General features: G+C 39.4%; 1 protein-coding gene across 1 annotated transcript; it reads right to left on the bottom strand.

Moving 5' to 3' along the window:
* Nucleotides 1-8224: 8224 nt before the first annotated feature.
* VWA8 (von Willebrand factor A domain containing 8) lies at nucleotides 8225-191016 on the bottom strand. The gene is made up of 45 exons (XM_048932672.1): nucleotides 190719-191016; nucleotides 180159-180236; nucleotides 170015-170145; nucleotides 167755-167865; nucleotides 155472-155639; nucleotides 153386-153550; nucleotides 152937-152986; nucleotides 152492-152600; nucleotides 149141-149245; nucleotides 144256-144387; nucleotides 142243-142377; nucleotides 142085-142162; nucleotides 132990-133150; nucleotides 132267-132380; nucleotides 123678-123846; nucleotides 123262-123339; nucleotides 119714-119829; nucleotides 118881-118987; nucleotides 117435-117541; nucleotides 114413-114484; nucleotides 104157-104233; nucleotides 89899-89974; nucleotides 89097-89232; nucleotides 87885-88004; nucleotides 85809-86014; nucleotides 75845-75996; nucleotides 71497-71605; nucleotides 70452-70590; nucleotides 68741-68943; nucleotides 61505-61621; nucleotides 60783-60847; nucleotides 60557-60682; nucleotides 60109-60218; nucleotides 57964-58118; nucleotides 56326-56527; nucleotides 50519-50600; nucleotides 49422-49626; nucleotides 36121-36229; nucleotides 35176-35332; nucleotides 32402-32510; nucleotides 26637-26762; nucleotides 25062-25220; nucleotides 16646-16744; nucleotides 15330-15568; nucleotides 8225-13395 (listed from the first exon to the last, which is right to left on the bottom strand). Exons 1-45 carry the CDS (start codon nucleotides 190999-191001, stop codon nucleotides 13287-13289), a joined length of 5856 nt encoding a protein of 1951 aa, XP_048788629.1. The 5' UTR covers nucleotides 191002-191016; the 3' UTR covers nucleotides 8225-13286.
* Nucleotides 191017-228957: the final 37941 nt, after the last annotated feature.

A 228957-nucleotide genomic window follows, 5' to 3' on the forward strand; every position in this document is an offset into this window, starting at 1 on the left:
ACAGATACAAGCCAGTGAGTGCAATGAAAGGCAAGATTTACTTTAGTGGTGGACTGCATGTAATCCACAGCTCTCCAAAGCTTGGATTCAGACCATTTTTCTCCTTTAGCTCACTGCTTGCTTTAACCAGCACTGAGAAAGCTGCTGACTGTGCTGGAAAACATCATCCACCCGGTGCAGACCTGCAGCTATGCAGACAGAGAGCAGAGAGTCTGCTCTCAGGCCAATGCTGCACCAATCTGTTGTGTAGTGAAGTTCAAAGGACCCCGAGCTCCTATGCATGACCCCATATCTCTTCTAGCCACCCCAGTTTGCAAGCCAAATCAACCAGACTCTAGCAATTCTGCTGAAGTGGGGCAAGTATGAAATAATAATCTTCAAACTGGTAACTTTCCTGTGAAAGTGAGCTGGAGTGGATGGTTTCTCCTCCCATGCGAAGAGGAATCTCAATATATATGAGGGGAGGAGTTCTGCCCTTTCCCTGCTGATGCTAAGGTTGCCCAATATCTGAGGTTTTCAGCTGTTGGGCAGGAAGATTTGGTTCTGCACTGGGCAGGAGAAGGGAGCCATGGGTGGATGTGGCCACTGCAGGTCTCCCAGACTTTGTCCTGGCACAGAGGATGCCTCTAGTGAGCATTTGCTGCTCTGGATCCCTTACAGGCACTGAGAACCCCCTGGGTCCATCAGCCAGGCACAGCAAAAGGCTCTTATTTTCACATAGCAAGCCACTAGGGATAGAAAACTAGTATTTATTTATGTAGCACACAGAGGTACTTCTTTTGGCTTTCTCAGGAGACAACCTTTTTCTGTTCTTTCTCTCTCCACCCTCATCCATCTTCTCCCTTTCTCCCCGTCCTCCGCCCTCCAACAGATGACAGCATTTGCCACCCGCCCTGCTTGGGAATGGCTGCATGAACATTTTTTTCCACCCCTCTGGTGTTGCTTCTGTGTGACTCAGGAGTGACTGACCCTGCTGGAAACACAGACGCCTTTTACAGCAAGCTTTCCCTTTCTAGAAGATGTGAATCACCAGCCAGCTCCTTGAGATGTGCTGCCTCACTGTGGGGCAGCCCCCTGTCCTCTCCTCTGGAGCCCAACCCCAGCAGCTGGTTGGTTATAGCAGAGCACTGGGCAGCAGGAAGAGGTTTTGGGAAGCACCCAGGGTTGCTTTAATCCCTTCACCCCAAAATACTCCTTTTAAACACCTTATTTAAGACACCTTAGACCAGATGCTGTCATTGTAGGTTATATGTGGGTCAAATCTTTTTCCTTGGTCCCCTGTAGGGCACAGCCAAATTCTTCATTTCAGATCGAGTCTACATGGCAGGCAAAGATTAAAGGCACTGCCATGGGGTCTTAACTCTGATTTTCTGCACATAATGAACACCCTAGGATCTCCTCCAGAATTTCTGCTCAAAGCCCTTGCTGGAGGTCATCATCCAAACCCAGCTCTGTTTCCCAATACACCCCTTCTCCCCTTAAAAGCTCCTTTCTCTGCACTGTCCTCTGAGGCTCCCTTCTCAGGATCCTGCTATTGCACACAGGCCCTCCTTGACACTGAAAGATGCCCAGAGCCCCAGAGCATTTCGAAGCTAAGCACTGCAGTGCAGAAGTGTATATGAATAAATGGAAACTGGTGCTTAAAATGTTGATTTAATACCATAAAGGCAATTGTTGATTTAATACCATTGAGGGCAACAAAGCTGGTGAGGGGTCTGGAACACAGGCCATATGGGGAGAGGCTGAAGGAGCTGGGAATGTTCAGCCTGGAGAAGAGGAGGCTCAGGGGAGACCTCATTGCTCTCTATAACTTCCTGAAGGGAGGTTGTGGTGAGCTGGGGGGCCTCTTCTCTCGTGTCATTAGTGATAGGACCAGGGGGAATGGCTTCAAGCTACGCCAGGGGAGATTCAGGCTGGACATGAGGAAGTATTGCTTTTCAGAAAGGGTGGTCAGGCACTGGAATGGACTGCCCAGGGAGGTGGTGGAGTCACCGAGCCTGGGGGTGTTTAAGGAAAGGCTGGATGTTGTGTTGAGGGACATGGTTTAGTAGGAGCTATTGGGAATAGGTGAACGGTTGGACTGGGTGATCTTTTAGATCTTTTCCAACCTTGGTGATTCTATGATTCTATGATTCTATAAAATGATGCTTAATAACGGCAGAAAGGTCATTACTCCTAGTTATTTCATTTCCTTGCAGGAATGGAGACTTCTTTAAGAACAGGCTGCCCAGAGAAGTTGTGGATGCCCCATCCTTGGACGTGCTCAAGGCCAGGTTGGATGGGGATCTGGGCAGTCTGGTCTAGTATTAGATATGGCCCTGTATGTGGCAGGGGGGTTGGAACTTGATGATCCTTGAGGTCTCTTCCAACCCAAGGCACTCTATGATTCTATGATTCTATGATTCTATGACTCTATGACTTAGCAGTAAACTGCAGCCAGAGAGAAATCTCATCCTGACACATACACAGTGGTTTGTCTGGGTGTCTTTCCAGTCCAATTTTACCACTGTTAATGGTATCCATGAGCTAATCCTCTGCATGCTGAAATAGGAACAGAAGGTTTAGCTTTAGATTGCCCTCAGATGGAAAAAGTAGCTGTTGAATAACAATATTTTATCTTAGAGATTCACAAGCACAATCCTGTTGGATTCTAATAGGCCAGTTGGATCCTCAAAGATGTGATGGAAGGAAGGAATGATTCCACATCCCTCTGGAATCCGGTGTAGCTGTGCAAAAGGTGGCTGCTCTCTCTCCATCCTTCACTCCCCTCCAGGCCTTGGGTCAGCATCACTGACTGTAGGAGCTTTGTTCATGGCTGCATTTCTGCTGGGTTAGCTCAGTTCTGCAGCAGTGACTGCTGGCAGCCCTGGGCAAACCCTGTGCTGATTTCAGAAGGGACACAGCAGGTAAATGGGGCTGCAAGGAGGGCTGCTCACCCTCCTTGCTTGGTACACATCAGAAAAAAGTAGGACCATTTTAGGGGCCATTTTACTCTCTCTTACTTACATTTTACATAGCCCCATCTGAATCAAAGGTGAGGTGAGAGCTAACCACACTGTGAATTGTTTAAATCACATTTAAACATTTGAAGCTGTTTTCAAATGAAGTGCAACCACAGAAGCAGCAGAAGCCACGGGCTGTGACTTTATAACCTGAAATAGCTCTGGCAGGAAGGATAAACTGTCTCCTTTTCTTCAGCCAGCACCACTAGCTCATGTGGGACTTTGTCCTTGACTAGGAAAAAATGAAAGGTGTTGAAGAGGGTGAAGAGCTTTTTCTTCTTCTTCAGGCTGTGGAAAGAGAAGAGAGATGAAGCTGAGCTTTGACACTGAGTCCCAAAGGAGTCTGTGAGTGGTACTGGGCCGACTCAGCTCATTGCTCCCTCATTCACATTCGCGGCTTAGGTTTAACTGCACAAAAATTGCAGTAGCATCAGTCAGGTGTAAAAATGAACCTAGCATAGCTCAATACTAAATTAGATATCCTGCTCTGAGAGGGTTTTTGGCAGCGTAGAGAGAACACAGGAAGGGGACTCCATCTAATGGATGAACTTGTTCCGCATGGAGAAGAGAAAGCTCTGGGGAGACCTCATTGCAGCCTTACAGCACTTGACAGCAGCTTATAAGCAGGAGGGGGACCGACTTTTTATACAGTTTGATAGTAATAGGACAAGGAGGGATGGTTTTCACTAAAAGGGGGAAATTTAAGTTAAATATTGGGGAGAAATTCTTTGCTCAGAGGTGTGGTGAGACACTGGCACAGCTGCCCAGAGAAAATGTGGATCCCCCATCTGTGGAGGCGTTCAAGGCCAGGTTGGACGGGACCCTGGGCAACATGAGCTGCTGGGTGGCACTGCCCATGGCAGGGGGTTGGAACTGGATGGTCTTTAAGGTCCTCTCCAACTTTAGCCATTCTATGATTCTAATGGAGAGCCTGATCATCCCCATTTCACCGTATACAGATGAGTTGCACCAGTATTTTGCTATCCCATTTCCTGTATGCTTGTGTGACTTTAAGTAATTACGCCTCTTACTGGATAAGTAATCTGGTATGTTAATTTATGGCATATCTTGCTGCCTTTGATGAGCTTTTCGTGCTGAGTTTGTCCCCTTGTTTTTTATCTTCTGACATGCAAGTCCCTGCCTGATAAACTGACCTGACAACTAGATGCTTGTTCTTTTACACCAGAATCCCAAATTATCTCTTGCGAAAGCTGATACTGTCTTACATCTCCTGAATCCAATATAAATGATGTTCTGTCCTTGGAAACAAAGCCGTGGCATATTTGGCCTCCTCTTCCCCTTCTGTGCACAGAAATCCTCCAGCACCTTCTCCAGTCAGCCTAATGGCTGCTTGGAACTTCAAAGCAAAATGGAGAAAAAGCTTTCCAGACCTTCCCAGCAACCCAACTGTTAAATTCCCCATCTGGAACCAGTTTCTACTGGTTTTACAAGGCTTGGAAACACTTAGAAACAGGCGGTCCAACACTTGTCTCTCAATTGTAGTGACATTCATGCAAATAGCATCCTCAAGGTCTTCGAGGTCTTTGAGGGCATGCCTGACTGAGCAAAAGCAAGCAGTCGTGGTGGATAATATGAAATCTGGATAGAAAATCAAAGGAGAGCTATCCAAATATTTGATCATGAGGAAGTTGCCCTAAAAGTGCCTGGGAAATACCTCTGATTTCTACCAAAGAAGTACTGTTGGGTGAGAAAGGTTGAATGGCAAAGCACCAGGAACGCACATACTTAAACCAAAAATCAGGCTAACTTTAAGAACAGTGACTCTGATTCACCTGATTCATTCAGGTCAAATTGTCATCTGTGTTTTTGTCTGCCTTCCCTAGACATGAAGTTTTTAAGATACTTAAAGCCATGACGAGTATTTAAAATACATCAATGAGATGCCAAACTGCCTTGAAACTGATTTCAGAGATCAGATGTCTACTTTGCCTAATAATACTTCAGTAGCATTTTGACCATTTATTAGCATTTCCTTTTAAGTGAACTTCCATTAGTCCTGCCCCACACTTTGCGTCCTGATACGCCCATGACATAATCCATCACTGGAGTGGAGGAGTGGAGGTGCTTGTCCACCTGCAAGGATAGAGCCTCAAAAATCTCCTTGATGGGAAAGATCTGTGCTAAGGAATGGAGAGCACAACACAAACGGAAGACTCAGTGGTAAAATTATTGCTTTTTCCTGCTTTTTACAGGCTGTCCAACAGAGCAGCTGTCAAATCTGTTCCGTCTGTGCTTTTTGTGTGGCGTTACAAAATTAGAAAGTTGTTCTCCAATGAACATTACATTACTGAAGAATAGAAATTAAAGTGCCTTAAATAGCACTGTGCTTTCTAACCCCACAAAGAGCAGGCTGAACTGCTGGAGATGCCAGCCCAGAAAACACGGCATTTCTTTGTTCACATCTGATTATCCCACAGCTGGTGGACTAGGAGCACAACTCCCAGCTTTGCTTGTGCTGCTAATTTGGGATGAAATGGAAACAGTGATGGGCTGCGAGCGGGTGCCAAGGAAGATCTGAGTCCTTTGACCTGCTGGGCTCAATGGGGCAATGATTTTCTGAGGAGAGGTATGGAGAAGACCAGGTCTGCAAATAAAATTCAGAAGGGAAAAATTATCTGAGCCCCACGAAGGGTACATTGCTGTGTCATCTCAGGAGGGGTAAAGAAATCCCAGTTCTTTCTCTTGAAGTATGACTTGGTCTCCCAGTGCTGTTGCCACCTATGCCACCACAGTGGGACAGTGGCAGCTGAGGTCTTCAGGCAGCCACCTCTGCATTGTCTACCAATCCTGAAAACAGCATTTTGGTGCCTGCTTTGGGCCATTCAGCTACAAGTGCAGCCAAAGAAGCTGATGGAGATGATAGTGCAGATCCTTGTGCCACCCAACGTCAGGAAGGGCAAATCACAAACAAGGTGTAACTTCCCAAAGGTATCAGCTAGGAAATGATGGCCGAACTGATCCCAAACTCTCAGAAGACATTGTTAGAAGCCCCTTACATTTAACCTGGTGCACCATATCCTACCTCCCTGTCTGCTGTCTGGATGGCTGATGTCTCTTGAAGCTCAGAGCTGCACAGCTCAGACCGTCCACTTAATGCAAGGTGGCTGAGGGCCATGCTGCCTTTACTGATCATCAAGTGAGTTCTAAATTAATGACTATTAGAACCACAAGTGGTTCACTGCAGTGGTTGGTGGAACGCCAGCAGCATCAAGGGAAGTGGAGACCCAGCACATGGCAATCAGCCCCTTCCCACGTGGTCCAGGTCCATCCCAATTGCCAGATATGAAGAGGAATAGATGGACCAAGTGAATGACACGCATCTGGTTTCCGATGGAAACTTGGTATTTCAAAAGGGGTTGACTTTTTTTTTAAGCCATCAGATCATTGATTCCAGTTTTGAGAAAAAAAAAAAGACTAAACTTTGACATTCACTACTTAGCCAGAGTGAATTTCTCACATTCACACACATGCTTTTGCTAGAAGAAAATTGTCCAGAGAAACAATGTGCCCTTTGTTCAGGGCAGCCGGTTAAGCTAGTTAATGCTGCTTTCAGCCTCCTCCATGGGAACGGAAAAAGCTTGGTGACCTTTAGTTGTGCTGCCTGCCATCTAGCTCCATCTCATTCTGGATTGGGGTGGTGGACGGGATGCCTGTCAGTGCTCTGCAGAGGTGCATTTGGTTCCTGGAGCATATGCTGAGCAGGATGAGGCCAGAGCCAGAGCTGGAAGGGATCTTTTAGGATGTCTTTCAACCTGCATGCTTGGAAACAGGCATTCTTGGCTATTTGCTTTTGTCTTTGTCTTTCCATCAACCCCCATTTCTTTTCTTCCAACCTTCTTCCATTTATGTTGTCTCTCACTTATCAAACTGAATTTTCTTCTATTGCTTTCCCTCTTTCTTGTGCATTTTTTTTTTCCAGAGAACCCCAGAATCACATGAGCAGGGTTGCCACCCACCGGCTCAGGATGCCCAGGGCCCCATCCAACCTGGCCTTGAATACCTCCAGGGATGGAGCACCACAACCTCTCTGAACAGCAATGCCAGTGCCTCACCACCCTTATGGTGAAGAATTTCCTTCTCGTACCTCATTTAAATCTCCACTCTTTTATTTTAAAGTCATTCCCCCTTGTCCTATCACAACAGGCCCTGGTAAGAAGTCTTTATCTATCTTTCTTGCAAACCCTCTTTAAGTATTGAAAAGCCACAACAAGGTCTTACATAAAGCTATAGGAATCGCTGCTTCCTTTTTATATTTCAGCTAGGAAACCCCACTCCCAAGGCTCACTTTACATGAGCACAACTGCTGCCACAGACAAAGGATGCTTCTAAATACCACATGCCACTGACAGTTTGTTAACAGGTTTAACCACAGGTGAGTTGTGCATCTGGATGATCCTGAGGAAGGAGCAAGGGTATCATTTAGAATAGAACTATGGAATCATAGAATCGTTTGAGTTGGAAGGGACCTTTAAAAGTCATCTAGTCCAATTCCCCTGCAATGAACAGGGGCATTTAGGGGACTTGTATGCACTGATGATGGGGATTTAAGCTCTGCACGAAGCAACAACCCATTTGCCCAGGACTGCTGGAAGCATGGGACACTGAGGGGAGAGGATGATTACAGAGCTAAAGGCTGACAGGCTCCCAGCTGCTGTCACTAAGTTACAGCGCCAGAGCCTTCCAACTTGATTCATGCAGACATTTTGTTTCTATTATTTTGTCATCCCAAGTACTGGATTAACTGCATGAAGTATCATTTAAAATGCTATCTTGCCCATTGGCAATATTCTTCTCCTGCTGAGTTGTTTTGCCTACTCATTAGCACATGGATGAAAATTCACAGCTGATCTCATAATTAAAACAGAGGAGTAAAGACTGCTGTTTATGTTTTCTTGGCATCATAAAACTTACTAACTTCTTAGGAGCTATAATATCACATATTAAAATCCTAGTTAAAGGCATGCTTGATTCCCAGCTTCCAAAGCTCACACGTGGGTATGCCAGCTTCAGCTCATGGCTTGAGGAAGGACACAGTGAGGCTGTGAGCCCCATCTCCTCCCATGACACTGGGGTTCAGCCTTCCCTGTTCCTCTCCCTGTTCCTCTGCTGGGAGGAATGGGGCTGTGGGCAGAGGGAGGGATGCGTAGAGACATTTCAGCTCTTCCAGACACTGACCACTGCTGGAGCAGGACAGCATCACACACACAAGGAAAGGCAAGATTCTCGCTGTGCAGCTCATGCAAAAACCAACAGGAGCATCCCTACATCCCTATCCTCAATTGCGTGTCTCCAAAACCAAAACCTTATTCCATAACCCTCAGCTGTGAAAATCTAGTAGGTGATCCTAAGGATATAAAACCAACCCAAGCTGAAATGCAGATGTTGGTATGGTGCACACAGCATGATTTAGTTTAGATAAAAGAAAAAAGATCCTCAAGGCCATCCCTCGCATCGCTCTCCCTATAACATTTTCCTAACCAAATAATGATGGTTTTGGATCTTTCCCAAACCTTTTGCTTATAACACTGTCATCTTAGCCAGACAGACAATTCAGAGAAGTTGCCATAAAATACTCATTGAATTATTTTGAAAAGTCCATTGCCAAGAATGGGTTTTGTATCAAGTCCTGGTATAAAATGTTTTTTATTATTATTATTATTATTATTATTTTTGTATTTGTGAGCTGCATTACATTTTAGGTTCCTTGTGAATGTTTCATTAAGGGGTTCCAGGCACATTAAAATTTTGGCCTGCACCAAAAGGCAATAACTAACTCGTATGCATTTGAAAAATACACAACAAATGTGGTATTCAGGGGGCAGCCTTCTTTCAGTCCAGTTCCCTCCATCACTTATTGATGTGAACAAACCTCAATTCATCCTGAGCACGTGCCTGGGGTAGAGAAGAAGTTTATTCACTCTCCACTGCTGATGGGGATGCTTCAGCCTTGCACTGCTCAGCTCGTCCTCATGTGTCCATAGGGGCACCTGGCATCATAATCCTCACCTTCAAGAGGAACACCAACCCACCATCCTCATCCTGAAGAACACTGAATTTTCAGATCTTCCAACATGCACTTATTTTCCAGAAAATTCAGCTGACTTTAAGACATTTTACTCAGCGCTGATATTGCTCATGTTGTCACAACAACCTCAGAAGCAAAAGCACTTTTTCTGGCTAAGGGAATTTGTTATTTGTTTATTTTGATGACACTGTATCTGCTTCTGAATTGGTGCATGAATGGTGAAAAAGGGAGATCTTTTCTGCTTTCAAAGGTTAAAATGCTTGCTGCAAAGCCCAGCCCCTAGAAGATGAAATCCATGCTAGAGTACCTCTCCTATGAAGAAAGGCAGAGGGAGTTGGGCTTGTTTAGCTTGGAGAAGAGAAGGCTCTGGAGAGACCTCACTGCAGCCTTCCAGTATTTGAAGGGAGTTTACAAGCAGGAAGGGAAATAACAGGACAAGGGGGAATGGCTTAGAATGGAGATGAATTCTTTGCTGTGAGGATGGTGAGCACTGACACAGGCATTTAAGGCCAGGCTGGATGGGGCCCTGAGCAGCATGAGCTGGTAGGTGGACTGCCTGTATGATACTGGGGTTTTCTGGGGAAAAACAAAACCAAAACCAAAACAACAACAACAACAAAAAAGGGAAATTGGGAAGGGAAGAGAACAGAACTCATTTTGATAAAATAAATGAGAGACAACATAGATGAGAGAAGGTTGGAAGAAAAGAAATGGGGATTTACACAGAGACCAAGACAAGACCACCAAAAGCAAATGGCCGAGAATATGTGTGCCCAAGCATGCAGGTTGAAAGAAATCCTAGAAGAGCTCCCTTCCAGCTCTCTTCGGTCCCCTTGAGTGCCATGAGCTCCCTTCAAGTTCTGTTTGCTCTCCTTGGTGCTGACAGAAAGAACAGTAAGTGATAAAATGCAAAAAAAGAGGTCAACATTCCAATTACAGAAGCAGAAGTAGTTAGGAGCTAAACAAGAACTTCCTTCCCACCTACAGCAGACAGACCTATTCACACTCAAACGGTTTTGAATGCACTTTCAGCCTTTTCTAATATAGAGCTTCTGTACAACAATCACATTTTCAAGCCAGCATTCTGGGTTCAGTCCACAGCTAGAAATTTTATATTTATTTTTCAGCCAATAGCTTGAACATGCTCACTTCTATAAGCACGTTATTTATTAATCAACATGATAATGTGCAATAGTCCAGCACAACTGCAAGGCTTTTTTCCTGTTATCTGAACCATTTTCATTAATTGTTTTATAATCACTAATAAAAATGAGGGTTTTTTGTAGAAGAAGAGCTCTGCCTTTTTTGTGTCTCCCACCTGTACTCCCAGCTGGGCATCAGGTTGGTTTTAATTTTTAAATACAGTATCTAAATCTCCTGTTGTACGCCTGTTTGTGTGAATAATACATCAGTGTATTTGATCAGCAATTATGACCTCTGCTCTTAATTTTATCATGACAGCTACAACCATGCTTAACACTTGATGTCTGCAAAAAGATCGAAAGGGGAAAAGCAACTGCTGGAGCCCAGGCTTCCATCCTTCCTACATCTCTGCTCACAGCCTGTGTCCACACAGGGGCACCTCGGGCTGCTCACCTTCTTACATGGAGGATGTGCCTGGCTCTGACTGGAAGCACATATGCCTGGGCTGTATCTATATATATAGATATATGTATATATGTGTAATGTATGTATATATCATAGAATCATAGAATCATGGAATTACAGAATGGCCTGGGTTGAAAAGGACCACAATGATCTTCTAGTTTCAACCCCCTGCTATGTGCAGGGTCGCCAACCACCAGACCAGGCTGCCCAGAGCCACATCCAGCCTGGCCTTGAATGCCTCCAGGGATGGGGCATCCACAGCCTCCTTGGGCAACCTGTTCCAGTGCCTCACCACCCTCTGTGTGAAAAATATATGTTGATGGAAAAAACATCTCCATGTACCTGCAAAGGAAAAGGCACTGGTGCCTGCGCTGCAATGAGAATTCACAGTCACCGCATTACTCCTAAGTATGTTACTAATGAACAAATAAATGCATATTAAAAACCACTGGTCTCAGGGCCATGAAAGGACAGTGTTGGCTGGATGTTCCTGTAAGCTGAACAGTGAGTCACACTGCCAGTCAAAGAGGCCACCCTGCTGCTGTGTGAATCATAGAATCATCATTACAATTGGAAAAGACCATTAAGATCAGCTAGTCCAACCATCAGTCCATGACCATCATGCCCACTAACCACATCCCTCAGTGCCACGTCTACACATTTCTTAAACACTTCAAAACCTCACCAGAGCAGGTAAGAGTTGCTTACCCCAGCGAAATCTCTCACTGCACTTGAACAACTCAGAAAGCTGCTCTCAGGTCAAACACGGCCTGCAATAAGCGTTAAGTGTTCATTCATCCCTTCTCCCCTCAGAAAGCACCAAGAGCAGCTTCCCCACTGCCCCCAGCTCTCTACAGAGCCTGCCTATGGCCATATCCTGTGAAATGTGAACCGAAACATAACAGAATGTCCTGACAAAGAATAAAGCTTTGAAAGATGGCCTACATACTGTGACACTAAAAGTGATTTATGGGGTTACCCAAACGAATGGAATTTATTGTAGAGCCTCTCTGAAACAACATTAATTTTTATGATAATGCTAACAGTAACCTAGGAGGTGCCTAGGAGCCCTTACTGTCCAGCAATGCTTCCTGCCTGAAGGCACTAAAGGAATTTCCACTGTAAACATGTTTACTAACAGGATTCCTAATATGCCAGCTCTTTACTGCATGTAGTATCTCAAGCCATGTTTACGGGACCAGGATATTTATGTTTTGATGTGTGCTTCCCTTAAGCAGCCTGTGTGTACGTGAGCATGTCTATGTGTGTGCGTTTGCCCCAGCCAGGATCAACCCAGCACTCCCCTCCTAACTCCCTGCAAACAGGAATTACGTCTTTAACCTCTTTGTTCTTGTGTACATGCTTACCATAACAATCCCAGAAACCTCTGAAAAAGGCCTTCTATCATCCTCACACATCCTCCTTTCAGGACATTTTGGGGCACACAGGGTAAAGCTGCCCAGAAAAGCTGTGGGTGCGGTGGAACCCCAGCTGAGTTAAATGATAAATTGAATTCTTCAGGTACTCCTGTGTTATCGATGCACTGCAAGATCTCTGTTCTTTAGTATACGGAGATTATCACCTCATAGGACAAGCCAAACACCAGCCAACCGAATTATAAAGTATCTTTACAAATATCCTGGATATTCAAGAACTGCATGCCAACACAGACATCTTGCTAAAGTGAAAAGAGCTTTTTTTTTCCTTTATAAAAAAATAACTTATTTTCTCATGCCTAGATCTGTCCTTCACTTTCATCTCCAAAGGATCCAAGCAATGCAGATCACGAAGGAGCTCTAGCAAAGTGCTAACAATTTTTTGTCTCCCAGTCACAAGGTACTGAGGCCATCTCAAGGACTCTGGGCAAAAGAACAGGATTTCATCATCCATCATGCAAAGGAGATGCTGTAGTCGCCCCCTCCTTGGACATGCTGGCAGGTGGGCTCTCAAGACCGTTTAGAGCCCTTCCCCTTTCTTTTCACAGGCAGAACTGAAAGAGGCATTTATTTCCCTCCTCAGCAGCCACTTTCTCTAGATCTGACATCTCTGAGCACCGTGCCTGATCAGATAATGAATGTTTACATGTGACAGTCAGTGTTTGCAAACTGCCCCATTGTTCCCAGCCTCCAGTGGTGAAGCCCCAGTGCCCATCAGGACAAGAGAGCAACAGTAGAGGAAGGAAGGGTTTCCTTCCTGATGAGAACAGCCCTGATTAAATTGGAGATGGGGTTAACTACCCATTCAAACATATACACACAAAACACTGAAACAGATTGTCTGGCTCTGCATTGTATAATATTATCTAATCCCAAAGAACCATGTTAGTCAAACTGTGCCAGATGATGCTGCAGTGCTGGCAACCCATCAGCCAGAGTAATGATCACAAACTGTACTTTATCTCTTGTCCCTCTGGAAGAACATCCACTCTGTTGCCAGCCTGAGGTTTACCTCAGCCTCACTGCAGTTCCTTGAACACACAAAGTTGGTGGAGCTCTAATGAAGATTGGGGCTGGTTTGCTGATCACAGAACAGGATGTATTTTATTAACAGCTGATCGTCCTTAGCTGTAGAGTTTGTATCTTCAGCAGGAGTGGATTCTTTGAATTCCTGTGCCATGGCACTGGCACTGGTTAGGCACTTGACAGCATGGTTGATGTGAAGATCTGCTGTAAAATCTGAGGGATGTCTTTGGTATCCATGGCAATAAAGGAGCGTCCTGCTGGCAGAGTCCTCTGCAGCCTGCAATGCAGAAGGAGGGACAAGGCAGAATTACCATTTCCAATTACATCCCCTACTACAAGCAGGAGCTCCTTCAGAAGGAACGTTTTCCTCCTGAATACCTCGCCAGCACATGTCATTTGTGCTGCTGTCACTGTGCAATTAAAGGCTTGGGAAAGCAGCAGTGGGAGGAAGGACTGAATGCAGTTGGGTCACAGGTCCTTCCAGCAAGACAAGGCTATTTCTAGTTTTTATTCACATCCCCTTTCTGACATGCATAACATTCATTTTGATTAAGGTACCAAGTGTCTCGACAAGGTATTAACCCATCTGGTGTTCTGATGGCATCAAGACACATTCTCCAGAAAGGCAGATATTTACTTACTCTAAATACCCTGGTTTGATTGAACTCACAGCTCTTTCAATTCAACACATCGAGTGATTCTAAATGCGCTCTTTGTATTTCCTCTTCTAGACCACAGCAGATTAGATGGACAGATATTTCTCTGCAAATATTAGCCTGACACATTCTTATTCACAGCTTAACCTCCCTTAACAAAAAAACTAAACAAGACGTACTTCGCTAAATCCATCTCCCTCATGTCCAGCCAGCAGGCTTGGAAGTGATTTTCTCACTGCTTTTTAAACAGGTTTTAGTTTATGCTCTGCACCATTACTCCAATGATAAGTCAAGCCAAACTTTTAAAGTGAGTTTTTAAAAAGCTGCTACAAAGAATTTGCTTGTCCTTCCCCCACAGCAGTTACAGGAAGGCTTTGTCTAATGCTGCCCTTACACATACACAGATGCATCTTAGTGACAGCATTGTGTGCATTTTCCATTCCCAGTGAACTCGGCAATTACAAGATCTCTCCTTACACAGCAGGATATGGTCAATGCTTTTTTTTTCATTTATTACTAGCAGATGTATAAGGGCATTCTGTAACTGTAATCTGCCAGAATGGTGGTATTTTACAGTGCACAATGCAGCTCTGATGCACAGACCTGCAGACTGGGTTAGTGCTGGCAGTGCAGCTGTAGCTTTCAAACTCCTTCAAACCTTTGCTGATTGAAACTACATACTGAGGGCCAGTTCCCTCTGGGGCATGCCTCACTCTCCCCCTGTCAAAAACATGATCAGAAGCAGAAAGAGCAGTGTTATTCTTTGTGGCTGCAGCTTCCTGTTGTGTGTACCGCTCCTCAGTGGACGTGGAACATCAGCTTGGGCAGAATTTCCTTATTTTCCCTGTACCCTGAGAGTTTCAAGTAGAATTATGTAATAGCACTAAGTGCAAGCGTATTGGCTCAGACCCTCCAAAGAATTTAGGTCTCTAACACAAGGGGAATATCTGTGTCAAATTTTTGGAAGCTTTAAAGACCTCTGAACTCCAGCTTTTCTTGCTTGCATGACTCCTGCTAGGCCAATATCCATTCACATCTTACACCAGTCACTTACAAAGGAATGATGTCTCTGCCAAATCCTCCAGGAGGAAAGACTCAGGTGTCCCTTCAGATGCTCAGAATGCTCTGGACCAGCAGGCCACAAAGGAGGGTTGCAAGGACCCACGAACCAATCTCCTCCTTGACACAAGATTTGCTTCTTTCTAATACATCAAAAACTACAGTGGAGAGCACCAGCACGGACAACTATAACTACCTTCACTGTATTAAAAGCATCTCAGCACAGCTGAAGCTGGCAGAGGGACCCTCTGGGTCCCTCTGCTCCATCCGCTGCCCCAGCAGGGACACCCAGAGCAGGGTGCCAAGGGCCACATCCAGGTGGCTCTGGGAGGTCCCCAAGGAGGAGATGCCATACTTCTGGGCGGCCTGTGCCAGTGCTCCATGACCCGTCCAGCACAGAAGTGCTTCCCACATGCTGTTTTCTTCTAGCACAGTTTAGCTTTATGATGAATGGAAACAGTTATATTAGGAATATAGTAAAAAAAAACAACCTTACCTATCTGCCTGGTCTCCTAAAGACCCTATAAATATGGCAAAAGCATTGACTTGTGTGTTGGTGGTCAAGACCTGGGCAAATTTTGATGGTTCAATGCCGTATCGCTCCAGATTTGCATCACTCAAGACGATAACAAAATACTCATCAGCATCCTCCTTGGCAATTTCCCGAATGGCGTGCTCAGTGCCTTCCAAGGTGTGATCTCCACTCATGCAGAACTGAGCATGAGCATGCATGACCTGTGTGCACAGCATAGCCAAATGCAAATATGTAAGAGGACTTCATGAATAAACATTTATTTTGGCATGGAAGGAAGCAAATATTCGTTTATGATGTATTAAGGGATGCACGTTCAGAATTATGGCACTGCATCAGATACCACAGAAGATGCAGCTTTTTATATGTAACATGCTGCATTACATGGTGAATCACACACAGACAGAATTAGCACTCAAAGGAGTGCAAAATACTTTGATAAGCTGCAGTCTGAGTGCTTTTATTGCTATATATTTCAGAAAGAAAAGAGGGCTTAGTTTCTTAATTCTGCTCCCACCTGTTTATAATTTGCACTGGACTTTCAAGTTCTAACAGTGTCACGGTTAGTATCAAATATCTGACTCCTGACAGTGGCAGCAAGTTTCACAAATGCTGAAACACTTTGTTTGAGGTTTTATGACATAAATACACTGCATTGATGAAGCTGCTACCTATGCAGAGAGCAAGGAATTTTAGGTGCTAGAAAATCCAGCCCTTCTAACCCAAATATTTTACAAATATTTTTTGAAGGAAGCTCACAGTTAAACTGTATCAAGCTGCCAAAATAGCTAAATCCTGCAATACACTTGATTATTATTATTATTTTTTTTGCATACTATTGCAGTAAAATGTTGATAAATACCCTCATTTTGCAATTGTGATTTACCATGTTTTCAGTCTACCATGTACCACAGTAGCAGCAGGATACGCTTTCCCACTGCTACTGTGACATGTTAATTCCTGAAGGTACAAGGCTAAACTAATGACCTGGCATCCCCTTATGGTTCAAATTATCCATGCTAGTAGCATCCCCCCATATTCTTTAGGTAGGACTATGTATATCACTGTATAATGTTTGGAACTTCCTATACCCCTTGATAAGCAGTCAAAATGATACATTTATGACATAGCAGATGAGAATAAGGCAAATCTAAGCTCCATTATTTTGGCACAATCTCTGACAGGCTCTGCTTCAGCTTGCTGCCTTCTTATCTGTCTTTTATCTCACTCTAATGCTTTGTAGTCATAAAATCCCAACATAGGTTGTTAGTAGGATTTACCTTAAGAATCTCTAATCTTTGCTTATTGTTCTTTGGAATTTTCCCACTCTCAACCAAGGTGATGTTGTAGTCATCTCCTGAATGTCCAACAATATCATACTGCAAGAAAGAAGATTTCATCAGTTATCTGTTAGTCACACGTGGTCTGTGGGTCACAATGATACAAGATAGATCAGAGGTGATTTCCTTTCAACAAGAAAACCTGAATGCTCTATACTGCTCACGTTTATGAGCTGCTGAAGGGAACTACTTGCAGCTTCTCACTGACATGAAAACATGGGAGAGAATCACAAAATAATGGAACAGCTACTTATTTCTATGGCCCGTTCTTTTACCTCACTCCACCAACTGCAGAGCGGTGATGCACAAGATCAAGACCTTGCCCTCTCACACTGTCCACTCTTCTCTTTTTAAGCAGCCGTTTTCTTTCTCTTGGGCCCAACAAACAGTGCATTGTTTGAGAGCAGCTCAAATGTCAGATTAATTGTTTTCGTGACCTCATTCTGCTCTGAAAAAAAAAAAAAGCACTGCCAGCCTTCTTTTTTTGTAAATCAGCATTCCCTATGGTTGTGTGTTACTGACCAGAACCATTGCTAAATGTATGTAGAGCAGTGAATTCTAAGAGGCTCTGCTGTGTGTACAGCATTCCCTCCAGAAAGAGGCTGCATGTAGAGCTGTGCTAATTCAAATATCTCACTGAACAAACAATGTTATAGTTGGAAGGCTTTTGCTTTATGTGAGAGTTACATGAAAACCAAGACAAGCTGAGTTATGGCAAGGTCCTGCCCTACCCTTTGTGTTGTGAATGTGGCAATCACCCCAAGGGAGAATTCAGCTGCAGGACAAAAGTGGATTTAAGAGCTGTCTGCACCAAGTGATGGAGCACAGTGCATGGATCCTGAGCCTGGAGAAACCCTCAGTGTCCCACAGCTAGTGTGACCTGCCCCTGGAGCATGGACATGCCTTTTCTCCCCCCTGATCAGCGGGTGCTGAACTGTCTCTCAAGGAGCTCTTATGCAATATTTTGCCTTTTTGTTACCTTCTATTCATGCAGTGCTTGGAGGTCCCTGGCAGGTTCACTATCCCTAATTTCTACATAATCATGTGGTGAAAGGTCTTGTCCTTAAAGTCATTCTGTCTTTTCTTTCCCATTGAAGATAATTTTATTTGGTGCAAGTTTGTGGAGATTAGAGAAACAGCATTCAAAAGCTCTTTCAATTTGTTTCCATTTAGTGAATTTACTTGAAAATATATAAAGATTAAAAGAAAGCTATAGCAGATGTAATATTTCTAAACATGACACCTCCCTCTGCAAAGCAACACACGTGCCACACACTATAGGTGTGCTACACCCAGGGTCAAACTGTTTCAGTACAGCCTCACACAACCCAGACTTTCTTCCTCTGAAAATCACCGAATCACAGAATGGCCTGGGTTGAAAAGGACCACAATGATCATCTGGTTTGAACCCCGTGCTATGTGCAGGGTCACCAACCACCAGACCAGGCTGCCCAGAGCCACATCCAGCCTGGCCTTGGGCTCCAGGGATGGGGCATCCACAGCCTCCTTGGGCAACCTGTTCCAGTGTGTCACCACAAAAACCTTTATACAATCTTGTTTCCAGGTGTTCCCACATCATTCTGTTCCATTGGCTCCAGCTCCTGTTCTCAGCTTGTCCATGTCTCGTATTTGCCACCCAGCCTCATGTAAACCTTCCTGTCTGCCACACACTTTCTCTTCAAAATGTCCATTTGCTTGTACACCCTTTCCTCACCATTAACTCTTCAGACTCTCTTTCCTGATGAATATTTACACGGTGTTTCTGTTGTCCCCAAATTGGGGTCCTTCCAGAGAAAAGATAATAGTAAATGAAAAGACACCAATTTTGAGAAGATTGTTAGGATTACATTCAGCACTCTTTGTAAAGAATACGAGACTAAACCAAGAACTTAAAGAGCACACGGAGCATGCACGTGTATTGTTTTACAACAGTATTGAAATCAGAGGAACTAAATAAAGCACTGGCTCAATGGAGCAGAAAATATACAGCACTAATGTGGTTCTTATGTAACGTCCACAGATCTTCAGGGTAGGCTCTTAAATTATGAAACCCCGCACATCCTGTGCTGAACAGTTCTTATTACCCTTAAAATCAACAATGTGATTATGGAAATCCATGTGCTGTCTTTCTCCCTTGCAAAAAAGAAGTTTGACTGCTTTATAGTGGGATCCTGCCCAGCATTTCATGGGCTTCATCTCCAAGGTCTTTGTAGTCAGGCAGAGCTCATGGGAGCAGGCAGTGCTTTGCTACTTGGGAACAGCATTTTGGTTGTTGGCACACCGTGATGGGTGGATTTCATCTTGAGAAGGTTGGGTTTGAACTTGGTCTGACAGCCTGTGCGAAAGGGACGGCTCTAAGTCTGGATGTGGCTCTGGGCAGCCTGGTTTAGTGGTTGGCGACCCTGCATATAGCAGGGGGGTTGAAACCAGATGATCTTTGAGGTCCTTCTCAACCTTCTATGATTCTAGGATTCCAACTCCTGGTTCAAATCCCATGGATTTACCCCCTCTGCATTTCTGCACAAGGAGGGAATGCAGAGGCTGGATACTATAATGCAAACTATTTCAGGTGTGCACAGCTGTTCACCCGGGAACATCAGGTCCTGTCTGCTCTGACCTTGGCCACCCATTCATTGTTTTCTGCGTGTGCCCATGCATGCATGTGAGTACATATATTTAACAGATGTTATCTGTTTTCTTGTTTCCTTGCCAACAGTTCACCAAGCTGTTTATGATTTGTTACAGAAGTGCAGTCAGGCAGCAGGAAAGAAGTACTTTCTCACTTCCTCCTGGCTGCTGCAGGCTGGGTCAAGCGGAGCCTCCCCAAAAGCAGAGTCAAACCCTACCTTGCCTATGCTGTGCTGCAGTCATCAGCCCTACCTCGTGCTGCCCTTCGCACCCCTCTCATCTCCCTGAAAGTCAACTCAGGGACCAGAAGTGGCCAAAAGCTCAATAAGAGCTCTGGGGAGCTGTGAAGCCTGATGAGTATTCATCCAGGCTTTCTTTCTCCTTCTAACTTGTGTTCTAATAAAACAAACCCTTAGTGTTCAGTGCTCTCCTGCTGTGAAAGGACAGCTACAGAGCCCTGGCCAGCTGGGAACCTCAACTACTAAGGGCACGTGCATGCTTTCTTAAAACCAGAGGCACTTTTCCTTGCACTTGCAGTGGGGCCAGAACACAGCTAAAGAGAAGCACAGAGAAAGAACCTCTGAGAAGCAAAGATCCACTGCAGTTTTCTCATAAATCCCCTTGGAGAATTTACAAGGATAAATTTAAAAGTGAGTGATGAGCTGTGATATGAGCTTAATGGAACAGAATTTTGTTTTGTTTTGTTTTGTTTGTTTTTCACAAAACAGTGCAAGTACAGGCTCTCAGGACAAATCTAGCAGCAAAATATTTGTTTGCTACAGGGCAGGCTTAATTGAATTAATATATTGTTGTGTACACTGGCTTGTTTTCTGATAGCCTCAGGTACACTGAGCCAAGAACTGCTCCGTTCAGCTCTGGGTACCCAACATGTAAACACAGTTTCTGCAAGTACCTTAATTTGACCATTCTTTCTCACTGGTTAAAACCACCCCTGCTCCGTGGCTACATTTGGCTCTGAATGGATGGCTGCTGCTGGATAACATGTAAGACTACGTCTTCTGCAGCTGCCGTACTGAAAGCTGAACGAAGATGCATGCTGGATGTAAAAGGCAGTGGGAATTAGACAGGCCTCTCCTGGAAGGCCACATCTTTACAAACTGATCTCTTCTTTGGACAACATTGAACATTTTTAAAATTTTATTTCAAGTCCTCTGTTCGTTATTTAAAGGAAACTACTCTGCCAAGCATGTGAAACATTTTTTCTTTTCCTGAATTAAGAGTAATGAGGTAATTAGGAGTAATAAGATATGAGGTAATAACAGTAACAAGAAATTATAGGTAAATTCTCCAAATGGAGAATGCTGAACTTGGCTTACAAAATCTGCATTTTTTCCTTTCATACCGCTACAAATACGATTTCAAGCTTTCCCTCCCAGTTATGTAACATGCCATTCATTGAACCACTTACCATTTTGTAAAGGCTTCATAAAATTGCCACTGTGCAATTTACTGGACATGCCTCCTAAATCTGCTGTCGTGCGCGTAAATGACAGTAATTAGGGATGATATAGAACCAGATGGTTTACATGACAGACATTACACTCTCCCTGCTATAACAAAGAATGAGCTGCCCCTCTGTGCATTTTCAAATAGCTGACATGTACAATGAGGCATACAAAAGACGTCAGAACTTCAGTCCTGCAAAGCAACTTGCTTATTATAACTTACAGACAAGTAGGATATGTACCCACACATCTGACTGGGTCAGGTGAATTTGTAGCAGCATATTTAACCTCCACCACTAGCATGAGATTGGGAACATGGCTTCTCTTACCTCAATCACTCCCACTCTTTTCTTTATTAAAGTAGTTCAGGGGAAGCGTGGATGAGATGACAACGAAGGAGGGCTTTGAAACATGGCTCTTAATTTAAATGGATTTCCTGACTGTAGGATGAGCCTCCCATTTCCCCCTTGACAAGGAATGATTCACTGCCTGCACTTATGGGAAATGGAAAGAGGCAGTTTGTTCTGCACAAGCATATAAAGCTGACAAGTACCTGCTGGCACTCTTCTGGCTTTAGCTGTAGATGTCCCTGTTCATTTCAGGGGAGTTGGACATAGCTAACCTGTGAGTGTTCCTTCCAACTTAAACAACTCTATGATTCTATCACATCATCACCTGCTTGGTACAGTCAGATACCCAATATTTAGCTTCTCTAGAAAGGATGAGGTTTTCTCTCTCTACCTTCTTCTCTACCAATCAGACAATCATCATCAGTGTTACCAAGGGATATTATGCATGGGCAAAGCTCAGCTGGCAGGACAAATCAACCCACCTCATACATTCACGACTTTATTTAGTGGAGAACAAACCAGGTACCAGTAGAAAAGTGATCTTGAACAAGGGCAAAGAATTGGTTTCAAGAGTTTGCACTGTGCTTAGATAATTGGAGTAGGGAATATTACTGTGAAAATCTCCTTTGAATGTTCCACTTAACAAACCTGATGGTTCCCCAGATTCAACACTTGTTATGCAAGAAATCCCTCAAACTCCTTGTTGGTGACAGTGGGATTGAATGCACCCTCAGCAGGTTTTTGCATGGCACCAAGTTGAGTGGTGTGGTTGACATGCTAGAGGGAAGCGATGTCATCCAAAGGGATCTTAAATGGCTTAAAGAGGTGGGCCCACATGAAGTGCAAGGTGCTGCATCTGGGTTGAAGCAATGCAATGAATAATCACAGGCTGAGCCTGTAGTAGATTTAGATTAGATTTTATGAATAAATTTTTCGTTATGAGAGTGGGAGGCACTGGAATAGGTTGTCCAGAGAAGTTGTTAAAGACTGGAGTTACTAGTATTTAAAAAAGATCACTGCACCTTACTCTCTGAAGACCTAATTACATTCATTAGAAACAGAGGAACTGGCATTCTGGTGTTCTGGTTATTCTGGTGTGTATTCTGGTTATCCCAGGTGTAGTAACTGCCATAGCAGACTAGACATGAGAAAAGCTATATTTTAGAGCTGGAGAGTTTAGAAATGCTATTTATTTTCATCAAAGAAATAACACAAGAAGTCCATCAGCACATGCCTGGGAGATTTCCGATACAAGTGAATCATGCAATTTTGGTTAAAATCTGCCTAATCACTGGATCACGTAAAGATAAATCTGACAACTTAATAAACAGCTTGATTTGTACTCATTTTTAGGGGTGATTTCAACAGCCAGTGAAGTTTAAGGCCACATCCTCTTTAGTATTCTCATCATCTTCAGGGAGCCTTGCAATATTTGTGTAGATATGCTCTGAGTGAATGAAATCCCAATGGGACAGCAAAGAGAGATACGGAGGAAGAAAAATACTTTTCTTCCCTTGAGCAAAAGCAGCTCTGAGGTTGACAGAGCTCATAGTAAACCTGGTCAGCCCCAAATCAAGCTGCTGTTACTGGCCCACCAAAGTCTTCTCTCTAGCGTGAAGAGCGTTTAAATGAAAGAGAGGTTGCTTAGAGCTGACTGAAGTTGAACAGATGTTGAAGCTGCAAACAACTTTTTCACCTTGCTATAACACTCCGTGCTCAGTTTTAAGTAACAAATTAGCCTTACAGCTCTCTTGACTCATAGATTGTGTGGATAACATTGTTCTGGTTTTCTTTTTTAATTCTGAAGTGGATGCTCTATGGACGTTTACAGTGGCATTCTGATGATTTCTGTGTTGTTCTCTGCTCTTTTGCTAATTATTTTTAGCATACAATTAACTTTTTGATGGCTGGTGGTCTCTGCGTTCAAAAAACCATGCAACATATTTACAAAGGTTCTTTTCAGAGCCCTAATAAATCACTCAGAGTGAGCATCAGTGGACAGCTTAGAGTTCCTCACTCTGCATTTAAAATCAGGATTGTCTTTTTCTATTTACAGTACTTTACATTTGATAGCCCAAACATCATCTGCCATTTTATTTCCCAGTCACTACTTACTGCCAGGTCTTTTTCTCCCACTTTTTGCCCTTTTTTTCCCAAATAATTTCATACAAATAGTAACTTCTGTCACTTGACTATCCATCCTCTTTTCCAAATCACTTACAAACATACAGAACATCACTGGGAGTGGCACAAATTCTAATGCAGTTTCACCAGTGACCTTCCTTTACTTCCATACTCTGAAAAACGGCCACTTACAGTTGTCTGTTTTCATTAGTTTAAGCTGTGTTCATTTCTCTAAGAGCTTTCCCTTTTACTTCTAAAGCAGTTCTATTTCTGTATGAACCGATGGTGAGGGACCTTTTGACAAATGCTTTTGGCCAAGGAGACAGTCAACAAACCTTGCCTGTCACATACATATAGATGCTTCAGATGCTTCACTTTCCTTTTAAAAGCCATGTTGACTCTGCTCCAAAATATTATATTTATCCATGCATCCACTGCTTTCGTGGATGATCCTGCATTTAATAATACTAATATGCATATCGTTCAGATACTCCTGATTTACCAAATACAATCACTTTGTATAATTGCACTTCCCCCATTAGCATTTGTTATTAACATTGCTGTTATCAGCAAGCAGGACCTATATGAGCAGCTGACTCCTTTCCCATTTCCTTCTTAATTACAGTTGAGTTCCCACATAACCTCTCTAGGCTACTGTACAAACTCAATGTTACAGCATTTTTTCTCCAATAGGAATGCAGACAGAAGCTCACTCTCTCCCCTGCCCATTTTCATGACATTGGCAGGAATTGAATATTTTTGGGAACTCAACCACTGATTCAGATTTGTTAGAAGTTGGACAATGCGTTCTGAAGTTGAAGGGCAAAAAAGCATGACTGACATAGTACGACAGCACGAGCTTTTACTTAGGAAAGTGGGCTAAAGACATACTGCTTGTCTCATCTTACAGCCTCTTCTCTTACAATTGCAAGACTGAATGATCATTTTTAGAAGATATTCTAGGAGGATAACTATATGTTGTGTTCTTCAGAGGAGATTCTACGGAAGAACAGTAAGATTATGCTATCAGAGGAACAAGACAAACCTGACTGAACTGAATTTGGACTAAGCATTACACTAATCTTTACTTAGAAGATTTTACATTTTGTTCTGATGCATTTTATGTCTCATGATTTAGATACTCTTCAGTAAAGACATCTGTATTTTTCCATGAAACACTGAGTTTGTTGAGAATAAATTCGATTGTCCATTTCTGCCATTTTTAAAGATAAAGAAAAATGCCTGAGGCATTGTTTAGGTTGACACAGACAAAAAAGAGCACAAAATTTACTGACATTTCCTTTGCAGGCTGCCGTTAAATAACATTCTGGACCCAGTGTCTTTCAGCACAGTAAATGGTTTTCTTGCTTTCACAACTGATGGACAAATAAGTTTGGTCCTTCTCCATCACCAAGCACTACTGTCCGTACTCTGGGATGAGATGGAAAGGCTGGTCATTTCTGCATGTCCCTAAGCTTATATTTACCTCTGTTCTACAGTCTTAAGTATTTCCGTTCCAAGAAACAAATTAATCGATAAATGCAGAAGAAGGCAGCATATTTCAGCAAAAATTGGAGTCTTAAATTGAATTCTCCCCTGCTGAAGCATGTAATGTTTCTCATCCATTCACTAGTATTGTTTTTCAGTTTGCCAGAAACAGATCAGTGCCTTTATTTCCTTGCGAGAATGAATAATGTCCTTTGGCTAGACTGACCGCTGAAACACTTTTTCCGCTGTTCCATATAGTCTGTGCAATAACCACAGACCTCCTAGCAAAGCTGTAATTACCTTGAATTTGTGCTCATAATTCTCAAAAGCTTCCAAGACCATGCAGACAGCCTCCATGGAGCGCTCCAGCCGTCTGTCGACCCCGTTGAAGCGGTACATGCTTCCAGAAACATCCACCACTAAGCGCAAGCGTTTAGGCTTCTGCTGGGGGCTCCCAGGCTGGCAAGCAAACACAGTAGAAAAGAAAATTACACACTACAAGTGGGAAACCTAAACATCACTATGGATAACACGCTTTGGAAAAAGAACCCTCCAGACTGAGCAAAGCACAAAACCTTTCTCTAGCAAGAACTGATTATTTTTCTTAAAAAAAGAACAAAAATATGTTAACTTTTTTCCTTTTTTTCCTGTGTTTCAAAGCAGTTGCCGACAGATACCTCAATTCATTCTTTCACTTCACCTTCAATGACTGGAAACAACATAGCTTTAAAAATTCCACACATGCTTGTCAGGAAAATACTTTTTCTGGTCTCATTTGTTATTTTTCTCATCTCAGAAAGAATATTCTCAACTTTTCTCAGTCTGCCAAAGCTCATAATGGAAATGTTCTTCCTTGGCTTACAATACTAACAGAGACCCCTAGAAGAAAATCTAATCTGCTGAGGTTTATAATATTTTAAGAATGTTTGAAATCTTGCTCTGTTTAACTACTAGACTTCTCTTCATTCTCATTCCCAAACCATTATTTTTTCCTGAAAACAACCTCCGTCTGTTTTAACAATTACTGGCACAGTACATTCCAAGGAGAGACTTTATACAGTGTGCACTGACATCAGTCTGGATACAAGTTAATGGCTATTAAATACGATTTGTCTAAAAACAGCCACGTTAAAAAACAGACACTTAAAACACTTCTATGAAGTCGAAAGAGCTGCCAGCATTTGGGTGCTTTACTCTTTCATTATTTTCTCAATGGACTGCTGTACCCTCACAGAACAGGGGGGCTGAGAGGATCCGTTAAATCCTACTCTTTTTTTTAAAGCAAAATTTAAATATATATATATATATTTACTGTTATGACTAACTATACATTATAACTGAACTGTCTACACTGAGAAAATGCACTTTGAGAAAAGATCAGAAATGAGAATCTAATCACTTCTCCTGCACTGGGAGACAGAATACCTTGCATATCATGGAAAAATAATAGATTCATACAATGCTTGTTTTTATAAAATTTTCAATGATGTTGTGGTCTACAATAGCAAAAAAAAAAAAAAGTTACATTAGTGAGAAAATCTTTTCCTTCTATTTTTAAGACGAACAAGCAGTTTTCTGATAATCAACTTCAGCACATATATATAAAATATAAAACAAGAGCACTAAACCTGTTGCACTGGATCAAAGCAAAGGACTGCTTAGATCAGCACCTCTCTGAGGGTGGCCAACAGCAAATGCATGGAAGATCATAGGAAGAGGTGAAGCAAATCTTCCATTTTGAGGCTGTCTCAGCAAAATCCTGATCCAGAGATAGTTCTTCTGAGTTTCTCATGTCTATACCAGTACAGCCACTAAGAAATTATCAATTCTTTTAGGCCCTCCCCTACTTTTCCCTACTACCTGTTGGATACTTACTTGCGGCTCAAGCTCTCCCCGCCGTTTATAAATGGCTTTCTCTCCTGTCAGCCCATCAATGATTTTGGTATCATCTAGTTCTCCAACAGCTTGGTGTCTCATCCATTGTCTTTCCTTACCCTTGGCCTACAACAGAAAAAAAACCCAAACCTTAATTCACTCAGTGATTTGAAGGTATTTCAAGCAATTTAAGACCTACTGTACGTGACAGGCATATGAACTTTCTTTGTTGTTACATGACATTTTTGGCAAAAGCCAATGAAACCTGAACACATTTTCATAGCTCCTTTCCTCTCTTTCATTGAAAGAAAAGTCAATACTGACAAAGAATACATTCCTCTGTAATTTTGTCCTCCTTAACATCTGATATGTGGGAGTTTACCTGTAGACTGTGGAAATATTAACCTTTTTTCTTGCAAATGTGCTGGAAATTTGAGTAACAAATCTGTGCAAAACTGTATGCAACCAGAGGGATATGCATAACTGGCAAATTTATTTCACACTCTCCATTCAAGTAACACAAGAAAAAAAAAAAAGGTGGCAGACTTCAAGGTAAAAATAAACTGCATTAAGCTTATGTAATAGTAAGTGGCTTCTTTTAAACCAACATTTGTAATACATTATTTTTCTATTTTAGAATAAAAATCTTGAAAATTGTGATACTCAAGAGATATTTCAATTAATTTTTTTTTTTTTCAGTTTATTTGAAAGAACATCACTTACTTACAACCTGCTTGTTGGAAATGCCTTACAGTCCAGTAACTCGAGTGTTCATGGAACTTCAGTACGTATAAACAAGCACAGAAGATTAGAGATTCAAATCTTTCAGATTAAAAAAAAATCTATTAAGAATACTTTAAATGGATAGCTTCATCATAGTCCTCATGTCACAAGGTCATCTAAAGATGGCAAAGAGTACATACATGTGCTCTAAGCCTTATTTCATTTCTGCTCAAATGTTCAGTTTGAAGTTGTTTATCCCTGTAGTAAGGCCAGCCTGGAAATACGATTTTAAATTTATATATGTATAATGCATTTGCATGCTCAGCAAAATTGCTGGTTAGCAGCTGGAGGTAAATCAAATATCCAGCAGGACACAAACTGCCTGAGACATTGGATCTCAGGAATGAAAATCAGTTGCTCTTTGAGAAGCAGGAAGTGTTACATTACAAATCCCCAGCAAACGGCAGGCCTGGGATTTGAGAGGACAAATCATTGCAATTTTGTACAGTCTGAGCAGTAAGATGATGGTTTCCTAAGGCTAAGAGAATCTTTGAAATTGCTTTGGTCAAAATTTATGAGGTTTTTCTTTTTAGCGCACATGGAAAAAGGCGTTTTGGATTACTGCCTATTGCCAATAGCTATTCAAAAGTAATGGACTAGTTATCTATGAAAATAAGTGTGCAGAAAGAACACAAAGCCACAGGGAAAACGTTTTGATTAATTCATTTTACAGTATCGAGTTAACGTAGCTGTGACAAGCACAGGTCTTTTTAATTACGTTATGTCAAAAGCTTTACAGATTCTTGCAGTACATGGAAGCCTCAGCCTCTTAGTGAATCACATGAGGCTAAAGGGTAAAAGATTTCTTAAGTTATGAATTCAATCACTTGTTCTCTCTGATAGATTTCAGTGGTGCTATGGCTAGCCCAGGTCTAACCACGTTTTGCAGTTGGGCATCCAGGAATTTGCTTCTACCCTAGCTTAGTAGTCTCCACTATCATTAACTACCCTTGGGATAGAGTTTGAAATCCCCTCTTCCATAGGCTTATTGATTCCCTTGTTGTCCTGGGAATTGTGTAACACTGCAAGAAGAGACCTGTAAATTCATAGAATCATGTCACAAAATCATAGAATGGCTCGGGTTGGAAGTGAACTTAAGAATCATCAAGCTCCAACCTCCCTGCCACAGGCAGGGCTGGCAACCTTCATATCTAATACTAGATCAGGCTGCCCTGATTCTAGATGACCCTTCCATGCTCCACTGAATTGCCACACCATAGGTGTTTTCTTGCTGTGAAAATCACAGTAGGATAACACATGGCAAATTTCAACATCCCAACTAATGATTTCTTTAATGTGCTCCTACAGACAATGTGTTCCGTGAGCAGAGCCTGTCTAAAGTGAATCATGACACTTCCAGGATGATGTGGATGAGAAGATTTTGTTCCTAATAATCTTAGTCACCACCATACTGGGACACAGATACAGTCTTAAGACTTCCTGAGGTCTTTAGCTTTGTCAAATGGTTTTTATTTGCTTCCTTTCAGTAGATAGGAGTGAGAAGCAACAGAAGACTATAAAGGTTCACGTAGATGAGGAAATTCTTAACTAGTCTCACTACAGTTTTCACTGAAAAAGATTTAGCTTTGGGGCTATTTGGTGTTCAAGGAACAGAGTGAGAAGAATATACTTTTTAATGATGACCATAATTAAAAATCCATGACTGTTTACCACATTATAAAGCTTATGCAATGTTCAGCTGATGAGAAAAAATAATAAAAAAAAAGAAAACAAAACTGAAATGTTATTAGAGAAAAACAGAGTTTACATTCTTCTCCTAATACAGGAAAGGACGCTGACAAAATCCGACTTAAAATCTTACCCAAATAATACTAAAATTATTTAGACTACTTAGCATCAGCCTATTCAGTGCAGAATTTAGAGAAAGGCCACTAAGATGATCAGAGGGCTGGAGCACCTCTTCTATGAAGACAGGCTGATGGAACTTTGTTTATTTAGCTTGGAGAAGAGAAGGCCCCGGGGAGACCTCATTGTGGCCTCCCAGTACTTGAAGGGAGCGTATGAACAGGAGGGGGAATGGCTGTTTATGAGGATGGATAATGATAGGACAAGGGGGAATGGTTTTAAACTGAGACAGGAGAGATTTAGGTTAGATATTAGGAGGAAGGTTTTCACACAGAGGGTGGTGACACACTGGAACAGGTTGCCCAAGGAGGCTGTGGATGCCCCATCCCTGGAGGCATTGAAGGCCAGGCTGGATGTGGCTCTGGGCAGCCTGGTCTGGTGGTTGGCGACCCTGCACATATCAGGGGGTTGGAATTAGATGATCATTGTGGTCCTTTTAAACCCAGGCCATTCTATGTTTCTATGATTCTATGAATTTCTAGGCATTTCTTTACAGAAAAAAAAAAAAACCCTTCTTCTTAAGTATTTGTGTTATAAAATGCACACACATGTTGCTGGTAAGTTTCAAAGTAATTTCAATATGTAATTTTCATAAACTTAAACAAATGACATGAACGCTTGAAGGATAAAAACAGACTCCTTTTCTAGAAAGGGCAAACAGTCCATTACATCTGCAACACTGTCACCAGTGCAATAATTCTTCTCACTGAAAGATATCAAAGGCATATTTTGAAGAAATTTTAGAAAATATAACCACGTTATATGTCTGTAATTAACACAGAAAAAGCTGCACATATGAAATGCTTGCATTTAAATATGTAATGCTATAGGGTTGTATGAAATACTTCCAGTTGTGGTCTCCATTTGTTTCTGGGAAAACTTTGTGTGCGTGTTCCCAGAAAAAACATAGTTGTTGAAAGCAGAAAACTACTACTGACAAGGCATGGGGTTTTTACCACTGTCAGCCCTCCCAACTGTCTTTATCACCCTACTGTCACTGCTTTTGCTGCTCTGACCTGACAATTCCCACACAGTCCAAACCAGTCAACCCCATTAGGCTCTGTGACTCAGGCCCAGGTTTGCCCAGTTCAAGTGTAAGTGCATAAAGGATGCTCAGAAGCTACAGGGTCAGTTGCTCCAGACTCCCCCTATAATTAATAAAAAGAGAAGTACTTCCAGAGGGCAAGTAATCTAAAATCTCAGGTCTTCCTGAGTCGCTGATTAATCATAAGTTATTAAATTTGGACTTCAGATGTGTAAGCCTTATACAGAGATTGGTCAGCACTAGGAGAGAGAAGAAAGCTCGTCATTGACTGGAAAGCTCGTCATGGACTGGAGTTCAGGCCTTGCTACTTCTAGAGAAGATCAAGAACAACTTGCAATGCCTCACCAGTTTTGTTCAAATCATTGACAAAGATTAGTGAGTTACATAAAGTAAAATGAGTGATAAAATTACATTCTCAGACAATATTTATGCGTTACTTCCAACTTGCTGCTGCTGCTACTGATTTTTGAGGTGTCAACAACTGGACCAGAATTCCAGGCTTCACATCCTTGGGGTGTAAAATTTAATCGAAGGAACACATTTTTAAAAACAAACCCACAAAACCCAGTGATTAAAAGGCATATGTTGAAAAGGAAATCCTGGTGAAAGGAGTGTGGACAATATATTTTCATTACAAGAACATAGAAAGTTCAAAACAAAGCAAACTCAAGCATTTTTAAAAAGCTAAAAGAGTTCTCTAATGAAAAAATGAAATATTCTTGGATTCTAAGTAACCCTTGTTATCATTTGCCTTCATTTTCCTAGTGGATCTTCTAATAAAATATCTACCACAATGTGTATAGAGTTCAAAATTTGCTTTCAATATTGCTTTTATTCTAAGAGCTAGCTTTTCTGAACACAGCATGGCTTTTTTTTTCATCATATGGTAAGTTTATCATCTCTGTGGTTAGCTGTTATGAATTTGCCCAGGATGTTGGCAGTCTCATAAAATACCAAGGCTTATAAGTGTTTGCCTTGATATTAAAATGACCTTTTTAACAAAGTCACAGGATATGTCTCCTTTTATTAAAATACATTCTATTTTGACTATGGTTAATGTGACCTCTGAACATAACAATTCTGGCCCCAAGGAATAGATAGGGGAGATTTTAAAAAGACTTTAAACTGAAGATTCTTTTATTCACTTCTTGTCATAAACCATGCTTCAAAATGCATATCTGACACAAACACAGTAAAAACAAGCACTTGGATAAAAACAATGCAGGATAAACTGAGATTTATACCTACAGCTTTTCAACAGAATCCTCTCTTTATGAACCAAAAGCCTAAGTTCCTGAGCTGGAATACATACTGGGTGCCTGTATGAATCAAAGTATATTACTACAAGACCATTCCAAATGACCACTATATGAGGAGGCATCTGAGCCTTCAACAGAAATGCTTTTAATCAGAGAGATGTCTTATAAGGAATACATTTATTTTTCTTTCATTTTCAATAACTATCAGGTTCTTCCTTGAAACAGTGCACTTTTTATTTTAATTACACTGTAGGTGAACACTAGCATTAATAAAACCTCAAGCAACCATGGAACTAATTAACAGAAGAAAAGTAAAGAGGTATATTTGGTTAGCTTCCACTTAGTGACTTGAGCCACGCCTATTTTAATTAGTTAGACTTAAAATAAATCCTGAGGAAGAATTGTTTTCAAGTGCACAGGCAGCAAAACTATGAAAGTCTTTTAACACACATAGTATTTCCATGTTTAAAAGTCTTTTGGACGGAGGGCAAAGAGAAAGACTGTGATCTACACACCATCACATACTCTTTTAATAATATACAGTATTTTCTTTCTCAAAACTGTGCTCCTGAATAAGTAATCTCTGCAAGCTGTGTGATGGGAGTAATGTAGCTTGTAAAGATGAGCACTGAGATCCACTTAAAAGCTGACTTTGAAATAGTAATACGAGACTGTTTTTCCTAAACACGATTATAACCTGAATCTGCTTTTAACTCTCAAATATATCAGATGGCAACAATATAAGCAGGACAGTGTTTTAAGGAAAATGTAATGAGCTCACCATGTTGCTTTATCAGCCAATCTAAGATTACCTGCAGATTGTCTAAGATGATGCGGAGCGACTGAACCTGACGTCGTACTGCTCCAGAGAATCTTTCATAAGTAGATGCGTCGTACTCACTCATCTGAATCTCTTTCAATCTAGAGCAAAGAACAGGCAGCTCAGAACAGCTTCAGAAACAATCACATCATCCTTTAGCATATATAAATTAGAAACATGCTTACTTGGTAACATGTAAATTGAGACCACAGTGATCACAAACAAGAGGCAAATCAAAGAATTGGCAGCCGCTTTTGCGAATTGTTCAAAAGATCACCAGTGCCTACAAGGATTGCCTCACATCAGAACCTACTAAAATTACTCATCCCTTGGCTCTCTCCTAATCTGCTTTAAAGTTTGGGAAGTGAATCAGATGTTCTGTAAAACGTGATTGAATTTTATTGGCTTAGGTGTTGCTATATGTACACACACGAGTGCCTATCCATTACTTCACTGTCGGAGTATTTTAAGCGTATCGCGATCCACGCTCTAACGCAAAGGTTAAGTACAGACATACTCTCAAATCTGTTGTTGAAGATTTACAGCCAGTCACTGTGTCTCCAGTACCTATCTTGGTGCTTCATAAAATGAGGAAATCTTGAAACAAAGGAGCTTTAGATGAATGTCAGTAAAAATGTGCTCCCCTACAAAAAATGAGCCACGTCACTGAACTCTCTTCTGTCCAGACACACAACAAAGATCAACATCTGCACTATAAAAACTAATACAAGCACCTTCCATAACTTGTGTCTCCACTTAAAAGTTCTTTACTCTTCTCAACATCATATCTGAGCAGATAGTCTTAAGATGGTGAAACTCACAACTAGAACATAATTACAGGGGTCTAACAGTGAAGTATGAGCTGAGGGACAGATGAATATGCTGCATTTATGCACTGCTCAATATCTTCAGTAACTCAAATTCATGCAGTGAGGCTGCAATCTTATATCTGCCCATCCAACCATCCTGACTGGATTCAGCTAAAATATACGACCTACCCGGTATGGGTTGACAGTCAGACTAGATGATCTTAGTGACCTATTCCAACCCTTATTATTCTATGACTCCATGATTCTATCCACGAGCAGCTTATTTCAAACACAAGCACTTTATAACAGCATAATCTCACTCAGACTGAAAATAAGGATTTTAAAATGAATTATAAATTATTAGCAAAGTACATATAGGCTAGCAATACACTGCATCTATCCAAGAGTAGTTGCTAACTCCATTCTACTGAAATGGGGTAATTCAAAATGCTTTCCACTAGCAGTATCATCTAGTTGGGAAAGCAATCAATAGCATTCGGATTAAAATTCTTCCTTCCAGACAATAACATATAAACAAAACAGTAAAATTTGCAGATCCCTTCATTTTTTTCTTTACTCTAAGGACTCCAACCTTCCTATTCCTAACTTTTATCTCTTAGTTCCCACAGCTACCCAAGTGGTACAGAATAATAGTCCGTGTCAAATGTCGTTTCAGAACAGACTACATCTATTGCTGGTACATGGTAGTTTACTGGTTTTAGCAGGATATGAATTGTTATCTCATGTGCAGACACTCAGATTATACAGGACTCAGCTGCACTGCTCCCACAACATGCAGCACTATCTAGGAATTTCCCCCCATCATGAACTTTGTAGAGCATCACAGAGCATCAAAGCATGCCATGTTTGCTTACACATAAATAGACGTACACTATCTAAGAGCTATTTGTATTATGGAAAAACTGTCAGGGAATTTTGCAGAATGGAGACATAGAAAGACAGTTAAAAGTAGTCTTCCTTTGCACACCCCACAAAACACCAGTAAAGAAATACAGGCAAAACAAGCCATGTCTTCCCCCTGAGAGCAAACCCTGAACTGATTATTTTTAATTTAAATATCTGGATGTTGCTTGTGTAAATTAAGTAGCTATTGAAAAGTATTTTTCTTTTCTGAACCTTTTCCTGTGAAGTTCTGATATAATCAGTACACTTTCCTTGTCTTTATTAATCACGAATGCTCTAATGAATACATTAAATGCCTGAGGAAATCTAGTAATAAAAAAAAGATTAAAACAGAAACTTGATCTGAATGCAGTAGATAAATTTAAATACAGTGGTTCCCATACAGAGTGTGCTTTGTGCTAAACCATCTATATTTACACAGCAGTTGAAGCAAATGGCAGTCTCCTTTCCTGTTACTTTTAGCACCCAGATATGCCCCCTTGATTAGGAGTCACTGTTAACAGTGGCAAAATGTGAAGTGACAAAGCTGCTTCTAAATTTATTCGCTTCAATGTTTTAATCTCCCCAGTACTCTTCTTTCAGGCAGGCATTCACACTGCAGTATGGCTTGGGTTGAAACATAAAGCTCACTTGGTATGACTGTCAGTGCACTTAGCTATTTTTATGATGGGTGCTCCAGACCCCTCACCAGCTTTGCTGCCCTTCTTTGAACCCGCTCCAGGGCCTCAATGACTTTCTTGCAGTGAGGGGCCCAAAATTGGACGCAGTACTTGAGGTGTGGCCTTACCAGAGCTGAGTACAGGGCTGAACACAATCACTTCCCTGTTCCTGCTGGCAACAGCAGTTCCTGTTGCAAGTCAGGATGCCATTGGCCTTCTTGGCCACCTGGGCACACTGCTGGCTCATGTTCAGCCCATCATCAATCAACACCCCCAGGTCCATTTCCTCAACTTCCTCCTAAAATCTAACCTACTCACTTAGTAAGTGAAGTTAGTAAAGATAATTGTTGTTTTTTGTTTTTCCTTAACATTACCTCTGTTTAAAGGCTTTTTCACCCATCTCTCGAGCAGCTCTCTTAACTTCCTCAGGAACAGCATCCTTTTCAGCTTGAGATATTTGATAAACCTTATGGCCAGCATCCAGACGATATGGCCCACCCTTGCCACCTAGCCCAGCAGTGTCTCTCCCACCTAGAATGGTTGAAAAAGAAAAACGAATTATAGAATATGCATTCAGTAATAAATAAGAAAACATTTTCCTTATTGCTTCCATTTCCATATCTATAGATGATATTCAGAAAAATTTCCCAATTCTGAAAATAAATATTTATTGCTAACAACATTCAATAGCAAATAGTTATCATGGAACAGGAGAACCCCGATGGAATACTTGTGTCTATAGTACTCTGAGAACAGATTAGTAACAGTGACCACCATGTATAAAGGGGACTGTAAATTAAGTATAGAACATATACTCAAAGCTCTCAGTCCTTGAATAAAACTGAAATTGAATAAAACAATTTATTCAGACTTTGTCTTTTCCCAAGACTGCTGTTTTACATTGCTTCCAAACCACTTTATCAAGTGATCACTGTTGTGTACTTTAGAATTAGAAGACACTTTTGCCTATTGTATATGTCTACTATCTACGTCACCTAAAATTCTGCTGCTACAAAAGTCTAAGAGAATGGCAAGTGACTCAGGCCTAGCTTCTGTGGCTGCAAGGTGCTGGTTCCCTATGTGGGCAATGAAGAGTAAAAACTACAAAATGTCATTTAAGTGAAGATCTGCTATACAGAGTTTAAGGCAGGCACTAGGCACTGTATCTACATCTCATAGACAATAAAGGCACTGAGTAAAATAGCACTAGACAGAAAGAGTGGGTTTGTATATGTCTACTTTCATCTGGTACAGCATCTGGTACAGCAGTTTTTGCAAACATCCTTCCAAGATGCGTAAAAAAAGTAATGAATGAAAACCTGTTCCACCAGCCCAAGTATTTCCACCAACATGAGGCATGTTGTCTGGATCCACTTTCCCATGTTTGGGGGAACTGACGTCCAAACCACTGTCCCTCTGAATGGTTATCTGTAAAATAAAAATAGAGCTGAAAATCTTTCTTATACCAAGTAAAATCACTCTTACAACCCAATAACAATCTAGTAGATCTTACACTCTGCTGCTGAGCGGCACATTACACCCACATCAGATCTAAGAGTGCCATCATATTTAAACCGTGCAGCACGTTCAGATGTTAATCATGCTACAAAAATAAGCATTTATTGATGATAGCCAATAGAATTTAAAATTCCACTGTAGACAGGGCCATCCACAGTTTGAATGCCTCTTGTGGTACTGATATCTGGCTGTATATTCCCTTTACAAACTGCATGAACGCCCAACTACAGCTTCACATGCTCTACTGATGGGCAGACTGATTTTCTTTTCATGAGCAGTGACTAAATAAATAGCATGTTCCTCTCACATTGTACTCATGTAATCCTTGACTTCCAGTCTTGACGACAAAAGTCTATAGCGGTGAGTTTTCTACTGCAAATGCCCATCTAGTGACTGCATGTTCCCCACTGACTTACTGTAGAGCTGAAGACCCAACAGCTGTCAGATGTTTGGGACTGAATCACTTTAGGCTGAGGTTGGATTTAAATGGGTGAGTGAAGGTAAAAATGCTTCTCCCTGTTATGAACTCGCAGTCACGCAGTGAGTCAATGATTCATGTGTAAAATGCCCTTCAATTACTAATCTTCCACAACTTAATATCAATTTACTATTATATGAAACGCAATGATATATAAAAACAATGTCTTTAAATCTATACCCTATAAACTAGTCTTTTTTTCGTGAACCATGATACATTCATCTCTCTGATGAATTCCTCTGTCCCATTAATGACAATTTATTGACTTCTCAGAAGTTCACTGGCACTACAAAGATTTTCCCCAAAACTGTATAGTATTTAATGCTTGAACTCACTGTCTTGCAGACTTAACTTAGTACTGACATGAATTCCATACATGTTTTTGAACTGAAAACATGTGCTCTAACAACAGTGTCTTGGCAACTGTTCAAAATAGTATTTACTTCCTCTTTATGGTATTGATATTAATTCAAAGAGGTACAATACATCCTCTGTGAACCATGTCATTAGTGTAAAATCAAGATCTAATCTGTTAAATTGCATTAATTTAACATTTGTAAAGGAAGAAAGACACTTAACCACAACAATATGTTGCCCCTGGGGGCTTCTACTTTTTTGGTTTAAGAAATTTCTTTGGAAATTAACAGCTCTTTTTCCCATACAACAGGCAGATTTCAGAACTATCAGAAACACCAAGGAAAACAAAAGCCACTGAACGTAGTTTATACTAAAATCTGAAACCAAAACGATACTGTCAGCATCATGAATTAAAACAGAATATTCTGTAAAAAGAAAAAACAGGAGGACATTTTCATTCTTCTGGATTCTTTATATAAAAAGCGCACAAAGTTCAGCAAAAGGAAGCTCCAAACACAACGGGTGACCTAGATATAATATTATGTTTTTGTCAAGTTTTTCTACTGAAAAAAAAAATACTACTTTTGAAATACAACTATCATTTAAATTTTAGCAGTGAAAAGTTCTCTATACAGAAATGCTTTGCTGCTCACATAAATTTCTCACTTTCAAATTCATAGAATCATAGAATGGCCTGGATTGAAAAGGACCACAATGATCATCTGGTTTCAACCCCCTGCTATGTGAAGGGTCACCAACCACCAGACCAGGCTGCCCAGAGCCACATCCAGCCTGGCCTTCAATGCCTCCAGGGATGGGGCATCCACAGCCTCCTTGGGCAACCTGTTCCAGTGCTTCACCACCCTCTGTGTGAAAAACTTCCTCCTAACATCTAACCTAAATCTCTCCTGTCTCAGTTTAAAACCATTCCCCCTTGTCCTATCTCTATCCATCCTTGTAAATAGCCATTCCCCTCCTGTTCATACACTCCCTTCAAGTACTGGGAGGCCACAATGAGGTCTCCCTGGAGCCTTCTCTTCTCCAAACTAAACAAGTCCAGTTATCTCAATCTTTCTACATAGGAGAGGTGCTCCAGCCCTCTGGATTTGATGACCACTGGAGGTCCCTTCCAGCCCTTACAATTCTGTGATTCTGTGAAGTAGTAGTGCTATTGTGCTCTTCGTTGTAGTTTCCATGAAAATAAAAAGGAGACACTACTTTCAAAGTCACCCATGTAAAATATTCCACTTTTACATCAACTCTAACATATACACTGCTTTCACAATTACAGTATTTTCATTGTGAGCTCACAATTCATTTTCTTTTGACAGCTTACAAATAAACCCACCAGGTGATATGAGTAAAACGGATCAAACTACCACATTTAGCTTGAGCTGTTTTTGTATGAGTGAACTTAGCATTTTAGCACCTACTGAACTGAAATGAAAATGGAAAAAAAAGTCTTTAAATAGAAGCTTAACACCTCAAAGACAGTTTCAAGTAGCCCAACTGTGCATTTCTGTATCTCAGCAAGTGTTGGCTACCCTCCACTTGCTTGTGTCAAGAAAATAAACATAATACAAGAGGTAACAGCCAGCCTTCAGCAAGTCACATTTATGTTTCTGATGGAAATAAAATAATTCTACTGTCTGACTTCTTATGAGATATTTTCAGTGAACTATTCAGTACATTGAGACTGAATATGTCTTAATGTTCTAATTTCTCTATTATAAACATGCTTATAATAGCATTTGTCCAATGTGGTCAGTAAAATATATTTAGCAAAGTCAACTGAGAGGAGCATTTTAGTATGCCTATTTTTCAGTCATTCAAGTTGCAGAGTATTCATAACTTTGAAGACTGCCATCTTTTCACTCCTGCTTTTTAAATCCATACATCAGCTCATTATTGTTCAAGTCTGTTAAAACAAAACTGAAGTTTTAACTACCAGAAGTTATCTTTATTGAAGAGACAGGGAAACAGGGAATCTCACCTCCTCTTTTCACACTTGAAATCCTCTCTGAGAGTTTCATGCAGGAGATAGATAGAATTAAGAATTCTTGCTATCTTTGATGCCCATAGTTCCATTATAGAGCTGTACGTAGCATACTCCCTAAGAGGGAGGGGTAGACCATGTACTTAAACTTAATGACTAATGGGAATTAAAAAACTTAATAAACTAAGACTTAATAAACTGAACTTAATAACTAATGGGAATGGTTTCAAGCTACGGCAGGGGAGATTTAGGCTGGACATGAGGAAGTATTACTTTTCAGAAAGGGTGGTCAGGCACTGGAATGGACTGCCCAGGGAGGTGGTGGAATCACCGACCCTGGGGGTGTTCAAGGAAAGGCTGGATGTTGTGTTGAGGGACATGGTTTAGTGGGAGCTATTGGGAATAGGTGAACGGTTGGACTGGATCTTTTTTTTTTAGGTCTTTTCCAACCTTGGTGATTTTATGATTCTATGATTCTATGATTCTATGATTCTATGATTAAGAGAAAGGCAGAAAAAGAAATCATGGCTACCAGTAAGGAAATTTCATTTAGAGTTTGCAAGCAGAGGTCAAAGAAGGTTGAAAATCTTTCTAACTTTGAATAGAAAAATGATATATGAGGGGCAGCTTTCAGTTTTTCCCCTGATGCATCTGAGATGCGTCTCTGATGTGGATCTTTTTTGGCTGGAACCATTCCTGTCACTTTACCCTGCATACGACACGCTTCCGTTCAACACAGTAAGTTGGCTACAGAGTAAATGGTCTTTTAATACATCAGCTTACTTCAGCATTCTGATCTGGCTAACTTCATTAAAATTCCTGAAAGGCACAAGATGTGCCAGTGCTTCCCATTCTGGAGTGCCTGCCAGAAAAGCTCCTTTGCAGTGCTCTCAGCAACAAAAGCTTGTTTCAGCTTGAGGACTGGTGAAAAAACTCAGGCTTCTAATGGAGGAGGTCTGCCCCATGCTCAGGGAAACTGAACTTTCCCCTCTTAGTTTTAATGCAGCTGGTCCTGCCAGTAGTAACTTGTATCTAGTATTCTTATGCTTATATTACACAGTGCTTATTTTAGTAGTTTGATACATCTTAAAAGAAGTAGAAAACCAGGAAAAATACTCTAATTTCAGGCTAACATCCCACAGGTATAAAGGGATGTAATTTGTACTTAAGAATATAGACTACAGTTGCATCTTCAAACATTCTCAAATTAAGTTTTTCTTATCCCATTTTAAAACAGACCTGGCCATTCTATAGAATAACAGAGATAGATGGACTGATGATTTAATATACTTGCCCTAATGGACAAAACATTGTTACATCAAAAAGAAAATAGGGTTATAGCTGCAGTATTTACAGCTACAGATAAATTTACATGGGAAGATTTTTAAATAGAACAAGCTAGAGGATCCAAAGACTTGTTTTCACAAGCATTTAGGAGTAGTAATAATACTGCATTATTGGATGTCTCTTACTTTTTGGGGAAAAAAAAAAGTAGGAAAAAGAACATGCGCACTGAGGTGGAATACAATTCACATGATAGAGGTGGTTAGTTTAATGCAAGCTAAATTAGTATACAACAGATTATTATTTATATGATTAAACCAGGAAAGCAGACAGAGGCAGGCAGGATCTAGGCTGCCTAGATCTCATTATTTACTCTTTTCATAATGAAGGGAAGAACTCTGCTAAGATACAAACTAGATGATACCACTCCTCTCCTAATATACCTGGGACATAGAAGGAAAGAACTAATTTGTTATTTTGCCTTTCTTAACATACAGTGTTATTAAACAGGGCACGTATAGTCAATAAGGAATGTATGCCACTTTCCACAGAATGTTCTAAGTAAATGTTGAACAAAATACACTCCAGATCCTTACATGAACATAAATACACTACAAATACTATAAAGCAATTAAATCGTTAACGTTTTCTTAAATAGCTTTCTTCCTTCATTAGTACATTGGGCAAAGATGTCAGGAGGAAATGTCATGCAGGGGAAAAATCTGAACAAATCTTAAACTTTGGCCCTACATGTGATTTAAGAGACATTAACTTGCTCATCAAAATCTGGAAAGTTCTTCATCACAACCGCATACTATTATGAAAGTAGACTGACTTTGGCTGTAATGGAACACGACTAGTCTCTAGGTGAAAAAGGCACTAAATAATCCACCCCACAGCAGCACAAAGCATTAGAAAATATTTCCCACAGCATGCAGAATGTAATTTAGCAGATGCACAAAAGATTGGTTTTCCCTGAAATGAAACCATTGATTCATTTCAGCTCCCTTCCCAAGCCCCATCAGCCACCCTAAAACCTCAATGTTACCCTAGATTGCATTTAACAAGGCAAAAAACATAATAACATCCTTTCCCCAGTACCATATTTTATCTGTAGCACGAGTGTATGTATTGTTTTCTCAAAGAGTATACGAAAGCTTCAAATTGAAGACAAGAAGTCTTTTTTTCCACACAAAGGAATATTCAGTATTAGGTAAAAATATAATCATAGGATCATAGAATGGCCTGGGCTGAAAAGGATCTCAAAGATCATTTAGTTTCACCCCCCCTGCAGATAATATTGCATAATCATGTATGCAATACTCTGTCTTCAGCTTTGTCCTGAAGTGAAAAAAAAAACCAAACATTAATGACACTGCAGTATAAAATAATTTTATAGGTTTGTGTCGTTCATTCTGATTCATTCTGCTTTTCTGTCTTGTCTGCAGAACTTTTCAAGAATTCACAATGAACTAACGAGGCTTCACACTTGATCTGACGCCCATGAACACCACTATTTGAACTCAAATGGCAAAACCATTTAAAGCATCATAGCTTTAAAGCAATTTTAGATATGTAAAATAAAAGTGAAATCACAGATAGGTTAATTCATGTGGGGAAAGAAGAAGAGATTTGGACTGAAACACGCAAAAGAGCGAATTTAGCTTGCAATGAAAAGGAGTCTTTATACACCAACTCCAAAAATCCCACTGTACAAAATGTAGCCATTGCTGGTGTAGATCTTCATTTGAACTAACTGCTGTCACTCTAACAATCAGCCCAGAAGTTTTGCAGCAGTAAATGCATTAGAACCTATTGTCCATAACTACAGATTCTGTGGCTTAAAAGCTGGATAAACGAAATGGAGCAATGACAGAATGTCATATATTGTCTTCCATCTAGCAGATCCTCCACTATGTTAAAACCCTACGGAAATTCCATTGTTATTTTGTGTTAATGAAAATTTCCATGTCAATTATTTTCAGCTAGGAGATGTCAGGTCACCCCCTACCACATGTGATCAGAGCAGATACTGTCTGGCTTGGTTATTTATTGTTACTATTCCATACCTCCTAACATCAATAAACTGAATTGAGTATCTTCTGGAGTACCCCAGCCAATCCACAGATTGAAAGAAAGAAGAGGTATGTGGACATACTATGACAATAAGAAGTATTTTGGACAGAAAACTGCAGGACATCGCACAGTTAAAACCAAGTTGAAAAAAAAACAAAACACCTACAAATGAAAGCAGAAAAGCTGTATTTTCTACACATCTAGGACCTTGTCAAATCTGTTCTTATGAATCACAGATGAAAGTTATTACAGATCAACTATGCTTTGGGTTCTATAGGAAAACCCCCTACGTTCCGCATTACCATAACAGATCACATGATCATAGGATCATAAAATGGCCTGGGTTGGAAAGGACCACAATGATCATGTAGTTTCAACCCCCTGCTGTGTGCAGGGTCACCAACCAGCAGACCAGGCTGCCCAGAACCACATCCAGCCTGGCCTTCAATGCCTCCAGGGATGGGGCATCCACAACCTCCTTGGGCAACCTGTTCCAGTGCATCACCACCCTCTGTGTGAAAAGCTTCCTCCTAATATCTAACCTAAACCTCCTCTGTCTCAGTTTAAAACCATTCCCCCTTGTCCTATCTCTATCAACCTATGTAAACAGTCGTTCCCCCTCCTGTTTATACGCTTTCTTCAGATGACTTACATTATTTCTGCATTTGTTCTTTCATTAATTAGAGAACAAGTTTCATAGGAGCAGAACCACCAGTGCACATTCCCTTGTTCAGCTGGCAGCATTTCACTTGTGTTAGCAGTTCTAGCATGTAAGTCAGCAACGTGCACTGCTGCAGAGTCTGAGGTTTGAAGGCTGCCGTGCCGAGGTATTCCATTTTCTCCCATGAGGACTGTGGTCTTTCAGAGGAGGTTCAGGGGAAGAAAGAAGAACTTTATGCTGGGTCGACCTTCTCTAACAGAAAGTTAAGGTTATTTCCACTCCCACTCTTTGTCTGTTCACTCTAATTAGGCTGGAAGAGCTGTAGGAAATGGAACGTATTTTGAAAGTGTTTGCATAGTGCTTCTGACAAGCGCCGCATTTCAGCTGATGACATTTATATGAGAAAAAGTAGCTGACAGAGAACTGATGATCTTTATCCGAGTTGCTTTACCCAGCAGAAAATTTTGGTAATGTGAACTTCTCAAGCTCTACAGGTTCCTGACTGTCTAGTCTTGTGTTACCCCACGCTCAGAGCCTTGTTCCCACTTTGCTAGAATGAATCACGCTATCCAGGAATGTCACAGAACTAAACCCACACTGTGCCCCACGCTTGGCAGAGAAGCCCAAAACACCATCCCACTGAGAGCTGATAGAGAGCAATGAACAATTGGGGTCAGAGTGTGTGGGGCTTACGGATCTCAGCACTGGAAGTGCTACCAAACCTTGCAATCCAGACACTGACGAGGCAACACTGTTCCCTGCAATATTTCAAGTTTCCCAAGGTCTTGTATAGGATTGCAGAATGCTCTCATATGGTTATTCCAAACTTATGAAATCATGCCACTGCAAACGATTTTCATAATTCATGGCTTTTGTACCAAAAGGCCGTAAGAGATGACCAAAATCACTGTTATTAGCTCATTGAGGCCCTCATGTGGTCAGAACAGTCACCTGGTCCGCAGTGGGAAAATAAGAACTGCAGGTGTGGTGGAGGGAAAGGACGAGCCATGCTTGCTGAAGGTCATGCTCTAATTACAGATCAGGAACTGCAGCTTTGCCCATTTTACTTGCCCACTTTGCAGTTGGACTTGATGATCTTTAAGGTCTTTTCCAACCTGATCAATTCTATGCTTCGATGATTCAGTCTTAACATCAGGAAAAAGCTGGATTTTTGTTAAAACATTCTGAAGTACGATGGAAAAGAGATAGAAACACTTCAAAAAATGCCAGTATAAATCAAAGTCGATCCTGAGCAGTAAATACAAACAAGTTTGTAACACTGAAATGCCAGAATCAATTATACTTAAGAGAAATACTGAACCTCAAAAATAAGTATCCTAAACTTTCCTGTACAAACTGAAGCCTCAGAAAACCAAAAGGAAAAAAAAAAGAAATGATTTGGATAACAGCAAAAATATTAACTTGTTAGAAGGTGAATAACACATCACACAGTTGCACAAATAGTTGAGTGGAGTACAAATAAAATAATGAGGCTGTTTGAGAAAGCCATGAGGATATTCACTGCCCAAACATGGCAGAGAATCAAACTACTACAGATCTTCTGGGATCAGCTCAAAGCAGAGAAATAGGCATAAAGGAAATCTCCTCCCATTTCTAAGTATCTATTTCCTTGAGTCGTTAAGTGATAGTTTGCATAATGAGGATGGGATTTGGATCCAGACTGCAGACAGCTCAAGGCAGGGATGTCCCAGGTAAGCCAGGTGTCTGCATTTAGCATTACAGTTGGTTGTGTATGAATATCCATACAGCTAGACATGTGTAGGTGCCTCCTTCAGGGTGAGCTCTTCGGGCTCTCTTGGTTATAATGAGAGCTCCTGTGCTTAGCTCATAAACAGACACCGAAATGCCTGCAGGTCTGAAACTGGATCCTGTTTCATCTCCTTTCTGTTACTTCTCAGTATTCCCAAGCACACCCAGAACAAATCCACTTGAGCTGTTTGTGTATAAATAAGTACATGCAAACGCTGTTTAAAGCAATGAATTGGAACTGCTTTCACCAGTAAAAAGTATATTTGGTGCTTCTTTCCATCTAATGAAGCACATTATGAATGAAACACATTCAAGAAACACAGCAGGGTAAAGGGCATAGTGGACCACATGCATCCTTCTCTGGAACACTTCCTTCTCTGGAATTCTTTATCTGCTGATATATCACTAAGGCTTGCAGAAGGCTGCATTACATTTAGGCATCGTGAACATACATTCAGGTGAAAAATCATGAGAAAGAAAAACAGATGATTTGTAAATCTAAGATCTGAGATTTTAAGGAGAAAGCCCTACAATTTAGTGGAACTTGAATCAACCTTGGCAAGACACTTGGGATCATTTTGTTATTCATTTCCACAACAGTATGAGTGATTTCCAAAAAAATCTATGGAAGGCACCTCTATCATTTATGAAAACTCAAAACCAATTATGCAACCTTTCTTTTGTTCTGTAGTATCACTATGAAGGAATGAAAGAATCAAATCTACCAGTCCTTCAAAAAATGATGTGATGCTAACTCAGGACAACAAGCACCATTACACTTCATCCATTTCCCCTGGCCCTTGCTCTGACCATGCAAGGGAGAAGTCAAACTGCAAGGAATGTTAATAAGCACTATGTGAGCTGTCTTCAGTGACACAGGCTGTCTAGAAGTTTTGAGCTGCCTTGCTCAAAACAGCCTTGCTGTTTTTCTTATGTTATTCCTTTGGACTGACCCACCTACAAAGTGGTACATGATTTTTCAAACTAAGCGATGCACATCAGGCTTGAATGTAAAGCAGAAGAAACTTCTGGTAGCTATCAATGCCAAGAACTTGATTTTTAAACCACTGATACTAACATGTTTGGTGGCCATTATTCACTTTTGTCATTAGGTTCTCTCTTCAGTCCTACAGTATGTGATCTTGATTCACATTTGATAGCCAATGAAGCTGTGATTGTGCTTCGAGGTTGTATATTGTATATTGTAATGCATATTGTATCATGCATTACAAACTAACTTTTCTATATTTTTTGAACATTTTTATGCACTCAAATGGTTTGGGTTTGTCCTGAGACTTTTGAAAATAATGACATTCTTAGTACTTACACAGCACAAAACATTCTGGGCAACAATTTACAGTGAAAGAGAATTAAGTGGAATGAATACAGAAAGAAATGGTCTTGCTAGTAGTCACATATAAGTGAATAAAGATTTAGTTGTAGAGATTTCAGGTCCCTAAGGAGCACAGTGCTTTTCAATATCTCAAAATGATGCATTCTTCAATTACCTTTATGTAAGCACTGTACTCTACCTAGAGAAACACAACAGTAAACCAAGCTTACTAAAAAAACACAAACAAGGTATATCAGGACTTCGTCAACGTTTTCCGTATTTAAAAAAAGTGAAAAAGCTCAACAATTAATGGATTTCAAGTTGAGTTTGTAACTTCAGAGAACCCAGTTTTATTTAGAATTCTATGCTAGGCACTCCAATTTAATCATTTCTGAATACTGCACTCGTGTTCTTAGTTTAAAACTTCAAAAAATGAAGACAATTTCTGGCCTGACCATACAAGTGAAAATTAATATACACATAAGCCCTGTTTTCAGAAACTATTTTTGTTGCCTCAAGACTTCAGCAGCTTGAACTCTGCTGAGAGTATCAACAATACAAAACAAATGTTGATTGCCATGACATTAAATCATAGGAGTCTAATTACTGAATATCCCTGGAACAGTTGTTTGTTTTCCTCTGTTTTCATTGCTTATGTACATACAGACTGTTTCTGAGATCTAATGCGTTTCTGAAAGCCAAAAAGCAACCCTAGAAGATGGACAGTATCAACAGTTCAAACTGAAATCTGATTGAGGATTTCTTTCCATTCCTTTGAATCTCTACCTATATTGAAAGTACCGTAATTCCTTCTTTTTTTTCAAAGGCTGGGAAAGCTTTGCAGATGTTCTGAGTGATTCTCCAGAACCGTGGCTCCCAATCGTCAAGATAGAGAACATGAGTTGGTGAAGGGACAGCATTGTGAAGGTGTGGACGTTGGGCTATTAAGCTTTGCAAAGCCTGTACTAGCTTTGTGGGATGCATCAATAACAGGGAATAGTAAATTGGCAGGGGGGATGAATTCTAGCAATAAGTGGAACACTGACAATTTTCTTAAGCGAGCTTCTGCTACAAGATCGGGAATGATGGATTTTGTTAAGGAACTGAAGATGCCTCTTTAGACTTAGAGATACTTAATATGTATCTGAGCATGAAACGTTATACAGGAGAATGTGACTGATAAATAAGCAGATCAACATGTGGCTGAAAGATAATTTTGTAAACATGAGCATGGGGTAACATTAAGTTGCAGTCTTCTTAGCAAAGCAGTTATCTCTTGAACCGGAAACATTTGAGTTCTTGCTAAGCTCATCTGATGGAAGGAATCTACATGAGTGTATTTTCAAGCTAATAGCATCCATTCATTTCCAGAAATGAAAGCTTTAATGAAGTACTGTATTTATGTCTATATCCATTGAAAAAATGGAGTTAAGTGGGAAAGGGGAAGGCCTTCATCCCAAATAACAGAGTATAGAGTTCTCACAACATCTTTGTATGTACTATCTTACCTGAGATGTACATAAAATATTTCTCTTGATTATTACTCTGTAATGTCTTGGTAAAGAAAGCTCCTTAGGTCTCATGATCTTTCCACTCAAAGCAAACCATGTGCAGCTGAGAAACAGAAGTTAGTGATAAACATGCTGGTTCAAAGAGCAGATGAGGCTTTGTTTCAGCCCTCAAATCCAAATCAAACAGCATGCCATTTTGAATTCTGACAAACCACCAGCTTGAGCTGAATATTCTGTGTTGACAGAGGAAGGAAAACAGGTATGCTAAGAAGAGCTATCCCTGTAGTGTGCCTACAATATAGATACGTAGATTGTCAGGAGAGAGGAATTCTGGTACAGATCTGGAAAACTGCTTTATGACTGCAGGAAAACCTCTGAACCTTTTTGTAAAGTGGCTAGTTGACATCACTAGTTAATGACTCAAAATTCTCTGATGATGCTTAACTTTCCAAGACAGTATTCTCTAATATTCAGTCGACTACGATGGACACTACAATAATGCTGTTAAATAAGATTACAACAGTTACTAAAATAGATTTTAAAAAAGAAGGAAAAAAAAAACTTTAAAGCAATTAAAATAACTGCTCCTGCTGGCTCCTTCCATTCCCTCCAGACAACTTTATCAGTAGGTTAAATAAGGCTGATGTCAGTTGATGATATCTGACCATAAGATGGCGATAGTGCTACTACATAGGCAACAAAAACAGCACTGGTACAGCAACATGAAACCACACAAATGTGCTACTGGGTAACAGTTTTCCTCTCTCATGACTTCTACAAAAGGCATTTTCTACAATCCAATGACAAGAAAATGTCAGTTCTTGCATGAGTTTATAGAATTGTCCTGTGGAAAGGGAACTTGGATGGGAAAGGAAAGAATAGGAGAGCTGCTTTCTGCCTAATCAATCTCATTCACGCTTGGAATATCTGGGCTCTTTGTAAACAATAATATAGAGAGATCTAATTTGGAGGTGATTCATTCTGTTTTCCCATTTTAACATACTGTGAAAGTGATTACAGAAACTCACAAAGAAGAAATAGTTGCAGCTGTAGGATCTCCCTAGTCAAAAGTCCTTCCTAAAGCACACTTTAGCTCCCAAAGTAAGAATGATACTAACAAAAATTAAAGATGCAACTGAAAAGTTCTAAATTTTCCATTTGTGTTGCCCTGCTGTCCCTACAAACTATTCAATACATTAAGGGGGGTTGGAGCTTGATGATCCTTGAGATCCACACCAAGCCATTCTATGATTCTATGATTCCATATGCTTCCCTTAAACACTGATTTCACTATTTCACATTTTGAAAGCTGCAGTTAAAAATCAGCATGAGATACAGAATTAATTTACATGCTAATGTACTGAAATTTGGCAACAACCATAACCCTAACACTGAAAGACAAAGGGAAATGTCAGTAACCATAATAATTACAGGAGTCACAAATCAGCTTGGTAATTAAGCTATTGTGTGTGATTATTTTTCAGGTAAGACATCTACTCAATTTTTCCTGCAGGCATATTTCCACTTCTTAACGTTTTTCAATACATCTCTTCCCTGACCCTTCTCCCACCTGAAAAAAAAAAGTCATTTCCATCAGTTTACTAAATGTTTTTCACTTCAGATTGGGAATTCCTACCTGCACGGGCCGACCATCCTCCTGTCCAATCATGTTCCTCCATTCCTGCAGAGAACGCTGCAGGCTTTCCAGCCCAGTCTCCCAGAGCCTCACACCACCTCCCATGTCCACACTAACCAAGCCTACTTTGCCCAGTGGTGCCAAGATGGCATCAGCATCTGAGATCATGGAGAGCCAAGATGTATACGGAGAGAGAGAACGTGGCCTGAAAAACAAGAGTGGGTGGGATTGATCTCAAAGTTGCAATCAAAAAGAAGACGAATAATTCTGTAGCTAAGGTGGCAATTAAATGAAATCACACTCTCATTCCATGAGAGACCATAATTAAGCCCCCCAGATTTACTATTTTATCTGGAAGATTTCAGCTACTGAAACTTGCTATGACCAAACATCTATTCATGACAGCCCAGTCCACTGCTTTATCCTAATTACCTGAAGATCAGTCTTTACAAAAAATACCATAAAGAATATGAAAAAATTAAAAATGTGCTGTCAAAAAACACAAAACTATGAAAGGAATATGAGAAAACATAATCTGAGCACTGAGGAAAGTTCCTCCAATCAACTTTAAATAAGATCCCCAGTATATGAGCAGGAGGTGACTCATTTAAACACTCATTTAAAGATGGCACAGCTTTACGTGTACAGAATCTCAGTACTGTTATAAACAAGCACTCAATTTGCAGATGAAAATTTACTGCTGAAATGGGGATCTAACAACTGTGTAATACAAAGGAAAATTTAGTTAAAATAGGAAAGACTCTTTGCACTTTCTTAGTGCTATTAATAACTTGTACAATGATTTGCAACTTACATTAACTAATACTACAGTTTATAATTTAGAAGAGCAAAGAAGCTGTGACACGTATACCTCTAAGACTGAAATTGGCATGTACTAATTCAACTGAAGAAGATTTGTGTTAGCATTTGACCAAGCTAACTATGCCAGAAGGAGGAAAAGTGTCATACAGAGTATCATTTACTTTCACTTTCCACACCAAAAGAAATATTTGCTTGTCTGGAACTAATAACACACATTAAATTCTGTTTGCTCTTCCTGTGAGGCAGAGGCTGCTCTAATCAATAAAACAACTTACCTAGGAATAGCAATGTATTTGATTTTCTTCGAGTTCAGATCTGTTACTTCCAAATACCCAGCAGCTTGTGGAGGAGCAACATCTGGAAACAAACAAATTTTATTTTCCTGCTGCATGATTAACTGGTTATTGCATTTGCATTTAGGAGATTAAATTGAAACATTTCGTCATACAATACTTGTCATAAAATGATGAACCTTTACATTCAACTCAGGACTATAACTTGCAAACACTGACATGTTTTACTACTATGATTGTGAGCAAATAGATAGGCACAATTATACAAGAACAATGTGCTTTCACAGTAAATGTCAAAATTACACATAAATATAGCTTTACTCACAAAAGCAGTGATCAGGCATTACTGCAATCCCTAACTTACTGTATTTATCTGTTACTGAAGACAGCATCAATTGTGCAACTGATTCAAAAAGCATACTGAAGAATGTTTCAAAATACTCTACTTCCAGTTCTCACTGGAAAATTTTCCAGTTACATCAAAGTAAATGTTGTTGCTTTTTAATTGCCAATTTAATTGAACAACATTTCTTGAAAGTCTCCTTGAAATGGAGAGACTGACATTACTTGCAGAAGTGTTGGTGCATGCATACAGCACAAAGAAAGACCAGCAGGACTAGTAATATAAGGGGACTCAACATTCAAGTAAGTAGAGAATAACCCACAGGTGCACAAAGTGCATACCCATAGCACAAGAACAGGACAAGGGGGAATGGTTTTAAACTGAGACAGGGGAGGTTTAGGTTAGATATTAGAAGGAAGTTTTTCACACAGAGGGTGGTGACACACTGGAACAGGTTGCCCAAGGAGGCTGTGGATGCCCCATCCCTGCAGGCATTGAAGGCCAGGCTGGATGTGGCTCTGGGCAGCCTGGTCTGGTGGCTGGTGACCCTGCACATAGCAGGGGGTTGAAACTAGATGAGCATTGTGGTCCTTTTCAACCCATGATTCTCTCCCCTCATCCCAAACGTCAGTATCTACATATCTACAGGATGCACATTTACAGTATATTATTGGCTGTATTTGTTGTCATTCTTTAAGAATGTAAATATAAAACAACTAGAAGTGACAAAAAAATCTGGTAAAATACACGTTTGTAGGCCACAGAGCATTTTCTGTTCTGCCTAGATCGTGCTAATGCTTAAAAATGTGCTCTCTCTTTGGATACTAATGGAGAGTAAGACACCCTTGAAAAATTCCAGTAGAAGATCTGAAACATGTAGACAGATGTAGAAGTACTGAATTGAAAGAGGTAGAATTGTAATTAAAGAGTGGTTGATATATTTGAAAGAAAAATCAATCAGATTAAATTACAAAAAGAAAAGGGACTGCAAAATAGGAGGCTGAAGAAAAGGCAACCAAATGTTTAAGTGTAATACAGAAATGACTGTCTGGGCCTTAGAACTGCAGTCAACGATCTTGCAATGAACATACAAAGCCAATAGATGCTATGCTGCTGTCAGAGCAGGAAAAGAAAACGCAGGTTTTATATTAATATGAACATCAGATCTAAAATATATAGTTTGTCCTTCTTCAGTTGAAGTCTGAGGGGAAAAATAGTCATGCCCAGCTCAAGACAGTGAACAGAAGAAGATGTAGACACACAAGTCCTGGGTAAGAGGACCTGGCAAAGAGGTTAGAACAGGTGGGTGAGAAGGACAAATTTAAGGAATCAATTTGATTTTATTTTTCTTCTTTTTTTTCTTTTTTTTTTTCTTTTGTCCAAGAAGAGAAGGCCACAGGAAATAAAACACATTTACCATAATATCTTAAAAATTCTTATCAAGAGGGAAGCATAATTCTGATCGAGTGGAGGCAACACAATGTTTTTATGTTAATTTACAACAAAACAGGATGGATACTAGGAAAACCTTTTATTGTACAAGGAAAGTGAAGCATTGCAACAGACTAGCCAGGAAAGCCTTAGAATCACTTCAAGTTTCTTAAGATGAATGTTTGAAAAACAACAGTCAAGAAGAGTCTAAACATGTGACATCCTGTCCCTACACAAACAGGTGGGCCAGATGACGTGTTGGGGTTATTCCTGTAACCGTGTGTTGCGTTGCATGTCATTCCAGTCACACTGATAGAGATATGCACTTAGAAACAGATTGTTATTTTATATTCATATATGGAAAGTGCCGAGAATCCAAGTAAATATTTACCCTCAAGCAGCCCTCATTTCTATAGCCTTGTTTTCAGAATAAACATTAATTCTTATTTGTGGGTTTCTGCCATGAACTCTTGTCTGAGTTTACATTTTGTGGCCATACATCTATCTGGCAGTCTTTGAGGAAATTAATTCTTGTTATAGTTACTTTTCAAACATAACTATTACTCTAGTTTACTGTTTTGATAAAACAAAGGAAATGATTTCTTTCCTTGTTGTTCCTAGAAGAGTTTTGGTAATACATATTGGAGCACACCAGACTTTGGCTGAGTACTTTGAATTATTAATAGAAATGGAAAGCTGTGTGCCAGAACTGACTGGTTGTCCAAGAAGATGAGAAAGAAAGCTTGATAGATAAGCAAACAGAAGCAAGAATACAAAGCAAGCCATTAGAGGAAACAGTGCAAAAACTTCAAGGGAGTGTCATGCCACTCAATTCTGTGTGATAGGATTCCTTTGTTTCACTATATAGTCATCCATGACAGGAGAATCACCAAATGCCCAAAGGCTGTCCATAAATTGTGCAGAACAGCCAAGAATAAGCAACATGGAATACCCAGAGGTCCCAAACTCTATATTAGCAACTATTGGCAGCCATTAAGTTTACACTCAATTAAATATTATATCAGTCAGTGAGAGCCAAACTCCAGAAGAGAAGTGTAGCCCAACAGAGGGTTCTGCAAATGCTGGACAACAAATTTGCACACTAAGGAGTCAGACCTAACAATCTCAACTGCCAAATGAGTACATGTATGTGTGTCTCTTTTCTCTGTAACCCGTTTTTCAGTGGACAGATTTTGGATACATGCCTTAACAGTGACAGTACTAGGTCTTTCAATTAGAGTCCTGACTCTAAGTTAGATAATTGAAAAGTCTAACAAGTAGTGGCAAGAGTACACAGCATTTTCTTCAAGATTCAAACAAGTTCCAATCCAGAGGCTTCTTGAGCTGGATGTGGTGCCTTTGGATGGTGTTTTTATGTCTACGTATTTACTAACATCCCATGAGTTTATTCGCTTTTCCCTTGGATCCACGTTTCACCATTTACAGCATCCTTTGGCAAATAGTTTTACAGGTTGTTTCTCCGCTCTGGGAAGAACCACCTCTTCTGGTTTGCCTTGATGAAGTTCCTATTACCATTGCTGGCTGCCCCTAACTCTGGTACCAGGCATAAAATCACTGCATTTTCCACATCTCCATGCCATCATGCCATTCACACTCTTTAGATCTCCACCAAATTTCCCTTTATTGCTCTTGTCTCCCGGTTTAGCAGATCTGGCTGAAGCAATATTGCTCATTTTTGTTGGCCTCTTCTGCACTTTCTTTAGGATGTATAGATTTACACAACAGCACAAAGATTCATTTTCCCTTTGGTAATTCTATTTTTCCCCTGGTAATTCTTAGAATTCGATGTGCTTGCTGAGATTTGAACTATTTTAATGAGACCATGTCTCGTAATTCCAAAATCATGCTCTTGAGATGCAACGATCAGCTCATCACCACTTCAGATGTAACGATTAGCCCATCATTTTAGATATAGAATTTAGACTTCTCTTCCTCATCCATGTACATCATATTAAAACTAGATGTCATCTGCCATTTTTACAACATTGTCAGTATTGTACTAGTACAGGTCTTTGAAGGACTCCACTCATAGCTCCCTTTCCACTGGAAAAACAGTCCATTAACTCTTAAATAGAAAATGTCTAAAGCCCTGAAAAATGTTAATGGAATAGAAAACAGAGTCTAGTTTAATCATACCAGTAAGGTCATATTAAATATGATTCACTTACGATCAGTCTGGCTATTACATAAATTCAAACATGACTTAGAAAAGAAAAATCAATGGTAACAATCTTCAAGAAGGCCTTGAATTTTGAACTTAAATGGCCAAACAGTACTTTACAAAATATACCTCATAACGTTTCAATACATTTAAAACTGTCACTATTCATGAGCACTAAAGTTGAGGGATAAAAAGTTAACATCCTGTTCAGCTAGTATAAATGAAATTGCTCAGTCACAGAAAAGCCAATTCTCAGACAGAGAATTTGCTCAGGTCCTTTGTACCCAGTCTTCATGAAGTAAGGTGGTGTGGCAGTAGGAGCTGAACCTTCACATCAACATATTCCATTACATTTTGTTGCTGTGCAACAGATGGCAGCAGAGGGGCAGTTTGACAGAAAAGCATCCAACATGGAACTGTGTATGAAGCAAAGTTTCTGTAGTATGTTAGCACTGCTTAACATTAGTTTAATATACATAGGTTATTCTGAAAGTAATGTGCCTCCTATTTATTTCATGCAAACTACAACAGGTACAATGACCACAGTTTGATAGAGTAAATTCTCAGCTACAAAACATTATTTTTCAACACAGTCACTGCCATTAGCTGTGCACTTCTACCAGTGATAAACAAGAGCATGCATGCTGTGCTCAGAAAAATCAGCACCAGCAGAGGTGACCCACTTTCACTGTTGACACCGCTGAAACACGCCGCCCACTGCTTCACTGTGCTTCACCTGCCCTTCTATCACATACAAGACTTTTGGGCTCTCTTTAGAGAGTCCTTTTTCCTTGGAGAGGTGGAAAACTCACAAATTCTGCTTATCACTAAGTGGCACGTTTTCAGTTATTGGCTGAAGAAGCTAAAGATACAAGAACAGAGAACATGGCATGATAGTACAGAAAAGTCTGAACGTCTGAAAGTTGCCTATGCCTGTTTTATTAGCATGCAAGAGGAGGATGGTTTTGCTATATGGTAAATGTTGCCCACCATCTTGGAAAAGAGAAGTAAGAAGCCTGGGTCTCTTCAGTCTGGAGAGAAGGCAGATGTGATTGTGGTTTACCAAGCCATGTGGGTGCTGGTCAAGATGAATGAAGAACTGTTATTCACCCAACCCTCAATGCTTGAACAAGAGGCATTTGATAAACATTGTAAGAGATTGGTTCATGAAAGAGAGTAGTGAACTTGTGAACTTTCTGTAGAGACACAAGTACAAAAAGGGACCAGACAAATTTGAGCACAACAGGTCCATAAACATAGATTTAAAATGTGAAGCCGAAATGTACCCTGCAGTATCCTTGAGAAAACAGTGACAAATGTCGAGATCTCAAGTATGAAAGCAAAGACACAGAAGTGCTAGAGCTACATGCATTCTCTAAACAACTCATCTGCTGTTCCTGCTGGAAACAGAGCCATGGTTTGTTTTCAAACTGAGATGCATGGACAACTGGTTTGGCAAATAAGGCATGCCTTATAATGGTGCATCTGTTGGGTACATCTGAGCAGAGGCTGGAAATACTGGTGAAGACTGACTGCTAAACTGGAACAATCACACTCTTCTAGCTGGTCCCCAATGCAGGCAAAGTGAGATGCTATCTACTGGAATATTCATGTAGGCAGCGTGTTTAATTTCTCTGAAGTACACTTAAGCATGTTACTAAGATCCAAATTGATTTTAAAACTGGCAAAATGAGTGTAACTACTCTCATTTCTCCTCAAATGCTTGCTTTGCAATTCTTTAAAAACATTTTGTAAAAATTCACAAGCTATGCAGTTCACAAAACAAAGCCAAGCACATACAGTTGTTGCAGTACAAGTATATGAACCTCTTACCTTTTGGGTAAATGTCTTTCAAAGGCACATCTCCAGGTGCTAAAATTCTGGCTATTTGATTAGAAGCCACTAAAGTTACACAATTGGTTTGTTTTGCAGCTCCTCTTTTCCTTTGGGCTCCATAATAAAATGATTCAGAAGGGGAAGCGTGTTTGCGACTCAGAGAAGAGTTTCTTTTCCAACTGTACACTTCACTGGGAGACTGCAAGAGAGAAGATTGTAATGAAAAACAGAGGTACTACTACTGAGCCTAGAGAGAAAACCATCCCATCTTGAAGGTCTCTACACTTGCCAGTTATATAACATTACTGTTATAAACAAGGGCTTAGATACCTTACTCATATATAAACACCAACACCATTAACACCTGAAGCTATAGATCTGATTGTGAAGTGTTTCACCATCCTCACGTTCACATTCACATGGGCATGTACAATGAAATACAGGGCTCCAGTCTGTGTCAAGGAGAACAAAGTGTTTCATCACCAGCGTTAGTGCAACAGTGTGTAGCATCTTGGGCACTTCCCCTTCAATGCTATTTCACGTGTTCCATAGTTAAGTCATATCTACTTAAAATGACTACAGGAATATATTTATAATGAATATACTATACATAATGCTTACACTTCTCATATTATGAAAAGCTAGTGCAGTGGCAATAGCATAAATCCAAATCAGGTAAAATTCAGAAGCAAACTGCAAAGACATAGGGAATATTTTACTGACAAAGACACATTTTCGAATCATATTGGTTTTCAAAGTATTTTCTTCCATCATTTGTCTTTTCACAACATTCATGCATGATTACGGCTCAATTTTCTTTTTTGCCCCAATTTATTAAGCAAATATCACAAAGGATTGATTACACAAACAGTATCTCCTTTGTGCATCAACGGGCAGCAAATACAAGTAAAGAATTAAGCGTACCACTTTTATATTTCCCATGTTTGCCTCCAGTCTTTGCAGCAGCATTAGTCATTACACTGCTAAGTTTCACTTTCTTTACTAGTCCTTTTCTGTTTGTGTCACAGGATTTTTGGATACAGAGTGGACAGAATTGCATACATGATTTATACTTGATCACATCATTAAGTAGTGAAGGGGAGCATAATTTAGTTATTGTTTTCTTCATTTTCTTCATAAATGTAGAGGTTTGTTAGCTGCTGCACACGGAGCAAAAAGCTCACAGTTCAAAATGGTACTGATATACTTTTTTTCCAGTCATATTTAATTAAAAAACACAAGATAGGTAAAATACATGTGGCTCTGGGCAGCCTGATCTAGTGATTGGTGGCCCTCCCCATGGCTGGGGGTTGAAACTAGATGATTATTGTGGTCCTTTACAACCCAGGCCATTCTATGGTTCTATGATTCCACAGTCTCCAGCCAGCACTATCCAGAACTCATCTTCAGTGAAGTTTGGCTGTGTGACACATTATCTTGCCCAGTTGGTTATTATTTCAAATGCCACTGGAAACCTTTTAGATTAGGCTGTCATAGAGAAAGATGCACTCTACACGAATGCACCATTTACTGTCCTTCCTTCTTTTTCCATATCATTTGGTAAACAGGTACTTAATTGGTCAGAGAACAAATGAGATCATACTACTTCACAGTATAATAATGCCGGGTATTTACCATGAGGTCTGGGAAGCCAATAACAACAGTAGCATAGTTATGTTGATCTGAGAAAATCCTGTTGGGGGAGCTGATCTTTAGTCCCACAGCTGCACTGAGGCTTTCTGACGATAGCTGGGCGCTTGCAACTGCATGCGGTACACACAGTTCTGATGCTAAACAGGGAAATCAAACAAAATGAACGCCGTTTAATCCAGATGTGTAATAGGAAACACCATTAACCGTCTGAGTGCTGAGCACCAATCACTGCCATGACTTCGTGCAGAAACTTGCAAACAAAGATTTGATTACGCTATGCTATAAAGCAGATAAAAAAGAAAGCAGGAAATAATAGTAGTTTTGTAGAGTAGGGCACTTAAAATCAGGAAATACCAGCTAGGAAATATTTGCTTATACTACTGAATTTTGCCCTCTGCTGTGCAAACGAGGCGGGAAGCCTACAGAATGTAGCAGCATGTGATCTCATTAAAGATTTGTTTAATGCACACACACAAAAAGGCAAAATGTAGGTTTGTACAGGTGTCAGTGTGAAACTGCTCGGTGGCTGTCTTTCTGTCTTTGTAAATTAAGCACTGCTATTTGCAACACACTTCTGGTACATAATGGTCTAGTTTTCTTTAACTTAAGGAAAACTAAGTTTTATTCTGTGTAACTGTATCTGTACTTTACCTTCCCTCAAAATACCAACACAGTCAGAACCCCCTACCTTCAGTTCAGCAGTCTACTCTGTTTCCACTTCAACTGACAGACTATCTAGTTCACCTGTCAGCAGGAGGAAATCTTTCCTCCCTCAGAGGATGAATGGACTACAAGCTTGAGTCAGTGGAAAACCCCCACTGGTGTACCTTTTCTTAGCTTTCCTGGCACAGGTTCTGCCTCAAAGAATGACAGCAGGCTGAAGATGCTATATTCTGGGTTTGCTGAATACTTAGGAAAAAAAAAAGAGGAAAGGGGATGTAATAACCTCTGATATTGGGGCAAATAAAAAAATAAAAGATAACAAAGGATAAATACAGCAGAAAAAGCATGCAGGAGATCACTGTCCACAAATACTTTGAGACTGGAAATTTTAATAGGGTTTATACCCATCTAAGGAATGATACTTTATAATCGTTTCTAAATATGGTAGTAAGGGAAGGAAACTGTGCTCTGATGGAGCTTGATAACTTGAAAAACTGCCCAAAAGATAAAAAGGATCCCAGATATTTCAGCTACGGAAAGAGTACTTAGTATCAAATTTGTTGCTGTTCGTGTAAAATAAGCCTTATTTGTTGTTTGTCAGCAATGCTTGCCTCTATGAATCTATGATGTTTACACTGTGTTTATCTCATTCTTCATACTTAGGCTAGCCACAAGGACCAGGTAGACTTTTTCTTTAATGAATATAAATATAGTGCTTTCTTTTTCCCTTTGTCTCTCTTGGACACTGGAGAGAGGTCAAAACCCATTAACTGTTAGGTGGGATAAACATAGACTTCTAGCGTTACTAAACCTGATCAAACGCTCAGGGTTGACCATGTCATCAGATCTGAAGACAAGCAGACCTTCCCAAGCAGAACGATGGCCACTGGAGATTTCTGCCTTCTTCTGTAGCAGAAGACATGCTTCACTTCCCAGCACCATCTGGGACTTTTAAAGCACAAATTTTCCCTAGCTCCTAACGCAGGTATGATGGCCCCAGTGCCCTCCTGCGCACTTTCTGCAGATCTTTATGAATACTGACTTCCTTTCAGACCTTTTTATTTTTAAAAGCATTAGGGAATGTATTCTAGCTCAACTGAGTGTGTATAATAGATTTGCAAGAGTGTACAGACTGCATTCACCAATTGATGTGATTCCTTCTATGTGCTACTGACTGCCCAGTAATCTTTTTTCCTTTTCCTTTCTGTATGCTTCCACGTTTCCTGAAAGTCCATGACTGAAGGCCTTAAATGCTTTATGTAAACAACCTGAAGTTTGAGCATGGAATTTGCCATGCTTTGTGAAAAGTTGTTACCCACACGTGACCAGGGGAGGACAAAAAGAGAATCAGAGGGAAGGTTATCCGGACCTTTAAAGCAAAAGAGCCTTGTTTGTGCAGCTGCAAACACAGAAATGATTAAAAAAAAGAAAAAAAGAAGAACAAGCCAAGCTTGCATTCAATACCCGTTGTTAAGCCAAATCCCATGTCAGCTGGCTCTTCATTCAATGCATACAGCTGGCAAGCCTCACTGTCTTCAGCCTCCATATGGACACGCTTCGTTAAAAGAAATTTCCTGTAAAGGACGCATATTTATAATAATTCCGGATTAAGCTCGTAACTCTAAACAAGGACTTCAATTTTCTGAAAACTTTCTACATTTATATAAACAAGGCTATCAACACCTTGTTGTAAACCTAGGTGATTTATCAAACATCTGTGAGATAGGAAAGGGTAAGGCAGCCAGAGGCACATTTGTCTGCTGATGACTATTTACCCACTTCTACCCGCTGCACGTTCATATATTTTTATGTGGCATCCTACAGGGTTAAAAAACAGCTCCGAGACCAAGAGTGAACATCAACCAGGGACAAACGAGAAATAATGCCATTAAGAAAATTAGTTTTAACTGACTGATTTGTTTCACTTTCCACCAAGAGCCACCGGTCCTCAGCCACCAGGAAGACAGATTCCAGATTGATTGGCAGTGAGATGGTGTGAGTTTGGCCCTCTAATGCATCGAGTACAATAAGACGGTTTCTGTCAAATCAGAAGCCACAAGAAGAATAATTAAACAGGCATGTATGTGAGGTGAATCATTATAGGTCAATAAAATACAAGCATATGATTTAAATCTCACCCTTTTTCCTTGTAGAACACCAGCCAGTTTTTGTGTGAAAACTCTCGGCACATTTTGTAGCTGCTCTGTACAGAAATATGTTGTACAGCAATTAGGGTTTGTTAGGTTATTTCCAGTGAGTTTCCCTGACCCCCCTCAAAGTGTACAACACTTTTTTTTCCCCTGCATTGAGACTAACTCACTGCATTAATTACTTCCCAAAATACTATCTAGACTGTCTTGTCCTAAATCATATAACTGCATCATAATTTAGTTCATTACTTGGACATAATCTCTTGTAACAAAACGTTCTGTTATTCCCAGCTCTAGCTCCAAGGAGGAAGATATTAAATACACACATCCTCTGACAATATGACATTTATATCTTTGCTGCAAGAGTAAATAATTCAGTGCTTGGGTCCCCCAAACAGTAAGAGAGACAATCCTGGGGCTGTTTTTGCAATATTAAGCTATGATTTCCAACAGAGAGAGTATATTATGTTTTTTACTATAAGACTGGTGAGGTGCTGGCACAGGCTGCCCAGAGAGGTGTGGATGCCCCATCCCTGGAGGTGTTCAAGGCCAGGTTGGATGGGGCTCTGGGCAGCCTTGTGTAGTATTGAATGTGGAGGTTGGTGGCCCTACCTGTGGCAGGGGGGTTGGAGATTCGTGATCCTTGAGGTCCCTTCCAACCCAAGCCATTCTATGATTCTATGATAATAGAGGCAAGTGCTATTTCTCACCGTCTCTTCCTTGCTGCTCCACCAGCGTGTTCTCCGGGGAGAATCTTGAGCATCTGGCAAGAGCAAAAGCCGACGAATGGCACCATTGTTTGTATCCAACAACAACACAACATTGCTCTGTAAAAGAAAAGCAGATCTGCGTACATCTCAAACCCATTTAAGAATCTACAATAAATCTGTTTGAAGCACTCTTGAAACTCAAGCAGCTTTTTGAAAAGATTATCTAGGCTTCATTGGATACAGGCTGAGTATTCTTGGTCCATTTCAGTGCCCAAGGAGAAATGTAACCTGTGCAAGCTAAGTAACTGTAAAAGGGCTTGAGTATTTCAGCTTTTCCATGGTGTTTTTCTTATACAGCTCACCTCCATTCCTGCATAAGCTCCAGAAACTAGACTAGCATGTCTAAGCTGCAGCCAGCTACATGTGCAAGACATACCAGTTTTGCTCTGTCAAACCACTAAAATATTTGCTTTCAGTTTTTTTGTTTCCTTAGCATTACTCTGAAGTACCGACTGCCTAACTTACAACTTACAAATGGCTTAGTATTTTCTGTCAGTGTCACACTTCAAGCTTCTGATTCCTTGAAGCCTATTAAAAACCCCAGTGTGTGAAAATCCTGTGACTTGGGTGCTCAGTGAGCTTAGTGTCAGGGGGAGGATGCTGCCAGAGGACAGCAGGATGGCTCCAGAGGATTAAAACTAAGACAGGATTCTGAACAGTACTGCAAGCATCCTCCACATAAAACATGCAAAGATACGGTATGCTAACTTTTGAACAACTTCAGATTTCTCAGACTGTTACTCAATGCCTCATCGATGTCAAATGATGGGGAGGGGGACCAACATTTCCCTTTGCCACCTCCAGGTCACACATGGGGCAGGGAGTGCAGTACGGATGAAGCTTTTTCCCTGCCTGCTGCACAGTGCCACAGCTGTCCCCACTGCTGTGATCCACGTGCCACATGGACCTAACGTGTCTCAGGTGCTGCAGCCAAGTCAGGAGTGCATGATACGGATGAATGCACCTGACACAGAAAAGACACACCTTGAAGGATTAGCTTTTTTGCAGGGTCATTTTAAACATGCCTTTTTACAAAGTATTGTAGCTGCTCCTAACTTATTTAACTAACGGTTCAAGGGAACAATCATTCAGAGGCAGCCTTACCTGCAGCAAATGAAATTGAAAAGGTACAAAAGAACACGTTAATGAAGCCTTGGCTTTAATTTTTTGTTTGCCATTTAAGGAAGCATTAAGGACATGAGGTTCTGCAAGGGCTTACTAAAAGTAAACTGTCCACGTACAACATCTGCAATAACGCACGACAGACGTTAAGGGAGTAAAACATAAATTCCCACAAAATTGTCCTAAATAAAACAAGTACAAACAATCTGAGTCACAGTGTTTCTGTTCCGTTTGGGTATGCTTCATACTTTCACTAGGATTATTTGGGAGAATTAACTTCATTCAGTGATGACAGTCATTCGAAGCTAAATATGGTAAAGCACGTAAAATATTACCATGTTATTTGGAGCATTTGGGAATTTCAGCTGGAGTTGAATACGTCTGAAAAAAGAAGTTTGCTTATGTATTACAAACCAAAATTACAGAAACATGGTTCAGGAAACAAATAGGGCATTTGCTTTGGATTTTGGTTTTCTGCCATGTTTTATTTATATGGTTCAGCAGCACGCTGAACGCATTCGCCTTCCACATAAGATAAAGAGCACATACGAATCAATTACATTCTTCCACTTAGCGTTAAATTTATGAGAGCAGTTGGTAATATAAAAAACCTTTCTACTCCACCCCTTTTGATGTTAATGGTTTCCTTCTGTGCTAAGTGACTGATGTATATTCTGTCTGTGTTTAAGAATAGATTTTTGCGTCACTGCAAACACGTCCAAAAGCAGCTTTGGCAACTCCTCAAGTGGGCTGGGAAAAGAGGCTGGTGTGCAATTCCGCTATGTTTGTTCTTGACTGGGAGAAAAGTAACCTTTGGGCGACCTCACGACCCCAGTGTCTGGAATTCCAAACTTTGGACAGATGAAACAACCAATCCCATGAAGTGCCGGGCCTTTATTTTTAGTTACTGCAAAGTTTCCCTTTCCTTACTGCTGTTTTTATTTTAGCAAGCATTTTCCTCTTAAAAGTCCTGAAACCAAGCAGGGCTGTGATTTCACTTTGCTGGTATGGGAAGCTGTTTCTTATGGTCTTGCAGACAGAGCAGAGCTACGGGAAGGAATAAATTTCAAATTCAGAGTAAGACAGTATAAACAATTCAGCTTAACCCTCTTGTATTCTTCTCCCCATGCTTACTTTTGCTGGCTCATTCTTTTCTGCCCTCAGTGCTCACACAAGCCTGCAAACACTCTCCTTTGCTGTGAGCTTCAGATGAGTGATTCACAGCTCTGGACAGTGCACACTCACCTTGTCTCATGTCCACAAGCATCTTTTCTATTAGTGCCGCTCCACAACCTCTGGAGTGATGCACAAGTGGCAATACTGCTGGTGTAGATCTTTCTTCTGAGTGCATACATCAGAATGTTACACAGAGGTTTCAGATGCTAGTGCTGGGAGGCTGCAAGTCATTCCTTCACACAGAGGGTGGTGATGCACTGGAACAGGTTGCCCAAGGAGGCTGTGGATGCCCCATCCCTGCAGGCATTCAAGGCCAGGCTGGATGTGGCTCTGGGCGGCCTGGTCTGGTGGTTGGTGACCCTGCACATAGCAGGGGGTTGAAACTAGATGATCATTGTGGTCCTTTTCAACCCAGGCCATTCTGTATTTTCATGATTCTATGTTTCTATGCTTCCATTCCCAGATCCCCACGTGTCTGTCTAGATCACAACATGTTAAAAACTATCTTCTTTTAAAGGATGTTTCCACGTAGTGAGCAAGGTGGATCCCCACGTCAACTCCTATGTCACATACTTCCTCTCACTACATGCTATCTGGGAGCTCTGACAAAGCCCCAGCAGCACGTGGGACAAGGAAAAGCACTTCCTTCCCTTCCTATCCCAGTTCCTGACAGAGAAAGATAAAAGCAGAGTTAAAGGAAGCTGGCTGACACTGCCTGGACAAAGTTCATTGTGCTCACTGAGGCAGGCTGTAGGTTACTCTGTTTGGTTGCAGCCTTTCAGCTTGCAAGAAAATAATGAAGTACGCAGTTAATTTATATGTGAATCAATGCTCAATGTGTATTTTCTTCCTATATAATTCCAATATAAAATCATAACAGAGCTTTTCAAAATTCTTTTCACTTGCTATTCTTCCAACTGCTAAATATATTAGAAATGCATTAAGAAAAAGTTATAGGAGGTAGGCACGCTTGTGGCTTTAGGAAATAGGGGTACGCCCTTAATACTTGTGGGGAGGATGGGGCAGAGGCTTTAAAAAGATGCATGTTTCCCCTCTACGTTGCAATTTCCACTTTGCAAGTAAATGATCTGAGCTTTCAGAAGACTGTCAGCTCAGATTAAACAAAGAGTCAAATGGGCTCATTGAGCCCATTGGCTGCTTCATAGAATACAATAATCTACCCTTTCTTCCAAGAAGATGTAGAGATGCCTTAAAACCAGATAAATGTCTGATTTATACAATAAAACTAAATCCTGAAGAAGTTCAGCTCTAGTAAAATTTTATTCAAAGGGACAAGGAGGAATGGTGATTTTTCATTTTATTTCACTGGAGGGCTCTACTGAATCCAGATGGATGTTATCTGAGAAATAAATTACAAGCTTATTCTAAGAGCTACAATATCATCACCTCATCCTTTCCAGCAGTTATCAACCATTTAAATGGTTCTTTTAAAAACTTAGTTATAAACATTCATTTTCAAAGACCTTGATTAAACAAGAAACTTGGAAAAATTTTATAGCTTTTGATATTTCATAAAACCACTAATTAGGCAATACCAGCTGTCAAGTGATTTTTTATTTTTATTTTTGTAAGTATAGCTTCTGATTTCTACAAATACTGCTCATATTTCTGTCTTTCTGTAAGTGTACATAGACCAATCTCTAAAGCATCACACATATAATTTACGTTATTTGTCTTTTTAGCAGATCTGTTTGATGTATCCTTAGCACATGTAGGTGATCCTTGGAGCCGTGCCCCAAATACAAACGTGCCACTGATCCACTTGTATGTGAATGCTGCAAATTTTGAGATTAAGGCTGCCAGAGACCTGAGTACACCCAAAGGAAGACTCTACTCTTCAAGTAGACAGGCACTTCCGGAGGGCAATTATCTGTGCTCTAGCTTAGCCAGGACGAATCTTCTTTCAGATCACCTTTGCCCACTCAACAGATACATATGGCACTCAGATAATTAGCACAGACTATACACTTCCTTGCTAATATCATAAATAGTATCTTACTTAATTTCATGTACGGTACTGTCCACCTCATTTCATAGGTGTACTGTGAAGGCACATGACTTTTCCGTGGCTCCACCTCAGGAAGAGTTAGGAACCAAAGCTCTCAGGGGAAAAATTAAACTATTTGAGAATAGATCTTTTGATTAAGGGGGAACTACAAATCCAGAGATCTCATCACAAGCCCTAATATAAGGAAGGATGGCAGTGGCTGTGAAGACTACAACAGCTGCGTATGGTTGTGTTTTGGTACCTCGCTTGAAAAGCAATCCTAAATAAATTATTCATGTAGTCCATGGATACAAACATGCTATACACAAAAGAAGCATTTTTCATCTTTCTTTTTTTCTTTTTTTTTCCTGTGTAAGATGGTTACTTAAGTTACCCAGGGAGTCTAAAATAACTTTTGAATGGTGTCCTAAGTACACAATGACTGTTTGCAAGCAAATGTGTAGTTTATTGGAACACACATTCACACTCAGTAAGGTCTACCTTAATATTAACTCAGTGTAGCAAGTCCTAAATTAATGCAAAGCATTCAGTACATTGTAATTCAGTATTACTTTCCGGCAGTATAAGTGGGTTTATTTTCAGACAGGATTTGTTCAATTTAGCACTTGCTAAGAAAGGCAAGACTGGAAACTGGCAATATTTAAGCATTGTCAGGGAAAAAAACCAAGAGGTTACAGCTTAGTGGAAGTCAGCTGGAAAGGGACAATGAGCTACTACAGAGCAACCTTTATTTCAGAGCTCAGTCACACTGCTGTTGAAAAATACATGCCATAAAGATAGGCAAAGCCAGTCACAGACTTAATTAACAATCCAAAGCTTTATGGACAGATCTCTGATTAAAACCTTGCTGCTGAAAGAGAATCCTCCTGTCATTTGGTTAAAAACCAATATAGCCTGGCAATTTTTTTCATGGTGGGAATCTCAGACACTCAGAAAGCAAAGAATATTGCTGGGTTTTATATTAAAAAGTGTGAGACATTCTAAACATTCTTAGACACAAGATAGACTGCCATCTGTTTTACTGTTTCCTGCATTGACTTTGCCAAAAAAGAAAGGCCAAGTATTGTTTAGAATCGTACAAATTTGTTATGTCCATCCCGAAATAACCCAAATCATACAGCTATAACTGTTCAAGACAACTGTACAAGCAATCTCAATAACAGGTATCTTCAGAATTGCATCTTTACTGTTGGCGTTCAGAAGTGTCCAAGGCAAATCTAAAGAAGGCATATGCAGCTCTACCAAAGGCAGAATTATGTTTCTTGTAAGGTATTAAATTTGATTGCTGTGTTTGAGACCACAAAAAGGAATCAACACTTGAAAAATTTTTCTGGAACAACGCTATCACAGAGCTACTAAAATCACAGAATGGTTTGGGTTGGAAGGGGCCTTTAAGGCCATCTAGTTCCAACTCCCTGCTGTAGGCAGGGACACCTCCCTCTACACCAGGTTGCTCAAAGCTCCATCCAGCCTGGCCTTGAATGCTTCCAGGGAGGGGGCATCCACAGCCTTTCTGGGCAACCTGTTCCAGTGCCTCGCCACTCTCACAGTGAAGAATTTCTTCCTAATATCAGGTCTACATCTTCCACTCTAAAACCATTTTCCCTCATCCTGTTGCTGTGTGCCCATACAAAAAGTCCCTCCCCAGCTTTCCTGTAGGCCCCCTTCAGGTACTGGAGGGCTGCTATAAGATCTCCTTGCAGCCTTCTCTTCTCCAGGCTGAACATCCCCAGCTCTGTCAGCCTGTCCTCATAGTGGAGGTGCTCCAGCCCTCTGATCATTTCTGTGGCCCTCTTCTGGACCTGCTCCAACAACTCCACGTCCTTCTTGTCATTCTAATACTAGTTATGGAATGACTGAAAACTACTTAAACCCCAATTCAGTGTACAAAAAGCTCTGCTAAATGGGTATCTCTCCCCTATTGAAAAATGGGAAGACGAAATTCGAAACAAAAGGAAAAGGAAAAATTAATCAATGATAACGACTAGATTAAACACAAAATCACTGTGACTGGTAGGTCACATTACATGAGTAATGATTAGTAACAATAAAATACAAATACTAATCAGCCACATTTTGTCAACTCTTGTCTCTTCTTACTCTTGGGCAAAAAGGTTTTCAATTGGAATTGTTCAACTCAACAACTGACAGTACTAGAAAGTCAAAAATCTGTGGAAAGTACGCATTAACTGGCTCTGAAAAAAAGAATTTAAGTCAAACCAACCCTGAATTCTTCAGTGGTTCTAAATTTTCATTGCAGATACACTAAATTTTCAAGTATCTGTATTTTAGATGTTACGGAACGCAACAGGATTCACAAAACAAAGCAAAAACAGTGGCATGAAGCACACATAAGCAGCAATTCACTTTGTGACTCAGGAAATGTCTCCTTCATACACTGCACAAAAAATTAAAAAGAGAGCAAGAACTTAAATTCAACAGACACAGCAAAAAACAGCTTAGTCTATACTTTTCAAATACATGCTGCTTGACTGACACTCCTGAACTCAATTCAGCTTCCCTTCCTTCATAAAGGCCAACCTTCCTCTATCAGTGAGAGAAAGAAGTAAGTAGAGCTCAGTTTCAATAATGCAAAAGGACATAAAAGGTTCTAGTAAATCATCTACAAAGTGCAAGAGAAAAATCTCCACATAAAAACTAAAGCTGAGGCAAGTCTCAGGCTGCAAGTATAATGAGAAATAGAGCACTCAGAAGCAGCTAGACTTATCCAGCCTATTTCTGTCTGTAGAGGAGACACCTTAGTGATTCTGCCTTCTGTTCACAACTAAACATTTAGCTGCAGCGTTATGGTTGCGTGTTGGTCTTTGTTGCTTATTCATTTTTCTTACCTCCTCTTCATGCAGAATCACTTGACCTTTGAGTGGATTTCCCAGTGGTGCCACAGTCACAAAAGGCTGCCAGACATGTCCAACTGTTCTTGGGAAGATGTCATACAAATCCACAAAGTATCCATTCTTACTAGAGACATTCATGAAGTACAAGGAAACAGGATTGCAGGTAGTAACATAAAGCACATTGTCAGTTTCCTCTTCTGAAATAAGAAAGTAACGATAAGAGAAGGCAACAGACATTGCAAATCCCTCTTAAGGAGGCTCTTGCCACAACACTATGAACTCTTTAAACAAGTAGTCCAAGACACGTTCGCCTAGATAAGGCCTGCCAGCATACGCAAAATGTGCCAGGATCTTCTTCTTTGTTTCTAATTTTGTTTCTCCCTCCTTCTTTAGCTCATTCTTTCTTTCAATTAATACAATTAATATACACAAGGGATGAAAGCAGACTTCACAAAGAGCACTTCATGCTGGCTTTCAGACAAAGCTCAAAACCAAACCAAAGTTACATGGTTTCTCTTTAACAGTCATGAAAGCTTGAGAATGTATTTGGAACTCAGGCTACAAGCAGGACAAGCAGCACTCCATTACTGATCACCAGCAATCTGTTTATAATACATTACGAAGTTTAGACACTGAAGGATAAACTCTAAAGAAGTTTATGAATATTGCCAATGATGCAACTCACTATGGTACATTAATATAGATAACTAAAGCAGGCTTGATTCAGAGGGAAAGAATTAAAATCGTTTTAAGCACAGCACTCTGCAAGTTGTAAGATTTGCTTTAAAACTGCACTGACCCAGAGAAAAAGCCAAAGCATCATTTTCTGAAGCATTACAGTGTTGAACATAAAAACTAGACAGACTTGCAATTTTGTGGCTGTGCTCTACTTTAAATATCCTTCTCCTGGTTTGAGAAGCATGCATATCCTTACAAAGACCACAGTGTATCACTGAAATTATGCTCGCTTTCCAATGACTGATTATTTTTTTATTTCAACTACTGCTAAAAAAAAAAAAGGAAAAAAAAAAAGGAAAAAAAAAAAAGTGGAAAAAGATAGATTATTTTTCACAGAATCACAGAATCATAAAGGTTGGAAGGGATTTCTGGAGATCACCTAGTCCAACCCCACTGCTAAAGCAGTTCCATTTAGCAGGTTGCACAGGTAGGCATCCAGACTGGTTTTGAGTATCTCAGAGGGACTCCATGACCCCTCTGGGCAGCTTGTCCCAGTGCTCTGTTACCCTCAAAGTAAAGGAATTCTTCCACACGTTTTTATGGCACTTTCTGTGTTTCTTATCCACTTATCCACTGTGTTTCTTATGCCACTTATCCAGTTACTGCACATCACTGAGAAGAGCTTGGCCCTATCCACTTGACTCCCACCATTTAGATATTTATAAGCATTGGTAAGATCCCCTCTCAGTCTTCTCCAGGCTGAATTGTCCCAGGTCTTTTCTATACTCCAAGTCCTAGTACTATTCCTGTAGTCATTTGCAAACAAACCCATAAATATTAACTACTGAACATACACTGAAGTGTTGTTTTTACCCTTAGAATCACATTTTAATGTTCTTTATTCTGTCACTGGCCATCAGCAGGCATTTATGATGTCAACAGCCCAACTCTTCTTCATCTCCAGGATATTTCCTGTATCTGTGACACTGGGGACCATTACAATAGTTAATTGTATTTCTTACTTCACCTTTTGTGACAGTGACATCGCAAACAAGGTTAGTTTCATCCAAAGGCAGTGTCCAATAAGCAAGTTCTTCTGTGAAGTTGAGGGACCGGGCTTCATGTCGTTCCAGTGGAAATCCTTGAATATTTAAGTACACAGGGCCCTGAAACAAACAGTAATGAGGGCTTGCTAAAATAATTTGCTTGCTATTCGGTATTCAAATCTAGAAGCTTTCTTCAAAACCATTCATACAAATAACATCAGAAACAGATTAATGGCAGGGAAGGAGAAATGCTTTTCTGCAAGCTTTCTGAATGTTCATGCTGTCATTTTCTTTGCAGTATAGCAACCATCACGCCTCCCTTTTTAGTGGGTTGGTTTGCAACCATTACTGCTCAACGGTCTGAGTATCACGTTCTGATAAAATTCAATCCATACAAGGGAAAAAGACATCAGAATATATTTTTTGTCCCAAAGAAGTTCAATGGCAACTTCTTGTTTTATAAATCCCACATCAAATTAGTAGTTTGGGGTTTTTCCTTACTGTTGCAATAATTACTGAAGTTATGCCAAGTGCTCAAAGCTGAAAAGGACTTTAAAGCTTCGGCTGCAGGCCAAATTGTACCAAAGTTTCAGATTCAATCCTGGCAATGCCAAAGACCCCTAAGAATTCAGCTGTGTGTAAAATAAATGCAGAAAGAAGCTTTCTTTTCAGTCTCTGATCTTATCCAAAAACTGAGGTCTGGGGGCTGAAGCCAACCACCTCCAAGCATCCAAACCAACTGCAGAGTTCTTTCAAATATGATATTTTCAGTGTCCTTATAAATAGCTCTTTTCAAGAACTTCTGAGCAAACGTAGTGATTTTTAAAGGGCAGCCTACACTCTGAGGGTGAGGTACACATAACAGTTCATTTTTCAAGTCAGCATTAAAAAGCATCAGCAGGTAACAAGGATCAAACTTTGCATATGCTCTTTTTCCTAAAGAAACTACACTTGAGATTCTTCACATCCCAACACATAAAAAGAGTGCTGTATAAAAAAATAAAAAGAAAGAAGAAAGAGACAAACCTTTACATCTATTTTTTGAGTTTCTGTGGGACACAGCAGTTTCTGTTGTGCATTCCCCGGCTGATCAATTTTCCAGTAGCCCATAAATTTATGATCTGGTAATGGCAATCTGTCAAACAATGTAGGAACAAACGTATTTTTATATTCATTAACCAGCAACTGATATGGAATAAATCATTTAAATAACAGCATTCTTCCAACTTGTCATATTTGAAGGTTTTCCTGCACAAAATGCTTCCTCATTTCTTTCATGTTTTAAATCACAAAAATCATAGAATCATAGAATGGCCTGGGTTGAAAAGGACTGTAATGATCCTCCAATTTCAACCCCCCTGCTATGTGCAGGGTCACCAACCACCAGACCAGGCTGCTTAGAGAATTTAGCCTTCTGGAATACTAATAACGTCACAACCTGAACAGCATGATAAAAGAAGGAATCTTTCACATAATATGGTCTCAGATGAAACACTCTTCCATTCTGAATTATCTAGGACATGTAGCAAAATACATCCAAGCCATCTCTTGCTTTGCTGTACTCGAGTCAGGCAGGATGTGATAGTACTGCTTCAAGGGACTATTGCAAGCAACACGCCCCTCTAAAAACAGTAAACTAAGCAGAGTAAACACTGTGAAAAGTTAACTATGCAATAAATGCATATTAAATGCAATAAATGCAGTTTTGCCACTGCTCCCATGGACATAGGCAATGTAATACAAACGTGAGAGCATGCCACTGCCTTCAGCAGCCTACAGGATTGGCATACCCTTCTTTCAGAGCCTCTGTTGGTTTTGCTGGCCTAAGTTCTTAATTTCTCTGCATTTTACTTAGGGAAGAAACACACAGGCTACAGCAAAATCATTTATAAAGGAAAAGAAAATGCTGGCATATGACAAAGTAGCTTGACAGCAGAACAGGGACATTTTCTCTAGTGATTTGCAGCCACTAAAAGCAGTTTGACTTTGTCGATAGGCATGAATGCATTCAAGCTAGTGAACTTATCGCTTTTGGTTTCTTTTATTTAGGATCTGTTGCTCCTAAAGAGACCTATCAAAACTGCATTCTGTATTACAAGCACTCGCACATTATTGTACAGCTACATAACTTGGCAAGAGAACAGAAGACATTCCCTCTCCCTTGCTATAAATATCCTTGAAGTCTATTTTAAGGAAGTTCACTTAGACTGTTAAAAGCCTGTGCTTGGTCTCCTATGCCCCATTTGATGATGCTTGTTCCTACTGTTAAAATTATTTCCCCTCTCCCCTCCAACCTGGCCACTCTAAACATAAGTCATTAGTTTTTCTTCCCCTTGATACTCTTTCCAGAACAAGGAGAAATCTCAAAAAAATTCTTTGGGATGACAGATGAATCCTGGCCAATTTTGGTACTATTTTTTTCACTGAGAACGTAAGGAAAAAGTGAAGGAATGAACATTAATATCCTCTATTCATTCCAACTCACGCAGGAAAGACACATCAACATTTCTGACTGGCATACAGCAAACCTCAAGCAACCTGGATAAGGCAGCACCCACAGGGAGGCAGTCACTCCATCTCCATCCCCATTCTGAGCATGGACAATGTGCCAAGGCAGTTAGATAGCCAAAGACACGGCATTATTTGGAAACAGAAAATGGTTTGGATGCTACAGATCATAGAAACACTCAGCTGCCAGCAACATACCACTGGGGCACGTAATGAGGAAAGGGTATTTAATTATTTCCCTCATTCAGTCAAAGACCCAGCAGAATATTCACTGCCTGTTTGTGGCCTATTTATAGGATCATAGGATTTATGAATATTAATGGATAGCAATGTTTAAACATTGATTTTATTTGTGTTGCAATCAGCAATAGCTCCTTCCTGTTATCTCAATGGAATATCAGCTTCCGCAAGAATATGGATTCAGTTTTTAATCCCTTATGCATTACTCTCATGTGCAACATCCTAGAAATCAACAGGTTCACTAATAATTGTGAGCACTTATTACATTTTAAAACAAAACAGATGTTAATAACCAGCTCTAACTGAATACTCTGTTTTATACAGCAACAGAATTACAGATTGCATTCTCAAAGAAATAAAACATTTCCATTCTGTTTCAGCTTCCTGGAGATTTGCTTTGCTAATGGTTTTCTTCCCTGAGGAAAATTTATTTCTCCTTTCTCCCAGATTTTTGAGGTTTTGCTCTCTTCCCTGCTCCTGAATGATTTAGCTTCTCTGGAGAGCAGCCCAAGCCATCATGAACAGCAAAGAGAAGGGAGAGGTAGATCAGAATTTAGGAATAAAACATAGAACAGAACTCATAACACAAAGTTCCTCTGTCAAGAAAAATAGGGCCTGACAACGCTACTTCATTCCATCTCACTGCACAGAAAACTGGTCTAAGAAAATCTAGAAGAAGCTGGTGGCACAAAAGGTCTTAGAGCCTGTCTGCTTTCTGATGGTTTTCAGAAGGGAGGGTACAGAAGGGCTGGGGCAACACAACCACACTAGAGATGTGGGCACATCTGAACAGTTATCCTCTACTGAACATACATGATATGTTGTTGTGATGTTCAAGGCCAGGTTGGATGGGGCCCTGGGCAGCCTGGTCTAGTATTAAATGGAAAGGTTGGTGGCCCTGCCTGCAGCAGGGGGGTTGGAACTTCATGATCCTTGAGCTCCCTTCCAACCCAGGCCATTCTGTGATTCTGTGATATGCGTTGAAGTAGGGAGACTATTTTCTTTTCCCAGGACTTGCAGGTAATGACTAAGTTTTGAAAATAACTTGAAGTGACAGTGCTAATAAAAAGATTCATAAGGCACTTCTGCCCCTCTGCAGTTTTTCAAATGAATTAAATGAACCAAATGTTTCTTATATAAAGGGTGGACAGAAAACTATGGAAACGGCACCAGTGGCAAAAAGCAGAGAAACAGAGATCTGATGGGTGTAGAAAAATGCAGTGGATCGTTAAGAACTGCACTGAAACACCACTGCTATTTCCAGTAATGTACAGAACAACCCTCAATTTATGCTTTCCACAAAAGCTGGAAAGTTTATAGAGCAGAAAAAACACACGACAGGCTGCAGTAATGTTGTTAGGAAGCCAAGGCATAAAAGCAAGTTCTAATGAATTATTCCTAGACACTTCTTTCATTATGGTTCTGGTCGATGCTTGTAGGTTAAGGAAAAGCTAGAAATATTTTGATGTTTATTTGCTCCTGGTTTTACATCCTGGTTTTCTTTAAGATTGCTGCTGTCCATGAAATGGTTACATACGAAGACAGTTTAGAAAGGGTGAGGGGCACAGGACTTACGGTTGATGTGACAATTCTACATAAAACTATTATTTAACTTGATTTTGTTCATACACAGCAGTCTGAGGGGAGACAAACTGTCAAAAGATTATTCTTGGGCAACCTCTGATGCAGGAAAACTTCTCAAAGTACCAATATAATTAAAGTGATAGCGACATACACACGTATAGAATGATTCATAGAGCTTGGGCATTTGATTGCACACACTACATATGTATTTTTGTAGATCCTTTTATGAGTATCAAAAACAAAATCCCAACAACACTGAAGACAACCTATTATTTTTTATACTGATTTAGGGGATAAATAACAGGACAAAAGTTTATTAGAATCATAGAATGGCCTGGGTTGAAAAGGGCCACAGTGATCATCTGGTTTCAACTCCCTGCTATGTGCAGGGTCACCAACTACCAGACCAGGCTGCCCAGAGCCACATCCAGCCTGGCCTTGAATGCCTCCAGGGATGGGGCATCCACAGCCTCCTTGGGCAACCTGTTCCAGTGCGTCACCACCCTCTGAGTGAAAAACTTCCTTCTAATATCCAACCTAAACCTCCCCTGTCTCAGTTTAAAACCATTCCCCCTTGTCCTATCACTGTCCACCCTTGTAAACAGTCAGTTCCTGCTCCTGTTTATACACTCCCTTCAAGTACTGGAAGGTCTCCCAGGAGCCTTCTCTTCTCCAAGCTAAACAAGCCCAGATTCCTCATGCTTTTATTCATAGGAGAGGTGCTCCATCCCTCTGAAGCTTGTTGCCATTCAATTAAAAACACAGGAGAAGAAACAAATATTTCCCTTTATTAATATATGTCTGTTTGCCATACAAACTATGAATACGTACATGGACATTAAGTAAAGACTAAATATTAGTAGAAAGCAAATAGTCTATCATAAAGAAATTTCAATTATTGTAGACATAGAAACTTAAAGCAGAGGAGTACTTCAAGTATTTCAGGTTGGTTTAAAATCAGTTAGCAGCAGCAAGTTAACACGACAGAACAAGTGACCACGAGAGACATGTCTTCTTAAAATGTATCTTATGTTACTCTTACTCCTTGGCCAGCTGTACATTGGTTGGTTTTGCTCCAATAGGTATCCCATATTTGTGCAAAGTGTTGATTAAAATTTCACGCATTTCGTTGTTGTAGGAGTCGAAGTCAAACACATTTCGAACAACGTTTGCCAGTCCTTCAGTTGGGAATTTCTGTAAAGGAACAAAGTCCCAGATTTATTTTATTGAATACTTCTGTTAATAGTTCTAACAGAAACTCTGCTCAACTTATACCAATGATCAAGAAATATTTTTAATAAATTTCTGGAATAAAAGAAGGTACGTTGCTTCAAGTCAGAGTGAAGTTCATGATACTAAACCTGAATTAAACAAAGAGATAGGAGACAGATAATCATTTGCACTCATGTTTTGAAGAATCATTTTTGTTACACATCACAAGGTGGCCTAATCGTTCAAATACATAATTAAACATAGCATGTATTTTTAAATTTGGAACTGCTAACTGGAAAGTTCTGACACAAATACATATATTCATGCACTCAACTGTATAATTTATTTAAGAATTCTGATTCTCAGTGTTGAATATGGAAAAGCAGAAGATGCATTGCTTGCTTACTAAAGATAACTTTAGGTTGTGATGGATGTCAGTGGAAATAGACACTGAAGATGGACAAGCTTTTATTTAATTATGAAAAATCCTACCTGAAATGTATACAGAAAGAAAACAGTTCTATCAAATTTTATTTAGGATTTCCAACAGATAAAGTGCTAACTATTGCTATTGAACTGCACTTTTGATTTAAGGACAATGTTCTCTTCCAGGTTTAAGAACTGCCCTCACACCTTTTAATTATTGCGGTTCTGCCAGAAGAAAACACATTTTTCTGCTCCCATTTCCCACCAAGACCTAAAATCCAGTAAGACTTCTTCACTGATTGAACTCATGTAGCAGGAACAAACTGAAAAGCAGAAAGATTTTTCAGGGCCTTCAGAAGGCCCTATAGGCAGCTTAGCACTTCTGAAAATTGTTACCAAGTGCTTCATTGGTTTCTGAAACTCCTATAGCACACATGTACCTGTTTGCCAATAAATTCAGGCAGTTTGAAGTAAACATATATTTTTATGCATGCTGCCATAATTTCAAGCTTAAATAACCTTATTTTTAAAGGCACATGAAGGTATTTTAAACAGAATACAAATTATCCAAAATTTAGACTTCATTTATCACTGACAAAAACAGCTGCTGTTTAAGTTGTACACATTAACACATCTAAATCACTGAGCCTTTTCACACACATTCTTATTCATGTAGGATGTAAATGGAACAAATCAATTTAAAAGAATTTAAAAAAACACCTGAACTACTATATCTCCTAGAGCTTTACCTCCTAACTGCTTTATTTCTAGGTATACGGAGCTGAAATCTTGATTGTTTTTTTCCCATCGGCAAGCAATGGCTGCTACAAAAGCAACTTGAACAAAAATGTTATAACACACATCACTGAAATGTATAACAGCATTTTAATAAAAGCTGCTGAGTCCTAAAAGAAGTAAAAACTAAAACAGAAGAACAGATTTTTTTTCATGAACTCTTAATCATACATCATCATTACTGGGGATTTTAATATTTTCCCAAATGAAGAAATACATGACTTCTTAAATATCAGAGTCAAGCAACACTAAATTTAGCTAGCTATTGTGGTACAACTGAATACCACTGCTAGAAGTAAGTTTGCACAAAACCTGTTTTTTAATCTATGGTATACATGCCACAGAATATTTCAGTTACTAGCACTGGTATAAAAGTATATTGAACTATATACTGCTTTTTAATCCTATCCATGAGGAAGCTATTAGAAGTTCTGTATTATCATGGCTTGGCAAAATACAGTTGGTGTATGATAATGTTTAAAATGTTCATTCCTTACCAAACAAGACAGATTCTCGGATTATGACCAATGCTGTGGTTTCTTTGTTATTCCCTTCTCATTGCAGAGCAGAACCAACAACCTCACACCAAGATACCTTGTTTACTCACCACCCACCCTTTCACCTGCCCTGCACAAGATGCTGAAGAAGCCCAGGTGACATGGCTCAAATAGCAGCCTCCAAGTGTTTCTGTGTTTCTCTGAATCACTGTGTAAAATTCTGACATCAGTATCATAGAACCATAGAAAAGGACCACAATGATCATGTAGTTTCAACTCCCTGCTATGTGCAGGGTCGCCAACCATCAGACCAGGCTGCCCAGAGCCACATCCAGCCTGGCCCTGAATGCCTCCAGGGATGGGGCATCTTATGGAGCAGATTGTCTTGAGGGAGATCATGCGGCATGTGCAGGACAACCAGGGGATTCAGGCCTAACCAGCATGGGTTCACAAAGGGCAGGTCCTGTGTGTCCAACCTGATCTTCTATGATCTAGTGACCCACCTGGTAGACAAGGGAAAGGCTGCTTGATGTAGTCTACTTAGACTTCAGCAAAGTCTTTGACACTGTCACCCACAGCATTCTCCTATAGAATCTGACAGCCCGTGGCTTGGACAGATGCACTCTTGGCTGGGTAAGGAACTGGCTGGAAGGCCGGGCCCAGAGAGTGGTGGTGAATGGAGTTAAATCCAGCCGGTGACTGGTCACAAGTTGTGCTCCCCAGGGGTCGGTGCTGGGGCCTGTCCTCTTCAATATCTTTATTGATGACCTGGATGAGGGCATTGAGTGCACCCTCAGTAAATTCGCAGATGACACCAAGTTGGCTGGAAGTGTCAATCTGCCTGGGGGTAGTGAGGCCATACAGAGGGATCTGGACAGGCTGGAGAGCTGGGCTGAAGCCAATGGGATGAGGTTCAACAAGACCAAATGCCGGGTCCTGCACTTCGGCCACAACAACCCCAGGCAGTGCTACAGGCTTGGGGCAGAGTGGCTTGGAAGACTGTGTAGAGGAAATCGACCTGAGGATATTGATTGATGCTCGGCTGAACATGAGCCCCAGCAGTGTGCCCAGGTGGCCAAGAAGGCCAGTGGCATCCTGGCTTGCATCAGAAACTGCTGTTGCCAGCAGGAGCAGGGCAGTGATTGTCCCCCTGTACTCAGCTCTGGTGAGGCCTCACCTCGAGTACTGTGTCCAGTTTTGGGCCCCTCACTGCAAGAAAGATATTGAGGCCCTGGAGTGGGTTCAAAGAAGGGCAGCAAAGCTGGTGAGGGGTCTGGAACACAGGGCATATGAGGAGTGGCTGAAGGAGCTGGGAATGTTCAGTCTGGAGAAGAGGAGGCTCAGGGGAGACCTCACTGCTCTCTATAACTGCCTGAAGGGAGGTTGTAGTGAGCTGGGGGTCGGCCTCTTCTCTTGTGTCATTAGTGATAGGACCAGAGGGAATAGTTTCAAGCTACGGCAGGGGAGATTTAGGCTGGATGTTAGGAAATACTACTTCTCTGGAAGAGTGGCCAGGCACTGGAATGGGCTGCCCAGGGAGGTGGTGGAGTCACCGACCTTGGAGGCTTTCAAGGAATGTTTGGATTTTGTGTTGAGGGACGTGGTTTAGTGAGAACTGTTGGTAATGGGTAGATGGTTGGACTGGATGATTTTGTAGGTCTTTTCCAACCTTCATGCTTCTGTGATTTCTGTGATCCACAACCTCCTTGGGCAACCTGCTCCAGTGCATCACCACCCTCTGTGATGAACACTTCCTCTTAATATCTAACCTAAACCTCTCCTGCCTCAGTTTAAAACCATTCCCTCTTGTCCTATCACTATCCACCCTTGTATCATCATCAATACCAATATCAGTGAATTAAACCAACAGTCCTGTGTTTTCCAGTGGGACATCAAATGCAATTTATTTCATCAGTACAGCTGATTGCTGCTGCCAAAAAACCCGTTCTGAACACAAGCACTTGTAAAAAGGCCCTCCACTTCAGTTATTAAAAAATTGTAACTCTCTTGTTCCAATCAGATCAAATTCAACCCCTTTTTAATAACTGCCTGGATAACTGATTACTGAAGAAAGGCAATGACAGCTCACTTGAAGAAACTGAATTCTGAACATTTGGGTTTAACATTTAAAAAAAAAAAATCATTTGGTTTCTATTGATTTTTAAAACAAGATTACTGGAGAAAATATTGATCTCTCATCAGTCTGTCTGGTTCTTGTTCATTGGTTCCTTCCCTTCGACTAACACTTCTGAGCGTTCCTTTGAGTATTTTTACGGTTTGGATTCTTTTCTATTTTTAAAAATATTAAGTGAAATAATTCTTAACATTTTTTCATTTCATTTATATACATAATGCTTTATTTCATACAAAGCTGTGACAGAATTTGGGTGAAAGATAATTTTTTTATGGATCCAACCTTTTTCAACCACATATATTGCTATTGTTGACTCACAAGCGTCAATAAAAAAGTAGTTTACTGGTACAAGCAGGTAATCGCCTGCATTAGAAATAGTGTGGCCAGCAGGAGCAGGGAGGTGATCATCCCCCTGTACTCAGCACTGGTGAGGCCGCACCTCGAGTACTGTGTTCAGTTTTGGGCCCCTCACTACAAGAAAGACATTGAGGCCCTGGAGCGTGTCCAGAGAAGGGCAACGAAACTGGTGAGGGGTCTGGAGCACAAGTCTTATGAGGAGAGGCTGAAGGAGCTGGGATTGTTCAGTCTGGAGAAGAGGAGGCTCAGGGGAGACCTCACTGCTCTCTATAACTGCCTGAAGGGAGGTTGTGGTGCAAAAGGGTCTGGCCTCTTCTCCCAGGCAAATAGTAGGACCCGAGGAAATGACAAGAAGTTATACCAGAGGAGGTTTAGGTTGGATATTAGGAGAAACTTTTTCTCTCAGAGAGTGGTCAGGCACTGGAATGGCTGCCCAGGGAGGTGGTGGAGTCGCCATCCCTGGCGGTGTTCAAGAGGCGCCTGGATGAGGAGCTACGAGAGATGGTTTAGTAGCTTGTGGCACTGATAGGAATGGGAGGGTGGTTGGACTAGATGATCTTGCAGGTTGTTTCCAACCTTGTGATTCTGTTATTCTGTGATTCTGTGATCTTATTCTACAGCACTTCTACCACTACTCTGAAAATAAAGCAACAAGTGTCTGGTATGCAGACTGTAACAAATCCAGATTATTTTTTTCAGATGTCTACTTCGTGTGACTACTACTTGCCTCTGTATGCGTTGCAAAAGGCTTCAGATGGCTGTGCGTGTCCTGTACTGACAGCACCATGACACAGGCCTCACAGAAGCACAGAATTGTAGGGGTTGGAAGGGACCTCCAGAGATCATTGAGTCCAACCCCCCTGCCAAAGCAGGTTCCCTACAGCAGGTCGCACAGGTAGGCATCCAGGCAGGTCTTGAACATCTCCAGAGAAGGAGACTCCACCACCTCCCTGGGCAGCCTGTTCCAGTGCTCCGTCACCTCACTGTAAAGAAGTTCTGTGCACATTTGTGTGGAACTTCCTGTGCTCCAGTTTCTGTCCGTTTCCCCTTGTCCTGTCTCCACACATTGCTGAAAACAGTCTGGCCTCGCCATTCAGCCCCCCACACCTTAGATATTTACAGACCTGGATCAGGTCCCCTCTCAGTCTTCTTTTCTCAAGGCTGAACAGACCCAGTTCACACAGCCTTTCCTCATAGGAGAGATGCTCCAGGCCCTTCACCATCTTTGTGACCCTCCACTGGACTCTTTCCAAGAGATCCCTGTCTTTTTTGTACTGGGGAGCCCAGAACTGGACGCAGTACTCCAGATGAAGCCTCACCAGGGCAGAGTAGAGGGGGAGGATCACCTCCTTTGACCTGCTGGCCACGCTCTTTTTAATGCACCCCAGGATGCCATTGGCCCTCTTGGCCACAAGGGCACACTGCTGGCTCATGGCCAACCTGTCGTCCACCAGGACACCCAGGTCCCTTTCCGCAGAGCTCCCCTCCAGCAGCTCATCCCCCAACCTGTACTGGTGCATGCAATTATTCCTCCCCAGATGCAAGACTCTACACTTGCTTTTGTTAAACCTCATCCGGTTTTTTTCTGCCCAGCTCTCCAGCCTGTCCAGGTCTCACTGAATGGCAGCACAGCCTTCAGGCATGTCAGCCAATCCTCCCAACTTCGTATCATCAGCAAACTTGCTGAGGGTGGCCATTATCCCCTCATCAAGGTCAGTGACGAAGATGTTGAACAAGACCGGACCCAGCACCGCCCCCTGAGGAACACCGCTGGTTACAGGTCTCCAACCAGACTCTGCACCACCAACAACGACCCTCTGTGCTCTGCCAGTCAGCCAGTTCTCAACCCACCTCACTGTCCACTCATCTGTCCCACACTTCCTCGGCTTTGTTATAAGGATGTCGTGGGGGACAGTATCAAAAGCCTTGCTGAAATCAAGGTAGACTACATCCACTGCTCTCCCTTTTACAGTGGGCATCATCTACTGCCAGGAAAAGCAGCTTGCCTTTTCATTCACAGAGACATAAATTTCAGTCTGTTTCTCTCTGCCACATAGGTACTGATTCTGATTAAGCCAGCGGAAACCTCATTATCTTTGGTAACTGGTAACTAAGATTCAATGTGGTTGGCCAAAAGGATAAAAAGCATGTGTTGTGTGTAGAGCTGCACAGACAGAAAAGGATGTAAGTGGATGTGATAAACCTAGCTTCCATTTGAGATCAGATGAACAGAAAAAAATGTATTAAGCACCTGCTATCTTAGCACAAGAGCTTACTGGAGAGGCTTAAAAGACTAATGTAGGCTTCAGGGTCAGAAGGCACCTTACACATTTACTACTCAAAAACTGTTACTCTACTGTCTGCAAACAGAAATCAATCTCAGATACAAACAAGAAAGAAGGCAAAGTAAGAAAAACTAACTAACTAAATATCTCAAATTGAGAAAAATCTCAATAGACTTGGTAGAAAAGCTATTTCTACTTTACTATTTACTATTTGGACAAATATGAGTTGCTTGATTAACATCTACCAGAGACACTGGGTGACTGGACTCTACATAAGAACATACAAAAGATCTAGTGAAAGCCTGTAGATCAGTTGGTGCAGAAGCAGTCATAGTATACAACACTAGCAGTTAAGGGCAGCATATGGAGCTTCTGGGTTTGCCCATAAGCCACTATTAGCATCAACAATTCTGACATTTGACACGTGCTGACAGTTGCAGGTGAGTGAGACAAAAAAGGTATCTTCAGGCTACCTGCCATCTAGAGCTACAAGACTCAAATTCTCTATACAATTAGCAGGAAGAAATAGGTGCAATAACCAAGACAGGCAGTTGGAGTAGACAGTCTGCAGATACAAGTTTTCAGATAGCTTGATATCTCAATCTTCACAAAAAAACTCCACAAAAACAAATAAAAAAAAAATCAAGCCATTTCTTAAGAAAAAAATTAGCACAGAAACAATGCATATGAATGCAATCTAAGCTACAACTAAATTACTATGGGTTACCTATTTGCATAATATTTATAGGAAAATGCCCTTCTAAACTACACTGTAGACACAATCCTGTATGTTGAAGGCCCATCAGATTAGCCTAATGTTTACATATTGATGTCACAGCAATCAGAATGTTCTCTTAATTGACAAGTTCTGATGCTATGATGCCCACTCAAATAACAGTAATCAACCATCATTTTTTTCTCTGAAATATCCAATTCTTTTTTACAAGATGAAAAAAAAAATACCACCCTAAAATTATGTGAAAGAAACCAACACAATAGTACAATAAAATTGTGACTGTGGAACTGTTGTAACAACATGACTAACTTCCCTCCTTCCTTCCTTCGGACCAGCAATTTCATTGACTCATTTCCCTCCTTCCTCTTTCTTCTCTACCTGAAGACCTAAAAGCTTTTTACTTGGAATAAACAGTATGTTTATATTCACTGCTTACATTTGGCTAGCCCCAACCTTTTTGTTATGCAGACTGAAAAACAAGTTACAGTAAACAGAATTTTGCAACCTTTCAAAGAGACCAGGATCTTGAAAACTAATGCCATAGAAAAAAATCAAAGCTGCAAGATGAAGATTTATTTGGACATCTACACTTGACTTCGAGTGAAGTGAAAACCAGCAAACAGGGATCTTCCTCACTGATCTGTGCCCAATGCCCAATTTGATATGTCCACATTTATCTACTTAGGTGAAGGTGACAGAAGCAGAGAATAATTGTCCTTAAGACAATCAGCAGTGCAGCTCTTCCATTCTTCAACAGTACGAGAAAGAAAAAATAATTAAGCCCATATGTTTCAGCGTCAGTTGGCGACTATAGATTATTTGAAGATAGAAGATGGATGGATGGAATGCTGGAAAGTACAACAAAGAGTTCATTTAACATAAGCTTTTCAGCAGCCCTCTTACTCTTCCTCATGACTGTAGTTTTTCCATTCTCACTTCCGTTCTTATTTCAGATGTAAGTGTGTAATGGACATCAGTAATACTACCAACAGGGCACGCACTCCTATCAGTTTGGAAAGAAAATACCTATCAATTTGTTATTAGAGCCTCATAAAGCATTTTGCTTACATATTTATTTGGATGGACTACTCGCTTTTAGTGTAAAAAGCTGGTCTCCCTCCTGTTTATAAGTTCCCTTTAAGTACTGAAAGGACACAATGAGTTCTCCCTGGAGCCTTCTCTTCCTAGGATGAACAAGCCCAGCTGCCTCAGCCTTTTTTCATAGGAGAGGTGCTCCAGACCTGTGATCATCTTCATGGCCTGAAGCCATGGACTTCACTCCAACAACTCCACATCCTTCTTGTGCTGGGGGTTCCAGGTCCAAACGCAGTGCTGCAAATGGGACCTCATAAAGGCAGAGCAGAGGAGAACAATCACTCCTTTGCCTTGCTGGCCACCCCTCTTTCGATGCAGCCCAGGATCATGTTGGTTGCAAGCATACATTTCTTGCTCATATCCAGTTTCCTCACCCTGCTGACTATCTCTCTTTTCATGTAGCCCAGGATACAATTGGCTTTCTGAGATGTAAGCCCGTCAGATCCCATGGACTTATGCAACCTGAGTTTCCTTAGATGGTCTTGAACTTGATGTACCTCTACAGTGGGCTGTTCTTCTCCCAGTCCCTGCCTTTGGATGCTGTGAGTTGGATGTTATGGCTAAAGCATTTGCCAATAAAGGCAAAAAAGCTGCTGAGTATCTCAGTATTCTTTGTAAGTTCTTAACAAACACAAAAGCAGAATTCAACCATACTACACCAGTGTTAAACAAAGGAACAGTTGGTCAAAGAATGCATGATATATTTTCTATTTGCACTAAATCCATTAACATTTCCACTATGCTTTTTAAATCTAGGATTCAGCAATTCAGGAAATACTCTGTAAATCACCAAGTTATCTACTTTTTGATTATAAACAGAAAATAACAGCACTACCACTTAAGAGGTCATTGAGATATTTTATAGTTCAAATACAGTCAAAATCTACCCTTCAATTCATGAAGATACAAGTCAGAATCTACCATAAACTTAAAAATAATAAAATAATAATAATTACATTAGAATTTAAGATTTTGCATTTAAAATGCATGCAGGAAGCTATCACAGTTCCTAAGTATCTGTCAGCAAAGTCATTATTCATGTAATGTCTTCCTTAGACAAATTCCATCTGTCGCATATTACTGTTGTGCAACAGAGTCTTGTTTCCAACTTGGGAAATGAATAAAAACAAAAATCCCATATAGCATAAAGTGCACAGCTACATTCTTTTTCAAGTATTCTATGCTAAGCTGGCAATTTCATAATACAGGCTAGTATGAAGCTGTGTACTATATTCACTTAACATTTTCTTACATCAAACATAACAAAAACAGAATCACAGGTATTTTGTACGTCTATATGTGCTTAGTACATTTATGATCCTTATCTTGAACATCCTAGCATTATTATGCTTTCAAAATGCAAGCCTTCTCTTAAAAGAATTATAAATCCATGAACAATACTGGTATCTTTTTCTACAAGTATTAGAAATTTAATAGTGATAATGTCAACAAGTTCTGATGTACTGTACCTGCAAATGCTTCACAATATTCACAACTTCTCTAGTTGAATAGGGATAGTTAATAATTCCTTGGTCAGCTAAACTCCTCAGCTCTCCAAAAGCAGCCACTAATTTCTGAAGAATGGGCTCTGGAACATCAGGACCATACTGTCGAAGCATAGCCAGCTCAGACTGCGGCTTAGGATTATCAACAGCATGGCAACTAAAGATGTCCCCTAATAGAAAAAAAAACAACACACATTTATGGTGTTCTTACAAAGAGATGAGATGCAGCAGCTCCACTGCATTTCTTACAGGAGCTTAAATGGGAAAGCAACATATCGAGAGGAGACACTTTGAAAGAAGTGAAGGATCAACTTGCTGTAAAGAACATTGAGGTTTCAGGAACATGGAGATTTCTCCTGCTATTATAATATATGTGATAACAAGGGAGAAATTCACTTCAAGATGAAATGCAAATCAAATGCAAAAGAAAAGAAAAAAAAAGCCTGAAGAAATTTGTGAGCACCTTCAAAATACCACAGAAGGCAGAGAATTCTTGATATCCAGGGATACATAGCACAACATAAACCCAAACGGGAGGTTTAGATGAAGTACTGGATTTATCTTTTCCCTCTGCCTACCTTGAAGTACGATAAGAAATACAGCAAGCTGTCCTCCACACGTGTTTGCATTATGTTGGCCCCAGCCACCTAATCTACAGAACTGAATTTATTTGTAAAAAAACTCAGCAGAAGCTTGATCAGATTCTGCAGAAAAAGAACTTGAGTTAAAAGCAGAAGGGTCCCTATGTTTGAAAAGCGAAATCCATCCTAAAATCTTCATTAAGCCTCTACCACGTAGGGCAAATACAATACTAGGATAATTGGTTTTGTTTAAAGGGTCAATACAGGGAGAGAGATTAGGTCATAGAAAATAAATAGGCTATAGTAAGAACATCTTGGGGCAGTGTAGCTTGGTGAAAATCAGAGCCAGTGGGTCTCTGCCATGGAATGCCCACTCACACGGAACTGCATCTGAAAAACAAAAAGCTATCATACAGAACAAGACTGGGCTTCCTCCTGCTTTTTATGATTGTATCATTATTTCTTACTGAACAAGCATTACAGCCAGAGTTAACAGATAAAAACACATAAATTAAGGTCCCTGCCTAGAATTTAGGCTACATTGGTAGTGTGGTCTGGAAGGCAATTTAACTGATAATCTAGTTGGCAACACCACCAAAGCACTGCAGAGGCCCACTTAGACTAACATTGGACTATACTTTAGACAATAAATTCTTCACTGTTCACCTTTAGGTGACATGAACGCTTAAATTCCTGCATTTACTGTCAGATGAAGCTGTGATGAATCTCACAAATCTTATGTATCACATGATGACACAAAAGGTTTTTAGGAACTACCAGGAGGTTTTATTTTTTTTTAAATGAGCATGCTTTTAGAACGAAAACTTGGATGTGAAATTTGGAGAGGGTTACCTAAAACTGTGATAATTCTAGTATTTTATCAAATGTTCTGACTATAAAACCATACACATGGAGAAGCTAATGAGGATTAAGAAGTAGATACCAATAGTATTAACACTATAAAGTTAATTGCTCCCATCTTTAGAGAGAGAAAAAAACAACATCCATCAGGCTCCTAATACTTGTATGAAACCAGACAACATCTGGCCAGTGGCTTGCAGTAAAGGAAAGAAAACACTGAACTTTTGTGTTAACCATTGATGTCAGCTATCAACAGCTTACAGCTCATATTATTGCTACATTTACAGATATGTTCATTAACAAAAATTTCTACTGCCTTTGTCCGTATTTTATGTTAGTCCTGATCCAATAAAACAATTCTAGTTGTACAAAGATGACTATGTATAGTTGTTAACCTCAGGGCAAGTTTCAGCACTTTTATTAATAGATCCAAATTTACATTTTTGTCTTCAAGCTGAATATAACCCCAAGCATCATAAGTAAAACAGAGTATTAATATGCATAGGGAATCCCTGCTCCAATGAAATCAAATAAAATAAAGATAGTAATTGTATTAATGAGTTCTATTGCACTTCAGCATTTAATGTGAATCACTTACCTAATGTGCCAAAAAAGTCATTACCCAAGAAAGGAAATCCAGGTCTATTTGCTAGAACTATCATTCTAAAATCAGGATGAATTGCTATGACATTTTCTCTCCCCTCTACACGAGCAGGATCTAGAAAAGAAATATAATTTCTTAATTGCATATTTAAGCTTTGCAATTATTATTGAATTAGAAAAAAAATGATTAGAAGATTTTATGTTTAACTTTACCAAAATGCTGATGTAAAGGGTGAAAAAAAAAAAAAGTACTTTTTCTATGTTTATAACATCTGAACATAGGACTCAAAGTCCCCCTGGCTATTACAAAAATCTGTGCAAAGTCAGAATCACATAATGTCACCCATGTGAAGGCTCAGTCCTCACCAAAATGAGTCAGATTGCCCTTGCCTGTTCCCAGCAAATATTTCTCCATTGGCACATGGACTTTGGGAATCCTTTTCCCTCCTCTAAAGTACTACAGTAAAAACTGAAACGAACTAGCAAGTTATTTAAAAAAAATGCACATCTGTAATTCATAATCACAAGCAAAACCTGTGTTATACCACGTGAGTGCTGAACAGATTGCTCCACTCACATTTCTTTATTACCAAACTACAGTGTCTACTAAGTTCAAGAGGGTATTTTAAAGAGGACTTTAAAAAAAATAATAATAAAATTAGTTCTTGCAATTCTTGTGAATTAGCTCCAGCTAATTACAAAGTATCCATCTTGCAGCATATCTTTAAGTAATAATAGCACACCGCTATTTTAGATGAAGACTTTAACAATTCAACCTTAGCTATACTCTTATTTTTACTACTGGATATGATCGAGTTTTATGCCAACTATCCAGATGGGTAAAGCCAAGTTCATAATTTGGTCAAATAGATCCTTACTTCTCATTGTGAAGAGGAAATAAAGAGGTCAGGTTACTGTTTTGTTTTTAATTCCTGAGAATTCGATTCACAAGAATGCTAATTTAAGAAAGCCTGTGTGGTTATGGCAAAAGTAGCTCTAGTTTTTAAAAACAGAAATTGACGTGGCATATTTTAGATTGTTCTCTACTGAAAAAAAAGACACTGTAATTTCTTTAACTACTAAGCTTTTAGCATCAAGTGCTTTTTACGTTTGGACTCTTAGGGCTGCACTTAGTAATGTAAATGATGAAAAACAGGAACATGATAAAGTTTAATATAAGTTATTAAAATGTTTTGTACCCACTTACTGGCAACAATTCGCCTTCCATCTGACAAAACCATCTCTCCACTTTCTACTAAGGTTTTTAAGATACAGGTAACATTTGTTGGTGCTTTGTCTGCTTCATCAACGACCAAAATATGTCCAAACCTCACTGCCTTTACCTGGAAGAGAAAAGAATCCAACCATCACAACTCTCCAAAAATAACTGTGAGAAACTGATTCGTTGTGTGCCAGTCAGTAGTAGGAACATTCCAGTGCAAGTGATATAAGAAAGGGCATCAGAACAGGGATAATATATGACCAAACTGTAGCTGAGAGAGAAGGGAAAGAAGCTGAGACAAGAAAGGAAGGTGCTTCTGTTAACTCAGGATATGAATGGGAGTTGCCTTAGGGAGGCAACTGAGGAGCCTGACTTAGACCAGGAATGCTGACAGTAAAGTAAGCAATAGCTCACATCTAAACAGTCAGCATGAAGCTGAAAGAACTGAAGAATAACTGAAAGAGCAGTTTGGAGTAATATTTTGCAGGTAGGTGTGAGGCATTTTAGATACTGCAAAAGAGAAGCAGCAAAATACCACTGCATCAGTTAGAATGTGTCAGGTTTACTATTTACTTTCCATGCTCATTTTGGCTGTGTGCAGACTCGCTGTATTTGGCATAGAAAACACAGCAAGTGGAACCAAGGTAAAAGTTGATGAATTGTTACCACATTCACTGACTATCCTATACAAATGATTAAATCATAAGGGATTTTGTCTGAAAAGCCATCATGCTTAACTACTTGGATTAAACATTTCCAAATATACAATTCAAACGTTGCTACTGACCAGCGGTGAATCTTCATATGTAATAAGACCATCTTTAACAGAAGGCTGTAGGGTGAGGCTTTGTACAGTGGTGTCCCTGAAATGTGGAAAAACAGGCAACATTAACTGAAACACAGAGGAAATTAAGTTATGATAAAGTGCAAAACAACTGAATGAGAACATAAAAGATCTCTAAGAGGAACAAACATCTCTGCTTTTCAGAATTCTTCAGCTCGATCTGAGAATGCTGTAGTAGCTCAGTGCTAGAAGATGAGTCTCCTAATCTCTGCTACAGATTATTCAGATAGAACTCATTCGCTATCAACATGGGATGATAGTGACTGGACAAAGGGGAATGGTTTTAAACTGAGACAGGGGAGGTTTAGGTTAGATATTAGGAGGAAGCTTTTCACACAGAGGGTGGTGATGCACTGGAACAGGTTGCCCAAGGAGGCTGTGGATGCCCCATCCCTGGAGGCATTCAAGGCCAGGCTGGATGTGGCTCTGGGCAGCCTGGTCTGGCGGTTGGCGACCCTGCACATAGCAGGGGGTTGAAACTAGATGAGCATTGTGGTCCTTTTCAACCCAGGCCATTCTGTGATTCTATGAACAATTTTCAATAGCAACTGCTACATTTTACATCACAAACAGTGTGAGCTCTTAGATGGGACAGAGGCTATGATAGCAAAATATTTTCCTTTTGGGATTCTATTTTCCTTTGAGTCACTCAATCAATTTTTACAGTTTCACAATTCTTACACAGTTAATATAAATCTGCGATGATAATATTCCTTAGTTTTCATTGTAATTATCAATTTCAATCTCTACTGAATGTACAGATAGAAGAACTGTTGCAGTTCAGAATTGTCCAGCAACATGTACCACCACACTGGATTTATCCATACACCTTATGTCATAGGTGTGAGATTTGATGCAACAAAAATCTCTTACCTTTCACAACCACGCAATACAGCAAGTGTTTGCTTAAGCTAGGCTGACTCACTGTTCCAAATATCCACCTTAGTTCAATCTTTAATTTTCTAACACCTTGCAAAAAACCCAACAATATACTGATAAGCTCCATGGGTACAGGATATCAAACACAGCACTGTTTGCAGTAAAATATTAAATGGCCAGCTTCCAGTTACAACTTAGAGCTGACAGCATAACACGCAAATTTCCTTTATTTGAAACTGCTGCCAGCAGGCTTTCTGTCCCTAACAACTGATACTTTCTTGTTTGGCTTTACTCATGACTGATTTATCCCAATGCCTCCTACACACTGCAATAAGGAACAGGGAAGAAGCAGAGCTTTCTTATTATTTGCCTGCTCATCTGAACTTTAATCCAGGAGAGGAAATGTGTAAGACTTGATGCTACCTCTATTTTGTTCAAATCCATCAACTTACAAACTGTAAAACTCCACCAAAACACAGTTATATTCATATTGTGTAATATGAAACAAATCCAACTCTACATGCATTTTTAAAATCACTGAAATAAGCTGTAGAACTAAACCTTTTTCTCAGAAATCCTGTCATGGAAATAAAAGCAAAGCTTCTATCAATTATCCTTCCTCTTTGCCCATTTCTACACAGGGCAAAAAAATAATAGATCATACAAAAAGAGCAACAAACCAATGTTTCTTGAACACATTACTTAGGGACTAAGTTCTCAGAATGCACATATCAGACTACCTCCAGCAACAGTTAACATTTCTCGTTCAAGCTTAAATAGCTGCAGATGTTATCACATATAAACCAAACCCCCCAGCCCATGAAGGCACAGTCACAGATTGCTTATTAGATAGAAATAATTCACTGAACAACACGGTATTAAATTTAGGAGAATAAAAGATGATTTCCCAGGGTGTTACGGATGGGGACTGATGCCATGAGAAGGAAAGACACAAATGTAAAATCGTGGGGTTTTTTTTGCATCACAAAACATCATGTATTTTGTTTTTGCAGAGCTTGTGAATGCTTTGGCTCTGCACAGGTAACTCACAGCTCCCAGATACAGAACACTAACTTGTGATTACTACCAGACTGCATATTCATTTGGACGATCTCAGTCTTTAGAGAAGACAAAATAATGATAACTCTGGTGGGAATGCTAAAAGAGTTTACGTGTTTACTTAAGGGCTGGTATGAAAGCTGCATCGATCAATAAAAACTGTAGAAGGAATCAAGATCAAGGAACAATTGACATCTCAACATCCTAAATCCAATTTCCAACTATTTTTTTTCTGTGGTTATTTATCTATTTATTTATCTTATCACTTTTCTTCTGCTTTCTTGTTATTCAGGCCTAATTCTTTAAGGAAATATTCCAGGAGGTTTTCAGTGTATTCTATAAGCTAAGTATACAGTCAAACATTAATTCTGTTGGTTTGCTGATGTAAGTGAGCACAATTCAAGAATGTGCTTTGGATGTTACATTCAGTACATAAGAATGATGTTGTTATGGGTACCACAGATAAGTACTCCTTTCAGAATTGCAAGCTATGCAATTAGATGACATTATTTTCTGTTTTCCAGAAACTAACTAAACAGAGTAAAAAACAACTACAAATAATTTTTTGTCCTAGGCTTTTTTTCTTGAATTTCTGCTTTGTAGTGACCTTTATAAATGTAAAGACACTGGAAGACAATAATAAATATATGTTACATCTGAAATATTTCTGAACAACATGGCATGCAGATTTTCTGAAGTGTAAATTATGTCTGGCACTCAAGACATTTGAGCACAGAATTTCATTCCCACAGCAGAGATCTAAAAACTATTTCATGTTTACCTATTAATATTAGCATCTAAGTATTAACTAGGCTCTAACAAAGACAAGAATACAAAACCCTCATAATTTCATCACACCTGGCACCCAAGATGAAAATAGTTCTGACACACAGAGGCAAAACTGTGGGAATACACAAGTGGATGAGAAAAGCTGTCTGACATACTGTCAATCCTGTTCAAATGAATTAATTTAGTTTCCCCTGAATGTTAAAGAAAAAAGACGCAAAGCTCACAAATGTCTTTCATAAGAACATGTTATTATCATGGAAACTCTTCTCAGAAACTCTACACTGAAAAAATAAAAAGTAAAAAAACCCGGTACCTAAACTCAGCAACTCTTCTGACAGTACCAATCCACTCATAGCAGCACTTTTGGGACTTCTTTTGATGTTTATTTTTTTGTTGTTGTTGGCTCACATCTCTGTCTCTTATCTACTCTTTGTTACTGGTGCATTCTATAGCCCAAAGGCAGCTTTTTCTGAGATCTATAAATTTACTCAATACATACCAGTCTTTGACAGCTACTATTCCTTTGACAGCAATACCTTCTCTCCAGGGGAGAGCTACGAAATGCGTCAGGAGAAATTTCTATTGACCACAGAAAACAAGGGCGCAGCAGATGTGAGGTAAGTGACAATCCTGCTGGACCTTGACCCATCCTCACAAAGCAATGCAAGCTACAGAGGGATGCTCTTCCTGCAATATACTTGTGTTTGCTATTGTGGTGCTCATGCCTGAAGGAAAAGCAAACTCCTGATTTGAACAGAGGCCAGCCAGATGGCAGTGACTATGGATGACAGCATACTTTAAAAATGATTTTCATTTAAATTAATAACATATATATGTTATTACATATATCTACAAGTCTTCACTACAAAAGTGAATCAAAACTACCATCCACCCAGGTTATACACAATCTCTTACTGCTAACAAGGCTTATAATTCAAATACCTCAATCAGAGTAGAAAAGACTCCATTCTGTCCCTGTCAAGTCACAATATTTATCCAAATCTTCTTAAACAACAGTTGAAAAATAACTCCAAAGAGAGGAGAGGAACTGCAAACCATACCTACTTTGCCATTTAAAATAAAATTCTCCTCTACACAAATTCAATGAGTTCTGCATTTCTTTTGCATAAACAGTTCTATCAGTAGACCTTGACATAGGGCAGGATGGGAGAGGAGGAAAGGTGGAAAGCAATTAAATGTCCAGACATTTTGAATATCCACTGGTGAGAAAGAGGAGTTGAAACTAGACAAAAGAAAAAGTTAGGCAGCAATGAGAATGATGTTTTTCTATTTAAAATTCATGTTAGTTTATCTTAAGGAATAGATGGCTGAAATATGTTTCTTTAGAAAAATTACGTCAACGCATGGAATTCTTCATTAAAAATGTTAATGCTGTCCATACAACAAATCTGCAAAAGTTCACTGCATGTGCTGACATTTGTCCTTCCCAAAACATCAAGGTGTGAATGCCAAAACAGGGTTTGATCCACTCTATAACCAACATGTTGTCATCTAACTTAAGAAAAGCCAAATGCACTGTGCTGCTTTACTGTACTACATGAGTCCCCAGGGAGGCTTCTGCTCAAATACAGGACTCAGCATTACAAACCTCAGCTTTCACTGTAATTACTACATTGTGGCAAGCCTGAAAAAAGCTGCCCTGGCTTTTTGTGTGTTTACCGAGGCTGACAGAGTAAGAGAATATCTTATAAGTAACCTTGCATTTTTAGGGTTCATAGTAACAAACATTGATAAACCAGATTGGCCTTTGTCTTATTCCCCAAGTTAAACTTCACAGTGGTTGAAAGGAAAAATCAAACACCCAGAACATACGCTATAATAATTGTTCTTCACATCTGGGAGCTGTATGCATCTATCTAATTATCTACATAAACAGATGTACATGTAACTTCTTGATTACATTCCAATCAGAATATATCCAGCTGGTGTGACCTAATTTCAAGAGTATTTGAAAAATAATTAAGCCAAGAGCCATGTGAAGTTGTTAATTGCTAAGTTAATCCACTCATGGACTATCCTGATGAAAAGCAGGCAATCTGTGCGACTCTGACATTTACAAATAAACTTCTCTAGCCAACCTATTATACACGGTATCATTGCATGACACAACCACTATGCTCAGGAAATTCTGAAATGCCTAAAAAGTCAAACAGCTTTCTTATTTCTCTCTTAAAATGACAGTGTAAAGCCTTTTTTACTTTCCCTACGTGTATGGATAATTACATCTCTACATTTCTTCTGCTAAGACCATTGTAACTACTCAGCAAGACAGATGCTTGTTTAAAATCCAAATAATTATTTGGAATATAAAGGTGCTTATTACTCAGTATAACTGTGGGTGGCAGAACAAAGGCCAAAGGCAATTACATGCTTGATCCAGGTTATATGCTTAAATCAAGTTACAAAATCCATCTTTTAAAACAAGATGCAACACTTGCACATAATGTGTTCTAACGTGAGAAATTCGCTCAAATTGCAAAATCCACAAATGAAGAAATACAACATCCTACAGCTCCCCTGATTGCATATAAGAATACATTTCACTGAGTAAACAGCTAGAAACTGCTACTTTAGCTTTAGATGAAAATGAAACAACTTGGTTTTCTAACCTAAGTTATTTCTCTACAGCAGCCACCCAGCAGGATATTGAAGCTGAATTGAATTCCTACAAAAAGATAAATGAAGTAGCTCTCTAATACCTGAAATGTGACAATAGCAGAGCTGGTCAGGCAGTTTATAAAAAGCTAACACTGGAAAGAAGAGACCACTAGCTTATGTGAACTTCTGCAAGCTTTCATTACAATGTACTGGATACTAGCTAGCACACTGAATGCCTCACAGCATAAACTTCCTCAACAGCAATATGCCCTTATTACTTATTTTCAAACTAAGGCTGTATGAAAAATAAAGGATGCACTGTAAGTTTACTTTGTTAAAATGAGAAGAAAATATTCTAGACATACACATTGTAAAAATTCAGGACTTGAAGTCAAGCAGAGCAAATTAGCCAGCCTTTTTGTGTGCATATAAGACACACACACACACACACGCATTTTCACTGAGCTCAATGGATTCCTCTAACAAACCACTGAAGCTTAAGAGCAATTTGTCTACAGACATAACTTCTCTGTGGTTATTCACTTTGAAAAACAGACCTGCAGAGCTACACCGTCATTTAAATCGTCTTACACAGTCCTATCTTCTTTCAAAGGTAATTCTGGGATCAAGTGTGCTATAGCTCTACAGTATTAGGTATCTATAGCTTGAGTAGCAACATCTCGAGTGAAATAAGTAATTCCTTCTTGCAACAACTTTTTCTAATTACAATTTAAAAATCCGAAGTCAATAAAGCTCAAAGGGTAGATTTAAATGATCTCAGAAGGGGAAACAGGTAATTAGATTTTATACTGATTACGTGTGCTGGAAAAGAGAGAAAGAAAATTAACATCAAAAGATTAATGCACAGTTTGTAGTAAGTATTGCTTGTAGGGACGCTATACGCTCATTTTCCTATCCCAAACCTCTGAATTAATTTGATTGTTAAAGATCACAGCAAAATTACCTTTATTTTGAAAAGGATAACGTATGTAAACTCAGGTAATTTTTGGAAGAAAAGATTACTGTAATTTATTACGGAATTAGAAAAAGCCAGGATGTAGCAGATACTTAAAATGAACCTTGTACCACACTTTCAAATCATCAGTCACATGAACAAACACAGTGACTTTGACAGGAAGATGCAACATCATATGGAAATTCTTTGAAATAAAATGTAACATGGAGATAACCAGAACAAGGTAGTGCATGATCATCTAAAATAGCAGCAAGATTATCAGGTAACAAATAGAATTCTTATAGGAATTAGTATTCTAAGACAACAGTCGCAAAGAAAGTCAAAATGCTTTAGACGAGGCCTATGTTAATGATAAGAAAGGAGACAAAAAAGCTTTCTGAACACAGAGAACTATGCATAGTATGGCTAACTTAAGGGCATGAACTGCAAAGCAAGCACTACGTTTTATAAAAGCTATTTTCTTTTTTATCAAAGCTGAAGAAGGGAACGTCATAAATTCTCTTGTATCACAAAAAGGCATCAAATCATATCAAGCAGCTTCAACTTTTCAGACATTACAAGAACAACTCTTCTGCACCAAAAAACTCTCCTCCTTTTTGTTACGTGACATTATAAAGATTTCTATTCTCTTTTTGGACAAAAAAATGGTTTAAGATGAATGTTTTCTTGATGCACAGAAAGAGAATGCTTGAACTACTTGGTTCACATCTCCTGTAGACTCACTGAAGCACCGAGAAGCAGAAAAACCATCATAATCCATCAATAAATTATTGATGTAGACTGCACTGCAGGATGCTCATCAAAAGCTTCTGTTTTTGTAAATGACCACAACATTCTTACCCAATTAAATGACTGCAATTCTACAAACACAAGATGTCAGAGTAGAGGTTGACAAGTTTTACTTACTATGACATCAGCTGCCACCCGTGTGTAGTAGCTCAGAGGGAATCTAGCTCTCCCACTAGCTGAGAGCAACCAATTTCCCATAGCAATGGAAAGGACTGATAGTTTTCAATTCTGAAAGCTTTTAATTGAGTAAAGGACTGCCTGTGGCACACACTGCAGAGATGGAGATGGTGAGCTGCAATTGTTGTGTTTCCCATGGCTGATCAATGTGGAAGCAGCATGAAGCCAAGAAACATCTCATAGAAATTTCTGCTTGTTATTTACACTCATATCATAACAATAAACAAATGTTCTACAAGTTATCAAACTTAATGACATTACAAAAAATATTCCTATTTTTCTTGTTCCAAAAACGATTAGAAATTGCTTCTTAATTTCCTCAGCTTTTAACAGTTCTTTCGCACAGGCATATTTGCACAAAAGCCAAGGACTTTCTTAATGGACTCCCTGCATGGAACATCACTGCTGGATCATCCAATTTTATGAAGATAAATTAATTTTTTACTTTAATTTTTTTCCTACTGAACAATTTTGATTTAACTGAAAATAAGAACTTACTGGTGTCCTCTATCTTCTGGCTTGCAAAAGTTGTTGGTACATAACAGAATCAGAGTGTTTGAAGTTGGAAGGGGCCTCTGAAGGTCAGCTAAACCAACACATGTAGCTCAAGCAGAGTCATCTAGAGCAGTTTGCCAAGGACTATGTGCCCAAGGCTTTTGAGAATCTCAGAACATCAACAAATGCAATGCATACCAAACTTTACAAAGAAGTACTGACACATAATAATGTCAATTATGCTGTCCTGAGCCAAATCCACTGTGCTGCTTGGAACACAGGCCTTCTTTCCACATTTAAATTTTCTTCAAGGTACTACGCAGAGAAATAGGCTTTTGTTTGTTTGCTAGTAGAGCAGTTTGAAGCACAACACAAGATGTCAGATAATTTCGTAAGGCTCCTACTGCCAGCTGCTCCTTTTGGCTACATAATATAAAACCAATCCAACACCAACAGAACAGAGATGGCAGCTTTCAGAAGTTGTACAGCATCAAATCTTAGAGTTGACACCACATAATCTCCACAGAATTTCTCCAGTTCTATTTAGCTGTCTAAAATGAAATTTCAGGTGCAATAAACCTAGAGAATGATTTATTTGCCAATATTTTCCCTTTTTAAAATCATTATGTTTAAGACTAGGAGATTACTTAATGAATACTAAGAACAGATAAAATTATATGACTCCAGAAAATTGATGTATTCAAATGTCTTCAGCATGTAAAACTAATCCATTATTTATTCTAAAAGAAACCAATATGAACTGTAGGTCACTGAATTTTTTCCCTCCCTAGGCAGAACCTCACCTTTTGAAACCTTTTTTTTTATTTTTGCAGTCTCTTCACAATCCAAATACAATCAAACAAAAAACTCTGAGCCATAAATCAAGTCTGCGTTGGAAACAAAAGGGAAAATATTGTGTTTATATAATACCAGTGCACACAAAAATAGGAACTCCAAGAAGAAATCATTGTCATTTTAACTTAAAAAAACAGCCTGATGGTAAGACTGAATTCCAAACAGATGCATAATTGTTTAAATGGCAGATAAAGGATATCGTCAATCTGGCAAAACCATTCTTTACATGCAATTAGTTACTAATTTGATGCTGAGAGGGGTAAAATTAATTTTTTTTCTTCATCAAAGGAGCCAACAGTTTTAAGTCTACAGCACTTTTGTTCTGAGGCTTTTACATAGGAGAGGTGTGAGTTTATATTTTATGTACTACTCTCTCATTAGTGATAAAAAAGATTTTATAACCTGAATAGGGCACATATTCTTGCCTAAGTCTTTTCTAAGGCTTTACTGTTGTTTTTGTTGTTGTTTTTTTTTTCATTTGCTTTGTATTTTCCTTCTGTGGAATCTTCTTTCAAGAGACTTTAAAAGAAGATGTTATCAGTTCTAATGAAAAGCTTTTTTCCTGATCCAGTGAAACCTGTTTTACAGATCCACAATTTGTACAAAGCTTGGTTTCACATTCTTCTGAAGAACCACAGGTGATTCCTTTCCATGGGACTCACACAAGAGACTACAAAAGTAGTAAAGGCCATAAAATTATGAGCTTTTCCAGGTTTCACACATTTAGGAATAAAGCAAGTATTCAATGCTCTGTTACATTTATTTGGAGGACATAAAAGTTTGTAATAAAGTCATCCAATATTGCATCTAATTTCTAAACAGATCTCTGCTCGGCCTGCAGCTGCCTCAGATTTTCACCTTGCCAGCAGCATCATGAAGGCAAAAGCAGAAAGATCTTAAAGATCAACATTAGGCAAGATAATGCTGTTGTATGTTTCATAATGTGTAGCCAGTATCGTGTCCGCAGTCATCCCTCACAAATAAACAAAATTTGAGGGTTTATCTCCCAGAAGTTATTCTTAAAAGAAAGGGATCAATCGGGAAATCTCAGTAGGTGAAACTTCTGATTCAGCATGGAAAAGAAGCAAGATGCTTTGTAAGTGCAACCCCAGACAGAGCTATGCAGACCCTAACCCAAACTGTCAGTTTCAGATGGAGTCCTATAACCCCAGTCATATATGATAAAAGAGATCTGCCTTTTTGCAGTTATTCTTTTTTGTGTCCTGATCAACTTCTTATATGAGGAAGTATGTAAGCAAGGGCAGTCAACTTTCTGAATAATTTATAAGCAAACATTTTTTTTAATTTCTTTCCTTATTAAATTTTAATCACAGCTTTATTTCAGTTATTTTATGTTTAGTTTCTTGGTCCCAAAATGATTTATAAAACTTAAAGTTAAGTCTAGTGTGTTGGTTTTCAGGTTGGCTTTTTTTTTCCAAAAATTGCTTGGAAACAGAAGTGCTCAGTTACTAACAGGCCAACCTGCTATCAGGGTGGTTCCAAAGAATGTTTATCAACAGGGTGGTGTACTTATATATATATATATATATATATATATATATATATATATACACACATATGTATGTGTGACTGAATATATATGTATATATATTACTCTCTAAACATGTGTGTATATATATACACACACATAGATGTATATAAATATATGTAAATTATACTCAAGAAAAGAAAATCTCTCAATGAGGTAAGCAAACCTAAGAGAAAGATTTATAATCTCCATAAACAATCTAATTCTTAAGGTCAGACTGACCCTTACATATCAATCAGTGGTAAAGCAAGTAAATACAGATGTTAGAAAAGATGTTTGAGGAAAAACACTCTCTTTTCTGTCTACTATCTCCTCTCACCATCTTCCAGTACAAGACACTAATTTTGAGGTTTTAAAATTACCCCTTCTATCAGCTCATTGCCCAAAAGAAGCACACTTCCCAAGTGAATCTTTTGGAATATGTGAAGTTTTAGATCAGAACTTATATAGAATTGATTGGGTTGGAATGGACCTTTAAGACCATCCAGTTGCAACCCTCTGCTGGGGGCAGGGCTGCCACCCACCAGCTCAGGCTGCTCAGGGTCCCATCCAACCCGGTCTTGAATGCCAGCAGGGATGCTGCCCCCACGGCTTCTTTTGGCAACCTGTTCCCATGCCTCCCCATCCTTTAGGTAAAGAATTTCTTCCTAACATCTAACCTCATTTCCCCCCCTTTAAATTATACAGCCATTCCTTCTTGTCCCATGACTGTCTGCCCATGCAGAAAATTGGTCTCCCTCCTGTTTGTAAGCTTCCTTTAAGTACTGGAACATCACAACGAGGTCTCCCTAAAGCCTTCTCTTCTCCAGGCTGAACAAGCCCAGCTCTCTCTTCACAGGAGAGGTGCTCCAGCCCTTTCATCATCTTTGTGGATCTCCTCTGGACTCACTCCACTATCTCTACATCCTTTCTGTACTGCGGGTCCCAGGCCTGGACACAGCAACCCAGAAGGAGCCTCACAAGGTCTGAGTAGAGGGGGACAATCCCCTCCCTTTTTCTGCTGGCCACTCCTGTGTTGACGTAGCTCAGGATAAAGTTGGTTTTCCAGGCTGCAAGTGCACACTGCTGGCTCATGTCAAACTTTTTGTCCACCAAGGCCCCCAAGTCCTTCTCTGCTCTCAAGGAGTTCCTTTCTCAGTTTGTACTCACACCTGGGATTACCCTGACACAAGTGCAACAGCGTGTATTTGGATGCTGCACTATACTATCTAGAAACTTAAAATAAAAAAAGAGAAAAAAAAAGAAAATACAAACTAAATGAAAGCAAAAAACACCCCTTCCCAAAACAATCAAAATCAAAACATATTTGAATAGCATATCTAGTTATTTTATTTCTACTGGCAAAAGGTGCAAGGGGTGAGATCTTTTATAAATGACATCTACAGTGATTATACTGCATAACAGTGTGTTACGTTACATGACTGTATGTTTACCCCTTATTTACATCACAAGCCATTGAATGTAAACATTTCTGGAATGTCTTCATGAGTTTGATACTTAAACCTAATTAAAATTCTGCTTTGAAAAATGGCAACAACGTTAACCAATTGCTTAGATATCAGGAAATTTCATCCAGGATCACCTTCACTTACTTTTGCCTGTTATTTATTTGCTTCTTTATTTACTACGTAATGATACATGTTATTAAAGACCCTCATTACATTAATTTTAAAGCTCTTATAGTTTTCTCCACTCCGACAATTTCTCCTCCAGCGACATCTTTGTTAGAGTCATCAGCAAGGCCACTTCTTACCTAAGGATTTATATCTACCTACTCCAGAACATAACAGATGCTATTCAATTGCAAGGCATACTGTTCAGCTGAGACAGCAATTCCATTTTAGAATTATTGCAAGTATGTGTTTTATAGCTAATTATAGAAAGTGACACTTGACATGGGCATGTTTGAGAACTGGTGATGTCATCAGCCATCTTCCTACAGATTTGATACCTCACTGGAAACTCAGAGCCTCAGGATATGCAGCTGACAGCTGCATGCTCATTTCTAGAAGGAGTTGTTACAGCAATCTAAAGAGAGTCTTCAACCTAAATTCCAAGAACTAATGATGAGCAATGTCAGATACATTTCTGAAAGGGTCAAGAATTCCCATTTTCACCAGGTACTGAATTCCCTTCAATTTTTATTTAATGTATTGCATTTTTTCCTTGAAAAGAAAAACAATAATATTCTTCTTTCCCTTGAAATGTTGTCAACTAAAATGCATGCTTACAACATTCAATTGCTCTAGAGTTATAATTCAGGTATATGAGCACCATTTAAAGTATTAAATTTAGAAATAATTTCCTGCTAGCACAGTTAATGGTACTGATGCCAGCTACCTACAAAATCTACAGAAACATCCAGATGAAGTGTACAATCTAGCATATTTCCTATAAAGCATTTATATGCAGTAAGTAAGCTACTAACTGTATTTCCCCTACAAAATGTCTAAAACTGTAATAGTAAAATGTTTTGAGGGCAAACTTTTTCCTATTTTGTTTTGTAATCCAAAAGTGTGCGCTAACAATATCATAATCCTTTTTTAAAGGTTTTATGAAGTTTACCAAGGCATTACATAGACTAAGATCCTCACAAGGTATCAGAATGCCACCCAGGAAGTAGAGATTTCTGGTTTCTCTATACTCTGGAATTGTTCTTCTAGAACTGCTCAGGTTCATCATTTGTTATTTCTATCTATCTCTTAAACACTGTAAAACAATAAGCAACCTTAGAAGAGTCTATAGCAAAGGCACCTTATTTATCTGGAGATATATAATCTAGAATGTTGTACCTGATACATTCTATGGGTCCATCGTTATCCCAAACATCTTTTTTTATACAGCACTCCCCTGAGTTATCTCAATATTAATTTATGCTGTTCTTCTTGACCACACCTCACTACACATTTTCAAAGGTCACATACATGGAGTGATAGGAATACTGTAGTACTTTGTTAATCCAAATGAGATGTGCAAAAAGTGATTATGTGTGAAAAGGAGGAGGTGTCTATTTCAGGCAGAGATGATGACATGAAAGTTAATGCAAAGCTCAGAGTAGCAGGTCACAAAAGTAGTATTTAGAAAAGTAGTGATGGGACTTTAGGAGAAAATGTAAGCAAACAGCAATAGAAAAGTGATGAGGTAGAGTTATCCTAGCATCAGGAACACAAGGATAAGATATTTGAAGACAAAAAGCTAGAGGAGAAGAGAGAGAAAATGCTAAAGAGACCATGCTGTTAAAGGGCTAACTACCAAAGACGATCATTTTTATTAGCATTATTTAAAGAACACTGGTTATAGAAAGAGTACTAAAGCTAGGAAGTTCAAGAGAGAAAGGTAAAGAGTAGGAATGAAGCAGAAATACAATGCAATTCAACTGAAAATAATTCTTCCGTACCTATTCAGTCTTTGTTTCAATTTACTGATCCACATGCCATAAAGAGCAGGCAGATAAATTGGTATTAAATCAGTACACAATCATAATCTGTTGCTTATTTCAGCTTTTGAATTGTTCTCAACTGGTTTGTTGTACTGAAAATCTTTTCTTAGCTTGCAGAAAAAAATATCATTTCCTAATCCAAACATGCTTATAGATGACAAATACATGTGCTTAGTAGGAATGACAAAGAAAAAAACAAATACTTAAGAGTATTTCTTATCTTATGAATGATATATTGCAGTAAGAGCCTTTGAAATTCTTCCCTCACACAGTACCTCATGCTTAAGGAAATCTCTCCAGAAATGATAATATAGTAGGACTTTCTTAGTTTGACATCAGTAGACTCCAAGCTTTACTTCCTGCTATGCTAAGCAAAGCGATTCCACTAGATTCCTGGACCCTCTCATCAGCCTTACTGCTTATGCCTACAAAAGGGATACATTTCTGTGGTCTGTGTGGCACCCAAAATAATGGAGTATTTATTCAAACAATAAGAGCAAATTAAACTTCAGAAATGCGAGTTTTAAAACGTGTGAAATCAGATTGCAAAGTATGAAAATGTAACAAGTTCTTACCTGTGCAGCTGTAAGTACTCTCTGGGCCTGTTTAAAAGGTGAAGGAATCTGTCAACAATCTTGTTCTTCCCAACACCCTGCAGCAAATAAATGTAACACAAAGACTTTATTATAACATGAAGACACAACTAAGAGTGATAAAATTTCATTTAAGAGTTTTTATGACACATTTAAAAGTTTAAAAAAAAAAAAAAGTAACGTTCTAAAACTGTTCAGATACTCTCCAAATTTCTTTATAAGCAAATACAATTTCAATTCACATAGAAGAGCTCTGACTGCAATTCAATATTATTTTACATATGTATGTATTTGCAAAACCATTATCTGTTTTACTGGAGTAATCAGAAAAAGGATTGATTCCGTAGAATTATATCACCATTATATCAAGTGTGAATCACTTTAACTATCTCCATTTGTTTATAAGCCCCACGTTTCACAAAGGTATTGCAAACCTCTGAATACCACGAAGTTAGCTTGCACTAAGGATGAAAAGGTAATTTTTGTTGGCCATAGGAAACACACTGCATTTATCTCTTAGACGTCACCTTTGTTAATATTTGCTAATCACCTTCCACTGGGCATTAGAAAAAAGGCCCAGAGAATCAGAATTGGGTTGGAAATTAATTGATCTACAACACTGCTATATTACAGAAGCTCTACATTAGCAAGGTGTGTAGAACAGTGACAGTGAGCTTATGGAATGAATGAGATGTAGCTAACACCACTTCATCCTCTGTACAAGTGTTTCAGGAGCTGGCACTTCACCCCAGGCCTGGCTTGTTTGCATGGAAGGAAGTATGCTGAAGGTATAAGGTGTGCTGCTGGAACACATTCCAAGTCAGTCTCATCCTAAGGGAATCCAGGTCATATGTTCCTTGACATGTACCAAACTGCACTAATGAGCTTCAGTTAAAAAAATCTGATTCCTCCTGTAAGAAAGTGGAAAGGGAAATCCCTGCCAAGGGAAAAAAAGGAACAAGACGGATGAGCAGAAAGAAAAGTTCAGTTGTAAACCTGCCAAGAACAGTTTGAGAAGATTCCGTCCCTTTACCGAGATTCACACTGACTTCGTGAATGCATCATTAGTCCATGCCACTGTAAACTAAAGCAGATAAATATAACCCACAGACAGATTAAAGAGATTAGATTAAACCAACTTGAGACCAGCTAATCTGTTTCACTTGGCACTGAAACAGAATAGGAGCATTCATAACTGTGAGTTATGACATTTACGACTAAATTCTATCTCAAAGATGGCAACTGACAGTTGCAGAATTGCAACACTGAAGCTTCTCAAAAAGCAACCACAGGCTCATATGGCTGCATTTATGAGAATAGAGAATCACACACACATATGTGTAGAAGTTGAAACCACGAAAGGAAAGTTCTCAGCACAAGAGCAGAGGAAAAAAAATACAGCAGAATTGACAGAAATAGAACTACCCTACTGTAGACTCAACTGGAACATAGGAAAGCTAAGTCAAATCAGTGATCTGCTCACGCCTTCTCATGAATCTTCCTCCATCTGGTCCTTCAGAAGAATCTACAGCTTCATGCATAGCTGTAATAAGAAACTACAACACAATACTTGTCACTAGATATTGCTGAAAATTGTCACCTGAAATACAGTTCTCCACCACTTTGAAAAACGGGATGAAACCGTGATGTCAGTTCTTCTAGAAACTCAGAGATGTGGAAACACACAACTTTAGGAACTACATCAGAAGCATCAAAAGTAACCAGAAACAGGCTAAGAATCCTCTAGTAGTGCACATGGACAGTTTTATTCTCCTATTCTTGCAGTCAGATAGTTAAAGTCATAAATAGGTGAGTAAGTGGGTATTCCTCTAATGTCAAGATCACATACCCATACTGAAAGCAGCTGCTCTTTCTTTTATGAAGAGAGCTAAAGAAAACTGGGCAGACGCCTGCATAGTTTTCTGTACCTACTCCTAGTGGTTTGCACATCTTTATCTCTGCAGATGGAGACTATAGACAGCTACTGCAAGTACAAAGATGAAGAAACAGATCAATATATCGAATCAATGTAAGGCATACTCACAACGAAACAAAATGGTTACCATAATTTAAAAAAAAAAAGAACTTCCATGCACGTTAATGTATGGTCTGTGGATTCTTCAAATCATACTTGAAAATAATATTTTCACACCTACAAAATGACAGCTAACTTCCCTCCCTTTCCCACAGGAAGAGAACACGCATAGCTGGTTTTGCATAGTTCTATTCATGCTGTTGTCACCAAGGTTATTAACAGGAATGCAGCTCACTTCTGAATGGATGTTCAGAAGACACAAGCCTGGTGGGGACCACCATGGAGGAAGGCAGAGAGCTAAGAGCTGCCTGCTCTTAGCCAGGCAGCACAGTGAAGTCAGTGGGAGTTGTGCCATCACCACACCGCACCCTTTCCTTGTTTGCGTTTGGGCCTCTCACCAGATTCCATACATACCTGCTTTCATTTCATTTTAAGGACACCTTGATTCTAGAACATAATACATTTTTAAAAGGTGCATGCATTATTCAAAAGGCATTCCCACCACATTTTAGCTATTATAAACACATCAACATTGCCCGATTTCTAGACTGAACTTCTTCAGAGAGTACATGATGTGCCTTCTTAGAGGTTGTGGTGTACCACAGAAAATCCTTGGTTGGCAACAGCAGCTAGAGCAAAGTTCAAGTGAAAGCTCCTCGATTCTCTTCCTCCACATTCTTACTTCATGACATGTTGCCACTTCTCTTTGTCTCCTTTACCCCATGACATGTTAGAGAGTAAGGAAGAGACCGAAGATATTTAGAGGGCTGTTTTACACCATTAAAAACTGCAGAAAAGAAGAGCTTGGGTGAGTTCTTTCCTTAAATACTACTCGTTAGCACAAGGCCAAGGAAACCAGGTTTATTTCAAACTCATTGGAACCTCATGGGAAAAATACATCTGGTGGTCTTTCTCCTTCAGGTAAATATGAAGAGTGGAAAAGGCTAACTCATTTTAGGAAAAAACTTCTGAAATCAGTTACTGGCATGATTGTAATGGCAACAAAATTACCCTCCTTTCTTTTCAAACGATATGCAGTGCCAAGGAGCAAGCTGTATCAGCCACCCACACCGCGTGCAGTCAACTATGAAGGAATCAGAACTACACGTGTCGCAGGAACACAGTAAAATGCTGGTGATCTCGGGTCAAATTCAGAATGCAATCTCACATAATTTGCAATTACTGCAGCCTAATGTAACATTCCAACACTTTATAACACTTTCTGTGTGTTATATATAGACATACTATTGCAGTTACTTAATGTATCAGGAATATGAAAATATGCTAACCAGAGGAAAAAAAGCATCTTTGTTGGTGTTTCAGCTAAACTGAATAAAAGCATTTCAGAAAGCAAGTTACAGGCAATTTTTCCTCTGTCAGACATATGGGACAAGTGAAATAGGAAAATGGTAGGTAAGTATCTATGCTAATGAATAACAAAAAGGAGATTATGCAATTAGAAGGCAAAACAAACCCTTAGTTAAAAATTCTCCTGACACTGTAAACACTTGTTGCCAAGGATAAAATGACTTAATCTTCAAGCAGTAACTGTAGTTTCAAATATAAACAAGGTTTTTACAGGTCCCAGAGGTGTTTTGCAATTCAGGATGCAGCTATTACAGTAGTGGGACAAAATTCTCCCCTGCATAGTCCAACTTATGTCAATAAAATTAGAGTCCAAGAGAATTGTGCCCATGTTTTTTAAATTAACAGTTTGCCTCTTAGGAAAAATAAATCTAAAAATGCTGCCTCATTTTCATTTCCTTTTCAATAATTTGCTGGTCATAACCAAAGCAGTTAAAGACCAGTGATGTCCATCAGCAGAAGCAATGCAATCACAGCTTTTGCATTTCAGCACGCAACCATCCTGCACAGCTTCAATCACCTTCAGCAGAGCACCTGTCTCATTGCTGAAGGACAAAACAATTTTTTAAAACTAGGGAGAAAAACAGTTTGCTACTTGATCATTTTGGCCCACAACAAAATTTCGTAATTTTAAAGTCGCATTATTAGGGGAAAAAAAAGGACAAAACCTTTTTATTAAATTTTGACACGGAATATAAAGAATCCTCATGTAAAAGTCCTCAGTTACTAGATATACAATAATCATATTGATAGCATCATTGTCATAGAAGCTTATGGTTTTTCACTTTCCCAAATGAAGAAAATGAGGACACTTTTGCTAATGAATGGTTTCTAACACTGGACTTGGCACTGAACCATCTTCCATGTCTGTAACTTGCCTGCATCTGCCAACAAAAACATTTGCAAGAGTGCAAGCATTTTGATTGAGGCTGCTATTTTTACACCAGAGGACATAAAACCAGAACCATAGTTCTGATTTAAATTATAAAAAAAAAAAGAGAGAGAAAAAGTTCTATCACCAGAGCAACAAGCAGCACCTACACAGCTCTCTCAAATACCCCTGGTGTTATAAGCTTCACTTGGAATAAATGTGAATAAACCAGCAGTGATTACGTCTTGCCCCAAGTGTGATCTATATATTGGTCACAGCGGAGCATTGCACGTGAGCACCTTCTGGTTTATGAGCTCATTATTTTATTACAAATTCAGAAGCTGGGACAAACAACAACAACAACAGAAGATTAACAAATTAGAATTTCACCATTATCAAAAGTCATGAATTGAACGTTTTGGATACATTCCCAACTACAAATGTGGACAAGCTTGCAGGTATCTTACTTTTTTTTCCTGGATTTTAGTACAAAAATCCACCCAGCGCCCTACTGGGGCACCGTTGTACTTGTATTTTCAGTGATGTGAGATAACATAAGTTCTGCAGAGGGGAAGATATGAAAAAATCAAAATAAAAAGAACTGTGGTAGATAAATCCCGAAGAAAATCAATTAGCTGATTCTTTTTCTATTCTGATCCTTCACAACATAACTTGCAAAGGCAGAAAGTGATAATTTAAGCAGACAGACATTTAAAGAGAATGCATGTTCACATATGTGTGTGACTGTAGAAGTAAAAGACAAATATTTTCTGAGTTTTCCGGAACTGTCACAAAAAATTCCTTAGGCAAAAATTACCACAACAGTTTGCCCAATTTAGCTCATTTAGAGCTCTGCTTCTTCGTGTTCAAAGGACAGGAATAAAGTTGCTTTAGGATAGCACGTTTTTGCCTTGCAGAGGAAGTTGTCCATCTTTACAAGTCGAAGCAAGTAAAAATTTCTTCTAGAGGAGTTAAGATGCTAAGCATTCGGTATTTTAAGTTTTGTTGGTGACTGATAATGTTATATGCTCTCAGTATCTATTTAATCCAATTTCACAAAGAATAATATTACCCTAGATGGAACGATCTATTAAAGCACATTCTTTTAAGCACCTTTAAGAAAGCCTCAATCATTTGTCTCACTAAATTCTTCAAGGTAATGAGAGTCCATTTACATTCATGTCTGACTTGAAGAAAAGCAGAAAACAAGATCTAATCATGTTAATTTATTTCCTTGACTTGCAAAGTTTTCTCTCCTCATACAAGGGAGAATTAGTGGGGAGCCACTTTGAACAAGTACAAAGGCAAAGTCAAAATCCAAATTTCCACACCATCAATGAAAAAGCACAAAATGTAACTGCTCCTAGTATTCAACAGTAATTGAAACAGTAACTTATGGCATTTCTTATTATTCTTATTATCAACTTGGTGGTTTCTTTTTATACTGGTAACAGATATTTCAAGAAGAGTCTGGCAAATACCAAATCCATGAAAATGATAAACATTGGCAATGAAGAGAACTACAAGACAAAAGAACAGCTGGGAGTTCTGGAAAGAAGAAAGCAATAAGAAGATGACTAATAGGGAATGGTCCGGATGAACACTGAGGCTGTACCGATGTACACCATATTTTCCTCTGTCCACTCTTAAGGAAGACTGACAGAGGATATTCCTCAGCTTTGGTAATGTCCATACAATAGTGACAGTAATGTTTTCTCAGATACTTCATTCCTATGACCTATCCTTGGTACAAGAATGGTACAAGGCCTACAGCAGTTGATCTAATTGCACAAGGCAAAGCACTGTGCCAAAGCTGGTAGGGTGCAATCAAACAGAAGGGCAGGTGCCTCAGATGTACATACAAATATTATCTGTATCTACTGAGATGAATTTTTAAAAGTGTCTATTATTTAACAGACACATTATGGAATGGATAAGGGTTAACGAGGCATTAACCTCAGGGATTATGTGTAGTTCTCAAGGCATGGCAGAACTCCAGGGCCTGATACAAGCTGCATCTGTCATGCTACACAGAATTGCAATTGGGTTGTTTTAGGTTAACTCACCATAGATCATACTAAAAGTGCATTGTATAGATATTTATATAATACATTCACATCTATAACATTTACACTTTATGTATACAGTTAATAAAACAGAGTAACTATAAGGGCCAAAATGAACACAATTTGTTATGAAATACCTTTAGCATGAAAACTGTGCCCTGAAAGCAGAAATATTCAGGACTCACTGCTATGACAGAACCTCTTCAATTTATGAGATCAGTTATCTGAACAGCTCGTACTACAAATTACAGCAAAAGACTAAGGTCAAATAAAATCCTTCTATTTTGTTTAACATAAGGTTAAGTGTTTTAGTACTTCAGGGTTATAAAATACTTCAGAAGTGAGAAGGCTGCGAGCCTTCTCTCCGCAGAAAGTCAGAAACTCTTTAAAATGATGAATATTTCATTTGGTCTCTTCAAGACAGCCGATGTTTTACTTCGCTTAGGACCAATAAAGGTGAAGCATCCAACATCTCTCTTGACACAACCTCTAGATGCGAGATTTTTGAAATACATCTCTGGCAAATGTTACATGTAAAACTTCAAAAATATATTTCACCACTGTTACTTAACAATTTTTTTCCACATGACCAATTATGCAGGAGTATAATTTATCTCCTCATGGCCAAAAAACAGAAATTCAAGATATCAAGTAAAGACCTGCCGTAGACCAAACTGTATGATGTCCATTAGAAAAAAAAATTCACAACAAAACAGCCTGAAAGATCTTCTTGATAATAAGAATAAGTAGTTCACTCTGCCCCACGAAGCCCAGAGAATGGCTGCAACGTAACAGCTATATGGTAACAGCCACGTAAACAGTCACTGCAAAGAATAAGTAACCTTTACTAAACAGGATTCTTGTGGTTGCCTACTTGTTGCTTTGAGAGCAATAAATAGCTGCTTACTCTCAGCCAAGGAAGAAACTGCTTCATACTTGCTTTGAGAAACTATGGATGGTCTCATTCACACTCAGACTTCAGAGTCTCTCAGGAAGCAATATCAGAAGCTATATTTAAAGCATTGGCATTTCCTTTTATCAGAAACTATTCCACAGCTGAAAATTCTTATCTATTCACTGTGTTTCTCAAGGACCCAAAGAAACCTGTTTGCTTGTACATTAAATTGAAGCACGTTCCAGGCAGTATCCAAAATAACCAGTGTAAACATTTAGTAAAACCCTTATTTTTCATAATGTATTAAAGATACAAAACCCTGGGCCATACACTCTTCAAGGACTACATGTGAATAAAGTAGTTTGCTTGTGAAGTTGAACTACTAAAGATTTGCTAATGCCCAAAAATTGTCTTCAATTTCTCCTTGGTTTCATTAAAGAAAGGTAATCCTTAATATACATCTGTATGGCAACTGTTGAGTCACGGCCTGAACCACTGATTGAGGCAATGACTGAGTCAGCCCTGGAAGCACAGGTGAAAACAAGACTCCATTTAAGGGCTGACCGCCCCTGAGGAAGGATCCCTTTCTGGACATCCCTCCTTTTTGTAGTTTTTCACCTTGAGCCTAGATCCTTGGATACAGGTGAGCATTTCTTCCTTGATTGTTCCTTTTCCACCATGATAATCTTTCCAGCTACAACACCTGTAAAAAAACATCTTAACCACGCTATTCTTCCAATGGTACACCATCAAAATCACTTAATTCTGATCTATGGAATTTCAAGTATTTCTCTTCCAAGTTCAAACCCTGGAAAAAAACCCAACTCTTTAAAAGGACTCTCATTGGTCAGCTCACAAATAAAAATTAATAATAGTATACAGAAGAGACTTCAGTTACAACTGTGAAATAAAGGAAACAGATTTAAACTAACAGAAATTCTATGTGTACACATGTAAGGAAAATCGAAGAGGTAAAACAGGAAAATGAAATCCAGCCAACTTAGGGAAACCAAATCTCTATGAGAGAGACTACGCGTTAATCCTTGCACACTCATTTCATTCACAAAACATCTGTGCACTCAGCATGAAAACACGGTTGCTTCTAAAGTACTTGAACAGGATTCAACACATGCTACAGTAATTTTCAGTAATACACGTACAGAATTACCCGAGCAATTTCTAAATGGTTAGTGATCATCTCTGTGAAATCAAGGATGGTTGTTGTAGATGGCGGGACTGAAACAATGGCAGAATGGCAAATAAAGTGCTCATAATTAAGGACATTACTTAATAAATCAGTAAATTAAAATTAAAGGCCACCTGGCCTAACTTAGTCCCACACAGAAACAGTGGAACAAGTCAGGAAATATCAAACCTGGATGTACTCAGAACACACGTTTGTGATTAAAAAACAAAACTCCTAAGTATTACTGATTTGCCAAGGACAGAACAATTTTAATGGCAGAGCTGAGCTGACGTCTAAAATCAAAGCAGTACATTCCAATACTGGTCTAATCCTTTATCACTGTCTCCAGCCAAAGTTTCATAAGCTTTAAGAAAATTTTGTACAGATTAAATTATTAAAATTATTAAAGATGAGGATACTGATGTTGGAAAAATATTTTATAACCCAGAAGTCATTCTCAAGTGTCTTACTGTCAAACTGGTTCAAAATACAAAGCACATGTTGGGTACCTGAGTGTACCACCAAGCTCTGCATGCTTGTCTACCCAGTACTTAGGGTTTTAGCTGCCTGCACTGAACGCCTGAAGGTCAGCTCTCGTGGTACAGCAGCAGAGCAAACCACAAATAGCCTCAATGGGATTCCCTTTCTCCCTGTCATTTCACAGAATCACAGAATTGTAGGGGTTGGAAGGGACCTCTAGAGATCATTGAGGGAACACTCAGGCTCTTTCTTCAGACCCTTCCTGAATTAGACTTCAGGTGATGCTGTGCAGGGCCCTTTAGTGGCTGCTCACTTGATTTCAGACCTTCCTTGGTCTACAGACTTACCTGGCAGCCACTGGCACCTGGCTGATCCAAGCTGTTGTTCGCAGACCTGCTCTTCTTGCATGACCATGGTTGGATTGTGGACCTTGTCAGTGAGGACACTGTCCCTACCTTCACCTGACAGTAAATCCTGGAGGCAATCTTAATGTGCAACATCATCAGTAACAACTCTGCAGATGGCACAGAGAGCATTATTTATGGAATAGGGAAAATTGATCATGTCTTGCTAAGGAAATAGTGTTTTTTTAAATTAGTGAACTAGATATTTAATTTAGAAATATATGACACCTCTTGGAAGAATTCCACAGAGATTTAAAGTAAGAAATCTTAAATAAAAGCACTTGAGAAGGACTCTAAATAGATGAGACTGAATATACACATACACTATAGTTCCAACAGAGGTACTTCAACAACAAATAGTATTTTACATTTCTTTCCATATAGATTAGACCATTCGTGTTCTGGGTTAGACTTTTTCCAAAGGCAAAACATAAAGGTGTTATGAAATACCAGCCAACTAAAAGAACATGACAGCCCCCATGATCTCACCAGTAAAGTCTTCATCAACAAAAACATGCAAAATAAAGTGGATCTGTACCTCTTTCAAGGAGACTAATATTTTGAAATCAATAAGTAAAATTTTAATACAACTTATTTGTTCATCTCTTGTCCTCTACTTGAACATCTTAAAACAGAAGTATGATGCATGAGCATCAAGGGTAGAGAATGCAGTTAATTGAAGATTTCAGTGGTATTGATGTTATGTGTAACTACTAAGATTTTATCTTTCCACTGCAATAACAATGTATAAAAATATCCCCAATGTTAGAAGTCTTTACTCCACCAATACGTGCACATCAGTAGATGAAGAACCAAAACTGGGTAAATTACCTTAGCAGTACCAATAGGTGCAATTTCAACAAAGCAAAATAAAGATTTGATTTCATTATTAAATAACAAGTCTGTCCTATGCATTAAAAGAAACATTTAACTCACCTGATTGCCAACTAAAAGAAGATGTTCTCCCAACAGAAAGTCTTTTAGCATATCTTCCATTACCATCATATGCTAGAGAAAGAAAAACATGATTTTCACTCCCATTTTTACACTATCTAGTTTATGTATTCACTAATAACACAAGTACACAGAACTACCAGCATCTAGGCCATGTTTTATTGAACACTGTACTTAGAGCTACTCACTTTATAGCAAGAGTCTCTCAATCAATAATAGCAGAGGCAATTTAGCTGACTAAAACAATGAAACACAATCACTAACTTCACTTATGTATTTCCTTTGCTCCAATTGATTCTGGGTGTTTGATTTCCCTAAATTTACATTACTCTCAGTATTCATTCCTAATGCATTTCCTTCTTAGCCTAGATGAATGTTTGTCATGCAGTGCATAAGAACTTCTGTTTACACAGATAGGACAACTTTCCAGCAACACTACTAGGAGGAAGTAAAATGTATCCTGGTAGAACAGTATAGAAACAAAACACAGGGAGAATGTGTTCACTATAAACATGGCTGGTTTTTCATTTGTTTTTTACATTAAACACCAGGTCTAAATTAGTAACAAATACACTTTCATACTGTAATTAAGCTTTAGTTTCAAAAAAAATAATAATAGGATAATATGAAAACACAAGCTCAAGTTTATGTTTCTAATAACATCTAAAGTAGATTGCCTAGATGAAGAAAAAGTATATGATGTGTATTTTACACACACGTCCAGTATTGCAAAAGGTAACACAAACAATACAAAATTCAACCACAACATGCTCCTCACAAATAATTTGTTTAAAAGGATCCAAAGGATTTATGGATTATGTGGCAATGTTGACTACTTTACTCTAGCAATAGTCTTGTATATTTCTCCACTGTACCTAGTGAAAATAGGTCATCTGAAAGTAGGTCAGACAAGCTACTTAGAGGAATGAATGTTTGTCTTTAGATTAAACATATATAGAATCAAAGTTTTTCACAATATCGTTCTATCTCTAGTACTTAATTTTGGGAGAAAAAACAAAAACAAAAAAGAAACAAACCACAGTACCCCACAGGTAATTTCTGACTATATAGAAATATACCATTTATAACTGTGTGAAAGATATTTTAAATGTCCAAATCTCTCCAGACGGAGGCTGGGGGCAGGGGGAAGAAATTCATGTAAACAGCTTAATACAACAAAATCCTAACCAGGCATGTCAAAGGACTAATGAATACCCCATGCATAATTCAAGGGAAGACCTGAAGGCAAATCATTTACTGGTTACATTTTTTTATTATTATTATTTGGCTGCTAAAGCTGAGTACTTCCTTCTGATGTATTCTATTTTCATCCCAAATTGGACAAATATGCACACATTCTAGTTTCCCTGCAGAACTGCTTTTCTGCAAGAGATGCTACATATTGATTTTTTTCTTTATGAGGACCAAAATTTACATTGTATTAGAATGCATGCATACGTTTCAGATACAATATTTACATGAAGAAGTAGACACAACAATATTGTAGGAACTTAATCCAAGCTCCACAGAGCCTGGAGACTCAAATCTATCATATCACCTAAAATCATTAACATGATGGTGCCACTTGTGGACAGAGAGCAATGTGCTGTGGTAATGTTGAAGTCCACTGGGACACTTACAAGTATCTAAAGGGCAGGTGTTGAGAGAATTGGGCCAAGCTCCTTTTAATGGTGCTCAGTCACAGCACAGGAGGCAACTGACACAAACTGGAACCCAGGAAGCTCCATCTGAACATGAGAAACACTTTCCTTACTTTGAAGGTGACAGAGCACCTGGAACAGGCTTCCCAGGGAATTGTGGTGTCTCCTTCTCTGGAGATATTCAAAACCCACCTGGATTCTTTCCTGTGGAACCTGCTTAAGCAGGAGGCTGGTCTCAATGACTTCCAGACTTCCCCCCAATCCCCACAATTCTGTGATAATATCTGCTCACAGTTGTGCACATTTTTATGCAGTGTGTTCAACTGTAACTACTGAAACTACACGCAAGAAGATGGAAAAAGCAATGCAGGTATGAGTTCTAGAAATGGCAACACAGAACCAGTTCTCACATGAAATGTTACTGGGGAAGATGAAGATGACTGTGATCTGTCCTCCCTGCATGGTCTGTCATCACCTTCAGTAGGTGACAATCATGTAGTAGAAAGGATAGCCTTTCTGGAAAGAAATTCCAACCAGAAAAAGATGAAAAAAATAGAACAAGAGAAGAGAGAAAAATAAATTCACGAAGGCAGGAGGCCCACACCAAGATCCTGAAAGAAAAACATTTCACAAGCTCAGTGAAATATTACATTATCTCACACCAGCTATCAGGGTTCCAACAGTCACCCAGGGGGTAATTCTCTGGTTAAAGATACACTTGTCTGAGAATTTTGAGGTCTCTGTGCTAGATAGCAAAAACAGCTGCAGTACACCTACCCCTGTAAAAGGAAGGTGGGAGGGGTGGAAAAACAAACAAACAAAAACAAGTCACCAAGCCCTTTCCTGTAATTGTCCACACTAATTCCTCTTACTCTTTGCTACCATGAACTAATTACTGCCAATAACAGTAACAACTTACTAAATAGCTAATTAATAACTCAAGTTCTATAAAATAAATATTTTTTATCTATATATTATTCTGTAAAATAAAAATAATGATCAACTAATGGCCGATTAATAATATTAATTACTCATCATCTAGCTTCTCAAACTTAACAGTGTTAAGGCTGTCAACCTGCAAAGCTTCCCCAGGAAAAAATTCTCTGTAAAACCCTCTTTCAAGATGAATAATCAAGCCACTGGATTTCTTTAGGAGGAGGAGGTGGTGGACCAGGTTGCCCAGAGAAGCATCAAATCACTACAGAAAAATTTTTAGCCTAAAGAAACTATTTCAAAACTAGAACCTTAAAACTGAGTTAACATTTTATTTCATATTTGAGAACATGTGCATTAAGAAACATGTAACAAACTTTGTGCAAGAGAAGCCAGAGAATTCTACTTACTTGAGCATTTTCATAGAACAAAACATCAGGCACTTTCATTTTCTCACTTGGGTTATAAATTGGCATAGTCACAGATCCTATTTTCAGAATCCCATTGTTTATTTCACCTGGACATTTTTCAGGAAACAAAGAAGCACATGCATTACTTAGAGCATCCTCTAAGCGATCAATTCCCAATGCTTACAAGTGAAGATGTGCAAATTTTAAAAGGCTGTGGGTTGCTCTATATAATTTCTAACTCAACAAAGTGAATACTTGAAAGAGTGTTTTTTAACATGTGATTGTTCTATATTGACTTTGACTTCTTACAATAAAATTTCAAAGACATCTACTACAATAAATGACAAATAATTGATCTTATGTAAAAATATCATACAGAACATTAGGACCAGTGACATTTGCCTTGTTCTGTTGTTGGAATATCATTAACACTATCAGACCACATTTCCTCTTCCCACAAGGTTTCTCATTCTCTTCTATCCCTGCCCCACTGGGGCTATGGTGTGGACAGGAGTGAGAGCTGAAGCTGAGAGTCACTGCTGACTTTTCTCTTGAGTTACTTCTTCTGATAAAATTTGTGAATGTCAAAAACATTAGTGAAAACTTGCTGAATTTATACTTGGAGGTATAACTTTCAACTACAGCTTGAAAAAGAAAAAAGTAAGAATTTCCTACATTAAAAGAACCATATATTCCTTCTCAGGAAAATAACAGCTAAGTGTAAATAATAAAATGATATGAATCTCTCTTTTCTGCCTTCTTCAAAATTATTTGTCCCTAATTTCTTAATCTGGCTGGATTGGAACGTGAACATAGCACATTTTCTGGGCAGATACTTTTATTTGTTCTCCTATTATCATATATGGTTCTACCTTTATTTTTTCCTGCATGTTTCACAAAGGGGAACAGTGAAACACAATGCATCAGGATGAAAAAAAAAGAGGTAAGCAGGTAGCATCATGCAAGTGGTAATAATTCTAGTTTATTTTATAAATAAGTTTTTACATATATAAAAATACATGCAATGCAAATACAAATAAAATAATGCTTGCATGATTTATATTATAATGTAATACTATGTATTCAACCATACATGTGTGTATACATATGTAGGTGTTCATGCACTATTTACATGTATTCTCCACATAGTATTATTTATATTTCAGCAGTCATACATACCCAAACATATACAAATCTGTACACCTATGCAGTCACTGCAGTCATTCAGGCATTGGAAACCCTCAAACAAAATTCCATGAGCAGGGAATGCAGCAGACAGTACAAAATTACCAACACACTAAGAGCATCATTACATCCTGACAGAACAAAGCCAAAGGGATGTAACTGAAGCAAACTACGTTTAGTTGTGAAGTCATTCAGTTCAGCCTTAAATGCAGAACCATCTAAGTAACATGAATAAAAGGACAAAAGATGACACAAACTTACAACTGTAATCCTTCTCCTCTAGTTTCTTCATGTTATCCAGATTTGCTTCAATCCCAGAATCCTGTAGATTTTTATGTAAAGCCAATCTGGCAAGGTTTGGTAAAAATCTAAATAAAGAAATAAATAGGCAGGTCATTTCTTTAGGAAGTTTTCTTTAACATCTTCTGTATTTTCACAACATAAAATCAGTATGAAGCTTTACTTGTATCTCCAAACATTGAACGTCTACGGCCTTAATGCTCAATCTTCAGCATTCCACCTGAAGGAGAGAAGTTCAACTTCTCCCATAGGTAACTAACTACACTAATAGTTGCACACTGCTTATGAAAGGGTTCAGTGTTACAGAATATTGCAACAAAGATGCAAAGTGGCGTGAAGTAGAGCTGGAAGTCTGTAATCTTTTTCCACTGCCATTAACAGATGCAATATAGAAACAATGTTTAGTAGCAAGAACTTCTCTTGATGCTGTTCTCTTAGAGCTTTGGTCCTCAAGTGAAAGAAAAAAAAAACAACAAAACCATACCATTTTTAGAACTGAAATCAAAGTTTTGATTTGAACAAACAAGACATTAATAGAATTCTGTTTTGAGTGTTTTGAGACAGCGAAGTTATGTTGATAATGGTGACAAAATTTATACGGTGTCATTAAACACCATCATAAAGATAAGAAAACACTACAAAGCCATTTCTACTCACCTCCTATATTTAAAAATAACAGAGAAACTATTCTGAAGAAATTAATTGCACTAGTTACTGAAATGCACTAACAGGTATCTTGCATGCTAGCAATAGACCGATAAACTCTTGAACTTCTACCAAACCAGCACTTCTACCTGGAAAGGCAGGCTTTATTAACAGCATAGTAAAGGCTTTCATCTGGATGTTGTGACAGTCGACGACAAATTCGCAATAGCTGTCGAGTAGATAAAGATGAAGCCAGGGACTGTGCCTGTCAAAAAATACAAGGTAGCTTAATTACTTGATCTCTGAGACTTCAACTGCACAAGTCAGAAAAAAAGCGTAATCCAAAAGCAATTATTTCAACTTTTCTCCTAATTCACAAGTGCTTTCTGCCTCCTGTAATGGCTGGTGCTATTGCATCTGCAATTTTTTAATTCTTTATTCGTTGCAGTACTTCACTGTCACGAAAATTATGTCATCTAAAGATGTGCTTTATGATTTCACTTGATAAGCAACGGAAAGAAAAAATGTGCTGATGACTTAATTTTCTGTGCTACATGAAACCAAATACTACAGAGTACTAATAACAAGCAGGTTAGCCATTGTAAAAGCATTGATGTTGTAAAATCTAGTCTTCTTTTCACAAACTGAATATGAGCTCCACATGTAATGCTTTGGCAAAAGAGACTGGCAGGATTCACAGATGTACAAAAAAAAAACAGTGGGCAGAAGTAAGAAGACGGTATCACCTCTGCGCATGCATTTGGGCAGGCTATTACTGGAACACTGTGTCCCTTTCTGCTGTCCACTTGTTAAAGTAAATGCTAAAAACTGCACATAATTGAGTAAAGAGTTACAGAAGTGATTCAAAGCTTGTGAAGACCAACCTAGAACAAATACAGCATCACTGAAAAATAAACAAACAGAGCCCCCCAAATAAGTGGCTATGTATTTAGATAGAGATATAAATATCAAGCAAGAAATCATTCCATAATTACCATCTACCAGATGAAGGCATCTAATACAAACAGGTTCCCTGTTTTATCAGGAAGCACACAACAATGAGTGTGATCTGATAAGTTGCATCATACTTTGCCTGTGTTAAATGAAATGTTGTAATAAGGTAATTTCAAAACATTTTAGTTTGGGTCATATAAATGATTTCTAACTACAATATAATCCTTCAACTGGTAAAAAAATTCTGAAGTTTGCCAACGAGGAAAAAGTAGAAAAAAAAAACCAGCATGTTAGGAATTGCAGAATCTTTTTTCTCTCCTAATAACTTTCAAGCATGAGAAATGTCAAATCATCAACTCTTTCCTCTGGAAAACTAATTTCAACAAACAGACATTATTTTGGGGGGGAAGGAAAAAAGAACAGTTCTATGAGATTGTATGTACTCCTCTCAAATGCTGAGAAGGCAAAGGGTAGTATCTTTTAGCTTAGCAATGAGCAAAAATGGTTTGGATTGGGCTAAATGCTAATACTGCTACACCTGATCCTCCTGTTTTCATTGATGGAAGACTGTGAAGCATCTTCTGAATCATCACGGTATACCACTCAGCATTACAAAGATGGTGTCATACATGATGGCTTTTCTATTGCTATCTCAAGATCTACTCATCAGTGAGAGGAGTGAGCGCTGTACCTGCTATTTCAGCTCACTAGCCATAACTCTTACAGCCTCTGGATATCATATTCCATCTGGTAAAGTACTCTAAAACAGCTGAAATGTTCTCAACCAAAGTAATTTTCTTAAGGAAAGCAATCCTCATGCCTCACAACCAAAAGGACTGCATTGATACATACTGGCAACAGAGAATACTAACGCAGTACTTTATCCATTGCACTAGGTGGGAAGAAGGAGGCAACTCTTGCCTCTTATTTCACACCTAGACAAGTCCAATCTCCAAGGGCACAGGCAGTTTAAAGTCAAAATGATATAACAGACAAAACAGCATATCGGTCCATAGAGGAGAAACTGTGTTGTATCCTCTGTATATTTGCAACTGGGAACTTAAGATCTTGACTAAAATCTCCTCTTTCCTTCTTACCTGGGACAGCTGTAAACTCAGAAGTAGGCTACTGTCTTTGTAATATATATCTATGAGGCATCTAATTCAACAGGATCTAGACTGTGGTCTCTAGGTTCTATTGTAAATCAAACAAACAATTGCAATGATGCAGAACACAACCACAAGCTGAATATTCTACAGGTATTCTATTGTTCACAAAAATCACTTTAAACAATGGTTAATATGCCAAGATAATCTCTGGCTGAGGATTACTTATTCAGGCAACTCTATAAATAGCCTGACATACCTTAGGCAAACATTTCTGCTCTGCACACAGGCATGCTATTCCTGACATGTCGAATGTCACTGCTCATCTACAAGAAACTTCCCTCAGTCTGCACTATGACTCACATCTTATCCAACATCATATATCTCATTTAGATATTTCACAATGCTATAGATATCCACTCGTTTGAAAACGACTATTATAATGTTCTATTCAAGCATGGTATGTCTCCAAATATGTTACAAATGATGTATTTATCAGTCTGCAATTGTCAAAGATTAGTTGTAGGGAGCTAAATACATATTAGCAACAACACTGTTCCAACACTGTATATAGAATTCAGCCTTTTTACTCCTTTTTTTCTTGTTTTTAATCTCAGAACAGCACAAAGGCCTTTCAACAACCCTCAACTTCCTATACAGAAATGCTGTGAAACTATTGCCTATGTCAAAATGATGAAAGTTAAGAGCAGATTACATTTGCATACCAGTTGAACTAGGGATTCCACCAAAATGTTTTACATTATTTACATTAAAAACATCTAGAGTGTTAGTTGCCATAGCAATGATTCCTTCTACTTTTCACCAACATTTGACTGTCTTTTTAAAAGAATTTTGTGCTTACTATGTCTGCAGAACTTATTTTTCTTGATAAGACTACTTCAACAGAAGAGCCTGTAGCAGTAACACAGCTAAAAATTCTGTAGCTTTCCCTTTCACATTCCTAATCTTTGCTGTTGCCCGCTAGCATTTTATAATGTCTGGAGAAGGCTGCAGGGTGACCTCACTGCAGCCTTTCAGCACCTAAAGGGAGCCTATAAACAGGAGGGGAGTCAACTCTTTACAAGGGTAGATAATGGCAGGACAAGGGGAAATGATTTTAAGTTGAAGATTTAGGTTAGATATCAGGGGGAATTTCTTTACTATGAGAGTGGTGAGGTGCTGGAACAGGCTGCCCAGAGAGGTTGTGGATGCCCCATCCCTGGAGGTGTTCAAGGCCAGGTTGGATGGGGCCCTGAGCAGCCTGGTCTAGTATTAGATATGGAGGTTGGTGGCCTTGCATGCAGCAAGGGGGTTGGAACTTCATGATGCTTGAGGTCCCTTTCAATCCAGGCCATTATATGGCTTGGTAGTTTTCACTGCCCCTGAGATTTGGCCAATTCCCTGAAAGCTTTACTTAGTCAGATTTTAACAACGTGCAACAAAAATCGAAGAAACTACAGTATATGGTGCAGTAATTACCAGTAATCACTTCCTGGGATTAGTTTTTCAATCAGGCAGCCTCTAAAATCACACCATTGCTTGCTTAGTATGCCTTAGCCAGCCTCTCTGAAAACAAAGTGTCGTAGTAGAAAGCAGATTTGAAACAAACAAAAAACAAACCAAGAAAACTGACTCACTGTAGTGTCATTTGTCTCCCGAAGCTTATGTGTTAATGACAGCAACTGCTCCACAGCAATACTGGGTACATTTGGAATCTGCTTGAAACAAAAACAGTATTAATCTGAATGCAAGATAGATTGAAGTTCCATATACAGCTACACACGGGTACAATGAGTATATGGTTGCTTAGAAATACTAGAAATAGAAAAACTAGAAATGCAGTTTTGACATTTTTTTTTATTTATTACGTCATCATTTAATATCATGATAAGAATGCAAATTTATTCTAATACCATTAAGAGATAAACAGGTTTTGAAAATGAAGTTTCATTTGTGCTACATTCAAACATCATCGGGAATAGCAAAATATTTTCATATAGTTAAGAACAAAAAAAATCAATAAACAATTATCAGCCTAAAATATTGAACATACCGTTTCTTTAATAACTTGAATTTCTTCATTCTTGCTTAAAGATCGAACATGATGAAAAAGAAACAGTGTCAGAAACTCTGGACCAAGCCACTGTTGGGTACTACTTCCAATGACAGGAGGTTCTGCTAGGACAACTATTCTGAATGAGGGGTGGATAGGAAAGATAGACCTGCCAAAAAAGGTTTCAAAAATGCATTATCTGCAGTGAATATCACATTCATTTTTTTATACTAGATGAAAAAACATATATATATTATTGTATCATATCACAATACCTACTCAGATATTTGCAATGCAACTTTACCAAAAAAGACAAGAACTGCATAATATGACTTGCACTTACATAAATTGCTCCTCATTTTTCACACTGAGAATGGCATCCACTTCTCATCTGCAATATGACCTACATGCCTCAAGATGAGCAAACACAAGCAGCTAAGCTATTGTTTACTGGTTTGTATGTTTTGAAAGGACACATCTCACCAATTAGATTTTTAGAAGTGCTTTACCTAAAGCAGTATGTCTAACAGGCAAATCAAGGAGGGAGTAGGATCTACTGGTCCTGCAGTTCCTCTATTAGATTGACAGAAAGGATGACACTGTGGAGATTGGCCTAGATAATGCCAAGAGCTGGATTTAGCAACACTGATGTTCTCTGCAGCCTCTGGAAAATCACCTAGTCTCTAGGGATTGGATTAATGCACCTAACTTCATAATACCCCTGAAAGTTAGTTATACTTCATATCTCGACTCATTTTCAAGTCACCATGGGGGAAAACAGGTCCCTTTAATGGCTGCTTAAGACTTAGAAGAGTTTAATAAACACCCCACTGAGTCTTTCAAACCATGCACCCAGCTAGAAGTTCCTTCTCTGATAGTGGCAGCTGCAGATGCTTCCTGGGGAAGGTACATAAGCCCTTCTGAAGTCTTATGTGAGAGATTGCTATCATCAGCCTATTTCCCTCACCTTCTCCCATTCCCATTCAAGGAATGCAAGGGCTTATCCTTATTGGCTTTGATGTCTCTTTATCCAAAACTTTGTCTAATCTCTTTCTGAACTACATCATCCTATCTGCCTCTGCAACTTCATGTAGCAAGACATCCACTATTCACTGTATAAAGTTCATATTGCAGGATTTGGTGAAAAAGTCTTAAATGCCTTTGTATTTCACTCCACTGCAGATAACAGAAGCTTACTGTGACCAATACAAGCTTAAATACAGAACTTCTAGATGCATGTGTTACAACAGTAGAAGGGCATTGCCTCTGTCTTGGGTGGTTTTGCCTTCTTCACATCTTTTGTCTATCTTACCTATATAACATCATCACATCTCTGGATTTGGAATGCACTGGTACTCATTGAACAGCACAACTACACAATTTCTAGAGGTTACAGACAGAAGAGTTGGATAAAAAGCTAGTCAAATTACTCAAGAATTGTTCTCAACAACTTTTCAGTACATTTATTAAAACAGCAGATGTTAATTTGGAAAAAGAAGTGAAATTGAAATAGCTTATACTGTTAGATATGCCTGTTATCATGTGTGATTTTTCACTTAAGTCAGAAAATCTGAAATCAGAACATTTGGAGATCAGTGGGAAAATGACAGCATAAGTAAGAAAATCTGAAGACAGAATATGACCATTAAACACAAATTATCAAAACTAACTGTGTGGTTGGCACAGTAAAACTGTGACACACCACAGTGATTGTAGCAAACAGACTCTTGATCAAAGGTAAACACAGGGGGTGGGCATGAGTTATTCTTAGCTGAAAGCCATAAGCCTAGGAGCTACTCCCTGACTGATAAAAATAGAAATAGATGTCTGAAAACATCATATGAAAGAGGAACCAATGGTAATGTCACTGTCACTAAGCATAAACGAAGATCAGGGAACATTAGCAAACATTATCATAAAAGAAAATGTTTCCTTTACTCCCATTACTAAGGAGAAAAACAACCGCCCTTCCATAATCACCTAAATTCCAAGGACTAATTCCGGTGCTTCTGTAACACAAGAGAAGCTGGAGATGGATAACTGGGGCAAGTTAACATCAGTATGCCAGCTAGAAATTACTGATGTATCTTCTAGACTTCTCGATCCTCTAGACAACCTCCTTTAAAGGTTGTGAATGCTCTCTTCCTGGAAGCACTCAAAGCCAGGCTGGATGGGGCTTTGAGCAACCTGGTCTAGAAGGAGGTGTCCCTGCGTATAGCAGGGGGTTGGAACCAGATGATCTTAAAAGTCCCTTTCAACCCAAATCATTCTATAATTCTGTGACTTGGACAGATTACAACATCTCTGCTGCAGTTTTCCAGTTCCTAAACATGAATAAAACTATATGGCTACTTCAGAAGCCCATCGTTTGGAATGATGTTTGAAATATTAAAAAATGTCAAGCTAAGTGTATTATTAAAACAAATGCCACACATGACATGAACCTGCAATGCTGACAAAGTTCCCAGTTTCCATGTTAGCAACTGATGAGCTTCTATGTTATTCTGAGGTATTACAGAGCAGGTGTCTAAAGGAATACAATACAGAGATACTACAAGGAGTTACACTTTATAAAACAGAGATCTTTGACACCTTGTATTCTTTGCAGACAAATGCTAAATAAATGCATTTTGCTAAAAACATGACACTTTTTAAATCGCTGAAACTCAAACACAGTGGGAAGATTTGGTGCTGTCGGATTAGTGGAGAGAATCCCCATTCCTTTCTCTTTCTATTAAATGTTCACTGACAACAGAGCCAGAGAGCACTCTCTTGTACTAATGTCTACATCCTTTTGACATCAGTGCTTAATTCCAACCAAGGATTACCAGCACCGTCTTTGTCAAGAGGATCAGAATGCAGTCTGCTCAGGGTGATTTTAGGGAAAGATTTTCCTTTTATCAACACATGGTTCAAAGCAACTGAAGTTTAATAAACAAACAAACAAATAAATAAATAAAATGCAGAATTGCATTCCTAATGCTACTCTGCAAAACCAAACTGGGCTTGGTTCTCTTTCCCTGTAGCATGGCTTCATAAATCCCACTTTCCATCAAAATTTTATGAGTTGGGAATTATTATAATATTAGGACCACAAATGACCTATTTTTTCTTTCCTAGCTGTTTTTACTGAATTTCACGATATTCTCAATTTAGCAAATTACTGTATCTATAAATCCACCAAGCTGAAAAAAGAAAACAGCAAATAGAAAAATTTTCACTGTTGCAAAATTCATTTTCTGCCACACTTTATATTTCTCTCATCTATCTGCTGCCTTTCAACCTAATCATGTGGAAAATCCACAGTCTGCAAGGCATTAAACCTGTGCATGCATGAGTAACTTCTAGCTTCTGAACAATCCTACTACATACATCCTTCTAGATTATCTTCTAATAGAAACTTTTCTGCTCACCATACCCAATACTTATCATGTATGTGTGAACACTGCGGAGTATATCCACTCCAACAGGTTAGAAGAATGCCTTAAAAAAAATGCCCTAAAATAAACCAGCACTTCACTGCTTGTAAAAGCCATATGCTACCCTTACAACAACCACCTCAGTGCACTAATGGGTGACTGCATAAGAAATCCTATGCAAAATTCTTGGTAGTTGAAGACACTCTTTCTTATCTCTGAACCTGTTTGGGAAAATGAATCTTCCAGTCACCATCAGTTATTATTTCCCTCTGTGTAAAAGAACTTCAAGGACCATTAGTCGCTTCCTCAGCGTTTTTCACTCTTCTCCCCAAGTCATAACAAAAACACCTTGTTTCCCCAAGTGGCCAAATATCACCTCACTGGGACTGTTGGCTCTCTTCACTGCACAGCAACGCTGGCACAAGAAAAGACTACAGGAAAAAGTACTCCTCGCCCACTGCTAGTTATCCAATAGGCCAAGGAGCATCCCACAGCCTAATGAGGACAAGTGTGTTGCTTGCACTTTTCAGTGCTATTAGAGCTATTACACTTATCAGTCCACAGCCTTTCTTGGGAAAATGCTAGCGGACATCACAGATACAGCAATGTAATGAAATAAACATATAACTCATTGTCAGTAATTTACATAGTTTAGAACAACAATATATTTTATTAGCTCTTATGACAGTAGTCAATCTTTAAAGCAAAATTGAAAAAAAAAAGAAAAAAAAAAAAGAAAGTAACTTATGAAAAATAGCATTCAAACCAGCAAAACTTCAAAATAATACAAGCACCAAAAAATATTTTCCCCTTAGACATTACTAATAACTCTGCCATGGTTAAAGCATTTTCACATTCTTTAGTATAATACTGTTCTCTTTCCATATACAGAGGCAAGTAATTTCCTTAGGCCATAATGTGATGTGAAAAACTATCCTTCACGATTTAACTTTAAGCATTAGATTGTACAGCATTCTCCCTTCTATTTTTGCTTTCTATTTTATTATTCATATGAATTACACAAGTTTTATAACTGTTGAAACATTAAAAATGAAAGGCACCAAAACCGTAGAAAATGACTGTATTATTTTTACTATCAAACATTTTCATATAGAAATACGAAAAGCATCTTGCTGTGTTTACAAGAAATTCTCCCTTAATAGTTCAAATTTTTCCCAGAATCTTCAGGTGTTTCAAATCCTCTTACAGACTAAAGAAAGAATACAGAATTATCAGCTCATTGGTTAAGAGCAGGACTCCTTTTATCTATCGTGAAATAGTATTTTGTAAATGGAATTTGTAAACAGAATTTAGATGAAAATCTGAATTCTAGTCATCTACAGAAAAGCATGATCACTTGCCCTTTTAGATTACAAAAGATATGCTCCATCTGGAGATCTACACCCAAGTCTAGGGCACCCAGATCAAGAAAGCTGTGGAGCTGGGGTCCAGAGGAGGCCATGAAGATTATCAGAGGACTGGAACAACATTACTTTGAAGATAGGCTGAAGAAACAGCTTGTTCTGTCTGGAGTAGAGAAGGCTGCAGAGACCCTCACTGCAGCCTTCTAATGCTTAAATGGAGCTTATGAACAGAAGGGAAATCAACTTTCTAATGGGTAGACTGTGATAGGACAAGGGGAAATGGTTTTAAATTAAAAGAGGAAAGATTTACATTGTCAGGGGGAAATTTTTCACTGAGAGCATGCTGAGACACTGACATAAACTGCCCAGAGAGGTTGTGGGTGCTCCATCCCTGGAGCTGTTCAAGATCAGGTTGGATGAGGCTCTGGGTATCATCACCTAGTGCCTGGTTTAGTGGTTGGCAATTCTGCCTGCAGCAGGGATGTGGGAACTGGATGATCTTTAAGGTTCCTTTCAACCCAAGCCATTCTACAATTCCATAATATGATTATATATATATTTTATATGTATCTTACAACAGCACCTGTCCACCTCATTAGTGAGTTTTAAATGAAGGCAATACAGAGCAACAGTTAGGGTTGTTTTTTTTTTTTTATTATTTCATGAATGACTAGAAGCACTGCAGAAGAAACTTCAAGCCACATTTTGAATAGTCACTACAATCAAGAACACTCATGAACAAAAGCTGACCATGACTTAAAAAAAAAAAAGAAAGAAAGAAAAAGAGAGAATATCTACCTCATCTACTTGGTTTTTCCTGAAGACAGGAGTAAGCTATCAGTTCTTCTTCATCACAGCCGCCTTCTAGTCTCCATCTCATGTTCTTATTCACATTCTGAAGACAGTCCTGCCCTCTCCCAGTCTAATAATTTCCTAATGAAGCATTTGTTTCTTCCCTTCAAATTCTGGTCCTTCAGAAATATTCCTTTTTATCTTGTTCTTTCATCTCCCTTCAGATACTTCATTCAGGCCCCATTTGACTGCTTAGAGATTTAAAACTGTCATGTGCTTCCCACTGCATCACTGATATGCCTCTCAATATGTGCTTTCCTCTTCTACCATTTCCCATAAGAACTACATTAATATGTGAGATTGGGTAGATAATTAAAAGGCTAAGAACAAAGCAAAAATTTAATTTCACTAATTGTATAATATGAATCTTAGGTTCCAATTTAATGTATATTGATTTCCAATATACAAATGAAAACTGAAGCCTCGGAATTAGTGAGATTTAGGAGAAAAAAAAAAGATAAAAAGAAAATAAAATAATCCTGTTTTAAATAAAACTTGAACCTGATTTCTATAGGGAACTTTCATTTTGGAAGACTAACAGTAGCCTTCACATGTCACTCAGCAAATACCAGATTAAGTTCCTGCAGAAATAACAATGCGTATTCTGCAGGCCTTTCAAAGAGCAACTACACTGAAATTACTTTAGTTAAACTCAGAAAATCAGAATAAATGAAGCTCAATGCCTGCCTTTATTTAGACATGATTTAGAAGCAAGAGTTGTCCTAGATGATCTGTTAAAATAAAACTCAAGGTACAGTGTACTGTGTGCTCCCTTCACAAAACAGTCTATGCAGGTGAATGATGGACGGCTCGCACCTACACTGTGATTAAATCAGCTGTCAGTAGTGAGATAACATTGGATGAGAAGCTGTCTGGGAAGAACACCTAGTTCTGCATAGCCATTCTGCAACACTGTAAGGTACTGGAGATTACAGTGACAGGTCACTGCTGTTGAAAAGGAAGAACTGTGAGGAAAGCAGTACTGGAATCAAAGAACAACTAGTGACATAATAGCTGGGAGACAGTGAAAGGTAAACCAAAAAGTTCAAGATGAGGACCTGGAACATCTCCAGCTTCTCAAGGGCTGACCAAAACTGCACCCTATGAACAGATGAGTGGCCCACTGACACTGAAGAAGACCATATCAAAACCAAAGAAGCTGGCAGATTTTTATACTAATTTACCTTAACTTCCTCTGACTGAGCCAATACAGCAAAAAGTTGAAACAGGGCTAGATTGAACATTTCACCCAGAAGGTGGATGTCTCAGCCCTTCCTCACAAAGTAGCAAGGATTTTCAGCTGTAACCAAGGTGGTGCTAAAAGCTCACAATGAGCTTCCAGATATGAGAGAACCCATGTAGTGGGATGGGATTTTTTTGTTTACTTTTTATAAGATCAAACACTGGTCAGGATTGTTGTAAGAGACACCCTTCATTTAGGGTAAAAGCCATTGTCAATCAAGTAGAACATTCAGTGCTTAAAATTCCCAATAAGCTCTCTATTGCAAAATATTAAAGTGCCTAGATGAAAGCCATGCATTGTGATCTGAAGGCAAAAGGGACCCTCTTCTGAGGAAAACCAAAAAAGACTTTTGGTGCTTCCAAAGCAGTCAAAAGCAGGGCAACATAATTAACTAGATTTTATACTGAAGTACAAAATTGAATGTGAAGTCAGAATACAATCTAAGATAGATCCTTGGAGCTTCTTCGCCTCTCTTCTCAAATTCTGGGCTTAAAATACTTACAAAATCCTTACAAGCATTTCTTTGTTCTTTACTCAGACAATATAAATGCAGGAAATGCCCATCTAGCTGGCTGTATTGACTCAACAGCCAATTAGCAACAAGCACTCTTAGACTACACCTTATTTTCAAATAAGTAAATGCTATAAAAGGCTTAAAATTAAGTCTTTTTAACAACAAAAAATGGTGGTGTAGTATTTTAGATAAAAAGCAGACTAGAAAAAAAAACAACAAAGAAGAAAACCAGATGAACAACTTTCTGAAAGTATAAACTATGAAGGAGGTTAAAGGAAAAACAAAAAGAACAAACAAAAACCATATTTAGCAAGACCATTGAGAGAAAGGGGAGTGGTACATGTGAAGAGGTGGCACATTGCGAGTGCATCCATACCAGAACTGAGGTCTCTTTCAAAGTTTAGAAACACACACATCCTGCAGTGTAAGTCTCAGCATAAACATGAGACTTTTGACATCTAAGTTCAAATGTCTTCAGAGAGATTAGATCTATTTGAGATAAACAGCTTGTTTAGTTCTTTATACATGGCTTATTTAATATATACCTGCATATTAAATTGTGTTTGTCTTGGAGCACACTCAACAATACATCTTCTGCTAATTACAATTTATCAGCAGTGTTTGACCACGCATCATGTACAGTCAGCAGTGAATGAGAAAAATGCTACGAGCTGCAGAATGTTTCTAACAGACAAGTGGAAGTGAATAAACAAAAAGAATTAGCAAAATGGATCCCAACCTATCCTTCCGATTTCCTGCTCCATATCAGTTGGAAATTAAAAAAACAGCTTTCTAGATAGTGAAGAAAAAGAAAGTAGCAAGTCATATTAAATTTCAATATGGCTTTATTTTTATTTAAGATGGTCTTAATAAATTCTTCCAAAATTAAGTATGACTCACTTACATATCTGTGCCTTTATGCATGCACCATTTATCTTCAATTTCTAACTCCTTCGTGTTAAAGTTATTTAATGATTTTCTTTTAGCTTAAGCATTCTGAACAGGATATAATTTTCTCATTCAATAAAAAGAAGAAAAACCATGAGGAAATTGATGATTAAAATACATTCTCCTGATGATTAAAAGGTTTAAGAGGGAAGCACTTTTGCATGATATCTTCACAATAAAATAAAGGAGATTAGGTGCTTTACAGGATGAAATAGTGTTTGCATTCTGAAGTCATAATGGACACTTTACCTTTCCTGTAGTTTCTCATCAGGGATCTTCAATTCTTCTTTTAAGTTCTGATACCTATCCTCCCTTAATAATCTGGTGCCATCATAGAGGGTCAATTCTCTGTCATGTATCAGCCTGTTTGAAAATAAAAATAAGCAAACTTTATGTAGCCTTTGATTTCTTTTCGCAGTACTTATTTCAACTAACACTTTCCTTTTAAAAAGCCATCTCAGTCAACACAGTTCATTGGAAAAAGTTACAGCACTCTAAGACGCATCCAGGTGTGAAGGTTATGCAATTTGCCCAAGTAAATAGTTTCAGCATAAAGACACTTAGCCAAGCTACTTACTTTTAATAGAAAATAATGAGAATTATTTAAACTATTTTCTGGCATTTTCTATTTTCAGATCATTGTTCAAATATTACTAATGTATTATTAGTATGTAAATTATTATGTAAATTTACAGTAAAATCTAGTTCATTCTTTAGGCTTACACACTGTCTTTACAAAGAACTGAAATTTCCTGTTCTAGACTTCTAAGGAATTTGAAAGAATTGCTTCTGCTTTCAAGTGTGTAAAGACAGAACGATACATGTTCCACAGAGCTTCAACATTCAGCTTGATCTTTACAGCACTGTCGAAGTTACAAAGTCATATTCACCTGAAAAACCTTAATTTATCAGTACATATGTGCCCAGCAAACAGATCACATGCACACTACCCAGCTGTGCTCATAAGCTGACCTTTGCAATACAGCTAGAGTGCCAGGGTTAATTCGATGAATGCCATCAAGAATAACAAGTTTTCCTTCCAGGGCCGCAGTAACAAGAGGTGATGGTCTCCATGCAGTGTCCCCATTAGGAAGAGTATACCTCTGCTGCAGCAGGTCTCTAGCTGTCATGTCCTGTAAGTGCCAATTCATCAGAATTGAGTTATGCTGCATTTTATTCATCTACAAGTATCTGCTTTCTCCTTAGAAAACTCCATTCTGTTTTTCCTGGGGCTAAACCCAAAGAGGATTAGCAGCAATTTTTCAATTACTTTTTGAAAGAGGGCTGCTCTGAAAGTAATGCCTCCTATTTTATGTTGCCCCATGACACCAGAGGCGGATGCTGGTGGTACAGCAGTAGAGATTAAAACTTCTCACCCAAATTCTGTCAGTTGTTGCTGTGTGACAGATAGCAGCTGTGAGATGGTCTGACAAAGTGGCGTCTGACATGGAAGTACACATGAAGCAAAGGTGTATCACTGAATCCCTTCATGTGGAAAAAATGGCACCCACTGACATTCACTGATGCTTGTTGAACATTTATAGAGACCAAACAGTAGATGTCAGCACAGTGAGGCATTGGGTGGTGCATTTCTGCTAACAGTGGGGACTATTTAGAAAAACAGTTTTGTAGTTGAGAGTTTGCTCTATCAAATAGTATTGTATTCTTTGCATCTATTGTAGTTTCCATGAAAATAGATAGGAGGCATCGCTCTTGGAGCAACCTTTAAATAACACCCACATGGACAGGCACTGTGTCATACAGCCTGTGTAAGTACCAGACTTGCCAGTATAACCTTTCTGAAGCTAAACCAGAAGTTTGGTTGTTGGTGGTTATATCAAAAGTATATAGAGTATCACAAAATACTACATAGGGAATAAAACACAGATAAAGGCAAAATCTAGTCAACAGTGTCCAGTATACATATTTTGTTACTTTCCAACAGATGCACACTGGGGCAACAAAGACATAATGGCATTTTGTGACTTGAAAGATGAAATTCCTTCTTTAGGCTACGCTGTGAACAGAATTTAACCTAAAATCAGATGAGAAAAATATTTTCTATTGTAGCTGCAGCTTTTGCAAATGTCCTCTTCACAACTACAAGCCTTTTGAACTTTCAAGAATAAAAATAGAACACATTACATCATATGGCCTGAATCATTTCCTCTTTCTAAATTTCCTTAAAAGCCTTAAAATAACAGGACAAAGTCCGGTTCATTCAGTGCTTCCCCATTTTATAACCCAAAACCTCACATTCAGATGTACCAAAACAGCCATTATTTTTATTGCCCTCCTTCTGCGTTTTAATGCAGTTTGCTCATTGCTAGTATTCTATTAAAGAATTAGCCTAAAACAATTTTTAAGCAAGGTCATAAAAAAAAGTGCAAGTATTTTCAGGATTTGCATCATAAGGGTGCACTGTGTAGTTAGCAAATGCATGCATTCAACTAACACGCTTTCTGACACTTCACACCTAAAGGAGGGAAACAATATAGAACAGGAATTAATCAGGAGCTCAGTATGCTATATATACTGTTACACAGCTGTAATTCCAGCAACTTGAGAAATACGCTTTTGTTTTCACGAGAAGAAAAAGAACAACCATCAGAGGTGTATTTTCTTGAAAAATATTTTCTGAAATGAACTTCATATCATAATTTAAATGACTGAATTGTATTAATTAAGTGACGCATTCAAATGAAGCATCATTCATTAACATCTACCCAAAGGCAGTAAGAGGTTTGCTGGGCCCTGGGCAGCCTGGTCTAGTATGAAATATGGAGGTTGGTGGCCCTGCATGTGGCAGGAGGGTTGGAGATTCATGATCCTTAAGTTCCCTTCCAACCCTGGCCATTCTGTGATTCTGTGATTTGTTATGGCAAAGTCCCTGCTTAGTGATTTATTGCTTCTATTTCTTTACACTAAATCAATTTCTAATACATAAAATTATGTTATGAACTGCATGATCACAGAATCACAGAATTGTAGGAGTTGGAAGAGACCTCCAGAGATCATCAAGGCCAACCCCCTGCAAAGCAGGCCTCCTACAGCAGGCTGCACAGGTAGGCATCCAGCTGGCTCTTGAATATCTCCAGAGAAGGAGAATCCACACCCCCTGGGCAGCCTGTTCCATGATGATAACACCCTGTCACTAAAAATTCCTCCTTTTGGAGGGGGGACAACAGAAAGGTCCTAATTAATCCCTCTCCCCACACACACTACTTTGGGCAAAGCAATTGCCTTCTGAAACATTTTGATTTGTATTGGTCACAGTCATTGTAACTTAGAAAATAAACAATGCAATACAAGCTAAAGTATCTTGTAAGTTAGGAAAAAAAATAATGAAGTTGAGCAGAGAAAATACTTGTTTCCTTTCCTCCCCTTTGCAGCCACCGCAATACAAATCTCCAATTCAGCCATTTTTACGGTTCTCCGCATGAATTGTGTTCTTGGCAATTACAAGGTGAAAAAAAATCTATGCTTCCTGCATTCATGCCAATTTGGACTTGCATTTTGTTAATAATTCTCAAAGAACTGGAAGGAGTTTAGAAGGAAAACTATGAGGTCATGCAAAAAAAAAAAAAAGAAGAAATCCTAGAAACAAAAACATCACAGTACACAAACAGTAGGGATGTGCTTAAAAGATTGTTTTTGCTGTGCAAGAGAAGGAGGAACAAGTTGCAGGAAATTTGTTGTAGCGTCACTTTGAATATTGTTGTTTTTTTTTTTTTTTCACCTGAAAATTTACAGGGAAAGATAAAAATAGAAGTGAAATGTTTTATTTTGAACAATCACAACCAAAAGTTCCCTAGCTACAGTACACAAAAACCAGCTGGCTGCTGCTTCTTGCAGAAGAGAAGACCGAGAGTGGATCTTATCAACACTTGTAAATATCTAAAGGGTGGGTGTCAACTATATGGGGCCAGGCTTTTTCAGTTAGATTTACCATGCCTAATGGTTACATCTTTTTATTTTATTGCTAAAGCTGAGTACTTCCTTCTGATGCATTCTATTCTTTATCCTAAGTTGGACAAATATGTGCACATTCTATTTTCCTTGCAAGAACAGCTTTCCCACAAGAGATGCTACGTATTGATTATTTTTTTCCCTACCAGGACCAAAATAAACATTGCATTAGAATGCACGCAGACATTTCAGATACAATATGTACACGAAGAAGTAGACGCAACAATATTGTATGAACTTAATCCATGCTCCACAGAGCATGGAAAGAAATTCACATTTATTGTATCACCTAAAATGATTTAAATCATGCTGCCACTTACTGTGGACATAGCAATGTAGTGTAGCCAAATTCCACAGGAACTCTTAGAAATATCTGAAGGATGGGTGTCAAGAGGATGGAGTCAGGCTCCTTTTGGTGGCACCCCGCCACAGGACAAGAGGCAATGGGCACAAACTGGAACCCAGGAAGTTCTCTCTGAACATGAGAAAGAACACCTCTACTTTGAGATGACAGCACTGGAACAGGCTGCCCAGAGAAATGGTGGTGTCTCCTTTTCTGGAGATACTGAAAACACACCTGGACCTACTCCAGGGAATCTGCTTTAAATATGGGGCTGGACTAGATGATCTCCAGAGGTTCTTTCCCATTCCTAGGATGCAGTGATTCTCATTTGCTGCTTTTTAAACACACACAAAAAAAAACCCTGAAAAACAAATCCTTCCTAATCAGGATCTAAGTTTCCTCTGTCAAGAATCTGCCTACTTAGAACTGAATATAGTCAGAAATGTGTACAATGTCAGAGACCATAAATTAGACAGTAATTGTTCTGTGAGACAAGTGTTACCGTAAGAAATTATCCATATGCTTAAAAGGTTTGGGATATGTTGATTGATATGTTTGGATATGTTTGATTCTCAACTCACAACATAAAAGCTTGTAGAGTTTATTTCTGTGAAAACAATATAGGCAGCTAAGGACTTCACACTATTCAAGTCCTTATATCAACTTCAGATGGAAAGAAGGATGAAGCAAATATTTAAAATAAAAGTAAACATCATATACAAACATCCAAGAACACAATTCTTCACAGAGCCTGAATGAAAATACTGCTGTTTGTTCAGACCAAAGAGAAGAGCTTCATCTAATTTCTTAGTGCCTGTAGAAATGATTGGAAAAATAACATGAACTACAGCACAGATATGAACCTCTTTCATTTTAGAAATGATTTAGGACAATATAATCTCTCTCCCAGAAAACCAAAAAGATACTTTTTGAAGAAAAATACAGAAACCTATTAAGTATGCTTTATCAAACTTTTCAGAGCCTTCATTGCCCAATTACTGCATGAATTAATATTTAACATTTTTCCAGTCATTAAACTATGTTATTACTTTGCTGTGCAAAGCTACTGATGTGTAAAAAAACAAATGCATTCTTAAAATATATCAAAAGATGCATAGCTCAGCAGCATTCAGTCATTTTTTATGTCTTGCTTCCTGTAAAGGTTTTTAAGATTTTCTGAGATATTTTACACATGAAATATAGAATCAGAGAACCCTTAGAGTTGGAAAGGACCTTTAAAGGTCATCTACTCCAACTCCTTAGCAATAAACAGGGACATGCACAACCTGTGCCAGTGTCACACCACCCTCACTGTAAAGTTCTTTTCCCTATATATATAACCTAAATCTACCCTCTTTAAGCTTGAAACCATTTCTATCACCATGGATTCTACTAAAGATTCTGTCCCCTTCTTTCCTGTAGCTCCCTCTTTGGATATTGAAAGGCTGCTATCAGATTATCTTGCAGCCTTCTCCATTCTCCCAGCTCTCTCAGCTTGTCTTCAGGAGAGATGTTCCATTCCTTGAATCATTTTTATGGTCCTCTTCTGGACGTGCTCCAACAGCTCCATGTCTCCTCTGTACTAAGAACTCCACATCTGGACGCAGTACTCTAGGTGAGGCCTCACCAGTGCAGAGCAGAGGGGTAGGATCACTTCCCTGCTGGCCACATTGCCTTTGATGCAGCCTAGGATACAGTTGGCTTTCTATGCTGCAAGGGCACATTGCTGGCTCATGTCCAGTTTCTGATCCACTAGTATAATCTGGTCTTTTTTAGGAGGGCTGTGCTCAATCCTGTCATCCCCCAGCTTGTATTTGGTAGTGGATGCTGCCTCAACCCAGGTGCAAGACCTTGCACTTGGATTTGTTGAATCCTGTAAGGTACACCTGGGCCCGCTACTCAAGCCTGTCCAGGTCCCTCTGGATGGCATCCCATACCTCTAGTGTACTGAGTACACCACACAGCTTGGTGTCATCAGCAAACTTGCTGAGGATGTACTCAACCTCACTGTCAACGTAATTGATGAAGATACTAAAGAGCATCAGTCCCAGCACCAACTCCTGTGAGATACCCCTCATCACTGATCTCCTTCCAGGCACTGAGCCACTGACCACCACTCTCTCGACTCAATTCTGCAGCCAGTTTGTCCACTGAACAGTCCACCCATCAAATCATATCTTTACAGTTTGGAGTGAAGGATGTTGTGGGGCGCCATGTCCTTACTGAAGTCCAGATAGATGATGTCAGTGACTCTTCCCTTGTCCATTGATGCACTGACACCATCGTAAAAGGCCATTAGGTTCAAAAAGGATTTACCCTTGGTGGAGCCATGCTGGTTTTCCCCTATCACCTCCCTGTCTTCCTTAGTATAATTTCCATGAGGATGTATTCCATGATCTTTCCCAGCAGTCACTGCCTTATCATCACAGGATTTTGTACATGCTGCAATGTTGCCAGCATCTCTCAAGGAAGTCAGTCTTTCAAGGCCCCTGTCCTAATACAGCTATGCCATCCCACACCTTATCACAGGAAGGCTCACTGTCACCCCCATCCCTGTTCAGACCTAGTTTAAAGCCCTCCCAATGACTTCTACTAGCTTTTCCCAAAGGACCCTTCTCCCCTCTAGAGAAAGCCAAATCCCATCCGACAAACTCAGTGTCATGCAAACCATTTAGTTCTCAAAAAAGTTCTGGCAACAGCACCACATATATATACATACATATATACCTGGATGTTAGGTAGACATGTTCACGAGTGAATTTATTCTGAACAATGAGCTCACAGTTGTTTTTTTTTTGCTTTAACAACATTCCCTATTACCATAAATGCCGCTCTACAAAAACCCTGTGCCCTTTTAACTTGATCAAATCCTGGTGAAACCAAAGGAACGGTTCGCTCTAATGTGAAATAATTCAAATTCTTAGCCTAGATTTTATTTCAGCAGTAATCACAGGTCCTTCTGAAAGAACAATGTCCAGCAAGTAACTGATTTCTTCATCAGCTCCTCCATTCATGCATCTCCAAAAAGGAAGTTGTCTGCTCCTATTCAGTGAAGCCATACTAATTAAAGTTAGGCTATTGAAAAACAGTGGTTATGTTTTTAAGCTTGCCGAATTAAATAATTCCCTGATTTTGCTGGTGAGTAAAAGTCATAGGCTATCCTGAGTTGGAAGAGATCCACAAGGATCAGTCATCACAAGGATCACTGTACCTCATACAACAAAAGTGTGAGTGAGTCTGTCTTTATGTTCATTTGTCAAGGCAGTAAAAGTAATTTTCTTGGGATGATTTAAAAATATATTTATACGGACAAGTGCAGAGAGAAGTATGACATAATTCTAGCCCAGAATCTATGCACTTATCTTACTATATGACCGTATACAGGATAACAGATACTTCTGGAAAAGCCAGGTATATCACTAGGAACATCATATTGCATTGATAGGGCTGTGAAACTTTGAAAACCAAACCTGATCACAACTGGACAGGTTAAAACATGGGAAAAGAGCTCTTATCTGACGCAATTTATGCAGATAAACTTTTAGAGTCTGCACCTCCATTAGCTAAAGGCATACTGGGGGAAGGAAGAGCAGAACAGTGGGATCGTGTTTGAAGAAGCTCGTGTCAATGCAGAAAAACATAAAATGGACTTTCTCTTTCATAATCATAATTTTTTTTCCTTTTTTTCTTTCTTTTGTCTGTTTCAACCCTTCAATGACACCACCCATTTTTGTCTGCATCTCTTCACTCCCCACATGCATCCAAACCAGCTGCCACTGTCTTTTTCTTCCTTTTAAGGTTTCCATGCTGTCTGGGAAAGATTTAAATAAGCAAAGGAAGGGGAAGATTATATCATGTTAAAGAATATACTGTGTTAAGAATATACTGTGTTAAATCTGATGCTAATCTTCCCCTACAATATTGCCAATTATCACTTATGACCACAAAATTTGTGATATTTGGTATGCTTTGGCTTACAAGGTCATGGAACAGCCTTAGCTTCATATTTCATTTGAGAGTGTTTTCATTCCTAAAGGTTATGGAGAAAACCTTACATGTAATAAGCAAATTCAGTCACTCTATTTTTAACCTCAATATTTTTCAGACTATGGCATGAGGTCATAGTTGATCAAGATCTAAGACTGACAATATTCTCCAAACAAGTACCAAGTGAACACTGCCTACAGGAGATCACTGTTAAGCAGGACAGACCTCAGGGTTTAAAAAACAATCTATAGTGCTGTGAGACAGTCTGCTGCACTGTCAGGATGAAATCAACAGAAAAAAACCTAGACGGATAGCAGGGCCACTGCTTCACATTTATCATACTCTGAGACAACTGACATCTCCTTAATTTGATTTTTCTGTACATCTAACCTGTCTGCAACCATTGCTACATTAAACTATGGTAGATTTTTTCCTCCAGCTCACTAGAAACACAGCCTTGATGATACCTACAGCTCCTCGACACCACCTGCAAAACACATTGAAGCCCTTATGACTTCTCTAGTTCTTCCTTTCACTTTATCCCTAAGTGTCATTCTAAGACAGTTAAGTCAGCTACCTATAAGCCTCATAAAAAACACACAGGTCTCCCCAAATTTATTTTTAAAGCCACATCTCTATTAAGATCCCAGACAAATTTGAAATAAATTAGCAACAGTTCGGCTAAGAGTGATAGCACCTAAAAAAAAATGAGCAGCATTAATATCAATTGAATGTAATATGCATTTATCCCATATAAATACCAATCCTCATTCTTTATTTCTAGGATCCAACATTTTTGAATATAGAACTTCTCCTTTTTTTTATCTCTACTGCAATGCAGTCCCACCACCACTGTAACCATCAGACTGAAAAGAAATGTAAAAATAAATAAATAAATAAATAAACAAGAGGAAAAAGTAAATCAAGAGAATCAATAGCATTATTTAAAATCCCATGAGACAGGCATCAGAAAAAAATAAGCTGTAAGAGGACACGGAAAGATCTTGGCAGAAGTAAAAAAAAATGAAACTGTAAGCCTATAGAAAGTAAAAAATAACTTGAGAACATCCTCAATAAGCTTTAATAACATTATCTATTCTCAGTATACTTAAGAAACCTCTTCCATACCAGTGAAAAATAACATTAAAACTGCTGATTGATTATAAAATGAAACAGCATACGGACAAACAAAAAAAAGGAAAGAGAAAAGGTCTTCAATATGCATGAATTACAAGAAGTCACCATTCTGACCAAAAGGAAACATACTTCAAAAGTAGAGAGAAAATCTGGAAAGATATGGAAGACATCATTTTCTTTATGATGCTCAGTTACGTCAAATCACAAAACAAACTGTCAATTCTCTGTTGCTAACAGAAAGATGCAGTGAATGCTTATGTTTTGCTTATTTAAGTTATCTATCTCTCACGTTCCCAATGAAGGCAGTAAAATGAAAGTAAAGCCCTATCAGGGCTAACTTACAAGTAATAACATTGAACTATCTTTATTGCTGTATTCTACCCCCTTTGTTCAGGTCTGCAGTGAGACAAGATTTTAGATGAGTATTCCATAACAGAAAGTAAAAAAACACTCCATAATTACCATAAAGCTATTTTTAGTATCCTTTATTTTAAAACATACACTGGTGACTATTATTACTGATTATAGAAGCTGCTGCTGTACATAAAGGCTGCCTTACATGGAGAACCTGCCTGCGTGTTGTATTTTGGATCATATTTAAAGCATGATCATCAGCAGATCGTTTACTTACCTGATATAGCATGATAGGTTCTATGCTGTATCCTAGCATATCAGCAAACTCCTTAGCAATAACTGTTTTTCCACAGCCCTAAAAAGTTAGAAAATAATAACTAAATTACATTGTAAGGAACATGGGGAAAGAGGGAAACGAGAAATTAAAATTCTTACTTTTCCTCCAATCAAACACATATCTTTAACCATATGAGATTGCATCATTTCTGCCAACAGCTGATCATGACTGGAAGTTCTTATGAATTTATCTGATTGAGAATGCTGTTTTAATAGCCCAGTCCCAGCTGGAACCTAAAAGGAAACAAGGCAAAAGAAAACAAAACAAAACACTTAATAAGACATATTGTGATAGCTCTAAACTTTGTATGGGCTTGGTTACACTTCTCCAAATAATACTGTAATGTTTTGTGGATGTAATTATGAAACCCAAATCTTACACTGAATAAAATTAACACTGTATAATTTGTCCCTGGAGAATTCAAGACCAAGTTGGATGGGGCCCTGGTCAACCTGGTCTAGTATCAGATCTAGAGGTTGGCAGCTTTGCCTATGGCAAATGGTGGCTGGAACTTCATGACCCTTAGGGACCTTTCCAATCCAAGACATTCTATGATTCTGATTTTTTTATAGACAACTTCCTCCACACTTTCTTCTCCCATTCTTAATGGGAAAAAAAAATAATTAAGAAATGTAAACCAATTCAATTAGTGCTGGTGCAGGGTCTGGAGCACAGGCCTTATGAGGAGCGGCTGAGGGAACTGGGATTGTTCAGCCTGGAGAAGAGGAGGCTCAGGGCAGACCTCATTGCTCTCTGTAACTGCCTGAAGGGAGGCTGTATTGAGGTCTTCTCTCGTGTAACTGGTGATAGAACTTGAGGGAATGGCTTCAAGCTGTGCCAGGGGAGATTTAGGCTGGACATTAGGAAATACTACTTCTCTGGAAGAGTGGCCAGGCACTGGAATGGGCTGCCCAGGGAGGTGGTGGAGTCACCGACCTTGGAGGCTTTCAAGGAATGTTTGGATTTTGTGTTGAGGGACGTGGTTTAGTGAGAACTGTTGGTGATGGTTGGACTGGATGATCTTGCAGGTCTTTTCCAACTTTGGTGTTTCTACGATTTCTGTGAATTATGGCATTGGGGTACAAAAAGAACTTGAGACTGGTCATGCAGAAATCAAAATATGAAAAGTGTTTATTACTTAGAGAAAAACAAACAAACAAACAAAGAATGTGTCTTGCAAAAATCTGCAGGGGACACTTTGATCAGAACTTTGGAGACTAAAAATATTCAGTCATCCTCCACATTAGGATGCTTGCACTATTTCCATTTTCTGTTCTAGTCTGGAACTGTTTCATCAGCAAACTTCTCATGTCCTCTTTCCTTGAAAAAAATGCATCCTGCAGGCATATTTTGAGCAGGTATCATCTACCTACACGGTCAAATGAATGCAAAAATCCACCTCCTCAGAAAAAAAGTCCTATCAAGTCCTTATAGATTTACCTTTGTCTGACAAATTCCTGTTTGCTGCTGTTCCCGTTTTTGCACTGTCACAGTGCAGAGTCTCTGAGGATAATCTTCATCTGTATTAAAACTGTCTCTGACTCCCACTAACTCTCCATCTTTAGAGACTATCTAACGTCCAAACTCAAAATTAACTTCAAATCCTCACATCACCGCCTCTTCCCTGAACATGATCTTCTTTCACCACATAGCAGGTCACAAACTTTTCAGACCAATCACATTTAATGCAATTATTTTTGTTCCATTTTCCCAACACCCCGTGTCAGAACACTACCAAACACTCATCAGATTTTATTTGAAGTGCAGATACACACAGACCATTATTTTATTCTAAGAAAAAGGGAAAGTAGCATCAAGAACATCACAAGCATTTTTATTCAAAATTTCTGGATGTTTTACTGCATTATAGATTTTCCTTTCATATATTTTTCAGCACTTGATATACCTGTAGTTTCCTATATACAATTAATTTATCTAAAATATTGCTTATCCATAATCCAATAATCCTGTATCTACGTGCTTTTGAAAAAATAACAAAAAGCAAACACTCAACACAAATGTGTTTCAGGATCAAAGATAAGAGTCAAATTCTTGATTACATGAAAGTAACTTAACAATAAGTACGTATAGTTCTAGGAATATGTAATTACCTGGAATGTCACTTCACTTTCACCAATCTGTACAGTTACATCAGCCTTGAAGGGTTTGTTTCCTGGTACACTTTCAACTTTTGTAATCCGTCTTGGACGCAATTGTTTGTTTGAGTCTTGGAGCTCAAAACGCTGCAGAATTAGAGGGTTGGGGGAATCATTTATTAAATACAGATTTCTTTTTTAGAGTTGTTTGTTCTGATAACAGGGCCAGAAGCATATCCAAGATTAATTACTTGTGAAGTCTTAAACTCATTTCATTTATTTAAACTTTATTTCACTTTACACAACTGTGTTTACAGTCCTGATGGCCTATATATTTCATATACTCTTTTAAACCAAACCAAAAAGACCTACTTATCTATTTGTTCCAAATAAAGACAAATGCAATTTAATTGTCATATTGTTACTTTGCATATACTTACTTGGACAGACTGAAATAATACAATAAATGGACGATAGCCTTTAGCAGTTCAGTAATAGACCACCCATCTTTGCAGGCAATTATAAAAACCCACAGATTTAAATATCTATCAGTAAAAATGACCATCAAACGTTATGTTTATGTAGCTCCACAGACTTATCACACAATGAAAACTGAGGAAGACCTCTACCTATCAAGCCTTCAGCACATTCTGGATATATCAAAAAGTAATGGGCTTCTGTATTTCCAATCCACTTTTGAGCATTATATTCTAATTTATGCTTTATACAGACATCATGAAAATGATTGCTTTGTCGTACAAAGAGAAGTCGTTATCAAAGGGCTTAAGTATAAGAAAAGCCACAGTAATATTTTCAAAGTTGAAAGCTGAGTAATCAAGAGAAAAAAAGAGGGAAAGGTTGAGGGAACTGGGCTTGTTTAGATTGGAGAAAAGAAGGCTCTGGGGAGACCTCACTGTGGCCTTCCAGTATTTGAAGGGAGCGTATGATCAGAAGGGGAACAACTGTTTATGAGAGTGGATTGTGACAGGACAAGGAGGAATGGCTTTAAACTGAGACAGGGGAGGTTTAGGTTAAATGTTAGGAGGAAGTTTTTCACACAGAGGGCAGTGAGGCACTGGGATAGACTGCCCAAGGAGGTTGTGGATGCCCCATCCCTGGAGGCATTCAAGGCCAGGCTGGATGTGGCTCTGGGCAGCCTGGTCTGCTGGTTGGTGACCCTGCACATAGCAGGGGGTTGAAACTAGATGATCATTGTGGTCCTTTTCAACCCAGGCCATTCCATGATTCTATGATTCTCTGATTCTCTGCACAGGAGGGAAAGATAATTGTACAAGGAATAAGAGGATTAAAATTTTACAAGAAGCAAAATAAGAACTGCAAATTGGCATTAATGCAAAAAACACAAAGTTTATAAATGACTTTGTGGGAAGGGATGAAAGAGAAGCAAATTCTGCCTTAGACTACAGTTTGCAATAGAAAGATCTCAGAAGTAACCAGAATAATAGAATTGTCTAAACAAGAGAGATGAATCCAATTTTCTGTAATATTAGCCCACTCTGTAAGAGAGTGCTTCTGTGGTTCAAAGAGGCTTCCTACTGAGAAGCAGCAAAATAGAGGAGGAGGTCAGAGGAGGAGGTCAGGCAACATTAAAGAGGATGAACAAATAATGCAAAAAAAAAGTAAACAACAAACAAAAACAAAACAGCGGATGTTTCCAATACCATAAAAAAAATCAAGCATGCAAATGGCACGTAAGAATTCAAAAGGCAAAGCCCAAATCTGTGATGAATCTGAAACAACTGAAAGCTTATGGAACAATGAAGGAATTAGCTGCAATCTCTTGTGAGCCACAAACATAACTGAATATCAATGGCCAGTTTTATAAATGCCTATCAATAGTACATAGGAAAGAAAACTTCATTACTGTGGAAGACATCATACATATTTAAGCTAATCGTTCGGAAATGTTTCACTGGAGACTGTTTTGGTTGAAAGCAGTCATTTGTCTACATCTAAACTGTATAAAGGAAATGCTCAAGTTAAATAACTTTTTACAAGCATATTTCAAATATTCATCTGCCATTCAAAAATAATTTCTCATGCAAATACTTAATCCAAGTACAAAGGCCAGAATTCAAGCCAAGCCATACCTTGCTTTGCAAGATCTCTTACATTTAAAATCTTTAAGATTCAAAACAGAAAATGACAGTTTCTCAAATGAAGCAACTTCAAATATAGGTACACAAAGATAGATCATTCTCAAGTTTTCATTGGTACTTCTGTCTGTCGCAAGCTAATGATGTAATGAACTAAGGAATACTGGAAACTGCATTCTTTGTACCAGTGCCCTGTATGATAACCAGCTCTCTAATAAAGCATCAACAGTGATTTGGTGTGCAATCAAGGAAGATTCCACTCAGTGTTGGCTAGGCTGACACAAGGAGCCACATTTTATACCCTACAAAACAGTTCTCAGACAGATAGAGATAAAACTAAGACAGGTTAGATTTAATAGGTTCACTCAACGTGAGATCTGCATTTCAAAGCATCTTTACATATCTAAGACTAACACAGTAACTAATTTCATTTGCAGGGAAGATGTAAGTCAGTAGCTCATCTCATTGATTATCAAGAGCAAGAATTAAGAGGAATACCTAAGACACAGTGGAGTCCTATTGAGAAAAAAGGCACATTTGGAAAAGATACACCCAAGCTGAGGATTACGGTTGGGAAGACAGTATCCAGGGAATGTGATGGCCTCTAGAAATATGCACAGGTTCTAACAGCTGCCAAAACCAGCTGTTGAGCCAGCTATCTACCTCATTTCTCACCTCTAACAGCTGACTGAAACAGCTCATGAAAGTAAGATACATTAAAAGCTAGAGCACTACTTGCCCATATCTGTCTCCTACTCTGATCATTAAACTTTACATTTATGACAAGGAATTTGTTTCTGTTTTCTTTAAACATTAGCTGATGTTAAAAGGTGATTCAATCCTCACAAATTAATTAATCAACTCCAAATATATGTCAGGTATACTTCTTTCAACTCAATCTTTCCTTGCTGAAATTAATATTCCTTAACTGTATCCTGTTACATAGTTTTCAGTAGCAAACATAGCTAGACATACTCTTAATGTCTGGAGAAGGGCAGAATAATAAAGCACATTGCTTTGCAAGACTCCTCTCCTTCACAATTCTTGTGGGATGGCAAAAATAATTTTGTATTCAGTTCTTGCAATGCTACTACTAAAGTACAATTATAAACAGGAGTTCCTCAGTACAACCAGTTGTTTAATATATTTTATAAGATTGTCTGCTTTATTGCATGCAAACAGAATAAAATTCCTAATAGGATTATACATATCTGCTAACCTAGAGAGACAAGCTTATGAAAGTCATGCTGACAAAGAATATCAAAATAAGAAAAACTAGCACAGAAAAGTTTAAATGATAAAGATTTAAAAGTAGACAGTCACTAAGAAAGAAAGTCAACCCTCTTATATAAGAAGAAAAAGCATACATAGCAGAAAGCTTATTAAAAGAAATAGCAAATGAAGAAAGCTAATAGTACAGAATGTAAAGATTCCTACTATGCATAACTGATAGCAAAAAAAAAAGGACAAGATAGCAATAAAAGCACATTAAGAACAGAAGTGACTGCCTCTGCTCTGTTAACAGAGTTAACAGAAATTTCTATTTCCATCTAGATCCTGGTTCTTACTGGCAATTTCAATCATGCTGATGTGTGCTAGAAGGGAAACACAGCATGACACAATCAATCTACCTTTTTTTGGAAGGTTGTCTGGAATAAATTCTTACCACAGGTGCTGTGCTGGAGTGATGTACAGTGGCTCTGCTGTTCACAAACAAGGAACAGTAGGAAGGGGGTGCAGCAACAGACAGCAGCCTTGGTTGCAGCAACCATGAAATAATGGAGGTCCTCTTCTGAGGAGAAGCAATGAAGCCAAGTAACAGAGTACAGATCTCGCATTTCATGGGACCAGAGTGGCTCATTCCGAGAAGTAACAGACAGGATCCCAGAGCAGGAAGTTCTGAAGGCCTGTGAACACTAGCAGGACCTCCTTCAAAAGCAAAAACTCATGAAAACAAGCTGATAGCCTAGCTAAACTAGGGAGTTCAGGACTAAGCTCCTGTGCAGATTTGGGAAGTGGCAGCAAGGACAGATAATAGTCATTCCCTGACACATAGACATGGTTCAGGACCATTCCCTAACCACTACATTGAGTATTCCTAAATAGGCAGGTACAAATGACTTTCATTTTTCAGGACTGAAAGAGCTGGGTGAGATGGTTTAGGCTGCAAATGTTTATTTGCAATATCTCCTACACATTCGAAGAAGAAAGAAAGCTAATACTGTGCTAAAGTTTTAAAAGGATGAATAGAATAACCCAGTACAATTACAAGCTTGATAAGCTGTTATTAAACACAATCATAACAACAGAACAGATCTGGTCAAAAACAAACAAGAAAAGGCTAATACAGACTAAAGCCAGAAAACTAATACATTCTTTAAGTATACTTTATCAAATGCATCTTGTGCCATGTGATCTGTTTTTATTTCAATATCTCCTCTAAAAGGTCAGGTGCCAAAGGTATTTTTAAGCATTTAACTACTTTAGCCACAGAATAAACTACTCTCAAACAAACATTTCTATAGTAACGAGTTTTGTGCAGTCTTGAACTCAGGTCTAAGAATTCTATAGAAAACAAGTTTCGCTTTTCACTCTAATGGAATCTATGAGCACTCTAAGGGAATCCATGAACATCTAAGTGCTTTTGAAAGACTGTATTCATACCAGCAATAATGTAACCACCTCACTCATTTAAGATTTTTTATTCTTTTTAAAAACTGAAATAATGATGTAGCATTAGTCAACATCCATTGCTCCCTTGAATTACAACATGCAATACTTACTTTTAGTGCATCTTTGACAGCAGTTTTGCCTTCCTTTCCAAGGAAAACATTATAGGGATAAAGCCGGTCAATAACATGCTGGACTGACATCATAGGAAATGAATCCTAATTCAAATTAAAAACACAGATGAAATAAAATGATTGGTTCATCATTCATCAGGTGTTAAATCCAAAATAGTGCTAAACTTGAAATAAAAAATTTAATGGCAATAAACAAATGACCAACTCATCCAGCAGTTGGTCAGATGTCAAAACAGGCATTTTGAATGTGCAATTCATTAATTCAAATTCAAATTAATTCAAATTCATTACAGTGAAAATATCTCAAGCAAGTTAGATAAATTATGCCAAAACAAGCACTTCTTCTCCCGTGCATAAATGGAAGCCACAGGGACTGTCTCAGAATCTTAACATCACTTGAGGTTAGATGAGACAAATTCCACCAGTGGAAACCGTGTTTCACACTATGACAAGAATCTGTACAATAACAGCCTACTATTTCATAGCAATTTCTAATATTTACTTCTAATTCTATTATATTGTACAGGTTTTACTTAACTAATTTCTAGAAAGTTTGGAACAGCTGAACAAAATTTGTTTTGCTTTGAAATGCGTTACCAAGGATGTTTGCACTTCCCAAACAAAACTGTAAACAATGTTTTACACTTCCTTGCTAATTATAAGTAATAATTATTCTGTCAGCTGTTATCTGAACTAGCAATTGTTCCAGTCATTTTGCCACAGCAATAGAGAAAGAAATAGAAGTACTTTTGAGAATAGTTAAAAGACACGCACACAACTTTCTCCATGGTAGAAAAAGTGTTTCAGAAAATCCTAAAATAATGTTCAGTTGCTTCACAAAAGACATGCATGTTATTAAGGATTGATCCTGAGTAACTGTTGTTATTAACAATTAGTGGACTGCTACTACTTTTTTTACATGCTCTAATTTAATTTAAATAAAATGGATCAGTTCTCAGTTACAGACTTGGATTACGCAGAGATCCAACTAAAGAGAAGAGTTGCTCAGAAATGAAATCAGGAGATGCATATTTTATGAAAGGCATAATTCAATTCATACTTATAATCAGTAGTACTATTTATAATGTTCCATATTAAAAAAACATCAGTAAAAATAAACAACTTAAGAGCATTGTAGTAAATATGCTGCCTGAAGGATCACAAAGCCCATTACTGCATTTTAAAAGCCCTCTATAAATAAAGATGTAACATATAATTTGCACACATTATCTCAAATTAATAATAATTACAGTGTCATATCCAAAATTAGCCTCTTCAGAACAGCATACTACAAAAAAATTTGGAGAAATGAGTTTTCAAACTAAGAAACACATTTTTGAAACTACATTAATCTATGCAGAAGACAGGGAGACACTCTTTATGATATATACATTCTACACTGCTATATTGTTCGGGTGTACTGGTGAATGGGAAGCTGGACAGGAGCCTTGCAGGCCAGAAAGCCAACCATATCTCAGGCTGCACCAAAACAAGCATGGCCAGCAGAGTAAGGGAGGTGATCCTGCTCTCCTGCTCCGTGCTGGTAAGACCTCACCTGGAGTACTGCATCCAGATGTGGAGTCCTCAGTACAGGAGAAACATGGAGCAGTTGGAACATGTCCAGAGGAGGGCCACAGAAATTATCCAAGGGATGGAGCACCTTTCCTGCAAGGACAGGCTGAGAGAGCTGGGGCTCTTCAGTCTGGAAAGCGCTGCAAGGTGACCTGATAGCAGCCTTTCAATATCTAAAGGGGAGCTCCAGAAAAGAAGGGGACAGACTCTCTAGAAGGGTCTGTGGTGACAGAACAAGGGGAGGTGGCTTCAAGCTCAAAGAAGGTAGATCTAGGTTGGATATAAAAAAACAAAAACAAACCTTCTACATTGAGGGTGGTGAGGCACAGGAAGAGATTGCCCAGAGATGGGCCTGATGCTCTGTTCCTGGAGACTTTCATGGCAAGGCTGGATCAGGCCCTGGGCAACCTGATCTAGCTGTAGGTGTCCCTGTTCATTGCAGGCGAGTTGGACTAGATGACCTTTAAAGGTCCCTTTTAACCCTAAGGATTCTATGATTCTACAATTGTAAATCAATCCAAAACCAAAAAAATGGTTAAATCAAAGTAGAGGATGATGACCCAGTGTGTGAAGGAGAAATGCTCCAGCTAGAATCAGTGAGAACAGTTGGCTTAGAAAACTGAGTGATTAAAACTAATTCTAAAAGAAACAGTTCTGGCCTATCCAAAAAAGACGCTGTCATACAATGGTAACATTTTCACATTCTCTAATGTAAAATAAAACGCTTCCTTCATTCCACGGTTTAGATAATGGCTTACATCTCATTTTCTTTCCATCTCTCTGAAAGCTATCTGGCAGTCATTTAAAAATAATTCTTCATACAGGGCTTAAAGAATAAGAAGTTGTAATTTATTTTAAAACCCATCATGTATTTCTTTCCAAAGCCCTTTATGTGCTCTTCCAGTTCTCTAAACCTGAATCTTAATCACTTCATACTATCTGATGTAATACCACTAATTCAGACCCAAAATTCCATCTCTAAATATCAGGCACAATGACTTTCTATTCTGACACAAATAACTGACACCTTTTAATATGTACAATCCAATAAAACTTATTGTAACTGAGCAATACCACTGGAGAGATGATTGCATGGAAGATACAATGGAGAATTATTCTAGTAGACTTCTCCACTATGGATTGTAGCTGTCAGGAGAACTACTGTACCCTCAAATATGCTCAGCCTGCATCTCCCCTAAGTTTATTGTAAATTCACCAGCCATTCCAAAGATCCCAAAGATCTAATATGGGATTCATCTCATACCACTTAACAGTCTCTGACATTGCATTTAAGCATATTATTATTTATTGCATTAACAGTCTCTGCACCTGCATTTGAACTTTTTGTTGTTAAAGGAGAGTAGAAAGTGTCTTTGAAATGCAGCATTAAAATAGAAAAATCACAACCTAGAAAAATGCTTATTTCTCTACACTGATAAATACAAAGAGATCCACGACAACCTCACTGTCATCACATACGCTGTATCTGAAGTCACAGAAGTTGATCAAGCAGAGTAGGAACATTATTTTGAAAACACACAGATACGTTCAACTACTTTAAAAATACTGCATTGTGCCTTTCCTTGCCCTTCCATATTATGCTTGGTTGAAGTACTGTTATTCAAACCATCTTCAGATTTTTAAGTTATTTCTCCAAAATGTTCTTGTTCATCTTCTTCCAGACACATGAAAAATACAGATCTAATTCTAAGAAATTTTAAGCTTGTACAGTTTCACAGCATATGTGTATACACTTACCAAAATCTGAACTGCAGCAGATAAGCTGTCTAAAGGAAAATCTGGAAGTCCCAGTGTAGAGGATTCTTGAGAGCAGAGAGTTGTAGCAAAAGACAGGATCTGAGAAATTCTGCATAGAAAAAAATAAGTACAGAGTTTTACATATGCCATCTATACTTAAAATACTAAAGCCTAAATAGTTAATTACAGTTTAAGATCAGTATAAGATGCTGAAACTCTATCTGAGCAGAAAAAAAATAATGTGTGATTGAAGTTCTAAAGCATTAAGGATTCACTATGAAGGCTGCATATAGAAAGCTGTTTGAGCATACACCCACACATATTAAAAGCTTCTTCAGTTCTGGTCTCCATGTAGAGACACAAGTTATAAAAATAGCAAGGAAACCTGAAATGACACCACATTTCTTCATTAATTTTGATTTTTCTTTTAATTATGAAAAATTACCTCTCTGCAGAAATGTTTGATCCAATTGAATATAATAGCTGAAGATGGTCCTGAAAATAGAACATGAAATCATAAAGTAAATTCATTTTTGGGTCATACTGTAGGTCACAGCACATGATGGAGAGACACTTTCTATTTTTTCTGCTAATTTAGACATGAAGAGTCTACTCACTCCTGAACACAGACTTAATTTTATGAACGGAAGGAAATATTATCAAATCTTTCTTCCAGGGCTATACTGTCTAATGGAAATTATTTTTCTGCTGCCACATTCCTTGACAACTCTAAGCCTGCCTTTCAGGAACTTATTAGAGAGCAGTATGAAAAAATGCCATTTAAGATAAATGTATTGTTCAGGTATTGATTCCAGAGGTGAGCTAAGTAAAACAATGTCAAAATAATAGCTCTACTCAGTACAGATAGTCCAACTCTTCTGTTAAAGTGCTTACCTTAAAAGGCAGATGATAAATATCTCTAGCTTGAAATCTAGAGCGAAGGGGAGGATCCAAAGGGTTACCAGAATATTTAGGTACTGGCAAACCCAACGCTATTACACGAAAATCTTCACTAACCCGAACAATCCTCCATGCATCCAACTCTGATTTCGTATGATCCTAAATTAACCAACATAAAGCAGGAAAAAAAAAGTTACATCACTAAATACTCCTCCAGACTAAGCTGCAGACAGACTAACGACCCTTGTTTGTCTAGCTATAAATATGGTATTGTTCCCATCTTTCATTCAGAAATGCTAAGAAGCATTGATCTATTCTAATTTACTGATCATAAAAGCAAGGTTTTCCAAAACGAAAGGAGATAGAACATTTGATTATGTACAGCTGTCAGGCAATTTGATTAGAGGCCCCACAGACAGTCATGGTTCAGAACTACATGTTCAGAACCTTGCTTTCAAAAAGAACAGAAAATAAACAGATGACAAAATTCATTTTAACCTGAAGCACTAGAAGTGTGGTACTGTGAGTACTTTTTTTTTTCTTCTTTTCCCTTCTTCTTGTAAATGTAAAGGAGACCATTATTGCTTGAACATTTTCATTTACAAAATATGCTTTATTACAAGCAATACCAAAACAGAGCTACCACTGGACTCCTTCACAAGAACATCTATGTTGTGTATTACAGTTGCTGTCCTGTAAAAGATTCAATGCACACAAAGCAATATACACTGTTAAATCTTCACACATCACAGTTTTGTCTTCCTTGACCTAGTTATACAGTATATGATTATTCACACTGAAGAAGAGAAAATGAACATTAGCTTATATAATGTAATATCTGCCAAACAACAATATTAGATTTAGTATTATAGCAGGAGATTTATTTAATTCATCAACTATTAACAGTGCACCCGAGGCACTCATTCTGAAGTGTTTTATCATTAGAATACTCTTAAAAAAGGAAAAAAGAAAAGAGAAGATGCTTTACTTTGCAACCAAATCTTGTCCGAGTCTGAATTCTCACTTTCAGTTTTTAAATACAATCACAAATTTAAAAGCTTACTTTTCAAATTTGGTAATAATTCTCCCAACAATTGTATCTTCTGATTAAATACCATAAAAAGATTTTTGGAAAAGGCACAAATCAGAAGATTTCAAACCAGAGATAAGAAACTGAAGAAATATCAATATATTTTCAGAAATTTGCTATGGTACTAACAACATAGGAGGCAAGCTCATTTAATTGGGATCAACTAGAAGGCTTACTGCACATTTCCTTTTTTCATATAGGTCCAAGTCATATACTTATCAACAGGCACAATAGACAGAAACATGAGTGAGATCAGACAAGAGACCAACAGGAATGTGAGTGGACACTACAGCACACGAAAGTATGAAACAGAGTACTGGTGGAAACTGAGATTAAATTTACTAAGGTCAACAAAAGGCCCAAGAGTACCCAACTCAAATGTAAGCAATGGGACTCAAACCTTGAAGAAAATGAAAATGGCTGAAGTAATAACAGTAGCAGATATGATCCCATTGCCTACCAAAAGTAAACTCACTATCCATTTCTTATCATTTGGATTGGCTCCTCACACATATTGTACTAAATTAAAGGTGAGACAGTACTGAGAAATACTGAGTCACCAATCTTGACCTCTTTGTTTGGCATCCTATTTTAAAAGCCTATCAACAGGACTACTACAATGCTGAAGCACTATCTGAACTTCACGGGGACACTTTCAACTGTAATCTCTTCTCACAAATACATTTTGTTTAACCTCAACAGCTTCCACATTTTACATACAATCAGCATATAAAGCTGGCATGAGCAACTGTCTTTTTTTTTTTAATGGGGGCAGAGGGATATAGGTTAAAACAGTGTTTTAATTGAAGTGGAATGTTATGCATCTCAGCTAACTTCCACCCTAAAATTTCAACCTGTATAACATCTCACGTACACACTGTGTTCAAATCCAAGCATTTGGCTTCTAACTACTATCCTCTTCATAATAGTATTCAAGCACTACCAAGAACAGGAAAAAAAGAATGGAAAATCCAAATGGTATTTCCCTACCTGCAGAAGTTTGTCATAACGTTCTGCGGACATGAGAAAACGTCCATCTTCAAGTTGCATTTCCCTGTTCTCCAGCAAATTGTTTAACACAGGTAAGACATTGCGCTCAGCCTTCTCCAAACCTTCCAACACAAGGATTCGTCCTTCTGTAGCTGCACGAACTGCACACTTTTCAAAAGTAACAAGCAATATTGGGAGAGAAATAAACATCAAATATCTCATAAAATCCCACTGAAAAAGAATCCACAGATGATTTCCAAAACAGCATTTATTTCAATAATAGTCAGTATGATTGGAACGGGTTGGCCAAGGAGGTTGTGGATGCCCAATCCCTGGAGGCATTCAAGGCCAGGCTGGATGTGGCTCTGGGCAGCCTGGTCTACTGGTTGGCAACCCAACCACACAGCAGGGGGTTGGAACTAGGTGATCATTGTGGTCCTTTTCAACCCAGGCCACTCTACGATATCATTCTACAAAGAGTGACAACTGATTGTATTAACATGTTCGTAAGTTGGACTTTTATAACTGTTACAGGGACTGAAAAAGAGATAGTAATATAAATAATAACAAAAGGTACTGAAAAAGAAATATCAATATCAATAATAACAAAAGGTATTCTAGTCTCTTGTATCAACAGAATAAAGTGTAAAATCTTGTTAACATTTCAGTGTATACCCAGTACATGATAATAATCAGCATGTTTTCTTTTTGATGTTGCATAACACTTTTCAGGTATGACAATTATGGCATCGCTATTTATACAGAATACACAGTTTAGAAGTGGTTGTACATGTTTACAACCATATTAAAATATTTAGAAACCAAAGGTCAGATATTGCTTGGGATCGTTCTGGTTATGCACCAGTGTAATTCCATTACCAGTACAGTGTTTTAGTCCGACCTGAAGAGAACAACAATCTGGTAAAACCAGGTGTGGGAGATAAAAACAAAACAATGCTATCAATAATCAGATTTTATCTATGTGATAAAATTAGAAATGTTTGTAATTATATTCCCAGACTGAACACCGTCTTCTATAAAAACAGAATAAAAGCACAGACTTTCACTTGTGAACACTTTGGAGCATTTGGGGTGGGACTTTATTTCTTTTCTATATTTCTCCTCGTTACTTATTTGTGAATTCTTACTGTTTATATGAGCCTAATGTCTATCCAAAACATAAAACTAAGCTCTGCGTTGGTAATTTTGTGCAGCTTCTTCTCAGTCAATGCTGTGGGCTCAGGGAAATTAGCTAAATTCACTTCATAACTATTATTCACAATTACTGCCCAATGAAAGACAAACTGAAATTTAATGCTTTCTTGTCTATTTCCAGATTGAAAAAGCTTAACCAGATAGTAACAGGGAATGTGTAGATGTACCCAATATCAAGAAGCACCAAAGAGTTTTGCTTTCCATTCCGATTGCATTTTAACAATTTTAGACACAAGCACAGTGGCAAAGGGAGTATGATTGAAATCTATTCCCAGCATGTCTCCTATGAACTCCTACAGACAAACATTTCATATGACACTAGATGGAAATCTCTGATGAATACAACAGATGTCAAAGACTGAGACAAAGAGAAAGAAGGAGGAAATGAGAAGGAATAATGAAAAAATATGAAGATAGAAAAGAATAAAATAAGAATTTCACATGGAAAAAAATATTCAAAAAAGAAAAAAAAGGTATGAAGGACAGCTGGATAAATCTAAGCTAGAGACAAAGAACAGTTCAGTGCAACCAAACTGATGCATGGTACAAAGCATACGACAGAATCAGAGATCCATCTGATAACACTAAAGATAACACTAAATGGCACCCTAACTAATTTAGCTGCTTCTTATGCACACCATAGAAGTATACTTCTATACTGCTATCCTATAGTGAAGTAGAAGCATAAACAACAACTATGGGAAAATAAGCCATGATGTAAGATTTTAACATCTTTATTAAAATAGCAATAACTACTTTACCTAAGCTCACAAATCTCAGTACACATCCGTGTATTAATTTCCCTTCCCTGACATTTTTAGGATCTAATCTCAAGATCAATATCTGAGGAACCCATAATAATCCCATTAACCAAGTCCTAAGACTATTTCCCTTGCACTGAATCACTAATTCCTTCCAAAAGCAATCAGCAAGTGAATTATAGGCTAATTCAAAATATTATGCTTTAACAAGCAATAAAAAATTTCACTCTCTCCATTCCAGAAAATCTGTAAGAAAGGCAAATTTTGTACTAACATTGTTCTCTAGGAAGGTCACTGGTCAAATAAAAAATCTGCTTCAACCTGTTTAAATAGAAAATCTGAGTCTCCAGCAACCAGTCCAATACCTGGCATGAACAAAATGCTATATTCTCCAAATGCACTTTGGAGATACAGCCAGAATACATTTCAACAAACATTTTATTTGCCAGGTTAGTTGGATTCTGCATATTATATGTCTATGAAGACTTTATAACCATATTTTACTAGCCAGAGGAAAATACACATCTTGTTCATATGTCAAAATATTGTCAGTATCCATAGAATCTTGTTGACTCATGTTGAGACATGCACACTATGAATGAAGGCTTGCTGAATTAACAGTCTTCCAGTATTACAAATATCACAACGTAACTGAGGCTGGCAGGGCGCTCTGGGTCCCTCTGCTCCAGCCCCTGCCTCAGCAGAGACACCCAGAGCAGGGTGCCCATGGCCACGTCCCAGGGCAGCTCTGGGAGATCCCCAAGGAGGAGATGCCACAGTTCTGGGCAGGCTGTGTCAGTGCTCCGCCACTGCACGGCACAGAAGGGCTCCTGGTGTTCAGAGGGAACCTCCTGTGCTCCAGTTTGTGCCTGTAGCTTCTGACCTGGCACTGGTACCAATAAGCCTCTCTTCTGGACTTGCACAATCTGGTATAGGTTTAGGCTATCCAGAAGTATACTGTGAACTTCAAAAAGATGTTCTCTACTGGCAGTACAATCTTGAGAAGTGCCTATTAAAGCACGCAGATCAATTCAGAAGATCACAATTTAAAAAGAAAGCAATTTTTCTGAGCTAGAAAACTGTTCAAAATTTTTATCCCAGGTTGTGTTGCTCAGTACAATATATCAAAATGGATGCTACATATTATAAGAAGTATGTATAGGTAGCCAAAGATGATCAGCTTCAGGAATGTCTGAGTGCTCAACTATGTTTTTTTCAGTTCTTAAGCAAAGAATCCCCATAACAACAATAATAACATCATCATCTGGGTTCTAATTTACTCTGATTGGCTTGGTTTTTTTTTTTCTTTAAACAAACTGTGTTCCTTGGATATTTTTAAAGCATTTACAATAATACAGTAAACTATTCTCCAAAATACAATGAAATATACATACAATTCACCTCACTCTAAGGCTTGCGAGTAGTACTAACATCAGACAGCATAATGTCTGCTCTTAAACAGCTGTGTATCCCTGGCTGAACTGTGATATTTATGCAACCTGTTTGGTAACGAGTAATAAATTTCTGCAATAAGCTTTGCACACTGCGAGGTATCTTCTGAATCATTATTTCAGTCATATCTGTGACGGGTTGTTTTGGAAACTAAAATGCGTAACAAATAAGAGAAAGGCAAGCAAGTTTGCAATCTGTCACTGAAAATCGTTTTTTAAAAGATGTTTCCAAGAAACTCATCTTCATAATTCTATAATGAAAACCCCAAAATAGCTGTGCTGTCTCACTCTCTCACCAGCCTCGTTTGTTTAAAGTGTTTAATATAAAATATAATTTGACAGAGGGTGTTATATTATGCAACCTTGATGGTAAACCTGAGATTAAAGGTATTAATTCTTGTTAAAAGGCAGAGAGGGATTTGTTAAATGTTTATCTTCAGGTTTACTTTAACTGTAGCTAGGGACTATTTTGCTCATCAAATGCAGAACCAAGCTCATTGCCTCCCACCTGTGCCCCCACAGATCTGAAAGAATGGTTACCTGGATACCTGCTCCAGGGAATACACAAACTTAAAACAGGCTGAGTTTCTTCCCCAAGAGCAGAAACCCTTAACACAGTATTACTCCCACTGCAATAGACTTAGGCAACAAATATGTAGTGTGGATTGCTTACTCTGCTTTCATAATTCACCTACAAAAATATATTTCTTTCTTCAAAGGCATAAACACCTTATTAAGTACACAACACTTAAAAGGTATTCACAGTCTTTTGCACAACAGGGCCCCTGCACTTGAGCAGAGCAAAGCACAACAACTGCAGGAACAATAAAACCCCACTCATGAAAAAAGTCACATAAATAAACTTACACAGCAACAGAAAGAGGGGACAGAAAATAGCTTGACATAATGCACATGCCTAAGTGCAAACACCAGAGGAAGGACATTTTTATAAAGCTAAGCAAAGTAGTTTGCAAGAGCATGAGAATTTGAACAGTATTGTCTGAAACGCCACCACTGGAATCTAATTTGGTTTTCTCAGCAGAATGAATAAAATAAAACCAAAACATTCTGATCACTCTGAAATTTTGCGATTTTGAGCTACATTACAAACCATAAATAGCCTTATTTTTTTCAACTTGTGCATCACTGTGAATATCATGTACAGGCTATGTTTCCAAACAGTAAAAAATGCTCAAAAAAATTGCTGAACATTAATTATTAATTAAACTGTCTCTTTTTCAGGAGATACCTGGAGACTTTTTTTCTGTTTGCGTGCATTTGTCATGAAGATGAGCACCCTTCACCCTTGCTCTGAGAACTGGATTCCATTCATGACATCTCAAAGACAGCAACAAAAATTACAACATGAAAAAAATAATAGAGCAAGCAGCACAGTGAAGAAGAAAACTAATGAAGTCAGGCTTCCCTGCATCTGCAAACTACATTTCAGATGTCTCTTCCAGAGTAGTAACTTCTTCCCTCCACCCGCTCAATATCCCACACAAACTCATGCACCAGAGTCTTTCCTGCATCTCAAAAACTTTCCAGCAATGACATGTGCAGGCATCTCTTATGCTAAAAAGATCTTCAGAAATCATCTGGTAAAGATAAAACAAAACTTTGGCTGTTTTTGAGTTACCACAATTGTGTGTGCCTGCAAGAGGACAACAGAACTTAAAAACATAAACTCATGCTGCAGCGACTGGGGGGGGGGGGGGACACATTGTCTGGTAGCCCAACCAGACATCAAATGTCACAAAGCTCAGATGAAATTGCTAATTTCTGTATGACTTTCCATGGGTCAAGTAGAATCAATTTTTCCAAATGTAAATCATTTAAACTAACCAGCAGGTAATGGAAGAGGATTGGTCAGCAGGTCAAGGGAGGTGACTGTCCCCCTCTACTCTGCTCTTGTGAGGACCCATCTGGAGTACTGCATTCAGGACTGGAGCTCCCAGCACAAGAAAGACATGGAGCTCTTGGGAGCAGGTCCAGAGGAGGGCTAAGAGGATGATCAGAGGGCTGGAGCACCTTTCCTATGAAGACAGGCTAAGGGGTTTGGCTTGTTCAGCTTGGAGCAGAGAAGGCTCATCATGGCCTTCCAGTATTTAAAGGAGATTATAAACAGGAGGGAAAGCAGCTTTTTACACAGGTAGACAGTGATGGGACACGGGGAAAATGTTCTAAAATAAAAGGGAAATTCAGATTAGATGTCAGGGGAAAGTTATTCACTCAGAGGGGGGTGAGGTGTTGGCACACCTGCTCAGAGGAGCTGTGGGTGCTCCATCCCTGGCAGCAACGAAGGCCAGGTTGGATGGGGCCCTGGGCAGCCTGAGCTGCTAGGTGGCAGTCCTGCAGGGGGCTGGAACTTGGTGGGCTTTAAGGTCTCTTCCAACCCAAATCATTCTATGATTCTGTAATCACGTAAAAATAAAGGGCAGAGATGCAGAATGGAGTATGCAGTGAGGTTTTCCTCCTCACTTTACTAGGGAAGAAGGAGGATATTGACCAAAACTTGCAATTTTCTCAGGTTATACTTTTAAGAAGATGTAACTCAAATAATCAGACCATCACATTTTCTGTAATACTTGTATGGAAATAGAAAGAAATTACCTAAAAATTTAGAGGGAGTCTAAAGATAGATGTACAGACACACTGAGATCAATGAAGCACATAAGGCTGTCACCAACTGGGATAATCTACTTTACTAGAATTTAAAAATATCTGCCAGTCAGGCAGCATGTCTGAATAGCTACCAAACAATAACATTTAATATATTTGTTCAATTTTTACAATGCTCAAGTCCTTTCCTATTGATTTCCCTTGAGAGATCAGCAGAGGAAAGCAGCTGTGGAATACTGGAGTGAATGATTAGTTAATGAATCAAAGTGATACCATATTACCTCTCAAATAAAAATAGTCAAATATTTTGTAGTAATTTGAAGGGCTAATAAAAATAATGTTCAAACAATTTCAAAGCAGCAATGCCAAACTTATTAAAAAACTTAGTATTATCTTTCAGTATTTGTAAGATGTTGCTCATTCTTTTCAGGAACATTCAATGAAAAATAAATGCTTTCAAATGCACAATGCCATTTAAAGATGAGGTTTAAAACTACTATTCATCAGTTAAATACTACTATTCATTTGAGAGTGTCTATTCTATTTTTTTATAACTATTTTTGTAGATAAACTATATTTTTGAACTTTACAAGTTAGGCCACAACAAAATAAGTTACATCACTTTCAAGCTTTATGTCAGGTTTTATTAAAAGCAATAAATTAGTAATTATTTTGGTTAATTAATTTTTTTTAAAGCATGAGAGAAAGCAAATGTTTAAACCCTTTTATTCCTCTGTAATGGAGGGGAGTATACCTTCATACTTCAGCCCACCTCCCTTGCTGAGACAATCACGTTTTCTGGATGGGTTTCATAGCTAATTTTCTCCATCAATGCTAGAAAATTAAACGGCAGATTGCATTTGTTTTGGGTAATACTGTAAGCAAAAGGAGACACAATTCACAGTATATGATGGCACTGTCAGATGGGATATTCAGTAACCAAAAAGACTTCAGATGTCTGAAACAGTGTTCATAGAACGCCTTTGGTTGGGAGGGAACTTAAGGATCATCTAGTTGCAATCCCCCTGCCACGGGCAGGGTTGCCACCCACTGGATCAGGTGAAATCAGTTTAATTTTAATCTATAAGGAATTGTAAATTTGCAGTTGTAGTACTCCTCTCATTACATCACAGCCACTCATTTCATATGTCTTCTACGTCAAACCAGGATACCAGACTCTTAACAAGCTCAGTTAAACAATGACAACTTTAGGAACATAAAGCAGTGTTGCAAAGGATTAAAATACAAAGAGTTAAGAGAGATTATACAGAGGTCTTTATCATGCTTTTTTTTTTTTTTCTTAATAGACAAGAAATACTGTGTTGATGTCAGTGAAGATTAACTTCAACCAAATACTACTGCTTTCTACCTATTTCCACATAGCATTCTTCTTTCTGTGCAATGTTAGGCAGAACCAGAAAATTAATAGTTCACTTTTGTACTTCTGGACTGCATACCTCTGCTTTCTACAGACTTTCTTATCTAGCTGCCTATACCAAATAGACAGATACTGCAGTGTGGAACAGTCATTAGAATACATCACACTGTTTTGATGATGCCTTTATTGTGGCTAACTTACTAGTTCATCAAAAACTCACTGTGACCCCCAACATAGTAATAATAAATCACAGAACTACACAGTTTGCATTCACTGTATACTTTTTTTAACAGCTGAATTATTCTTGCTCACCTATTTGCTAGTTTATAACAAGTTTTTGTGGTATATATGTACTTATTTATATATGTATACACATACACAGGCTTAAATATGAGCATTTTATTCAATTAATCTCACATCTTCACTTTAAAAAAAAAACAACTTCCTAATCTCTTTTGAATAAAAGAAAATAAATGTAATTCTATGTAGTGCTATGCTGCTCGGGGGTTTTGTGTCACATCTGTTTTACAGACAGGACAGTTTAAGCTGTCATTTCATCACTCTTCAAGTTCAACTGGTTACTACACGAAGTCATTCAAACCAGAGCAGGTCATTTTTTTTGTTACCTTGACAAACAATTTGAAATTTTATCACTGCATAATCTGTATATTCTTAACTGCATCATCAAAGATATTCTGTTAAAACAAGCATGCTCACATGGAGCATTGAAACTGTTGGAGAGTGGCCGGAGGAGGGCCACAAAGATGATTAGAGGGATGGAGTACCTCCCCTGAGAAGACAAGCTGAGAGAGCTGGGCTTGTTCAGGTTGGAGAAAAGATCTCATTGCAGCCTTCCAGTACCTAAGGGGAGCCTATAAACAGGAGAGGAGCCAACTCTTTACAAGGGTAGATAACAGCAGGACAAGGGGAAATGGTTTTAAGTTGAAGGAGGGAGGTTACAGGCTGGATATCAGGGGGAAGTTCTTTACTGATTATTTATGATTGGTGAGGTGCTGGAACGGGCTGCCCAGAGAGGTTGCGAATGCCCCATTTCTAGATGGGGCCCTGGGCAGCCTGGCCTAGTATTAAATGTGGGGGTTGGCAGCCCTGCCTGTGGCGGGGGGGTTGAAACTTGATGATCTTCGAGGTCCCTTCCAACCCAAGCCATTCTATGTTTCTATGATTCACACAATTCAAAGATACACTTTTTGCATACACAGCAATAGCTATGATTTACATACTCATCCACCCACAGCTTAATTAGCAAACGTTCAAAAGTTATCTTATATTTGTAGTTTCTCAGCATACACCCATATAATATTGTTCTATTTATTCCATCTTCAGTTTGATTATGCTTAAGGGGAAAGATTGCTCGCATAATCAGGAGTTCAGTGTTTGGGAAGAGTGTTTCAATTTAATACTAAACCTGGAAGATGCAGTGGTAACAAAACCAGGTGCTCTAGGCAATGTAGGAGTGATACACTTCTTAAGCAGAAATTAGCTTAGCTGTTCTCCCAGTTGCACACACTACAAAATTTTAATGTAGGATTTCCTTAGATGTAACAATTAAAAAGCATAGGAGGCTGTAGAAATAAAAATTTAGATCAGAGGCATGCACATGATTTAAAGAAAAATTGCATCAGAAATGGCAAAAAGGGTCAAAAATATTACATCTAACTACATAATTTTTGAAAACAGGATTTTGAAAACATTTTGAAACTGAAATAAGAATGTCAATTTTGGTTCAATTAAGTGGCTCAGGTACAAAGATTTAAAGAAACAGAAAGATGCTGCAAGATTGGCTCTTCAATCAATAACAGCTGAATTTTCCATTTAAATATCTATGTAATAAGAAGTAAATCTAACTAGCCACTTGATGCATAACTTAATTAATCCATGCAATAAGTTACAGAACAAGATCCAAGAGGTTACTTAATTGTTTCAGTAATTTCAGTGATGACACTTCTGAAACTTCTGTCAATTAACAGCTGAAAACCTAAGTTAATTGCTCAAGGTAAAGTCAAGAAGACAAGTTCCTGCTGCCAGTACTTGAATGAAAACAAATAATTCACCATAGTGCCTTTGTTTTACACAATTGTAACTGGGAATTTATTTGATAATTCAAGGTTTGCCTTCATATTAATGGTTCCTAGTCATTCATTTTGTTTTCCCCATTCCTGATTTTAAAATGTTTCAATTTTTTTCCTCATCAGATCTCTCTTCTTACTTTATAACTCTACGTCTTCTTCCATGTGATTCACTCTAGCATTAAGAAATGAGAATTGGTTAAGACACATGCTGACCTTTCAATGACATGACAACGCAGAACTTCACTCAGTGCCTACCAGTTACTTTTTCCCGGGTCTATATAAAATAACTATCTGCCATCATACTCAGCAACTTCTTGTTAAAATAAATCAGATGCTTTGAAGTATCTGAGATATTGAGATATCCACTTACAGTATTTATTTTGTCATTATTAAATGTAGAGCTATAAGCAGCTATAATACATTAACAATCACTCAGAGACAATTTTGCAAACCTGACAACAGATTACGTGAAATTTATTTCTGCCATCAAGATGCCAGTTGCCATCACAGTATACTATCATTCAAGGTGTTAGATAACTACATTATTATACTGTGACTTGCAAAGAGCCTCCTAGACAACTGACAGGTAAGTTTTATTTGACCCACAGAATTCACCCATTGGATGTTCTGGAAAAGAAGACTTCTGAGCTTTGCTGTCTTCTATATAGTGTCATGAACAGCAAGCATAAGGTTCCACAGAAAAGGAAATAGTGTATAAATCCGAAAAGTATAGCTTATATCTTCAGTTTCTCATATAAGTTCATCTTTTCCTTAGCTCACCTATGGCAATGGAAGCCATGGTGTCAAGCTCTACCAGAAATATTTTCTTACGGCTACCTACTGTTGCCTTCTCTGTCTTGAAACAGTTCATAGACTGAGGTTTAAAGAAGACTAGAATCTAGCTTTTGCAATGTTTTGCACTGAAAACATTAGAATTATTGAGCAACCTAATTGAAACTTCTGCGTAACCTGTATAACTTCATTCTTTCTATTACCAAATATAACCAGATCTCAGATGGTTCTAAATGTAGCTATCTATCATCCTTTAAGTGTCTATAATTAAAATACAGGGCAAGAAAACTTTGGGTAGAACATCACTATCTAACAGGTTCATCTTTCATGTTTTCAGTACACATCTAAATAGCAGTTATTTGTTTTATCATCTTTCCCACAAAACTTAAGCATATGTAGTCAACTTGAGTACGATTCACTTGAATATCTTGCTAAAGGAAAACCCGGGTCTGAAATACTGCTATGTTGGACTCTGGTTAAAGCCTTTCAACTGAAAATTTCCAACAGATGGAAGAAGATAGGTAATCTTAGACCTTTACTTTAGAAAGGTAATCTTCACAGAATACTCTTACTGAAGCAAGATCACTCAAAATAGCTTGTGCAAAGTGAAACAAGCTGCTTCGTATTTATACTGGGATCACAGTCTTCACACAATTACAATTAACAGATTATTCTCACATCTTGCTGAGATTCATACAGCCCCTAATACTTGGGTTTTATAAATGTTAATTAACTAATGCTTCTACACTGAGAGAATTTCTCTTTACTCTGCAGTAAGCGCAAGGATAAGACTGTCTATAACAACAGTTAGCAATGGAGCTCACGAGTTAATAAGTGAGCTCTATAGTCTGCACAAATGCTTCCATCCCCTGGCAAGCAAGAAGTCATTTACAGCCCTAATCCACATAGGATTTATCCTTTAAATTATCTCATCTTGTACAACTCTCATATTTATGGATAACCAGTAAATAATTTCAAATCTGAGAATCTATCACCATTATTTACCATGATTTCAAGAAAATTTATTTTGAAGGTTGGTAGTGCTGAAAAAGAGATTAATTGTACATTTTCTTTTCTTTTTTTAAAAATAGTAAATTATTTCTTTAATGTAGAGAATAAAACATTTAGGCTTTCTTTCCTCTCCTGTTCCCTTTCTACTTTCCACCCACAAATTACTCATAGGATGGTGCTATCATTAACCTCTATCATACTAACAACTGAAAACTGCTTTAGATAAAACATTTAAATTCATACTACATCAGAGAAACTGACCCACTCTATTTATTTAGGCATCTAACTTGTATATAAATCAAAACAGACATTCTAAACAAAGTGTATATTTTACCTGTAGACATGTCCTTGATATCTTGCAAATAAATTTTTCCTAATCTAAGTCACTCTACAGTTTTACTTAATGTGTTGGGAAATACTGATGACAGGAGTGTTTAGATCATTATTTTAATTCTGATCAGAAGTGATCTTCTGAACCAAATCTCCCAGTTGTCTCCATTTACTGTGCTTGGGTTTAAATACACAGAGCAGTACTAACATAAATGAACTCGACTCTTTTTCAGTGACATTAGATCAAAGGACTCATTTCGAAAATACATCTAACGTGCTACAGTGCTTAGGCAAGAGCAATATCTAGAGAAGTGCTTGTGAAACTACAGTCTACCTGCACTGAATGAATTTCACTTCTCATCATTATACTAAACATAATAAATTGTCTCCCTAATAGAGTCCAAATAAAAGGGTAAAACCCTATGGTACTTGTAATAGAGGGAGCAATCTTGGATTTGGGAAAAGACAACATTTTCAGTAATAACAAAATCAGGAGTGTTTTACGAAATCTTCTAACCATCAGAAACATACCAGTCACTCTGTATGCCACATACTGAGTTTTCATCATTTAAACCATGATTGTCTTCAAAGCAGCTGTAAACAGGAATGAGGTGGTGTGTGACTGTAACTTGCCTGATCAAGATAAAAAGCACTGCCATCTCGGATCTCTCGTCGCTGTTTGAGGTCTGTCTCAGTGGTGTCCCTTGATAGAGCAATATATTCAACCTCTCTCTTTGTCAGTTCCTGTGGACAACAAACTGAGGTTATTACAAAAATAAAACCACAACTCCAGTAAGTGAACTTTTAACAATAAGTCCAATGGTATAATTGTACAAAAGAGCTCCAGACAAAGCACAGTGATCTGAAATAACTTTCAGATCTAATATATCTTATTTTTAAAACGTTTACAGTGTGTTCTGCCTCAAACAAAATGGTTTGAATTTCTGCTCAATAAAGCATAAATCAATAAATAAAAAAAAATAAAAATCCCCGAATCTATTCTAAAAACATAATAACCAGCAATATAGATGTTCAACTCAGTATCCATAAAGTCTTCTTTATGGCTAATTTTCTGGTTTTGGACACCAAGAAACAATCAACATCCACAAATCATGGATAGAAATCCAACTTTTCCATAAATTATTTGAAAGCTTCAATTCTGTCACTGCTCAGTAACACAGTGTGACACAGCTGTGATTATTACCTGCACATACTTTGCGAATATACTGATGAACTATATTTTTCTCACCACCTCTGCCCTTAATAACACAAGTTGCAGTTTACTTCTGTAAAATTATATACTACTTCAAAAAGAAAAATCTTTAGGTATGTTTTTTTTTAATTAAAAAAAAAAAAAATCAGGAGTTCTACTTAGAAATTTCCATCTTAAAGCAAAAAAAGAAAACCAAAACAAAAAATAAATGTACTTATACCTGATGCTACTTCTTTATCTGAGATATTACGCATTCTGCTAGGAAGCAGATTGATGCTGACCTACCCCTAGCCCTTATCACTCATGGAAAGTTATGAGATCTCTCTTCAGAGACATGAGATGTTTGGCAAAATAAAAAATTAATAAATGAAACAAAGTTATTTAAAAAAAACAACAACAACAACATAACATGAGATGTACTTCCTCTACATCTTTTCTGTATCTAGCTAGCTTAAAAAGCCACTTGTTTCTCTATGATGCATGTAGGTATAATCTTGTTTTAGTATGACTAATAGGAAAAAGAACAAAAGGAAGAATACAGGAGAGTTTTCTTTAATAATTAGCCTTGTGTAGTAGTAACAGCAGACAGAAGTTCTCCAGGCGACACTGTTTCAATAAAGGGACCCCAGCAGGTAGCACCACACATGCAAAGATCAATCCTCACACAATTGTTCTATACAGCATTGAAACAATAAGCAGCAATCTTTCTAATAACGCTCAGGTGTATACACACTGTGGTGTAAACAAGGATACAGCCTATGTCCCATGCCTTGCTATCAGGTGTCTCCTCTTTTTAGGTTATACCAAACTCTCCTCATCTCTTCTAAGGAATGCACTGAGCTATCAAGTAGCATATCTGGTCTATTAGAGCATGAAATCTTTTTTCTCCTTTCCAAAATTCAAAATCATATAGCTTTCCTCTGAGAGCTTTACCTCTGAGAGCCAGTCTTTGAATTCCCTTCTTTTGATTTGAAAAGAAATGGCTGATCTTCATGACAATTGTTATACACCTCCATTCGCGATCCTTCTGCACAACCAGATCTTGGGTAGAATTCATGGCAGACAAAACCCTACGCACATTTTCTTTTGGAGCAGCCACCCATCCCCCATCCTGATCATTTAAAAACACAAATGCCTTTAATGTAAAATCTTGCACACAGTGCTGCCACGGTTCATGCAGATGGATGTAGGCAAGTTCTTCCCACATTCTAAGTGTGGATCACACGCACATCTCCACTTTCTGATCACTCATGATAACTGTTCCCAAACGTTATTTAGAACACTTCTTTCCCAAATCCTTTACTTCATATCTTTTTCTATAAAAAGAAGCAAAAACGATTTGTTGTCTGTAACAGTAGGCAGATATCTTAATCTTCCAACATACATAATGCCTAGAACAAACTGTTTCTCCATTTGTGATAGCATATGGTAACGCAGTCTTCCAACTTTCTTTTTCCCTGGAGTTTAGGCAGAAGAACGTATTAAAATGCCTGCACTCTTTATTCATCTAAAACAAACTGAAGTCTGGAAAGAACCTTTATGGAAAAACTTATTTACCTCCTCAAGTTGCTTGCTGTGAAATTTCACAGTAATACTTTCCTCAGTTTGGCTAGTAGAGGAATATCTAACTGATGGCTAACTAATGTCTCTTTCTCCAAGAACTTAAATCAACATACATACCAGATACTGCATGGCAATAGACCGTCGCAAGGGCCCAGGAGGTCCAATAAGAAAGACATCCTGGCCGAGAAGGTCCTTCTGCATTATCCATCTTAAATGCTGTACTACAGACTGGGCCAAAGAATCTGTCACTTTGAAAGAAAAATAAAGACAAGAACACAATAAGTCTGAAAAGTGTTAGAGATAGCTGGTCATCCATGCATTTTTTTGTTCTTTTCTCAAAAACTAAAACAAAGACATAAAGATGTGTTATCCTAAAGCCAGATAACAGAATTCTCTGCATTCTACACAATTTCTCTTAGGCTACTTACTTTATACAGTAGTTTATATCTTACCCACTGCCTTTCCCTCTTTGAAAATTGCTCTTTTAAAACAAGTAAAACAAAATAAAAACAGAAAAAAAGTTGATAATCTTAATTTCACACTGAGCTCATTAATGAAAAGACTTCTCAGCATCAGTTTGATATGGGAAAGAGAAGTTAATTATCATTTGTAAAAGACTCATCCAGTCTACATCCCAATTCTTCTGTAAATCATGAACTTTAAATAAATAAACACTCTGCTTGTATCGCCATAAGTAGATTCATTTTCAGAATATATCTTATTTGGTACTTTCTTAAAAGCCAACTACAGTCCTGCTTATGTTTTCATACAGTAGCACACACCAACTATCACAGAAAAGCAAGACTCATAGTAACACTACATGACTTATCAATACCATGTAGCTTCCAAAATCATAATGAAAACCAAATCAAAGCAGATCCACATATCCCTGTAAAGAATGCCATTGATTGTATTTAATATTTACCACATTCATTCAACTGCTGGCAGTACTGGAGAGCATCGTGTGCTCTGAGAGGGGGGCACCGTTCCTGCTGCCATACGTCACCCACACCCCATACCTTCATGTAGCCCTCAGCACAGCACAGCCCTTCCTCAGAAATGGGCAAAAAGCATTAAATAGCACATGAGGAGAGCAAGAGCACAAGCAAGTCAGGAGGGAGGTTTATTTATGCATGTGTGTATATGGTTCCTTTCAGAATAATGTGACAAGACCAATGAGAGGGTTTGAAGCAAGGGCCTCGAGGGAGGTGCCTGCAATGCTGGAGATGCATCCAAAGTGTAGTAAGAAAGGAGTGTAAAAAGACAAAATCCTCACATTATTAGTTGTTTATTTACCTTTATTTTTTTTAGCATGTTTACTGGACTCAATTAGAAACCAAAATTTTAAGAAACAAGTTCTGTTTCTACTTTAGCTTTCCTGAGGCTGAAATAAGGAGAGTTCACGGAAAGCAAGCAGTAATATCCCTCAATTCTCAGGGCTTCCAATTTGCCTTTGCATCTTTGTGTGTCAGAAAGACAATTCCTTTTTGTAAAACAATAGAAACAGCAGAAAATGATCCTGCGAGATTCTAGTAAGATGGTATAAGGGTGACTAAGGAAAACTTAATTACAATTTTAAGTGAAGACTTAGATCTATCACTAAAGAAAACAATCAGAAATCTCCCATTTCCAGTGAAATCTGCTATAACCTCACCACCAATATGAGCAAGAGTAACATGCACACATAAATAATCATAGAATGGCCTGGGTTGAAAACTCCCCAGGGTTCGACCCCCCAGGCTGCCCACAGCCACATCCAGCCTGGCCTTGAATGCCTCCAGGGATGGGGCATCCACAACCTCCTCAGGCAGCCTGTTCCGGTGTTTCACCACCCTGCTTGTGAAAAGCTTCCTCCTAAAGCAAGCAGCCTGCAGCACCCAGTATTCCCAGGAGGTCTCTCATCCAAGTATCCATGTACTAACCAGGCCCAACCCTGCTTAGTTACTGAGATCAGATGAGCTTGGGCATTCCCAGAGTGGTGTGGTCGTGAATTAAACAAGTAACCTTTGTGTTAGGATCATCAGATTAACTGTAAACAAACATCTCAGGGTTTGGTTCTGTTTTTAAACAGCTGTCATTAATGTTCCTGGGATTACTGCATATACTGCTCTCTCAAGTGTTGGTGTGGTAAGATTATATGAATGAAGGCATACATTCCTCTTTACTGCAATACTGTTTTTATTCAAAAGCAATGCACATCACACATACCACACACCACAGGCAAATGCAAATTGGTCCTTCACAGAGAACGTATTCATTTCTATGAGACTTTCAAGAGAAAACAAAATTCACATTAGATATAATTCTCATGAAATAAGGGCTAATGAAGCAACACCAGACCCTAGCTGTCCAAATTCTGCTGCTTTAAAAGTATGCTAATTTGAAAAGCATCACACAGTGTTTTATGAAAGGTACCACTAAAATTCCAAGATACAGACAAAGATACAGACACATTCATTATAACTTCCACTTGTTGTATGAATGCACTGCGTGCATCATTAGTGCATTTCTTTAGCAACTGCTACCAAAAAAAAAAATAATAATAAAATAAAATAAAATAAAGGAAAAAAGGTACATTCCCTAAATTGGAGAAATAACCTTGCAAATCTTGCTGGAACACTGAATTCTTTTCACATCAAAAGTCACACATTTGAAGCATCGACACAGCATGACTGCAGGCGCCTCTGGTGTATTTCACTTAACATGTGTAGCTATCTTTTTTATTTTTAGGATGGCCTCAAGAAAAAAAAAACGAAACCTCAGGTCAGACTTAAAAGCAGCACCATAAATAGAAACAGGATTTTAGAATGTTCAGCAGCATCTGTAAGACAAACTGTCATTTAAATGGGAACATGAGCATTTGAAATCTAACAGTCTTTGGAACATGACCACCTCCCCCTCCCATGCAAACCTTAAGGCATTTCAGGATGCTTATGTTCCTCTAATTTCCTAACTTTGCTTTTGGAGAAAGGGTCACAAAAAAGACACTGCTTCATACTGATTTAAAGTTACTAGAAAGTGGTTTCATTGCTTCATCATTCAAATAACTCTTCCCACATACGGGTTACAGCTGGAGCAATTATAATGCATTTTTAAGTCACAGTCACCACACTGACCATCTGCAAACTCACTCAAAGGAAGCCCGTTATAAATAATGCTGAGAATTCAAAGAAAGAGTTCCCTTAGGTGAACTGTCATGACAACAGCTTCCACTTTTCAGTTCCTTCTATTTTAACGTGTAATACTTGTACATCTCTCCATATAGTAACCCTACTTCAGTTTCCTTCTAAAAATCAGAAAAATATGAAATTTTCTATGCATATGAAGTCTACATTGAACAAACTGCTCCCACAGCACATTATACTTTTCAAAAGAAACTTCAGATGCAGTATATTATATTGTATATTATTTCTATATATTAAGACTACTTTTACTGTGGTATCTGCGCAGCAAACTTCTTGTGTCTACCAAAACTTGAAAAAAAAATTCTCACTATTCAAGTATTATATATTGACTTGACTCCAAGAGGCACATAATCATTTTCTGTGACATTTAGAAGACAAGGCAAATTAGCTGCAAAAGCATCAGCACGTATAATGCAGCAGTTTTTATTAATTATCCCATGAGTCAGATAACACCTAATGCAAACTGGGTTTACACAAGCTGTTCAGTGGCACTCTGCTGATTTGCCCTAGTTGAGTAGCTGGCCCAATATTCTTAATCTGCAGGGTGGTGCATTGGAAGCCTCCGCCGTGTATTCTCAAAGACACCATCTGGCACATGTAGAAGAGTAGCCAGTGCTACAGTTTGCTGTTCCTGTTTATTGATGACAGCCAGAGAAAGAAATTGCCTTAGACCTCTTTTGAATATGTTGCAAGTGGGAAAACACCTAGCAGAATCTTTGCAAACGTTTTGTAAAGTGAGCAATTAAAGCAGAATGGAGAAATCCTCCAAAGAAGAAAACATTGTAGACCGATTCTGAAGCAAATGCAGCAGCCACTGCTGTTTGATCCACAAATCAGCTTTTGATAAAACCAAGATGGAAATGGATATGTTAGCCTCTGAAATTTTCCAGTTCACTCATACTTGAATTCGTGGCATATGCTACACTCATGAAGAAGTAACATTCAGTGGATAGCAGACTTGCTGTTGGCAAGTTGTAGCCCATCTACAGAAGAAATCCCATAAATGACAGATGCCTCTTCCCACTGTTCAGATGCAAACAGACAAATAAACCAATTCCCAAGAATATCTAATCCAGATGTGGTATAAAATATATCACAGTCTCTGTATAATTCTGGTTTGGTCAATCAAACAAAAACCAGCAGGCACTTAAAATCATAGAGTTAGGTTGCAAAGACCTCTAAGGTCATCTAGTCCAACTGCCAACCCACCACTTCCATGCCCACTACACCACTTACCACTTAGAGGATACCACTGTGTGTCATTCAAACAAAATGAAAAAGACTACTGCATACTCACACCTTTGTTACAGCACTTGTTTAGAGTTTGAAAACGACTCCTTTTTTTCCAGGTGAGGCAAAAATCTGTGAGGGAAAAATGATCTCCCTTTTTTATAGTTACCAAGGGCTCCTTCAGCTTTACATACAATTTGCTGCACAGCCAGTGTAGGGGTGGCAACTCTATAACAGGAAGGAGGGCACAAAGAGAGAGGCCTCTGTCTATAGACACAAACATATCTTTAAAAAATGTTCAAAACAACTGAGCTCACCAGGACACATTTCACAGCTTTTGTGTGTTAGGGGGAAGGCAGGGCATCTGAACTGAAGAGGAAGGCCCTTACATGCAGCCTGCTTTCAGCTGCTTTCATTTAGCATTTTACAAGGAAAAAACTGTTGCTCTTCCAATTTTACACTGATGCACAGAACCCAAAGAGTTTTCAAAGACTCACAATGTGGTTGCATCACAGTCAGTTTTCATTGGAACACTATTTTTCCTCATAAACTTTTCATGGAAACAGCCTTCATTCCAACAATTTTTGTTCTTGCAGTGGTAGGGCAACAATTAGTGAATCTTTGCAGGGGCTTAAAAAGGGGGAAGTTACCTCCTTGGATTAGACTGTAAATCTATTTATCATTAATTCCTCCAAGCCAACTGCTTCACAGGAAGGGATAAGATGTACACAGATAGATCACTGACTCCATTTGAATATAAATGAGAACATAAAGGAATCAGGTCAAATCAAACAGCTTTTTGGAAGGAACACTGAATGGGACTCAAGAGACTAAGATTCTCTTGTTAACCTACAAATATGGAGTAAATGAAACTGTTATTAGCTGGATGTGTAACTCATAAGAAAATATATAGCCAGAGCAGTCAGATCAGCGTCCGACTGGTGGGCCACATTGTTCCTGCTTTTGAGCACAAGAGCTCCATCCAGTACAAACACATTCATGAGATTCAAGAAATGACCAAGAAGAATGATCAAAAATCTAGAAGACATGGAAAAAGATACTGGAATTCGGACTAGAGAAAAAACGAATTACAGAATCATAAAATCACAGAATCACCAAGGTTGGAAAAGACCTTTAAGATCATCCAGTCCAACCATCCACCTACCACCAATATTTCCTACTAAAACATGTCCCTCAGTACAACATCTAAACATTTCTTGAACACCTCCAGAGGCAGTGACTCCACCACCACCCTGGCCAGTTTGCTCCAGCACCTGACCAGTCTCTCAGAGGAAAAGTATTTCCTAACATCCAACCACCATTTCCCAACACCCAACCATCCAAATGCATTTGCACCTTCACACAGCAGCACCTACATGGTATGACCACTGAACATCACATTTCCTGCCTTAATGAGGATTCTCTGTCATTATACAAAGCCTACATCAGGAAATTTTTGGTCAAGATTAATAAACACGAAGTAACACAAAAAGCCACACAAAGTTTCTCCAAAGAATAATTACAGATAAGATCACACTTTTCAGGCATGGTGGGATTTTAAAAATGTAGGTTTTGTTTTTGCTGATAAAAGAAGAAGCAGTGCAAAACTAAGTGCCTGCCTTCTAGAACGTGTCAGACAGAAACCCCATTAACAAAATTCCCTTGCGTATGACTCATTTTTACTTGTCACTTAGAAAAATTTAAAACTATTCAGATTTTATGTACCTTTAATTATCATCTTCCAAGAAGATTTGCCAACAACAGCAAAACAGTATTTTATATTAGCACACAAAATGGAGTGCTACATAGCGAGGTTGCAACGTACCTAGCAAAAAGCCAAAAAGCCAAACATCAAGTCAGAAGGTAAGCAGCAGCACATATCCTGTGTGTTTCAGCAAAATGTAATGACATTCAAAGAAAGACTTAAAATTTGATCAGTTTAATGTAGTAATAGAAAGAATGAAGTTACCTGGTATTAATTAAAGATAAAATGACAAAGCCAAGATTTTGTAGGTACTTAATACGCTTACATTCTTTATTGCATCACAATTTTTCCTCAAGGTTCCTAAGGCTATTTTTAAGCCTAGAATAATAATGTAGAGTTTAGAATAAGTTGTAACTTCCTTAAAACTTTCTGTACATTACAGATATGCACTTCCAACGTTACTGCATTTTACCATGGTTATTATCTGGCAGAATAACAAGAGCATTCTATCCTACACAGATGGTAAGCTAGAAAACTGCATTATTTGCAGTGCTAGTAAATGAACTGTCACTGCTTTAATTCCCTCCTCTTAGCTCTTACTCCACTGCAAACATCACGATGGCGAAGTGACTCCAGACCTTTTCAAAACCCAGTGAACTGGGTGATCAAACTATTTCTAGTCTTAGCTTAAAGGAAATGTGGTGAGAAACTCGAACAATTCAAATGCAGTATCAGTCCCTATAGCAAAATTTTGAAAGATACGACATCTAAGCTTACAGATCAGTGTAAGCATGCAACTACATTCATATATTTTACACCAAACATCTACAGCACAGTCTTTCATACCGCAAAACAAAAACTCTCTTAGGGACAAATACACTCAGTAAGTGATGCCCGTACTCTACAAATGCCTCACAACAAAGATATAATTGATGTGGAGCCAATATAATCAACTTAATTTCAATAAGGGAATATAACCTTGTTCTCCGTGGTGATATAACCACAGAACTTAAAAACCATGGCATAAAAATTTCCTACATTAGGACTATATGAAAAAATATGTATTCAAGTATTAGAGAGAGATTTCCTGCTATAAGCACATGAATATTCTACCTTATTTAATTGTAATTAATTTACTATTTAGATTCACAAGCAAAATCATGTACCTTAAATAACCCGTCTGTTCAATAAATGAATACTAATGAACAGCAGTATCTCAAGCATGCCAGTTATGATCATTCAAAAAGAGAAGCAACTAATAAGATATAATAATATGTAATTATTAGCAATGTCATAATTGCTAGTAAATTTTACTTTCGGTTGTAGAATCAGATTCTAGCTAAGATCCCACAGCTCTGTACAGTTCCACTGTACTACCTGCTTTCACTAGTTTTCAGCTTCTTCTTCCTTTAAAATCATTAACTAAAACAACATTCTTCTTTGATTTTATCAAGCATTTTCATACTCTCTCACCTCTCATCAGTCCAAAGACCTGAAAGACATTCTGTTGTTGCAACAGAGTTAACATAAATGTTGCTGAAAAGTGCTTATGTACCAAAACTTGTAATAATGTCTGCCACAGTTAGGAGAAGTGGAAGGTATGGAGGCATTGTTAAAATTAATGCTTTTGGTACAGCACAGAAAACAAGAAAATAAATCCATCTACAAGAAACTTCAATAAGTGAAACTGATCGCATTAGTCATGGATACAGATAACTAATGCATCTCATGATCAAATGAGAAAGCATAGGAAAAAGTGAAACACAAAAATCCATCCTCTAAGAAGCTACGTAAAGAAATAACACAGAGCAGCATTTCTCAACTGCCTGGCCGCGTTCCCAGAGAGCTCACAAGGTGTGGGAAGCGCTGTTACACTCAGAAACGGGAATCCTTTCTCAACGGGCAACCCCATAACAGCAAGGATTGGCACGTGGTATAGGATAGCTTTGGTAACTTCCATCACCTTGAAGAAAGGTGTCACAGTGTCACGCTTAATGGGGCACAGGAACCAAGCAGTCCATAATCCAGCTGCCGAGCATCAGCCTGGCATACCAACCTGCTGGCAGACCTCAAAACTAATCACTGGCCGAAAGCAGATAAAATCTCCCTTTCTCTGTTCCTGCTACATTTCTTGAAGGACAAGCAGATCAATACATGTTAATTTTTTATGCATCTGACGTTTATATTAAATGCAAAGGAGTTGCAGAAATGTTTTATATCACAGAAGAAAGGTTGCATTTCAAAAAAGAGGAGGGTTAGGAAACTTAGCTAAATATGGCAACTGTAACAGAGGTCTACTATCCCACAGTTACTAAAAATAAGGAAGGCCTGACAAACCCAAATACTATTACCTAAGAATGCTACAATATAAACCTTCACACAGCAGTTTCTGCCTTTTCCAATACTGTATGCCTGTAACACACTTAGTGAGCATCTCTCACAGCAGTTATCTGCCATTCTGCCAGCTATACAGTGGCAAGTCTACTCTTGGTATTATCGACACCACCTCTGTAAACTAAAAAGAACCACAGAAACGTAGAAAGATGAAGGTTGGAAAAGAACTCCAAGATCACCTAGTCCAACCATCGGATTGTGACCACCATTCCCACTAAACCATGTCCCTCAGTGCTGTATCTACATGCTTCTTGAAAACTTCCAGGGATGGTGACTTCATCACCTTCCTGAGCAGCCAATCTTCAGCACTCTCTGGGCCTGGGCCTCCAGACAGTTTTCTACCCAGGTAAGAGTACAGTTGTCCAAGCCATGAGCTGCCAGCTTCTCCAGGGGAATAGTATGGGAGACAGAGTCAAAGGCTTTACTGAAGTCTATGTAGACAATCATAGAAGATCAGGTTGGCTAAGCAGGATCTGCCTTTCATGAACTCATGCTGGCTGGGCCTCATTTCCTGGCTGCACATGCCATGTGATTGCACTCAAGACGATCTGCTCCATGACTGTCCCCAATACCGAGATCGGGGTGACAGGTCTGTAGTTCCTCCAATTCTCTTTCTGATCCCTCCAGTCTCAAAATAACCTCTCATCCCACCCAAATAAATCTGCAGTTTTCTTGGTGTCTTCTTCAAAAATGTCATGGAAAGCAAATTCACTGGAAGTGAATGGCTACACTCATATTCCAGCTGTAGGACCTTGCAAGTCTAGGGAGGACAGTGACTGGGAGTTCTCAATGCATGGCCATGTCTAAGCATAGCCTAAGGACTACATACCCTTTTAGAACAGCATGTGTGTTTGGTTTTAATCTGAAATTTTGTCTGTGTGGAAAAATCAGGTGGTTTTTGTTGTTGTTTTCTTTGTTTGTTTGTTTGTTTTTAAGTTTTGGATATCCAGTAGCCTTTAAGGCTATGTGGAAGCACTGAACAAGTAGCAAGTGACCATTCTAGATCCACAGGAAAGAACTGGCCTGAACTGCCCTAGGAAATGCCACAACAAAACTGTGATTTCCTTGCTGATCCAAAAGGAAAAGTTGGGAAGCACGTAGCCTCAATAAAAAGGAGGAAATGCAGGAAATATGGGTGGCTACAAATGTGTGGCATTTTTAATAAGGTACCAAAACGTAATGTGAACTAATTGCATATATACATATGCACACTGTTAATCTGCAGAGTTGCCAGTGACTTTGCTAAGTATTTGATAGTACTTTTAATCATTGTGCAATTGATTTCTCATTAACTTGATGAATTTTGAAAGTCTGCTTACAACAATAATATGATGACCTAGAAAATAGTAAATAGCACGGTAGAAAAACCTCACACATTCGCCATATAGTAGAAAACTTCTAGGACATACTGCAACTGAATGATAAACAGGTACAGCTCTATGGTCAAACAATTTGAGCTTCATGAAAAGTAATTAATGAAGCAGTCAAAATATGTAAACATACATGAATCCCTGTACCTTCCCATATATTATAGGGACAAGATACAGTCAAAGTTAGGACATTCCAGTATAATCTGCTGAACCTGAGGTATCTTAAAGAACTCAGTAAAGAGAGCCTTCCCCAGCGTACATTATTTTTCAAACCACATTTCTTAAATAATTTCAGTAAAATCAGTAGAGCGACTAGAGGAAGTAAAGTTTTTAGAACAAAACCTCAATGTCAATTCACAAGGAAAGCAGATTCTTACTGTAGTTCTGTGGAACAAGTTCTGGGTTCTTCGGTGTTTTGAGTTTAAAAGACACATCTCCAATAGTGACAGTATCACCTGAAAAAAAGAGAAAAGAGTCTTTTAGTTCCTGCATACTTTTGCTGTGTAGAATATGTTCATATTAAGTTTACACCACAGGCCTGCAGTGGTAATTGAGAGCTATTAGTTTACCAGCCAGGCTCTGATGCTTTTCAATAGGTGAGGTATCAGCTAAATTTATATCCAATAAATATTCCTCATCTTCTTCCTTCCACAGCTAACTTTGTTGGGAGCTATGGAAGTCAAGCTCACTATAGAACCCTGTTCCAGATACATTGCTTGTTTCTTCAAATGAAATCCTTAGCTTGTTTGTCTGCAGAAACAGCAGTAAGAAATACTTGTAGGAAGACCATGGCAGGAAGGGCCACATCACTCCCATTTATAGGGATACTGACTTCCTCATTTTCAGGTAGCCTGAAATGGAGTCTCTTGGAGGTACAAAACTTTATACTCATGCCAATGCTCTCTACCTGCACTCCCCAGCTTGCAGCTGAAGAATTTGCTACCTTTTCAAGGTTAGAGAAGTCTTGCACATTTCTTGCTCTGGATTTCAGTAAAACTAAAGCACCTGCCATGTAATTTACTAGTTAATTCCTAGGACTTGTCTTGTCTGTCCTTCTGCACTGGCAGGCTTGAGTTAAATTGCAGGGCATGCCCTGTGTACTTTCTCACTGAAATCAGAACTGAAATCTAGCTTGAGCCAGGAAATGGGTAAGCCAAAACCTGTGAGGCCAAGAGAACAAGCTGCAGACTGCTAACAAACTCAAAGGGGAATTTTTCCTGTGACCATGCTAACAGAAATTCAGAAGTATAAAGACCACAAAGCTAAGTAAAATGTTGTTTTTGCCATTATAGTTGCTGAAGATCACTAACGGTGTGTAGATGGAGAGGATTGCAATGACTGCCCCATGGTGCAGCACTCTGATTACACCACCTTTCCATGAACTGGGGCCAACCATTTTAGAACCATTTATGCTTGTGTTTGTTTGAGAAATGAGACACAGAAAAGACGCAGCTCATGAACGAGATCTAACTCCAAAAACTGTTTTATTGGTTTGCCCGACAGCAACCAGGGGGATGCGTAAGGAATAAATGAGTTCAGAAGGTTGATGTTGGAATTGGAAAGGGGAATGCTGAAGAGGAAGTTTGTCCAAACTGACAAAGGCAATCACACAGAATCACAGAATCACCCGGGTTGGAAGGGACCTCAAGGATCATGTAGTTCCAACCCCCCTGCCTAGCAGGGCCACCAAACATACACATTCAGATCAGGTTGCCCAGGACCCCGTCCAACCTGGCCTTGAACACGTCCAAGGACGGGGCATCCACAACCTCCCTGGGCAGCCCGTTCCAGGGCCTAACCACTCTCCTTGTAAAGAACTTCCCCCTAACATCCAACCTAAATCTTCCCTCCTTCAACTTAAAACCATTTCCCCTAGTCCTGCTGTTGTCAGCCCTTTTGAAGAGTTTACTCCCCTCCTGGGTGTAGGTTCCCTTCAGGTATTGATAGGCTGCAATGAGGTCACCCCGCAGCCTTCTGTTCTCCAGGCTGAACAAGCCCAACTCCCTCAGCCTATCCTCATAGGGGAGGTGCTCCAGCCCCCTGATCATCTACAGCAGCTCTCCTTTTGTATTTTGCACTCCAACGTGGCCCATTACCGGCACACCCAGATGTAACTGCAGATCTCACAGCACTGAGAATTCACAAATTCTGATGTTATTCAAATGAACCATAGGAAATGCTGCACATTTAGAACTGGATTCACAGCAGCCAGTGAGGAATCACCTACAGCAACAACCAGGAGGCAATGATGAAAGGATTACAGATCATTTCCTTTCAAATTGAAATGCTTACCAATGCCCTGAGCCTGGGATTCCCAACCTCACATATATGCCCACTCTTGGGCCTTCATGTTGCTTCTGAAGCACAAATAATCACCCTAAAACGTTTTTCCTTAAAATATCAGCAGATGACATATGATGATGGTTGCTCTTACATTTTATGCAACAATACAGCACTTAAATGGCTTTCCAGAAAGTGGGAGACAACAGCAATACTGCTATTTAGAAGGTGGCCAAGGGTTCATTCCTGGTCCCGAGGCCAAGTGTCACCAAGCCGCTCCCACTCTCCCTGCCTAGAGCTGAGCACCCTTCTCTTCCAGACTCATGCAGGAACCAGGAAGCGCAATGGTCCAAAACACCAGGGGCTAAGCTAACTATTAAGCAGCAGTCCAAGGCTTCAGAACATTTCCTGGCTCTCCTTGAACTGCAGGACTGGTATTTGCACTCTGCAAATCAGAGTACTATGCCCTCTTCAGCGTGACGTGTTCAGTCACTCCAAAAGTCCAGTAACAGGTCAGGGGTATTGTGCCTGTTGTGAGAACTGTTACGTATTTTTAAAGAGCTGACAAATGAAAAACAACCACTTACAGAAGTAAGACACTGCAGGCTTTGAAGCTCCCAGGATTTTTCTGTCTTCTCTAAGATTAAAACTAGAAAAACTGTTTTACTGCACAGCCGTTGTCTCCTGTTCCCCTTCCTCTGCAGTAGCTCCAACCACTCCTTCTCACTGGGAAACAGCTAAAGGGTTTACCAAAATGCCTCCAAGTTTACGAAAACATCCTGCAGGCCCACTGCTTCCTGCAAAAATTGACACCTCTCTCATTAGCTCAGCTAGGAAGAATTTGATCATTCTAAAAAGAGCAGGTTGCCTGATATATCCTTAGGAAACCACTGCCAGGGCTTTTTTCTTCTTCTCACAGTTCATCAGCCAACATGCAAAGAGACAGGAGTACATGACTAATGAGCTTCTAGCTGAAATCACCTCAGCTCAAGTTGTAAATACTCTTCCATACATATACAGTCTTCCAAAACATAGTAGGGACAAGATGCCAGATGCTGAGACAACAAAGTGTCAGACTTCTTTAGCACGTTGGAATGATGATATCCATCTACATAAGAATGCTTTAATTACCTGTTTTATTGGCACTGAAAACCTCAGTTGATTTTCCAGAATCTAAAATTAAGAATAAATAAATAAATAGATAAAAACAGAGAATGCATCTCTTCTGGCAGAATTTACTTCAGACCCTAAGATGCTAACACCTGATCTTACCATTTCCAAAAATTCAACAAGTATTCCAGCCATAAATGGACCCTGCAAAGTAAGGTAGGAGGGAACTATATGAAAGCAGTGGAGAGAGCTAAGCATACCAAGTCCCTAACGCAAGCTAAATACATTTGTCTTTTAGGTTTTGTCGCTGCCTGGAGACAAACACTGCCTCAAACTCCCATCTGTCCACAAAGCAAAAATATTAGCCATGTTTAATAGAAGTACAAGCAATATCAAACCAAAACAGCACTGTCTGTTTTCCTAGCTAAATGAGCACAAGAGGGATTAGTACGTTAATCTTATCACACACTTCCACCTGGGCTATATTTTCTTGTCTAATTCGTTTCTCCTACATTCATTTAAAATCTCATGTTTGGTTATGCCATTTCCACTGCATTTCCAAACTCTCTGAGCAGAGTTGTCAGCCCAGATAGGCTCTCTCCAACATTACACCAGCTGGCAAGGAACTGACAACAGCCTGCCTGGTAGAAATGTGGTGTTAAATCAGCTGGGCTTGTCATTTGAGAACATGAATCCCAAACGATTTTTCTCCATTGCAAATTATAGAATACTCTATAAATACTTCAGTTCACAAGCTACTGCTGTACTACCATGCACAAAAGCTACAGAGGTGAAGAGGTGGAGATGTGCCTTGGTTTCTTATCTCTCACATAGAAAACAGCAATCTTAGCTATCATGGTCTTCAGGGAAAACAGTAGGATACAGTCAGTGCCTGATGTACAAAGAGCTTTGCCATAAAGCAGTTGCCAAACAAGCCAGAATCTAAAGGTAAGTGGGACATCCCATTCAAGGACTGGTCAGTATACAGTGGCAGCAGGCAGAGCCCCATGCGATACGGGTCAAAAATTCAGGGCACATAAATACAGTGACCCAATAATAGGAACTGCAAGAGACTCTCTGAAAAAGAGTTATGAAAACAGCCTCAATACATGCAGTGAACTCTTCCTAGAACATACTGCTTGGACAGATCTGACTTGCTGTGAGACAGGAGTTAACATGCATATCCAGCTAGCCAGTAACCACAATGCACTGATTATAATGTATCTTTTCTCCAGAGCCACACTGTAGATAATAATATATACATCTGCTTTTTCCCATAAAAAAAAGACAAGAGCTCTTCAGGTGAGCAGGCCTATGCCTTCCACAGTCTACTGAGGGCTTCTGAAGGGAAGGGTAGCAGCTCTTGCTCCAAGCCCTGCCATGCAGCTGGAGGCTGGCCAAGCACTTTGGTAGAGCACCACTGATGAATGCCCTGTGCTTTTTATCCTCCCTGGCTCCTCCTATTGACTGCAGCCAGGCACAGAAAAGCAGAATCACAAAATCGTTGAACACCCCATATTGGAAAGGATCCAAAAAGATCACTGAGTCCAACTCTTGGCTTCACCCAAAATTCTTTATCTGAGAGCACTGCCCAGATGCTACTTGAACGCCAGCAGCTCGGGGCCATGCCCACTGCTCTGGGCAGGCTGTTCCATGCCCACCACCCTCTAGTAAAGAACCTTTCCTTAAAGCCCAACCTGACCCTCCCCTGACACAGCTCCATGCTGTTCCCTCAGGCTCTGCTGCTGTCACAGAGAGCAGAGCTCAGTGTTGCTCCTCTGCCCCCTATGAGGAGCTGCAGCCGCCATCAGGCCTCCCATCAGCCTCCTCCACACTGAACAAACCAAGAACATCCACATCTCCTCATATGTCCTACGCTGTAGACCCTTCACTATACTTGTTGCCCTCCTTCGGACACTAACAGTTTTATGTGCTTCTTATGGCACCCAGATGCACCCGGTGCTGCAGGTGATGATGCACAGCACAGAGCAGAACAGACAATCTCTCCCCTCAACCTATGGCAATGCTGGACCTGCTGCACCTCAGGGCACGGTTGGCCCTTTTGGCTTCCAAGGCCAAAGTTCTGGCCAAAAAACGCTTAAATGGTAACACTAGCTTCAACTAGTATCAACTGTCCTTCTTCTCCTCTTCTCCTCCCAAGACAAGGAACATTCTCTACTCGTACTGTCTTTTTCTATGTGGTGAGAAGAAAAAGATATTGTTGTTTAATTGAAATTATTTACAGCGACACTGGCCATATTTGAAGAGAGACTGATTACAACTCAATTACTATTTAATAATAGGAAAGAAAATAATAAATAGCCCTTTCAAATCACAGAATCACAGAAGCAACAAGGTTGGAAAAGACCTACAAGATCATCCAGTCCAACCATCCACCCATCACCAACAGTTCTCACTAAGCCATGTCCCTCAACACAACATCCAAATGTTCCTTGAACACCTCCAGGGTTGGTGACTCCACCACCTCCCTGGGCAGCCCATTCCAGTGCCTGACCACTCTTTCAGAGAAGTAGTATTTCCTAATGCCCAGCCTAAATCTCCCCTGGCACAGCTTGAAGTCATTCCCTCTGGTCCTATCACCAGTTACACAAGAGAAGAAGCCAACCCCCAGCTCACTGCAACCTCCTTTCAGGCAGTTACAGAGAGCAATGAGGTCTCCCCTGAGCCTCCTCTTCTCCAGACTGAACATTCCCAGCTCCTTCAGCCTCTCCTCATATGGCCTGTGTTCCAGACCCCTCACCAGCTTTGCTGCCCTTCTTTGAACCCGCTCCAGGGCCTCAATGTCTTTCTTGCAGTGAGGGACCAAAACTGGACGCAGTACTTGAGGTGCGGCCTCACCAGAGCTGAGTACAGGGGAAATATATTAATGTATTAAATAAAGAAACTCACAGCAAATGAGAACACCCTACATAGTTGTATACATGTATTTAGACTTTGGATAAGAATTCTGCACAAAACAGTTCCAACCTCTTGGGAAAACCTTTCTGTAATCAAGGTTTTTACAAGATGCTACAATAAAGCTTGAGGAATGCTGAGCTTTTAGACAGCTAAGACGATTGCCATTTGGCCTCTTTAGTCCTGAACATATGTGAGATTACCACAGTCCAACAGCAGTCTTAACGTATTACACATTCACTTGTATGCAGACCATCCATCTGGACTCAAAAGCCAAAAACAGCAAAAGCACATTAAAACCGTGAAGGTGCTAAGCTCCACTAACATTAATTTTTGTGGGATTAGATCACATCTGTTAGAATGAAACAGTTTGATTTCTAAATTATATTCAACTGCGTATTTCCAGGTTTTAATTTCAATACATTATGAAGGAAAAAAAAAGAAAAAAAAAGAAAAGAAAAAGGCTTTCAACTGACATTTATCCAGCACCTGAGCACACGGGTGGCCCATCCTCGAAGTGCCAACTTTTTTCTTTATGAAACAGAAATTAAGCTTTCAAATCCTTTTTCCTCAACTTCCGTGAATACATTATTCAGTTTTTAAAACGCCTAATGCCACGATGCTCTCACATACCTGAAATACAAATTTCAGAACATATCTTAGTAACTTGCTTACTGTATCAGGAAAATGCTAACCTAAATGCTAAAATCAATTACCAAACAATCTTTGAAATACTGGCTGGAAGGCACTCCGAATATAATCTTCTCCAGCTTCCTGTTCAACTTCAGCTTATAACCAAGGCTAGATCACATTATCCAAGGCCCTGTCTTGGTCTCAGAAACCTTCAAGGATGGAGATTCCACACTCTCTCCACTTAGCCTCTTGCCCTGCTGCACTACTCTGCTAGCAAAAAGGTTTGTTCTGCTGTTCAGCTTGAACCTTATAAGCCTCAATTTGTAAGCACTGCCTCTTGCTATATTATTTGCCACTATTAGGTAGTTATACTTCATCTTTGTAACCCTAACTGCAAGTTGCAAGCAGACTTCTCCTCTTTTCCTCTCCCTTCCTTGCAAGACTATCAAACCTAGCTCTCTCAACTTCTACTCACCATCTGGTGCTCTAGGTCCCTAATAGTTTTGATAGCCCTGAAGCAGACTTCAGTTTCTCAGTATTGCCCTAGAAAGGGAACTCACAACTGGACACAGCATTCCAGGTGGAACCTCTGTAGAGCATTCTAGAGATGAGCCCACCCTTGCTCCTCCTGATCTAGCCAAGCCTGTCGTTTGCTTTATGCTATGAGGGTAATGTTGGCTCACATTCAACCGCACATCCACCACAACCCTTCAATCTTTTCAGCAAAGCTGCTCCTCAGCCAAACCCTTCCCAGCCTGTAGTGCAATAACACAGTAAAACTGAAGTAGAACTGGCAGAACTTCACACTACTCCTTGAACTTTTGGAGGTTTCTCTGGACCCAAACCTCAAGTTTAAGGCCTTTCCGGACTTAAGACCTGCAGTTTACAGAGCACAGTGATTTCATCCCTACATAGCACATGGTACTTCCTACAGTCCTTTTCTGTTGCCTGTCCTTATTTCATTTCTGAACGCTCCTTTTTCGTGTTTTAGCTCATTGTGAGGTTTTCCGCTTGACCAAACAGGCTTCTTTCTGAAACACCAAATAAGTGTTTCCTATTTGGGATACATCCTACACCACGGGATTATTTGTTTGTGAGCTGCCTATAAGTTTTCTTTAAAAATGGTCCCCCTCTCCTTGGCATTTGGCTGTTATCAAAGGATTTTACCTGCAGGTCTCCTGAAAAAGCAGAAGTCTGTGCTCTCCAAGCCTAGAATCTGAATTCTGCTGCTCACCTTCCCCAGACTTGCTCCAGCTTCTGAGCTCAGTCATTTTATAGCCCCAGAGATACAGGCTACCATCTATAACCAAATCAGTCAGTTCTCCTCTACTTGTGAGCAGCAGACAAAATGTTACCCTTGGCTAGGCTCTCTGGCATATATACTGCAAAACTGTTACCAGCACTGTCTAGAAATTACTAAAAACTCATGCAAATACCAGACTGCCCTCCCAGCAGATGTCTGGATGGTTGAAATCCCCCACTAGTGTGAGGGCCCAGGAATGGGAAGCTTCTGCTAGCTCTCTGAACACCAGCTCACGACATTTTAAAACCGTACGAAGATTCTTAAAGTACAATTTGCTCAGTTCAGAAAAGCCAGGCTATCAAACTAAACATCTATCTAAGCTCTATCTAAACAGAGCACAGATATCAAGTAAAATGTCAATAATGTGTTTCAATTAAAAAGAAACTATGACTTAAAATAAATAGTGAGTTGTTTTGAAAAGTTCTTAGATACTGAGAAGATAATAACGCAGATGAAACAGCCTTCAAAATTCACTGTGGCATTTCCTGTGCAACCATCCTGAGTTTGTTAAGCAGGTTTGACTTCGGCCTCATCCATTACAATGGGCATCAACAGGTGCCTTGACTGTAACAGTTGCTAAACAGGAAAGCTTAAATTTTGAACGCCTGCCAAACAGAAAAACTTGGAAGCTATTTACTGACATTTACTCATGGGAGCAACTGCGAAACCCTACTGAAGACCACAAATACTCAGAAACTTATCTGCCTGGCAGCTCATCCCCTTCTTCCAGCCTTATCTGTGAGTCTAATAAAAGACATCAGGTTTTTTGCCACCTTCCTTTCTTAAATGTTAGAATAATTTTACATAACTCGGGCATAACTCCATACACTTCTAGGGACAGTTGGCTTTAAAAGTTCCCATCTACTTTTTCTGCCTTCTCAGCTGCACTGATGCAACAAGCATAAGGCCTTGCAGTAAATTAGATCACTGGAGTAATTGCAGCCATCACAAAGTCCATAAATACAATTAAGGATGCAACCAACAACAGCATGAACATTGTCTTTCAGATTTCCCTCAAACTTTACCGCTGAATAGCTCTAGCAGTTCTTCTGTGGCCTTCTGTGCACCAGCAAGACAAATCTGCTTTATAAAGGCAGAGTTAAAATTGCTGAGCATGACTCTTTCACATAAAACAGGACAAAACAGACAACAGTTCCTCCCTTACGCTTAAAAACTACCATCACAGAGTAAATCAGATCTGGCAGGGATGTCAGATCCAAATTACTGCACACTCTACAATTTGCTCTTTGCCTGACTGTTAACAGCTTCCAGCCCTTACAGAAATAGTTTCCTTTTCAGTAGCAAAGAGACATGCAACATCAAGTCTTGCTATTAGTGCAGCCCCACAGAAATATCAGAAATCCATACTGCATACATAAGTTCAGATCAGCTCTTCAGATCTCAGTAACCCAAGAGGAGCAGCAGGGCCTGTAAGACGACAGGCAAGCATATTTAAAATAAGATTTAAAAAATAAAAATTAAGAAAAAAAAAACCCAGAAAATTAAGAATAAATAGGATCAGCACCTGAGAGAGCAAATAATCTTGATATCATCCATCTTCCTGTCTCTAACAGCTATGAGATTGCCTGGAGTTTCGAAGCAAGAGATTTAAATCTTCCTACCAAAACTACTACCACTATTAAATGTAACGGGGAATATTTTCATTATTCATACAGCATGCTCACATCCAGTTATATCCCATAACACTGAATTTTAGGAAGTGCTTTCAGTAATTCTGCTATTGACGCACTTCCATTTCACTGAACTTCTTGCTCACCAAGTCAGTCACCACAACTGACATCAGGCACTTGTTTCACAAACTGTTACTTTGTTCCTTTGCATTTCTGTTTTTAAAAATAAATAACCCCAGCTTTCTTCCTGTATTTTTTAAAATTTAAATACTTTCTATTCAAGAATTCTTTCAAGAACTTCACAGTTACCTATTCTTCAAAGGCTCCTCGTGAAGGAAGCAAATACATATACCAGACACGAACAAAGTCAAACAACAGAAATGGAGGTAAATGGCACTGAAGGGGCCTTCAGAAAGCACCCCTCACCACAACCCCTTGGCAGCATTCTGTTTCCTTAATTCACAGCTGCTCATTGTAGACTCTATATTTAGCAGTTTGATGCTTCTGGCTGTCGTCCCGAGAAGTGCCAGCTACCATGGGCATATGTCACCACTTTTGAGCAGCAGTTCTGCTCTGCTCAGGCCCTAAGGGCATCAGAGGACACTCTGGGGCAGCCCGGGTCATCTTCCCAGCACACACACTGCTCAAGGTCAGCTCCACGCTCACTGCCACCGCTGATGGGAATCCCTTTTTGAACCACCTGCCTCGGCAGCCCTGACACCAGCCACAAAGCACAGAAACGGCGGCTCTGCAAGAACTAACTTGACTGAGGAGAGCGATGCTCACAAGCAGGGGCTGAATCTCTGCGGGTGAGACGTTTTGGAAGAAAACACCGAGCCAAGACACTGCACCCAGTAACGTAAGGGCAAGCAGGGCCCATACCGCAGCCGGGACAGCCGCGGGCCCAAAGGGCCACCGGCAGCCTCCGTGGCTCCCCGCTGCTCGGGGCTGAGCACCGCAGCGCCGCTCCCTGAGCGCACGCACGGAGGAACCCCGCGGCACCGCGCCCGGCACGGGGGAGAAGGCCGAGGGGAGCCGGGGACGGGTGTCGGCGGGGTGGTTACCTGAGCCGTGCAGCGCCCGCACCTCCAGGCGGCCGGGCCGAGCCGCGGCCGCCCCGCCGGCCAGCACCTGCCGCAGGAGCAGGCGGACCCTGCGCGCAGCAGGAGCCCCGGCCCCACCGCCCAGGCACAGAACCTGCGACTGCATGGCCGCGGGCAGCGCAGGGCCGAGGCGGGGAAGGGAAGCGCCGCCGTACAAAGTCCCACCGGAAACTGCAGCCGGGCCGAGCGGCGGCCGGGGCGGGCAGAGCCTGCGGGGAACTGAGCGGCTGGGGGGCTGCGCCATCACCGTCCTTCCACTCCTCGCAGCGCGGCTGAAGCTGGCAGGACCTCTGCGTCCCTCTGCTCCAGCCCCTGCCCCAGCAGGGACACCCAGAGCAGGGTGCCCAGGGCCATGTCCAGGTGGCTCTGGGAGATCCCCAGGGAGGAGACCCCACAGCCTCTGTGCAGCCTGTGCCAGTGCTCTGCCAATGCACACACAGAAGGGCTCCTGGTGTTCAGAGGGAACCTCCTGTGCTCCAGTTTGTGCTCATGGCCTCTGGTCCCGGCACCGGGCATCACTGACAGAGTCTGGCTGTAGCCTCTGGCACCGTCCCTCAGGCGTTTATGGGCATTGATGAGACCCCCCCCCCCCCCGAGCCTCCTCTACTGCAGCCGAGCAGCCCAGTGTCACTCAGCCTCTCCTCATATTTGAGGTGTATTCACTTCTCTGTGTCCCATTGGAAAGGAACTTCTTTTAAGAGGCCTTCCTGTGTGTAAAAACTCAGAACACAGAACTACAGTCCATAAAACACTGGACGAGGCTAGTCTTAGGACATAACCTATGTTTTTGCTTCTAAGCAGCTGACCATATTTTACCATTTCATAGAGGAACAGTTTAAAGTTTGAAGCTTTTAAGCAGGGAAAGTGAGAATTTATGTAATAAAAGGGGTAAAAAAAAAAACAAACACCAAACTTATTGCCATATCAGCTGGCAGGTTTAAGTTCAGTAAGGATGGTTGGAATGCTATCTGTAAGAAAGACACAATTTTTATATGAAAGTGACTGAACCCCGTAACTGGAGAAGCTTAAAATACCCCAGAAAACAAAGTATGGGCAGCAGCTGCTGAAATAAATTTACATGTAATAGATATTTTCTGATTTTAATTTATTAAATTCTGTCACAACATGCTGTATTAATATGCCCTGTTGTCCCAGGACCACATATTTGATATATTAGTAAAAAAAAAATCGTATTGTTTTTAATTTTATCATTTAAGACAAATTCCTAGAAAGTGATATTTTACACACAGTTTAGGTTTGAGATTTTCATAACGTGGTATGAAAATGTAGATCAAATTATTCTTATTTTAACTGAAGTTACAAATTAATATATTTAAAAGATTGAGAGTAAAATAGAATAATTCATTACAGCCTGAAACTTTCATTAGGCTCCAGTGTCAACAAAAAATACTAATTTCAAGGGAAATCCACTTGCGTCTTGGATCTTGGCACTAATAAAAAAGAAGATAGATAGTGAGGGAGCCCAACCAAAGGTTGAAATGAAGTTTCAAAGGAGTCAAATCACCAGCTTTTTTATCTGTATCTCAGTTTTTCGATATCTCGGATTTATTTCTCCAATAAATTTCCCATTTCTTGCCTGTTTTAAGCACTGAACAGTTATCCCAAAGGACAACTGCTGAAGAATAACTTGATAATCTGTTTAAACATAGACAAGTTAGACTTCTAAGCCCTGAAAAATGATGATTTGAGTTACCAGTATTTAGTCCTATACACATTTCTGCAGCTCAACATTATGCTCTAAACACTTCAGAATGATGAGATGAGGTGAGATGGGAAACATGAGTGTTTCCCATTGGCTAGCATGTTGTCTGTGTATAAATTCTTTTCTTAGTACCTAATGTAGGTTTTTGAACCTCCTTTCTGGGTCTAAGACATGTTAAACTAAATTGAAACATCCTTTTATAGACATTGCCCTAATTTCTTGTAAACTGAAATCTTGAATGCTGAAGGCCAGAGATAGCATGTGAGCTACTGTGTTCAGTTCCAGGCCCCCCAGGACAGGAGAGATGATGAGCAGATATGGGAAGGAGTCTAATAGAGGGCCACCAAGATGATGAAGGGCCTGGAGCACCTCTTCTGAGGGGAGAGGATGGTAGAGCCTGGCCTGCTCAGCTGGAGGAGTCTCAGGGGGATCTCATCAATGCCCTTTCTTTTGTGTTTTGTTTTGTTTTGTTTTTGTTTACACTGAGAATGATGAGACACTGGCCCAGGTTGCCCAGAGAGGTGGTGGATACCCCAGCCCTGGAGACAATCAAGGCCAGGCCGGACAGGGCTCTGAGCAACCTAACTGGGCTGTAGGTGTCTCTGTTCATTGCAGGAGAGTTCAACTAGGTGACCCTTAAGGGTCCTTTCCAACTCGATTCTATGAAACAATAAGATTTCTCCACATTTTATACAGGTACTTTCAGCCTTTTTTAAAATCCTCACTGTATTTGTACATATATACACCTGTCAAGCTAAATGCTTTAAATTTCAGCTCTTTCTGAGTCACGTATCTGTGAAATGTTTTGCCTTTTAAAACATTATCTTAAGATTCTAAATTAGTCAGCTTTTCCAAAACTTTAAATTCAGCTTTAAGTACAGCCTCGAATTTCCATTTTAGCATAAGAAAACTATTTTTACCGATTGTCAAGCTATTGCTGAAAAAGTTATAAGGGGAACATTGCCATCTCTCTGCATAATTATGAGCAGATATTTTATTGAATATATGTGTGTATGTGTGTGTATATATATATATATACATACACACGCAAGCAATCAGATGTGTAACTTGAATGTTGCATTGTTTTTATGCCATATTGTCAGTTATTGACCACTAAAAAATCAGTACAAATTAATAAAATGAGAGTATAGAAGCTGCCTTTTCTTTTATATATATGTATACATCCACGTGTGAAATTTTATCCAGCTCCACAATGTTACATTATTGCTTGAACATAGCATCTGCTTCACTTGCAAACCATAACTGAAAGTTCTGTGCAAATGTATATGCTTTACATACATGGTACTTGCTCCCTCCTTTTTCCTGAAAGCATGATTCCATAAGTAGTTCAGTCCTGTCATGAAGTGGAAGGATTTAGCAGTCTGCATCTGGTGTGCTGGCAAGGCTTTCCCAGATGATTTACAACACTGGTAACAAACAGCTATTTCATATTTTCATTCCCTGGCTTAACAGCATTCTTATTTGGAACGTGAAGTTTCTGAACAAAAATAATTTTCCTTTGATTAAGCAGAAAAGAACTTATTCCAAGGAGCAAGAGCTCAGAAAGCATCTCTATGAGTTGACAGCTTCCAGACTCTTCTCTGTAGTAGCTGTCATCTACTTTGGTGCAGATCTGTAGCTGCAAGACAAAATTAGACACAGGTGCAGGCTGTAAAGAACAATGCATCATCTTTTCCTACTTATAGTCACTTCTCCTACACAACCAGATAGAATGCAAGAGAGATGAAACCATGGCTTTCTCTGAAGTTTGTAGGAAATCTTTTGAAGGTAGTGAGGCCTGATTTTTACCTAAGTGACATGGATGAACTGAAAGAATGTGATTAAGTCAACCAGTTTTCATTTATTGTTATCTCTTTGTCTAGAATATAGGTCTGTCGTTAAACTCCTTGAAAACTATGGCCAGAAAGAGGCAAAGAAAGAAGTCTATTAGAGTCCACACCATTCTCCAGTGCTTTGTTTCCATCTGGTAATGTTAAGAGAGAGAGGCAAACCATAGAGACGGGCCTCACCCACCAAAAGTTTTCATTCCCTAGCTCAAGAGGTAACCTTGTATCTCTTTTTAGTCAGGCAGAATTCATTTCCTTAGTTTAAAACCTGTAGTTGTTTTCCCGAGCTGTGTTCAATCATTGCTGGCTTGTGTTAGATAACAGAGAGAGAGAGGCTGGCTTGTTTTCTTTTGGCTTATATCAGTTTTGAACAAATTTAAGTACCGATTTCCATGGAACCACTTTGATTTACAATAGTGAGAGTATTTCTAACACCAGAAGGTGCTTCTCTTGTATGGAATCAACTTGGAACAATATAAATCGAATAAAAGTTGTCGTGCACAGCTGTTCCTGTGTTGACTTGAACCCTAAATTTGTCCTCTGTTTTAATCTAAGTTGGTTTTAAGAATGAATCAACATTGCGATACTAAGACTATTGTAAACTCTCTTCTTATCTCCTGATTCTTGCTAAACTGGCTTTCACTGGCAATTTCTTTCTGTGCATCTCTTGATTATGAGCACATTAACCTTTATCTTCTGCACTATTATAAAGTAGGCATGTGTGAAAGCTAGGTTATGTACCACAAATAGTGTTTATCACAGATTTTCCACCAATGAAGAATGCATAATTACCACCTCTTCGGTGGTAATATACATATATATAGAAGTGGTGGTAATATACATATACATATACATATACATATACATATACATATACATATACATATACATATACATATACATATATATATACCATATACCACAGATATATATCCATATATATGTATTGTACAAATGCTCAGAGAATGAAGGCCATAAGTGAAGGCATCTGTAATTTCTTATGCCAAACTCATCTGTTTTCAGTAGTTTGTAACTCCACCATTCTTTAATAATTTGCACAGAAATTTCTCATGCTGAATTTCTGCCTCAGGCTGAAGGCTTTTTTTGAAAATTTGAACAAAAATAGCTTAGCCACTTTTCAGGAAAGAAAAAAAAAAAACATTTTTCTCAATAGCAGCTGTAACCCCTATATTACTGGGAAGGCTATACAAATCAGCAGCCCCATCACTTGAGGGAAATGCATACAACCTTTCTGATCCTATTAAAGGGCAAGGAAGAGACTGGAAAGAATGAAATTTCCATCCTAGTTGATAAATCTGCATCTGGTTTTACCTATGTGAAAATAGCTCTTATACTAAAAGCTTCACTATTTCTGTGCTTTAGAACAGAGATTAGAGTTTTGCTAACAGAGCCATTCTGGTTTCAGAAAGCTGATTTTGATGACCCCAGTTTTTGCTGAATCGTGAGCTTCTGAAAATCAGAGAAACACACTTCATTACAGTTCAGCAATTAACTTGTCTTATTCTGATTGAAAGAAGTCAGATGTAGGGTTTGACTGCATGGGCTGAGCCAGACTTACCCCTCTTACTTCTCCTTCAAAGCCAGAGAGCACTGCAGGCAAAGAGATTCATGTGCTTTCAGTGGTCTTCCTCCTTCTCTCCCTAGGTTGGGGAAGCAGAGGGATGAGGAGCCAGGCCTGAAGGGACTGTTAAAGAGTGGTGAGTTGAGCACAGGGAGCTCTAAAGGGAAAGAGAGCATGTGAAAGCACTAGAAAATGTTATGTACTAGGTAGGATGAGAGCAAAAAGGGACATGAACTAAAGTTATGAAGGATGAGGTTAAAACAGGCTGAAAGCACTGTGGCCATCACAGTCTGCAGGTACTGGAACCTTCAGTGTTCTGCTGCTGATAGATACAGCACACGCTCCTCAGTATTTATCTGTTATTTAAAGCTTTCTCTTTGTTGGCAGTTGCAGATAGGTGCAGATCTTTTGCTGACACATAGTATTGAAGTATATTACTGGTTATTGAAATTAAGCTACTTTTGATATGAAAGCTTTTGTACAAAATCAGTGAGATGATCAGAAATCTTGATTTCATTGTCTTCACAGATATATGTACCCTGGGAAAGTCTAGCAAGCATTACTTATGTGCGTGTGTGAGAGCTGATGGACCGACTATGTAGCACAGGGCTAACATGGGAAAAGGTAATGACCACTTCAGAAAGAGAGAGCTGGAAGAACCACTCGTCAAGATCCTGTCTCTCCTGTTGAAGAGCAACCTAAGCACTGACAACTACACCTCAGGGAACTCACTGATGTGTGTGCTAATTACCAACATAGGGTATAAGATCATTTGTGGCTTAATCTGTTTAGCTGCACTTGCATCGAACATATGCTTGTTGGCAAACATTTCCAATGTCCTTCCTCATGTCCTTCATGTTGCCTTCTTACCATAAGCCAACTTTTGTGACAGCTGGCTTCAAACACTGATACAAAATATCAGCTAAATAAACTCCACTGGTTTGTCCTTAGTATTTCATTTTGTCCTTAGGAGAAGCTCCAACTGTACACAAAGTGGGTTAGTCTGGTGGATGGGGAGTAGCTTGGTAAAATTCAGTAGTTCCCCCAGAGTGCCATCTATCCATATCCTAAAAAAATTCCTAAGTCCACGGCTCAAGAGTAGACCCAAATTTCTGGCAATTACCTTAAGAGTTAAGCAAAATATTTGATCTCAGATTACCTGAAGTAAATCTTGATCCATTTTCATATTGAAATGATGCCTTTTTTTCTTAAGTTATGAACACCTTGTTTTTTTCCAAATATTTATGTCTTGATAAATTGCATTTTGCTATCTATGAGATATTGCACAGAATAATCTGGGAAGGGTCACAGGCAGCATGAGCTGCTGAGATAACATCATCATAAATGCCAAAGTTCCTGATGGCAGGATTAATCTTATCCCCTATAATTCAGCATTGTCCTTGTCAGGCTAATTCTGTGCATCACAAAGGTCATTTAAATTAACCAGAATTGTGAGGCAATCTCACAGGCTCACGTTTGCCCTTAAAGAACAAAAATCAGCTTTACTCTGGCTGTGGAACTTGCAACGTGACTTCAGAAGGAACCGAAGCCACTTGTGGGGGTTACACGTTCCCAAAAGATGTAAATACTTGCTGCCTTATTCCCAAACCTTTGAACTCTCTGCAGGCATTATTTTCACAAAATAAGTCATCAACCTGCCTGGCTTGGTCACAGAGTAGAGCTGTGGGTGACACACAATGACAGATTTAGCCCTGAGCAAAGGCTGAGGTGAGCACCCAACTATTCCATTTCCACACAAATATCCTAAATCTTTGCTGGAAGGAGCTGCCAGCAAATACTCTGCTGGTATACGTTCTGGGCCCAACCAACAGGAGAGTTTATAATCAGCTGCCTGACCTCTTGACCTCGTGAAAGTGAAAAAGATGCACAAAATTATGCCTGCTGTGTTGTCATCTGGGAAAAGCCTGCACATCACCATTGCATTAACACTGCATAAATACTGAATGAAAATCTTCAGACTCTGCATGCACAGAAGTACAGATTTAAAATGGCTCTGTGACCTGGTCTGAGATTTGAAATGCTGCCCAGAGCTGCATTGATATAATCTCCTGTTTGAATATTAATCTCTTGTTTTTAATATAAATTAAGGTGAATAAGATGATCATTTTTTTTCCAGGAATTTTAAACAGAACATTGATTAAATCTGTATTTAAAGAATCAACTTTAAGAAAACAAACAAACGAATACAAAACCAGCTGTCATGAGGCTGTGATGTGGTTTTCTTTCTAAAAGAAAAGGTCATAAACAAGCTTGATTCATCTCTCATAAAGAATCATAAAATCATAGAATGGCTTGCCTTGGAAGGGAACTCAAGGATCACCAAGATCCAACCCCCCTTCTGCAAGCAAGGCCACCAGCCTTCATATGTTATACTAATAAAGTACATATCTGAAGAGAAGTCCAACCTTTACTTTCTCTAGACAAGACTATTTAACACAGATCCTCCAGGGAAACTCCGAGTTGATAGGAATTCTCTTCGTGCTTGCAGAAAAGCGGGAATACCACTTACAAACTAGACAAACCTTACAGAAACTGATTGTTTCACCTATTTGTGGTGCCTCTCAGTACAAATGCAACCTTTTAAATTAAAAACTAGAAATGTTAACCACACTAACTGTGGTTACCTTTACATTGTTCAGAAGAACAAGTGAAAGCTGAGATGAGCTGGTTTACTCCTGGGTGATGGAGCACTGGAACAGGCTGACCAGAGAGGTGGTGAAGTCTCCTTCTCTGGGGATACTCCAGACCTGTCTGGACACCTACCTGTGTGACCTATTGTAGGGTATCTGCTTTAGCAGGGGCTTGGACTCAATGATCTCTTGAGGTCTCTTCTAACCTTCCACAGTTCTGTGATTCTGTGAAGTGAGGAGAGCTTTCAAAAGAAAATGCATGAAGTACAAAGATCTCTTTCTTTTTAGGTCAACCAGAGTTACACTCAGTGAATATGCAACTTGCTTTCAGCTGCTGTTTTTTGATCTACTGTAGCTAACTACGTAACTTTATCAGTCTGGAAAGATTCAATTTTATGAAAAGTGAAAGAAATGTGAAGATGGTAATTATGAGGAGATTAAAGTAACGCAGTACAAATTCAGCTCGTATGGAGCTGGATTTTTTCTTTCTTTTCTAAGTGACTGTAGGATTATTTTCTTTTTAAAGCAAACACCTTTAAAGTCCCTGATGGAGCCTCCTAAATAATAGAAGATCTCAAATATCTGTAAATAAGTCTTCAAAATTGAAATAAAGCATCTCTCTGTTTTGGAAGGAGTAACCCAGCCCATCTCAGCTTTCACTTGCTCTTCTGAACAATGGTGTTTTGCTGTGTTAATATCTTAAATGGCTTAATGTTCTAAGGGTGCTTAAATGGGATTGTGGAGCTTTCATTCACACTGGGGACACTATTCTTCAGTCACCATTCCTTTCTCAGTGTTCAGCATTAGTTTTGCCCAAAGGTCAACGTAAGGACTTCTCTAACCTTACCTTCATTTATTTTCTCACTTCACAGTACATCAAAGTAGTCTGAGAGCACTGGAAAGCATGTCAAATGCAGTTATGCCTTCAGAAACTCAGAATTCAAGAGTTTAACCCAGTTTGCATACAATTAGTCAGTCAAACTTTGATTTCAAAGAATAAATACAATTACTCATGTGAGTAGGTGTTAGCAGAACTGGTCCGTGCAGCACAATAAATCATCTGATGGGAAGAAGGATTTGTTTTGTAAGAACTGAGAGTGGTTGGCCTTGATACATATTGTGTAAGGTTGTTTGACAGCCTAGCCAGTTAATTTGTGTTGTATGGGAGAAGATGGTATGGTAGGTAGTGATAGTGCCATTCCTCACAGTAAATCAGCATCTGAAATCCCTTCCTATGTCAACACAGGTGAGCTCCTCTGTTTGTTCTGAATTGGGATATGAAGCAAATATGAAGCAGCTTACTGCCTTGGAAAACAAAATGCCCAAGTAAAAGGACTTTGGCTCAGTCACTCAGCATGCAGGAACTCAACAGTGAGTTTTAGTTGTTACTCTTAATTATTATTCCCATTTGTAGTAGAGGGCACTTGAAGAAGAGAAGGTGGGGTCCTAGCGAACAGTAAACGAGCGACCTGAGTGTCACTTCAATAGCAGTTATTGAGTGCAGCTCACAGCATTTATCTAACTTGAAGACTTAACTGTGCAGCTAATTGCTTAATTATAACAGAATTTATTTAATGTCCCACTTCAACAGAACAAAAGAAAGGAAAATCAACAGTACAGTTCGCACATATTCTAAGGAAAAAAATTGTGCCATGGAAGTGCCAAAGCACCACTTCAGTGATAGGCTTTTCCTCCTTCAGATCTTCATCTGAGAACCTGAAAAATTTCCCTCGCCTATAAAACGCAGTCAGAAATATGTTTGGCATTAATACTAATAATATTCAGCGGCCACTGTCAGTACCATCAGGTCCAGGAGAGATTCCATTATTATAATTCAATATGTATTTATTTTTACCTAAATTACAGAGGAATCATTTTAAAAAATGGAGTAGGCCATGTTATCTTTTGTCCATCAACCGCTAGAATATATCTATGCCACTAAAAGATTATAATCACTCAGAAAAGGTGTTCCAAATTTGTGACATGATTTTACTGTCCCTGACTTTAAGTCTACTCAGTCTAATTTTTTCAACCAGATCCCAAATCAGAACACCGAAAAATCTGCTGTACACAGACCCCATGCTAAGCCCCAATTTGATCTTATCTGGGAGACAGAAGAATCAATGAAAAACAATATGGTATAATGATATTTTTTTCAAGTGAGGAGGTCTGAGAACACTACATGACCTACAGCCCAGACAACTGATACACAGGGGAACAGGAACAAACACAGGCTTGAATAGTGAAGTAATTAGGGCTGGAATAGGGGTGTTACTATATATGGATTATTGAATTATAATGATAACAATGTAGCACCATGATTAAAATGAGGAAGAAAAAGAAAGAATCAAGATTAAAGGCTCTGTTGGCACACAGAAAATGTAATCCACCAGAGGGAGACAAACTGAAGAAACCGTTGCACTGAAGTCACATTAATCAATGAAGTGGAAGAAAGAAGAATTGTGCAAAATTAAACACAACAATTTATATATTTTTATCATTAATTTACTCAGCTTTCTTACTTATCTTTCTTTCTTGCCAGTGTCAGGAAATCCAAATATCTCTTTTAATTTTTAGATTTCCTGCTAATTATGTTGGTTAAGAAAAGTGATTCTACTGAAAGTGTGACATCTGTAATTCATGAAGCCTATTTCTTGGTTCTTGGAAGCATTTCTCATTATTAACAAGTCCGTGTGAAAGAGCCATCATTTAGATTCCTACTGTTTCTTGACAGAAAGAATGTGCAATGTAAAACAAGTTTAATTACAGAACTATTTCAGATTGCTTTTATATCTTCAGAGGTTTGCAAACAATTATTTAGCAATGTACTACTTCAACAAGGTTGACAAACACATGTTTGGCTGTTGGCTGGGGTCAACCCAACACAGTCCTTTCAGACCCAGACATCTACTTTCTTCTTTATCTGATTTGAATTGTTCCTTTTTGTACGGGTTTTGATACCTTTTCAGTGGAGTCAACATAAATGTTCTGTGTTGCAGTTCAGTTGAGTTTCCTCTTTATCCCTGCACTATCATTTACTTTTGCTTTTTTTGTCAGCATTTTTACTGTGTTATGATATTATTTCTGATAGTATGTACCCTTTTGTTCAGTAACAGCCATTCATTACGTTAGTTGTAACATTCTGTACTGATAAAGCTGTAGGCTGAGCAGATCTAACAAAATAGGAAAAGGTTGAAACATCATTAGTGACATGCTAAATTTTCAGGTGCTTCATGTGCTTACTTCCTCGTTTCACAGCTAATTACCACATTTATACTGAAGTACTTACTCTTACTTCACTCATTAAAAGGTTACTTTTTGCCAAAGAATGAAAGGAAAAGTTTTCCCTATATTCTTGTAAAGACAGTGTACTGATATTGTCCCACTTCCGCTCAAAGAAGTTTAGTAAAAGTCTGTGTTATTGTTTGTAACTCTTCTACAGCACTTCTTTTTTTTTTTCCTCCTGTAGAACTGGAAGCCCTGACATTTTTAAGGAGTGCAAATGGTATCAGGAATAGAAACTCACCAAAACCAGCATGTGACTGAGTACTGAGTACTCCCTCCTACACTCTATACCCTCCTTTCCTCCTTCCTTCCTTCTTTTTACTCTCCTTTCTTCCTCTTTATCTTTATTTTCTGATCTTTCTCTCCTTAAATCTTCCTTTCCTCTTTCCCAAGGCTTTGAATCCATGAACTGTTTTTTATCAGATTTTTCCTACCTTCTCCTTTAGCTGCTTTTCTTTTACACCATCTGTTTCTCGTGGTGGAGCATATTATCACTGCTACTACTCATGCATTGCTCCTTAGAAATCCCAAATACAAATCTAGTCAATAAAGATTAGAACTAAAATTTTGTTTAAGGGCATGACAAAACCAGCTACTCTGTTCTAACTTATTTTTGAGACTCGTGTTGGTCAGAGGACTGTAGTAGGTTCATCTTTTTACTGCTTTTAACCTGAAAGCAGGAAGTTAACTGAAAATGAACTCTTGTTTCGCAGTCCCTAGTGGATAACACCCACTTGGATGAAGTTGCCATCTGTTGTTTTCTTGGATTGTGTCAGAATACGTAAAACAGAGTGAAAGGGAGAGAAGCAAAACAGAAGACAGATGCAAGCAGAAAATATTGCTTGGAAGTTGAGGTTCTCCAAAGCAAGAGGATGTTTGGAGTTAACTTTGGAAAAGCCCTGCAGGGGCAATACAGGTGATTGCACTGATCAGCAAAGAGTAGCTGGAGCAAAAGGAAAGCTCCCTGGCTGCCATAGATCTGATGCCTTTGCTCTTCATTTCTTTTTCTCATAGCTTGCTGAGTGCAGGCGGTGGTAAGTGGGACCAGAACCATCCTTCAGAACAAGCCAAGAAAGATGAAGGAAGAAGAGTGGCTACAGTAAATAACACACAGGCTTAACAACAGAAGCTAGAAGTATGACATTCCCTTTATCTTCCCTTCATCAAGGCTGAGCTGTAATGAGGAATCCAGCCTGCATTGTACTCAATTATATGACAAGAGAAGAGAGGAAATGAGGAAAAAAGAGGAAATGTAGTGTTATGATTGAAAGTTTCATCAGTTTAGTAACAATACTTTTGACTTAAATTTGAATTTAAAATGAAATGTTTCAGGATTCAAAATTGTACAGCAGCAATTCTGTTAGTGAATGAGTAAAAGCATCATTTATGCCTATTATGCTCCGTAAAGAAGCCCAGTTAAATCCATTTCCCTTCTTTTGACTAACAATTGGTATATTTAATATACAAAGAAAATAGCAATATTCTGTGCAATATGGCACAAGGCTCACAATTGGTATATTGTACAGTAAGGGCATTTCTTGAAAATCTTCTCAGAAATTTTTGTAGTAGCAAATGCTTCATCAAGCTGTTTTATTACGGTAAGTACAGGAAGAGGAAAGATAGCATAGTTAGTTCATCTGCTACCTTCTGAATTTAAGTGGTCAATTAATATACTCATCACATCTATTGCTGCGATGTTACACGTGTTTGAATGGAGTATTTAAATCTGATTCTCTTAAACAGAAATAGTTTTATCGACTCAATACTGCAAGCATTTCCTGAAAAAGGATATATTTCCTGTGTTTTGTTAGTGTTCAACAGCACAGACTTTTAAAAAGCAGCAACATGACACTGATTTGTAAGACAGACTCTAAGTAAGCTTGTAATTCTATATTGTTGTATCTCACAAGAACTCAGTTACTGAACTCCAATGATTATAAATTCCATATTAAAAAAAAAAGACACTGTTGTCCTTACTTCAATCACAGTATTAAGCAAAGATACGAAGAAGATAGAATCCTGCAGATGAGCTTGAAGATGAAAAAGCTTTCTGTTCATACAGTGAAGTTTCTTCAACTTTGTAACTGTGATCAACAAATAAATTCCATGCTTTGGGCTCCTCAAAGGAGTGAGGTTTGTCTTCACTACTTAGGTGCAAATTAGCTGCAAATTAAACAAAACAAATAGGAAAAATGAAGAAAAACTTTGTAAGCGGTCTTCACAGAAGGGATAAAATTGAGATATTGAGCGCTTTTAAATGTTAATGTCAGTATTTTCAATGGAGAGAAATGGTATTTTCAGCAATAGGCCTTAACTTTTTTGTCCCAGATATTAGGAACTGTCTGTGTTCCTTCTCACTCAGAACTGGAGGAGTTCTGAGTAGCTTCTGAGTTCAGAGAGGAGTAAGCATAGATAAAGAACAAATACTACAAGAATAGAAAGGAACATTCAACTCAACTCTTTCAGCCCCCATAAAAACAAAGCATATAGTAGGAGCTATATCCATCATTGAAGGACACCAGGTTGATCAAGCATGACCTTCCTCTGGTGAAGCCGTGCTGGCTGTCTTGGATCACACACCCATTCTTCATGTGATCAAGCATGTCATCTAGGATGATCTGTTCCATGATCTTCCCAGGCACAGAGGTGAGACTCACCAGCCTGCAATTCCCGAGGTCCTCCTTGCTCCCTTTCTTGTAAATGGGAGTGACGTGACCCTTCCTCCAGTCATCCGGGACTCACCTCACAGCCATGAATTTTCTAATATGATGGAGAGCAGCTCAGCAGCCACCTCAGCCAGCTCCTTCAGAACCTGGGATGCACACCATCTGGCCCCATAGACTTGTACAAGCTCTCCAGCTTCCATGACCTCAGATAATTTGCTTTAGAATCACAGAATCACCAAGGTTGGAAAAGACCTACAAGATCATCCAGTGCAACCATTTCCTTATCAGCAACAATTCCCTACTAAAACATGTCTCTTAGTACAACATCTAAACAGCTCCTGAACACCTCCAAGCTTGGTGACCCCACGACTTCCCTGGACAGTGTATCCCAGCGCCTGACCACTCTTTGTTCTTCATCAAATTCTTTTGTCTGTAGGTGCCCTAAAAGTTTCATTGTTTGCTTATCAAATGATGGAGAGGGCCTGGTCATCTGTGTTCTTCATTATTTGCTACTCCACAAAACACGTTCATCTGGAAACAGTTGTAATACGGTATACGTTTTCTTTGGAATTACTGATGACAATATTATACTGTAGAAAAAGAGAAAATTCCTTTAGGATCAAAAAAAGTGCAACATTTTAATGGCAATAAGGCATTTCTCGGTTAGTGGATTTTTAATCCACTGATTAGTATCTTAATTTCTGACTGCTCTAAATTCTCAGCCACATTGCCAAGAGGTATCAGATCAGATGCCTTAAGGAGTATCCACACTTTACATATGAGCTTTCTGTTTGAAAACTGCATCTAATGCAATTCTATCCATTACTTTGTTTTCTATCACATTCTGACTGGAAGTACATGAGAGGGATGGAAACTTGGTTTCATACTGACCCGATGCACTTGCTAGAATTAGAGTTCTGTGCCTTCTGGTCAAAGATGCTCAGAGGTGCAAGGCGAAAAACAGTTTCTCTAGATTCTGTTGAAAAGCAATACCATCCTCCTGCCCTCCCCCCCAAAAAACAATAAAAGGAGGGAGGAAGGAAAGGAAGGGAGGAAAGAATCACAGAATCACCAAAGTAGGAAAAGACCTACAAGACCATCCGGTTCAACCATCCACCCATCGCCAACAGTTCTCAGTAACCATGTCCCTCAACACAAAATCCAAATGTTCCTTGAACACCTCCAGGGTCAGTGACTCCACCACCTCCCTGGGCAGCCCATTCCAGTGCCTGAACACTCTTTCAGAGAAGTAGTATTTCCTAAAACTGATTTTAGTTCAGTTCTTCAGATTTCAGTGATTTTTAACTGAAGAAAAGTAAGTAAGTAAGTAAGAAAGAGAGAGAGAGGAAGGGAGGAAGGGAGGAGGGGAGGAAGGGAGGAAGGGAGGAAGGGAGGAAGGGAGGAAGGGAGGAAGGGAGGAAGGGAGGAAGGGAGGAAGGGAGGAAGGGAGGAAGGGAGGAAGGGAGGAAGGGAGGAAGGAAGGAAGGAAGGAAGGAAGGAAGGAAGGAAGGAAGGAAGGAAGGAAGGAAGGAAGGAAGGAAGGAAGGAAGGAAGGAAGGAAGGAAGGAAGGAAGGAAGGAAGGAAGGAAGGAAGGAAGGAAGGAAGGAAGGAAGGACCCAGATTATGTAGACTGTACATAAAACAGAATTTCAAATCAGGGAAAATTATATTCTTAGTTTACATAATTTTGATTACATTCAACATAAATATGAAATAGATGTATATTTAGTGTCCTCGAATCATATTGCTGTTACAAGATTGAAAAAATTCAGGTGTTAGGCCAGAACTATCAAGTAGCTTTAGAATAAATACTGCGTATACTATATATTTTCACAGTAGTAAGGTGTGCCTCAGGTAAGACATGACGAACTTCTAAAGCTCTAGGTGTCCCCACTGTGAGAAGAGAATAATATTTGCATGTTTTTCACTTGTTCTTTGAACTCCCTACAACTAGAATCTGGCACTTTTTATAAGACTTAGTGGTAAGGGCTCTGAAATTTCCTCGACATCAGTTTGTTCCATTTCTTGTTTAAGTGCCAACTTTGTACTGTCACAGTGTAAGAATTAATGGCTGGCCAACGCTCAGCTTTTCTTTTTCTTGTACTTAGGAATAAAGTTCCAAAACTACTTCCTGTTCATGGTTCTGGATGTTTTTCTTTTTCTATTCAAATTACCACTATTCCTTTGTCTTTCCTTTTTTTGTAAACTCTTTCCAGCATTTCTTTTATGGCTAATGTGAAGTTGTTGATCAGTTGCCCAAGTAATCAGAACCCAGATTGCCACATCAGTCATGTAAAGGTGAAATGCCATGAAAGCTTTTTTTGCCTATTACTTTCCCAAGTGGATTGTAAAATAATTGTGCTGATAATCTAATTTAAACTTCAAAATTCAGCTATGTGTTAGTGCATGGTTTTGCTTTAAATCCTTGTTCCAAAGAGTTGCAATCTCATTATTTTGAGTAACAAAAGAAACCCTGTAAAATAGAAATGTCTCTTTCTACAACTTGTAGAAAACTAAAACTTGGAAATCCCATTTTAAATGAGAATATATGTAATGGTTTATAAATAAGCTACCAGCACTTAGAAATCTGGTTTTATAGCAAGCTAAAAAGGGCACTCACTTTGTGTTTAGACACCATACTAATGGCAGAAAGAGTTTTTAAGAAGTGTGGCAGTAGATCAATAGCAATGGAAGATAATACTTAATTATACCACCCACATTCTACTGCGTGACACATGAAGGATAATTTTGTAATATCCGAGTGAGCAGTAGGTTGCAATATCTTCCCTTTTTCTCTCAAAATACAGTTTCTTGTGAGGATCATGTCAAATCTAGGAAAAAAAAAAAAGAAAATGTGAACCATGAGATGAAACTTCAGTCATGTAGTACAAATTTATCTATGCTGCTTTCCTATGTGTGACTGAGAAAAATTCATTTTCTCTAAAAAACATTTCCCTCTTCCAAAGACTTTTCATCTTACTTCTATGACAAACAATCTGACATAAGTTATGGATCAGCATGTTATAAGTGTGGTTGTGCAGATACTTCTTCAATGGAGTTACTCAGAAAAAGGATTCATGTCCACACTCAGCAATGAAAAGAAACCATAGCATTTGTTGGAGCACAATCAAAGACAGCTAATTCTGCTTACTTTTGATCTCTATGAAGATGAGACAGTCATTATTGACAGACAGTTTACTGCATTCCTCCCAAAATCATAAGGAAATTCAAGTTTTGCTTAATAGAAAAAAAAAGAGAAAAACATGCTTTGGGTTAAAAGAAGTGTGTAGATGAGGAAAAATAAAAGTGCTTTAGTATGTTAAGACTGGTTCAATGCAAGAGGTTTGTTCAGACTTTTCCTTTTGTTCTTGGCACTGTTGAGGCCACACCTTGAGGTCTGTGTTCAGTTTTGGGCTTCTCACTATGAGAAAGACATTGAGGCACTGCAGATTGTCCAGAGAAGGGCAACGAAGCTGTGAGGGATCTGAGCACAAGTCTTATGGGGAGCGGCTGAGGGAATCAGCATTCTTCAATCTGAGGAAGAGGAGGTTCAGGAGTGACCTTATCGTTCTCTATAACTGCCTGAAAGGACACTGTGGTGAGGTGGGGGTTGGCCTCTTCTCCCAGGTAACAGCGATAGGACAAGTGGGAATGGCCTCAGGTTGTGCCAAGGGAGGTTCAGGTTGGATATTAGGAAAAATTACCTCTCAGAAAGAGCAGTGAGGCACTGGCACAGGCTGCCCAGGGAGGTTGTGGAGTCACTGTCTCTGGAGATGCTCAAGAACCGTGTAGATGTAGCACTGAGGGATGTGGTCAATGGGCACGGTGGGAATGGGCTGAAGGTTGGAGTAGATAGTCTTGGTGGTCTTTTCCAGTCCTAATGGTTCTATCATTCTATGACTTCTTCCAAAGATGATGTTAACCATCTTACAAGGTGTTCTTTTTTTAATAAAAAGGGAAAACTTGCTGAGGCAAAGATGGCACCAAACAGTTTATATGGAGTCTTCCTTCTAGGTGAGCTATATAACAACATAGTGCTGCATTACATTAAGGAATGTTTTTTTGTGTAGCATGAGAATGATGACTTTTGACAAGCTAACATATTACCATTTAATGAAGGTGTTACAGTCATTTAATGGAAGGATAGAAGTTACTCTCCACAATCCTCTCAGTCCACAGAGATACTACCAAGAACATCCATAAGGGATTTTCCCAAAACAAGTTAAAATAGTTTGGATTCGTTGCAATTAGCTGCTATCTTCTTTTATTATTTGGCACATATCTTACCATCACATTTGACAATCTAGAATGGCAAGGGACACATCTCAGAAATACTGCTGCTTATGCTTTCCTCCTTTAACAGGGAGAGACCGCAATATAAATACTTAAATTGATAGCTTGGATTCAACAGAATCTGAATGTGTCATGCAGCCATTTAATTATATCAAGCTAGCCAATGGCTTGGAGAGGATGTAAATGCATTCTACATGCATGAAAGGCAGCAGCTGGATTTATTGACTTCAGACGCAGTCAGCAGACACAAAGTGACATTTATTCCTGAAGAACTAGAACCAGCAGAATTCTCCGGTCTGCAGATCTGCACACTGATACAACAGATTGTGGCTGAAAAGCTTAGCCCAGTTAGGTACCTGTGTTTAATTTAAATAAGTTATTACTGTGTTTCAATGTTTTTGTTTCTATCCCACTAATCCGATTTTTCAGATCTGTTCGCTTTGTTTTCGTTTTAATGAAACCACCTGAATTTGGAGTCTGTTCTAAATTAAAGGTTACTGACTTTCAGTTCTCCTCTACCTCACTGAACTTTCTATTCCTTTAAGAAGAGAATCTAAGAATTCAGCCCACCTGATTTTGCGTTTAAGACATGGACGTGAAGTACAGCAAAGACAAGTGGACGAATACTTGAACATGAGCAAAGAACACAAATTAGCAAGTTTGGATTGGCCATTGTCCATCAGAAAGTTGTCTCTTATGGTGCCCCTACTGCCTTTCATATCTTATTTCCTCTTGGTTTTAACAAATAAAAATAGATGTAATTAATTTGCTTAGGGGGTTGCTGATTTTTCTGTGTGTGTGTTTTTGTTTTGTTTATATGTTCTATTGTTTTTTGTTTCTTTTACTGCAGATTCTTCTTCACCCCTACTGTATTTTCCAGACTTCTGTTTTATTCAAAGGTTGGTACCTTTTGACTCTTTTCCACACTTTTTTTCAAAATAATTCTCTCATTTGTACTAAAATTGAAATATGTCCTTCAGCTTTTGGTATATCTTGATCTAACAGAAGTAAACAAAATGGAACACCTCACCCTTAACGATAAACATAAACTATTTATACTGAGTTTTCTGGAGGCCTAAAAATCACTACGCAATACCATAATCCATGCATGAAGAACTAATTTCAGCTTCACTGCCTTCTGTGGAGCTGCAGAAATTACACATTTTAGTCTGATGATTCAAAGAGTATGAAAGAGTGTGTCTTACATTCTCATTTATTTCTGTCTTCTCGTATCCCCTCGCTTATATGAGGTGGAAAAGAATATGTAATTGGTGGGGCTGAGGGAATTTGAAAGGTACATGTGCAAGAGAAACCAATACACTTTTTTCATTTCTTTGCTGATAGGAAGGCTATACGCAGGCATATAGAAAATAGCTACAATTCTAATGTGAGTAGACAGCGTGATGACTACTGAAAATGCACTCCTCCTCTCTTCAACCCTATAACTAGCCTTCGTTAGATTCTTATTTGCATTTTCACTCCTTTGAAATGTCATCTCCATTCTGCTGCTCTGCTCCACCACTTTATTACTTCCACTTCCTTCCCCATAAAAGATAAATACAGCTGAGTAACACTGAGTTCCACCTCCTTTGAGAAGTCTTACTGGCTTGGACATAAACTTTGCTCTTGGGAACCGCTGGCTACATGTAAGCAATGGGAGGTGTGAAAGGAGATGCCACTCTGCTCAAGTACAGCAGGTGAAGAGCTGCCAAAATCTTCTTTCCCACAGCAAAATAGGGATTGGGATGTGGGAGGGGGAGGGTCACCACAGTTTTTGCTGTGCTGGAGCTAATCTCTCCATGCACACCTGTGGTGTGAACCAGCTTTGAAAGGAGGACTGAAGTTTTAATGTACCCTTGAGGAAAATTAGCTGTCAAAATTAGTAATGAAGTACCTCTCTTGCTGTTTGTCCTCAATTCATTTCCTAAGCAAGAACTTTCCCTGGCCCATATGGTGCCTTAATTTAAAGATGTTCCCATTTTTCTGGCAGCTGCAGTTTCCTCACCTTCAACAAATCAATGTGTAATATTGCTATCAGCACTAGGCAGGCTGTGCACGTTTTCATTCCATGATCTAGGAGGGAATCGATCTTATCCCTGGAGACAAGGATTACCGAGGCTCTGTTGATATCCTGACATAGAAAACACTGGCTCAGGGCAAAGATGGCCATTCTCATTCACTTCCTTCCCACTCTTTGAGCCACTGGATTTGGAGAAACATGCTAGGGCTTGTTTCCTTCATTCCTTCCTGGAAGGTGTAAGTGCTCAAACGTCATCCCTAGAAGCCAAACAGGCTTGTCAGAAAGATTTCTGCACAAGCAGAATGCCTGAGGGCTGCTCTGAGGTATGGTGCTTTGTTTGTTCCCATTAGCTTAGCAAGGTGTGGTGGTTTTGTTCTGCTTTGGTTTTTTTTGTTGTTTTTTTTTTTTGTGTGTGTGGTTTTTTTTTTTTTTTTTTTTTTTTTTACTAGGAGGGAAGGGAAGTTCTGCAAAGTTCTGCATGTCAGCATCCTATTTATCCCTGAATCTGTTGTTGTAACTCAATGCAAAATAAGCAATTTGTGTGGCTCTTAAGAAGAGGTCAGAATTTGTGAATTACTGGTTCAACTTACGTATCTAGAGATCACCTTATGAAAGTGATTAACTGCATGTCAAATACTTGACATCCTTAATCACTGCGTCATAACTAGCTATAGCAATACTAAGCAGAAAGAGTTGTCTTCCATGCTCAAAGACTTCAGGTGCTGGGAATTTTACCTGCAGCCTGGTATGGACAGGTGGTTTCTCATAGAGAAAATGCAGATCTTGCAGTTGGCTGGAAGTCTGCCTCTCCCTGGGAACAATGCTATGGGATTCAGTCTTGTGAAACCAAGGACAATGGAAGGAGGGATTCAAACTGAAGTGCATAGGGAAGCTTGATTTCATACTTCCCTTGAGAAAATAACTCCATGCAGTAGTTCAATGGTATAAGGTTCTTGAACAGATACTGCTGAGGTACAGACAAATTACCCCTTTCTCCAGCAGTCTGGAGTTGAAAAAAGAGCTGACAGAGAGCTGACAGCAATCTCAAGGCTTGGCTTGCATAACACTTGACATTATTGGAGATATTGGGCCCTTGTTGTTTGAAAGGTGTTTGGAAACTCGACAGGGAAATGCTCTACAATTGAGATGAGTTAATTCACGTGCATGAATGTGACTTGTCCCTCGAAGTTCTGAACACAGGTTTGCCATGCCAGGGAGGGAAGGTATGCAGAGAAGATCAGAGGATTGGAGTCAATGTGATTGTTCAACTAAGCAACATTCAGGCTGAATGACTGCTTTATTTTAGTGCTATAAATGAAAAGTAAAGAGTAATATGTCAGCCATAAAGAATGCTTTCAACAAATGATGGATATGAAGAAATATTGAGTAGCTTCCCATCTTGTATATACACCAGGTACACTCATTGGAGTGAATCAGGAGGGAAAAAAAACAGGCTGTCACGTAATGAGACTAGCTCAGTCTGGGCATTTGCACAGTCATCCTAAGTTCCCATACATTGCCTTAATTTTGGCATTTCTTACCTCTATGATTGCTTGCTTTTGTAGCCTCAACATTGTTTGAAGGCGATTATTCCACTGTATGCAATGCATAGCACATACTAGGAACTTATGCAGTTTATTTATGAAGGAATAGTCTGTCATTGGAAACACTGAATGCCATGTGGGTTAAAGAACATTAAAGAGGAACATCTTGAGGGAACCATGGGTGTCACGTCATGGAAAACATCCCAAAGTATTTTTTGCTATGTATTTTCTCAATCTGTGATGAAAAGAAGCAAAAAATCAGGCTGCATATATGCCGTGTACTATACATACTATGTATGCCTGTATGAGAGACTTGGTTCTAAAACTACTCAGGAATGAGACCTCATTCTAGAAGAAGAAAAAGACCACCAGACTTATAGAATATTTTGGAGAAATGCTTTCATGTTGTCTAAAAATGATTTTCTAAATACTACTCAGTGATAATGTCTTTTTCTGCTTTGAGGGGTTGGCACAGTACTGACCTGGCTACACGAAGGCTTGAGCCTTTGTGGATTCACGCAAGAAAAGTCATGCGAAATTCAGCAGATCAGAAGGTGACCCTGCCTACCCTGTCTTGCCTGGGAAGATTGGCTGTTCCATCCCCTAAAGCGTAGAGTAATGAAATAGATCCTGATCATGCTTTCTCAAGGCAAGTTCATCTACCAGAATAAAGGTCAGCAATTCCAGATTTCTACTGCAAAGACTGAGCCTGCTGTTGGTCCAGACTTCTTGAAGTCCTTGTTCCTCCTGTTACATACGCTGTAAATTTTGCTACTGTGATTTCAGACAGTGAAAAGCATTAATCCTTAAAATTCAGTCTACAACAGCCCCTTCCTATACTGACCAAACTGATGCCTGTATTATTGTGTTGGCTTTTTAAATGGAATATTTGCTTCTAAGCTAATGTCAAAGTTCTTTGTCATATGCCTCCTTCCGTATTTGAAAAATGTAACCACTGTGACCTAACCTCCCTTATGGCCAACTCACCTTTATGGTTTCCAAAATGAATCATTCTAATGTCAAAGAAGCAATTTACACTTGCAGATCATTCATTTACTACTACTACTACCATGCTTAATTGGCATGTCCAACTCATACAGCACCTTCCCAAATTCCAGAACTCAATGTAGGTCAAATACGAGGGAATTTAACCTCTTCCAAATAATGGCCTACATCTAAAGAGACAAAACTTGATTTTGAAATAGGAGTTTCAAAGTAAACAGCCCTTTCCTCCAGCTATTTTACTGAAAGTGTTCCTATTTTGGCTGGAGACTTCGTTTGCTTTTTCTTTTCAAAGGTATCACAGAGCTTGACAGTACCGCAAGCTGTGTTTGGAGAGCAGGCACAATGAGATCATTCTTTGGTGTCACTGCTTCTGTTCTAAGTTCAGCTTGACTCTCAAGCTGTGGTTTGACAAGACGGAGTCTGTTTTTCAGTCCACATAGTGTCAAGATGTCAAAGGTTCTGTAATCATAAGAATGTACACTGGTAGAGAGTCTCTCAAATGATTCAAAATTTTAACATTGTTTTGAAGAGATTTTGTCCTGGTAGATTTAATATAGAGCAAGAATTCTTTGTCTAGGCATCTCTAACTCCATGCAGTCTTCCTGCCAGCCCAAAACTGTAAAGTGAACATAAATACCACACTGTGTGCTCTGGCTAAAACAGCAGAAATGAGTCGATATGCTCTTGCCTGATTTTGATCAAATTTGTACCACAACATGGTGTATAACCGCATAGAGCTTGTGTTAAATGATTACAGAGCCACTGTCTTGGTAGTCTACCAAAGCAACAACTCTGTGGTTAGAAGATTAAAGACATTTCATCATAGCATCTGCTCTGCTCTTAGAATTAGAAACACCCCCATCTGTGGAAGCTGTCATATCTAATAAATAGACAGTTTCAATCATTACCATCTAGGATGTCATCAGGAGCACAAGATGGAAGATGAAGATGATGTGCCTCAGCTGCAGGATTCTTAATGCTATTTTTATAGTGACCCAGACCTCCCCAAGTAACAAAAAAAATATTGCTTTTTGGGCAGGGTGAGTGTATTGGTATGCCTCTATGTGTTCTAATCAAATCAGTATTTTCTCTCATCTACAGATGTACTACAGTTCTGTAATTATAAACTTGTAAGGTTCCCTAGAGATTGTCTATCTAGTCAGTAGAAACTACATGGCATATATATACTATCTATAATCTTACATGCACGGAGTATTGGTAGTTGATTATTTAATCCTGAATAGAGCAAGCCATAAGATAAAATCCAAGCAGAGTGAGTCTGAATTAAAACTTTTCTTAAAAGATCACCCAGTCTTTAGAATAAAAATGTTGAACTACTGAAGTATTTGGTGAATACCACAAACTTTAGTATGCTGTTCCAATGGTTCTTTTCTAATTCTAAACTTATAGAAGATAGACCTGACAGCTTATATGTAGCATTAAGAACATTCCTCTCTTTCCCATTTTGGGATTTAGAAGCTTGAAGTCAGCTCCTAACTTCTCTTGTAAGTCAAAACAAACTTCTTGAGTCATCAATTCAGTATTAACTCAGTGTGTAGCTTAATCTTCTCTGGTCTTTCAGGTGCTTTGCAGGTGCTTACCTGCACCTTTCCTAAACAATAATAATCTGTCTTGAACTGTGGACAACCGCACTAGGGGCCATACCACAGCATTTACCCCAGTACCACACACAGAGGCAACAGAATTCTCTTACTATTTCCAGAAATTCTTCCGCCTATGAATCCAATTCTATTTGGAAATCTAATTTACCATTTTAATTCTGGTTGCAGCACTTAGACAGATGATTAATCACCATGACCCTAAAGACCTTTTAAAAATCAAAGCATGCTTCCTGCAGACTTCAAGAGCATAGCTTTGCATTTGTCAGTTAAGTTACATATTTGCTTATATTCCTCTCGCAGACAATCCAAATGATTTCAATGGTTTGCCCTTTTCATGATTTATGATTCCCTCAGTCTTTCTGACACCTGTAAATACTGTCAGTTATCTCTGATTTCTCCTCTGCTTGTTTCCATGGGATTCAGCTGCTTTCATCACAGAATCACAGAATGGCCAGGGTTGGAAGGGACCTCAAGGATCATGAATCTCCAACACCCCCGACACAGCCAGGGCCACCAACCTCCACATTTAGTACTAGACCAGGCTGCCCAGGACCCTATCCAACCTGGCCTTGAACACCTCCAGGGACGGGGCATCCACAGCCTCTCTGGGAAGCCTGTGCCAGCACCTCACCATTCTTTCTGTAAAGAACTTCCCCCTGACATCCAACCTAAATCTTCCCTCCTTCAGCTTAAAAGCATTTCCCCTTAAAACCTTTTCTCCATAAAACCATTTTCCCTTAAACCATTTCCCTTTGTCCTGCTATTATCTACCTTTTCAAAGAGTTGATTCCTCTCCTCTTTGTAGGCTCCCTTTAGGTACTGAAAGGCTGCAATGAGGTCACCCCACAGCCTTCTTTTCTCCAGGCTGAACAAGCCCAGCTCCCTCAGCCTGTCTTCGTAGCAGAGGTGTACCAGCCTCCTGCTCATCTTTGTGGCTCTCCTCTGAACCCTCTCCAATAGCTCTCTGTCTTTCTTGTACTGAGGGCTCGAGACCTGGACACAGTACTCCAGATATGGCCTCACAAGAGCAGAGTAGAGAAGGACAATCACCTCCTTGTCCCTGCTGGCCACCCCTCTTCTGATGGAGCCCAGGATACCATTTGTTTTCCGAGCTGCAAGGGCACACTTATCTTAGAATCTGGTAGCTAACAAATCTGGCTGATCAGGGACTACTCATTAGCTTTTGGCTGCATCAGGTTGATGTGTTTCCATTTAAATTAGAATGTTTTCCTTCTGGTATAGCTTTACCCACAAGTCACAGAATGAAAATACCCTCTAGGTTTCCTAAAACTCATGGAAAAAAAGGTTGGTTGCAACTCATATCCCTGTTCCTACTCTGTGTGACTGTAGAAATACATGAAGCAAAAAGTATCTCCAAGCTTTGTCCTAAACTTAATTTATTGCTATTTATCTGGTCAAACACATTTGCTAGTCCTGAATTGCCTTGTTCTACACATCCTGTCAAGGGAAGAATTAACCTCTGAGGTATTTCACAGACTGACAGATACACGTGTGAAAACAGGATCCCAGTTAGACAATGCTTCCAGACAACCTAGGCACCTTCCCCACCATCCAATGATCACCATGCATGGGCCAGTCAGATCTCATCTAGCAGGCAACACTTCCTATTCCACCCTCCAATGAAGGATTTCCACTACTGTGGGGAAAGTGTCACATGTCTTACCTTACCTCCATTGGAGGTCAGTGCCAGGTTACTATGTTAGCAAACTGACCACCTCTTTCACTGTTACACCTTCTCCCAGGTACTCAAAACGAGACTGTTAGCATCAATAATAAGCATAGAGGGAACTGTGTTTCTCAGAAATGAACCTGTGCCACTGGCTTTTCTTCAGCAAGCGTGTATGAAGCATTACAAATCTTACCATGAAGTGCTGGTGTCACTTTTCAAAGGACAAATCTCATGAAGTGCAAAAGTTGGGATTGAGGAGAAGACTTCTGGCTACATTTTCTTGGAATCTAGTTGTTCTCGAAATAGCAAGGAAAAGGGAGAGGTTTGCACGCCCAGGTATGTTTTTATTCAGCAGCAATAGTGTAGATCAATAAATTCAGGTCATAAACTACGTATGTCTACAAAGCCCACTCACATTCATCACACCTCACTGAAATACTAATAGTATGAAAAGTTCAACTCTGCAAATTTTCTGTACACAAAGATGAAAACATTACTTTGTGCATGTTCAATGGGTACTTCATTGGAGTGTTTCTGAATTCACCCCTGCACTCTTCTGCTTTATTGATCTGAAATATACAGAAGCGATGACACTTCTACTTGCTTTTTTCTTCATCTGAACCAGCTTTGCCTGTGTCTAGCCAATTTAAATGGGGCACTCTCACATACACTCTGCTCGTTCCACGGATTGAGGCTGTTTCTTTAAGTTTTGAATGCAAATTAAGTAACTTAAACAAGGTTAAAGCATCAAGAATATATTTGCTTTTCTGGCAAATCATGTGACATCTTCTCTTTATTAACAAGTAAAAATAGCTGTACGAGTCATCCGATGGGTTCCCTTGAAAGTACTGTGGTGACACTATTAAAGCAATGGCAATTTCAACTTCTCATTAAATTAAAAGAAAAAAAAAAAAAACAACAAAAAAAAACTTTGCAGACCATTTTGTCCCTAAAATAACTGAACTGAAACCACAGGAATTATATTATCTGTTGAACTCAATCTTGTTATACTTCTTTCGGTCACTTAGAACATGGTTTTTACTTAGTGTTGGTATTTCTGAGGTTATGACATGTCATTTGCTGGTGTCAGAAAAAATGCATCTTAGAAAAGCAAACAGACACATCCTTCATTCTTTTCTGTTTCACATAGCTGTCCCTCTTCCTTCCTTCCATGCTTTCTCTTTACATCAAACATTTCTCAAATCTGTCAGTTTGCAGGGTTCCCCACTGAGAGTATATGCTTTCAGCATGTGCTGGAAGTGAAATAAATGGGACAAACGGTGTGCTTAGAAGTAAGAATACACCTCTCAGTATACAAAGCTATGACCATGAACTCTGTGAAAAAGTTTTCTACTTTTTTCTATGACAATAGTATTTGACTCAATATGCTCTAACTTGCCTTAAAAGAAAACAGAACCCTGGCTACGAGTTCCTCTTACTTGTTCTAGATGACCCTATGGCTGTTTTTATACACTCATCTTGTGGCTTCTTTCTCTCACTTCTGCTAGCAAGGAAAACTCCACTGGGATAATTCTGTCTCCATATGTTTCTTCTGCTCAATAGCCAGAGAAGGCTTATAGTTTGTTTGCTTTTGGAAAACAAACAAAAAAGAGACCTGCTTTAATTTTGATTTGAACATATACCATGATAGATTGCAAAAAGCGAACTGACCAAAATAGGAATTTTACATATTGATTTGCTGTAATTGGAAACCTCCTAAATGTTGCGTTCTAGTGGAACACATAAAAAGATAAAAGGAATGGCTCTGCTTGGAGCCAAGTTGTTGGGTGGGCTAAATTCTTTCCATTTTCAAAACAAATCAATTTGCCACCTGTTCTCTCCTTTTCAAGTGTTATGAGGGAGGCAAAGCTCTTTTCCTTCTACCCAGTTTTCCTCTATAAACTGTTCGTATTTTATAGGTTCTTCAAATTAAATGTTTATTTTTGTTCTGGATGTTTCAGAAGCAATAAAATTCTCTATTAATTTAGATGTGACTTTAAAGTATCACCTTTGTCAACTTGTATGATTTGCTATTTGTTTCTGTTTTCTCTTTCTTTTAGAATAAATGTTTATCAGAAAGATGCATCTGCTGAATCTGAATGAACTGACAGAAGGAAATGCTGACATTTCAGCCAGGCTTCCCAAACTCTGTAACCACAAATGCGAAACCTTGTTTGTGGTGATGGGCTCATTGGTAGAGATGAGAAGATACCGCTTGTGTTTAATCAGTTCTAAGAGTGGAACAGAATAGAACCCTAGAACCATTAAGGCTGGAGAAGATCACTAATATCATCTAGTCCAACCAACAGTCAATCTGCACCATGCCCACTGACCACATCCCTCAGTGCCACATTTACATGGTTCTTGAACACCTCCACAGACAGCGACTCCACCACATCCCTGTGCAGCCCGTTCCAACGCCTCACCAATATTTCTGAGAAGAAATTCTTCCTAATACCCAACCTGAACTTCCCCTGGTGCAACCCAAGGACATTATCTCTCATCCTATTGCTGTTACCTGGGAGAAGAGGCCAACTTCCACCTCGCTATTACCTCCTTTCAGCTTGTTATTCTTGTATCGTGTAGTGAAACTTAAAAAATAGGAGCAAAAGGAAGAACTGATCCATTAAACAAACTTCAGCACTCCTTGAAATGAAAATAAAATGTTCGTGAGTACTTATAACATGGAAAGGAACATCAAACATGGCTTCTTGAAGGACAAATAAAGTCAAACCCAACTTCTTTCTGTGATGATGGAACAGACCAGTAGATTGGCTACTCACTGTGTACATCAATTTACAAAAGCTCCTGATACTGATGTGCCATTTTCCCAGGAACCCATGTTTCACCTGAAGTATTCCAAAGAACTCATGGAACAGATGACAACTGATTAGGGTTAGTTCTGGCTCACATGTGAACTGGAGGAATGGTTCAACATCCCTATCAGCAGTAAGGATGACCAGCCATAATTCGTGGTCATTACACCTGCAGGCCCACTCAGGTTTAAGTGATTAAATGGGAGGACTGAGCTGGATAATGATCCCACGAAACTCTCAAGTCAAGTGAGACACAGGTGTCAGCTTTGGAAGCATATACTGGGAGTTCAGTGACGAGAGGAGAATGGGGGTGGTTTACTCCAGGGAAGAAATGTGTCATAGTAGCCTCAAGAGGCCCACAGAATTATTAGTAAAGAGGCAAGGAATGGACCCTTTTCTGTATTCACAGGAATGAGATGAAAATTTCAGCCCTGCAGGTTTAAGTCGTTCACTGATTACATTCTCCAGAAGGACAGAAAGTCTCAGTTGTGAAGGTTTGAACAGGCAATGCCACTTCAGGATGGTACAGATGCAGTTGGAGCTGCCTTGGCTACAAGGATGGAGAGAACAACTTCTCATTTTCGTATGGACATTCTCATACCTTTCCAGTGGTATTTTTATGAAATCATTTGTGGAAAACCTTGAATCAACAATGTATTAATATGAACACAAGTGATTCTACTCACTTCAGTTAAGTTATCCATGTCCAAAAACAGTGGCACCAGTAGAGTAATTAGTGAATGTCAGTGGCAGTTGAATAAATCACCACCTGCAGCTGTCCACGCTTCAATGTGTTTTTTATCTGCTGATTTTCAGGGAGTCAAAGGGGTGGAATTACAGGATCACAGAACTGCAGCACAACTGAGGCTGGCAGGACTTCTGGGTCCCTCTGCTCCAGCCCTTGTAGGGACACCCAGAGCAGGGTGCCCAGGGCCACGTCCAGGCAGCTCTGGGAGATCCCCAAGGCGGAGACCCCACAACCTCTGTGCAGCCTGTGCCAGTGCTCTGCCAATGCACAGCACAGAAGGGCTCCTGGTGTTTAGAGGGAACCTCCTGTGCTCCAGTTTGTGCCCATGGCCTCTGGTTCTGGCACCGGGCACCACTGACAGAGCCTGGCTGTAGCCTCTTGGCACCTTTCCTTCAGACACTTATGGGCACTGATGACATCCCCCTGTGTGTCCTCTTCTCCAGCCGAGCAGCCCTGGCTCTCTCAGCCCTTCCTCATAGCAGGAGTACTCCTGGCACTTGCCATTTCGGTGTCCTTCTCTTGAACACTCTTCAGTACGTCCATGCATTTCTTGTCTGAGGGGCCCAGAGCACCAAGTGCATCCTCACCAGTGTTCACTAGAAGGGAAAGATTGTCTCTCTTCAATGACAGAATCATCGAATCATCAAGGTTGGAAAAAACCTCCAAAATCATCAATCCAACCGTCCACCTACCACCAGTATTTACCCACTAAACCATGTCCCTCAGTACGACATCTAAATGTTTTTTGAACCCCTCCACCATTGGGCAGCCCATTCCAACATCTAACCACACCTTTGAAGAAGAAATTTTTCCCAACGTCCAATCTGAATCTCTCCTGGCACAACTTGAGGCTGTAAACATGCAACCTGGTGTTAACACTTTTCCTAATGCACCTGGTAAGACTGAATGAGAAACACATCAACCTCCTGCTAGATATCTCTGAATAAAGTCAGTAGAACCACAAAGCAAGTAGAAGATGCTAACACCTGTGAAAAAATACTGAGAAGGGGAAATAAAATGAGAAGAAGGCAATGAAGTGGCAGGTGGATTGTCCCTCCGTACCTCTGCTGGTCCTTCACTAAAATGCTTTTCCAAGGGCAGGGCTTTCTTCTGCCTGAGATTTCTTCCTGCAGCCCTTCCCTAAGGCAATAGACACATTCCTGCCAGCTGCATTAATAACTTCCACCTTGTGACACCGAAAACACTGGGGAACTGTTTAAAAGCGTCCTGTCTTGTACAGATACACACAGAAGCAGCAATTACAGTAACAAGAGGAATAATAATAACAAGAAAAAGCACAAGGTGGAAAAAGTCTGTGGAGGAAGTGTGGGCAAAAGCATTTTATCAGGTTCCTAGCATGAAATATTCCCAAGCAACAGACACTGCAAAGTGGGAGAAATCCAGAACTTCTACAGCATTTTGTCTGAACGCCCTCGCAAAGAGAAAGCAGTGGGCTTCAAGATAGGTATCAGGATTTTGCCAATAATAAAATATACCTTTAGTTTTAAATGTGTTTCTTAACCCACTGTGTCACTTTGGCTCTATCTGAAGGGTTGAAAACTAAGTGCTTTTTTCTCTGCTTGTAATCCATTTCCTGTGGGTTGTTATTAGCACCTATCTGTCTGGCAGGAACTACCCAGTTACCACGTTGATCAAACCTTACCTTTGGATGTTATCCAAAATTGCTTAACAGAAAAGAATCCAACTGGCATATCTCCTATGAGGAGAATGAGCAACATTTCCTTGAAGAATTTACTCAAAGTAGGTGTGTGTATTATGTGCCAAGAAAAGAAGGAAATTTGATGCTAGCATCAGTTGATGAACATTAGCATATATTCTTTATGTGGTACATGCTAAAGGCGATGCTGGCAAAAACATGCAGGAAAAAAAAAACCATGAAAAAAATCATTGTTTTAAAGTCTTTCTGCCTCAATTTAGGGAGAGAAAATGACAAGTTCTTCAATTGAATTTTTTTTTTCTTTTCCCCGTGAAGAATGGAAATACTTCAAGAGATGGGGGTTTTCTTGTGAATGTCTAAACACAACATTTGCACTGATTTCAAAATCTGTACGTTTCAGCGTGTCCAACACAGCCAAAATATTTTGCTTAGAGAAAGCAGGCATGTGTTACTATTTTCAATGCGTTTCATGTAAAAAAAAAAAGTCAGTAATGAAGCGTTCGCTTTGTTGATCCAGTTCTCACTGAGTCATTAAGGGCAGGGAATAGAAGAGACAGAAGGATATGAGACATCTTTGAACGCAGCATATACAGCGGACTACTGAGAAATTCAAACCCAAACGTCTAGACTAAGTGCAAAAAAACTTGAAGGGAAAGAAAATAAAAACAACACACAGAAACACGACTTGGAACGAAGTCAAAAAAACAGGATGAAATGAAACAAACCCCCAGGCTGCGTTGGAGATGTTTTGATGCAGTTTGGCAGATCAGCTATATGCTCACTTCCTGCTCCCAGGCCAGCTGTGAAGATCGCTCTCTGAATTATGGACTCATAGAATCGTTAAGGTAGGAAAAGGCCATTAATACCATCTGGTTCAACCCTAGACCTCTGGGAAGGTTTCCTCCCAAACCACCAGCCCCCTTCCTCCAGGGGACAGGTGCCACGGTTTATTTTAGTGGGCAGCACCTCCTCAACCTAAGTACCCTTGTCTTCAGTTCTCTTGCCCCTCTGAAAACACAGCAGCATGCCCCTAAAAAATAAATAAAATCAAAATAAAATTAAAAAATCCTGTGGTTTTGACACTTGTCCTCAAATTCCATGTCTGCTTTCACAGAATTACATTTTTGGAGGAGTACTCGGCCTGTGATTTTCCATTAGTTCTGTCAAACAGTTCACAGACCTTGGTCTCTGTAAAATGGGGCTCTCAGATAGAGTGAGAAAAGCTCACATGAGGGGAAATCACTAAGGGCAGGCTTGTCAGCAGGTTTGAATCCATCCCCTGAACAGAAAGAAGCGAAAAAACAAATCTGGCATTTTGGAGCCCAAACTGGCAGGCCTGATCTGAAATGACATTGCAGTTTTCATTAGCTAGTAGGAGCTGATTTCCTTCCTCCTTATCCAACACGACCTTGAAACATACCTTAAGCTTAAGTAGGTTGTTGTAGTCTTCGGGGGCCTATACTAGCTTTCCACTAATGGAAACCAAGTTTTGAACTCCAGGGGATGAAATGAGGTGAACAAAATTGTGTATCTATCTAGTCACAGCTGTAAGATTTAGGGCATACGAAACAAAAAAATGGTGCAAAAGGGACACCAAGAACCTGTTTGAAGTTCAAGGTAGCAGAATATGTATAGGGCTGGATCTGAAGAAGTAGCTTAAATAAGAGTCTTGTTTCTTGTTTTTGGTTTTTGTGGTTCAGCAAGGTACAAGGATGACAAATACTTAATAGCAGACCACTTCTGCCACAAAGCATGGCCATGGCTAAAGAGGCTGGATGATGTCGAAGGGTACAAAACAGCAGTCATGTGTGGTCCTTCAGTGCATCACGTGGTAAGTAGAGGAGCTAATATGACTCTGACACCAATTCTTAGTCTACAGCCCTTTGTAGGATGGCATTCCTTAGCAGTATCTCTCACCTGGGGGTAAAGGGAAAGAGACCAGACATCCTTGGACAACCACATGAAATTTCTCACCGTCATCAAAAAAGTAACCAGCTGTCACTCATCTGGTTTGCTCCCTTCTGAGGTTACAGCCCTACAACAAAAGCAATTCATCAACAGACCACTCATAAACTCACATTCAACAAAAATAGTTCGTTTTTCTACCGCTGGAAGAGCTGCGGCAGTTTCAGTCCCCTGATGATCTATACCACTGCAGCACTTCTTTGGGCTCGAGTTAGTGGTGGGCCATTTTAACTTAGTAAGATACTCTGTAGGCTTAGTAAAATACAGAAATCACTTCACCTTCTTATTGAGTGGGAGGGCAGGAGTGGCAATAGTACACATGCTACTTTTTGTAACCTACCCTCAGTTTGCAGTATCCCAATGCTCTGTATGAAAGCCTAAAACCACAAAGAAAATGAACATATCTTTAAATATTAGCAATGCAATTTCCTTTCTTCTGTTCTTGTGAATTCCAACTTGATGTTTGCACTTACCAAGTAGACAACCCAAAGGTTGCTTTCTGTGATCAAACCTGGCAGCTGCAAACTCAAAAGGGCAGGCTGGAATGAAAGTAACACAGAAAAGCTGGAGAAAAGATCAGTGTGGCTCCACATGGTGATGGAGCTTCTTTTCCTATCTCCTCTGAAATTCTGCGCTTTCACATACCCTACTGTGGTACAGCAAGAGGAAAAAAAACAATCAGTGAAAGTGTTGAGTTTGTAGGAGACACGAGATCCACTTGAAGAGCCATGAGACGCTGGCTGGTGTTCAAGGGTATGCTGGTAACTCGTAAACTGAGAAGCCTCCAAGTGAACACTGTGTTAATAAAAGGCTTGGTTGGAGGGCAGAGAAATGTGCTGCTCCTTAAGGCGTGGTGCCCCCAGAAATGGATGCACACGGTGTCCACCTCTGCTCTGCCTTTAATGCAGGGCCCGTGTCCCAGCCCACGTCCCAGCCACGGATCGCATCCTGACCCATGCCTCGAAGGACTACGTCGCACTCCTTGCCCTACACTCGGGACCCCAGTAAGGGGCTGCTCAGTAGGGCTGCCCCTTATGCTCTCACCTCCTCGGGTCCCTCCTGCGAGGGTAAAGAGCTCGAAGCTCCTTCGATGAGGGCCGGGGGTCGCGGGCCGGTCTGGTCCGCGGCAGCTGGGAGGCGGCGTGAAGGGCCGTCCGCACTCCCCGGGAGCTCCCCGACAGCCCGAGCGGCCGCAAACAGGCTTAAGGCCGAGGCGATTTGCGCGTAATCCCCGGCACGGCCCGGGGAAAGGGGCGCGGTGCCGGGGTGTGGGGGGGGGGGGCAGCTCGGTTAGACCCCCGGGAGACGGGGGAGGGAGCGGAGCTGGGAGAGGAGGGAGGAGGGGGCCCGGAGGAGGCAGGGGGAGAAAAGGGAGGAGCGGCAGGGGGTGGAGGGAAGGAAGAGCGGCGTGGGGAAGCGCTACGCTCCCGAGCGGCGGAGGGAGGGAGGGAGGGAGAGAAGGAGGAGGCGGTGGAACGCGCTCGGCTCCGTGGGCCGAAGGTCGGGCGATGGAGGAGCACGGGGAGCCGTCTTACAGCGGCCGCAGCCCCGCCTGGGAGGAGCTGGTAGGTACATGCGTGCCTCGCCGCGCGCGGGCATTTCCTCCTTTCCTTCCTGCTCCCTGCTGTGCGGTTCGGGCTGTCATCCCGCGGCGCGTCCCCGGGGCCGGAGTTGGGCGTCCTGACCTGAGCGGCACCCGGAGCCCCGCCGCCAACTTTGCCGAGAGGAGCGGAACGGGATGGGGGTACGGAACGCCGCCGTAGCGTCCGGAGAACGAGAGAGATACTCTTCCAGGGATATAGACTTTTCCTATTGTTATTTGTTCCTATTTAATTTCCGCAGCCGGGCTGAGAATCGCCTCCAAGCTCTCCCCGTGGCGGAGCCGAGCCGGGGTTCGGGTGCCTCCAGAGGGGGTTCCCCGAGAAAGCTGCCGCTTTGGTATGCTGAAGCCGCTGGGAGACTCTCCTCCCAGTGAAGGAAATCGTGTCACCGGCATCCTCCGCCGGCGATAACATCAGATTTCCCCTGTCGGCATCCCGCCGTAGGGCTTTTCTCCATTGTGCAAACACACGCACACGCACGGCCGACGGGGAGGGCTATTAATAGCCCCTGGGTCGCCGCTCTTGAGGTCTCGGGCTGCCCGAGAGGTCAGGGCTGGGCTGTCCCTGGCCATGAACTCTGTGGGGCGATGGAAGCATGCACCCGTAACACGGCCACGCTTCCCTTCAGGTGGCTGTGCCTTTTTTTTTCTTTTCTTTTTTTTCTTTTTTTTTTTTGCCAGCCTGCACGGGTCCAGCCCCTGGTTCTATTTCTAAAGGCATTTTTTAACAGCGGAGAGGGAGAGCCACACTTTGCCTGTCCCAGTCTGCACACTCCCAGGAATCTCCCTGGAGATACCTGCTGTTGACCCGCTGCCACCCTACCAGGATTTGCAACCCTGTGCCTTCCCAAATACATTTTGACCGGCCTCATTTTCTAGTGAAGTTGAACCCTTTGCTGCCCTCCGTGGTCCTCAGCTGAAGACGTGGCCACAGATGCAGCTGTGATAGGGAGCACAGCTGGATGCGAGACGTTCCAGCAACATGGAGCTGACATCCACAGGCAGCACACAAAGGCAGACCCTAGATTTTGCCTGGAGAGATGAAAATGCCGTGGGAGGAAAACAGCGAATCCCGTTCCCCTGAACGTGTTGTCCTACTGAACAGTGACATTTACATTGGCTGCCAAACTCAGCCGAAAGTCGGGAGGCAGACAGATAGCAGCCCCTCCATATGGCTGGAGCAGCCCAGCCTGCTCCCTTCTGGGTGCAGATAAACACAGAGAACTTCCTTTCTTCCCACCCTCCCACCCCCCCAATCTCCCCCTCCTCCCATAAAGGAGAGGATTTGGGTCATGTTTATCATTCTGTGTCTGCATTTGTTCAGGGTACACACGTGAATGCAGTTTTAAGGCTAACCACTGCATTCGTTTCCTTCTACAAGTCTCCAATTTCAGTCCAAGCACTCAGTCCTCTACCTGGTAACCTGCTGGTAAAACACAGCATCTTTGAGGCAAAACTGCATCGTTCTTCTTCATATAGATCATATCAATCACCTTCTTGGACATGGGCTTTGTCTTGAAATAAGGACAAAGGGAGATTTAGATGAGGAACTGCATGGGATAGGAAAAATGTGCCCAGAACTCTCCTTCTCTCCCTTTACATAGAAAAGGAGCAACAGGGTGAGACAAACCATTGCAGGTTTGGCATCTGTGCACAGTGATTACCTCTGTGAGTTGTCAGGTGTTGGTGAGGAGTGCTGTCAGGGCTGAGCTCAACCATGTGAAATTTAGGATATCTATAAAATCCTGACCTTAATTCCCAGCTCACTGTTGAACAGAGAACATCTTCCCACTTCAGTAAGAGCCAAACAGAAGTATCAGCATCAGGCTCATCCTCTGCCTTTCAAAGGGACATTCAGGGGCACTGCACTCCAGACCCACGCAATCTAGGCTACAAAGACCTATACCTTTCTTCCACATCTCATATGGGACCCCAGCCTTACCTTCACCTTTTGAGGTGGAGGAGAAAAACTTCTTATCCTCCAGCTGGCAGATGCCAAAGTGACCTAGAGAAAAAGAGGTAAATACGCCTATTATGGTGGGAATCAATATTAGAGCTGGAAGCATTTCTGTTCCTGGAATCAAATGATGCGTTAATCTGCATTATAAGCCATAATCTGCAGAGCAGCTGGAGTGTGTATTTGGGTTTTTGGTACCTCGCATATGCTTTTTAGTGATGTGTACTCTGTTATCAGCACTGGAAGCTGTTTGGTGGAAAGATTCTTACAGTGCACATATTTACCCAGCACTTTGGAATTCTTTGAATATAAAGGGCAGACCATCAGCTGATGTTAATTGCCGTGACACAAATGATGTCAGTGGGGCTGTTTTGTGTCAGTTGAGAATCTCTCTTTCAGTGCCAACCTTTCTTTACTCTTTCCACCAGCTTCCTTTAGTAAAGCAATTTAAGGGAATTATTAAGAAATGTGAAATTGAGAATGTGAAAGACATAATTCACACGCGTATCACATGTGCTCTTCAGGAGCCTGACTGGAGGATTGGTCTGGAGGATTTCAGTGGTGCCACTCATACCACGGCATCCATACCTGTGTTCCTCAAGATGGAATCTGCTATAAGGTGCTTCTCATATTAAGCCTGGCTTCAGCCAGTTGGGTAAGATGTAAAGATAGAGTGAGCTGGCAGTCCTCATCCAAAGGAAGTCCCAGGGACACCTCAGTCAGCATTACCTGGGCAAAGAGCAGAGCTGGATCATAAGCATGTTTTAACTCCTTTGAAAAACAGAACAAGTGAGGAGCACTGAGAACTTGAAAACTTTCCTTGTGCATGGAAAATATGTATAACAACTTTATGCATGACTGCAAATGAATAACTCTTTTATACTTTATACAGCACAGCGTTTGGCTGGTGTTAACACCAAACTCGTTTGGTTTTCTCTGTTTTGAGGAACACTGAAAACTTTAGATGTTGGCGGATTTTAGCACTTATGATTTTACAAATGCGTACTCTGTGGATCCCGTATTCACCTCAGACTGTACTTGGGGGGCATTTGTTATTTGCTGAGTATGGTTGCTCTCACTGAACTCTCCGCCTTAAGTGAGAAAACACTTCTAGTGTTTCAGTTCTGAAGTTAATCGAGACAAAGTGGAAGAGATCTGAGTCAAAGTGACAAGCACCCGGTGCCCTCTCCCTTGTCACTGGAACTGGATGGCCTTTAAGGTTCCTTCTAACCTAATTCCATTCCATGATTCAGTGTTTTTTGGGTTTGGGCAGCCAGTGAAGAGGAGGATGGCAATGGGGACGTCCATGTGGGGATGGATGACACGCTTTGCATGATGCACTGTGCAGGAGCTAGGGCTCATAGTTAAGCTCTGAGTGTGAACAGAAGCTGGAGAGCCATGTTTATCGTCCATTCGCATTGCCCATTTCACCTACAGCCACTCATTGAACAGCATTTGAAATGAAGCACAGTGAAGGAAACCTGAGCTGTCTATGCAGATACCTAAG

This window comes from Lagopus muta, chromosome 1 (genome assembly GCF_023343835.1).
Source record: "Lagopus muta isolate bLagMut1 chromosome 1, bLagMut1 primary, whole genome shotgun sequence".
Classification (NCBI taxonomy): Eukaryota; Metazoa; Chordata; class Aves; order Galliformes; family Phasianidae; genus Lagopus; species Lagopus muta.

Coding starts and splice junctions, on each gene's coding strand:
- VWA8 (XM_048932672.1), bottom strand. CDS start 191,001: ATGGCGCAGCCCCCCAGCCGCTCAGTTCCCCGCAGGCTCTGCCCGCCC. Junction 153,551..155,471: donor GTTATGACAAACTTCTGCAG/GTAGGGAAATAC, acceptor TGGTTAATTTAG/GATCATACGAAATCAGAGTT. Junction 123,847..132,266: donor GATGAGAAACTACAGGAAAG/GTAAAGTGTCCA, acceptor CTTTTTTGGCAG/GTCTATCTTTCCTATCCACC.